A 255869-nucleotide genomic window follows, 5' to 3' on the forward strand; every position below is an offset into this window, starting at 1 on the left:
CGATGGAAGGAGAAAGGCAGTCGGAAAGAAAATAATCTGTTGCAGCGGTGCCTCGAGGTCCTGAACTCGGTCAGTAGCCCATTGCACAAGAGTTCAGGGGCTTCTGAGGCTTCAGTCCTAAGGGGGATTTTTCAGAAACCCTTCAGGGCTCTGGAAGCAGAAGCCTCTTCAAAACAAGATGCCTGGAGAGCTGGGAAAGCACAAGCAGGTCAGAAGGCAGCTCTGCAGACACCCCGTTGCCGCCTCGTTCAAATATTTGTTCAGCTTGCTTCAAGTGCTCGGGGTTTCTTGTGAGGTTAGGTTATGGACACAGACTACACCAGGGACCAGGAGGGTTTCCAGACTAGGACAGGGTCCAAAAGGGAGCAAGGCCAGATATTAAAACTGGACAGCAAGAGCTTTTGTGCTCAGAAATGCTGTGTGGATTTGGACACGAGGTTAGCCAGGCTAGGAAGCCGCAGGGTTTGGATGTGCCACGAGGTCTCTGCTTCCTCATGACACTTGCTATCAGCCTGATGTTGTTTCTCTGGCAGCTGTCGCAACTTATGCAACTGTGTTTTATATCAGCGGCCCCAAATACAGCTGTAGGAGAGGCTCTCCCTTGGCCTCTCGAGCTCGGTACTCGGTGGTGCCAATTTTCCAGCCATGGCTTAGGCGTGGATGTCAACCATTCGCTTGGACGTGGACGTTTCCAGAAGTGAAGGTGTCACCTGAAGCTGTCCCTCCTCACCTCTCTCCTGTAGGAGCGTTGGAATTCACTGTCGCCCTTAGCACTGATTAAAATAATTTATTCTCTTACCAAATTAACCAGAAATTAATCACTTCCCTTTTCTTCCCAGCACAGAAAACTGGTTAAAATCGCTGTGGCTTGACCACGGAAGCTCAGGTATTAAGCTTTTACTCAAAAAAGGTAAGTTTGCTCCAGATGTGCAAGGCTCAGGTAAGCAGAATTGCACCACCTGGCTTTGCTTTTAGTTTAACAGATACGAAGAAGACGTACGATGGAGACAGAGAAGTTTTTTTCGTCTCTCTGATGCCTGCTGAAGGATCGTGGAGTTGCTCCGGGCGCGTTTCCAGCTTTGTGAAAGGCTAACGCGGTGCTGATGATTTTCAGTGCGTACAACCGTAACAAGTGCATGTGGTTTCCATGTGGAACTGCGAGCCTGTGCTAATGTCCTCCCAGGAGGGGAAAACCGCAGCCCCAGGCAGAGCAGTTAGTAATTTTGTGCCTTCTTGGTCGAGCAGGTATGGAAGTGTTTTGGTTTTCAGTACATCTGACTGGCTTTGGAAGTGCCTCGGTTTATTACTTGGCTATAATTCTGCTTCCCAAATATATAGGACATGTTAAAACCACTATTTACACTATTTACCTGGTGGAGACTCAAGAGATTATTCTGTTCTCTTACGAGGCACCAGTTCGTGTAGCTGCAACCCAACGCGTCGTAGGGGCTGGTGAAAATTGTGATCGGATAGACACGCCGAGCTCCTGCCTGAGAGCGTGCTGACTCACAAAATTGTGTCTGAAGACTCAAAATGTGACTTTTTCTGACCGTATGATAAATGAGGAACTCATACGGAAAGTTGCCCGTTGTGGCTTGGCAGAGCTGAAAGAGCTTATATGGCAAAATAGAGAGAGAGAGATGGCTAAAACTGAGACAAGGCGGTGGGAAAACCGAAACCAAATTAGCATCAAAACGGTTCTGAATGTTCTGAACAGCACCAGCTGGTGTCACGCCACACAGGCTGTTATTTGACTTCGGATATCCCTTGCCCCAAGAGTTTCAGTGAGGTACCGAGGCCAAGGAGAACAGCAAGGTGTGGGTGAGTTGATATTTCAGGTGGTCACTGCACATTTTTTAGAGACTGTGGGTTCATGCACACCCCCATCTACCTTCTCCCATCCATCTGTGCTCTGTAGATCAGACTTTTCTTAAGATTTTGCTCAAAGGAGACGCTTCTCCTGCGTAGGACCATTGCCAGCTCGTGACCAAGCCCTGTCTGACCCAAAGAAAACCTCTCTGCCCGCTGGAGCAGCACTTTGGGGTGCCAGAGCTGGGTCGCCGTGTCCCTATATCCCTGTCTGAAGGGTCTCCACAGCCGGGGAGGAGAACACCTTGTTGTGTCTCGGCTCATGCTCCCCCAGCCGTCCCGCTAGACGAGACGGGAAGATGAAAGAGTACTGAAAACATAGATTTGGAGCAAAGGAACAAAGATAAAGGAAGATAAAACCAGAAAATGCCTTCTTAAGATTATCTGTAATTACAGAGATCGTCCTTAGCTGGCTCAGCACGTTGGCTGGCACTTGGCTGCTCTTTCTTCTGGATAGGAGCAGCTGGAATTTCTCTCTTGAACTCTTAGAGGTCAACATCTTCTTCTCTCGTATCCATTAACTAAGACAGATCCCAAATCTTTGTGTTTTTCTCTCTTCTGTAAGAAGAAATCCAGAGCAAAACCCGGTCATGGGTCTGTGGGGCTGCAGAAGTCCACGGGTGCCTTGCCAGGGAACGCCAACGAGCCACCAACGTTCCTGCACACGTGGGCAAACCCTCCGTGGAAAAAAAGTCAGAGGCCCAGGAAATAATAAAGGTTGAAAACGCTGGCCGTAGGGTTCAGACGCATAACATTAAAGATTAAGAGCCACGTGAAAACCTCAGACCACATCTGTGGTTCGTAAGTGAAGGTTTACTGTCGGGCAAATTAGTGCTGAAGTCTATTAACTTCCTGAATTCGTTGAACTTCTGATAGTTGTTTCTTTCTTTTTTTTTTTAAAGGCTGCGTTTTGCTTTTCAGCACTTCTTCACGTTATGCGAGGCAAGCGACAGCATCAGCTTTCTGTGGAAATCCGGTCTTGTCCTCTCCTGACATCCTTATGGCATGCAAAATATACGGTGTGGCCAGCCAGGGAGCTGATGGATGCACCCTGAGTGTAAACTCCTTTTATTAATGAGGATTAAGATGGAAACCAAGTGCTGGTTATGTGGGTAAATACAGGCACTGACATAGAAATGTCTGAGAGAACCTCCTGATAATTACTGCGTGCATCTGCTCGCGTTGATGTGCATCCAAAATCAAGAGAGAACCCGGTGGTTGAGCGCTCAGCTCCGTGGAGTCCCTGGACGTGGCCACTCAGCTGCCAGGTGGAGAGGTGGTGACAAAAATACGAGCTTAAAGGCGGCGTTTGGAGTTTGCCTGCGGAGGAAATGAAGGCAGAAAGACCTTTGGAGGTGGCTGGGTCAGGGTTTCCGAGGGCTCTGCCTTTGGGGTGGCTGAACTTCAACCCCCGGTGCTACCAGGGCCACTTGTGGTGCTCAAGTGGGGAGCCCTGTGGCACCAGGAGGGATTTTTTTTCCAGCTGATAAGGAAAGTTTCACCCTTCCACCTGAATTTCTCGGGACTTCCCCAAAGCTTTGCTGCTTGCTGGAAGCTGCTCAGCACCCAGCACCATTCTTGCGCCCGGCAAGCTTCATTCTTTCCTCCTGCCATCCATTATCCCCTATCTGCATAGCTTTGCATCCCAGCACCATTTCCATGAGAGTAAAATTAGCAGCTTGAGTAATTACGAATAAGTCGTGGGAGACAAAGAAGCCTTGAGGCTGATTGTAGGAAGCTGAAGTGTCTGGCGTTGCAAATCCCCTCCGCACGCTGAAGGGCAGCACAAAATCACTTTTTTTTCTGAGTTTCCAAGGTATTTAGGAACCCAAATCCCACTGACAAGGGTGGGGGCACAGGAGGATTGATGTTCAAGTGCTCAAGGCACCCAGGCCAGGGTTTGGGGTCTGCTCTTCCTCTCCATCGATGAGCGCGGCGATGCTGTGATGCCAAAAATCACCGAGGTATTACCAAAAGCAGGGGGGCCAGACTCGTGCCCTGCTCATCCCTGAGGGCCGGGGATGCCTCAAGCTGCACCTGGTTCAAAGAAGAAACCCAAAGGTCTGTGCTCTGCCTGGTTGCCAAACGCGAAGCTTGTACCAGGCACATGTGATGAGGAAAGCGGGTGCTGCCGCCGAGCTGAGTCCAGGACGACAGCTGTTACTAGTAAAAAAATAATGATGGCTTTTACTGGGAAAAAACTGCTCACTGACGGCAGAAAAAGAGCTTTACTTGAGGCAAAACTGCAGGTTCTGTCTCATAATGGCCACATTAAAAAAAAAAATACAAAGCTTAAAAAGACAGCCTGTAGAAAATGACTGCTGTCATCTCCAAGGCTTGAGGAAAATGAAGGAATCTAGTTTTTTTTTTTGCATGTGTTTGCACACAGATTAGCGTAAGAGGAAATAAGTTTTAGTTTAAGAAATGTTTAAATATATCCTAAGGAAGTTAGGCTTCTGGAGGGGCTTCCAAAGGGTACCAGTGCTAACCCCGTACTTGTGCTGGGGGGAAACTCTGTGCTAAAACCACCCTGTAACGAATCTGTTCTGTTTTTTTTTCTTGTTTTTAACAGGGAGAACTGGAGAGAGATCACATCAGGACACGCGCTGGCCCATGTGGAGCAATGGCCAGGGGCAAACAGCAGAGCCAGGCTGCTCCGAGCACGTGGCCGAGCACCATCCTGCGATGGCAGCCAAAGGTGCGGCCTTGGGAGTCTGAGTTATTTATTTTTATTTTTTTTTCCATGCTATAAAAAGGCTGAAGGGCTTCTCCTATCGTTTATGCGCGGAAAAGGTCTGGCTCTGAAGCTGTGCACCAGAAAACCGATGACTTTTCCAGCTTTTCCAGCGTTACTCCCCCCAAAGAGTGGCACGAGACGACACGTTTCAAAAGCGTGCCTCTTCCGGCGCCACGAGACCTGTTTCGATTTCGTTTTCCACCTCAGGATGATCTCCCGGGCCCTCCAAGTTTTTCTCTTACCATCCGGCACCGTTTGGAGCCGTTTGCTCGGCCAGGATCCCTCTTTGAATCCAGCTGTCGTAGTTCCTGGGGATTTCAGTCTGCCTGGCCGGCTGTGACATGCAGGCGCAAAGCTTTGTTTGGCAGGGGTGCCGAGCAGCTTCTTGGCAAGCACAGTTTACTGTACACAGAGACAGAGGGAAGGAGAAATCTCCCTTTGTCTTTCTCTGCTCTGATTCAGCCTTCCTTCAGACCATGCTGCTGCTGGTTTACGTGAGTTTGCTTAAGGATTCACTTCACAGCATCTAACCCACTGATTCTTGCAAACTTTCACAGGTTTGCTTCCTAAAAAAAGAGGTTTAAAACCTTTATATGAGTGGTTTTTTGTTGTTCTTGTTTAGAAAGTGAAGAGAATCACCGTCTCTACCCCTGCTGCTTCACTTGCAGAAGATATCACAGGGCAGGGAGTTCCCCAGGTGCCTGAAATCCCTGCTGATGCCTTTGACTTGCTTTTCTTTCGTTATTAATCACTCCGGCTTGTGCTAGCCTCAGCACCAGGTTCCTACCAACATCTCCTCTGATGCTTTGGGTCCCTAACAAGCAGTCGTTTGTCTGCTCCGAGGCCTTTTTGGTAAATTTTACATTGTTTTCCCTGCAAAGATAATTTTACGAAGAGTTGCGGCGTTGCGCGCGCTCAAAGGTCATGGGAACCTCTCGCTAAGATTAGCCCAACTTCTTCTTATCAATGGCTTTAAGTGGCGTTCGCATTTTAAAAGGAGTGCTGTGTGAGCGTTAAAAGCCATTTTTTTTTTTTTTCTTTCCCCAGTACACGTTGAAAAGCACTTTTATCCCATGCCTAGGGCTGGGCGCTAAATGGAGCCCTATCACCGTGGGCTGATGTTTTCTATTCAGAGCCCCACAGAGAACGCTTTGTTCGAGGGAGAGCCGAGCTGCAGAGGTTGTTGGAACAATTTCATAAGCATAAAAGTTATGGCAAGGTGTCTCCCCGGAGCTGTAGGGCGGAAGGGAAACCCTACAACACAGGCTGCTAAGGAAACGAGCTTTACGTTGCTCAGCTCTAAGAACGGAGGAAAAAAAAACTCTAAATTAAGGTGTCGTCGCCCTTCCTTTTGCTCAGTTTGTCAATACCAGGGCAGAAAACGTCGTGTTGTACATACAGGGAATCACAGCCTGAATTTCTGAAGGGATTTACTGCTGAGCTAAGGCCCTCCAGCATCCTGCTCCGACACGGACATCGTGGCAGTGATGCTGCAGAGACGCAGCCGCGCGGTTTTCTCAAAGCTGGGAGCCGAGCCTCTCACCAGAATGGATTTGATTTCGTAAACAGCCGCTTTTCTTTTTCTTTTCTTTTTTTTCAGAACGCGTTGTCCTTATGGAGAGATGGATTTGTGCTGGGACCTGCTGCCCCGAGGCGCTGCATCCCCTACAAACCAAACCCCGTGGGCATCCTTGGCACGGAGACTCCCTTCTGACCGACCCGAGCCCTGCGGACTTCCAGCTAAGTGCCTTTCTATGGATATTGTGGGCTAAGTGCTTTACTCCGAGGCTTTTCTGTTCCCCCGAGGGCTTCATTGGCATGCCCGGCCCACAGGCTGTTCTCACACTTGCCCAGCTCTCAGGAAGAGGAGGAATAAATTCGGAGAGACGCTGCAGGGGATTAAAGCACCGGGTGATTTCTGAGAACTCCCCTCTGCCGTGATGACAAATAACCCGACACAACTGGAGAGGGACAAAGCTGTCCCCCGAGTAGGATCAGGGCTGGCTAGCGCAGCAGGAAGAGCTCGATGGGATTCTTTGAGGTTTCTCTTTCTCTGAAAAAGAAGAGGCCATGCCTCAGAGAGTCCTTCTTACCAAGTGCTGCTCCCCTCTGAAACCTGGTTCACTCTGCCAAAGGCCTCTCCAACCAAGGACAAGTTACCCAGTTCCTCTTTATTTCCCTGAATTATTCACAATCTGTTCTAGTTGGCTATTTTTTGTGTAATTTGCCATTGAGATAGGCACTGTCTGGAGCCGAAGACATCCAAAAATGCAGATCTATCATCTCCCATGACTCTTCTCCCGTGCGGGATCGCTGATCAAAGAGGGCAGTTAGCACCGCGATACGTCTCACCTCATGAAAATTATGGGAGCTGATGGCGAAATTCTTCAGATTCCACAGGCGTGAAAGCTCTTCTTTAAAAGGAGAGGAGAGGCGATGCTGCACGAAGGAAATGCTCTGGGGTTGGAAACCTTTGCCCTTTTCGCCCACCCTGGTGCCTCCAGGTCCATTCCCTCACATCGTAGCACCTGGGGGATTTGCGTAGAGGAAGGTGAGGAGGTTTTGGTCGTGCTGTTTGGGTTTTTGTCCTTTTTTTTTTGGAGGTGGGGAGATGGAGAACGTGCCAGCCTCTGGAAACGCTGGAGTTCATCAGCCTGGTTGGTTTTGAGAGCGTGTCAGAGGGCGAGAATAGCCAAACTCCTGCTGCAACACATACAAAAGCCCTGGGAAATTCAAGGCTGGGTAGACCTGAGGTCCTCCCTGCTCCCTAATTAAAATAGTCCAGGCAACAGCGCTGCCACTGCTTCTCTTCCAACACTTTTCTGCTCCATCACCCCGAAACGTGTGTGTGAGGCTCCTGCAGCCCCTCGGGTGCTCTCTCCGGGGCTGTGCTGCCAGCAGAGTATTTTCTGCCCTCGGGAGGTTGGTGTTGACAGTGTTATATCTTTTGGCGGAGGCTGCTAACGACTTACACCGGAGCAAGTGTTGTATTTATTTTTAATCTCCATCCTCAATGAAGCCATTGTTGGGTATGTGACTGCTCAAAACGCGCAGCCCGAGCTTCGCTTTTAATTAACTCCAGGCAACGAAGGTAGGAAAGGATTTGCAACGGGAGTGTCTGTGGCAAAAACATGCTCCACAACAGAGTGGATGTAGAATAATATTCTGCAGGGCTTTTTTTTTTTTTTTTTTTTCCACACAAATTTGTCTGCCTTATCAGGGAGCCTAATTATACCCCCGGAACTGATCAGGAGCATTTGTCATCAGTATTTCTTTAATAAATACCAGTGAGATAAATAGATGCAGTTTTCTACGCAACACCTGATCCAGCAGAAGCCATGTGGAAGCGATGAGCAATCTGATTTTGTCTCCAGCTTTTCCACAGTTCCTCTTCGAGACCGGTGGGATGACGAGGTCTTTCCTGCGGCTTATGGGATCACTGGATGAGCCGAACTGGAGCTGTCTGTAAGAAGGGTGAGGCACAGACATTATTTGATTTGTTCTTCCAAGGAAGAACATTTTGCTGATGTTCTGCTGGCTTTTCTTTGCCTGTCTGGAGCGGACATAGGGGCTGCAGTAAAATTAAGAGAACATTATGATTATGCCAAAGCTTTTTCCACTGGAAACGGTGGCAAATTGACAGCTTTTGATCAAGAAGCCAACATCATAAATCAATGGTCATGCTTTGTGTGTTGACAGTATCATTGGACCCTCGGACAGCCTCACCCGAGCATCTTCTTGCGTTGGAGGAAGGCACAGAGAGCGGGTAGGAAGCATCAAGCCCCGGTGGGCAGGAGCAGGCCAGCTGGTAGGAACAGCAAAACGGGGACTTTGGGAGCTGCAAGTCCCAACAAACACTGCAGCACCGGCAACAATTCTGCTTTTGTTGAGGGCCATGCGAGTCTGTTTGTTTGGGCACGGGCTGTGGCCCTTTGTGTTAACAATACAAGCTTTTGTTTCAGCACAGCTTTTGAAGCCAGAAGGCAGCCTTGGTCCAGGTACTAAAGCCAATTTGCTTTTAATGAGGTTTAAAGGAGCAAATGGGGTCCTGGAAGCTCCCGTGCAGCCCTACGCTGTTGGTAACACCGTTGAAGGTAACGTTGAACGGTAACACAGCTGCCCATGGCTTGTGCTTGTTGTCAGCAGCTGAATCTCTCCAGAAAAGGAGAATTTCAGTGGAATACCAAGTCTGAATGTCCAAGCAATAAGCCCCTGCAGCCTGGTCGTGCACCCCTCAGAGACGAGGTCCAAGCTTCTGCACTGGTGGGTCTTCCCTGAATGCCCTGTGATGAAGCCAGGGCTTCATTTCAGCCCTGAGGAGCCTAACAAACACCAAACATCAGTGTTTAAGGTTTTAAGGATTCATTAGGTGAGAAGTGTTTGGAGATATCCAAATATCCCATCCTTGAGTGCTCTGGGGACTCCCAGGGTGAGGTGGAACAGATCTGTGAAGGCATCGGAGCGCTTCTGCAACGCGCCTTCCCTTTGGGTTTCATCTGGGAGCCAAAGCAGGGGACTTCCAAGCTCCACGAAGCACGTTCCTGAGCTAAAATGAAGCTCGGAGGTGGACTGAGGACCAAGCTTCAGATGCAGGCAGGTTAAAAGAGGGTTTCCTGGCTGCTCCTGCTCCCAGGTACTTGTGCCAACGTCCCCAGCTCTGCCGCACGGGTGGTTAAGCTCCCACGGAGCAGCTGCTCAACAGCTGCAGCTTCCTCATCCCATATGAAAGAAACCCCCAAATCTCTGTGAAATTTCCAGGGGTTGAACAGCTGCTGCCTGAGCCAGGCTGTCTGTGCCGTGTACACGGGGACGCTGTTGGTGGGGAAGAGGCAGGCCAGACAGCTGGGCGCTGTCATTCCTCCAGCCGCTCACTTTTTCATCTGCCTTTAGTCACGTCAGAGCCTTCTGAGTGCAAACTGGAGAGCGGAGAGGGCCTTTGGATTGCTTTTCCTTCCCTTTTTCTCACCCCAGCCCCGCGATTGTTGTGCGTCGTGGGAGCCAAAGCCTGTCACCAAAGGATTGATTTCGGGAGAGGCTTGTCGGTGGGTTTCATCTCGACTAACTTCTAGACATCCAAGCATCTCCAAAGCTCGTTATTGGGAATGCAGAGGAGCAGGGTCCTGCAAAAGTGCCACTCAGCTGAATTGGGTGGCAATTTTAGGAGCAGACAATTTGTTTTCTGAAGACTTTCAAATTCCCTTTTTTTTTTTTTTTTTTAATTTCGGCTGCAGCTGGGACAGACCCCGGGATGGGCTGGATCTTCTGGGAAGGCCGAGGTGTCCTGCGGAGACGAGAAGCTCTTGAGGGAGGAGAGCCACTAAAAATCAGGAAATTGGTTTGTGTACTTTGAGAAACCCACGCGGAGCCATTTGCCAGAGGTTCTGGAGGGTGTTTAAAATATCCCCACATTAACAGGCTGTGGTGTGACCGACTGGCCAGCCGTGTTTGCCTGGGGAGAGGAAAGGTTTTATGCCCAGGACGTAGCGGGGAAAAGTCTGGGTCACCGGCAGGGTTTCGTTTACCTCAGTCAATAATGAAGTGCAGGATAAAATCCGTGGTATTGCTGGGATTTCGCCTAAAAATGCCTTGTGCAAAGACTTACTTTTATTTCCCGGCGTTTTGCATTCTCTCTGCATTTATAAAAATAAAACGAGTCATTAATCCTTAATCAAAACCAGTTCTTAATTCTCCTTTTTAATCAAATTGCGTTTCTGCCACGAATCCCTTATTCGTTCTCACATGTTATTTCAGGTTAACCAAGAAACGAGGCGTTTTTCAGCCGTGGGAAGCAGAGGTGCTGGATGTGGTGATGCTGCAAAAGTGAAGACGCGCGCTGAGGTCTTGTCGTCGTGGCACTGGCTTTTGATTGGCATTTCCCTGCTTCGTTTCTTGCTAAATGAGCCTCCTGTAGCAGACCATCGGTCTCTGTTCGGGTAACAAGAGGGATCACACCTTCTGGGAAGAGTTTCCCCTCCAGTGAGACAGCGGCAGGTCATTTATCTCTGTCTTGAGTTGCTCTGCTTGAAGTTGTAACTCAAGATGTGGTTTAAGCAAGATCAAAATGCATGAGTCCCCAAAATCCTTGGCCACGTGGGATCTTGTTCCTTTATCCCAGCCCTCCCTGCAGGTCTAATGGCTCCGAAGAGGTGGGATACGAGGAAAAAGGAGAGGCAGAGAGGTAGAAGGAAGACCTTGAGTTGAAGCTGTCATGCCAGGAAGGCCCCCGTAAACTTTGTGGGTTCCCCAGCAGCCTGAGCACAGCGTTGGTAAGCCTCTAAAAGCTCCACAAACAACACAAACTGGGATTTCTGCTTGCAGAATGGGATGTGGGATGTGTCTCCGAGGATGGCTGGAGGTCCCCAGACCGGTGGGAGCTGGGCTGGCCCCCAGAAACTCTTGGGATGAGGCTGTTGGTGTGCTCCTGTGGAAGGCCCAGCAGCAAACGGGGCTGATCCTGCTTGGCTATAGGGGCTTTGGCACCCCAAAACCCTCTCCTTGGGACAAAGAATAGAAATAAAAACGCCCCGTGTTGTCCCCATGGCACGACCACCCTCACCGGGGGGACAGGACGCGCCATCTCCTGGCTGGTCCTGTTTGGGGACACGGCTGTGATGCCACCGGGGGTAAAAGGGGACGAGGCAAGGTGACAGCATCACTTTTGGCCCTTCCTTCCCCTGTTACTGGGTTGGTCCCGCTCTGGAGCAGGGGCTGGAGTCCAGAAAAACGCAAAGCAGGACCCGTCAGCGCGGGCCGGGCGAAGGTTTGTTGTTTTTTTTTTGTTGTTGTCTCGTTTCAAGCAGCCCCTGCGAGCAACTGGTGTGCGCGAGGGGGTGGCAAGGGAGGAGGGGGGGGGGGTTGCCATGGCAAAAGGGGATTTGCAGGGAATGAATAGCTTGCTTTTTCTCCCGCGAAATGAATGGGTTGCTCAGACCTCCCCGCACATGAAGACTTGTAGGTGCTACGTTCGGCGGCAGAAACCGCGCGCGATATCCTCTCCACCCCCCCACCCCCCCAGCTTTACGTTTTACACAGGCCTCTTGATACAACTCAATCTTATTACACACAAAAAAAGAAGTGATCTGGAGTGCAGGTTGAGGCAGACAAAATGCTCCCAGTGGGATCTATCCGTGCCTCTTCCCCAGTCCCCTCCAACGACAGGGATTAGCGGCGATGTTTGCGCTGACTGGAACCGGGACATAAAGACCATGCTTCATTTCTTCCCATTCAGCTAATTCTTTACATTGCAGACACTACAGGAGCCATTTATGGTTGGTTTTGTGTGTTGTTTTTTTTTTTTTTGCCTTTGTGAAAGTGGGTTAGGGCAGGAGGGGGAGGTGGGGGGGGAGAAATCTACTGAGGACGCTGTTGGCGTCGCCAAAGAAAAGCCTCCTTTCAGGCGTCAGCCCCCAGCCCTCCTCTGCTGGGGATAAAAGAAGCCGCATCTCATGCCGTGCCGTTTTTGCAGGCAGCGCTGCTTCAAGACGAGGCCCCTGATGCATTTGCAGAGCAACTTTTGAGAAAGAAAGTGGTTTAGGACGGTCGGTTTGACTTCCCAGATCAAGGGCCGCGGCTGTATCGGCGCAGGGGAGGGCTCGCTCTCACTCTTGACCCATACCCTAAAAAAAAAAGCACAATACGGCATCAAATTTAGGTTTTTATTTTTATTTATCTTTTCTGGGAGACTTTGGGGAGTCGGGACGTGACCACGTGGGAAGGGTTTGGCCAAGACCCCAGGGAAAATAGTTTTGCCAGCCACCGTTGTCGCTCGTCCGTGCCAATTGACAGCGCTCGTGTTTTCCTCCCAGTTGGAAGAAAACTTCTCCGGCGGCCCCAAAAACACTTGTGGGACAGGATTTGTGTATAGACGCCGGAAGATAACTTGGTTCTGAGCAGATTTGTGCCGTGACCTTGGCTCGTCTTGGGAGGGTGAGCGAGGCAACGTCAGCCGGAGCATCTCCGGGGGCATGGGATGGGAGAAGGGACAGCAGTAATATGGCCAAAACGCCTCCTGGCTGACCCGGGGACAGGCTTTATCTGCTCCAGAGCCGTGCATCGATCTTGGCTCCGCAGACAAGCTGTGCTGACTCACTGCGGGTTCGGGAGAGGTTACGGGGTGAAATTGAGGCTTGTGAGATGGAAGGAAGGGCTCATAAATCTTAGCGGGTTGGAGGGCAGGCAGGGCTTTGTGTCACAGGCAGCGCTGGGACATGGTGACCCTCAAAAGGAGCTTCAAAACACGCATTGTGCTGGTTTATTTCCTCATTTAATTGCAAACTTTCAGTCTCGGAGAGGAGAGTTGCGTGGTGTGGACACCCCTCTTGTCATCGTGGCTTGAAATTCGGCCCTTACAGTTACGGAGCGTAATCCACCCAAGGATTAACCTGGATTTGTGCAGACAGGAGAGGGAAAACTGACCTCAAATTGCCCCGTGCATCTCGGGGGACCCCAGCTAATGTGCCCCAAATGTGCGTGATATTGCAGCCACGACGTCTCACCTCCGTTCTTGTCAGTAGGAGAGAGAAGAGATGAACCTGAGCCGTCCCGCGGGGAAATACAGCCTGGGCAAGGAGTTCACCACATGCTTTGTAGCGCGATCCTGCACGTGCTTGAAGTGGAGGATGAAGCCTGAGTACGTTTCTCTGCAGCACGGCGAAATATCCTAGGAATAGAAATATCCTAGGGCAAGAGCTGGTACGCGCTGCGTGGTGCTGGGCTCCTTCCAGCGAAGGGAAAATATGAAAGGTACCTCGGAAAAAGCCATGCTCATCCCGACAGATTCACCTGACTTTAATAAATAAGAACAGAGGAAGTCTGCTGTCGGATTCGGAGCTGTGTGTTGGCTCACCCCTCCCAGTCCTGTGCTGGGTGAACGATTTATCTCTCTAAACCTAAAGGATCGGGGATGAGAGGTGCATTTTGTTTCCACGGGATTGCCGTTGACTCAACTTCAGGTTTTCATTTGAAGTCTGAGACAAAGGTGGTTTTAGTTCCTTGCTGTCTAGCGTGAGTGATGCTCTGCCCTTGCAAAAATGTAACATCCTTGGAAAATTTAGTGTTTTCCTGCTTTATCATCTTCCTGGCCAATCCGTGCAAGGAAAGAGATCAAACATCTGTGCTTCTTCCAAACGGAAACCAGTCATATTTGAATGAATTCAAAGTGAGGTCAGCACGTACGTATTACCCTCTGTGTCATCTTCACCTTGCCGATAGGAGAATTAGACGGGATGAGAGATGTAGGATGGAAAAAATAAATGCAACTGTGACAGAACTACATTTCCCAAACTGGAAACGCTGATGTCACTCTCATCCCATGTCCTTTTGGGAAGTTGGTATTTTACACGTGCCAGGAAAATCATTCATATCCTACCTCTACTGAATATGTTTCAACGCTGTGCTTAAGTTTATTGTTTGCAGTGTAACTTAACCTAATTCCCGTGCTCTTTGTGTTGTCTTTATAGTTAAAACCACGGTAAGGGTGGACTGATTTGCATGCTTTGATATTAGGAAATGTTCTGAACTGCCAGGATGGGTCTTCAAAGAAGACCCAAAATGGGTCTTCAAAGGCAGGTTGGAGATCAAAACCCCCTTTAGACTTTCTGTTGCGAAAGCAGCCAGCATCACACCACGCTACATCGTGGAACACATTGTAGGACACGAGGAAACCCTTTCACTGACTGCTGTCATCACGAGACGTCGTATAGATGGAGCTGAAGGTGACTTTAGGTCTTGTTGTGTCTTTGGCCAGATGGATGGACTCCATCCTACCCCATTTTCAATTTTTCAGTGGCCATATCACTCTATTATTTTTTTTTTTTTTTTTATTAGTGAAAATTGCTTAATAATGCCAGGAAGCCAGCTAACAGTTGGCTCCAGGTGGATTTCCTCAGTTATCAATTAACCCTAAGGGGTGAGTCAGAGCTTTCACTTTCATCTAGAAGCTCCCTTTCCTCATCACCCAATTCATGCAACGACGCAGCTGCCGTGGGTACCTGCGAGAACTTGGCCAGAGGAGGAAAAACACAGACAATTAATTGCTCCATCACCAACTGCTGAAACTCTCGTAACTAATACGAACCAGGACATCCTCAGCAGCCCATAAATCACCGCTGCTTCCCACATCCAGTGTCTTATCTCAGCGTAAAGCAGCTCTCCACTCCCTAGTGTAGTTTGTCTGAAGGTTTCCTTTGTATCTGAGGCCATCTTCGGAATTAGCACCGAAAGATGCAGCTCACCTGCAAGGGGGAGTGCTGGTAGGTTGTTTCTGAGCAGATCTGCGATTAATTACTAAATTCCTCCAAATGAGAAGAGTTTCTCAAATGCTGCTTTGTTTCAGAAATCCAAAAGCAATCAAAAAACTCTGAAAAATAATAAAAATAATAAAAAACACTGGAGATGTGACATAACAAGTGCACCTCATCACACACCTCTGGATGCAGGAGCACCACTGGGCTCACCAAGCTCAGTGCAATGTGTTCGGCTGTCGTTTCAGCTCAGGTATCGAGGTGGAAAATGGGAAGTAAAGATAACCCCGTAGGAAAACCACCACCCGAGTTCAACAATTTCACATTGGTTCCTGCACGGATGGGGGCCCTGGCCATAGGGACAAGTGCTCTTAGTGCTAACAGAGAGTGCAATCACACCTGGTGCTAATTAATTCATCAGCTGGGAGGTTAATGAATGAGGTTGTATCCCCCTTAACATTGTGATGGGTTGGATAATGGGGTTAGAGTAGTAGGGGAACAGCAGGATGATGGAGAAGCAGGATCTTCAAGCCATATAATCACTTAGAAGTTGGTCTTCTGCCTTTACTTCCAGATAAAATATCTAATTTTGGAGGAAAAAAAAATAATAAGGTAGGTGTTGGAGATGTAGAGAGGAGAAGAAGCTGTTTGGGTGTCTGCTCATTTGGCTCTTGGGGAGATTTTGCTGTTTCTTCCATAAAAAGAGGAATATAGAGGCATTGATGATTTTTTTCCCTCCCTCTTTAGAGACTGTTTGGAGAATGTTGTACCCATAAATGAGCAAAGGGACTTCCCTTTTTTGGGGATATTACTCTGTGTAGTTACTAAACTGGCTCGAGACATGTTTTCTGTCTAAAGGTGTTCAATGAAACTGTTGGAGCGGTGATGGAATTTGGAAGAACAGCATTTAGGAAACAAGTTACCGTGAACTATTCACTTATTTATTTTCTTAATGCTTGTTTGCCTATTCTAACAGTGTCTTTTTTCTTCGTTTGCTTTGCTTTATGCATCTATACGTTGTTCCCAGAGAACATTTGATTTCCTTGGATGGAAATAAGGAAGGAATACTTAAATTATTAATTTTAAACAAATGTTGGGGGAAGCGATTTTTTTTATTACTCTAATGTGAATACTTCTAATCTTCAAACCTATGGTTCACTTCTCAAATTTTCCCTTTATCACTTAAAGTGATTCTTACTGTCGGTGTAAATGTATTTAGAATAAGCTTTGATTTTTTCAAGTCAATTCATGAAAATATGTACGTGTGAGCCTCAAGCTATTGTTCATTTTAACTGCAATGTTAGTGGAATAATAATTTGATTTTTTTTTTTAATTGAAATATATTTACAAAACCAGATTTATCTTTGCGCTGGGATAGGAACGAAGACAACAGATTCCAGAAGTTTTACAGAACTGAAGAGCTGGGGCTTTTTGAAGATAAAACATGAGCTCATTTCCTCGTTCAGGGTCCCAGGAGCACGGCACGTTACCAAATCTCTCGGCGTGCAGCGATCTGCGTACAAACCATCCATCTCTGAGCATTTGGGGAGTTAAGGCACACCCTTGCGTGAAATCCTTTGCATGTTTTTCCTGTTTTGCAGCATTGTGTTATTAGATACAAATTCTATTTGCAGTATAGCAGTCTTTGATCTCTTCTTTATTGTGTAGGTGAGCGGTGTCTCACCATCTCACTTTCCTGCTGAAGAAGGAAAGTATTTGGTACAAGTTAGTCATAGTTGCTAGATAGACAGCTTAAGGAGTTGACTTGATGATTCTTATGGGTCCCTTCCAACTCAGGATATTCTATGATTCTTAAGGAAGTAATCAGCCTATTCCTTTTTTCTCTATTTTTTTATTTTATTATTTTTTTAATGCAGGAACGAACCTCTTCTTGAACTCATTTGCCTAGGTATCTTCTTGCATAGTGATTTTTATGTTGGGACAACCCCTCTGGAAATGCTCTCCTCCTCCTCCTGTTGTAGACAAGATGCTTCCTATGGAGACAGCTAGAGCAAGGTGGAACAACGTTTCCCATCAGTGTCCTCTTCACAAAGGTGTTTGAGACCTGAAGCAGAGCCTGAGGGTCCCATTTCAATGCACAATGCTTATATAATACTTTAAGTATAGTGGCTGTTAAGATTTTTAATTTTCCTGATGAGATGCAAACCCAAAGTCCTTGTGTTTCCTGGAGGTCCCAAAGTGCTTTTCTCCCTCTTACCTTCACTTCATTTCTTCCTTCTAGTTTCAGATGATGGTGAATTCCTTTGGTTTCCTTCTTCTAAAACGCAGCAGAATTAAGGCTTGTTTTTAACCCAAGGGGCCACCCCTACTCTCCCTGGTAGGTGATCCTGTTTATCACTGTTTCTGTGGCAGCTTTTGGGCTCTGCAGATCACCCAGAGCCTGGTGATCTCTTTGCTAGTGGATGGTTTTTTTTCTTAGTGGATGGGGGCTCCAGGGAGTCTTCAGAGCTCCCAGGCCTGGGGTGATTGCCCAAATTCCCTTGGGATGGAGGTCCTTGAGAAGGTCCTCCTCTCCTGTTGATTAGCCAGACTGCTTGGAGGGAGGTTTGGCTGCAAGCTGGGGTTGTCAGCAACATGACAACAAGAAGATTTCTTCAGTATCAGCAAAACTAACTGGGAGCTGATGGTGATGCTCTGGAAAGCACAGGTTATCCCAAGGCATGGTGGCAGACAACGCAGCTGGAACCAAAGGGTGCCAGGAGAGCCCATCTCAGAAAACATATCATGGTACGACTTATTTTTAACAGCTTAACTTAGCACGGGTGAAACCACTTGTGGTTTCCTGTTTTCATTATCTGGCTTTTCTATTGTTTGGCAAGGATGTTTTTTAGGGGCAGAGTCAAGCCTCTGGGCCCTCTTGCTGCATCTAACGTGGGGCTTGGAGCTCCTGTGTAGGTACTGAGGGCACACATGAGCTTTGTGGAAGGGGTTTGCATCCTATTTTGAGAAGTATCAGCGTTGCGTTGCAAAGGAGCAGGTAAAGAAAATAGATCTTAGCCTCATCTTGTCACAAAGTCAAGTCTTTCATCGTTGATAGCCCACGTCTCATAGCTGGAGACTGTCGCTGATTTATAATGTTGCATAAAGAAAACGCCAAGTACCAGAGTAGACAAAACAGGAAGCCAAAAAGTTCTTCAGATAAAACAACTATTAAGGAGCTGATGCGTGCTGGAGAGTCCTACAGGATGATGGTGCTTTCCCCAGAACTGTGGGAAAAAATAGACTTTCCCACTGGAAGATATAATTTAATCACTGAAATGATCCAAGTTGCTCATCTACCTGCTTTTTAAACTATGTAAACTGTTTCTAGAGGTGGCTGTAGGGAGAAATCCATCTGTCTTTCCCCCCCCAGCCCCAAGTTACACCCCCTGTTGGTACAACCATGGAAAATGGGAGGGATATCTGTGTTTCTCCTCGCTGAAATTTCCTAGAATTAAAGGTTACTTGCCAGCCCAAGTGCACGAGGGAAAGGGATTTGCTCTTAATGGCCACCTGCACCAATTCTGCAGGAATTGAGGGTAATTTTGTGCTGCCTTCTTGGCTATGGGTTGGCTTACAAGCAGTTATCTGCCTCCAGGCTTTCCATGAAATGGGGATGTGAGAAGAGAAGGAAAAAATATAAAAGCAGAGGTGCTGTTCTCCTTGGAAAAGAGCCTCTGCTGCTGCAGGGTTGAGGATATGGGTAGCTAACGGAGCCTTAACAATAGGATTTTTGGGCTGCTGCTGGGATGTGTCCCTATAACATCTAGAGGCCAGGAGGGATGGGCATGCTTTGGTCGTCCGTTCACTCCCAGCTCTGTCATCTGTCCAGCTCTTCCCAAAACACCTTCTCTTATTGCAGTGACATCACGGTGGGCCGCAAGGTGACCTTGTTCCCTAAAAACATCCGAGAGACCCTCGGCTTTTTAGTTCCTCTCATTAACGAGGAAAGCTTCTCGTTTTTATGGGCTGAACCCCGGAGGTCGGTACGGGTGAGCGGATTTCTGTCATGTTTCCCAGAGAGCTGGCTAATTTATAGCCCGGGATTTCTTCTATGAAAAGACAAAAACCCTCACGCTGTTTAAATGTTTAAAGTTTTTCAGGAAGCACTCGTTGTGGTGAGTGCTGATAGAGCTGCCTCACGCCTGGTGCCCTGGTTTATGTTCCGCGGGTGGTTGATTCGTGGTGGTGAGTTTGTGGTTTGTTTTTTTTTTTTTTTTTTTTTTTTTTTTTTTGTTTTTTTTTTGTTTTTGTTTTTTTTTTTCTTCTTTCTCTAGATGCAAGGCAATTTCCTGAGCAAGCCTGAGGCTGAGTGTACGCCACGTGTTTCTCCAAAACCAGAGCTGGATGGCCTACCTACTTTGTCAGGTTGTTTGCTTTGAGCACAAGCTCTCCCCAGGCCGTGGGTGAGAGGAAGGTGGCACGGGAGCAGGTGAAGGGCCAGTATTCGCAGAAACACTTCAAAAAAAGACAGAATTAATTATCAGGGGTCTTAAAATCTCCTAACAAATGCTTCCCTGTGAAGCAAGAGTGTGCAGGCAGCACCAGGTGAGAGGGGGCTGGTGCTTGGCCTACAAAGGCCTTGTGAACGAGCGGTGCTTTTCCTATAGCAGTTCTCAGCTGAAAATGCTTGAAAATGCTTTTATTTATCTATCTTACTGCTCAGCAACAGTAAACACCACCCCCTCTTCCTTCAAAACGGCTCACCAATGTTTATATCAAATATTTTTACCAGAAATAGATGTTCTTGAAAGCTTCATCCGCTTGAGCTGCCGCACCACCGTGAAAAGAATTTGGGGCTGGATGGAGAAGTTGGACTGTCCGGCCCTAAAAGCAGCAAACTCCTCCAGGAGTGATTTCTCTGCTTCTGCTTCCCTCTTTTCTGTGTTGGATGGATTAGCTGGATTTAGATGTCCACCTGGATGAGATGCTTAATACTGAGCCGGTGACATTTTCCTCCTGTGCACAGGCCGAGTGGCTGCACATCCCTAGAAGAAACTTCGTTTTTCTGTTTTTCTCAGAAGTTCACCGTTTGTCACTGCCAGTAAATGACAACAGGAACACCTGAGAGGTAGGAAGGAGGAAAATGTGGTTTTCTTTCACAGAAAGACAAATTCGGGGAAACAGAAGAACAACAAACTGTAGACCTAAAAACTTGGACTCCCAGGGTCCTTTAAGATTTTCTCTCTCCCTACAAAGTGGCTTTAAACAAAAACCTACAAAACTTCAAGGGTGGCAGGGAGAACATTTCTGGCCAGCTCTGCCCACCAGCTTTCCTTCTGCATTTTGTATTATTTTGGTTTCTCTTAGATCCGAGTTGCAATAGGCAGATTATGGGACAACAGCTGATACTGGGATTAAAGCTGGTAGAGATCACAAGTCAGAGCTGTGGGGCTGCAGATATTTCCTGCTGGAAATGCAGGAGGAACCACGCCTTCATGTCCTTGTTTCATTTAAAACAAAAATCAAAGCTGACAATGCTTGGAAGAACTTAACCTTTTCAGGGCCTCTGCTGACACTGAGTGGGGAATAAAGTGAGGGTATGAAAAATGTGAACTCTAATGTATTTTTTTTCCCTCTGCAGCCAGGAGGGATTCTCCGGGCATGCTCATCCCTTCCTAAGAAAAACGATAAACACAAGTGAAGTCATCTTCTAAAGTGCTCGTTATCTCCTCTGACTGCAAGAAACCTCTCGCTGACGCTTGTGTGTCAAACATCTAGCGGCCGAAGCTTAAGTGAGGTGACTGTGACTCGGTGACCTGCGAAATATTTATTTTTGCTCTTTTGTGGTGGACCACGGTGGTGTCTCCATCCTGCTGTGTCATCCCTCGTCCTGCCGAGAGGCTCGGACCCCTGTGGCAGCAGAGTCACCCCGTCTGGTGGTGTGATCGCTTCCACGACCTCCCAGGGGTTTCTTTCTTGGGGTCCCACGGGCTGGATTTTGGTAATGTCACAATTCCAGGGTTTTGTTTGAAATGACAACTGCTCCTCACCACAGCGGGGAAATTCCGTGGAGAACAAAACAAACGTGCCCCAGGCGTTCGGACGTCACAAGGGAACTGTTTCTGTCTTCTGATTTCTGTGATGTTTTAGAGGGCCTGACTCATTTTTCTTTGAACGCTTGGGATTAGAGAGCCCCTTCTCAGTTCAGTCTGTACAGCTCTGAATCTTGGCACTGTGTCTGCAACAGCACAGAAACAAAATCCAGACGGTCAAGGACACTTGGATTTGTTTCCTAAATTCTGTCCTTCACAAGAGCCTGGCCCACAGGCAGGTGCTTCAGCTGGATCACGGTGCCTCAGCCTATGGATGCTTTAATCTGTGCTTTGGCAACAGAATTTCAAGCCTATTTTCTGCTCTGAGTCCTATTTCTGTCTGCTTTTTCATGTTCTCTGTCCCTTAAGAGACATCCCCAGGTGCTGGCAGTGCAGTGTGAGGCCCTTGTGACGTGCTGGATGCTCTCTGTGCTGCTCAAACCCCTGGCTGGAGGCATTTGGCTGCTCGGAGTGGGGTGCTGTGGGCTCGGGATGCTTTCTGGATGATCCTGCAGATGATGGATGGGGTCAGATGTGTAGGTTAGGAGTGATTGAGTCCATGAGTAACAGGCTACGTCATGCTGGGAAGACAGGAAGGGGAGAACTTGGCTTAATTTTAACCTGCAAATATGACTCTTGTGGTTTTTCTGTGGTCAGTCAGAGCTAGAAACTGAATCTGGATAAAGTATTAAATCCAATTGTGTAACTGTGGACGTAACAGGTCCCTAAATATCTTCAGGCAGTTTATCCAGAGCAGCACCGAGGTCCTCTTTCCTCTGAAGTAATTCCTGGGATGTTTTACACGTCAATGCAAGAGACTCAGGGAGCATCTTGGGCCTCACTGAGGTTTGCCCAAAGGTCTCCTCTGCAAGCAGGTACCTTGAGACTTGCTTAGAGGCATGGCCAACCTTTAGACTCTCCTCTCTCTTCCAGGGCTCGTAATTATGCTCGTAACTGCTGTGCCAGCTGCCCTCTCACCCTCTTTACCCACAGAGAAAGGTGGGTGTGCTGGATGTGTGCCTGGAGCAGGGGATGCCTCACCCCGACTTGGTGATGATCAGGAATTCACCCGGATGCTTTAATGATGAATTTTTTCTCAAAGCATGACATTAAGGTGTAATCTAGCCTACGTGGCCAACCGAGGAATTCAATTCAGCAGTGCAGAAGTTCCTCCTGCTGTTTTGGCTGGAATATGGGATTTTCTTGCCCGGAATATGAGATTTTCTTGCCCCAAGCCCCCCGTTCGACAGGTGCTTTGTGTCATCTGGAAATAGCTGCCTTTTAGCACGCGGCTCAAGGGGATTTCATGGGGAGCCCACGATTTGCTTTCAAGCTTGGCTTATGTGACGTTAAAAGCTGACTCCACATGTAATAAGCACTAATTTTATTAAAGCAGATTTCAGGGTGGGCTCTCCGACAGCAAATACCACTCTCACAAATACAGAAGAGGATATTTTGGGGGGAAGGGTTTGTTCAGGGCTTAGTTATTGTTCCAAATGACGGTGCGTCCAACCTAACCCACGGTAATGAAGAAGAGATCGTGTCACAGAGCTGCTGTTGGTTGATAACAGAACAACCTGCCTTGGCAGCTGGCTTGCTCCGGATCAAGTCAAAGCAGGAATCTTGGCCCTGCTTCTGAAAACAGGATGCCAAGCGAGCCTTTTTTGGGTTTCGGTCGATTATGACTCCACCTGCAAAACATTCCCAACCTGGTATGTGCTTTTCCTGAGGTTGTCCTGATATGGTCAAATAGGATCGTGGTTCCCCCCAAAAAACAGGAGGTGCTTTGCTTGCCCTCTCTTGCCATCTTTCTCTCCCTGATCCTTTTTTTTATGAAAAGGAGGGAAGAAAAATTAAGTCTGCTCAGAATAAAGATAATTTCCAGCAGCATGAGAGGAGCATTCTCGGCGGTGTCAAGAAAAAAGGATCTTAAATGACAAAATGCTTGATTTCTCCATTTAGCCCTTGTTACTTTCCTTGTTTTTTGCAGAGGATCGGCCACTGCAGCATCCCTCGCAGCAAGCTGTGTGAATGCACCGGGAGCCAAGCACACCCCTCCCAGCGTTGTGTGGGATCGTGGCGTGAACTTCCTGATGTCACGCGGGAGCAGCGACACGTCCTTCATCTCCTGTGTCTCACACCAGCCCATCCAAACGGGTTTAATTAGCTGCGAGCGGAGCAAACTCTTGCAGAAATCGATCTGAACGTGCTTTGCGAAGTGAGGTATTCCCGGCAAGTGCTGCAATTTCACAAAGTCACCCTCTCGTGTTTTGTAATCGCTCTCTGAAAGATCCAGAGAGGTGATGGAGACTGGGCATGTGGACAAATCCCTCACGCTGGAGACCCCAAGCAAAGGGAAGCGGGGAATTCTCTCTCCTTTCAGCTGCTGAGACTCTTCTCTCTCTCTCCCAGAGGTACTTCCTAAAAAGCTGAGCTGTTTCTCAAAGCTGATGGCAGTTCCACTGTGTGCAACAACCCAAGAATGACTACCAACATCTGCTGTTCTTGCACGGATGCAGCAGTAGGTTTTCAAATGCAGATTTCAGAGGTTGAACACATCCAAACGAGCAAATTTTAAGCAAACCTCTACGTCCAGCTACGATTCTTATTTTATTCAGCCCGGACTTGCATGACTCAAGCAACAGGGCACAAATTAATTCTTTCCAAAGACAGTTCTGTGCTCTAAGAGATGTTGCTTCAATATCTCTCTCGTGATGAAATGAGGATGCAAAGAAGTAACAGCACGCTGTGTAATGGAGGGAGCTGTGCACAGAGGCTTGCTAGGGTGTTCCCTTATTTTTAGGAGCTGGGAGGAATGAGGACTGGGGAGCCTGCGTGTTCAGCAGCAGCTTAGCAGGGAATTTGGGAGTTTTTTCAGTACTGCCCTGAGGGGGAGCAGGCATCTGTGGTGTGAGGTCTGCTGGAGGACAGCTTTGGGTGCTGGTAGCCCAGCTGGGCTCAGTCCTATCCATGTTGTGCATGGGGGAAAAAAAAGCTTTCTAGGAAATGTGAGCAATTTATTAGCATGGATTATAGCTGGTTCAGTGTTTGAATTTATTCTCTGGCTATTTTATTTAAGAGTGTAGGTGCAATTTCTATGGTTCTTGCTTTGCAGTGCCTAGGTAGGAAGGGCAGGGAGTCCTAGATGCAGTGCCCACACGTGCTCCATCATCTCTCCAGTAGGTACAAGCTCAAAAAGTTCCCCTTTTGGGAATAGGGAGGGGGACAGAGCTATCTTGCAGAGCTCCAAGTCCCCTTCTTTGTCCTTCCTCCAGTTCTTGAAGCTCGGGGAGTTTACTTTCCCACAAAGGCTCTTTCCCTCCTCTTAAAAATATTTACTCCGTGAAAATCCCTTCCAGGCTGTAAATGCTAATCCTCTCAGCTCGCAGTGATGCTGCGCTTGGCACTGAAACAGTAATTAAAAAAAAAAAAAAAGCAGGCTTCCCAAATTCTGGGGGAAAGGAGGCCTTGCTTGCAGTTAAACTGATTGTCCTCCCAGTTGTCACTCGGAGGAGTGCTGCAGAATCGTCCTTGTGCATGAAATCCCAGTACAAGTCACTCCGAACAGCCGGGGATGTTTTCATTTTCCCCAAATCAAAGCGTTCGGGACTAGACAAAACAACCTGCTGGGAGACAGCGGCTACAGGCTTGCGCCGGGAGGCACCGGGCTTCTCGGAGGGGTGGTGGATATGGGAGCAGCTCTCAGGCTGGGTTAAATTACGCCTTGAATATTCAGGTAATTGTAACGAAAGTGGTTTCTACTGCTGATTTTAGGAGCTGAAGGGAGCAGCGCTGCGGAGAGAAAGCTTGCTGCGAAGTCGCCTGCCCCTTGGGGCCCAGCTCTGCTCTCCAGTAAGCGGGAGTGTTAATTAACATATCTTATTGTTTCTATTTCCCTGCTTTGCAGTGGTGCTCCCAGCCCGCATCAGGGAGAGCGTTTGCCCTGAAAAGGCTTTTCCAAGTCTCTGCCCTGGCACTTTTACGTGGGATTTCCAACCACAGCAGCTGCTGACAGCGGGGAGGTGGCCGGCCCTCGGCACGTGCAGCAAGCAGCTGGTATTTCTGTCTCCCTCCCATTTCCAATTAATACACTGTGCTGTTGTGTATCTGCAGCTTGGATGGATTTTGGCTTAGAAGTGTCTAACCCCACCTACAACCTGTTCACATCAACACCTACACCATTACGTCCCTGTTGCTGTTCTTTTTTTTTCCAGTTTCATTAAGCACTGGATGCAAAAGGACCTCCCTGATGTTTATTTTTGAATCTTCTGCTTGATATTTTAATTCATTGCCTTCCAAACTTGGTTTGGGAGAGTGGATGTGAAAGAGGCAGACTGGGCACCGAAGTCCTATCTGCCATAATCTCTTTGATAAGGCACAAAAGCATGCAGTTGCACCTGTATTTTTGGAAAATACACCTGTTATTTATGTGTGGATACTAAATAAATATATAATCTTCGATTTCTGGAAGTAGTTACAGCACCTTCCTTTCTTTTATTGCAGATCCTTCATTTCCCATAGGCTTATGTGCAGCCGGACATTGCCCAACGTTCCTCTAAAATCAGTGTCTACATTGGATGCATGTTTTTCCAAGCCAAGCCATCTTCATTTTGCATGTCCAAATGGAAGTGAGAGTCTCGAGCAAGCACAGACCTTTCTGACATCCCAAGACATCCAGCAGACACGGAAAGCTGAGGCTTTGAGGTTGAAGGTAAGACCGTAGGAATTGTGATGGGGGAAAACTCAAACCCAGCCCAAGCAGGTGCTGCGTGGCCAGCCTCAGAAGGTCCGCAGTCATTTATAATTATCAGCAGTGAGGTTTGGCAAAAGCCACAAAGTGTTAGGCTTCAATTTGTGTGAAGCTTAACGGGAACTGAAGTCGCAAGTACGGACAAGAAGCTGCTCAAAGGTGTATTTATGGATTGTTGACTCACCTTGCTTGGGGTAAGCAAGGCACAGGCAAGATTTTGGGCTATTTATGCCTTGAGTTCTGTCATTTCTTTCCTCAGAGATAAATACCTAATAAGAAATAATTACTTTTATATAAGAAAAGGGGCAAGATTACTAAATAGCTGTGCAGAGCATGTAGAGTACCAGGACTGTGCATTGCTCTGCAGCACACCTCATACAGCACATTAAAGCTATTAAAGACTTGATTAGAAATTTTAAGGAAGTGGAGGAAGGGGAACACCTGAAGGATGTTTCTAAGCGCTGAACATGGCACTCTGGAAAAGAGAAGTGATGAGAAATTGCAAAGCTCTCCAAGTTTATTTCCTGCTCCGGGAGAAGTCTGAGCTCACAGTAATGGCTAAACCAGTGGGAAATAGAAACTGCGGTGGCTTGTTGGTTTTTGTTGTTGTTGTTCTTTGGTTGCTTCAGTTTGTTTCAAAAAGGCTTTTCTTAAATCTCTATTTTTCCATGGAATTTTTTCATTTTTATTTTTATTTTACCAAGCACAACTAAAAATAGGTTGTCTAAAACACTTCAAGAAAAAGTAATTCTGCTTTCTTCTGTAATGTTGCACACAGCACCAAAGAAAAAGTCGAAAATGGTAAAGGAAGAGGGGCTAGCCTGATTTTTTTCTGTAGCTAACTTGAATAATCTGGAGGTTTGGTCTTCCAGAATTGCTAATATCATGCACTGAAGCCCTTTATGGCTCTGGATGCTCCACGTATCCCTAAACTTTGTGGAACAAAAAGTGATATTTCAAGAAGATATCTAATGATATTGCAAGGAGTATGGTTCAGTTAATCTCAACACTTTATATATATAATTTTTTCTTCAATTTAAGTAAGCCTGTGTACCAGTTAAGTGCAAGGAATAGGTTGGCCCTAAAGGTCTTGGTTGCAGTGATCCAGTGCGAAGCGACTGCTTTCAATTCCTCTGGATTTTTATGGGGTGAAGGCGAAAGCCAAAGATGGTAGGATTAAGACTGGTTGGCTTCAGGTTGGGTTTGAAGCTGGCTCTCCAGCCCAGAGTTTCTTAGTACGTGCATTTTCTGAAGCCCTGATTTCTTAAATCCCCAAATTCCAGCGTGTGACTGTAGCGTTGCCAGGTCACGGGTTTCTTTCACAAGTCTCGCAATTCGCTGTGATGTTTTTTCTGAAGTTTGAGTTCTTCTGTTTGCGACAAACCCAAACAAATTATTAAATACATAAACAAAGCCTCTGGCTCTCTTTGCTGTGGGGGGGGAAAAACCTTAACAATCATGACCAGAGCATAACCCGATGGTGTGAGTGGAGGGAAATGGCGTTCGGATCTGAGAGAGGGACTTGGAGCCCTTCCTCACCGAATCCTTTCACCCAGTGAAAGGATTTTGGTGTCGTTAATTCAAAAGATGCATGGGCAACCTACTCTGACTCAGAGATGGAGCATAATGAGGTCAGGGAGTCGTGCCAAACGTAGGTGTGTGCAATTTGGCAGCGAAGCTATGTGGTACGAAAAAAGGGAATGTGAAGTATTTTCCAGAGCCATTTTGGGAAGCGAGCAGGTAAAGGTTTTGACTCACTGAGGCCGGGGAAAGCCGAGGTCCTGCTGAACATCTTCCTCTGAGCAGATGCCAGCCCAATTTTCATCTGGTATCGAACAAGAAAGCTGCTGTACTTTGACACGGAGTACTTCTTCTTGGTGTTGTTTGTCTGGAGGCCCTGTCAGAACCAGATTTATTGCCCTCGATGCTGTGCAAACACGTGGGAAGGTGCAGCCTTTCCCTTTGAAGGACTGAGTGATATGGAGATCCAGATTTGACACAAACCGTGTGTATCCAGAGGTGACTAAAACAGCCTGATTAAACTTCGGGAAAGGCCTGTGTACAGTGCGTGGGCAAACCCATCCATCACGCAGCTCTTGTGCTCTGCTTGTTGGCCTGAAATCGGAACGATGTGTTGGGGATGAGGAGGATTAGCAGTCCAGCAGTGATTCTCCATTTCTGTTCTTCTTTGATCCCGGTCTTAACACATTTCTGGGAGTTACAGTCTGGGCAGGAGCAAGGCCTTGGCCCCGGTACAAGGCTGACTCGATGGAGCCTTCCAGAGCAGCCTCCCAACTGTTTGCAGTTCGGCCTCATGTTTGGATTTGATCCACTGTAGAAGTAAGAGCCACCCAAGGAGATCTGATCTAATTTTAAACTTTCCAAGAACATTCAGAGGTTCTGACGGGGATTCTCCGTTGAGAGTTGAAGGAGAAGGAGAAAAATATATACACAAGCTCCGTGGCCAGATAAATAAGATCCTAGCAGGGAAGGTTTGTCATGACATAAAACACAGATGCTCCTTCACAATTATATATTCACGGGGAATTTATGTCTGTCTGGTCATTTATGCAATCCCTAAAGCACTCCACAAAAGCAAAGGCAGCCAAGCAGGGTAAAGCAGAGCCGCCTGGTTAACTTGGCTCAAAATTACCTGGAGCAGTCCCAGAAACACGAGGAGAAGCTGATGAATGCCCACCAGGTAGAGGCATCTGGGAGGAGGAGCACCTGATGGAGAGAAGAATTGGCGGTGGTTGTTCTTGAGGCAGCAAGTTTCTGTGGGTTTCCCATAAGCAGAACGTGGTGTTCCTGTTTATGCATTTCATGTGTGTGCTTTAAACAAGGGTCAAATGACATTTTTGGCAGGAGGGAAGGAATCTCTTGCCGATGTTTCTAGGTTGTCAAAACTCACTTCCTTGGGGTAGGGTGGTCTTCGTTAGCACCTGGGGAAGACACGATGCTCGGAGTCTTGCTGGACGAGTCTGCCATACAACAAAAAGTCCTATCCCAAATGACTTGAACACAAGAAGACGACAGATGGGGAGTGCCAAAAAAGTGAAGATGCACCTCTAGGCAGAGCAACAGGGAGCAACCCACGTTTGCCAACTGCTGAATTCCCCTTAGCAGCTGCATCCAAAATGTTTTTTAATCAATCCATGTTGTTTTTCCCCTTCCTGTCATGCAATCGTTATGATTTGTCTCGCTTCCTCCCCCTCCTTTTTCTCTCGTGCTTTTCTGATGTTTAATATCCTGATCGTTTCCCCTTATCTCTCCAGCCCCTATTCCATTTTTCTCCGGGACTTTCCCAATACCCAGATCGCAGGTGCTCGAACTACAGAAGTGGCTGGATGAAAAGGCCAGCTCCAACCACTAAATCCCCGGAGCCTGGTGTAACCTGAGTCCTGAACACGGATTCTGGATAACAGATCTTTTGGGGTGGTGCTGCTGGACTTGAGCAGAGCCTGGTTAAGCACAGCGAGCCCTTAAAATGACCTGTGAGTGAAACAGCACTGCACACACTGCATAATACATACTTAGACTAAGAGATGGGGATATGAATATCCAAACTAGTGTTTACTAAGCCCCTGAAAGTCTACTGAGACTGTGTTTTGCAGCATTAGGCCTTTCCAAGCAAAATCAGAGAATACCAGTAATACTGGGAGGGAGCAGTTCTCCTGCCCAGTTTTGCAGGTTCGTGACATTTAAAGCATTCGGGCTCTCAGATGCTGGTCCAAACCTTATGATGCAGTCGCTCCAGGGCGAGTTTCTGAGCATTCAGGGGAGATTTTTCAAAAGGTCAGGCTGTACAGTGAGGGCCAGATTTAGGAAAAAGCTCCAAACTGCGTTTGGGCTGTAGGAGAAACCTAAGCAGCTCCTTTCAGGATTTACCAGGTGCAGAACTGGGTGTTCCACCATCAGGAAAAGGTCCCGATCTGGCCAGGCTTTGAGCTACTGCAGGACTGGGGCTCCCAAAATACTGTCCTGACAAGTGTAATGCTGACCTGAGAGATGCAGCGAGGTGTGGGAAATCCGTGTTTCTGCACCAGAAGGAACAGATGGATATTAAACGAGCACACTTCCCTAAACACGTGTAACCGATAATTTTCTAAACAAATGCTTCAGGTAGAAAGTCTACAGGCAGAGCTTTTATTTACTTATTTTAAGCTCAGGAGAGTGGTCTCTGTGCATCAGCCTGCTGCTGCCTAGGCTCAGGGACTGGTGGATCAGGTTTCTGCCTACATTATTTGCACGTGGGGGAGGAAAAACCCTTCCTCCTGTGACACAGCAGCAGCCCCGAAGAGGCCAGGGCTGGATTTTCAGCTGCCTGAGTCCTGCACGTTGGAACAGATGTTCAGAAGCCAGATTTCCAATTTTTCCCTCAGATTGCTAAGGAAAGGCACCTCCGGTTTTGATCCTTGCAAGCCAGTTCTTATGCACCCCTCGGCATTTTGGTATTCCCGTCAAGATCTAGGGCCTTAATTTGGTGTCTAAGCTTTCTTTGTGGCTGACTTTGATGTCAGAATTCACTTGTCTTTGTGTCTGGGCATCCGATGAATCACTTGATTCTCCCCCAGCATCTCTTATTTCTGTCATATGTCACCTGAAACAACTGTTTCATATCTCCACGGATTGAGTGTCGCATCCTGTCGACTGACCTCAGCTCTTTGCCTGTTCTTGACTCCTTTCCATCATGTGCAAGTTCACATCCAAGACGACTCAACTATATTTAGGAACCCGATGATGCCGTGTTTTGATATTTTGAAGCCCTTTGACTCACTCCCTCGCTGCATTCCCTGTTATTGTTGAGGTTTTTCATGCACGTCGTCCCCATCCAGCTTCTCCCCTTGTCCTCGATCAACCTCGCATTTCTGGTAACCTCTGGGACGTGTCTCTTTGGGACTGCTTGGAATTGTCCCGTTTCATAACGGGCCTCAGCTGGCTGGGGCTGGTGGCATTTCTGAACCCAGACTCAAACCAGCCTGTCGTCTACCACATGCTTGCTTCCTACTGTGCTTAGTTTTTGGATGATTATATCCATTCTAGCCTTTCTTTGTTACTTTTTTAGCATGATTCAACCCTGATTTTTACAGTCTTTGACTTTGTCTCATGTATTCTACCTCAATTTCCCCAAGCCTTGCTCTGTCATATCATTACTGAGGCCTCAACTGGGGTTCAATTTAACTCTTTCCCTCAATTTTGGCTGATTCTTAGCCTGTTTTAGCACAGTGTGGTTGTCACAAACAGTATTATTTGGAAAATGAACCAAACGCTGAAGGAGCTCTGTCTGTTTCTGCTAGGCACAGCTTCTCTTCAGTTGGTTTTCTTGCTTTTTGTCTCAGATTTTTCAGGTGTCTTTCTCAGATCACAGAATCACAGAATCACAGAATTTTCTAGGTTGGAAGAGACCTCAAGGTCATCGAGTCCAACCTCCAACCTAACGCTAACAGCCCTCCACTAAACCATATCCCTAAGCTCTACAATCTCTAGATCTCTGAAACTACATTAGTAGTTAGTTCCTCTACCGCTGCTGTTGGGTTTTAATTTTATTTTTGTATAGATAGGGAATTTTGTAGAAGCCTTTCGGCAAGATACACTGGTGACCAGGACGAGACCCTATAGGTCTAAAACTGCTTTTGTGACGATTCCTGCCCTCACAAATTCTCGGTAAACTTTCTTGTCATATTTTCACCGTATTTTTCACCATATTTTCACCTTCTGCGAGCAGAAGTCCAGGCAAGCAAATTACTGCATAGAGCTGCAGAACAGTTTGGGTTGGAAGAGGCCTTAAAGATCATCTAGTTCTACATCCACAACCCCCCTGCCACGGGCAAGGACACCTTCCACCACGAGGTGATCCTCTTCTACCCACAAAAACTTTACAGTACCGAGGGCATTGCTAAAATGTCTTTATGTAGGACATCTTGTACTGCATGGGGGCTAAACCAACAGAACAAGATTATAGTGGTGGCCACCTATCAAGTAAATTGCATTTAAAATTGTAAGCTGTAGCACGAGGATATTCCCGATATCTCTTCCAGCTTTCAAAACTGGCTAACATAAAAAGGATTTTACACCTGTTCCTGGATTAGGAGCTCTGTGGTGCAGGCACTTCTTAAGTTTGTTGAAGCATTTATCACCTAGTAGGTGAAGAGATGAGTCTTAAGTAGGTGCAGAGATAAGAGTAGAAGTCCTACTGGGGTTGTTACTTGGTTGAAGCGGTATTTTGCCAAATAACTTGAAGAAATTCTTATTTTTTGCGTTTGTGCCACACCATTTTTGCCTTAATCATGCAAGGGGTGACCACGTGGAAGTTGAGAAACTGGGGCTCTGTGTTTTGGGCAATGGGCCCTTAGCTAAAGTGAAAAGAGCAGGGTCAAAGCTGATGATGTTTTGCCGACCAAGGGGAAAAACTGACCCTCCAGTGACATGTCACACAATCTTCCTCTTCCAGCAACACAAGAGCCAGAGAAGTTCTGGCTTCTGTACGAGAACGTTTCACTTGGATAATGAACAAGTTCCTGTATAAACAGCGTGTTTACTTCTGACAGTGTTTTCCTAAAAACGATTAATGAGGACTACATCATCGCTTCTACCCTGAACGACGGGACAACCCAGCTCATCAGTTTTAGAGATGAGGACCTGGCTCTGGAGGTGCACGGTTCTTCATTCCCTGCAGTCTTTCTATGTGGTCTCTGAAAAGGAGAGGAGGCAGCCAGGGATGATGTCCTCGGAGGCGCTGGTGAATGCAGAGCCGTCGGCTTGTGCCAAGTCCCGGGGTAAATAAAACGAAACCACCCCCTCCTGCTAAGCCATGCATCAAGAAAACCGCCTGGGAATGGGCTCGGTGACTCGCTTCAAATGCAAATCGCCCTTCGTCCCCGCTGGAGGCACGGATTCACGTGCGCACACCGCCATTCTTCCAGCCCTGAAAGCCAGACAAGTCCTAAATGAGTAATAAAGTACCTAATTGGACTTGACCCCCTACCGAAATGGGCCCGTGTGTAAGCGGCTCGGTGGCCGTGTGTGTTTTGCCCTCCTTGGCCGAATTCTCCCCTCTGGTGCCTGCTGCTGTCTGCGTGGTGCGGGTCTCTCCGTCACGGTCTGCTGCATCTTGGCTGCCTTCCACCTGGCAGCGTTTGGGCTAAGCCCTTCCAACAAAATAGCCCCTCTGTAGGGTCTGCCTCGCTTTCTTTGGGGCCGGGAGCAGCCGAAAAGGCCCCCAGGATCACGGAGCTCTGCGCCGCTGCCCACCGTGTGTCCTGAGCGGGGATTTATCGCGTCCCCGTGCTCTGCGCCCAGCGCCGGCCTTGTCATGAGACCGAGGTGTTTCAAGCTTCAAATCCCACAGCTCTGGATGGCTCAGAAATGACTTTGCTTGATCGATCCAGGCAGAGAAAATGGATTGGGGAAGATTTTTAAGACTTTTAAGAGAGGAATCCTGGAGTGTGCCCAACTTTTGTCCTGGTTGTTGGCAGAGCAGCACCAAGACGCTCGTGCCTCATGCACGACATTTCTCCCTCCAGCTCTGCAAATCAGGGTGCTGAGCCTTTGGTTGACCCGCTCCTTCCAACTGGAAGATTTTCTATATTTTTCAAAAAGTCTTTAGGGTTTCAGGGCTATTGTGTGTTATTTAGGGGGGTCGTTCTCTGAAGGCCGTGCTTGCTGACAGACCTTTGAGCTCTTGAGGCTGCCTGGAGGACGTAGGAAGGAGGCAGTGCTTCCCCACGAGGTTATTTTTTTCTGTGCTTTTATTTCTCTTCGCACATTTTATATTGCTGCTTTATGCAATCTGATCCCTGGGGAAGGTTGTTATTTAGGGGATACCCACACAGCACCTGGCAAAATGAGATTTTGCTCAATTTTGAGGCCTCCAAGATCAATTATCTTTCCCGCACCAATTAAGTACCCTGTAATAAACTCTGTTTCATTGCCCAAAGTGATCTACGGCCTTCTCTTTATCTTCTCTTGATGCTGAGCAGCAGGAATAGCCAGGAATAAAGAAAACCAGAGAGAAAACAAGTAGGCCCTGCCAGAGCCAAATGGGCTTCATACGGAGTCAATTTGTATTTTGCTGTTGCACACATTGCAGTGATTTTTTTTGCCATCCTTTAATTCATCTCTCTCCCAGCCAGCACGGGCTTGCAGGGATGCAGCTGACTGTGGAGTGAGCCCCGTGGTCCATAAACACTTCAGCTAAGATTAAAGGTACTCCGTGAAGGCTGAGTGTGTTTTTGTAAGGTGATTCCAGACGAGAGAGAACTGGATTATCCCTCAACCCCATCAAGAAAAACACCGTGTTGCAGAACCAGGTAAGACGACAAGTACCGAGACAACAGCAGCGTGCAAACTGGCTCAGGAAGCAGAAAAAAAATGTTGTGTTTGTGACACTTAAGCGGGCTTTATCGTGACGTGGGGCAGAGCAAAGATTTGGGGATTTGACCTGCTGAGGATTTCAGGTGCGTAAGAGGCGCTGGGTCATTGCTCACCAAGGGCTTAGCATGGAATATTCCTAAAAAAAAAACTATTTGTGCTGGCCAGACTGGCCTGGAAAAGCACTCTGTGATGTAAATTGGCTAAAACACGTGTACCTGGAGAGAGGCAATTGTTTAAAGATGACCCAGCAGGACAATTCATGGGAAGTTTGGCACATGGTGCCGTCGGTGTGCTCTTAAATGCTGCGCTCCCCGCTGCCAAGTGGCAGATTTTTGTCAAAACGCTCGTTTTTCACTACCTTGGGAGATGATGGCTTTGGGTGGTAAAGGCAATCTATTGACATAAGATGCTTTGGTGTTGGGAAGACTTCTCCGTAAAAACTGATAAAGATTTCAGTCCTGTCCATTAAAAAAAAGACCAGGAATCGCATCCTCATCTCAGGCATTTAAGTTGGATCTAAACCTTTGGTGTAAGAAGAGCTGAAGAGTAGACAATTTTATTTTTTTTTTTTTGGTTGATGTGTTGTTTATTTTTTAAGGAAAACGAGATAAAGACCTTCATGTAGAATCTCCAGAGGAATTACCAGGGACAATCACTTCTACTGCTGTGTGTAGTGATAGCCAGGCCAACGTTTCAGCTCCACGAACCTGATGGATGCTGCAGGATGTCGACAATTTAGGCAAGGTGAGAGTAAACGAAAGGTGAGTTGGGCTGAGACGATGGAAAAGGGTTGGGGAAAGGTTTTAATTCTGCTGTGTTTGAAGAGCTCGTCTACTTATTGGATCAGCAAGATGATTACGTGGTGACTTCACTGTGTAAATGACCATTTTCAGAGGAGAAAGTCCTAATTAGTGAATACCTAGGAAAAAGGGACACACATTTAGTGCTGGTGGCTGAGCTGCAGAGAGTAAAAGGAAAGTCATCAGGTATTTAACTCTTGGCACAGCTAACCACAGGAAATGATGCTTTTTATTTCTTTATGGGGGTGAATCAGCGTGAATACTTTCCTGATATATGCACTCTTGAGCTGTCGAGCTGAAGTGGATGGAATTGTATCGCCTGTGGTCGGGATCAGGTGGGTTTGTCATCATGCGAGGAAAAGCTTGGCCACGGAGAGCAAACCGTTCTTAATTTAAAATGCCCAGAAAGAAAATATAAACCTTTATCTTACCACGTTTTTCAGAGCAAACAAACAGTAGTAAATTATTTAGCGAGGAAAAAAAAAATCAGCTCTGATTGGAAACTGGTGCCTTTCATACCTGAAGCTGTATTTCTGCGTTCACCAAATAAGCGGTTTTAAGGGCATGTAAGTGGGAAGATTGTGTCTTCAGTATATAATACCAGGAACTTTTTTCAGAAACAAGTTCCAAAATGCTACTCTGGCCCTGAGGCATGGGGTTAAAAATAAATATATATAATTCTGCTGAAGCAACCTCTTCCATTTGGCTTCATGTAAGAGATAGCTTGGGTTTTATTGCAACAGCCCATGAGCGAAAATCGCTCGCTTGGGCATGTTAATGCACATCCTTTGTATTTACTAGGTATAAACGGAGTGCTTTGAAAAACTTTCCTTTTTTTTTTTTAGGAAGATATTTGGAGTACTACTAAATGAAGTCCTATTTTCTGTCACTGACCGTGCCAGGAGTTGGATTTATTTATCAATAATAATTGTTCTTCTCTTGAAACCTACAGCGGGTCCTTCTCAGGTTTTCCAGTTTTGCACAGCATGTAATTGCTGGTCATTTCTAAAACCTGTCCAGAGCACAAAAAAAATCAGCATGGAGAGGCTTTATGACTTATGTGTATATTCTTGAAAAGTCAACTTGCAATTTTTCTTCTGTTCTTCCTGATAACGTTCTTCTGTCCTTTTGTTCCCCTGCCCTTTTTCCCTATTCCTAGACTTTTCTTCCATTTTTTATTAGTAACACACAGCTTAATTACGTATTTTCCATGCCACGTACCTTCAAATACCCTCTATATCCCCTAAGCTTTGCCTTGGCCTCCTTCATCCTCTAGCACAGATGTCTGGTGTCGTCTGGTCCACTCTGTATGGGTGGGATAAATCTGAAGTGTACCTTGAGGGTGAAAAAGTCAACAGTTTTGGGTGGAAATATGAAAAGCTCGTGTCAAAAGAAATGCGTTACAATGTATTAAGACGAGTTTTAGTGAAGACCAACCTCAACATAACCAAAAAGGGGTAAAAAAGCAACAGTAGGTGGCTCTTGAAATAATTGTTAGCTGTTCGGGAAGCTCCCTTGGGTTTTTATTCTGTCACGTAGACAGAGATCCCCAGCTGGGAGCAGAACCCCTTCGTGGTGGGAGGCCTTCCCTGCCTCGTGAGGCTCTTGGCACTCAAAGCACCTTTTTAATAACCTGAACTTGCCAATTTTCACACCAAAGGCGCCGAGGGCTTAGCAGTTTGAGGTGTGATCCACCGTCCTCTCAGTTTGCTTGGGCCAGCTTTGCTTGAAGGTGTGAGGAAGAGGAGCTCGAGGAGGGTTGACAAGAGGCCCAGACCCTGTGCAGCAGGTGAGCGTAGACTTCAGAAGGATTTTATTTTTATCTACAGATCTAGAAATCGGTGCTCAGAGACTAAAATTCCTGTGTATGTAGAAACTCCTGTGCTGAACCTGTGTTTCTTGTCTCTTCAAGAGCGAAAACATCAACCACAAAGTCCATAAAACATCGAGTCCTGGTGGGAGCACTTGCAAACATGCTGGAGAACTGGTCTGGGACCTCAGATTTAGGTATGTCATGGTCTCCTCTGCCTTAGGAGACATTGTGTGTGGGACTCAGACGGGCTTGGGTCTTTCTGTGTATCCTAACCTGTGCTTGCACACTGCTGCGTATGGGATTGCCACATGGATAACTGGGGGCACACTTGGCACGTCCTAAGATGTCCCTCGGTAACCTTCCCGCGGCTCTGCAACGCTGTCCTGCGTTTGCTGTGCATCTGCAATACAAATCAAAGAGGGAAACCACAAGCTGGAGATGCAGCCAGCATAAATGTTTGTCTTTCAGCAGATTTTACCCTGGAAAATCACCTTCAACATCGATCATTTCCCACCTCCCGAGCTTCAACAAGCAGCTGGTGTCCAAACCTGGAGCAGTTTCACCTGTCGTCGGGGCCTGTAGGTGAGAATGGGGTTATCAGAGTGGAGGAATTTGTGGGCTCAAGGCCCAAATAAATTGGGTAGGCTTCACGCATCCTGTAGGAACAGAGACAAGCGACCTCAGAGTCTGGTTTCGGCAGCTTTGCTGAGGGGTTTGGAGCATATTTGGTATGTCTGGGGCCAGACTGTGACCTTAAGGTTGTCCTCAAGTATCGTTGTTGATGACCAACCTTGGATCTACTTCTGCTGTTACAACCAGAGCCCCTTCTTGTGGTCAGCCAGCCAGTCAAAATATTCCAGCTGCGATTGCTTCAGCGTAATCTCCAGGGACTCTGGAGAGTCACCAGGAGTCCAGAAACCAGGAGGGGAGATGCCTGGCCTGCATTTTGCAACGGGTCAGCCCTAATTGCAGTGCCCGGGGAGGCCATCTGCAGCCTAACAGGCACTGGGAGCTTTTCCTTGGCTTCTGCGACCTCCCACAGACCTTCCTGCTGTGGGGTGGAGGACCCATCCCGAGCACGATTCACCCTATCAGCTCCTAAAACCTGCAATCCCATCCTAAAAACTCCTTTTCCCAAAAAAAAAAGCAGGATGGAAAAGCTGCATTAATACGTGCCCAAGCCCTGTCTGCATCCTTTGCTTTGTTTCTCGAAGCTTTGGGATGGGATATTAGGGGCAGAGCAGTCAGGGCAACCTGGCACAAACAGCATCCAGGCTTGTTGGAGCGACAAAACGCTGCTCAAGCTGCTTAGGGAGGTGGAATTAGAAAAACAGATTTCACTTTTCTTTTTTTTTTTTTTTTTCTTAATAAAGCTTTCCTATGAAAGTCGAAAGCTGATTCAGCAAAACCGGGGGGGGGGAAACAACGCAGCAGGAATTTGAGCAACAGTTTCTGTTTGTCAGCCAGGGCCTCGGACAATGCCCATCTTTGTTCAGATGATGCGGGAATGAAATCATAAATAAAAAGGGCTGCTGAATGGAGCTGACATGCCGTGCCTCCTGGAAGATCCTGAATCAAGAAGGGATAAAGCAGCCTCGGTTTACAAACAAGCAGGCTTGCTCGTGTGCCCGTTATCTCGAGGTGTAAATCAGCCCCTGTTCACCCCTGGCGCTGAGCAGATCTTGAAATTCTCCCCTGCAGGTTTGGAGCTGGTGCATTCGGGAGCTGCAGGTTGCTTTATCCTGGCTGGAAAACCCAATGGCTGGAGTGAGCAGGGAGCACGGCTCCGCTGTCGCTTCAAAGTCCCAAATTTACCTTAAATTCAGGTAAGGATCCAGTCACCTGTCGGTGACAGCTTAGGAGCACGGGAAACACGTATAAAATATTGAGGATGGAGCCCATAAAAGGCTTTTATGGGCTCCTCAGCAAGGAGGGGACTGATATTCAGCAGGCCTGATATTCAGTCTCCTCCAGCAGGGAGCAGAGGGTGGCCTGACCCCAGAGCAAGCTGCACTCGGGCGCTGTTTAACGACAAACCTTATAAATCAGGCCAAACCTCATAAAAACTCTTCCCTGACCTTGGCTCTGGAGATGTAGGGACACGGGAGCCTGTGTACACGCTGTCCTAAAGCAGTGTCATCGACCAGCTTGTCCCAGGTGTTACTGGGGCCATGTGTAGGATTTTTTTTTTGGGGTCGTTGAGGGTCTTTTTCAACCAAAATGATTTTACGATTCTGCTCTGGGCTGGGAACAACTCATCCTCAGGTGCTTCAAAGCTCGGGGGCTCTTCTACACCTGGCAGCTCCTCTGCTAAGGAGGGGGAGAGGGTTCAGGATCTTCCCTCCCAGGGAAGTACCGGGGAGGAGCAGTGGGATCAGCAACGCTGAGACTCATCCAGAAGGGACCCGAACCCTCTCCTCCCCCAGATGCCTGGCAGCAGGAGGAGCAGCTGCAGGAATGCAGATGTAGGACGCCTCTCCAGATAAGAGGAGTTGAATTATGCAGAATTAACCGAAATAGTTGCCGTTTTATACGTTTTTTTTTTTTAGCAACGAATGACAAACAGCAGAGCTCGGCTTTGGCTCCGGTTGTCCGTACAGGATGGGATGCGAATTAACATAATCTTCATTAAAATATTTTGGAAGGGCGCTCTTTTGGTCTAAGTGGAAGAGTGGGGAAAAAAAAAAATAAATCAGGGTTCTTTCTTTCTCCTGTCCCAGTTATTTCCAGTATTTGCAATCGTTATCTTAAGGAGATGCTGTCAATTTAAGTATCACAAACATTTGATTTCCCCCCACGTGCAAACTTATTAACTTGTGATGGGGCTAGAAGGAAATAGGTAAGTACATTTCCATTTTCTTCCTTGCTCATCTGACAGCATTTCACTTAGATCGTGAGGCTCCTTGCTTCTCCCACGTAGCTGGCAAGTTTTTCCCCACTCGTTTCTCATGGTCTTCCAGCGGGGAAAAGGCAAACAGCTCCGAGGGGCACTAAAATCCCGCAAGAGCAGCAAAAGCTCTCCGACGAAACTCAAAAACCGTCTTTTGGCTCCGTTTTGAGGAGATGCACGAGATACGAAGTTCCTCGCGTCCTGGTAAGTAGCTGTTGGACAGGATGCAAGATTTGGAGGTCAGCGCTTTGATGTTGTTCCTGGAGCTGGCTGGGAGGCACCGTGCGGCTTGGACCTCGGACAGGAATTAAGGCCGGTTGCTGAGGATGCCGGGAAGAAGAAACAGGAAAAAATAGAGAGATGATGATTAATTTTTGTTCGAAACTTACACCTTTTTGCAAGCCCAGCCCTGGGACTCGTGCGTGTCCCTTCGAGCAGTGCCCGGGTGGGTGGACTTGAGCAGAAGAGGCTCGTCGGGCTTCTTGAGATGAGGAATTGGCCACGAACGAATGCTCAACGAGGAGGAGGAAAAGCAGGGGAAAAGATGGAAAACCTTAATGGATGAAATCATTAAAGTGAGCACGTGCAAGGTGTAAATGCATCGCTTCTTGTCTGAGTTGAGTTGTGGTGCCATAATCACCATCAGACCCCTTCTCTACCCTTTAATTTTCAGTTTCTTTTACCTCCTGGCGTCTGATATGGGAATAGGGGTGCAGACCCTATTAGGCCAGGCTGAATGAGCAGAAGGAAGCTTCAATAAGCGAAAAACCCAGCCCTTCAAGTGTTTTTCTGTGCCTAAAAACTGCTTGCTCGCGATACAGGCTAGTTCCTTTGGGACTTTTCCGACATGGATTCACGTTCCTTGACAATAAGGTCAACGCTGATAAACCCTATTTAAGGAAACCCAACTTTTCTGCATAACCTTACTCATCTGGAAGCCGGCCAGGTCGATGGCTCTGAAATTCAGAGGGAAATTTGAAGGGTTATTACTCAGCTGATGCTTCGGGATCTGTGGCTGGAAATTCCCTGCGCTGCGCTGGGTGAATAATGCTCAATCCATCCTTCCGTGGGGGGTTTCTTAATTAAGAAATTTTTTATTGTAATTAAGATTTTTTGGGTTGCTCAAAAAACCGACGGATCTGTGGGGTGAGGATGTCCTTCTCGTTAACATCCGCAGATTTTATGGCAGAGGAGGATTGTTTCGGTGTGGCTCCAGCTAAGCTCGAGTGGCCTTTCTCTTGGGAATTTGCTCGGATTCGTCTGTTTTCAGCCCAAAACAGGATAGGGGAAGAGGTATGGAAAGGTGCAAAGAATCAACCAGATTTGCCTGAAGGTTTCGTCTAAATCTTACATCATTATTTTGTCTGAACTGCTTTGCAACCATTAGGACAGCTGGCTAAGGAGAAGTGAAACTAAGGATAAAAATCCATACTTTATTTATCCCTTTTCCTTGGTTTTCGCCCTTATTACGAGTCAAATCAGAAGGAAGAGGTTTCAAATGCCTGCGCTCGGGCTGGGAAGTCAATGAGCTGTGTAATTTATGTTGGAATGCCAGCAGCCAAGCAGGCATAAAATTACAACTCGTTATTATTGCTGTCGGAGGAGCGAGGGCTTGGGTTTTTTTTGGGTCGTTACAGCCAAGTTTGGGTGAGGTTGTCCCGGGGAAGCTTTACCTGGTGCTGTGGGGCTGCCTGGTTATCTCGGGAGGGGAAGCCAGCAAAGAACGTGCTGTTCTTGTTCCCGAAAACGCTGCCAGGTCTTTCCCTTCCCCAGCACAGCCCTTGCATTGAATTTATTCTATCCCAACTCTTGCAGCTCGGAAACCGCCTGCGGGATGCAGCCGGAGCCTCCTGAGCCGCGTTACGCAGGGAAATGGTGGAGAAGCAACCCGCAGGCGGGTTTTTTTTGTTCAACCCACCTTAAAAAGCCGCGATGCTCGGGTGTTTCGGGGGGAATAGTGCCCGATGGAGGCTGCTCGCTGGAGCTGGGGTGGCGTGGAGGGACGGGGAAGGTTGTAAAGCATTCCCCGTGCGGGGCGCCTTGTTCCTCCGGAGACGCAGGCTGACCTTCGGGGGAACCCAGCTGAATGGAGGGGCCGTGACAAAGCAATCCCAAAAAGAAAACCAGGGGGAGGGGGACGCTACGTCGAGCACAGACCCCAGCCTCAGCCCTGCTTGTCATATGGGGCCACCCCAAATTTATTAGAGTTCAGGAATAGGGCCTGTCTCTTTATTTCTTCATTATTTTTTAATTTAATTAGGGCACAGCGGACCTTGTAATTGGGGAAACTTGTCTGACCCAGCCGGGAGAGCATCACCTGCGGTCCCTAACTCCTGGAGGAAGGGCTTGCAGCCCCTGCTTTACTTCTAGGAAAAGGTTAACCGAGTAATTTCATGTAAATCTCCCACAGCTCGGGGCTCTTTGCTTTGTTTGCAGAGTCCTGCTGCTGCTGGATTGGAGCCACCAGGATGGGGTGGCCGCTGCTGGTGGGAGCAACGCTGGGAAAATGAAGTTTGTGCTCCTTTTTCTTTCATGTCCTCCTGGACAGGCTCACCAGCAAGGTCAGGTAATGATTGAACAAGGGCAGCTGTAGACCGCGTCCACCTGGCTGCTGGCCTCTGGGACTTGCTGGAGGCAGGAGACACAAAATGCAGCCCTGAGGAAAGCCTGGGATCGATTAAGAGCGAGACTTCCATGGTTTTTACAAAGCTCTTTATTTGTTTTTTTGTCTTAAGGCTTATAAAAAGTGTTACTCCGAACCAAAAATCTTTGAGTTTTTACATATGTACAGCACGAGAAATAAATAAGGTTTTGAAGTCGTACAAAAACCACAATATACAAACAGGGCTTTGAAGCCACTCTGAGGATGGCGTGGTGACAAGCCTCAGCTACTTACCAAAAGCTTCGCTTATTGAAGCCTTTGCTTAAAACCATGGGAAAAAAAAAAAAATAAAAGATCTCCAAATGCGCTTGCTTTGGTTGGATTGAAGCTCTACAAGAAAAAAAACTGAGAGCTGCAGGCCTCGAAGGGCTTGCGAGGTCTTCAGAGCTCAGTGCACCATGTGGCAACACCCTTTTCAGACTGTCTTTCTGCAGGCCGATCGTTCAGGAGTTGTTAGGCCGAGTCTCCTGCCGAAAATTAAGAGCAATAAATAAATAGTTCGCCCCGGACAGGGTCGACTCTGCTGTGGGCTGTCCGACTCAGAGCAAAGCCCAGCTCATCTGGCAATCCGAGCGGGGCGTTGGGGCAGTGAAGGCAGGCTGTTGTCTGTTTGGCTCAGTTAAGTGCTTCGCCTAAAAATCAGGTCTGAATTCTGAAAGGAGGTCTTAATTACACGCCGGGACTAGAGCAGCAACGGAGCAGGGGCCAACGGGGTCTCAGTAGTCACGAGGAGTGGTGCCGAGCTCTCCTGAGAGGGTTCAGTTCGTTACCTTCCTCCTCTGCTGCATTTGGTGGCAGGGCAGCTGCCTCTTGTGAGGGGATTAACACCTCAAAGCCTTGCTGGGGAGCAGCTGCCAGCACCACCAGCTGCCCTCAGCCCTGCAGCCAGGGCTAAATACGAGGAGGGGGGGACGGAGCGCTGCCTTCAGACGAGGCGACAGGCACAGATCTCACCATCGGCCAGACACAGGACGGATTTTCAAGGCACGGCACGAGGTGAAGTCGCAGGACAGGGTGAAGTGGCGTTGTGCTGATTCCCACCCCTCCCCTAAAGAGCTCCACACCCCTACAGAGCTCCTCGTGCTCGGTGGGTGCAGGTCTCACCTTCCCCCAGCCCCCAGCGCTATAGGATTCGCAGCAACGCCTTCGCTAGACGCTCATTTGTTCTTGGCAGCTCTGTTACCAGCAGCCTGCTGAGCAGCTAGCACAATTATCTTCTCAGCTCCCCCGGCAGGCAGACCAGAAGATCATTGCTGAGGTTTTAAGATCTCATCTGTAGCTCTGGTTAGTGGGAGCAGGCAGGAAACGCAGCGTCTAACAGGTCAAGGTAAGGCTAAATGCATAAGCCAGGCTCCCCAGGGAAGGGAGGACGTAGTTCTAGTTATTCTAGGTCCATCAATGTCTCCTCGGTTTCTTCCACCTGATTCAAGAGGTTTTGTCTTGAAAAAGACATTTGCTTTAAGTGCTACCAAGCCAGGTTTTTGCCAGAGCATCTTCCCACTTCTGTGGTCCTCGTGCATCCTGGTCACTCCGTGGTAAGTCTTCGGGAAAGTCTTCAGAGCGAGTTTGAGACAGGCCTGGGAAAAGCAACAAGAGGGGAAAAAATTAAGGAGAAATAGCAGAGAATTCCTGAGAAATTGCGGGACACGGAGAACAGGTTTAAATGGAAGGTTGGTATTTGAGTTTGTCAGAAATAATCAAGAAATCCCTCTGCCCAGTAGCTATTCAGTGGGAACCTGAAGCCATCACGCACTCAAGAAGGTCGCAAACAAATTTTACAGGTCTTGACTCCAGGCTCTGCCTGTTCAGAGCCACTTGGGGTGGCCAAATCTTTCCAGGTTTGTGGCAGAGCAGCGAGTTCTCACGCAGGGTTTCCATTCACCGAATTGTTTGCTACCGTACACACAAACAGCCTGCTGGCTTCTGCCAGGCCTGGAGTGGTGCCAGCTCGTGTTTCTCAGCTGACTTGTGCAAAGCAAGATAAGCAGAGCTGGAGATGAAGCAGGAGGAGCCACTAGCGCAGCCCAAACAGAAGCAAGAGGTTTCTCTGCAGCTCGAGGTCTTCCATCAGGCTGAGGTGATGTTTGGGACGCTCCCCTCCACCCCTAACTTTCCTCTCCTCTGTTTTATAGGATAGTAGCAGTTATTTTACAGGGTAGCAGCATTTAATAGGTGCACCCAATTAGCTCTCCACTACTACTGCAAGGATCTTGGTGGATAGCTGCTTTTCCCTACCTTTTTTTCCAGTCGTCTGCGCACTTGACAAACCAGAGCTCTTTGCCAGGAGATATACGGGTCAGCTGCGAGTCCTCTACACAGAAAGCAAACCTAGGAGGAAGAATCAGAAGTCAAGAGAAGGAACCTGTCGCCTCCGTGGTCAAAAACCAAGATGTAAATACGGATTGCAGGGAATTCTAGGGCAAGTTGTTTGGTTTGACATCTTCTCTGGACCATCTTGATACATCAGTACCTCCTCAAACGGAGGAGGCGATGTTTCCTTTCCGACTTTCAGATTCCACTTCATGGAATGGAAATGGAAAATGGAATGGAAAATACTACCCAAAGGATTCTTGAGGTATTATCTGAATCGCCTTGAAGTAGGCCAACTCAGTCCCCAAAGGCAGGGGAGGCTGTTACAGGGTCGAAATAAAGGAAAAGAACATCTCAGAGCTGATCTGCAGTGACTTAAAATCTGGTTTGTGGCCTCTTGCTGGCCAGCAACCCACTCCCCTCGTACCATGAAGGTGCATGAGGTGATAACAAGGAAGATGAGGCGTTCAGACTACCAGGTAAGTTCAAAAACACTCTTTTTTTTGCTGCTAGATTCTGAAAAATCGCCCCTTTTGAGTGACGTTTCGAGCTAGGTGTGTGAGGCTGCCTGTTTGCTCCTACCTCTGCTGCGTCTCCCCCGATTTCACGCGTATCCGCCTGATGTGCAGTTCCTGGGCAGCCTTGGCAGGCCGGTACCAGTAACTCTTCAGCTCCTTCCACAGATCGTACCAGGACTGCGACGTGCCCTCCCAGGTGAGCTTGATTTTTAACAGCTCCCCCATGTCCTCTTCAGTATAGACCAGGAAGGTGTTGGTAGCATTGAGGCCGATTTGATCGAGCCTGGAATTAAAGCAGAGAATCAACATTTCTCCCTTATGGAAGCAGGCCAGATGCTTATTCATCCCCTTGCAAGAGGTTAAACAGAGCCTCTGCAGCTTATCAGCTGCTCCACAGTCACCTGCCCCCGGTTAATTGCTGATTGCATTGCAGGAAGGGAGCTTGGGTGGCTGGTTCAGTCCAACTCATCACAAATTCGGCTGCTCAGCCAGCTTTCCATAGCTGAAGGGTGGATTTCACACCTTGGCTCTTCTGGGAGAGGCTAAAGGAGGTCAACAACACCTCCAGAGATCTAAATGCTCTCAGACTACCCAGATGGTGGAAGGAGAAAGCAAAATGCCTCACCAACAAGCCCCAAAGGCCAATGCATAGAGCACTGGGCACAATTTACTTCATCAGCAAGTCAGTTCCCAGCTGAAAAGCTCCTGAATGGTGAAGTGGGGCTGCAAGGCACAGCTGCAGTGCTGGGGTTAGCAGAGGAAAAAAAAAAAAAAAAGAAAGCCACCTTGCCCAGCCCCTGGTTAGATCAGCTTACTTACATCTCCAAGGAGAGGGGCTCGGAGTCCCCGTTGGTGCCATGCAGGGTGACAGAGAAAGTGGGGTCAGCCTCTGCCGAGCCTTTGTAGCTGAAGACGTGCATTTTCATCTGGTAATGGTAGACTGGAGGGAAACAAGAAGAACACACATTGAGCCAGCTGTGTGAGCTGAAAATACCGCTCAGAATTACTCTGTGAAGTAGCGTTGGCTGGCAAAAGCCAGACCCTTTCCTTACTGAGACATCACCGATTTATTTATTTATTTATTTTTTTTAAGAGCAAAACCAAATCAACCTACGGGATTTCAGGTGCACCCCGCGCTTCCCCTCCTAGAAATCAGCCTTGGCTCTTTCAAGAGAGAGGCAGCCTACCTTTGAAGGGCATGTCAGCTCTTGTTTTTAAGTACATCTTGCTGTTCCTTTTGTTCCGCGTTCTCCTGGCGTTGTAGCCGATGCCGCTGCAGCGGTTCTTCCGGCAGCTCAGGCAGATTCCCTTCTTGAAGCGACTGGAATCAGTACATTGAAACGCGAAGCTTTGTTTATCTTGGTTCACGAGGGAGTCCACAAACAGGTGCACAGACCGCTCGTGCTCACATTTAACCACTTCACCAAGTGCTAGAGGAGCAGAGCGGCAAGGGATACATTTTGTTTAAGTACTTGTCACCCCAGCAGCTGGTAAAGACACAGCGAGCAACAGCTTTTTCAGCTGAACGAGGCCAAACTGGACTTTTTTTTTGTTGGAAGAGCAGCAATTTGAGAGGTTAGTGCTAGATTCCTGAAGAGGATGGGTCGCTTAGGGCTTTATAGGGGATTCCAGAGGCAGCACGGGACAGCCACAGGTTATGATGAGGTGTTAGTAAGTGTTATTCGGAGCTAAAAGCAAGTCTAGTTTCCAAGGGTACAGACAGTTTAGGAGGGGAAAAAAGTCATTTCCTCTGCTCTTGTAAAAATCAACTCATCCCCCAGCATCAGCCCAAGTCTACTTGTCAGCAGCCTAGAGGTTAAATAAGTGATGAGGAACTTACTCCCGTAGGCAATCGCTCCCAAGACATCGCTTAATCCACAGCCGGGCTGGAAGTCTCCCCCGTTGGGGTAGATGTCAACGTGGCCTACGGGCATCTGGATCCCAATGCTAACCCCCAGCGTCTCCCTCGTGTAGGTGTGCAGGACGTCCACGAAGCTGGCATCGTCAGGGGAGAGGCGCTTGCTGGGGTCCACTCCTTCAAACATGGGGCCGGCTGGATCCAAGCCTGGCGTAGCAGGTAAGAAATTGGGTTATTTCACAGGGAATCAGCAAGAATTTGATGCCGGGAGGCCTCCCGGCCAGCTGCTGCACAGCCAGACCCTGCCCCGTTGCAGATACTGCCCCCCAAGAGCCCTTCACCATGGGTTCACAAAGAAACAGATGAAGATATCCCATAAAAGTCTTGGGGCGACACCATCTAGGCTGCTCCATTTCCAGCAATTACATCCAACAGGCAACCTGGAGCCATCAATCCGTGCCAGGTCAGTGACAAAACGTTTCAGAGGTGGCAGAAGACTGCAGACCAGAAGAGGTCTAGCACCCCACAGGGACTGCTGGCAGCCAAAGCTGCCTTGGCTTCCATTTAGCTTATTTTCAGCCTGGCCATATGGAGGGACTAATAGGGGTTTTAAGCAGCAGCCAGGTCATTTTTACATCTGAGATCCCATCAGGGCTTTGAGTCTGTTACCTCTGAGCCTCCCTCACAGCCTTAAATTGGGGAACAGCTCAGGTGCTTAACTTCTTTGGTGCTTTTCCTGCTTTACCCGTAGATTTATTTTTTCTATTAGGCTGAGGAACTCACTGCCAATGTCAGATTTAAACCCTTAAAGCTCTCTTCTATCACATCCTAAGTTATTACACACTGAAATCTGTTTCTCTGAAGTACGAAGCATCCTGTCCAAGATGCTGTCAGAATGTGGAGTTGATTTCTTTTTGACCAAGCATCTCATGGGACAAACTGGACCCAGGGAAGCTCACCCTCATTAGTTTGAGCTAGGATTACAGAATTAGTAACACTCACAGGCTTTGGATTTTGAGCCCACATTTGAGTTCAGAAGCATTCGAGATCAATGGGTTCACAGATTTTTTCACTGACACCCCCCACACTTCGATTTTTGCAGCTCAAAATTAAAATGGTTTCATGTGGAAAGAGAGCCGTGCCCCACACCGCAGCCACAGGTAGGAAACTTGTCATTTCTGATGACACCAGCCCGAAACATCACAGCAAAACGAGACGAGGCTTTTCGGGGAAGCCTGCTGCCCCTGTTAGAGGTGAGAGGCTGCTTACAGAGCCACTTGCCTGTAATTCTGCCGATCGTCCCATGGACGTGGTTGCCAGCGAAGCCCGCGACGTGGGCGCCCAGGCTGTACCCGATCAGGTGGACGTTCTCAAGCTTAAAGAGAGGATTTTCCTGCGAAGGAAAAAGAAATAATCCGAGCTGACCCAAGCAGCATCTCCCAGGTAAGCACCGCAGCGAGGCGTTGCTCCACTACGCCTCGGGGTCAGGATTACACCAGCTCCTTCCCTTGCTCGTGAGCATCGGGGCTGGCGTAAACTCGGCTCCCTTGTGCAAGAATCGCTCGTGGAAGGTTGCCACAGCCCCCGTTCCCTCTCACCCTACCTGTAACCAGTCGAGGAGCCGGGCTATGCTTCTCCCCACCACCTGCGTGTTGTTCACCGCATCCGTGTAGAGCTGGTGGGCCAGCGAGAGCCAGTCCACCACCACCACGTTGGCCTCCTTCTCCCGCTCCTGCAGGGCGGCCACCAGGCTGCCCAGCCACGTCTCGAACATGCCACTCATCTGGGGGAGAGAGCGGGGTCAGAAGCTGGATTTTAGGGCCCCCATTAAGCATTCTGGGAAGTTTTCGTCTAGGATATGCGTCCTGCCCTGATATAGGCTTCTCTGCAAACCCCATTACAGCATGCTTATGGGGTAGGACAGCCAGGTTTTGACAGATCCTGGCTGTAATTAGCCACCCTGCCTCTTAGGGTGGCCACCTTATCGCTCGTTCCTCAACAATTTGAGGAAACCTGATGGTTTGCAACATAATTTTTCAGTCCTGGAACTGAAGAGTCCCCAAGCAGCCCAGAAAAGGCAGAAAGGGAAAGCTTGGCAGGCTTCATCTGCCCTCTGCTGCTTCATTGAGGAGAGTGAATAAGGGATACGGAGCTACACGTGTCCCAACTACCACCTTTATGGGGTTAGTCCCATTTTAAGGGGATCAAATGAGAAAAAGCACTGAATTGTGCTCACCCCATGAGGCACAGAGCCATATGGCACAGGTGCATTTGGAGATTGGGGACTCCTTAAGCAACCCCTACCCCACGGTACGGGACTCCTGAGGGGTGGCAGCGCACAGTAGGGTGGCAGCTGTCCATAGGGTCACATCCCCTTGTCCCCCCTCGCCCCCTGGCCCTATATAGGGCCCCCTTTAGGGCTCACCGTCCAGCCGTGGATGATGAAGAAGCTCTTGGCGGTGGCGTTGAAGCCGCACTCCTGCAGGCTCCCCTCCCGCCCCAGGGCCAGCGGGCAGCCTTCGGCCTCGGAGGCCGAGTGGAGGCTGAACCTCACCCGTGGCGACAGAGGGGTCGGCGATACTGTCGGCGATACTGTCGGCGACATGGGTGGCGATAGGGGCGACCCCCTCCCTCCTCGTCCTTCCCCGTCCCCGCCTCGGCCCCTGTGGGGTCCCCCCTCAGCAGTGAGGCCGGTGCTGAGGAGGAGGAAGGTGAGGAAGAGGAGGAGGAGGCTGCTCATGGCCGAGGCAGGGGGTCGAGGCTGTGGGGTTGAGGCAGGGGCCGGCCGGGAGCCGCTCTTATAAGGGGCCGCCTGTGGGGCGGCGCTGGGGGCCGCCCTTTAAGGGGCCGGTCCCATAGGGCACCCCCCTCCCCTCCCTTCCCAGTGACGTTTATGGGGTGGGAGGGGGCTCGGGGACACCTATAGGGACACCTATAGGGATAGGGACACCTATAGGGGGGTGATGCCTATAGGGGGGTGACGCTTATAGGGCCGCGGAGGTGGAGAGGGGGTGTGGGGGCGCCCATGGGACACGCGTGGGGTGGGCTGGGGGGCGACCGCGGACCTGCTTTGGGATAAGAACCACACACCTCTTTTTTTCCCCTTCCTTTTTCCCTTTTTTCCTTCTTTTTCCCCCTGTTTTCCCCCTTCTTCCCTCCCTTTTCCCTCCTTTTCCCCCTCCTTTCCCCCTTTTTCCCCTCTTTTCCCTCCTTTCCCCTCTTTTTCCCTCCCTTTCCTCCTTTTTTCCCTTATTTTCCCCCCTTTTTCCCCCCTTTCCTCCCCTTTTCCCCCCATTTCCCCTCTTTTTCCCTCCTTTTCCCCCTCCTTTCCCCCCTTTTCCAACTCCTTTTCTCCTTTTTCCTGCTCCTTTCCACCTTTTTCCCCTCTTTCCCCCCTTCTTCCCTCCCTTTCCCCCCTTCTTCCCTCCCTTTCCCCCCTTCTTCCCTCCCTTTCCCCCCTTTTTCCCCTCCTTTCCCCCTTTTTCCCCTACCTTCCCCCCCCTTTTTCCCCCTTTTCCCCCTCCCTTCCCCCTCCTTTCCCCCCCTTTTCCCCCTCCTTTCCCCCCCTTTTCCCCCTCCTTTCCTCCCTTTTTCCCTTATTCCCCCTTTTTCCCCTCCTTTCCTCCCCCTTTCCCCCCCCTTTTCCCCCTTTATTGCCCCCTTTCACCCCTCCTTTCCCCCTCCTCTTCCCCTTTTCCCCCTCCTCTTCCCCTTTTCCCCCTCCTCTTCCCCTTTTCCCCCTCCTTTCCCCCCTTTTCCCCCTTTCCCCCTCCTTTTCTCCTTTTTCCTGCTCCTTTCCCCCTTTTTCCCCTCTTTCCCCCCTTCTTCCCTCCCTTTTCCCCCCTTTTTCCCCCCCCTTTCCCCCTTTATTCCCCCCTCCTTTTCCCCCTTCTTCCCCTCCCTTCCCCCCTTTTCCCCCTCCTTTCCCCTCTTTTTCCCTCCCTTTCCTCCCTTTTTCCCTTATTCCCCCCTTTTCCCCTTTTATTCCCCCCTTTCCCCCCCCTCTTTTCCCTCCCCTTTCCCTCCTTTTCCCCCTCCTTTCCCCCCTCTTTTCCCCTCCTTTCCCCCCTTTTTTCCCTCCTTTCCCCTCTTTTCCCTCCCCTTTCCCCCTTTTTTTCCCCTTTTCCCCCAAAAAGATGCTCAATCCAAAGCTCGAGCCGGCCATTTTAGGCCATTTATATGCATTATTAATCCCACCCTGGACACCTTTATTCTGCGGGCATGAAAATGGGGCGAGAGCGGGTCTCATATCTTCATTTCACACCCATCCTTCACCCTGCTGACCCTAAAGCTCTGACCCTACAGCTCCGGCCCTACACCCTTTGAAGCACAGCCCCTCGACGAGCGCCCTCGAAGCGGCGCGAGGCTCCGTAGGCCTCTCTGGGTCTACTTGCTCCCTGCTAATCTCCACCGGGTTATGAAACCACCTCACATGCTCCCACAGCGTCACCCATATCCCCGGGGACCTCTCTGTGTCCCCTCACATCCTTCCGAGCCCATTTCTTACACCACAGCCTCCGGATCCCCGGCCCCAAAGGACCGGAGGGAAAATAAAAACGCTTCAGCTGCCTCTCCGGTCACCATCTTGACTCCAAACGGTCCCTTTGGTTGTAGTTTTACTCAACCACCGAGCCCCCGGCGCGTAATCCCGAGCTGAATGCCTTTGATTGTGAGGGAATATTTACAGCTCAGCCTGCCAGCGGCCCTACAAAGCCGCCCCGGGCCTCCTGTCCCACATTAAATCCCCTGGCATCTGGGCCTGGGGGGTCTTAGCGAGCACGTGCTCTCCTGGCCGAGCTGTTTGGGCGGCCACGGTGGGCCTGGAGGGGTAAATCCCCGCATTCCTGCCGAACCCTAATTCCTCTCGGCGTTGGGAACGGGATGGTTTGTACCTGCCTCCGGCCATCTCCAACGGGGGGAGGTTGCCAGAAGGCTTTGATCCCAAATTGGCCGCCCTCTCCCTCCCCGGCAGGTCCCCATCGTCAAGGACAAACTCTTCCCACTCCCTTTTTGTTCTCCCAGATGTGCTTGAGCAACGTGATGTGGTTTCTTTGATGACTTTTATCTCTTTTTCTCTCTTTTTTTTCTCTTTTTCTCTCTTTTTCTCTCTTCTCCGTGTATCAATCTCATCCTGATCATACGTGGGACGTTACAGCACCTCCAGCCACAGCACGAGCACGGGTTGGAAGCCGGCCCCCACATCGACACCTCTGCAACCAGCAAAACGAAAAATAAATAAATAAAAACACCTCATTTTTTGGGGGTAATTGCACCTTTTTACCGTGCATGCGTTCCCTCCCTGTTACAGCTGGGCTGGAGCTGCTGCAGAGTCTGGAGAGGAGGAATTTGGGGTTGATGCGCGGAGAGGGTATCCTCATCCACGCGCTTATTCCCTTAAATTTGCAGATTTTGCATAAACGTGGCCAAATCTGGAGGGGAAGCGTGGTCAGTAGATGTCCTCAGAGCTCAGATTGAAAGGGGACGTGGTTGCCCAGCTCCCTAATGCCTTCCTAGCCCCCAAAATGCCTTCCTAGCCCCCAAAACACCTGCCTTGCCCCCAGCAGCAGCAGCCTGGAGGGCTCTTCGGGACCACCGCGTGGTGATCGCCCTCTAAAAGACCCCAAAGCAGAATAATGGGAAAACTTCCCACCCTATATCCCACCCCAGCCGTCCAGAGCTTGGTTTTGAGCGTTCCCAAATCCATCGCTTAGACGTAGAGCTCAGCGATACGGTTTGGTGGAGGACTTGGTGGTGTTCCTGAAAGCCAGGAACAAGCAGTCACGGCCCTGCACGACCTGCGTAAATGCTTTGCTGGCAGGGAACGCGTCGAATAAACACCGACTTCGGCTACAAGGTTATTCAATCGCACAGGAGGTTTGTTTTACCGCTGATTTCCCCCTATCTGGGCGTGCAGGGGTGGATGAACCCGTCACTCTTGGCTGAGCCGCCAGCAATCATCGAGTCTTACAGCCTCACCTATTGATGTGTCCTTTTGCCCGTGCTCCTGGCAGGTCCCCACTTTGTTTTATTAAAAAAAAAACCACATGAATATATCATTATATTTAACTCACATTTATTATACAACACGTATTTTATATCTATATTTAAACACACGCATGCATAAGGCATATTATAGAGCTCAGGGAGAAGGCGCGGGCAGCTGTGGGAAGGCTGCGAAGCCTTCAGCACTTTCCAGCTCCGGCGTTCAAGCTGGTTTTGATTTAAAATAGGTACTGGGTGCTTTTTGCCTTCAGGTTTTTCTGCTTAACCTTTAGGGCAAGCGACCCGTTTGTATGGATTTCTGTGAAAGAAATTTTTGGGCTCCACAAGCTGCGGCTGTAAGGTAAATGCCAAGGACCAAGCAGGACGGGTAGGAACATCTTTGCCCCTTGTGGTTAGGATGTGGCTTCGGATTCGACTGATGAATGACCCTGGGGTGATTCCCATCGCGCTTATTTTTCACATCTCCCTTCCAGCTTTCTCTCAATGGCCCGTTGCTCCTGGGCTCTGCTGCTGAGCAGCTGCCTGTAAAGGTGCTGCCCATGGTTTCCTTCCCATGGAGAGCAGAAGTAACGATGGAGAGTTGCACTCAGGCTGGCCGTGAGTGGAGATTCCTGCAGTGGAAGTGCTTGAGGACCTCAGTTTTTGCTCAGTTTTAATCTATTACATCTGGACGCGTAGTGTTCCTGGAAATATCACCATTTCTGTTCCACAGAAAAAGAAACCGAGACACTAAGGAAGTGTCGAAACCCCTCTCAGAGAGATCTTCTTCCATTTTTACTGTTCCTCAAAGTCATGAGTCTCTTTTTCTCTAGTAATCCTTGGCTTAGAAAGGCTGTTGCGTGTGTATTTTGACAAGGCTCATCCTCCTTCGCATTGGCTTCTATTTATTTATTGTTTTCCACAGGAACCTCGTATATAAAATGAAGAAATAATATCTGCCCATACCCCAGCAGTGCTGTGAGGTTTCCCTGCTTTGAGGTCGGTCCTGAACGAGTTACTCGGAGACATTGAGGCTGTAAGAAAAGATGCAGAAAGCATCTCCTCGACAGCAAAGTCAAAGGAACCTTTTAAGGCAGGTGAAGGGGGAACTGTGGTTAAAATTACGGCTCTGCGCTTTCCACCCGTGTAAATATTTGCGATAGCTCAAATATTTTCCGCATCTCATCTGGGCGAAATCCTAGCCTCAAAGCTGTGGAGTTTATTAGTGTTAAAGAAGAGATCTGAAAATATCCCAGTGGTCCGAGCATTCACGTGGGCAGTAGGATCTTGCTCTGCCTTCTTAATCTAAACAGAGTTTAACCCGGACCTCTCTCACACCAGGGATGTGCCTGGACAGCAGATCAACGTTTTTTTGTGTTGCTTTTTTATTCTTCCACTCCATCTAATTTTTCTTCTAAGCATTTTGCTGTAGCTGGGTACCACTTTCAGGAGACGTTTTCGTTTTACTGCAAAGCTGCTTGGTCAACTTCCCGAGCAAACACAACCTACAACGAGAAATGCGTTTTCCATTAACACATAAAGGTTCGATTTTTATATATATATATATATATATAATGCTGCAATAAATACTAGTTGTGATCCATAAATATGAATCTTTTGGTTTTTTCTCTCATGCTATGTGGTGTCCCTGCTCTCTAGTCTAATCCTAGCCTGCCATCTAGCTGCAGCACTTGGCCTTGCTTCAGCCTCACCGAATTGATCTCCCACCACTGGCCTTGGCCTGAGGGTGAGAGAAATTGGTTTGTCTGGGTCTTTTTTTAGTAAATAAGGTGTCTTATTTTAATAAAACAGGTGTCTTCCCTGCATAGCCAGGAAGCTGCCAGGGCAATTTTGGAATTGCTTTCAGTGGCGAATCTGCCTCTCCACGCAGCCCATCTCACCCCCTTCTTGTTGTCCTGGTTATGGGGCAAAGGCACCGGCAGAAGCTCCCAGAAGTGAAACAGGGTTAAGGACAGTGGGAATTACCCAAATGTGCTACAGGCGGACTGAGGGGATTAACTTCCCTAGCCCTTCGGTGCCACTTGCCCCACAATAGGTAAAGGACCTGCACGGTTACTGAAACAGGGCAACCCTGGATGTAGAATCCTAAAATCATTAGGGTTTGAAGGGACTTCCAAGATCATCTGGTCCAGCCATCACCCTACAACCAATGTCACCACTAAACCATGTCCCTAAACACCACGTCCAACCTCTCCTTGAACACCCTTAGGGACAGTGACCCCACCACCTCCCTGGGCAACCCGTCCCTGTTTCTATCGACACTTTCTGACAGAAAATCTCCTCATTTCCATCCTGAACCTCCCCTGGCACCACTTGAGGCCATTCCCTCTGGTCCTATTGCTAGTTATGGGTGAGAAGAGGCCGACCCCAGCTCCCCACCCCTTCACGGAGTTGTGGAGAGCAATGAGGTCTCTGAGGTCTTTGGGAAGAGCAATAAAACTTCCCCTTCTCCAGATTAAACACCCTCAGATCCTCACAGGACTTGTGCTCCAGACCCTTCACCTCTATCTCTGGACACGTCCCAGGGCATTATGTCCCTCTTGTACCCAGGGGTGCAAATATGTACAAATATATACAAATATATACATTTTTATTTGGTCATTTGGGGAATTTTGGACCTTCCACTGTCCCTTTACCCTTTTAACCTCCTCCCCACCGTTACGCCAGCACGATCCCTTTAGGATCTGCAGGACTGATGGGATTTTTCACTGCAAAACCCTAATTTTTAACCCTCACAAACGGGACAGGGGCGGGCTGGGCGTTGGGGCGAGGCTCCGCACCCACAGGTGCTCGAGCACCGGGTTCAGGCTCCCTGTGGAGCTCAAACAGCGTTTGGACCCCGCTCTCAGCCACTCTCTCTGTGTTATCGTGTGGTGCACGGCTCTGTCGCGACAGCCGATGCCACGACAGAGCTGAGGGACCCCGCGCGTTGTCTCGCGAGAGCGGCCCCGCCGCTCTCCCCGCCTCCCGCCCGGCGCCGCCCTTCCTCTTCCCCGCCGCCTCCGTGAGGTGAGGGCTCATCGTCCGCCATCATCCGCCGCCATCCGCCTCCATCCGGCATCATCCGAGCCCGAACAGCTCGGGGAGGCCATGAGGGGCCTCGGGGGAGGCTCGGGCTCGCTGCCGCCATCGATGTTTGTGGCGCTGGTGCCGCAGATGGCGGAGCGCGGAGGTGCCGGGGCTGTGAGGGGGGAGCGGGCCCTGAGGCAGCGGGGAGGGAAGGAGGGGGGGGACACACGTTTTCTTAAGGCATATTTAGATTTAATCGTGGAAAATCTATCTCCGAGGGGCCTTTTCAGCTAGCTGTCGGCTCTGAGGAAAGAGCTCAGCCTTCTCCATGTCTGTATTAGAAGCTTAATGTGATTTTTTTTCCCTTTCATTCGCAGCTGAGCTCCCAGGATGGTCCGCTACTCGCTGGATCCGGAGAACCCCACGAAATGTGAGTTGTTCTCCAACCTCTATTTCCATTTTCCTCCCTGAAATCGTTGTTTTTTTAAGAAATTGGTCTCTTCTCTCCGCAGCATGCAAGTCCCGGGGCTCCAACCTGCGGGTGCACTTCAAGGTACGTGGCCGGTGCACGCTGGGGAAACCCAAGCTGGATTTTGGAAGCAGGTGGCCTTTATTTTCCCATTTTATCAGTTAATTACCGAAGTGTGGTGCTGTAGGTTACGGCCTGCGTGTGCTCAGGCTGCTTGTAATGACCTTTATCCGCAGGAACAAAAATAAAAGGGTCTGTTCTTAGATTGCGGCCTAATAATAGAGAAGGAAACAGGCAATTGGGGGGAAGGTAGCAGGAGGAATTGGACTAGAAATAGTGATTTGTTGTATTTGTCTCTATTGGGAAGGATCTCCCTGCTCGTCCTGTCATTTTAGTGGCCGAGAAGTATGGCAGCAAGCGTTTGGCATGAGTGGTGATACGAGTTCATGCATTGCACTGGAAAACTTAGCAGGGAATATAAGAATAATTTGGGGTAATCACAAAAACAAAGCTGAGATTATGCTTTTCTGATGAGTGTTATATAGTGCAGGTGAAGAAAGTTTTATTTTGGTTTGTTCTTCTATTGTAATCATATATTAAATGGTGTATCAAAGAGTAAATTCATTAAGCACCAATACCTTATCCTTAATTTTTCTTCTGATGCTTTTCACTCTCTCTTTTTTTAAATGCCCTTACATAGATGTTAAATTTTGTGGCTTGTTTGTGTAGCTTGTGTTCTCATTGCTTCCTGTGAGGTGCCATATTGGATGTTTTAGCAGGAATTTATCATTCAGGCTTCCGTTTTTTTGGATTAGTGGCCAAAGAGGGAGCTGTGATAAGGAGAAATCCTGAATTTTAAACTTGTTGGGTGGAAAGCTTGGGGTATAAAAACAGTATAAAGGCATCAGAGAGCTGTGAAGTCAGTAATGGGGGTCATACTAAGAATTGTAGGTGAAAATCCAGTGCTTTTACTCCCATTGTAACGTGGAAAGAAGCGTTAAGAGAAGCTTTCACTGGGTTTGTTTGTTTTTTTCTTCTTGTCAGAACACTCGTGAGACTGCCCAGGCCATCAAGGGCATGCACATCCGCAAGGCCACCAAGTACCTGAAGGACGTGACCCTGAAGAAGCAGTGCGTTCCCTTCCGTCGCTACAACGGAGGCGTTGGTAGATGCGCCCAGGTGAGGGCTGGGATGAAGACCTGGGAAGGGTTTTGGGTTCGTTTCCTTACGGAAGGAACAAAAAGCGATGTTCATGTGGCGTGGATGATGGGCAGTTGTTGATAACATCGTGTGAAAGCATCATTTTGAGCCAAGAGTTGCTCTGAGCTCTGATACAGCAAGCATCGCACCTATTTGTGGTATCAAATACCAGATTATATTTAATTCTGTTGGTTTGCTCTTGTGCGAGGCGTAGACTCGTTCCCTTCGATTGCTGTGATGACTTTCTTAGGACACCTTTGGATTCAACGTGAAAAGAAATTCTTACTCTGAGCAATCGAAGTAAAAGGACGCGTAACGACAAGCTAATAAGAATAAAAGGGTGAATTACATCGTGCTGGGACCAAAATACTTCACTTTTTTTCTCTCACAGGCCAAGCAGTGGGGCTGGACGCAGGGGCGCTGGCCCAAGAAAAGCGCGGAGTTCTTGCTGCACATGCTGAAAAACGCGGAGAGCAACGCTGAGCTCAAGGTGGGTGGGGTGGATGTTATTAAATGCACCCCGTTCTTGCGTCTCTGTGCGTTTGTGCCCCAGAGGAAGCTCCTAAAATCCCCCAAAAGCACCAGAGGGGGAGAGTTTGGTGCTTCTCTGCCTTGCGGCGTCGCGGTTCTGCTGCAGGATTTTATTTGTGGGGCGAATTAAGGCACAATAAGGCCGAATCCTTTGGGTTTTATTCCTTCTACGCAGGGGCTGGACGTGGATTCGCTGGTGATCGAGCACATCCAGGTGAACAAGGCCCCCAAAATGCGCCGGCGCACCTACCGAGCCCACGGGCGGATCAACCCCTACATGAGCTCCCCCTGCCACATCGAGATGATCCTGACCGAGAAGGAGCAGATCGTCCCCAAGCCGGAAGAAGAAGTGGCTCAGAAGAAAAAGGTAAAAAAGCGGAGTGCTTTTAAGAGGGTTTTGGGTTTTTTTTTGGTGTTAAAAATCCCAAATTTGGGTAAGGGGGCGTTTTGGGGACGGGAAGGTTGCCGTGATGACTTCTCTTAGGACACCTTTGGAGTACCCGTGAAAACAAACACCGGTTCTGAGCAACCTCAGCATCATTAGGCGGCGTTAATTAATTAGGGAGGGGTGATTAATGAATTAATTAACTAATTACCGCCCCCCTGTGCTCGTTGCCCCCGCAGATCTCGCAGAAGAAGCTGAAGAAGCAGAAGCTGATGGCCCGGGAGTAGCCCTCCCCCCGCCCCCAATAAAGCTCTGTTCGCACCCGCCCTGTCTCCCGTCTTCTCCGCGCCGATGACGTCATCGCGGTGACGTCACGCCCCGCCGTGACGTCACGCCGACGAGTTGGGGGTGGGGCGCGTGACCCGCGCGCGCCGCTCCCTATTGGTCGGGGTGGGCGGGGCGCGCCCGCCGGAAGTGCGGGGGTTGCTTCCGGTGCGGCGGCAGTCGGGAGGGAGGCGCGGCGCGGTGAGGACGGGGGGAGCTGCGGTCTCAGGTGAGGGGGGGAGGGGGTGTTTTTTTGGGGAGCCGCCGCGCCGCCGTTCGTCTGCAGGGTTTGGGGAGAGGGGAGGGAGGCAAACGGCACCGGGAGACGGGGCTCGGCCGTGTAACGGCGGGTGGGGGACGGCTTGGTGCCGGGGGACGCCGCGGGGATGGGCTGCGTGAGGTGGCCGGGCTAGGCCGGCTCGGCCTTAAGGGGCTGAGCGAAGCCGTTTGTGTGCCCGGCTTCTCTGTGTTTACGTAAGAATGAGCTGGGAACAAGAAGAGCGAACGTGCTTGTATTTGCAGTGTCACGCTTGCCCTCTGCGCTGCTTTAGGGAGAAACAAAAGCCTTTAACACAAAGGAGCAAAGCCTAAAGAAATTAACGTTTCACCCTTTGTTGTCGCCCTGTTTGTTTTTCCTAAAAATAAACCCTGCCAACCACAAAACAGCATCACGGAATCACAGGGGAATGTTGGGGGGAAAAAACGTTTCAATACGTTAGCCACTGGAACTAAAACAACCGACCTTGGTTCTGTAGCTGGCAGAAGTTGAACTTATTTTTCAGCCTGGACTCTTGATACCCAGTGACTGCACAGACTCAGTCCATTCTCAGAGAGGCAGCCTCTGTTGATTCCCCCACGTATATTCTTTAGCTAGTGGCTGAGGACTCAGCATCACACAGAGGATTTAATATCTAGGAAGCTCTAGAACAGGGAGCATAAATCTTTTCAAAGGGTTTTAATAGATTACCTCATTCCTATTATGTTTTTTTCTCTGCCTTTGGAGACTCGGCTCCTGTAAAACTGCCTTTGAAGTGGCAAAAATTACACTTGGAAGCAGTTGCCTGGAATTGACGTTACCAGGGAGTGGGGCTACACTTCTCTAGGACAGTTTGGGAGAGCAAAGCAAGGATCCCAAACGAGGATTGGCCCTTCGGATCACTGCTTATGTTTTTTTAGTTTGGTTTAAGCAAAACCTTTTTGGCTATGTCTTTCAAACTTGCAGCTGGAGGGGTGATGAATTAATAGCAATCTTTGTTCTTTTTTTTGTTAAGACGCCAGGAATCTCAGCCTTATTGTTCCTGAGGACTTTATAACATGGGAGCATATAGCTGTTCTCGAGGAATAACGGCAGCATTTTTGAAACTTTAAAGATCTATTGTTAAAGAACCTTTTCTGTTTAAACATTAACTAAAATCCTTTCTTGAGACTTTGTTTTCTTACCTCATTTCATACGGAAAGTGTAATCTGAGGTTGTTTTTCTAAATCTGAGGTGGTTTTTCCTAGCAGCTTTGTCCCAGAACAAGAGGAAACCATGGTGTGCATTCCCTGTATCGTCATTCCCGTTCTTCTCTGGGTCTACAAGAAGTTCCTGGAGCCGTACATCTACCCTGTCATCGCACCTTTCATTAAGCGCGTGTGGCCCAAGAAAGCCGTGCAGGAAACGACAGGCACAAAACGAGGGCAAGGAGGCAGTGCTGGAAACCTCCGGGCACCTTCAGCCAGCGAAAGGGATAAGGAGGATGAGTCTGGAGTTCACAGAGTAAGATTAAGGCGTTTAAGCCCCAAATCATCACATGTAAAATCAGCAGATGTAAATCTGGGGGCAGATTTCTTTATAGGTTTTCACTGGCCTTGCTTCTGAAAATCATTTTAATCCCCAAATGTCACTGTTCTGGTCTCTTTTGACGTCTCCTTTTAACGGTGCTCTCTTTTATTTCCAGTTTGAAAGCAACGGGGTTGCGAATGGAATCGCTGCAAAGAGAGCCACAGAACTTTCTGACAAGAAAACAGATTAAAGGGATTCATTCAGAAGGATTTCATTCCCTGGTATCCAATATGAACTGGTGATTGATATTTCTCTCACTTTGAGGCACTTCTTTGCACATTTCAGCTGAATAAAACCCCTTATCACGTACAGCAGAAGGTCTCTTTTGCCACTAAAAATGGCAGCTAGCAGATTTCTTATTTAAAACGTTTGAAAACCGTGTTAAATTATTCCTCATTTCCCTCCCTTGGAACCACTTTGCATCTATAACCTATCAGGCATGACTAGAGATTTAGGTGAAATAGTTTATGGATTAAGCTAGCTTTGGAAGATAAACGTGTTGCTTCTTAGTTTCACTGACTGCGAGTGCAATACTTCATTCTTCCACTTCGAAACTAAGCTGTTCTTGACCTCGCTAGAGAGCTATCAATTGCATTGTGGCAGCATAAACATTACGGTCAACTTCCGAGGAATACAGACTGCTGTGTGAAATTTGCAGATGAGCTAAAGGAGTTATGCTATATGCAAAATTTCCGTAGCAAAAAGTCTTGATTTGATACTTCTAGTCATTTATTTTTTTCCTTTAAACGTTGTGCCTTTCTTTCCTGAAAAGGATCAGCAGGTGCATGATGCAAGAGAGTTGTTGCGTTATATTCTGTTGCAGTGGTTTCAAACGATGCAGGTCTGTGTTTAGAAAAAAAAAAAAAAAAAAAGGACTAAAATCTTTTACCGTGCTTGTGTAATTTGAATGATAATAAAGCAGGACTTTATTTAAAATTTAGCTGCTTCGTACAGTTGTTCTTAGGAAAAGCTGTAGACAGTCCCCAGCCTGAAGGAGTTCATAAAACTACGCGCTTCACGATAAACAAAGCGAACTGAGCAAATCCTATGCCTCCTCCTGGGAAGATGTGTTCTGGTGCTGAATTGCATCCCAAAATGATGCCTCTGTGCTTTGTAGGAGCAGAACTAATAATTCCTGCTTTGTCCTTCTCTGCCAAACCAGAGGACTCTCTAAATGATTCCAAACTAATAATTAAACCAACAATAAATAAATAAATAAATAAAAAATCCAGGAATTTGGGGTTGCTATTTAGGATTTATGGCTTTCCCAGAAATCCTATGGGCATACCTTTTTATTTTAATATATAAATGTTTCATGGATAGCACGTAGAGGGTGGTATCTAGAGGGTATAATGATACCAAGAAGAGCTGGAAAATACTTTGGGACTCATTCAATCCTATTACACATTAAAGGGCTGTGCATCGAAGTGGTAAGAGGCAACTCGCTGCCCTTGAACTGACACCGGGGTCTGGGTTCGTTCTTGAACCGTGTTTTCTTCTACCGAAGACTTATTTGCCTGATAGGCCTGTCAGATGCCTCTGGTGAGGAATGTTGCTTCCTACCACTGCCTGTTTTTTTGTGAAATCGTGGGGATCAGTCTGCAGTGTTCACAGCTGGGTATCGGACCATTGTAATGAGTTGAATCAGAGAAAATTCCTTGTCCCATGTCACCTGATGCTGCTTTATGTCCCTTAATAAACCAGCCTATAAGGAAGTGAAGTTTGTATTACTGTGAAATCAGCTTTCACAACACCCTTTCAACATAAGCCTCCATCTGATCGGTGTTTCACAGACAGAGCTTTCTCCTAGACTGGTATCCCTTTGTGATATTAAAAGCTGGTTTTGTTATTCTGAGCATGTGCACGTGGCATAACTCATGCAATAAAAGACAATACTAACTGTGCACGTTTTGCACTAAGGAGCTCCATCTTGCTCCCTCATGCTCGTGTCTTTTTTCCTACTGAAATAATTTGAGGTGAAACATCTGATTTGAAGACACCAGAAGCTTACTCCATGCTTGGGGCAAAAAACGAAAGTATTAGTACTGTGTTAGTGCACAGTAAAGTACACAGTAAATCAGACTGCAGTGAAAACTAGGCTTCCAGTTGTGCGCTTAGCACTCTAAACAAGTACAAAAAGGCCTCTCAAAAAGCAAAGCAGGCAGATAATGCAAATACGTCTTGTTTGTTAGAATCACACCGCTTGTGCTTTCTGGCATGTTTTAGTACATCCAATAGCTGCAGTTAAACACAGGAATACACAGTATAAAATTTGCCTGAATGTGGTATTCACTAGAAGTCTGGACAGGAAATCTGTGTTGCAAATCTGTTTTTTTTCTCTTCCAGGAATAGGTCAATAATCCTATTGGAGTGTAAATAGTTTAGCACACAAATAATGTGAAAAACAGGTGAAAGAAACAAACTGCCTGCTTTTACATCCCGAAGCTGGGCAAGGGTGCAGGAGGTCACCTGCAAAGTACTGCACGAAGTTATGTTTAAGAAAAGCAAGCAGAGAGAAATGAAGGAAGTTCTGAAGTGAGAATACAAATACCAAGAAAAAATAACTGAGAAAAGTTCTTCATGTTACTCAGTAGAAGCAAGATTTACAGATCTATGGCAGCAGGTGGATGTCTACCAGAATTTAGTAAAGCAAGGTAACAGCTTCATTTCTACTGAAGACTTTTAGAAAATAGCAAGCTAGGCATCTTTAGGCACCAAACCACTTGTGCAGATCTCGCTCTAAGATCTCCAGTGCTAAAGCTGTCTGGGTGGATTCAAATCCTGTTGGGGATGGATCAGAAAATTCATTTGCTTGAAAATACCTGAAGAAAATGATAAATTCAAATCAGCCATTAATTTTTTTTTCCACTATGGGGAGGTCTAGGTGTGATGTGGTGCTTTCCGTGTGGTTCATGGAGGAACCTGGATGCTGAGGACTTAAATTAATTTGAGGGCTGGACTGGATGAACACAGAGCTCCCTCCCAAACTCCGCCATTCTGTGAAGCGCACCTCTATATTCCAAATATGTTCAAAAAAACGTAAACTAAAGTTGGAAAAGCTTTATTTTGCTAATTATTCAGCGTCCTAAGGGCCTGAACGTACATTTGTAGGAGGTTCTGTGAGGTAAAACGGGGCGCCAGCAGCCTCCAAAGGCTGCCACGGATGTGGTGCAGAGGGATTTTTATTTGGGTGTGTTAATCGGCCAGATGAACTCCGCCCAAGGAGCAGCAGGAATTACTGGGGGCAGCAGGAATTACTGGCGGGCAGCGCTTTTGCACCACTTTATATTTTATTGTGTATAAAAACCCCACAGGCCCCGCCGCTTCAGCTCCCTGCCGAAAACTACATTTCCCAGCGCGCCCCGCGCCGCGCCCCCTCCCCCCTCCCACCGGCGGCCCGCGCGCATGCGCGCTGGGGAGGCGGTGGCGACGTGGAAGGCCGGGAGCGGCGGCGGTGGGTGCGCGCATGCGCGGGGGGGGGGCGCGACCGTTAGGGGCCGTGAGGGGACCCTGAGGGGACCCTGAGGGGGCGGCGGGGGCCGCGCTCGTTCCCTTCGTGTGCTCGGTTTCGCCCCCCGGCGCCGCTGTTTTTTGCTGCTTTTTTGTCTCCGGGTGCGTTCTGTGCTGGCTTCCTGAGCCCCGAGTCTCCCCGGGTGTGTTGAGTGCGGGGCGGAGCGGGCTGCCGGGCACCCAAATCCGCCTCCTGCCGTCGCCGGCGCTGAGGGTAAGGTGCTGGGTTCCCCTGGTGGCGGTCCGAGCTGGCTCTGTGGGTACAGCGCTGTTATTTCCTCCAGCCGACGCTTCTTGAAGGCAGGGGAGCGGAGAAACCCCTGCTTATTGGGCTCGTCGCCTGATTGTAGGGCACCGTGTTATGTAACCCCCGATTTTACCCCTTTTTCAAGCAAAAAAGCGGCCAGGTTGCTCCAGCTGGGGTGAGTGGTGTCGCTGCTCGGGTCGCAGGGTGCTGAGGAAGGCCCTGTTCCCTTTTCCACCCCTGCTGCTGCCTCAGGGGAAGCCCCTGGCCGGGTCCTGCTCTGGGGTTTTAACACCACAGCACCTCGTGGGATCAGTTCAGCAGGAAAAAAAATAGAGATATAGCAAATAAACGCTGAACTCAGGTGCCTTGGTGATTTTATCAGGTGGCCAGGAAGATCCCAGGGTGGTTTTAATGCGCCGATGGCTGACAGTTGGGCTCGCAGGTTTGTTAAGCCTTGTGAATATAAGAATCCTCCTCCTTTTGTGTGAGGAAGGTATCAAGAGTCAGAAATCCTGCTCAGTGGCTGATGAGCTGCTGTCAGAGAGGGTGGATAAAGGTGGCGATGACATTTCCTCAACGTGGGCTCTCCAGGGTGGAAAGCCTATTGTACCTGCTAGTAATTATACAGCTTCATTCGCAGTAGATCCTGAAGAGGGGATATAAATCGCGATGTGTAGGGCAGTATAAAATAACATATGCGTGCAAAACACATTTGGCTCTCTCTACTACGTCTGTCTTTTGTGCTAGAGGTAGATTTCTGGTTGTGGGAAACATTTCAAGCAGATAGCTGTTGTAAAAATGCACGTAATGCCCAATTCCGGGAGAGCACAGATACCAAAATAATTGTGTAGCCTGTGAGATAGATCAGGATTAAAAAATTGCAGCCCTTTTTAATGGTGTCTGAGCATCTTTCTGAGGCTAAAAGGTAGCTGAATTTTTATTTCTGAAATGCTGCTGTGGTTGATGGACAAGTTCTAGTTGTGTTGGTGGGAAACAAGGAGAACGTGTTAAATGTGTGCAACTGCAATCCTCGTGTCCTTTCCGTAAAGAAATAATAGATCATCTTGGTTGATTAAAGCACTGGGCGACTGGAAGAAATTGGAGAGCAACTCCTGGGTTCTGCAGCTGGGCCCGTGGATGCAGACTGGGGGACAAGGGGCTGGAGAGCAGCCCTGCAGGCTAGGATGTGCTTTATTCTTTATATTTTTTGTTTTTTTAAGCTCTGTCTTCCACGATAGTCTTGCTGAAAGCTATATTTTTTTCTCCTAATGCCTCTAGCACAAGCAGCAGGAGTCTCACTGGTGAGGGCAAACAAAAAGAAATACCCGTCCAAGGTGAAGAGCAGGATTAGTGTTTGAGTTGTTGCTCCTTGAAGCTTTCTCACAGAGGTAACGTTTCTTACTGCCCTCGTGCCTTCCCTCTGTGGAGAGATGTGCTACAAAACCTGACGCTGTCGTTCTACCCTCGGATTTGTAGGCGTGATGAAGTAATTATTTAATAAAAAGTTACAGCTGGAATTATGTAGGAGAAACAGAAAAGTTGCTGGTTGCTTTTCCAGCAAACCAAGCAGTGGACAACTCTGATAAATTGCTCGTAAAGACTTTAAGATGTGGTTTTCTTTTCTTGCAGCTGAGCATTCCACTTCGTAACAGTGGTGTCCAAAAATGTACCTGTCCCGAGGTGCTGGGACAGATATAGATCCTAAAATCTAGTTCAGATCCTAAAATCTCCCCGCCATTGGTTGTAAGCGCCTGGTAGATGAGGGAAGGTGAAATCATGGTAATGGGTCGATTGCAATCTGCCAATGGCATCAGTGAAATATTTCAATACAATATTTCAACTGATCAACTTTCAGGCTGTTCGCTGAGAAACGAGGTTGTCCTGAAGATGGAAAAAAAATAACCAGGAAGGGTGAATTGGCAGATTTTGGAGGTTAACCTTGATGCTTTCGGAGGACGTCTGGAAACGTTAGGCTCAGATCCTGCATGTGAATATTCAACTGTGAGGAATAAACAAGGCTTAGACTGTTTATTATCCATGGGGGCAATCTCTGCTCATGTGTTTTGTAGATAAACGTTGCATGTGATGTTGAATCCACAAAGATTTGACTGTAGGTATAAATATTCCTCTAACATGAGGGAGCAGAGAAAATCCGAAGACGTGTGGGTAGTAGAATTCAAATATTGCAGCTAAATAATGCCTACTGTTCCTAAGTCTTCTGGGAAGCTCTGTCTTAGGATATTGTGGGACGTTTTAACATTTCACAGGTGAAATGGGGTTTGAAATGCTGGGTTCTTGGATGCAAACAGGAATTAGACGTTGTGTCAGCTTCCTCGGTACTCGAATATGCCGTGTGACATCTCGTGTTCTTGTCTTTACAGTGATTCTGGCTACTTTGGCTGAAAGGAAAACAATGTCCATTTGGATCAGTTGAGAAAGCAGCAAATGGTAAAGGTAAGCCAAGTGTTTATTATATAGAATTGACTTTTTTTTTAGTTTTTCAGACATGAAAGTATCAGTTCTTCATTTATTTTCCTGAGATTGTATTCAAGACGCAGCCAAGAGGCTAGATTGCCCCAAAGTCGTCTGTACAACCGTTCCTTATTCTTCTATTTTAAAATGAGCACTTCATAATGTATATATATTTGTTTATATTGTGCCATATAGAGATATATTGATAGCTGTATCTTCATCTGTGCACGCAGAGTGTTTTTCAGGCTGTCTGCAGATTCAAGGGCAGCGTGGGAAGGGGGAACTGCTTTGCTCTAAGCCAGCTTTGCGGGCTGGATTAGTAAAATGTCAAAGTTGTGCGACCAGTTGGGGACTTAGTACAGGAATTATAGGTCCAGTATTAAAACTGTTCAAACAGAAGGTGGAGAGGGCGTGACAAGCTTTTCTCCAAGCCCAACAGTGCACGTACTGCTCCTCCATTTGTTCTTGGAAGCTGCTGCTGTGTCGAAGCTCAAATTTTTGTGCATGCTGAAGGGCAAAGGAAGATTTGGCACGCGCCAAGCTGTGAAGAGACGTCGTGTGTCTTGCCCAACTGCTTTTAATTTAAAAAGGAGAATGATAGTCCTGTAACCACTGTTAATAATTAACATTCAGGTCCTGTATAAGGTCAGTAGGCATAAGATTTATGAGTACCCCGATCTGTTTGGGATTGGGGTGGGTCCCGATGCGCAAAGCCACCTCTTGCATTCGGTCTGAAGCATCTGCTTCTCGTGGTGGAGCCGAGTTCCGCCACTGAACAGATGTTGGATGTACAACAGCATGACACAGACCAGGTTATGATCCTTTGGGGGTGTTCCCAGCTTGTTCAGGAACAAAAGGTGTTACTGGTAGTGGTAACAATGCCATATTGAGCTAAATGACTTGCTAATAAATTGTTTCTGTATTTTTTGAGCGAGCAGATGAATCACTTTTCAAGAGAAATATCACTTTTTTTTTTTTTTTTTTAACAAGAACTAGTTCAGAGCTCGTTGCCACCTGAACCTCAATTCTTCTACCTTTAAATGATGATCCAGTATCCTCTTATTATGCGATTTTGTCTCTCTTCTGCTTTATTCTCTAGCTTTTTATTGGCTTTATTTCAAAGGCAGTACACACTGAGTCTTGTGTTTTTGTTTTTGTTTTTTTTCCTTGAAGTGGCAAAATTCGTTTTCAGGTAAGATGCGTTTGTTCTGTTCTAGGAGTAAACACCCAGAGTTTTGAAAACCTTTTTAAGCTTGTGCCGTCTAAGAATCCCCCAGTGCTTCTCTGCAGAATTCCCTGGCAGGATCTTACACCAAACCACTTAAATTTTTCTTCCTGCAGGTGATCCCCATGACCAAAGGGCTTCTGCAGGTGCTCCAGGTAGTGTCTTGAGAACTTTTTTTTTTGCAAAATGCGACCTCTGTCAGGTAATGAGGTTATTGTACCTCTCTCCCTTTTGGTCAGGCTTAAAGGGAGCCTTTTAAAGGAGACCTCTTTATTTCTTAATAGTCTCCCTTATTCCATCCTGACTATACTGGCATCCTGCTCCTGAAATACTTGGGTACTGTGTGCTCACGCTACATCTCTAATACAAGTTCTTCAAGTAGCCTCCACGATGGCTGCAAACATTGCAGATTTTGGTTGCAACTATTCATTTCTTTTCAGTTTTCCTTATTTTTTTTACTGTTCTTTATTAAACTAACTGCTGCGAGAGTTGTCTTGTCTGGAATTAGCTGCTTCTGCGCAGATGATGAGTCTCAGCAGATTACTGCTAGAGTGATAATTGATCCTGCATCTTCGTTGAGACCAAGAGTTGCTTCTGGGAAGCATCTTCTACTATACCTGTTCCTGTCCTTACTCCTTGTGCAAGTTCAGCATGAGAAAATACTTCTAATGCCTTCCTACGTGCCTCTGTTTTCTACTTTTCAGTAACTCTTTAAGGCAGTGAACCAAAGCCTTACGGATTGCTGGTTTAAGATCAGGATATTCCTTATTTGTACCAAAGGTTGCAAATATTTCTTTTCTTTTTTAAGAAATGAAGATTTAGAAGGTGATCTGCCAAATAAAGAAGATGGGAGCGAATAGCAGCAGCATCAGCGAGCTTCCAGAAAACGAATACCTGAAGAAGTTGTCAGGAGCAGAGCCCATCTCCGAGAATGACCCCTTCTGGAATCAGCTGCTGTCTTTTAGCTTTACCACTCCAACAAACAGGTAAGACGGTGCTTGTGGAAGAACTAAACCTTGTAATATATTTATAAAAGTGAGAAGTCTGAAAACAAATGAGTATTTTTTAAATATGTTCCTATTTTAGGTAGCAAGGGAATAAATGTCTGTATAAAATACTTTTTTGTTTTGTTTTTGTGAGTTCCTTTTGTCCTCATAGCTGTATTTGCTATTTATTCCCCCTGATAGAGAGGAAAAAAATAAATCAAAAGTGCACTCTGTAGTGTTAGGGAGGATTTTTTGTTTGTTTCGGGGTGGCTTTTTCTGAGCTGAGCAAACCTCTGGTGTTTCTGCAGCGCCAGAAGAATCCAATGCGTGATGTTTCCTCTGAACTTACAGTGAATTGTACATCCCCTGTGGCTTAATTGTAGGTTAGCTGTTGAGTTCCTTAGTCCCTGTCTTTTTTTTTTCCTCCTCTTTTACAATTTAAAGGAAGTTTGGCACTCTAGCAAATGATGTGGCAATAAACGGAACGTGCTCTCCGTAGCACGTGTCCAGAAATACGTGTGTTCAGACTCATTTTAACCCAAGTCCATTCCCCTGCATAAGGATTATCAGTTTTACAAGAACAATCTGGAATTCTTAATCTCTTTTTACATTTTACAGAGTGACCTGATACTTCTCTGTCAGGCAAACGTTGTATTTAAACCCTTTATTATTAGCAGTATTCCCTTGTGAAGTGCTTAGCTTTTGAATAAATGTTCTTAAATGTCTAAACACACTTATAACAGGTGTAAATAGACCAGTATGTGTTACTGCTGAACTATGGAGCAGTTATCATCTTTAATCAATTGAAAATATATTTGAGAACTGTTCTGGCCGATGTTATTCACATCTTTCAGTTATTTCTTAAAGCAGAACCCCTGTCAAAGTGAATGAAAATCAAAGATTTTTTTTATAGAAGGGGTAAAACTGGTGCAGAATTTGACTACGCTGAGCTCTTGAGTATTTCGTATAAATGAGTGATTGAGTAAAGGATGAAACACAATTTCTAGTGAGATAGTTCACGTGTTTTATGACTTCAGGGAAAATGGTCAAGGTAAGCAACCGAGTGGCGTTTACTAACCTCTATTTTTGTAATGATAGCGGAGAGGGAAGGATTTTGGCTTCTGCGTCATGGGAATAGCCAGAAGTTAGCAAGAAAACCTCAAAGTGTTGTAAAGCTTGTAAAGGACAGTACGTATTTGGCAGTGGGTGAGGGAACATTGCTGTCTCTAAGTTCTCTGAGGAAGCAAGAATTGTTTTGAGCCCACCTGTGACAAGCTGGACAGTATTCTAAGAGGTCATGTATTGCTGCATTGGGGCTTTTAGGGGGAAGTAAAGAAGTAAAGAACTTCCTACCGAGGTAAAAAAAAGTCTTTCGTAGCTTGATTTATAATTTTTTTTTTTTGTGCCTATTTCGTGGTGTCAGATCTGGTGCAAGATGAGTGTGTTTAAAAAAGAAAAAAAATATTAAAAAAACAAAAACAAAAACGCACAAACTTGATCCAAAAGCAGGTTGAAAGTTTAATTAGCTGAACACCAGATGGTGCTCTTGCCTGGCAGCTGGAAGAGATGTATTTTTAGAGACATCTTTTGTCCAGCTTAATTGGAAGGAAGCTGACATTTCCCATGAAGTTGCACCTACCTGCGAGAACCGTTTGACAAATGATGTCAGACAACATTGGCTGCACAGCACCCTCAACCGTTGTCTAAATCGGATAACCTTGCCTGCAGGGACAGAACGATAGAGGTCAGTGTTCATTTTAGAGATTGAAAGCTTGTGGAAGATCAAGTGAACCCTGTTTTGTTTTAATGAGGATGGAGTGTAGGTCATACTCTTGACAGGAGCAAGGTGCTAGTTTTGGACTGTTGGGGAGAGGAGCCAATTTTCACCTGTCAAGACAGAATTTAAAGTTTTCTGCTCTTCCCATTCTATTTTCCCATTAGTCTGTAGCAAAATTAGTGTGTTTATGGTAGGCCACCAATCTACCAACACTTGAAGGAGAATGTTTGGAATCTCTTAGGCATTTTTCCTTCTTCTCTGTTCCAAATGAGTCCGAGTACCTGCTGATCGCAGCAGCTAAAGGAAAATCTGGGCTGAAATCCTCAATTGGATCTTTTTCATTATTTGTTTAATCCCCAGACTCAGAAGCTCAAGACCTGGGATTGAGAGTTGATGATTTTGCCTTTTTTCCCTTTCAGTTTAGTTGATTTCTTCCTCCATTCATCCATTATTTTCATTTTCCTGCTTCTTTCTTTTTGCTTTCTCTCCCCACCCCTACCTGATGGCTTAGTAAATGAGTGTGCTTGAGAAAAACATATAAAAAAAAAAGAGGTTTACACACACAATATCTTCACTGGGATTATTTTTTTGGCTCAGTTAACTTCTGGATCTGTTTTTCTGATGAATGCAAGGTGGTTTGCAGGTGCAGTTTGCCAAATACTGGTGCTGGTGACTGCAAAGTTGCTGCGTTGGCAATCCTGATGCAAGATAACTTACCCACGCAGTAGCCCTTCAGCATTTACGTGGGTCCTGCCCCTGCACTGCCCCTTCCAGTATTTAGAAGGATCTTCCGTGAGTTGAATCAGGAATTTGTCACGATTACTGAGCAGGTAAAATACCTGCTGCAAAAAATCCTGTAATTCTGTAAAATTCAACGTCCTCCTTAGCAGTGTTGTGAGTTACAACACTTTTATGATGGAAAACTTAAAACGGAGTGAACTAAGGCAGAGCTTGCTGAAAATCATGTGCTTAATATTTACTGTCCCGCTTTGTTCCTTCCCTGGAGTTTTTAAATGAGTGGCTGCTTACAGAATAGTGTGCATGAGCCTTTAATGGGAAGACATAAAAACGAGCGACTTCTTATGTTGCCTTAATATGGCATGTTTTGAAATCGGTGCCATCAATTATGTGCAGCTTTTTATTCTTTGACGTCTTTCCTCTGAATACTCCATTAAAGTCAGCATTCCCACAGTATGAATTTACTGAATGGGCCGATTTTTCTGTTGTTTTTTTTTTTTTTTGCATTCAATGGCAAAGAGAAAACTGTCAGGAAATCTGCCCCCTGCTTTTTTTTTTTTTCTTCCTTTTTCAGAGGGGTTGGCTGACAGCTCCAATTCGGATCTGGTAGGTGTCCCTGTCTGTCTAGGTGTGTTTATAATTACAGTTTGTGCGCAGAGCACTTCGACTGGCAAAGCTGAGATGTTCTAAAACAGTAGCCTCTGCTGCTTAAAAGCCTCTTGCATCGTGATGCTTTTAAAATGAAAGCAGAAAAAAACATATTCTTCAAAGATAAGTGCTGGGAAGTAACTTTCACTCTCTTTTATTAGTTGCAGTTTTGCTCAAGTTTGTGGGGACTGAGTGTTGGTAAATATCAAGTCAGGCAACTGAAACAAATTCAAGCACTCTAAATTAACTCCACTAATTATTTCTTATTTTTTTTCTCCTTCTCTTTTGGAGTTTAAGTGTTTTTTACAATATATGCCAGAACAGCTGTCACAGAATCTGACTTTCTGGTAGGATGGAGCCAGAAATATAAATACGTTGTCAATAAAAACTGATTTTTCTTTTTTTTTGAGCACTAGGCTGCCTAATTTACCTTTCTTCCCCACCTTTACAAAAACAACAACCTGCTGATGAACTTCTTGTTTTCTAAGTAAGCAGAAGTACCAACAAAATAGAAAACTTGACGTGAGATTGGTGATTAAACAAAAGAAGAGTGATTTTAGCAGGACAGAGGAGAACGCATGCTGTTTAAATACCCTTTCAATATTGTTTTACTTGGTCCATAATTGCTACCTAAACATAATGGTAACTCATAATTTTTCTTTCATATTTTCACTACACTCTTCTGAAATACAAAAGGGCAATTATTGTGCTTGTTTCTCTTCCCCTTTGTCCAAGGGTAAGTGCATCCAATCCCCAGATGGCATTTATATGAATCATTTAGGTTGCAAAAAACCTTCAAGATCTTTAAATTCAGCCATCAACCTGACCTGCTGGGTCCCATCACTAAACCAGCATCCCTGAGGGGCTGCAGGTGGGTTGCCTGCATAGTAATCCTCAGTGGTAACGTGAAGCAGAGCAAGAGTTCACTTAGCTTGCTCGTTTATTGCTAGAAAGTTTTCTTAACAGAAGCTCGTTGGGCGTGTGCTAATTGTTCTCATAGACCAGGCGATGTTCTACTCTTCCAGCCCAAATCAGTCTCCTCTATAATTGTGTCCTAGAGAATACCGTGCCTCAGAAGCTTAATTTCTGAAGCATTTCTTTTGTGCCATCTTAGGAATCTTAGCTCTGGCATTTTCCACCTAAATGTTAATATAATGTTATCTTCTGTGTTCACAGCACACAAACAACCACGCAGACAGCTTTTTCCAGGCCTCTCACTTTCCTTTCCTGCCGGAGTTGATGAAAACTGCTTCTAAGCTAGTGCTAAGCTTTGCCCCAGGTACCTGGAAATGGGCTTGTATGTTTTTTTTTGCCCTTCCCACAGCCAGTATGCTCTCTCCATGAATTTATCCTCGCAGGCCGAACAATTAGCAATAGTTTTAATTCTGTTGGGTGTAAGGACATTATGTTGTGTGCATAGTAGTTGCCTCTCCCTAGGTGTCTTTAATGCTCCAACTGAAGCTTTGCAGATGTTGCCTGGTGTTCAGGATGGCAGGATTCAGGTCTGTACTCTTGTTCTGTGAACGAGGGGAGAGAGAGGGGTGGTTTATAAGCATTAAACTTCATTTTGGTGGTGTTAGGAGAAAGAATCGCTCCGTTGTTTGACTTCTGAAGTTCTGAATTTCTCGCTTGGTTTGCCCCCTGTTCTTGATCCTGGCAGCTGTGCGATTTCCAGGGTTGTGTGTTTTTGAATAACTTGGAGGGGGGGAAAAAGCAACGCTTGGAAGAATGCTTTCTTTTAAAACCTAAATGCTTAGAAATTAGGGGAAAATGAAATGTAATTAAAAGATTAGTGCATACGTCTACAGCTTAAATCAAAAAAAGCAATTACAATAATCACGCAGGCTGTATTCCAGAAGTCCCCAGCATATCTGGATAATAGGAGTTGGATCGTTTTTTGTTGGATTAAGATTATTCAGGACCTAAGAAGCCTGTAGCAGGTTGGTGTCCAATATAATGTTCATTTGGCTTTTCAGCACTAGGGAGGGAATACGTCCTGATGACAAGTGGCCAGCTGGACAAAGCAGAAGTCAAAACAGAAAAATCCTTTTCATCCAGACCTAGCAAACAGCACTGTGAGAAATCTTAAACTTTGAAAAAATGAACTTGTTTCTTTCTTGAAGTATTTCCTATTGAAAAGCTTAGAAATACTTCTTTCAGTTCCTGTTCCTACCCATGTCTTGACCTCTTCTAGTCCTTGATTCTGGGCACAGGTTACTCATCAGAAATGAAATTGATGCTTAGGAAGCAACAGCAACTTTGGCAATCTGATAATGGCAATAATAATTTTTTTGCGATGTTTTTATATGAGAAAAATGCTTGTGTGGAGGCCACAATGTTGAGTTGAATTAAACCCCCTAAATGTTATCTTGGCCTCTTTGAATTGAGGATGAATAGGAGGGGAGAGTCAGCCCAAGAACTCCTGGAGAACAAATGTCTACCCCTGACTATTTTTTTTTTAGGGATTTATTCTTTTTAACACCACCTTTTACTGGAAAAAGTGAAATATTCTGTTGGAGGCTTGGAAGTAGTGTACAGAATGAAGAAAAACAGTTTGTAACAGGGGTAGGTAAGATACACTTCAAAGTGCACGAGAACTTTTTCCCCCTGAAAGATGATTTCATTCTGACATTTCACTGTTTACCTACCAGATTCAGTTTTACCTCTCTGGTAGCTGCTTTTCTTGAGGCATTGGTTGAACATCCAAAGTTTATTCATCTACCGAGCCTCGTGTAATAATTTTCTGATGAAATCCATCATTGCACGCGTGTTTCATCGTTTCAGAAAAGAGTGTTGGTTTTCTTAGCTGTTTCGAAATGTGAGCTCAGAAACTTAACTGTATTTGAGTTAATTTCTCAAGCGAAGTGGCATAGGAGATCCAGAGAAGTGTTTCATCTTTGAGGATTGATTACTTCATACTGGTAGGTTTGTAAAGATAGAGTTATATAAATATTTCTACGTGTTTGACACAGCTGGTGTTCAGTTTCAGTGGCTGTTGGCAGGTTCTGTGTTGGTGTTTTATTGCTCTTTTAAGCTGATGTTTTTCCATTGAGGCGTACCAGCAGGCGATTTAGTGAATTTATGAAAAATTTGGTATATCCGACGTGATTCTTGCAGTAAAGTAATAACATTGGCTGACAGAGAGGGGTTCTTGGCATGAGGTTGAATGTCAGGGTGAGGATTCTGAATTTACGCTTTTTAATAAAATGTTACTTCACAGGCTAACTTTTGTTTTAAAAACAAAGCAATTTCTTCTGCAGGCTGCAGTTCTCTGCCCGTTTTCAGTAGCATCAAACCAAACATGGCAACATCAAAGCCAGAAAGGTGGGAATAGAAACAAGCGATGGAGTGACATCATCTCACTGATGGACAATTCACTTGCAAATATTAATTTCCTCTTTTAATAGCTTCTCTGCTTCTGCAGCTGCAAGATTTGCTTCACATTGTACTGCTCAATACCTGTGTAAATCAGCTAAAGGATGGCTAAAACGAAGTGCTCCATAGCAATACGTAATTATTTTGTAAAGAATTTGCAGTTTAAGTGTGGGAACTCCAATTATTAATATAACCACCCTTTTTTTTTCCCCTTAGTGCGGAATTAAAGCTCTTGGAAGAAGCCACCATCTCGGTCTGCAAGTCTTTAGGTGAGAAATTGTGGTATCTTATCTTTTTGCCATGTGGTTGGTCAGTAAATTTAAGAAACACGATGCGTATATCCATATCTTTTTTTATATATCCCAAATTTTTAGAAACTTAGTCTGTTAACTGTTTTTTCTAGAACTTAAAATGACTAAAACAACGAAATAACTCCATCCCTACTCTCTCTCTCTTTCCCTCTGTCCTCCGAGCTAATCAGGGGATGAAAGGGAAGGGATAATACAAATAACATCAACGATGTTAAAAGAAAGCAAAAGCTACTTGTGAAAAACCTGCACAGTTTTCCTGATAGGAAACTGCTGTGCTGTATGCAAGCCTTGGTAAGGAAGTGGTATGGGGCTTCACATTTGGAATATTTTAAATTGAGGCTGAAAAGTGCAAAAAGAACGATCTTGGAGTAGCAGGGCATGTACTGGGGAATCTTAAAAGTAAAATAACAGCTGCATGGGAAAACATGCTGCATTTGATGTGGAAATATTTAAGGCATTAAAGTTTGTTTTCACTCTGAACTAAAATGTCTCAACTTACTAAAGGTACCTAATTATCATGTCTATTCAATTCCTTACCTAGTTGAGAAGAATCCTCGAACGGGAAACCTCGGGTCATTGATAAAAGTCTTTCTTTCTAGAACCAAAGAATTAAAAATATCAGCAGAATGTCAGAAGTAAGTACCCAGAAAAAAAGCTGTGTGCCATTTCACGTTGTTTACCTTCCTTTTTTTTTTTTTTTTTGCTAGCTGCTTTGCTCTAGCTAGTTAACATGTTTACAGACTGAAAGTTAAGACATTGTTTGAAATAATTAAAAGCGTTTCATACTTTATCAAGGATAGATCGTGAAGTATAATAGATTGTTGGGGGAAAAAATAGATGTTTGTGTTCCGTGTGGTGCATAGCCATAATTGCGTACGGAAGAGATGTGACTTTAGGCTAACTTCTGCCTTCCCTATTGTGAAGTCCTGAGGGGTTTTTGTCATAATTTTCTCTGGGTGGACCCCACAGTAGTAAACATGCAGCACACATTCTCTGTTACCAGAACTCCAACCCCTTGGAACACAAATCAAATTTCAGAGGAGAACTGAATAGCCTGTGATGCATGAGATTTCCTTCCTATATGATAGGTGTAAGGGTTAAGAGTGTATATTATTCAAAGCAAATGTTAATTTAATTCTTAAGTGCTTGATTTAGAGAGATTTAAAAATCACCTGTCTACCTAAATCTTGATTAATCAAGTTTCTCGGGAATACTTTCCGATTGGATTGGGTTTGAGCATTAAAAAACAAAACAAAACAAACAAAAACACACACACACAAAAAAAACACTTCTGTATAAAGACACATTTCAAAAATGTTCTTTTTATTCTGCTCTAGGAATCCCCTTTGTTACTCTGTCATGTATCATGTGAGTTTTGATGCACTCTGGTGTGTTTCATGTTACTGATTCCCATTTGTTTCTGCTTCCTTTCTAGTCACCTCTTTATCTGGCAGGCTCACAATGCCTTATTTATCATCTGCTGCTTGCTGAAAGTGTTCATCAGCAGAATGTCAGAAGAGGAGCTGCAACTTCATTTTACTTACGAGGACAAAACACCGGGCTCATACGGTATGTCTATGGCATTGCGAATAAAACAAATATTCCACAAGAAAGTAATGAGTTCTGATGTTGTAATAAGAATCCAAAACTTTGTTTGAAAACCAGAAGTAATAATATTGCTGCATCGTACACCACCTTTCACTGTTCAGGACAACCTGTGAGATTGAAAGCATATAGACAGTGTTAAAACTGGCTTCTTTCTTTGGAGTCTGAAGTAATTCGGTGTTTAACAGAAATATTCCCAGGCATCATTTGGCTTTTTTTTTAAATAGTTATTCAAAACAGGCATTGTAGATTTAGAATTGTAGACTTATTATTGGTCATACTATTTATAAGCAGTAGTGATTGGGTTTGTAACAGCTCTTTGATTGGAAGTGATCCTTTGCGAAGGCAAAAGCTAAAATGTGGCTGATGGGCAATAGTTCTTCCAAAAGTACAGGGAAAGTGAGTTTAAGCAGAATGATTAAAAAGAAAAAGTGCTTCTCTAGGAAAAAAATGTGCTGCATAAAACAAGGAGATGGATGGGGGGAACGGCTGTATTATTTAAACAGTTTCCCTGCTACCAGCTGGTTAAACAAACAAAAGAAATTAAATAAAAAAAAGCTCACTTCTTGCTTTAGTGGTGTGGTGTAGCATGGTAAAAGAGCTGCAAAAGCTGCGATGTTTCCTTAGCTCGAACCTCAGCAATCTTTATTCTTTGCTCTGGGAGTTCCTAAGAGCATAGGATGACAAGTGGCTGTTATCACTGGGGTAGCTCCGTGTTTATAGGATCTTTGTTAGCACTTGACTGTAATTCTCTGTGACATTTATTAGTGATAATTTCGTGCATATTGATGGCAGGCGTACTTGGCAATTAACTTTGAGCTGAATGGGAGCTGGATGTTCCTGATTAGGAAGGTAATTGTGTGTGGTCTGCTGTTAGAGCAGGGGACTGAAGGCAGGAAATGAGTTCCTCATCAGCTTTCCCCGCTCAACTATGGGCTGAGGCCAGCTTCTTGTGCCTCGGGTTTCCACTTGGGGACCGTTTTTGGGACCTTTTTTGAGGTATTGAGGTTCAGAGCATGTTATGCTTATGTAGCCATCTGTTTTTGTTGTGAATAAATCCTTCATGTATAAAGAAATCCTTTAAAAAAAATATATGGGGTGTATATATCAATACCTTCACTATATGAAATGTATGAATATACACTATATGAATTATAATATTGTATAATTATCTATAATAATTATATATCCATATATTATTGTATAATATATGAATATATAATGTATGAATTCACTATATGAAAAGTATCATTTGCAGAGTGTAATGAAATGTTCTTGTATTAGGGCTTATTAGATTAAGCGGAATAAAATGATTTTTGTTTTTATTTTCGTAATTAAGCGTAGCTTTCTGGAGTATTCTTTACATTCTATAGAGTGTCCTTTAAAAACAAGAAAAACAGAATTTGGTCTGAAGTTTATACAGATTTATTAATACTTAGGGTGCACTCTTCAGTCTTGGCCTTCTGAGAAAGGTAAATTTCATCATAAAACTGTGCGGTGGTCTTTTTTTTTTCTCTTCAAACTATTAGCATCATTTTATTTTCCTTTTAGCCTGGGAATTGTAGTACCATTGATTTTTTTTTTTTAATTTTTTAAATGACATCCTAGTAGCATTCTTCGAGTGTCAATACAGCACCTGTTAGCTCAGAGAGCCTAAGTGAACTGTCTGCATGTTGATCTGCTTGCTCTGCAGTCACAATGTCAGTCCCTGCTGTGTAATGTTTGGTATTTCAGGCAGAAATGTAAATGACAGAAATGATCTATGGAAAACAGCCTTGTCACTGGCTACTGAGAAATGTTTTGTCATGTATGACACATCCACTATTTAGGTAGCATTTTATAACCGTCTTATCTGGGAGAGAATCGCCTCCCAGACTTTGCAGTTCATTGCTTTCACTCTTTCTGAATGTCTTGATCCCCTTCCAGAATAATGAATCATTAATAGAAATTTGCTCCTTTTGGCAGTTTTCAGATGGTTCCTTAGGCCGGGAATTTACAGCCTTTACCCCTTCATCCGTAACTGGGAATTTGCGTATAACTTCGGAAGGTATTGCGCAACTTCTGGTTGTAGGAAAGTGCTTACAGACTTAAATCACATCTTAATTTCAGCTAAAACTTCTTGATATTAATAAATCCTAAATTGGGCCGGGCTAAATTGGACTGGAGTAAGTCAAACTAGCATAGACCATTTATCTTTTGCTGTTTCAGGACTTAAATACGGCTGGTGAAAAATGCATACTGGCCTTTTTTAAAACCGTGTCTCTTTGCAGTTGCTTCTTCACCACGATAATTTAGAAGATGTGCTTGGTGTTGCTCTGTGCAAGCGTGCTCTAATCTTGTCCGGACAGCTTCACCCTTTGCTTCTTTTCCCCCGGAGGCTTTACATGGGTCTTTTGATCCAAGTATGCGATCTATTAACGCGAAGGAGCGTTGTGTGTGTTGTCTTTATCCTGCTATTGAAGGCTGCTGTTTCTGAAAACGCTGTGATCTGTGTTTATAGCCCTCTCTCACGTTATAGATTTGGCACGCCTCCGGGTCATTGTCTCGGAAAGACGAGAATGCAACGAGAACGCCTGCGCCCCGATGGGGGGGAAAGGATACATTAATTATTGGAGCTGAATGACATTGATTACAGCAATTAAGTTTGTTGGGGGGGGAGGAAAAAGTAATTTGAGAACAGCAGGAGAGGCGAACATCTTCCATTCTACGTGATTGTGCCAACCTAGTAGTTTCTTCCTTTATTTTGAGTATCAAGTGTGGGGGAAAGCCCTCGAATACTTAGCTAGCTAACTTTTCAGAACTTGTTCTGTAAGCATTTTTTTTAGATGCTCATTTTTTTTTTTAATTTTGATTTCTTTTTCCTAACAGGGGCTGCATTGTTATTACTCATGGGGGATCCTATATAAAGGAAACCGTGTTTCCATGATAAAAAAAAAAACTGATTTCCTTTAGAATGTGCAGTTCACTAGGTGACGATTTTTAATGCGATCTTAATAAACCCATTGTGGAAAGAAATAATTTGTGCTTTATCGTGGATATTCCCCCCGGCGTGCTTCTTAAAATTAAGTGTTTGGAATTGAGAACAACCTGGGTTAAACGGAGTGACACTGCCATAACCCGGCTATAGTGCTGTGTTTATTGCATGACCCGTTGATCTGAAAATACAATATCAACAAGCACTTGTGTGATCGTTGTGCTGTAATGCCACTTTGGCAGCGCAGAAGGAAAAACTGTGCTCTCAGGCATTCAGCACCATAAAACCCTGCACTTTTGTGTCATTTGTATCGTCTTATTTTATTCTGAGAGCATTAAAAAACTCCTTCTGAGCCAAGGGATGCATCTTCTCTTACTTCTTATTATATGCCATCGTCAAATGGCTTAATGAACTTTTTTCCTCTGGCGAGGAACTCTTTTGTTCCACTTGCATTGAAAAACTGCAGGGCTGATTTAAAACACTGCCGGGTTCGTTGCTTCCAATAGCTGTAGCTTTCAAATAATTGTTGATCATCCCATGAATTTTTAGTTGCATTGTAAATCGGCTGAGAATAATTTTGCGCTTTTAAAATCCAAGAATCTTTACTTGTCGTTGAAATGTGTTTAAAAAAATCTCTCTTCCAGAAGGAAACCTGTGTTGTTGCAAAATATTTTGTGGACTTAAGAGTAGCAGTGATGGGTGCTATAGGCTGGATTCATTTGGAAGTCCACCATTCAGAATATTGTTCAGGATGTTTTAGGTGAATGAAGCTATTTTTTTTAATCTGTCTCTGCTTATTCTTCACTTGGGGGAGAAAATGGTGGGGAAATAGGAGGAGTGCAGGGAATTTTGAGAGGAGACTTGGACTGTGGGCTGGTTAAAGTCCCTAGTGATCAATCTGTCAAACTGTTAATTAAAACACCATTTAATAAGAGCTTAGGTAAGTAGTGAAGTAAAGCTTGATATGTTCGATATTAGCACACATCCGATGATACCAGTATCTAATTTAACGTATCCAAATGTTATTAGTTTTTTGTTTTATATATAAAAGCCCTAGCATCTCTGCACTCTCTGGTGACGATCCCAAATGCATTCCATTTCAAGTAAAAATGCTGTCGTCTTAAATAGAATTCCCTTTCTGGTGTTTGTCCCTAAATTAAAACGTTGATCATCTGGATCTGTGCTTAAATCTATGCTTTCTTCTGGTGTTTGAAAATCCAGAAAACCTTTGGTATGCTTCTTTTTCAGGAACAGAGTGTGAAGACCTCATAGAAGAGTTGCTGTGTTGCCTCATCCAGCTCATTGTTGAAATTCCCCTCTTGTAAGTTGCCTTTTTTTGTTGTTTTTTTTTTTTTTTAATTATTTTTCCAGCCCCTTTCTGTTTATTAAAACAGAAAACCCTCTCTGTTTATTAAACGGAGCATTTGAGAGAACATAAAACTCAAAGAGTTTTGCATCTCCAGAGCAAAGTTGATCTGTTGACACTGCTTTTCCGATGCATCTGCTTTATCTGAGGTGTGTTGATTCCACATCTCATTGCAATGTGAGCCGTAGGTTGAACAGCAATAAGTGGGACAATAAAACTTAGGAAAATGCATATTGTGGTCTTGTTCACCAGCATAAAATATTTACCATGTTGTAATGCCTTAATTAACACCTTTTGCCTGCATCATGGAAGGGGAAGTAAGGAAAAGTAGATACAGGAAAAGATTAGAGATTACTTTTTACTTTCTTTTCTCTTAGATCGTGTTTACTCTGTAAATTACGTCCCCGCTTTTTATCAGAGGGGTAGTTCCTTTCCTGCCTAGCCGGAATAAATCAAGCAAATTTTAAATCAAGCAAATTTTAAACCAAGCCTGTGAATTTTGGGAAAGAATAGATTGTCTGGGTGGCCTCCGTGAAATATTTTGATTTGTAATGATTTCCATAGCGGGGTTTAGGGCCACTTGCTGGAGGATAGGCAGCTTTGGCGGCTTACGGCGATGCTCCTGACAGAGCGTGTGCCTGTAAAGCTGCTATTAAAGATGACTTTGTTGTGACAGATCATTCAAATCTCCACGCTGAGCCTGTCTTTCAAACTGAATTCAGAACAGGAAAGTTTTTGTTCGGAGCATTCGATAGTCTTAACAGAGGATTGTCACCATTAGTGTGTCCCTCGGGTTCTATAGATGCAGTTTCAGGAAGGAGTACAGCTGGCAGCAGCTGTCTAGGTAAATCCAGGTTGAAAGTTGTTTTTTTTTCCTCTCCTTCACTTAAATGCTGAGATTATTTTTCAGGAATGGAAGGCCATCCCCATATCCAAAATATATGCAGAGGTAGCTGTGTAACGGCCCTGCTAGCTTTGCTTTTGGACTCTGCAGCATTGTGGTCTGATATCTGAGAGTCACTAGAAGGATCCGGAATAACCCTTTTGAGAAGCAGGCTCCGCTGCGTTGCACAAAATGTCAGTGGGGAGAGGTTTCACATATTAACGTTTAATTTTGAGAAGTTTTATAGGAGCTGCAGCGTTATTGCGTTTCAGGAATCAGACTTGTGCAGTCCACTATAACGCTCGCGTTCCAGCACGTTGATGTTTGATTTATGGCTCCCTTGGGTCCGTTATGGATACTCTGCTGCTTCTTTGGTCTTGTTAACACCCAGGAGTCTACATTAATGACCCAAACTGCACAGTCAGCAAAAAGATACGACTCGAGCGTTTAATTGTATGAGTTTTACGTAGAAACCATCGTGTTTTGTTGCACAACGGAGCTCCCAGGGCTTGAAATTAGGAAGGTTTCTTTCAGCAGCTTGTTAAGGGCTGCTCTACATGACTGCACATCTGGTTGTTATCAGTACATTTTCACTTCATTAAAAACTGCAAATGCGTGTGGAGGAAAAATGAAATGCTGTGATCTGGTTACATCACCGTTATGTAGCACCCTGTAGTGCCAGGAGAAGTGAGTTGATGTTTCTATTGCATTCCATTATTTTTTTTTATAGCTGAAATTGTTTTAGGCTGCGATCTTAGTGACTTCCACGATTAAATGTTAACCGTGTTTGACTCGTTTAAGGGTGCTCCCCACGCTTCCTGGCAGCTTAAAAGTCAAATTTAACAAGAAAAACGGAGCGATGGCTGATTATAAAGCTCCATGGAATGATCACTGGGTCCAAACAATGCTGTTGATGGATAATGAGAAATGTTTAGTTCTACTTTTCGGAAAAAAAAGAAAACATTCAAGGAACTTTTATCACAATTGTAGTAGCTCCAGTGGTTGAAGAGCTATTTGAGCGTTTTTGGCAACTCTGACTGAGCATCAAAGGGACACTTCCCTCTGTTGAAACTCAGGTTGAAGCCAGCAAACGGATCCAAACTGAGAGGCCGGTGTTACTTGGCACTGGAGATCCTCAAGGTTTTAGGCTCTTGTGCTCTGTGTGGGAGAGATTTGAGCATGAAGGCAGCTTTGCTTGCTGCTGTACCTTGTGGCGCAGCAGAGCAAAATGTTCATCATCCTCGGAGAAGTTTTGCGTTGTGTTTTTTGGTGAGACCAGGCCTGGGATGTTTCCTTTTTGCCTCTGGAGTGAGTAATGAGCAAGTTTGGCTGCATGTGTGCTGTTCGATGTGACCGTGACACACAATCTGCTGTGGGACTGCTTGCTCAACAGCATGGCAGAGTAGGAGCACCTTTAGTCAGCTGGTTTTTTGTTCAATAAATCAGTCTTTCAAGGTTTTTTAAATGATTGTTGAAGATTTTTCATCACCCTTAGATCCTTTCTTCTGGTGGCAGACGCGTGGCCTCTTACGTGTTTAAAAGTCCTATGCAGAAGAATCTTTATCTGTCACGTTCTTTTTTTTCTTCTAATTTTATTCCTTTTTCACTGCAAATTGCTAACTCACATTCACCTTGCAACAGGCTTCTTAATCCCAGGCTGCAGCAGCAGAGGTCAGTGTCATTTATCGTGTGCTTTGCTGTGTAATCAAGCTCTTGATAATGTGCTTTCTCTGTGTGGTTTTCAGCCCTGTTTTTTTACAAAAGATACTGGACACATCTTGAAAAACACCCGCTTTCTAGTACTTTGTTTGTTCTCTGGTCTGGGTAGCGAAGACACCAAGGGATTGAAGTCAACCGTGTGTCCTTTTGGTGCTTTAAGAGCTGCTCTTTGCTTTCCTCGAGCATAATTGAGCTGTAATTAATGTCCCGTAGCACTGGCTGCAACGCTGCACTCTTGCCATCAGCGGGTGTAAAGTTAGGAGTGATTCCAAGAGGAAAGAGTGCTCATTTTGAGTTGCGCTTGCATCCTGAGACTGATAACCAGACGCTCTCCTTGCTTTTCAGTTTTCAGAACCGATCCTATTCTCTGCGGTGACTCCTCTTTCACCTTTCTGCTGGGCCCTCAGGAAGCAGGGAAATGAAACCTGGTTCCTGGATGATTTGAGAGGCTTTTTTTTTTTTTTTTGTACGAATCAGCCCTTTTGGCAACTCTCCGAAATTAGAAAACGAGTTACCTTTTAACCTTTTAATGCTCCGAGTAGGCAGCTCTGGCTGGGTGAAAGTTCAGGAAAATATTTAAGCAGGGAGGGGGTTTGGTATAGCGGTGCAAGCTGAAATTCAGAGGTTTTGTTTCTGACCCTTCAGCCTGTTTGCTCTGTAGGTGTGAACTAATTTATAAGCGCTCGGCCTCTGGTTGCGAAGGTGTTGAAATAGTTGCATTTCACTGAGGTGTTAATGAACGTGTTTACAGGAGGCTGTGTCTTCGGAGCAGTAATTGAAGTTCCTAGCAGAGATTTTCTTCGATCTTAATCTCGGGTCCTCTTTCACAGACCTCTCTCCGAGGCAGGGAACGAAGCTGAATGATGCGGTGAGCACAGAAAGCAGCTGCTGAAGTTCTTGGTGGATAATACCCATCCACTTCTTAATTTTGAATAGAAAAAAAAACAAATTCCAGGAGGCTTGGGAGCTGTCCACTTGTCTGTGGGTGCAGGCAAGTAATGGCAAGTGCTCAAATTGTTGCAGCGTAGAGAACTACTGCTCAAACAAGTCGCCTTAACTGGCTGCTTGTGTGCCCTTTTCCTGTTTTATTTTTGTTCGAGATTAGGGTTTTGGCCACAGAACTCCTTAAAACATTTGGAACTCGCAAACGCAGCCTCAGCATTGTGTCACGTTTGAAATAACTCTGCGAGAGCTGGAAAAGGGCAAGGGGAAATCCTCGTGCAGCTCGAGCTGACAAAACCTTTTGAGGGAACGATATGCAGCTGGATAGCCTGGCGTGTAGGTGCTGACTTCTTCGAGTTTTTGTCATTTGATTTAATGAATCGTTGAAACTCCATCGAAACTCCGAACGTCATGCAGTTCTTCTGGTTTTCTGAAACAGATGAATGATTCCTACGTGCGATTGAGACGTGAGTTCATCATTTCTAGTTTCCTCCTTATCTGCAAGCAGGCAACTTGAAGAGGAAGTCCATTAGGAGAGTGATAGTTTTGAATAAAAAAAAAAAATCAACGCTCCCCCATTCTATAGTCTCTCAATATAAATAAACAGCGTTTCCTTTGAGGTTAAAAGAGGTTCCTGGTAGTTCTTGTGACCCTTTTGAGGTGTTTGGAGTTCAGAAAACTGTGCATTTAACCCTGGTGGAGAATGTTTTGCTCTGAAGCTTTATCCTTGTGCTGCTAAGTTAAGGGTGTCTGTAGCTTAGGGGGTCACCACAGATACTGGGACTCCAGTTTGAGTGAAAATCCCCCGTTCAATGCCCCTTAATTGGGGTTTGAATAGAAAGAAGATAAGGAACTTGAGTTATCTGAACTTATAACTGAATGAAAACAGTTAATAAGGTTGTTGAAAGCAGATTATTAAAAAAAAAAAAAAAAAAAACACAATACAATACGGTAAGTTGTTTATTTTTATATGATTCACAGAATCACAGAATCACAGAATTTTCTAGGTTGGAAGAGACCTCAAGGTCATCGAGTCCAACCTCCAACCTAACGCTAACAGCCCTCCACTAAACCATATCCCTAAGCTCTACATCTAAACGTCTTTTGAAGACTTCCAGGGATGGTGACTCCACCACTTCCCTGGGCAGCCTGTTCCAATGCCTCACAACCCTTTCTGTAAAGAAGTTCTTCCTAACATCTAACCTAAAACTCCCCTGGCTCAACTTAAGCCCATTCCCCCTCGTCCTGTCACCAGGCACGTGGGAGAACAGGCCAACCCCCACCTCTCTACAGCCTCCTTTAAGGTATCTGTAAAGAGCAATAAGGTCGCCCCTGAGCCTCCTCTTCTCCAGGCTGAACAAGCCCAGCTCCCTCAGCCGCTCCTCGTAGGACTTGTTCTCCAGGCCCCTCACCAGCTTCGTTGCCCTTCTCTGCACCCGCTCAAGCACCTCGATTCAGCTTAAAGAAATGAAGAATTTTGTGATATCTCTTCAAATTCACACTTCAATTGTGTGATTTGTCAGAAAATAAGCAAAGAAACACCTGGAACCGAGAGCCAGCATGATGTAGCCTCTGTAAAATTTGTTTCCTCCCAACAAAAAGTGACCCAGGTATTTTGGATGTTGTCACCCAGTCAGCCTTTTCATTCATCAAGTCATGCTGAACTCAGCTTTGAAGACATCCTAGTATTTTCTCAGCCTCTGTAATAAGTTTCTGGCATTTTGTGTACCTAACAAACGTTTCTCCCAAGCTTTTGGGTTTCTTTTGATAGGAGCAAATTTAGGAGGTGTTGTTTTCCTGGGGGCTGACGTTGTAATAATCAGTAGCTCTTCCCTGCTTTGCCTGGGACAGGCTTGGGTAGCTGAGCCCAAAGCATCACAGCTTGGGTGAGGGACTGGGAACCGTTCCTAGCTCGGTCTTGCTCCTGGCGCAGACGAACGTGCAGTGGAACCAGATCACAGCGTAACCCCTGGCCCGATGTAATTATCAGCATTTCCCCTGGCCAGCTTCCTCCGTAGTGGGCAAAAAGTCAGGTACCTCACAAAACCTCATTAAAACGTACCTCAGGATTTGAAGGAAGAGTGTCATTTAAGCAGTAAGTCGCTTCCTGATGTGAAATGTTAGGGATTCAGAGACTCAAAGCACACCAGAAAAAATAGGAGCAGTGAGTTTGTGTAACCTTCACTTTCCAAAACATTTTTATATCACAAGCAGTGCGGCTCGCGTTGGACTGCAGTCCAGGAAATCGTGCTTCCCATTTGCTCTTGCCCTTGAACAAATAACTAACAGTCACTTTCCTCAAACTCTGACCTAGAGCTTCTCCAGAAGAGTTTATTTTAAGCTATTTTCACACCACGACGTAGGTATGAAGCGGCTCGTCCTTGTGTTTTACAGTAACGTGTGTTAGTTACAGTGTAATATTCACATTTGTACAATATTAAAGTACCTGAAAGTGCTGAAAACAGAACTGATTTCATTTAATGAATTGTTTTGATCAAGACCACTCCAATTCTAATCCTGAGATGAGTGAAGACTTCTGTGTCAGCCACTCCTTTCTGCTAACTTACTTCACTGTTGTTTTTAAGCTGTCGTTATTTGAAGGAGTAATTAGTGTTGTTTACACGTGGTTTTTAACTGTTAAAAACTGTTAAGTGCACTGCATTTGTGTGTTACATCCCTTTCTTAGGGATCCGTTCTTCCTGGCAGGTGGGATGGTGTTTGGCTAGCTGACCATTTCCCAGGCTTACAATGACAATTTTAACAGGACAAAGGACGTATTTTTGAGATCTATTTATTATTTTTAGCATGAAGTGTACTCCGAAAATCGCAGGTGGACTGTTCTGGGCAACGCTGTGATGTTTTCATGTTGTTTTCTGGCATATCAAAAAAAAAAAAATGCTTGCAGCAATAAAAAATAATGCATTATCTGTGTGAAGTGATGTGGCTTTTTCCTGGTGAGTTTAATTTGTTGGTTAGCTGTTCCCAGTTGAGGCTTGCTGTCAAATGCACAACCTCCAGTGAAGCCATTAAGTGTTCTTGTAACTCAGTCAGTAAACAAAGCCTGCAGATTAATCTTTCCAAATTTTTCCCTTTTTCCTGCAGAGATATTACCTACAGCATTTCCTTGGAAGCTGTGACAACGCTCGTCGTCTTCCTCTCCTGCCAGTTGTTTCACAAGGAAATTCTGCGAGAAAGTCTCATCCACAAATACCTGATGCATGGTCGATGGTACGTCGTGTTCTGTGTGCTTCTGGACCAAATAGCAGGGAAAAAAAAAGCTTCTGATGGCTTGTTTAGGCTGTTTGGACTTGAAAACAAAAGACAGTGGAATATATTTTGATAGTAATTTGTTTTCCTCAGAAAAAGACAGAACACAAAACCATTTGTAAAGGCTTTTGGAAGGCCTGGGGTTTAAATCTTACAGCTCTGACTTCAGGAAAAGTGTTTTGGAAGCAATCTTTATTTTTTTGAGAGGGATTTCATTTAAACAGTTTAAACGGTTTTTTACTTATCAGGATGGTTTTTGGGTCAGCTGCGGGCCTTTTCCTGGAATATTCTGGTCTAGAGAACCTGAACCTAATGATCCTTCATGTGATACAGAGAAATAGCTTCTTGGAAGCTGGCAAATAACATGCAAAGTTGAGTTTTAAGCTACAAAGTGAGTAATATCACTTGTTCTGGCGAGTAGGTCTTGTTTAAACACTTCATCGTGGTGATCTTTATCCATTTTTGTCAGGCTACCATTTGTCCTCTTTTACCTTAAGATCAAATGAGCACCTTTAAACGCAGACAGATTTTTAGGACGTGTTGCTGTTGTTTGGCCTCTGGAGGCACATGGTAAGTGTAGGTGCTGAGGATCTAGGGCAATGTGAAGAGCTCAAAGGCTATGGGGTGAGGGGAGTTGGACATCATCATAACACAGCCCTGCTCTGTTCACCTCCCAGTTAAATGGGAATAGGAACCAACTGTGTGTTTCTTCAGGAATGTTTTTTTTAAATACTGAAAACTTACTTATATCCAACCAATTTCCTGTTCCTTTTTCAGAATCACTGGGATGAGGTTCTGTGTTTCGTTCATCCTTGCGAATTCACCCCAGCCACACAAAGCCACATATTGGGGGGGGTGCAGGAATTCTGTTGTTACCTATTCTATAAAACCAAAGCATGGAAGGAAAACTAAATGAATATATATATATATTTTTTTTCCTTGCATTGATATTTTTACAGTCGTCTTGGGGGTAGAAGAATAGAATAGTTCCACAAATTGACTTAAAAGTAGTGTTAAAGACAAAATATTTCTGCAACCGTGCTCCTGAAGGTGCTCCTACAGCGTCCTGTTAAAGTCAGTGCATGGTCAAAACCCAAGACCGCTATGCACCTTGCCTGCTTTTCATGGTGTAGTTGATTAGACTTGACTCCCAGGTGAGATGATGAGCATCTGTTATTCCTCAAATAATCACTGGGACTTTTAAAAAGAGTCGAGGTCGAAGCACATCCTCCTTCCAGTGAACAAAAGCGCGTAGCCGAGCCAAATTTCGCAACTTGCGAGTCGACCTGAGCTGCCTGTTCTTTTTCCTTGCAGTCTCCCGTATACCAGCAGGCTCGTGAAAACTCTGCTCTACAATTTCATTAGACAAGAAAGAAGCCCTCCTCCGGGGACCCACGTCTTTCAGCAGCAACCAGACGGAGGAGGACTGCTGTACGGAATCGCATCCGGGGTGGCAAGTGAGTCTTTTAGCTTCTCTAAACCATTTGGCAGATCTTAGGAAGCAGTGGCCCATTTGACAAAGCACTTTTCAATTTAAAACGTTGGAATAAATATTCCTTAAAGGCTCTGTTGTTCAAGAGCTATACGCACTTTCAGAGAACGTGCATATGTTATTCTTTGCTGTTACTGTATGGATACAGCATCCTGCTTTTAGGTGGAAATTTCCTGCTTTTGAGGAGGAAATTTGGACTAGATGGGCTGAAGAGGCTCCTTCCAAACTCAAGGCTTCTGTGATAAAAGAGCATAGACTAGAGATCAATTTTTGTAACATATTATGGTGTACGCCTTTCCTGGTAGGTTGACAAACGTTTTTCCTGGATGTTGTGAGTAGTTTGTGACCTTCTGTGGTTGGTCTGTTTGTTACAGATCTCTCTGAGATCTGAATTCTTCAGACCTTCTGTCTGAAGAATACAAAAGACTTCATGACATATCGTTAAGAAAACGGGTTTCAATATTTTTTACACTATGTACTGCCTTTTGATTGGTGCTTGCTCTCTTCCCCATGCCAGATGCGTGGTTTTTTAGCTGGGTATCGCATGTAAAAATCCTCCCTAAACTATTTTATTTATAATAAAAACTAAATACAATATCTTACGAACAGTAATAGTATCTACCACGTTCCTTGATTTGATAAATCTAAGTAATACTTTGCAAGTCAGTTGTTGTTATAACATATCCTATTTATTTGGATCTTGTGTGAAATCCAGCCGCTGGAAGCATCCCTAGGGAATATTAAACTTCGTGCCGCGGGTGGCCTGCCAAAAAATACTTCTGCAGGCTGTGACAGTGCGTGTGGATCTCCTCCTGGAGGCAGTAAAAGAGCATGCCTCTGTGATGTAGTGCCGTGTATCCGAAACATTCCTGCTTCTGTGTAAGGTGAGGTTACGTGGAGCCCGGTGCGTTCGCAGGAACGCACTCATCTTCTTTCTGGTTTCTAGTTTATATGCTTGGGGCAGACCACTGCAGTGTTTGGGTTATGCCCAGAAGGGAAATGTGTCAGAAAACAGTTGTTTGGGTTGCTGTTTATTTAGACAGAGAAGAGAAAGCAATTAAATTGTTCCTTACAACGTGGGTTTTTTTCCTTTTGGAAGTCCCAGCAGGTACGTGCTTTTCCTTCTTGTCAGTTGCTGGAGAAAATTGTTTTCAAAATGTTTTCCAAAGCAGATTTCGTTCTGCGGTTTGTGCTTCAGCTTGTGACTGTAGAGCGGTTTTCACGGCGGATTTCGTTGCTACCTGCACCACATGTTTTCATTCATCTTGCTTCTAGTCATGTAGTCATGCCTGAGTATATTTCTGCCTTGGTACAAAGAGCTTTTTTCCCTCTTCACTCGCTTAACCTGTGAAGTCCATCCCAACTGTCACCTCCTTCCCTTCCCTCACAGCTCGTCTGGTAACATATCCCCAGATGACTTTTTACTTCTTTCCCATCGACTTTGCATTTCTTAATGCAAATCCTCAAGGTTTCTGCCTACGTATGTTCTTGTCTCTTCCTACGTTTCCACCCCCCTTTGCTCCTTCTTGAACCGTTCTCTTAACAACTCCCTTGGCGCACTCCCACACTTATTTTTGTTGCTTCTTTCGCGAGTAGTTGAAGTGCCATCGTTTCTCCTAGTGAATTAAGTATCTTCATATGAAGCTTTTGTAAAGAGCTCTCTAATAACCCATCCAGGAAAGGGGAAAAAATAAATGCCATCTCCTGTTGGAAAATTGGAGTAGTCCTTCTGTTTGTGCACACATGGTTAATTAATATTCTTTGCCTGCATAAAACGCTGGACTGTAGATGAAACTTAAAGACACTAAGATGGGTAGAGTAAATGGCATATTTTTATCCATATTTATTTTTATATTTATCCATGTTTATTTTAATGTCCATATTTATTTTTATCCATATTTTTATGTTATTGGAATTAAGCCCTTTGTCATCTTTCTTAAAGCTTCAGGTACATGTGCAATAGAGATTTTGAAAACAGCAACACAAATTGATTGTTATTTAAAAAAAAAAAAGTGAGATTTGAGCAGATGTGGAAAAACTTCCAGAAGCGATTTCTGTATCGTTTTATTTTTGTATAGTTTTGTAAGCTTTTATGATTTTACAGGATATGTACTGAAAGAAGGAAAGAATTGAAAACTTTTATGTCTTTTAAATACTACATAATTCGTAAAGTAAGTCTAATGAAATAATCCATCATTCATTTAGGATGAAAAGAGGCAGGAGCCTGGTTTTTACAACCTTTACTTTTCATATGAAATTTTGAGGCCTAAGATAATCATTGTACGTGTTAATTTGGAATTATATAACTTGATGCCACAGTTACCTACCTTATTTTGTATTTTTTTGTGCATATTTTGTAGCCTCTTGCACAGCAGCAGTACGTCTGCAGGCTTTTATAAGCGCTGTATTTCAAGCCCCCCTCCTTCCTTTCCTTCCTCGTGATCCTGCAGGAGTGAAAACTACACACAACACGAGCAGCAGTTTACCCTTTCCCACAGTTAACCTTGTCCTGCTTCTCATCCTTTGCAGCCTGTTTCTTTTCCTCTCGTGAACCTCCTTAACCCTGAAACCACACAGCCAACATCCTCACACCGATTTCTTCTCCTTCGTTTGACTGCATGCGAGTTGCCTGTGTGCTGCAAGTTCCTTTCTCTACCTTGTATACAAAGCACCTTGATGAGAATTGTGTTGCCAATTATGCCATCGTCCAATACACAGCTGCAGGTTTGGAGTGAGGGGGGGGATGATATTTTAATTTTCTAACCTCATAAAGGACGTTTTTCAATGCAGCATCTTTGGCATTGAGTCAACTGTGTTTTGAATCCTAGTAGTCTATGACAGGAAGATTATAACAAAAAATTAATGTAAATGGTTTCATTTGGAATAGATGATCCAGTTTACGTTTTGCTGTTAAAAAGATAACCCCACCTTAACACATCTTGAAGTACTTAGGAGTCACTTAGTGTGTGTTCAGATAATTTTAACTGTGATGGGTACCAAGGTTTCTTCTTTTTCTGCTGGCATTCTCATTAACAGGAGCACTTGCGTGATTATCTTTATAAGAAAACTGCTTGTTCCCATCTAGTGTTTAATGTCAATGAAAACCTAGATCTAAGACTTCCGTCCCACTCCTGTTAATCTTCCTTCTTGCTTACAGTCCATACCAGCAGCATCCTCTTGTCACTGCAATCATGGCTTTTTGATTCAGCCTGTACGTGAAGATTTAGATAGGGTCCCCATCTTCAGAGATTTCTCTTAGTTTCTGTGAAGATGTGTCTGAACTGCAGCAGAACATCTGCCTGCATCTCAAGTGTATGTTCTTTGAAATGAAGAAGTTGGGGGTTAATAGTCGTGTAGCTGGGGGAGGTTCAGTCTGCAAGAGCTGCCCAGGAAGCCGGATTTTAGGGCAGCTTCATCCTGACCATTATCTGTGCTGTGGGGACCAGGTGAGGAGATCTGAAGTAAGGCCAAACTTTTCAGATAAAATTCATCTTCTGTGTTAATTGTAGTAGCACAGAAAAACATTGCCTCAGGCATAAATCTGTTCTGAGATGTCTTCTGCAGGGATTTCTTCACTGTCAGGCTCTCATGTAGTTCCTTTGGTGTGTTTTTGGTGTGTTTTTGTTTCTTTTTAGTTTATCTTTGTGGTTTGGAATGATGTGAGTATACGACAGTTACACAGCAGTAGCACTTCTGGTGGCGTGACCAGGCCCCAGGTCCAGCAAACGTTTAGGGCTTTCAATCACGAGGATCTGCAACCAGCAGAATCGTAATATAATTATTTATGAAGTTGTTGCTCTGCCTTGTAAACCTCACCAACGTGTTTTTGGTAGTCAACCACTAGTTAGAAACAGCTGGGCAGGTGGCACAGACTTTGCTATGAGACCCCACACACAAACTCTTTCTGTAAACGTTGATGGCAACGATAGCAAAGCATTTCTTTTAAGGAAGAAGGCCTGGTTGTTCACGGAAATCTTCCACTGACTCCAGTGAGCCCAGTTCCACTCCTGCAGGGAGCAAACGGTAGGATGGTTTCCTTCATTTCCTCTCAGGGAGACGCTGCTGGGGACCATATTTTGTAGCTAAACATCCTTAAAGCTTCTGTTTTTATTCTTTAAGTCCTCTCGACATCCTCTGTGATACCTACCTGATGCTGTTCTGTGGTGTGCCGAGGGCACTGCCCGTGGTGCTGCCTCTTTCCTCTTGTGAATCCCTCTTTTTCTCGCCGTGAATCCCTTTTGTCTCATCCTACACGTAGGTTGTAAGCTGTTGAGGTGAGAGACCATCCTTCAGCATGTACAGTACGTAGCATAACGAGGTTGTGGTTCGTTTCTGGAGCTTCTGATTTCTGTGGTAATACGGATCATAATTGCAACCAGATGTCCCAGCTTGTTTACTGCGAGTTCTGCAGCGAGTTTCACGAGGTGTATTGGTGATTTATCTGCCTGACATTTATTCTGATATGCCAAAACCTTGAACAGCTTCAAATAACCCATTATAAAAGAGAAGTTGCTTTTTTTTTTTTTTTTTTTTAAGCCCAGCACTAATAAACAAATAAAGAAATTAAAACCCGAGTCCCCTATTGGCTCAAAAAAAATATTTTTATTTTTTTTAGCAGAAATTGCTTGTTAAAGGAAAAAAAAAAAACCACAGATATCTTGCAAACATTAGGGCAAGTGTGAAAGAATTTTATATTGCTGACAAAAAATTGAGGCTTTGCAGACTTTTTCTAGCTCTAAGGGAATTACAGAAATTGAAACTGAGAACTGCAGAATTAATCATTACAAAACGTCACCTAAAATTTTTGTTTTTCGAAAAGAAAAACACTGTTACGCTGACAAGCTTGATCTTTCCTGAAATCCTCTGCGTTTCAACTCGGGGATGGCGAGGACGCTGTTTTGACCTCTTCACTTTCGAACCAGTGTCACCGAGGGTATGGTTCTCCTCTAAAACATGTCTTAGCAGTAAACCTGAAAATGTTTTAACACGATTAACACCATCATTTCTGCTTCAGTTTTGAGCATCCTGCAGTTGATAAAGTGGGTTGACTGTGCTAAAATCTGGGAATCAAATGTCAAGTTTGCTGGCTCGGGGGCTTCCAATAGGCCACTATTTCTGAATTTATACTTCTCATGATTTTACACTCGGTAGCCAATTATTGGCAGGCCCTTTGGAGGGGTTGTAAAGTGAGTGGACAGGAGAAACTTCAGGTCAGGGTGAGGAACGCTGAAGAAGTACAACAAATGATTTATTTATTTTTTATTGACCCGTGTCCAGATTTGGTTTGCGGGTCCCCGAGTGGATTAATTTCATCAGAAGCTGCATTTGTTATAAAATTATGTGTTGAAATGGTTTCTCTTCGTTCTCCTGCCAAGTGGCTGCAACGCCTTTTTGGGATCGGAGCGTCCAGCCACCAGCTTGTTCCCATAAATCATAGCAAGGGAGCTGCTTTGCCTTCTGGCTGGTGCGTAGACTTCTCCTACAACACTTCTGGGGTCTGGGGGGGGAGCTGCTGCCCATGAGGGACCATAGTTCTCCACTCCCTATCTACCAAACTTCTCATCCACTCTCCAGGGACGCCCCGTTTCTTCCTAGGTCAGGGATTCTGGAATTTCATCAACCTGGATGGAGCTCACAGTGTGATTTCTCTGGCGTCCTGCGGGGTATGTATTTAAGAGCGCATATTCACAGCGTCGCATACGTGGGCTTGAAGTGTTTGTTTCTGCTTTAGGGGGTTGATTTCCTGCAAAACTTCATTTCAATAGCTGTCGTTTCTAATGAACGCTTCCAACGGTGAAGGGAAAGTGTTCTCCTTTACCTTTTGAGCATAAAAAGCTTGGAAATCTTCCCATCTTTCTTTTCTTTCTCCAGATGAGAGCTGTACCTCCTTGTTTGCGTAGGCCCGTGGAGGAGCTGAGTTGTGTAAAGAATGATCTAAGATTTAATGAGACCTTTCACTAAAATCTTTGTCTCGAACCCACCAAGACAAACCCTTAATACGATTATAAGGTAGTTATTTTTTACTTCATGTTCTAGAAGGGCCCGTGGTAATTAAATGTGTTCTGCCAAACTGTAGTTTCCAACACAAGTATAAGATTTTTACATAACCTGATAAATGGCTATTTTTCCTTTTGAACAAGCCATCAAAAACATTTTCCCTCGTTCTGTGAAAGCCTTCCCAGCCAAATTAGAGCAAAGCCAAACAGATCATATGCTCAGCAGCGTATTAGAAGAAACTATTTGAACAGTTGCAGGTTTAAATGTTTATTTCCTTCCCCTGAAGCCAGTAACTGCTGTTGTTGAATAGATTTGGAACTTCTCTTTTCTGATTGAACTTTTAAGCTCTTGGTATGTGGTAGTCGTAGTATATAGCAGGGAACATTATTTTTCATGACAGTTGGGTTTGTCAATTCGTTCTCTTTCAAGCGAGTGGCGTTTTCCAGAGTGACTCACTTTGGGGAAAGAAAAATACTTTTAAGAAGAAAAGAATGTGGCACCTAGGAGTATGATGAAAAGAATGGATTTCCATTATTGAAACATAAACTTCTGCACGACGTGGAAATTCAATTATTATCCGTGTAGGAAAGTGTGAAGTTTTACTTCTCAATAACTTTATTTTTTTAAATTTATTTGGATTTAGAACTTGCTCCAGGTCCAGAGCTGTGTGCTGCCAACCTGTGTTGGTCGATGTCTGGCTGATAAGTGCCTGCGACGGCCGTAAGTGTCACAGGTTGGGGACGTGGCTTAGCCAGAAGTGACCGGCTCCTTTGGTGTGCAGCAGGTTGCAGCTGTAGGGGTACAGACAGAGAAGCCATCTTCACCCGCCTGTGTAGCTTTATTTTGTTTTAAAACAAGAAATGTGTTGATCCACATCTGCCCGCATCAGGGGAGTTGGAAGGGGATGGTCTTTAAGGTCCCTTCCAACCCAAACCGTTCTCTGATTGATTTTACTGGGAGCAGCGTGGAGACCCTGAAATGAAATTCCACTTATCAGCTCTGAATTGCTGTTGTGGATGTAAAAACGTCGCTGATACGAACTCGATGAAGTTAATATTGAAGTTGTTACTGGTAAACAAGCTCTCCTTGCTGGAGTAGCATTAGAGGCTTGAGCACGCAAAATGCAGAGCGAGTTGGGCCAACAAGTTCTTGCATGTGATTGTGCAGCGTTTCAGGTAAACGTTTTCATGTTTGACCTTTCTAGATAAGCCCCTGGATCGTTTTCCTTCCTTTGTGCCAATCATTGCCGTTCTGTGATCTTTCCTTACTCATTTTGGAAGGTTTTTGTGAGGTTTAGAATCGCCTGTTACTGTAGGACTGCTGCAATTCAAAGGACAGATTAATTTTTATTTTATTTTTTATTTTTTTACTTGGCGGAGATCCAAACCTCGTCTTCCTGTTGCGGATATTAATAATGACAGAGTTGAGACCCTGTCACTCTCCTGAATCGTGGAGGTAATAAATTTAGAAACCAGATTTCATAAGAGGGTTGTGGTCAGGAAAAGGACAAGGTTTTTTGTCTAAATGAAAAATTTGAGAATGAGCATAGCCCTGGAATAATTCCTAATAATTGTTAAGACTCAATTTCTTGCCGCTTCTCCGAATATTTTGGAGTGTTTTTTTCAGTATTATAAGGATCTGTGACTGATAATTATACAGACACAGAATCCCAGAATGAATGAGTAGGGAATTTTTACTTTCGTAGTGGTCTTAGCTCAAAGAAAACCACATGAATTAGTTAATCCAGTGAGTGAGATGGTTTTATGCTGCAGTTAAGTCAGTTTGAGTTAAATCCATTTATTTTTGCCATGAATATAAACGGGTATAAGCATATAAACGGGTAAGCATAGAAGCTACACAGTTCTTACCCTAAAGAGAACATACCCTCAAGATTGTCTTTAATCCTAGATGACAATGGCAAATTCTAGGAGGTGTCACACATAACCCTTCCTAGCGCTCTGCTTGGCAAAGGGCACGTATTTACGGCTTCAAAATTGGTTCTGGTGTTGATCTGGGCTGTGGTTACCCACAGAGAATTGCTCCTGCAGCATCCCAGTAGCTTCAGTGGAAACCTTGTGAGGTCAGTCCCTCAACTTTTCAACCCCTGAGCTTTGGCGAAGGTGCTGAGTGCTTGTAGGGAGGAAGCTAAATATGAGGTGGATGGATCTTTATCATGTTTTATAATTTTTAGCGTTGGAAGAAATAGAGATGTTTCATTTTTCGTAGTGTAGCAGGTAGAGCACTTCTTAAATAAATAAATAAAACCCACCCCCACCTCGCTACAGCCTCCTTTAAGGCTACTTGAAGTACCTTTAGAAAACTTCTTGCTATTTAGATGCTTAAATGATAGTCTGAAAAACTGTTTCTGTAGTCACTGGTGAACGTAATTCCATTTTCAAAGCAAAATTTTTGGAACTCTGTTGGATTTCTGTAGTGCAAGATCAAGCAAGGTAAGATGACGTGCGTGACAAATCACCTCTACAGGAAACTTTTTAGAATTTTAGAAGTTTTAAAGCATAAATGCTATAAAAAACATGGCTGGAAAATAGAATAGTAATTGATCGTATAAGCTTGTTGGGCCAGGAGATTCTTCTGGCAATGGGATGGAAGCAAAACCACTCCCGATCCTGCTGAATTGAAGACTGCTTTTCCATTTCACAACACGCAGAGCCAAGGCATGGAGAGGTTGGATTTCATCCAAACATGCATGTGGCTGACTTCAGAGCTTCTCAAGGTACTCGTCCACAAACTTATCCCAAAGTCGTTCCTTTACTGAGCAGTCTGATAGAAGGAATTGGATTGATCTCATCAGAAAGCTGTCAAGATGACTCTTGTTCAAATTATTTTGCTGCGACCAGGAAGGGAGTGGAGGCCAAGCCTTCTTCCATTGACGTCTTCGGGCAAAAAAGCATCAGTCTCGTAAGGTCTCTCCCAAACAGCACCCGGAGTATCTGCTCCCAAAACAAAGTCTTAACATCACACTGCAACTTCTAGGGGCAGGCCTGGTATTTCGATTAATCCGAATAATGCTTTTGTGGTTGAGTGGTATTTGCCAAAAGCCTTAAACATAACCTTTGTCGCAGAGAAAGGTTAATGACACGTAACCTCCATCAGAGAACTGCTTGTGATGAAAAGCGTTTATGCAGCTGAAAGCACAGCATTTTACATTTTTGTCCTGTCAGTTGTCCTGAAATAGTCTTAGCATGGATGGAAAATGTGCCTGTTAGCCACGTTCCTATAATTACCCAACATTCTTCTTAATTTTTCTGTAAACTTGTAACTTGCACTGACTTCTGACATCGCTTGTTGCTGTTACAACCCTTGCGTTGGTCAAAAACCTTCACGAATCAACTCTGGATTTTGGTCTTTTTGAGCTTTTTCTTCCGCTATCTGGAGCTCTCACCCACTGAAGCTTTGCCAAAGCTGTCCCGTTGCCCAAACAAACAACTTCCAGCTTCTGTAGCAGTCACAAAAGAGAAGGCCTGGTGACAGCACTTGGTGCAACTGAGTGATTTAATTGCAGCATTCTTAAACGAACAAAGGCGGGGGAAATTAGTGCGCTCGGCTGGCCTGCGTGCCTTTGCCATTTATGCTAATGCTATTTCGTGAATTGAAAATACATTATGTTTAACGTGGGCACTTCTGGGACCGGGTAAGTTTGCTAAATAAGTACAGCGAGCGATATTAGTGGTAGGCTGTAAGCCTCGTGTCTCTTCTGCTTTTTTCTCTTCCCATTTCTGCACTCTTGTCTACTTGCAAGACCCCCTCAGAAGGGAGAATTTAGGTAAAAACTTATTTGGAACAATACGTAGAGGATTAAAATCTAATTAGTGATTTCTAGATCGGTCTAAAATGTGTTTAAACACGGTCCCATGGAGTTTATTGAGTTAGGTTCATGCTTTGTCACACCATTTGTACCTACCGGTGGATTTTTCTTCTTGCTAAATAGAAAACGTTTCTCTTTTGCCATTTGGCTCCATCGTATTTTCACTGGAAGAAGAAGAAAAAAAAAAAATCTCGTGTGCTTTTGCAGTTTGTGTATTGGAAAATAACGTGTTCTCAATCAGCGCTGGTGTTTCTCTTCCTGTCTTTTTTAACAGCATCTTTTTTCCTCTGTTTTTTTTGTTTTAACACCTCTGTCCTGTCCCTCCACATCACTCCCTAAAACTCAGGGCATGCCCGGATATTTTAGGTCGTTTCAGCACCTTAAAGAGCCAGCATAATTGCAAATTGCAGTAGTCAATCCATAAAGCATACATATGACCCGTGTAAAACTTTGCTTTGGCACGTATTTACAGCTCTGCAGTTCATTAATTTTAAAGGAAATTTGCACCGTGGCTTGGCACAGGGCTTGAAAGAAGCACGAGGCAAGTACTGAAGATGGCAACCTGCAACTCTTGTAATTCCTGCACCTTATGTACAAAGGTAATTCTTTCGTTGTGCAGCACTGACATTTTCGTTGTCACTTCCTCCTCCTTAGGAGGCAGGACTTGAAAAGAGGTAATGCCTGTAGAAATGACAATTTCGAGCGCTGCCTGCTTGGTGCTAGCCATAATTCCTTCTGAAGCCTTCTTCTGAGGCATCTTTATGCAACTTGGTGCTGATTTAAGTCTGTTTTTGGGTTGGTTGGTTAGTTGTTGTTGTTTTCTTTTCCCCCTGCCCTATTAAGGGAACATAAAGTGGGAAGAAATGCCCAAGAGGAAGGGAAGGGGCTGCCCGTTTTGGTGGAAGTTAGGTTAAAATCTCCATTGACACGCACCCTCTATCAGTGGGAAGTCGGTGGTTTTGTTTTTTTAGGAAGAAAACCAGATCGTGACCTGGAGTGGAGATTTTCCTTTCCTTCAAACTGAAGCAGAAATCGAATTGTGGGAGGTTTTAGGAGGGTTTACGAGTGACTGGAAGGAAAATCCAGATCAAATCCAGATCCAGCACCTTGCTGGGCTGGCTGGGTTTGAGCTGATTAATGGATATTGTCCAGTGCCCTAACCAAGAGCAAAGAGAATATATTCAGGCCAAGGGCAGATAGAGGTAAAAATGCCCTTATTAAGTAGAAAATTCTCATTTTTACAGATAGGGGAAATAGAGGAAATAACAGGCTTGCAGCTTGACTACGATTATACAATGAGTTGACGTGACAGCTCAGAATGAAATGCCACTGTCCTGATCTTTATCCTCATGATTTGACTGCTGGGGCCTTGCTGCAAGGTTACTAAAACACACTGCTCGCGTGTGATAACTTGTGGAAGAGCCCCGCTTAAACTAAAACTGTTTCAGGTGGTTTTAGAAGATGTAGACAGAGCGTATGCATGTCTCTTTTTGCCTACTCTAGGGCTCCGTCACCAGATCCGCTCTCCTAATTCACCCTGACAGCTCCCTGGGCTGCAGCTGGCTGGGGGCAGCGAGCAGACGTACCCAGCAGCTTGGCGACAGCATCAGGTTGTGATTTTGGGTTGGGATAACAGAAAGGCTGTCACAAATAATATCTAAAAATATTCAAATTGAACTACTCCACAGTAGTTTAATGCTGCAGCTCGAGCCAGCCTTTTAATCACAGACTTTCTAGGTTGGAAGAGACCTCAAGATCATCGAGTCCAACCTCTGACCTAACACTAACAGTCTTCCACTAAACCATATCCCTAAGCTCTACATCTAAACGTCTTTTAAAGACCTCCAGGGATGGTGACTCTTCTAATGCCCAGGTTAGTCTTGTGCAGAATGAGTTACAGCATATTTTAAATCATAATTTCCCTTTCTCAAACATGGGCATAGACCAATCTTGAATACCAACATAGCTGCAGGTCGATCTCAGTCTTCCCTAATCGTGCTCCCAGAGACCGAACGCCCTGTGGTTTATGGGTTGGCACTGTTATGAAATCTCTACGAGCAGGAAAAGCCTAAAGAAATTTTTCTGGTAAAAAATTTTTAGGTGCCAAAATTTTCTGGAACTCGCCATGCATACTAGAAACAAAATAGAGCACCTTGAAATGTGGCTCCTCACGCTGGGGCAAATGGAGATCTTTTATCTCTTTCATGCTATGGAGTAGTTTAACATATAAAATATAAAACTTTATTAGTATGTTGTGTGTAATTGTAGTCTTTTATAGGATAGTTGAATGTTAGCACACATCTTCATATAATTTAAATATTAACTTCCAGTTTTTGATGGAGAAAAACATACAAGCTTTGTAAATGCTTAGCTTTTTTCTCCCCTGATAGTGCTGTATTTTTGTAGCTAGAGGATTTGATGCATCGAAGCCTTTCCCAGCACCGTTCCCTTTGCACTGGCCGTCTCCTCGAAAGATAAGTGACTTGGTAACAGATGCAGAAGAGGACTCTGAGTAGGGCATCACGCGTCGCAGCTCCATTTTCTTGGTTTGCATCCAACCCTGGTGTCTGGTGACAAAAACTTGTTACTCTCTGATGCCTCTGGCCTTGATTTCAGGGCAGAGCACCAAGCCCAAGGGCAGGTGCTAACATAAAACAGCTCATTAATGTTGGCAGTAATCTGAATGCCCTTATTTTAAGGGCGAGCAGAGAGGCGGGATTCTTCCAAGTGCTGTTTTTTGCTCATCTAGATACTGAAAAATTTTGCCCTGGTTTACCTTGATTTAGGGACAGGACTTAATTCTACGTAGCACTTTCTGTAGTGAAATCCAATCTTCAATTGCTCTTTTTTCAATCTTTTTCCAAACTTTGATTGTTTGTGATGAAACTTTTCATGCCGCGTATCTTCCCTAGGCTGATTTTTATTTTATTTCATCTTTTTGGCCTGTTTTTGAGAAGGAGGTTAGGGAAAAATGGTGTTTAAACAGCTGTTTTATTGAGGAGCTTGAGTCTTCATGCCTTGGAACGGGCTCTTGAGATTTGGGAGAGGGGCTAGGGGAGAGAAACCATGGACAAAGATGTGCCATTTGCAATCCCTGTTAAAACTTACTAAATCTGGCCAAGCTGCAAGGTTCTGAAACTTCCTCTTTGCATACATTAAGCAGAAACTTGCTGAAAAACTGGCAGCAAAGTTGGTCTGAACGCAGTTTTCATGCCGCTTGGGTTCATTTTTGAAAGAAGTGCCTAAAATTACACCATGTCCATTATTTAATATGTAATTTGTATATTAATATGTGTAATTGATCCGAGAAACCCACGGATCCATGAAATAACAATCGTCAGTCCAAAGGAAAGTTCGAGTCGTCTTATTTATGGTTATATCATCTGATACCAAAAAAAATGATGCCTCGAAGTGCTACTATGATCTTCATAAACGACAGAAGTGAACTGAAGTGCAGCATGGACGTCAGTTAGAAGGGGTAGGAGTTGCTTGTGAACTGCTCTGTTCGTGCACATTCTTCTCCAATTGTTCTTAGGGCTCATACTTTGTTATACCAAGATCAGGACTTGAGCATTCCTGACTTCTGCCTTGCAGAAGTGGGAGATAGTTTCACCTGGAGAGACCCGAGTAGGGTTTACGGAGCAGTCTTGGACACCAGACCCTTCCAAGACTTCTCATCTTTTCATTTTCTGGAGTGTTTTTAAGATTTCTTGTGAATTTAAAACACCTCTTCAAGCAGGTAGCCGTCCTAAAAACATTGACTGGAATATCCCTGAATCATCCAATGATCTTATGCATTGGGAAATTTCCTTCCTTTCTACTCAACTTCTAAAACTTTGGCCTTTTCCATCCTTTTCATCTGGTTTCTTTGAGGCATCGGTTTGGTCATTATAGTGTTGTTTTTGTTTTTTTTTTTTTTTACTTTCAGTGGACTAGCTTGATGGTTTCGTTGTCAAAATCCCTGCTGCAAATCAACCCTGCTCTCCTTTTGCCAGGATATTATTTGAGCGTTTTCCCATGTTTGTTTCTGTCCTCGGTTTTGTCTGGTTATGTTGACAGAAAATGTTACTGATTTGCCAGTGGGATCGCGTACACTCACAGCTCTCCCTCCTCTTCTGACCGAGCCACCACAACAACCAAGTACCAGGACAGTACGCTGGGCCAAAGCCAGAGGAGATTTCTATTTAAAGTCAAAAAATAAATAAAATCACCCAACAACTCCTTTTCAACATCTCTTCTGCGAGCTTGTTGTTGGCTTGAGGTTTGCTGTTCCAAGGCTGAGAGCTGATTGAGTCAGACAGTTGTAAAATTGAATCCGACTCTGGGTTGATTGCAGTTTTTTCCCACATTTCTCATATGTTTTTCCTCTCTCTCAGCCTCTTCTAACTTGAGTTCGCTTTCCCAGGTTGCAAATAGTCACAACACCGTGGCGTGTTCTTATATAATGCCATAAAACCTTGATATTTTTGTATTTTGGTCACGTTTGCAGCTTCAGGAATACAGGACAGTCTTCAAAGTTGCAGCAGAAATATCCTTCCATCAGAAATTGTATTGCCTGTGCCCGGAGGAGTTGAAATAGTAGCTTCCAGCCACGGGCCAAGAAGATGTGCAGTGCATTAAGCAGTGGCTCTGATGATCCCGTCTGTCCTGGAAGTTTTTCATTCTGTTATTGCCGTAAAACAAGCAGAACTCCAAAGAAATTCAAGTCCCGTGACTCCTAGTTCAGTGGAGCTAAGGAAAATACGTGAATGTTTCCTGCCTTGTTCAAGTTGTTCTCTTCCTGTAGCTTTTTTTTTTTTGGAGTGTATTGGCTGAGGTGAATTAATGGCTTTATTACAGTGGCTTCCAGCTTTATTTGGCTTAATTTTAGACTTGATTTAGGAGCGTGGTTTGTAATTTACTTAATTCCTCATGGTGTCCATCATCAGATATGCCTGATACTCAGGTTTGCCTTACAGACAACCAAAAACCTCTTCAATTTCTAGCTAACAAAGCTGCCCTGTTCTTCAGTGTCTGCGTGCAGAAGAAAGCCACATCTGAGGATGTTCAGCGCATAACTTCTTGATGTGTTCCTGCTACGGCCATGTTGTCGAAAGCTTTGACAGCTCTGTAATTGAGCTGGAGATGGAAGGTAGTCTTATTTTGCAGTTCAACACGCAGGTTGGGCAATCCAACGGCAAATAAGGCTCCAGAAATGAAAAGAAGCCTGTATTGTTTTAGGCGTCACAGTAAGAGAACTCCTGAGATGTGGTGATAAAGAGGATATATGACGTAAAACAAAACAAACCTTTTTTTGTAGTGAATAAGGGATGTGCTTTTTTGTTATTAAATTGATGCAATTTAGCATCTGTAGCATTTGCAGTGACCTTCGGGAGGTCGCAAAGTGTTGGAGCTGGGATTAAACGCGGGAAGAGAGGTAAAAAAGAGAAAGGAAAGAAAAAAAAAATCTGTGTATATAATTTGGCCAGGCAGAAAAAGAGAAAAGATAACTGTGCCTTTTTATTTAAAGGCAGTAAACACTGAACTGGGAAGAAATGTTTTCTGGTCTTACAGAGAGAGTACCACTTAGAGGAATAAATGAAGTTGAACCAAGGAATACTTAGGCTGAGTATTAGGGGGAAAAAATCTGCACTTTGAGGTTTATTAGATTATGGAGCACTCTTCCCAGAGGATGTGGTTGAAGCTCCATTACCAGTCCCTTCAAATTAGGCTGGGTAAAATAACAAAATGTACTGGAGGGAGCGCTTCTGCATGGGTAGGGGATGAAGGCAGTTACCTAATCCATCTGCTCATTTGACTCGCTTCCGTGATTCATTTCCTGAAAAAACCCGCTTCCAAAATGTGTCGGTGACATCACGGCCTCAGCCTCCTCAGCCATGTCGATGCTTCTTGGTAGCGCAGCTTTCAGGTGGAGTTTCTCTGGGGGGGAAAAAAAAATAAATAATAAAAAAAATCAGTTACGATCCGAGTCACAATCTTTGTTCCCCAGGCCAGCCCCCCAGAAACTAACCTTTCATCCAGGTTTTTAAAGTGGCTCTGCTTCTGTACTGCAAGCTAGCTTGAAATAAGATCATCAGCTGTGTAAGTATACCTCACATCCCTCACAATTAGCAGTTTAAGCTTCTTAACTACAGCCCTGAGATGCTTAAGGATGTGCTTCTAAAACAGAAAATGACTTGAGACGTAACGTGAGCTCCGTCTTTGTGCAGTATTTGCCTCGCTGATCCAGCCTTTATGGTTCCGTGGACCGCTTTTTCCTCTCCCGTTCGTTCTTACATAACATCCCCGTGGCAACTCGAGGGATGGCTTACATGGAAAAGTAATCGTAGGAAAGTATTTCTGTATTTTTAGCTGTCTTCTAACACAATGCAGCAGCTGGAGACGAGGGCAGGAGCCAGCACAACGCGAACTGCCAGCTCTCCGGGGGCCACCAGAAAGCCTGCGTCAGACCACAATGTGAGGCTCGTTGAATTGACTTAAGAAATGTGACACACGTAAAAAACGTTTAAAAAAATAATCATAATAAAATAAAAAAAAAGAAAACCTCTCAAGTTCCCAGAGCGGCTGCTTGGTCATAAGAAGGGTGAAATGCTAACGTCAGTGGTTTTGAATGATACTTTGCTCGCTGGTTTTGGTGGAAGAAGTACGTGATGGTATCAAGTGAATGTGGTGAAAATCTCTTGCTGTAGTTCTTCGTAATTATATTATTTAGTGTTATAGCATCGAATGATTTCCTGTATGCTCCCAAAACAAGGTGTGGAGCTAGGGCTTGATCTGCAGACTCCTGAACCGGGGAGAGTCAAAACCACAGAATGGCTTGAGTTTGGAAGGGCTCTTAATTTCAGTGCTTTTTGCTGAGGACGTTTTTAAGCCCTGTCTGTGTTCTTACCTGTCTTTTGGTTTGAAAACCTTCGAAATCAAGCTGTTAATATTTTATTTAGTCCTGTGACAATGTAAGTGTACGTAAACTTTTCTCCAAGTAGGTACAAACACAAACCTTACTCGTTTTCTTTACTGTTTCTTTAGTGTTTCTTTACTTGTTTCCTTACTGAAACGAGTAAAGGAGGCTGAGATTTCTGCCTCCTCCTATTTACATTAAATAACAGTCTGGGAAAAAGCAGTTCCTTTTTGATGAATGTGTCATAACTTCATTTTGCCATGAAGTGTTGTTCCACAGGCTGTCAACCTAGATTAAAATCCCGGCCTTGTTTTCATGGCTCGGAAAAGTGTTCCTAGCCGTCTCAGAGCAGCTCTTGGATTCGCTATTGCAAAAGCTGCACCTCACCCTTCAAATGAGGTTTTCGTTTATCCTGGTAGGAACCAGATGAAAATATTGCCTCGTATTGTTCAGTTGTAGCTATCGGAGAGCTCTGAAGGTAGGAGTTGATTTTCGAATCTGGAAAGAAACCCAAAAGGGGTGATTTTGTTGTTGGTTTAGGAAATGCTTCAACAACAACTTTGACAGCACCTGAAGTACCGGACTAGTACTGGAGCCCTGTTTGCTTTACCTGCTGTGTTTTACACAGAATTGTATGAAAAGGGGGAAAAAATATATATACACACGTGGTGTGTAGCTCTGAGGAAGAGCATGGAAAACGGAGCTGTTTGTTCTGCTTTTGAAACTAAAAGCAGCGTGTTCCCTCCTCGCAAAGTATTTGCCAGGAGTAATTGGCAAAATGTTAATGTTGCTCTAATTGACCCCGAAAAAAAATAATAATATCTAGTAATGTGGCTCCCTGTGGAAATGGATAAACGAATAAAGCTGTGTTGGAGAATGGCAATGAAAAGTGGATCGTGTTTTGCAACAGGCAGAGCTTCAAGAGGTTACTTGGGTCAGAGATCAACGTGTCTCGGTCATAACGACCTCCTTCTCCCTGGTGGAAGCTTCAGCTTTTGCCAGTGCTTTGGCCATCTCCCTCTTTTCCTAAATATTGAGGAAAGCAATGGTAGATGCCAACCACAGAAGGATGGGACGGTGGAAAACTGAAAAGCTGGCTTAGTTGAGAATTATACCAAACTTGGAGAAGAAACGTGCTACGTTTGAATTCATTTAACAAATGACATTGATAAATAAATAGTAAATAGGCTGTTTTTTTTTTGGTTTTGATTGTTTTTTGACTTTCTTTGCATGTATCTGGAGCAATCATGAGTCGAAAAGCAAACTTTACGGTCAACGTTTTTCTTTGACCTCCTCCTTCTGATTTGAGGACAACGGATCAAAAACATGGTCATACAGGGCTGTTAAAGCAACATGAGATTTTTAAGAGAAGGCTCTAATTATGGTGCTTTTTATTATAAGAGGTCCTCCAAGCTGCTTAGCAGTGAATAGCATTAGTTCCCTTTGTCTTTGACGTGACAGTAATTGCCTTGCAACTGTGTTGGTGAAGGGAGCGTTGGGTTATTACAAAATCTGCCTATATAATTATATTGGAGAAAAAAAAACAATATTTGGCTGTTTTGAAATGTTGTTGGGTTAAGAGCACATTAAATTCTTTTATGTTTTCCGTTCCAATAGCCTACAGGTTTTTGTCCTGTGCAACTTGAAGCTGGAAGAGTAGAAGGCTGGAAACTCAACTGCTTGAATTTTTCTTGAAGAAAGTACATTAGAGTTAATTCTGACTTTTGACATTAATAAAAAAAAAAAAAATAATATGAAAGTCGAGATTATTTCCTGTTAGTATCTGTTAACTTTCTTCTCACAGTACCAGGGTGAAGTGTTTTTTTAATTCTTCCACGTACCTGTGTGTCCGATGTTTCTCCCTAAAGGGGGATTTGTTCATTAAAATTTGAAGGCCCCTAACGTTGTTTATCCCTTCTGCTTTTTCTCTGCAGCTGGCCTGCGGACAGTCTTCACGTTAGGTGGAGTGGGGAGTAAACCAACGCCGCAGCTGGAGCAGTGCTCCCCTCTAGCTCATCAGAGTCTGCTGCTTCTCCTGGTCTTAGCTAACCTGACTGATGCTCCGGATACACCGAACCCCTACAGGCAAGCTATTATGTCCTTCAAGAACACCCAAGGTTTGTATGTCCTTACTTCTAAGCATGAACTGATGAAAAAGAAGCATTAAGTTGCTGGAGATTCCCCTTACAACATTTATTTTCTCTCTAGCAAGCACATGTAATACTACATTTTCCTCTGGGATTTTTGAGGTGGAGTTGCCCAGCTGCTGAAACTTAATTGAAGGGGGAGAGTAAAGAGGATGCTCTTTCCTTCAGACTTGATGAATTCAAGAAAGCTTCGTAATTTCAGAAGACACAAAGCTGACTTATAAGCAGGTCACTTATCTGATAGTCTGGAGGAGTCTCCTAAAACTCTGTAGTACTTGGAGAAATTCTGGTTAGCTGGCATCACATCCCTTAGAGCTAAGATAAGCAGTTGAATTTCTAATTCTGTTGCTCGCTTCTTGTACTTCAAGTCTGAAGAGAAATTGGTGAAGTGTAAACGCTTTTATGAGGCTTACATACAGAAAGTTTCAGACTTTTTATAGTTCCAGGATCTGTATCAGGTGGGACACCCACACTTCAGGGGGTGTAGGTAGCGTTCGTGTGGTCGATCTCTACTGGTACAGAGATGATCCAGAACAGTGGGAAAATAGTAGTAGTAACATTGAAGTAGTAACATTGCCACACTGTTTTCTGCAGCAGAACTTTCCCAAATGAACGCATTTTTACTAAGCAATAACCAGTTCAGGAATCTGTAGCCTGTCGCTGCAGGAACTAGGGAATTTTAGTTAAATTCTTCAACTTCGGGTGTCTTGTTTGTAGAAATATGGCAATTTTTAAGTCCAGACTTGTAGAATGCTTGAGTACCCAGACTGCTATTGTTCCCAAAATACCCTCCTGCCACGAAATTGCTGTAGCTTTTCCATATGCTCAGCTTGTTTGTGTGCTCAGCAAAGATAGCCTTTGTATCCAGTTGCCAAGATGCTGCCATAAATCATCCCCAAAAGGCAGATTTGCCCAACTTCGTGTGTCATCGCATGGTTTGGATGGGTGTTTCCGAGCAGAGCTGGACAGGAGCAGGTTTTAAATTTCTGTGGAGGTTCTTGAGAGCTGAGGAAGGGACCTCTTCTGCACTGGAACAAAACTTTTCACTCTCCAGAGGTGTTTTGTGAAGAAAGCAAAGGCAAAATCTCTGATTTGGGGAGATCAGGAGGCTGAGTGAGGACACAGATCTGGCTTTCTGACGTGCTGTATGAGCGCATTGATTGTCAGACTTGTTTTTTTCCATTTCCTCTGGAAATTCCTGGATATTCAAGATCTGTGCTGATGGAAGTTGTTGTTGAAGCTGGTAAAGCTACCTGTGAAAAGCAGAAAACCATTTTGTTCTCACTTCCAGCTCTGCCACGAATTATACTGTGAATATGAACAATTTAATGTTAGCTTAAGTGGTGTTAAACTATGTTTTGGGGTGTTTTAAATTATTTTTAATTAGCCTATATGGTTATGACCGTCAGTGTAAGGGTGGGTTTTGTTTCCTCCTTACTCTGGTATCTGTATGAAATATTCCACCCAGAGGATTTTCTAGAATTAACAGGTTATCTGCATGGTTAAAAGTATATTTGCTAAAGATTATTTTTGTTTTCTTTATTTCAGATAGCAGTGCTTTTTCGTCATCAAATCCGCACGCTTTCCAGATCAATTTTAACAGCTTGTACACGGCTTTGTGTGAGCAGCAGAGGTCTGATCAAGCGACCCTCCTCTTGTACATGCTTCTGCATCAAAACGGCAACGTACGGACATACGTGTTGGCACGAACAGACATAGAAAACCTTGTAAGTGTTGTTCTCCTTGCACTATACTCCTTGCTCCTGGAAATTTGGGTGTCAGCAGCTTCCAGTGTCCCCTGTTTCATCGTGGGGGTAATAGGATGCGAGGGCAGCACTGGTTCTGAATTATTTACCCCACTCACTTCATTAGGCCAGCTCAGAAGGGCAGCTCTGCATACAAATGGCTTACAGGGTCTGAAAGTCAGGGCCTACTTGGTAGATTTGATAAAAATGCAGCTGTAGTGGCTGCTTTAAATAGGATTGTGGTTAATAGCCAGTATAACAGACACCTGCTACATTTTTTTTGTAGGTTATAGGTTAGCTTCTGCTCCCTGCTACGTTTAGTGATGTCACAAACCACTTTAACAAACCTTGCTTATTAAATAGCATTCCTTTAATAAAATAACGGCTGTCTAGGGGAATTGTTAACAGAAGAGAGAACCTTTTCCATTTGAAGACGTGCAATCCTGCCAGATAATTAGATCCCATGCCTGTTTGATGGCAGATATGGAATGAGTTTGGTCTTAATCCAAGTTCGAGCAGATGCATTGCTAAAAATCGGGAGTTGATAGACACCACTGTTGGCAAACTCAGGCAGGACGGTCGATGTTGAATGGATGATTCAAAACTGAGCTCCTGGGTAGTCTGCAGATTATCTAGGGGTGGAGTTGAGTCGTTTTGTATAGATTCTGTCAACAAATCATCGCATTTAATTTTCTTTTATTGAATGGAGCATGTCAGGTTTCACAGCTGCTAAACGCATCCATTTGCTCTGGAGAGGCTGAGGTGAGGTGTGTGCATTTTCTAATCGTGGTGTTTGATATATAGCTCCCAGAAGAAGCACGAGGTGTGTGTGTTAAAACAGCTCAAGATGCAGGTCCTCAGATACTCTGTGATACTGTACGTGGCTTTATCAAGCATAAATTAGTGGGCTCTTCACACAGTGCCAGCTGGGTGAAGTAAAAGGGGCTGTGACATACGAGAGCAGGCCAGCATTCGGCTGAGCTCTCACCTTAAACTTGTGGCCGTTCTGGAGGTTGTTCCTTTTTCCCTTTATTCCACACATTACAACATTTACTGTCCGTTTTTTTTATTGTTTTGGGGTTTTATGTACTTTTCTGGCTTTGGTGCCCAGGAAGCATCACTAGCAGATGTTCTTTGGCATTTCCTAGGGTGTTTTTTTTTGAGTTTTATTTTTTTTTTTTAACTTCAGTTTAATTTGCAAATTGATTCCGTGTGGATTTGTTAAATGGTACAAGAGATTGTATCTGCTTGGGTATAAATCCACCTCTGTCATTTGCATGTAGATCCCTTTTTTTTCTTGTTTTATCATTGATAATGCAATATATCTTTTTTTTTTCTTACAATAACTGGTAGAAAGAATAGGATAGGTCTTCCATATTTTATAGCAAGTCACTTTGTATAACTTCATCAAATACTTGGTTTAAATACCTGATGCTATCAGGGATGTTCACGTCTGGAATTTGGCTACGTGATCCAGTGTATGCTGGAGAAAAGCTATTTTAAAACTCTTTGCTTGGGAAACTGCTCGTGACCCCTGACTGAACACAGCACCTGCAGTTCGCAGTGTCTGTTTTTACCTGCCCCGTGTTTTTGGGGATTAAAAGTGATTTTTTTTAATGGTGGCTGTGCCTTCCTGGTTCAAAGCTCCTCCTGGTGAAGGAGTGTTAGTAATAATCCAGTAATGATACTTGAATGAAAGGCTCTCAACAAAAGGGCCTGCAGTACAAGTAGAAGTGGGAATTGTATGTTTGTTTTTTTTTTTTTTGCAGTTTCATTCAGAAATCATTCATTGGAGGGTGTGACTGCACGTTCAGAAGATCAGGGTATGCCAAGGTTTTTTGAATAAAGAGTTGCATCACAGCAGTTTTGCTTTAAAAAACCAAAACCAAACAAACAAAAAACACGTCTTTGCATGAGTGTTCCTGGATGTAGCCCTCATCTGCTTGGAAAAATGGATTGGGGGAGTTTTCTGTTAGCCACAAGAGTGAGTGTGGATGTTGCATCAAGCATGACTAATGCAGGGTCTTCTCAGCATGGCCCATGCCAGTGCGTAAGGAGGTAGATATGAAAGTGTGCAAGTGCATTTTGGTTACAATTCTTGATAAATTTGAAGGTAGCTACAACTCTAACTCAATCTTGCCTCCTGATTTTTTTTATTTAAACGGTGGTTTGCCTGGATAGCTTTTAAACAGTACCACTTGTCCTCAAGGCACGTGTACCCCAGCAATCAGTATACGAAGGAAGAAGTGCCCGGAGGAGGAGGAACGTAGAAACTGTACGTGTTGATTTGCTTTCCACCTGGACATGGCACGGAGAGTTTGCCTCCTTCAGTTCCTTCGAAAATTTAAAGGAAGGAAGTTAGCAATGTGTAATTTTTATTTTTATTTCCTTCTCTTTTGCTGTGGCGTTGTCCTGACCCTGGCTAAAGCATCTGTGAGAAAGGTTTCATGGCCTGCGGCACTTAGCTCGGTCTCGTAGGTTTTAGCAGAAACTGTCATGGGTTTAACGTGTTCCAACTGTTTTTTGGGACTTGTTGATTGTAACAGAACATTCTGGTAATTTCAGAGGCTCATGCAGTGCTTGGAGTCCTGGCCTGTCACCAGAATAGGTTTCACATGATTCATCCTGTTTCACTCGGCTTGTTTTGAAAAACAGCAAAGCCTTTAGGTGTCTAGAATCGTCTTGGAATGAATTCTGCTTCTCATTCCCTATCTTGGAATTCGGAGTTTTCTCAAGTTCCTTTTTTCCAGGGTATTTTGTGATTCAGGCCGATTTCTGCAGCGTGGGGAAGCCACGTTGTAGCGAGCCAGTGGAAAGCTAATTTTCAGTTGGTGAGAGGACAACGTTTGCATCTGGATTAGCTTTAGACTAGCATTCAGGTATGCTTTTGCAGTTGCAGTGAGATCTCCTTTTCATTATTATTGCAAGACCTTGGCTGGAGCTGTTCATCCTGGTGGAAATGTTGCAAGACCTTGGGCTGAACTCTCATCGTAATGTCAGCTCTCTTTGGCTGGGTGTTGTCTAGAATTGGAAAAACAGGCTTTTTCTAGCCTTAACCCAACCCAAACTGGTTCTTTGCTGGGATTAGCTCCACACACCAAAACGGGAGCTGAATTTCAGGGCTTAAAATGACCCTGTGCACCTCGGCTTTAATATGCCCGGCTATATTTCATGAGGAGAGTCATCTCAGACCAGGCCTGTGCTAGCAGAAATGGTTAGAAACAATTCTTTTCCTGTCTGAACTGTTGAAAATCTCATTTAATAATTTCATTTTCCCAGAGTCTAGGAGGGAACTAAAGCTTTCAGAGCCTACAGGAGCGAGTATGGCTGGAAATCTCATTTCTTAGGAATTGAAATTCCGCGTCTCACCACAAGAAAGAATTTGTTTAGACTCTTTCGGAGACAGAATAAAACAGATGGAAGGTGTTTGAACACTCTACGTCACCGCTTAGGGGTGGTTATTTCAAGAGGGAGAAATTTGCTACGTTATTGTTAAGGGCAGGGAGGTGTAGAGCCTCCTCTGTTTATTGTCTGAGGTATTTGAAAGGCTAAACTAACACACGCGTTTGTTTTCCCTGAAAGGTTCTGCCAATTCTTGAGATCCTGTACCACGTCGAAGAAAGGAATTCACACCATGTTTACATGGCTCTTATAATTTTGCTGATCCTTACCGAGGACGACGGCTTCAACCGATCCATTCACGAAGTGGTGAGTCGTTTTAATAAATCATTCTTCAGACCCAAAAACGGCTTAAATCTTTATTTACAAAGGTGCATCTGCGTCTCTTTTCTCAGCAGACAGTGTTTATGGGCTGGATGTGTTCATCCAGGTTTGATGCCATGTGTGGATTTCTTTTTTTTTTTTTTAAGGACGAATAAACGACAGAGTCTTTTCAGATCATTCCTTACTGATGTGAACCAACGTGTTCCTGCTCCCGTTTCTCAAAGGAGATGCTGCATGTGCATCCTTTTCTCTATTTTTCAGTGTTTTCTGTCCCAGGTTAGCGTAGTGATAACCAAGCAGGCTGTCTCAAAGACGTGTAGTGAGAAAATGGAGGGGATAGAAAGGAAAAAAAAAATATTTCTCTCTAAAAACTTTCCTTAACCAGTTTGAAAGGAGTTTTTAGTTTGGAAAATAAACTTCCAGCTCAATGTTGCTTCCTTACTTGGCATTTCTTTTCTGTCTTTCTGCTAGATTAATATCTGTTTTATGTTGTCCACATAATATGATCCAAATTTTGACTAGCTGTGATGGGCCTTGACCATCTGTGCTGGAGATAATAATGGGTGATAACATTCTAGTTTCCTAGTTTATAAATCTAAGATAACGCAGATGTCTGCACCCATTTTATTTACGTTCCTGTCTAGGAGGTGGAAACTGTCTTTTGGGGTTCATTTTTTGCATGTCAATAATGTGAAATTTCACATTATTGACATGCAAAAAGCAGGAAGCAAGTGTCCAGGTACCAAAATAAAACTTTTCTCCCAGGTGATTTTCCAGCCTGTTTTGGAGCAAATTGGTGTTTTTTCTTGGTGCCAAATGGTCAAGCCTTAACAATATTTATTCTCTGAAATCTCAGATCATTTTCTGTATATATAAATACGTAGCTCTGTATGTGGAAAGTAAGAGGAGATGATACTTATATCAAATTCCCTGGGAAGTACCTTTTAGGAAGCAGCTTTTAGAAAGAGCATTTTCGGTAAGCATGCAGATGACCGAAACATTTTCCTGAAGACTTTCTTCTGCCTCATGGTTCATATGCCTTAAACCTCTACGTTTGCACCATAAATGCATGTGTGTGACGTGTATATTCAAGTTCCATGTCACAAGGTCTTCTACATTATTTCATCATTATTTGAGCTTGTTGAGGATTTAAGGTAATACCCACAAGTTTCACTCCTGTCCTCCATCATCTCTTTCCACGGTCTTCATTCATTTTAAAGGCTTTACACACGGTCTTTCAACAAATTCCTTACTGGAGAAGTAAAAGTGGAAGATTTCCCTAACATTGTCAGTGAGGATCCAGCTGCGGAGTGAAAACATAAATCAAGTTTCCTTGTCCAGCTTATTCTTGCCATCACCACTAACCCTGCCAATGCAGTTCCAGTGTTTTCGGTGTAATGTGGATGTTATTTTACTACTTCCATTTTAATTACAAAAATATCTGGTTCCTTTTACCCTATGCTGATTTTCTCAGCCCTGCCTTTGCTTCTTCCATTTTCTTCTCAATTAAATCTTCGTTTTACTTAAGGCTTTCACCGACTGTCTCTTTTATTCTGTGGCTGTTCCTCCCTACTGCTCACTCCATAGTGCCTGGTGAGAAGCATCCATTTGGTAGTAGTGCTGTGTGGCTAGGATTTAGCTGTTTTTGCTCTTGGCTAGGTAGTGAGAGGTGGCTGAGAGGTCCCAGAGTCTGCGAGCCCGGGTATGTGAGCTTCTTTGTCACCCCGACTGTCTCCCCTCGGTCAAAATTTCTGTGGTGTACTCTGAGAAACACCTGAACGAAATGTGATAAAGAGAGTTGATGGCTGCGATTCAAAACCCTCAGGATTCCTTTATTTACAGAAAAAAATACAATCTGTTATACTTCCTAAAAGTGACTTTCTTGGTCAGTGGCATTTCTGAACTCTGTGGAGGGATGTGGATAGCCAAAGACAAATGTGAGCACTGCAGCTTAACTCAGGTGCTGTTGGCAAACGGATGTATTGGTAGCGGGATCTTACAGATCCCAGGGTGGGGAAGAGACATTGTGCCTCACTTTGCCTTTATAAAAAATAAAATAAAATAAAATAAAAGGATACAAAATCATACTGATTCATCAATTCTCCTCACCTATGCTTTTGAATGATTTAGAGGCGTGTTTCCAGGTACGTATGACCAAAAAGTAGACTGTAATGTAATTTATGCCTTAAACTTTCCTATATATTAACTCCACATGCCCTAAACTCTGAGAGGGTATTCCAGGGAAGCAAAATAGTAAGAATGGAGTTGGGAAAACGTTATGTGTTTTTGTCAAATGTAAACATCCAGCATCAGTTACACAACTAGAATGAGCTCTTGCTCACTGCAAAAACTTACCAAAAAAAATTATTTTAACAAATACAGGAGATTTTTTTTCCATCGCTTGGGTAAAGTATGAAGAACAAAAGAATTTAACCCGTTTTTCTCTCTGCTGCTGTATATTCTGTGTAATGTTCGTATAAGCAGCATGACTGCACAGTCCATTTATGGGCTATTTTCCTTTGTGGTATTTCACCCATGCTTATTTATTGATTTTTGAGATTAATTTTAGTGAGCGCAGTTTTCTAAATCTTGTGATTATACCGACTGGTAAAGAGCTCAGGAAACCACAAAAACTCTTTTTGACTGCTGAAGCATTTTTGTTGAAAATGAATGCGGTCTTAACCGCCTGGAAAATATGATCAAAACCATAGGTCCTGTTCCCACAATTGGCTTAATGCAGTTAGGGCCCTGTAACCATGTAGAGCTCAGTTTCTTTCACTAATAATAATAATAATAATAACAACAGGGTAAATGAGTAAATGCAAGAATTCCCCAAAGGGGGGCAAATATTGGTGATTTTTCTTTGCTGATTTATGAAACGGTAAATAAAAGGAGATCGGATGTCAAAATAACTTTGTGGAATACTTTCAGTGGCAGCAACCTACAGCACCACTCTAGTTCTTTATGCCAGAATAAATACCAATAGAGTGTAAATCACAATTGAAGTGTGTTCACTTCCATTGTGATAAGAAATATCTCAGAAGGGAAGTTACGGGAAACGGAGAATCTCAGCGCTTGGTACGTACAGAATTCATACAGAATACAGCTCCAGTTGTTTGTGTCTGTGTTTTCTGCATGGTGTCCACGAGCCTGGTGTTAAAAAGGGTCCTTAATCAGCCACTGTTGGTTAATTTTTTTCCTTAAAGAGGAGCGGACTATTTCAGGAAGATGGGGTTGTCTCAGAAATGGCAACTCGCTGGCGTGGCTTCGTCCGAAAAGATTGCTCTTCTCTGAAAAGCTGCGTCGCTCCACGATGGATCTGGAGCTCTTCACCGGAGAGGTCTGCACTAGGTCTCCAAGCAATCTGCTGTGATAAAAACTAGGAGAAATTGCAAAGAGAACGAGGACAGGCCATAATAGGGAAGAGAGTAGGGAAGAGAGTTTGATTAATGATCATTAGGATACTATTTTGACTGTCCCTTGCACTCTGAAAGAGGTTCAAGAGGCAAATTTACGGTGAGAATGAAGGTGGGAAGTAAATAAAAGAAAAGTTTTTTTTTGTTGTTTTTTTTTTTTAAATAAAAAGAAAACCTCCAAAATTTTGAAGATCATACTTACAAAATATTATCCTCTAGAATAAGGCCTAGAGGATTCTTTTTTTCTACTTGGGTTTGCGTCTTAATCTCTTGAATAAGAGTTTTGGTAAAACATATGTGTAATTTTGAATGTCTTGAATATTTATTTTTACTGACAGTATGATCTTACACAGTGCCTAGGGGAAATGCTGGGAAGACCTAGGGTCTTTAGGTTGCTCGAGTGCCTCTTGGGTCCTCAAAAAAAACCAAACACACATAGTAGTGATGATCTTTCATGCTTTACAGATCGTGGTGTGCATCATCTGCTTAGTTCGTAAGGCTTTAATGTGATTAAATGTGATTTAATATTCTTACAAGACTCCTATATAGAATATTCGTATTCCCCTGTAAGAAAATGATCGTGTAATTAATGTTTTTAAAGCGTCTTCAAACTGTGCTTTCATCTCACCTGTGCCTATTTTATTTTTCTTTGGTTTTGTTTTTAATGCAGAGAGTGATTATAATTATCTGGATCTTCAGTATCCTTCTGGACACAGATGTATGATTGGAAATATTTTTACGTGCTATGGCAATTAGTCCCTTAGCCTCTAATAAAGAAGTGGATTATAAAGATGGCATGGTTTCTGAGAGAAGAATGCATTAATACAGGGAAAATCCCTGTTTAAACAAGGTCATCTGCCAATTCTGAGTTTTGATTACCAGGGAATAAATAAATCGAGAATGAGGTGTCCTTAAAAGTTACTAAGTACAGCACCTTAATTAAGTTTTGACACTTGTTAAAGAGCTTCATCGTTGATCTAGAGAGAGATCCTTGTAGCTTGTGAGTCCGTCTAGAGTTTTTGGTGATGCTACAATTTTGGTTTCTATAGATAGAGACATCAGGGTGTTTCATATCGTGGCTGCAGCAGGTGGGTTTTGAGAAACACCTGGAAATCTTCAAGAAAAACTCGAGGTTTTCTTGCACGGTGACCCAAAACAACAGCAAATGGAAGAACTTCCCTGTCTAATTACCAAATGCAAATCTTAAAGGGAGTAAAGGTGCTTATGGTGGTGGAGTACCAGAAAATGGTCGTGAACCATCAGAATAGGACTAAACAAAGATTTTTACTACAAGCTCTAGAGACCAATCCTGTTTTTTGGCAATAGTATGGGATAACTCATTTCTTTCCCGTTCTCATGCAGTCCTGTGATTCATAATTTCCATAATCGTTAAAAACCAAACCAAACTAGGATTTAAATATCTTCAGTGTGTGTAATGCTACGGGGAACAAAAGCCAACTTCAGTGGCTGATGGTATTTTTCATTATACATGGAGTTTCAATGAAACATCCTTTAAAATATCAAAGATAAAATCTATGCAGAGTGGTAGCCTTGCGTGGAATAGTCCTTGCTAAGCAAATCTTTGGTTTGACCCAAAATTATATAAATCCCTAAAGAATTTTCATGGTTTTAGGACACTTCTGCTTACTCCTTTACAGTTGGTTGCTGATAATTCTGGGTGTTGATCCTCTTCCTGCAGTAAGCTCTGGGATAGGGGTAAAGCTCATTCTCCCTGCTCATGAAGAGCACAAAAGGATCTACAAGCTCTTAAAAGATTAGAGAAGGTCATCGGCTGGGTTAAGGGGAGACCACCTACGGCAGGAGAAGGCTTTTGGTGTGAAGTCAGATGTTAACCTGTTGATCTGCTCTGCGTCCTTCAGCGTGTGTGCACTTGCCAATCGGTCAGAGCTTGCGTGTGCTGCCTCTTACCCAGTTTGTAATGAGGGAGAACGGGAGGGAATTGGAAACCCTGTGCAGGTGGCTAGGGTGGAAGTGGAGACAGAAGTGTAAAGGGTAAGATCGAAAAATATATCAAAATACATCAAAAATAGGACATCAAATATCAAAAATAGAATATCAAATATCAAAAATAGCATATCAAAATATCTCCTATACCAAAAAATATAGGAGAGTGGTGGCACAGGGCATGGAAATTAAGGACTTGTGAAATGTGATCGTCTTTCTGCACTTAGTTTACATGACTTCTAATAAACCTGATTGACTAGATGATGATATCGCAATTTTTTTTTAATTATTTCTTTAGAGTGTAATAGGTTTTGTCGCATTTAAGGCTGGAAGTTAGTTTACCTATCTTAAGGAATGTGAGAGTGGACAGCTTTTTATGTTCTTATCCAGACCTAGGTGCTAAAGAACTCCTTTTTCTTCTTTTTCAGATCCTGAAAAATATCACTTGGTACGCTGAGCGTGTTTTAACAGAGATCTCACTTGGGAGTCTCCTGATACTGGTTGTGATAAGAACCATCCAGTACAACATGACACGGACAAGGGTAAGAGTTACGTGGAGTGCTTAAGTACACAGTGTGGGTTTCAAACTTCAACAGAGCGATTTCAGGTTCAAACAGGGTGTGGGATTTTTCTTCCTTCTGTCGCAACCAGTTGGCATCTGAAGCTACGGGATGGAAGCAAAAGGGGAGAACAGTCATATTGACTAAGCACGGCATTATGTGGTTCTGAACTTGCAACACAATTTCTGTATTATTATATATTCAATTCATCAAATAGCATTTGCTGAAGTCCTTAATTCAGGTACAGAATTCCCATCTTCAGATGAAAAGGAAAAGTTCCTTTGGCTGATGAGGTGAAATGATGCCTGATAGGTTCTTTGCCTCTATTCAATCACTAAAAAATGGAAATTCCAGGTCTATTTGTTAGTGTTTTTATGAAGTAGGATGGTGGCTGGGTCGTGAGACCTTTCTAAGCTGTCACAGAGCAAAACTGCTTCAGAGCAGATTGGTCTTACGCATTTTTCATGCATGTGATTCTAAACCTTATCTTGAACATATAAGCTTTGTATTGCCTACTCTTAAATATTTTCAATGGTTAAATGCACGGAAGTTTTTACATGAAGTAGAAAAAAATGTTTTAAACACATTTTAAATTGGAAAAATTGAGGATTTCACGCTTGTGATCACAAGAATTAGAAGAAATGAGAAAGATCTTGATGTATGTTTCTAGAATACACAATCTGTTATGGTCAAGTTTAAATGTATACTTTAGATCTGAAAATGGAAAATAAATCCCTGAACACTGATGCATAGAGGCTGGTCACCCTCAAGACTCAAAATAATGTCTGAACATGGCTGCATTTCTTTCCAAATTTGAATATAACGTTGCAAGTCCTGCTATTACTAGTAATACCAAGTCATTACGTGGATTTGAGATTAATTCTTCTTTTCCCTTTTGAGCAATGTCTCATTCCATGTTTACTTGTCTGCGGCCAAGATCATTTGGTACAGAAGATTTCCATCTGACTGTCGACTCAGAAGTTTGGTTCTGTGAACACCCTTGAATTCGATAGGGCCATCATTTAATTGCTTCTCTGCTCAAATGGTTTAAGGGATGGTAACAAGAGGAGCAGAAGCCTGAAGTATCTTGTAATAGTTGTAAGATACATATGGAATAGTTTCCATATATATGGAAACAGAGATCTTGAGGATATGACTACAAAATGGAGAGAGAGAAATGGAGAGGAGGAGAATTTCTTTTAATATGCTACATCTGTGATATTTTTGTAAATTAATATTGCTTAAAATAAGAAGATGTACACATGTAGATATGTCTATATGCATACACACTCTGAAATCTGTGTGAAATGACTCCTAAGCCTGATTATCTAAAGAAAAAATATTTAAAATACCACCAAGTGTGTGCATTTTGCAGTTTTGCTATATGCTTTTGACCTCATCCTTTAAAGCAACACGTATCACTCTGTTGAGTGGTTTCCTGCAATAGGTGACAGTATTTATATATATATATATAAATAAATGAAAGTTTGATGTGTTTTTTTTTCCTCTTCCTTTCTGACAGGACAAATACCTTCATACAAATTGTCTGGCTGCCTTAGCAAATATGTCAGCGCAGTTCCGCTCTCTTCATCAGTACGCAGCTCAGAGAATCATCAGGTAAATATAAAACTTCTGAAATGGACTTCTCATCCTTGGTAAAACTCAGCAGCAGAGGAACTTGAATTTTATAAGCTGTAATAGGTAATGGTGAAGTAAGTAGCTGAAACTGTATCAGAGTAACTAGGTAATACAAGAATAAAAAATCATCTTTTTCTTGGATCTTTCCTGAATGCACAAAAATAATTAGTTTCTCTTATCTCAGAAGTTTCTGACTTCTGATTCTCCTAACAAAACAGCAGAGCAGCTGCTTTTAAACTGAAAGGTTTTCAGGGATTCGTGTAAATTACGCATTTTTAGTCATGTATCACGTTATAAAAATGCACTGTTGGCTCTCAAGTACTGGATTTTCAACTTGCTTGAGTTCTTCCTACACATTTGACAAACGATTTATTTCTTATGTCAGATGTAATGATTATTTTATGATGGGGTGCTGCAAATCTAGGCAATAAAACTTACACTGATGCTTCTCGAGTGATCAAGTATATTAGGTCGCGTAGTAATAAATACTCGATTGATCATAGAATGGCTCGGGTTGGAAGGGACCTTAAAAACCACCCAGAGAAGTAGTTGAAGTTGGTCTTTTCCATTTGTGTGTGTGTGTGCTACAGCCCAGTTGGTAAAGGCAGGTAATCACGCGTCAGGCATCCTCATCTTGGCAGCCACCGCTGCTCCATGCTCCAAGGGAAATCGGGAAGGTCCTTATTAATGCAAGCTGGAATAAGCTCTTACAGTGCTTGTCAAGTCCAGACAGTGTGCCAAAAATAAGTACATGATAATTGCGTGCCTGTACACTTTGTAAAGGGCTCGGTTAACAAGAAACACATCTCATTCTTAAACCACTGCGATTTAGGATGTAATTCTCTCCTAGCCTCTTCTCTTTTGGAAATGCCTGGTTGCAGAAGTATCGACTTGTAATCAGGATGAGTGCTTTCTGATTCTATCTTTTTACCTGTTTGATGCACACACTCTTTTCATACCCTGTGATAACGAGTGCTTGAGAGCCAGCTCAAGACCCCAACGAGGCTGTGTAACCCAATTAAATTATCTTGCACTCCTTCTATGCGGCATTTCAACATCTGTGGAGTTGGGGTGCGTTGTCATCTGTCTAGACGTGCGTAGTGGAAATGTGACTTTAATGTTGCTACTTTAATTTAGTTGTGAAATAATTGTGCTGTTCCTACTGAAGGTATCATTCTGTTGCTGGATTCATGCAGTGAGGAGGAATAACAGTGAATGACATAAAAGAGGAAAATAAAATATGTACATCTTAAAAATAGGTAAACGTGGCCACCAAGATCATGATTTAATTTGTCACGGTAGGCATGATTGCTTATAAAGCAAAATACCTTAATATAAAATGAATTAAATTCTGTCGTAAAATGTCTCGTACAGCTAGGAGTTGGGCGGGCCGGTGGAAGGAGGAGTTGGTTCCAGAGGCAGGCTGTGGACTTCACTGCTCATAGGGTTGAATTTTCATTTCAGGAGCTTTCAGCCAGGGTTTCCCTGGCAGGCTTAAGTACCATGATGGAAATTGTTTAGCTTTATTTCTTGTCAAGATACATACTTTTAAAATAATAATAAAATATTGTAGTTATTAAGAAAAATAATAGGAATAAATATTTATGAACACATTTCGTAAGAGATTAATGGTTTGAAGCGTACATTGTCCTTTCTTTTCCTATCTTACAAAGTCACAGGTTTTAAATTTAACCAGCAACAATGGACCCAACTTGCTCCATGATCCCAAAGTAGAATATTTTTATTTAGGTTCTTACTCTGATACTACTATCGGAGTGCAAGCTTGTGTGAGAATATAAACCACACTACCCTTAATTCAAAAAACAAACAAACAAACAAACAAAAAACCACACCACTTTCTCTGTGAAGGAAAAGACCAAAAAGAAGACAGGACTTCATAAGTAAGTATTTTAGGGTGTAGGTTTTTCAATTAAATAGCTGTGAAATACTGAACTTAAAATCTGCTTAGCAATACAAATGAATAGACGGTCATAATTTAAGCCTCACCAGATGCTCTAATGAGTCCTTCCTTAATGTGAGAAGTAATTCCATTTCCATGCAAGCTTTCTCCTAATCCTGTTCTGAGCAGAAATTGCCAATTGTTCTAAATTCTTAAGACTATTTTCTGTGAAAGAATTAGCAGAAAATATTCAATATATTACACTTATGATCTCAGTAAAATACAACTTCATGATCTTGGGTAATTTGTTTCACATTCCAGCAGGCATAAAAATTGTCCGATTTGTATGAATTTATCACAAGCAGCTGCGGGAAGTAAAAATAGATGTAAAAGAGGGTTTGTAACAAGATCCAGGGCGGTATTCGTTTAACGTTGGATGCGTAGACTTTGTGTATACTGAAATCTTTTCCCTTTTCTGTCCATTGTTAGCACTGGTTTGGTTTTAATTACACAGAGCTGTGTTATCAGCGATGTGCCACGGATATTATTCCACTGTGCTGTGACTCTATCAAGAGCTGACATTTGTAGTATTTTTAAATTATATTAGCAGACTTACTAAAAAAAAATGGTAACAAAATGAAGAAAAAAACCTATATTGAAGTCGCTGTTGTCACAGATGATGAGGCTACAGTCTCTAAGCAACAAAACCCAGCCAGGTGGAGTGCTGCGTACCTGCTGCGGGGTTTTTTCCTTTGCTTGCTGCATTGGACAGCTTCTCTGCTGTCGGAGTCATTTGTTCTGCTTCGTTCGACAGGTCCAATTAACCACAAAGTGAACCGACAAACCTAAGTGATCCTGTTATCGCAGGTATTCAGTTTGGCCCTTAAAACCACAAGCTCCTGGGCATTAATTCCTTGATCCTATTTGGAGAGGGGTTTTATGACATTCAGCTTTTCGACAGCTAGCCTGCCTGCTCTGGGATGTGGCACACAGTGCAAATGAAGAAGTCTTCCCCTGAACAGCAGGATTTTGACATCTCATCACTGAGTCATTCTAGTAAATTACTGACAAAAAGAGGACGGATTACCTAAGGCAAATGTTTTTCCTCCATCTCTATGTAGGGATGTTTGCTGTTTCCTAAGCAGGCATATACCACTAGAGGTTGCCATACACCTCGCTAATTAGACGTGAACATCTAACATTAAATGAGCTTATGGGGCTAGTTCTACCTTTTTCCTATGCTATTGTAACAGCTCTTTATGTGCATGGCTGTGTGACCCACCTTGAACACTTTTCCCCTTTAGATAACCTCAGAGAAATATCCAGAGGTGGCACAATTTTACCTGTGTCACGTTTCATTGACTTCTTTTGCTGTCTGGAGACTTCAGCTTGTTTCACCTCCCCAACCAAACCATTTGTTTTGTGGTTTACTGTGTGTATTATTTGATTATTTTTTTTACTATCATTTCATCTTATGGGCTATTCTCAAATTAAAATATTTATGAAAGCTCTTTAGGAATAAGAGTGCATCGTGTTGCTTTAAACTGCACCTTTTGAGTCCGTTTAAAGACCATTTTTAATCCAGTGTCATCTTGAAGTGTGTCTTGAGTCTGTAGAAACGTTGCATTACTGCTGCAAGGTATTTGTTAATAATTAGCAGCTGTAAATAGCATCAATTGGCAAATTCCATACTGGCCGAAAAGAAAGCTTTCTGGAGTTAGTGCTAGGAAATACGCGTGGCAGGACTGCAAAATGTAGTCCCCATCACAGTGCTCTTTTAACTTGATTTATTCCTAAAGAAATCTCTGGATTTTCTTAATGTGGCTATGTGGTTTATAGTGCTGCCTGTGAAACCACGTAGCTGGTTTGTTGAAATACGGAGTAATTTGAATCTAGACTCTAATGATTTTACCGACTCCCAGATTAAAACGTGAGCTATAGAAACGTTTTCTCTGAAGGTTTTCTTCCATCTTTATGATTTTTTAATCACTAAAATTCGTGCCTTGCTCCTAGGTACCGGTAAACTGCTTGAATGCTTGGCTTTGCAGAAATGAATACTGACTTATTTGCAGAACAAGTTCACTGCTTATCCAAGAACGGGTTCGTTTACAATACAAATATGTGCTGGGATGGTCAGTCTGATTTTTGGTTAGTGCACAATGTCCCTTATTGTAGTGGTCATTGTTCTTGCAGTGTTTTCATTCGTCATCCTCGTAGAATGGCACATCTTTGTAATGCTCCTGAGGTAATTTGATGGAGTGCTAGACCATTTATCTTCCCTTGGTATTGTTTCTGCCTACCTTATTATGGGTCTTACATAATCAGATTGATTTGTCACATTATCAGTTGTTATATTCTGTTATTCTTAAAAGAAGAGGGCGTGTTACTTGCCTCCTCTTTTCCCTAGACGATCAGTCGTTGTTTTTTGTTGTTTTATTTTTTTATGAATTAGGAACGAGGAGAAAATTAATCATATATTTCATGTCTTCTTGTGTTTGGCAGACTGATGCTGGACTCTGTAATGCATCTGTTCATTAGGTGTGGTACCCTGGCCTTTTTTTCCTGGCTTGTGACTATTTAAAGTGTTTTCTTACTTATTTTATATATAATATATAGGTGAAGTGTTTTTTTTTTTTTAAATATGTAGGTGAGCTCACTTAACCTAACTTAACTCCTTAAAATGAGAGCCAAAAGAAAAGCTGAGGCTGAGAAACACATTCACATCCCTGCCTTGTAAGTTTGAAATCCTATTCGCTTTTCTTTCTGGCAGCTTTTTGAATTTGTCCATGCTAAGGCCCTGTTCAGGTCTGCACGTGGAATTTTTCTGTTTTTATGGCTTTGGGGAGAAATTGAAAGCTCTCCTACCTACTTCACAAGCTTGATTTCTAAAGCGAAAAAGAAGTGTCAGCGTAGTTTCATGTTTATCATCATTTCCTTGTAGTATTAATGTGTTTTGGGGGATTGGGACTGCGGTTTCATTTGTTTTTTTTTGCTTTGTCTTAAGCTAAATTTCCCTCAAAAAGCATCTCTTTGTACAGAAGCAGCAGAGATTTTGCGTTGGCCAGGCGATTGGTTATTCAAGTAGTCCGGTTTGCGTGCGCCCTACAAAGAAAGGAAAACATTTGTGCAGCAGCGAGACCTGTGATCTGACCTGCTTCTTCAGGCCCACATGAAACTGAAAACTCTGAAACGATTGTGCGAAGGTGATGAAATTAGAACTTAACCAATTGCTTCGTAACATTTCCTAACGGCGGCAATGATGAGATGTAATTGCTGGCTCCGAAGCCGCCAGGCTGCTCACATGGAGGAAGATAAATCCATTTCTCTCCCACGTGGCTTTTCCAGGCTGCGAGCCTTCTGATTTTCCTGCCTTTTTATTCCCTTTGATGTCCACGGTGCTTTTGGGAAGCCCTTTAACATTCAGCTTCCTCTTTCATTTGAGTGTGGCAACGGGACAGTCGGTGCAGAAACCTAGTGAAACCGAGTTACCCAAATCAAAGGCGTTTCTTAAGGAGCAAAACTGGAATAAAAAAAAAAATAAATTGCCAGGTTTCTGCATGAATGCTTCAAAGCTGTTTGGTTTCTAATTTCATTCTCGCTTGCAAACTTCAGGAAAGGTGCTTCTCATGCAGGAGTCTTGCTTTTAATTGCTAGAATTTCAGCGTGGTCGGCACTGCAGATTTTAAATGAGGCGTGCGAGGTGAGTGAAAGAAAGTAGATGAATGGAATATGCAATACTTCTGGCAAACTCATATTTCTGGCTTTATTGCATCAGGTATTAAATGAGAAAAAAAAAAACATTTTTCCAATATGAAGATGGCTTCTATTCTGAATTTGGGGGTGCAACTCTGTGACCCTATATTGGAAAAGTTTGATTTCAGAAATGTCAGCTTTCAGTTCTCAGTAAGCAAAGAGCAAGGTAAAAAAAAATAATAATAATAATAAAAAAAAATGCCAGTAGATAGAGTCATAGAGGAATAACCTTTATTTTTATTAATGCATAAAAGAAAACTAGTTGCTGTGCCCTTTATTACTCTTCTGTGGGTTATAACAAGGTATTTGCATTGCTCAGAGCTGCGTGGCTTGGAGGATGCTCTGAAACATGCAGGTTTGCATCGTGCCGTACAGGAGCCTGGACTTCAGCAGCAGTTTCTCAGTGCAACCGCAAGCCTGATTTGTAGGCAAGCCTTTTAAGTTCTGGGTTCAAATTTTAATTGGGCAATTAAATCCCAATTTACTGTTTCTCTATCGTAATATTCAAGCGTCCATAATGGCAAACCCTTGAGAAAAGAGGCGTCTGATCTCACACTGGTGTGTATCAAGAGACTTCACAAGTCACGTTACGCAGTAATAAAGGATCAAATTCTGAAAAGTGCCCTTGGAATGAATGCCCTGTGGCCAGAGCTGGTAAAATATTGAACCCCCCAAGCATCAGCTTTCCCTTTTTGTAACCAAAAGCAAATAAATCGAGGGCAATGAACAGTTGCACTGAAGCAGTGATTTCTGCCTCTGCAGGCGTTGGGAGGGGTGTAGTCACCAATCCCTAGTTTCTAATAGCGATGTGTAAATATCTCTGCTCTGAGCTGTTTAAGAGTAATAGGTAATGATTTCCCTTGATTTACTTCTTCATCGCACATAGATTATACTTGTGCTAGAAGGAAATTACCTTAATGAAAGTAATAGAAAGGAACCTAGTCATGCTGTTGCTAAGTTTTCTAAACAAGAGGCGTTTTGTTTTTTTTTCGAAATCAGAATTACGCTGCCTTTCATCACCTGTGTTCATGCCCTGCAGGCCTGACCGTGCTTTGGGAGACCAGTTGATAGAAACGATGGCATCCTCTAATTCCTGTCCCCTAAGACTTTCTTCAGCTTTAGATGACCTACCTGCAACTCAACTAGCACGTTTGATTTTTTTTGTTGCCTGTCCTTTGCTTTGGTGGCGTTTTACTACGTGCTGCGTGCCTTAGATTTTAGCACTAACTCCTACTCAGTATCAAAGGCCACAAAAATGACCGATTGACATTGCCTGGGAAGTCAGAATTAGAAGCCTCAAAGACATTTTGAAGCCTCAAAGACATTTTGCTTTTAATGCTGCTTAACTTTCAGATAGTTTTGTAGCCTGGTAGATTAGAGGAGAGCTGACTTAAATCCAACCTGGATGTAAATGATACCCTATTTATGAGAAACTTCTTCATAATGAGATTTATTTTTTTTTCCACGCAGAGCAGTGTGGTACAAAAACCATCATCCCATTTTTCTGGGATGTTGCAAGTGAAAAACGAAGGGCTTTTCAGAAAGGGGCCTTCGTGGTATCCTAGTGTGCCGACTGCGTTTGAGAGATGACATTTGGGGAAGGGAAGATCAAACAACTCCAAGCCACCGAGTCTGAGGTTGGATTTTAATCCGAGGGCTGGTAGCAGAAGATGTGTGCACAGCAGGATACTCAAAGAGATTTTTATATCACCTATGCAGTGTTGGGTCTCTGGTAGTCGCAGCTTGCTCTTGCAGAGTGGATCAATCTTCTACTGAAATCTTTTGCTGACCTGTAAAATGTAGACGTTGTGATAATTCTTGCGTTTCTTGAGGGGAATTCATTGCTACAATTCATGAGGCTTCTGCCGTCTAGGAAACCGTGCAGCACTTCAGCATCTCTCAAGCCGTAAGTCACCGCTTGGCCGAATGTGTGAGTAGTGAGCATAATTCAAATTAACACAAAACTTGGCCTCAGAACTAAAATTCATTGAAGTCTTGACACCTATTTCACCTGACACCAGCAAGTCCATCACTAAACCATGTCCTAAACCATCCACATCTCTGAAAAGCCTCCAGAATAATGTATTTTGGTTTTTCTTTTTCCCCAGTTTGCAAATTGATCGTGGATTATGTAGTGTGGGTTTACTGCTAATTGCTGCATGGCAGGACAAAGCTTTAAAAACTCCTCTTTTTAGCAAGTTCCAGAAGGAACAGGCTTACACGTAAATTGATTTCAGCATTTTTCCATATTTCCAATGAAATTGGACTATTTTCCCATTCAGGTCTAAAGAAGCTGTTTGCACTTTCCACCCGCAGATAACAAAAACAAACCACCGTGACCAACAGCAAGCCAACAAGAAATCCTCAAAGACAAAAAGGACAGCAGGTTTTGTGACTTCTAATAGTGGTCTAAAAACTATTGTTGTCCTAGCAGAATTACAGAAACTGCAGTTTTGCTTTTGCAGTTTGTTTTGAATGGAACGTATTTATAGGACAGCGTGCCTTAAAAGAAATAACCAAGTGATTCAAGATGATGACTTGCTTGAACCTGTCTTTTATCTTCAGTTGGAAGCTATTTGGCTCATTAACTGCTCGATTGAGATACAACGTGTACTGTTTCCTTTTTCAGAAGTTTTCTTTCTGGAAAAAAAAAACAAAAACCTGTCAACTCTGATCTAGATAGATGAATGAGTAGTGAACTTATCAGGATTTACCTGACAAACTCAAATTGGATTCTGGCTGTGAGCAAGCATCAGTATAAAATAATGCAGTCGATTCTAAGTCCTGACTTCTCTTCTTGTATGGCTGCTGCATCTTTCCCATTTTAACTGGTGTCAATATTTACGTGCAGTGCTTTACCAGCTTTGCAGTTGCTCATAGATCTATGCCACATCGATCTATATACATACATAAGGAAATATATATGGATATATAAGGAAATCTTGCTTTTGGACCCCCCAGTTACATGAGCATTTTAGAGATTCGGGAAGGACAGAAAACAGGTGGACGTTTTTGAGTCTGTAAGCCAAGGTTTGTTTCTCACCACCGTAGACTTTCGCCTTATTTTGCATGGCTAAGAAGTAGAATATTGCACTTGAAAGCATCGGACACTTTTAAGTGGAGGGTGAAACTACAGGTACAGAAGAAAGAATCGGGATTTAACAACTTTAATGTGCATCAGGTCTTTGTAACTGGTGGATGACTCAACCTTTTTAATGGTAATGGCCTTCAGCAAGTTGAGGAAAGAACAGGCTTTTAGGTAAAGTAAATACACTTGGATCTGCAACGAATAAATCAATTTGCTGCGAAGCTGTGTAGAGACATGTTCCTGTAACTCGTTAATTGTGCTCTTGGGTCCACAAATAGGTTTCTCCAGATGCCGCGAGTTACGCGGGGCTCAGATTTGGAAGGATCCTGTTGCCAAACAGGATGAAGGCTCAGACCAGCGGTGCTGCAATACCCACTCTACTCATCATCTGACTGCCCGAGAGCCTCCTCTTCCCCTTTTTGCTCTGCCCCCGCATCTCTCTGGACAGGGATTCGAGGTCTGTGCAGCCTGCAGGGTTGTAGCTGGTGCGGGGATGCAGATGCCTGCTCCGATGCTCATGTAGGAGGCATCTCCTGTCACATCCCCTGTAGAGCCTGTGAATTATCGTAGGTGTCTGGCTGTTTGAGAGGAGCTGTCCCATACCTAGGAGAAGGTTACTGAGAAAGGGGAGCAAGGTTTATTGTAGAGGAAAGGGGAGAGAGAACGGTCACAACCTGAAGCCGAAGCTTCCAGCCTGACGGAAGATGACAATTTCTCATGGTCTTGAAAAAATGCCTACGAAAAACCACACGGAAAAGCTTTCGGTCGAGCACTGTCACAGGAGCCCGGAGAGATTGTAGGGTCTCCATCCCTGGAGGCTTTCAAGATCCAACTGAACACAATACACGTAATGTTTAGGTCGTGTGGTACATCAGTACCATATTTCGTAGCATCCTAAATAGCAGCTGGCTAAACAGAACTGCCCATTTGCCCAAAATTCAGATTTTAGATCGGACTTTTTCTGTGGGCAAGAAGGCAGCTATGCTTTTGATGCTTGCATTTCTGCTGTTCCTAGTGCATGAAACAGCATGGATAACGTTTTAGGCAGAGAATGAATTAAGCCATTCTCACAAAATCGTTGATCTAGTGAGTTAATGTCATCCTCTCTGTAGTATTTGAGTGAGTGTGGCGTGCGTTTTTGTTGCATTTGTCTTTGGGAACACGAAAGTAATGACTAATAGGCTTCCTCGAACACAGGTTATTTGACATGAACAGTAGTAAAAACTTCATAGCACGTCACGACCTTCTCCCGGCACGTATACAGATAGTTCAGGATGCTGACTAACATGTGCTGGAGTTTAATTAGCTTCTACTTTGATTGTTTTTTTATTAAAAAAAATGATTTCATTCCGGCTTTCCCATCGAGTCGTGTTGTAGCACAACTCCCTTTTGAAAGGATAGCAATTAGGATTCTTCCAACCTAGCAAAAGATGAATTTTTCAGATTCTACCGCAGAAACAATATGACCTAAATATTTAATCAGGCTTAGCAAAATTGGCTTTTTTTTTTTTTTAATTATTATTGCTGCAGATTAATCTCGTTTCTCTGAGCTAATACATGTGGCGTGTATGTTTTCAAGCCCTTACTTTTTCTCAGTAAAGCTGAAGATTTATAACCTTCGTAAAATCTGGCGTGCACTGAGATGAAGATTGTGAATTACTATTATTTAAACATCAAAATCGGGATTTCTTCTTTTGAATCCTGTATATGCAGTTTCAGTCTATATTATATTTACAGAGAGCTTAGTGTTTAGACCGCTCTTCTACACACCCTGCCCAATTTGCTTCGTTTCTGTGTTGCTAAAAAGACGTTGGCTTGGTGCTGTTTATGTTTTTGCCTTTTATATATTTATTTTAAAACTTCGGTTGCCTTCAGGAGAGAAAATATTTACTTTCTGGTTTAAATAAATAAGGATGGAAGTGGCTTTGCATGTTTTGCTTAGTGCTGTTTTCTTGTTCAAGTCTGTCCTTACGGTTTCAAAGAAGGCATATCATGAATTTTAGCACTTGATATTTTTTAACTGTTAATTTTTGCTACGTTTTTAGCTGGTGGCTGTAGTCTTGCGTACACCTCTTGGATTTACGAGGCGTTGAAGTTAAAAATTTGAAGTGATGTGATCACCTAAACCGAAATATTTGCAATAAGTAGCAACTGCACAGTTTGCTTTTCTGGTTGTACCGTGTCAGCTGGCAGTCATGTAGGCCACATGTCTTGTTTCTGCTTCGTTGTTCCCTGATGATTTAAATGTTTCCCATTGACAGATTTTATTTAAGAGTGCTAGAAACTGCGTAGAGCTGCTGGACAGGTCAGGCTTCCTTCCATCCTCTGCATGTGGGAGCTTAGACTGACTCTTTGGCCCAAGAATGGGACAATTTAGGACATGGGATTTTCTTCGGAGAAACGTGAAAAAGAGCAGGTTTGGAAGATCTTCAGCAAATTGTCATTTCTTTGTTCATTTTCTTTATCACTGTGTTTCATACAATGTCCTCTGAGGACCTCAGGCAGTCAGGGGTGAGAGATTCCCTACAGCTCTACGGAAAGCCTCTGCACCCATTCACATGGGATGGGGCTCTGCTGTCACACCAGCAGCAGCACGGCTCCCCAGGGCTGTAGACATCTAATTCCCATTGACTTTAAAGTGTTTCTTTGCCTTTGCTTAAGTAAAAGTCACCAGAAAGCCTTTACCAATTTCCAGACTCTATAGAAAGGACACTTCTATTTGCCTTCATTAGAGCTGCACTAAAAGAAAAATAAAATGCAGATATATTGGGTTTATTTTTGATGTATATTTATGAATTACGCTTTTTTTTTTTTTTCCATGGGCTTGGGTGGAAGATAGTGTGTATAAGAACTTTCTCTTGTGTTAGAGATCATGGGAGCATCCTTTTTTGTAACTACTGCTGATCCAGACAAATCGAAAAAGCTCTCAGAAAGCGGAGGACCAGAGCTCCAAAATTACTGGGAGGCTGAGATGAGCAGGTGAGAGTACCCTCAGAGCAGCCGAGTGTAAGCTTTCACCAGTCTGAAGATCTTTGAGAACAATCTTTTGCCCAGCAATACTGAAGTTTTCCCTCTGCCTTCTCATTGTATACCTTGCCTCTGCGCAAGATGAGGCAACGCCAGGATCAGGGAAGGAAACTTTTTCACAAATGCCAGAAACTTGAATAGAAAAAAGTTCTCAAGTCTAGTAGTTTACCGGTCTGTTCACCGATGTCAGGTTCTCTGTTTTCTTTTGGAGTATCAAGGTATTTTAGGTACGTTTTTATTCAAAAACATGCGTTTTTCATGGTTAGCAAACAAGGCTTTTCTGTGTTGTTTCTGGTGTTTCATTTAGTTTTTGCTCTTTCTTTCAATTCCCCACCCACTGTGCTTGGTGGAAGCTTTTGTGCTGTGCTGGAGAAAGTGAAAGACAAACAAGAAACCCCCAAGTAAACACCCTTGGGAATAAAAGAAACCCTTGGAGATCTCTAAATGCCACTTTCTGACTTTTCTCAGCCACCCTTGACGTCAAAGTGCAAATCAAAGGATTCCAGTGGCGTAGCTGAGGAGGGAGTCGGGTGCTTTGACTTGATCCCTGTCAGGTTTGAGCATCTGAATTTATCTTAAAGATGTCTTTATCTTCAAGATGTCATTGGCTTTCCATCTTTGTCATGCTCATTTCCAGCCACTTTGTATTTGGGAATCGTGGATGATCTGATGGAAGAGATGGTTTTTTACCAGATTCCTCTAACTGCAGTCTCCCAAGTATTGTTGCTCTTCTGCATTGGTTTCCATCTGAAAATCTGGTGGGATCCTTTTGGTTCTCATTACACAGTGGCTATTTAATACAAAGAATATTCTTAATTTAAGATTTATGGAACATATAAGATTTTTTTTTTTTATTTAATAAGTTTAAACATGTAGAGGATATAGCTATAATAATATTTACGTAGTGAGAAGACATTCAAAGAGTTGTGGTTTTTTGTTTTTGTTTTTTTTTTTTACTTTCAGTGCCTCAAAAACAGGAGAGTGAAAGCTTATTGTTATGTAAGGTGAAATGTGCATCCCTATGACAGCATTGATGGGAAGCAAAGATAAGTGATACTAGAGCGTGTCCTCGATTCCTTGACATTTAAAATTGTAGTCAAAAAAGTTATGGTGGCTTAAGAATTACCTCCTAGCGGCTGCTTCCTCTGCTGAAAGTTAGCATTTCTACAAACAAACTGCCAAAAAGGGTTTCTCAACTTTCTCAGCAAAGGTAGGTGGTTTATTTTAACCCAGTAGTAAATGTTATTTAAACTGAAGCAGTCGGAGAGCGTGGTCCTGATAAAATTTTAGGCTTAAAGGCACGCCGACTGTGCCCCAGGATCAACTGTTTGACACTCTTTTCTATGCTGTTCTCAGGTATACAAGTGATTTAGTCTCCTGAGTGTGTTTTAGCTCCACGTAGCTGAGGGATTAGAGACAGAGGATTGTAACCCATGAAACACAGACGATCGGGGTAGAAAATTAGGAGTTTTAACCTATAAAACTAGGAAATGATGGTTGTTCATTGGGTAAGGATGCTGCGGACTGGAGTTCAGGTGTCTGTTTCTTTATTCTGAAGTCAATGAAAGAGACTCGACTTCAAAAATAACTCGGTCTTCAGTCTCTGCGCGTGTAGCTTTGCCACTTCAGCACGCCAAGGGAATGTCCAAACGGGAGAGATACCCACACCTGGATGGCAGTGGGGCCGGCAAACCTCTGGTAGGAGCATCCTGATGCTTACGGAGATCTGTCTCATCTGTCTCCTAATGTTGAAGGCACTTTCTGGAGGACGTGCCGCACACAGTCCCTTGCCCCAGAGTTCCCCTGTGACCTGAGCTATCGCGTACATTTGGGGAATACTCGGTTGGTTTCTTATTGTAAACTTTCTACGTTGTAACCTAGGTTCAGATTCACACATTTCTATTTTCAGGGCAAACTGAGAGAGGCAAAAGGGCCCAATTACTTGCATCTCTAACGCGTGGGACTTGGCAAATCCCTTTGCAGTACTGACAGAAGCAGCCACGGGCTAGCAGGTCCTTCTGTCTCGTGAAACTGTTGTTTTATGCCAAACTGCTGCGTTGCTCACATAGGCATCTTCCATTGACTCTTGGCACGCAAACCTCGTTGGACGTGAAAAAGTGAATTAGTTTTCTTAAAGGAAAATTCCTCTCTTTCTGTTTTTTCTCCCTTTACCCTTGTCTTTCAGTTATACCTGCCGCCACTTGCGGAGATATGTATATGTCTTGGACAAACTGTATTTCCCCCACTCTCACTGCTCTACGCTGCAGCATTGCTTCTCGACCCTCAGTGACAATGGAGAGGAACTCTTGTCTTTAACTTGTTCTCACATTCTCAGATCCTATGCTTCCAGGTTGTTAACCTCTGCTCTCCGTTTACTGCATGCTGCATGCTCTGTGACTGATCTGTGCATGTTCGGACTTCATGCTGGATAACGTGAAATGGCACTGGGGATGGTTTGTGTCTATGGCATCGTTGGTATGTATCCTAAAAAGGGTGGTAGAAGTGGAAGTTTAATTATCTTTTTGTGTTTTTGTTTTTTTTTTTTTTGATTCAGAATACTTTACCTGTCATCAAAGGTCGAACCCCACTTCTGGAATTATCGCGTGGCCCTCGGGAGTTTTAAATCCTTTTTATGTTAGAGTGCAAATATCTTAATCCTTGACTGTGACATCAGGGCTGTGAGCTGTGATTCACACAGCTTTCACGCAGTTGTGTAGTTTGCTTGGAATTAGGCTGACATGGAAGTGTCTAACACTTCCCTGATGCCCAATTACTTCAGTAATAATATATATAATTTGTTTTTCGAGAATGAGTTTGAGGGAAACGTTCATCCTCAGTAAATTGTCATGGCACTTGCAGATCCCTCTTAATTTATCTTTTTTTTTATATGCCTTATCAGTTTTGATTAAGCCAAAGGAGGGGAGTGTCAGCCCAAGCTAGCAATATAACATCGTGTTCATGATGCAGAACTGTAGATGCTCCACAGAAACTGTAAAAGAAGGGGAATTTAAAAATCAATTCTACTTGGGATAGGATATTTCCTCTAAGATGTTTATTCCAAGTAAAAAAAAAATTAAGTTTTAATGTTTCACTTCTGATGCTATGGACAATGAAATATTTTAACCAAAATGCCAGAAGCTTTAGGAAAACAAGTTAAAAAATTGCATGACAAAGTTGACGAGAAGATGGAAAGCATCCAGCCTGGAAACGCAGCTTCCCAGCTAAGCCAGCATACAATAGCAGCAGACCACACAGTAAAGCTAAGTAAAACCAGCTTGATTGTCAAGCGAGGAAAATACAACATGCGAGCTGAAATAGCTCTGCTGGTACAAAAGACATTTTATAGTAGTACTTAATGATGGAGAGTTACACTGAAGGATCTCAACAGGAGATGAAAATCTAGCTGTCCCGAGGGGCTTTCTCCGGATTAATTCGGAACAGGGATACAGTATTTAAGTAGGAAAAAAAAAAAAAAAACACATAAGATTTCACAGGCTTTATTTTAAAACGAATAATAATCGTGAGGGCAGTGCACACCAAAATCTTGTTAAAGACGGGATGTTTTTACATGTAGGAATATCCTGAAAACGTGAAAGAAAGAGATGTCTTAATTATCCCAGCTTGTTTAAATGAAACTTTGGTGCTCTGTGCAGTGGAAAGTCTACAAAATTCTGTTGGCAAAGCCCTCCTTAGGAGGCTACGTGCTACACCATCCTTTAAAAGACTGGAGATGAAAGCCCCAATTATGGCTAAATCAGGTGGATTTCACGTGTAGTCCTTCACCTGCAGACTGCTGACACTTTCTGCTCTTTTGTTAATATTCACGTCTTCTGAAATGTCTTTGGTTTGCCTGGTGGCTTGATTTATGAAATAAAGCATCGATAACCATAGACTCTTATTTCCATATAGCAAGCTCGTGAAGTTTTTAGAGCAGAAAAAAAAAAAAGGAAAACATACATGCAGCAGTTTTTAGTAGATAATTGTGGTTTGGGTTTTTTTTATTGTTCTGATTATGTATGATTAGAAAATTCAAACAACTTCCAGAGTTTGTACCCAGAAAGATCACCTGCGTCAGGCTGGAATTGGTGGCAAATATAGGGGCATAATTAGAGCTGGGAAACAAAAAAAAAAAAAAAAAAAAAGGTGTTTTATGTGAATCTGTGCATGCATCCTGTATTAACCGCAGTGCTTTTTCACCCTGTGAACGACCTACTCGTAATTTACGCATTCCATCTCTCCTCTGAAGGCAGGACAGTAATTAATGACGATGATTTACAAATTGCAACCTTCCCGTTGCACGCCTTTCTGCGGGACTGCTGGTAAAATTGTAAGACTTGGCCTTGATGAGTGTTGTTCAAGCTACTACGGATTTGTGCAACGAACTGGTCCCCTGTCAAACCTGCAGACACATCTGGTGGCTTTCTTCTAAATTTTGAAGCAGAGGAGAGACGATGCCTATTTTACGGTGCATTAACATAACGTAAATACCGAAAGTGGGATTGTCATCTGTCACTGGTGATGTGGAATGTGTTCGCTCCCTCATACCTGTTGAATTGCATGCTCGTTGTGTGATGTTTTAATGCTCGTGGGTGTTCCTTGTCTTGTTTTAAACCTGTGTTCAAGCTGCAGTCAATCCCAGGAAATCACTTCTTGAAAAAGAGACGGGCTTAGCGCGTGCACTAGCAGCTAACGAGCAATGATTTGTTTTGGGATGCCGAACAAACAAAGGATGGTTTTATTTTCAGAGCTAGCTCGACATGGTGTGAAAGCAGGAAATACGGTTTTGCTGAGCTTCGTAAATTGAGGAAACATGTTCGTGAAGCAGCAGAGCAAAAGGAAAAATTACATGGGTTCATGTGAATTAAGTTTTTTGGTTTTTTTTGTTTTTTTTTTTGTTTTTTTTGCCCGGGGAAGAAAGGCAAAAAGAAACGCGATGTCAAATTTGCACGGTTTATCCGTTTTGCATATCTTTTATTACTTAATGCTAGGTTTGTGGGAACAGCAAAACATATCTAATAAGATTTTAATCCCCCCCCCCCCCCCCCCCTTTCGGAAGTGTTTTGGCACGTTGTCTGAAGCCTGTAGCGGATAAGCTTTGCAACCATGTTCCTCCCATGCCATCAGAGTCAATGGAATTATGCAATTACTTTAATTTAAGAATGTGCAGTCTTTGCGGGATCAGGGCCTTGGAGGTTAGCTTTGAAAAACACTGCTGATTACCAGGAATGTTTCTGTAGCTGCAGTGCGATGGCGAAGCACTGCTTAAAGCCAATTTGTGTTCGTTATCCGGTTTCAAACTTTTTTTTTTTTTTTTAACCCCAAATGGGAGCTGGGGGGGCTGGATTCCAGGGACGTATAGACCGTCCCGCGTCATGATGCAGGTTACTGGCCCGACCTCGAGTACAAACAGGAAAGGTGTCCGAATATTGTCCTTGAAAAGAGCGAAAATGAATGAAAACATTCGGGAGTCTGACATGTTTTCGTTGGCTTTAGTCTCTGCAGGGAAGATTGGGAGAAAGAGATGAGTATAAACGCAACTGAGCTCTGCCTTCTGCTGCTGTAAAAAGGCTGACAAGTCAACGAGAGGAGCAATATTTCTTTGACTTCAGGATCTTTTAATGGAAAAGGGTCCAGTTGGTGTGACACCTTCGGTATAAAGTCCCCCCCAGCAGCGTGGAGCAGGCTTTGGTCCACGGTTGTGGGTGAAAACCAAAAGGCTGTAATAAATTGCTGGGGGCAGATGAAATTGAGTGAGATGGAAAGGGTTTCCAAAGGTGACAAAATGTCACTTTTGCAGGAAAATTGGGCTCTTAAGTGCTTAACATCCTGCTGAACCCGAGGCAGAGCTGCTTTGGAAGATAAGACCCGTGGCTCCCCCAGTCACGGGAATTACTGAAAATCTTTATTAGTAAATAACTCAGGAAGAAAAATCTGCGAGAGAAGCAAAGTAATTTGTGATGGAGTCATTGGACCTTATGTAAAAACCTTTGAAGTCTTAATAAGTTTTGGCAAATGGCTTGTTTTTTTCTCACTTTTTCTGCATAGCCTCGTTTGCATCGTAGGTTTCAACTGCTCTGTGCACGCTCTGCATCCACCAAGCCAGAAGGCTGATGAGAACATCATTGGTACCCATTCAGGAATTTCAATCCCATTGCATTATCATCGTGTATAATTATGGGTTGGTTGGGATTGATTTTTTTTGGAGACGTGCTGTTATTCATCCAGCTTCTAACGTCGAAGCTGGAGATTACACGTTTTCATGTCAATTGACAAAATCTTTCTCTACAGGTACCTCTAAATCAACATTTCTTTAAAAAAAAAATAATCATCATGACGAGTTTTACTTTGAGTAAAATCATCAAAGCAAAAAAAAAAAAAAAGTTAAGCTAATATTTCTTTGAGTTACTACAATTTAACATTTTACTGCTTTTTGATTGTGATTTTTTTAGTCAGCTGCTGGTGATTTTCTTGAAGAGTTTTTTTTTTTTTTTTTTAATTATGGAAAGATCACTTCACACTCAACGTCGAGTGACTTGGCAGAAGGAAATTGTTTATAAATTCCTTGCAAATTATTTGTCTGCGTGCTGCACAGCCTATTGATCAAGAAACCAGTGAGATATAAAATCGATGCTGCGGGTACGTGGTGGGTGAGAAACACAATCTCAAAATACAGTTCGAGTGGCTTTTCATCAAGTGGCTGCATGTCTACTGGAAACTTTTGCACTGGTTTATTAACTCCAATTTAGAACAAGATATTGAGCAGAGTTTTTAGGGAATTGGTGATCAAGGAAAGGAAAGGATTGCTGATACCAAAAGGAGATGAAAAGGTAAAGAAAGTCTCTAGTAAGGGGCCCTTTTGTTCAGCATGCACAAGTATAGTGCACTCCAGTAGCTGGAAATTGAAGCCCAACCAATTCAGACTCGTTCACATTTTCTACATGGCGGATGATTCATTGGAATAGTTTAACAGGGGTTCTGGATTTCCCAAGATTGGACTTTTTAAATGAGATTGGATGTTTTCCGAAAAGATACGGCCAAGTCCAGCCGCAGCTATTGGACTCGGAGAAGGAAGCTGCAGAGGGAATTCCTATGGTTTGTGTCAGACTAGCAGATCAAAGTGGCTTCTTTTGGCATTAAAAATCAGAGTTACAGGCAGATTGCCACGTGGGATTTTGCTATTTTGTTTGTCTTACGGTTTTTGTTAAAAGGCTTCGTGCTGATTTAGAGTTTTCCTGTTGATCCGAACGCTGTCGTCCCAGGTACTGCCCCCCAGGTGAACGGACCCAAATAGTGCAAAACAGCACAGGCTACCAAAGCACTGCATCCTCCTGCGTAAAAAACAGAAATAATCATAAGAATTAATTTTTTAAAAGGGAAAAAAATGCCAGAGCCATGCTCTTTCTATGTAGTATTTTCTTTATTTCTTCCACCCTGGTAAAAAAAATTATCACGGGCATGGTCTAGATGCATTCTGCCACATTAGCATGTGAAACTCAAACGCATCCTGATCAGACAAAATTATTGTTAATTGAAGGCTTATGCGCCCACATTCCCATGAGATGAAATTGGACCAAAATTACTTTCACACGTTGCCATTGGAGCAATATGTTCAGAGACTTGGGGGGGGGGGGGGGGGAGTTGCGTTCATACGTAATGTCTGGCAATTAATCAGGATTGGGGAGGGCATCTTGATAAAATATGTAAATAAGCTATTGTCTGGGGACTAAAATGAGAGATGTCCTATAGCTTGCCGAAAGAATTCAGGAGAACATTAATAAAAATGAATGTGAAACACTACCAAAAATGAACGTCAGCCTGAATGACGTTGAATGGCTTATAGCAGAAATCAGAATTTATGCTCACGTAAGGCAATCTGCTGTTCAGCCCCAAAAACTTGCCCTGAGTTTTACTCCTCTGTAGTATCTGCTTGATCTTCCTAGGGTGCAGAACATCGCCTCTCCAGCAGCTTCGCTAAGACCTTGTCGCTGGCAGCCTGCTCTTTGTTTTGTCCAGCCAGGTGATGCATTTTTATCTGTGTTGCTTTCCCAGCCAGCGTTGCTTGAACTTCGGCGGGTGAAGGCAGCTTGGTAAATTGTGTAATTATTGCCTAAATATAGAGGATTATTCACTTGGAAAATAACAAACACGTGTTGCTGATTCAAAACATCTTCTGATTCGTCAAATTCAAGCGCGGATTCTCACCAAAGCTACGTTTTGGCTAATGCAGAAGTAGTCCCCTTCATCATGAGCTCTTGTTGCAAATCAACAGGCTGTGGCTGTGATTCCAGGACTCATTCTGTTCGGATGAAACTAGTGGAAAGTGCTGGCTGCAGCTCGCGTATGCACTGATAATTGTGATTAAGATGTTCCAACCGGAATGCCTCAAGTTAAGCATCAAAATTTATTAATTTTTTTTTCCTCTGAATAGCGTGGATTACTTGCTTCCTCCAGTGAAACTGAGACCCAAATGTTTAATCCACACACATGGATGCCTAGAGACATTTTTGGGTGTCTACCTGCACTGTGAAGAGCTTTACATACTTAAATATTTTGAGGAACTTCGTAAACCTGAGTAGCAAATGATTCATGAGCACCTCAGACGAACGATGGAGCAAATAAATGTCTAGAAATCGTAGCTATCTCTTGGAGATGAAGATGAAGGTGGTTGAAGGATTCAAACGATGCTGAAGGTTTGGAAACTGGCATCCAGATTGGTTCAGACCGATTTAAATTACCCAGAACATGCCAGTTTGGCAGAATTAGTAATATTATAAGAACTGTTCCTTGCATTCATTTTGTTTCCAGCTTCTAATGAGAGCATCCAACAGTAAGAACCATCATTTCCTCTTGCCTTTTGGTAACGCCACTCCTAACCACAGCATGAGAAATGGGGAGGTGGAAAAAAAAAAAGTCAGTTCTTCACTTGTAATCCTCCGAAGGCTTGATTTTTAAGTTGTGTGAGGAGGTTTTGGATCCCCGCGGCACGGCAGGATGGAGGGGCTGAGCGCTGCGAGCTGTGCCGAAGTGTTTTTCTTCCGCCGTGTTTGCCCGCTGGAAGTTGTGAGAAAACGTTGATGAGAGTGCTCCCACTGCCTCAGCCGCAGATCAGAAAAAAAAAAAAAAAAAAAAAAAAAGAAGAAAAAAAGAAAAACAGTGGGAGAGGAAAATAAGAACAACCACAACTGGTTTCCAAAGATGACTAATCCTGCAGCCCCACTGTAACCTCCAGGACAGTGATTAGTGTTTGGCTTGTCTTCTAAATGCTGGAAAAGTTTTCTGGGGCATCAGCCTAGCTGAAAACGAGTTCAATACGTCTACATTAATGCAAGGAGATTATTTTAAGTTTCCATTTAATGTTCCTGCCTCGTGTGCTCCGTTACTCCGAATACTTCTGGGTGCGTAATGCACGGTATCGCGTTGCATCTGTATTCCTTATTAGTTAACAAAACCTTTTTTTATGGAAGAAGAAAATCCAATTTTGTGGGGAGGATAAAGGAAGGTGCATTAAGGGAAAGAGGCCCATCAGGGCAGCCTTAGCGTCAGGAATGGTGATAGGATTTTTGGCCATCAGTTGGTGCCATTTCAGCCCCTGCAGTCGTGATTGCTCCTCGGTTTTGCAGAGCAGTTTTTAAGAGAATTCAATGTAGATGTGTTATTTTTCTCTGTAGTGCACGAAGATGCACGTCCTTGGAAGGCTTTCAAACTGGTGTTTGCCTAGCAGAAATGAAAAATTGGTAATTTTACCCCAAAAAATCAGACCTTTTAATGTTGTATTCTCCCAATTAATCACCAAGCCATCCTCTTGCCGCTGTAGGATTTCACCCTGAAATATATTTCCTATACTTTCCAGGATGTTTTGTAGTGTAATTGTGGCTTTGTGGAAGTGTCTACGTGGACTTTATATCCCGTTGTCATAGAGTTTGTATTTGGGTCCCATGCTCCTGCTCTGTCATTTGCTTCCTAAGGTGGATTGGGCATTAACATCCTGGGAGGGCTGAACTTGCTTTTTGTACGGTATAGAAAACAGTTGGTGATGCTAATTCTCTTCTTGATCGTGTTTCCTTTGTCTTTGAAAAAGCACATTTTAGGGAGGACGTGTTTCAGAAGTTGGGGAGGATTTTTCGGCTGACAGAGGCAGAGAGAAATACCCAAGGGGATAAGATGCATGAATCTGAGTGGGAGGTAAAACGCGAAAGCCCAACCTCTTTTCTCTGCGGGAATGAGGTTAATTTCCAAATAGATTGGAGACAATGTAAATTTAATTACCGAGCGACTTGAGGGACTGGGACTTAAATAAAAAAATAAAAAAAAATAAAAAAAAAAACACACCACGTTGGTTCTCAAGATGGAAAAATATTGCACAACTGCAAGTCTGCTGAAATGAATCATTAAATCAAATCCGTATCAATTTTCCCACCGATCGTGGGGGTTGCATGTGCTTGTCAAAGGGCAATAAAATAAGTTCTCTTTAGGATGTGAAACTCAGTAACGAACAAGGTTCTTTAGGATGTCGGTGTATGTGGGAAATAACCTTTTTCTATTGAAAAAGTAGGGAACAAGAACTTTGAAGCAGTACCTAAAATAAAATCAGCTTTCTCTTGCATAAGGGTTCTTCATGCCCATATTTCTAAATCTTACTCAAAATTATTTAAAATCCTATTTAAAATCTTACTAAATCATATTTCTAAGTCTTGTTGGTAATGTCTGCAGCACCTTTTAAACTCGAGAACAAAACTGAAAGAACAGGCAGATTACAGTAAAATGTGATTAATTTTTAGCTCTGTCAAGGTTGGGTCATGAAGTGCGGGTAAGGTGTGCTTTTTGCTAAAAACAACGACTTTTCAAAAAGGTAGAGGGAAAGTCTAAGGCTGAGCTCCTTCAGTAGAGCTGACAAACCTTATCCTGCTACGTGCTGCAGGGATTTTGATGGCATGGGTTTGTCGTTTCTGCGAGAGGAGTATCGGCGATGGAGGCAAAAGCTGTGCAAATTCAGGACTCCAAACATTTTCCTTCTTTAAAGGGTTCCGGATGGATCTGTTCCGTTCCTGCCATCTTCCTGCTACGACAAGGGGTACGCAGAATTTCAAACCGGCTGCAATATATCTCCCAAAATGTTGTGTAAATGCTACAGGCTGCATTATGTTCTTGATACGTATATGCTGCGCTCAGGGGAGTGCGTAGGAGTTGCGTTTGTAACCACTACAGGTCCTTGCTCTACCATTGCACAGGTTGTTTTTTCTCTTTTATGTTTTTCAAGAGCCATAGAACAAGGCAGGGAAATCGCTCAGCTCCCCAAATTCACCCCAGCTTTCAACTGGCAACGCTAGGAAGGTCAAAAAAACGCACAGAAAATGAAGCAGACGAAAAGGCGCCGCAGTTATTTTCCAACAGAGGAACGGGCGTGTGTGCTGCTGAGGGGCTACAGCTGCTAAAAAGTCTTCGAAAGGAAAAGGTTGAATAACAGGAATTAAGATGTTGCACGTTTATATCATAAATTCACACAAAGTCAACGAAGGGGATTGATGTTGGCACTACAGTGAAGGATATAGACCATTTTTACTTGTGATACTTCTTTCTGAAGTACGTTGTTATCCTTTTACAGGAAATGTTTAGTAATAGGGATTGTACTTAATCTTGGTCTCAGTATCGAGAACTATTTAATATACTACTTTATTTGATGTTATCCCGCATTTTCCCTATTTTTTCAAGTAGTAGCACCTTTATGTGCTTCTGAAAACTTCCTACGCATTTCTCTTTTGAAGCGTGTCTATCTGCGTGTCCGTGCTATTTGCACAAAAGTGGGATTTCCACCAAACATCTCTTGGAAGGTCTCTCTTGGAAGGTCTCTCTTGGAAGGTCTCTCTTGGAAGGTCTCTCTTGGAAGGTCTCTCTTGGAAGGTCTCTCTTGGAAGGTCTCTCTTGGAAGGTCTCTCTTGGAAGGTCTCTCTTGGAAGGTCTCTCTTGGAAGGTCTCTCTTGGAAGGTCTCTCTTGGAAGGTCTCTCTTGGAAGGTCTCTCTTGGAAGGTCTCTCTTGGAAGGTCTCTCTTGGAAGGTCTCTCTTGGAAGGTCTCTCTTGGAAGGTCTCTCTTGGAAGGTCTCTCTTGGAAGGTCTCTCTTGGAAGGTCTCTCTTGGAAGGTCTCTCTTGGAAGGTCTCTCTTGGAAGGTCTCTCTTGGAAGGTCTCTCTTGGAAGGTCTCTCTTGGAAGGTCTCTCTTGGAAGGTCTCTCTTGGAAGGTCTCTCTTGGAAGGTCTCTCTTGGAAGGTCTCTCTTGGAAGGTCTCTCTTGGAAGGTCTCTCTTGGAAGGTCTCTCTTGGAAGGTCTCTCTTGGAAGGTCTCTCTTGGAAGGTCTCTCTTGGAAGGTCTCTCTTGGAAGGTCTCTCTTGGAAGGTCTCTCTTGGAAGGTCTCTCTTGGAAGGTCTCTCTTGGAAGGTCTCTCTTGGAAGGTCTCTCTTGGAAGGTCTCTCTTGGAAGGTCTCTCTTGGAAGGTCTCTCTTGGAAGGTCTCTCTTGGAAGGTCTCTCTTGGAAGGTCTCTCTTGGAAGGTCTCTCTTGGAAGGTCTCTCTTGGAAGGTCTCTCTTGGAAGGTCTCTCTTGGAAGGTCTCTCTTGGAAGGTCTCTCTTGGAAGGTCTCTCTTGGAAGGTCTCTCTTGGAAGGTCTCTCTTGGAAGGTCTCTCTTGGAAGGTCTCTCTTGGAAGGTCTCTCTTGGAAGGTCTCTCTTGGAAGGTCTCTCTTGGAAGGTCTCTCTTGGAAGGTCTCTCTTGGAAGGTCTCTCTTGGAAGGTCTCTCTTGGAAGGTCTCTCTTGGAAGGTCTCTCTTGGAAGGTCTCTCTTGGAAGGTCTCTCTTGGAAGGTCTCTCTTGGAAGGTCTCTCTTGGAAGGTCTCTCTTGGAAGGTCTCTCTTGGAAGGTCTCTCTTGGAAGGTCTCTCTTGGAAGGTCTCTCTTGGAAGGTCTCTCTTGGAAGGTCTCTCTTGGAAGGTCTCTCTTGGAAGGTCTCTCTTGGAAGGTCTCTCTTGGAAGGTCTCTCTTGGAAGGTCTCTCTTGGAAGGTCTCTCTTGGAAGGTCTCTCTTGGAAGGTCTCTCTTGGAAGGTCTCTCTTGGAAGGTCTCTCTTGGAAGGTCTCTCTTGGAAGAAATGGTGTGTAGCTGTACAAGTATGTACACACTCATGTTATACAAAGTCAAGTAGTGGGATTTCATGATAAATTACCATGCATTTTTCATGTCAAGTTGTATTCTCTGTTCCTTCCAACGTCTTTCATGTCCAACTTGACTTACGCAGAAAGGAATGCATAACTAAAATTTTTAAATTGCCCAGAAATTCTGTATTTGCTGGTTTCCTTGGGAAACCTACTTTGCAAACCTCAGTCACTCAAATGAAGATTTATTTTTTTCGTGCGGCTGGAGAGAATGATTTTGGATCGAAACCAATCTCCTTCCTCTTGGGAGGCGAAGGGTGGGAATAGTTAAATACAAATTTTGAAAATTTGTAGGTTTTGTACCAAGAAGGAGCATCCTTCTGAACAACTGCCTGGTGAAATCGTAGGGGTACAAACCGTCTCTCTGAATTCAGCTTGTTAGTAGCAGCTCAAACCACCTTTTCTTTATTTTTGTGCACAACTGCAGGTGTATGAAATATGTTTCAGATGTGGTTCAAACTCGACTTTTGAGCCAAAATCGCTGTTGCTCTGTAGGTGGAGATACTCTGCTAAAGTGGGTTGTAACGCGTTGTCAAATCAAGATACTGTGTTTACACATTTCTTACATAAAAAAACAAAAAAAATATATTTTTTTTTTATCGCTTCTTCCTTTTTTTGTGGCTTCAGGGCATGCTGAACGCATGCCATCAACCAAGACAACAAATGTTCGTATCCTTAATTACTGATCTTAGATTCCTGTGGTGCTCACCAGCCTATCTCAGTGGTTCGCAAATAACAAAAAGTGGTTCGCTCCATAAAAAGCAAAATACGCCTGGCTTTGAATTTATAAGCCACGCTTCATCACGAACAATTCAGAAGTTATCTGCAGATGCAGGTGCAGAATCTGTCAAATTTTCTTCCCGTGTAGGGTTTTAGAAGCCTAGAAAAAAGGCATTGCTCCGCAAGAGACGATCCGTGCATTGAAGATGGAGCACTCCTTAACGGTGAGGTGGATGGTCTGGTTTGGGACTTTGTGTCTTAGTGTGAAGAGGACTGCTAGCAATGCACGTATGCTGATCTTTGGGAGTCTGTTAATTCCTAATGTGGATCCAGGTTCATTTCCATGAGTACACAGCAATTTCCTTTGGAAATGCAGCAGTGACCCCAGTGCATATGTGTGCACACGGTGCATTTAAACAAACCAGCATCAAGTAAAAGTTGCTCAAAGGATAAAGATTTGTCCTTAGCTTGCATGGCAGCGATGTTTCTTTCATTTTCTTCTTGTCGTTTCATTGTTCGGAGTCTGTGTTTTTTTGGGGGGGAGGAGTTTTGCTCAGCCTGCTTTCTCCAGCAATTTCCTCTGATTCTCACCCACAGAGCTTTGTCCTAATTCAAGACAAATGTCTTCTCTCGGCAGAAGTGAATTAAGAGCGAGCGGATGAAATGGAAGAACTGCAAACTCGGTTGTCCATTCGGTTTTCGTATAAAATATTAACAGGACAAGCATGGGGAAACGCTGAAAGGAAAATACATTCATGCCTTGAGACTCCTATGGCAGATTTCAGGGCCGTTGTGCTAGGAATGAACCTTATAATCAGTTCGACCCTTCCTGAGTTTTACAAACACTCGCTGCAAATGAAACCCCAGGCTTACTTTTGTAAATATTTACTTCGGTCTCACCAGCTCAGATTCCTTGCTTCCATGTTTCTTCTGGTCTCATTGTCTTTCTGGTTCCCTTTTAACAGGAAATCCTGCTTGCTAGTGCGAAACCTCCATTAAGGGTTCAAAGCTGCTTCTGAATTTGCTCATACACTTTCGTCCCAAGCGTGTGTGGTGACCGTGTGCTTTTCTGCTTTTAGGAATAGGAAAATTTCTTCTTCCTTCCTCTGGGAGGCAGAATTCATCATGTCTTCATAGCACATCAGTTGGAGATCTCTGCTCGCTTGTAAGCAGTGGCAGATCCAAGTATACTCTTTAAAATTCACGAGAAGCTTTTGCCGTGAACTAAAGATACCTTAAAGCGCTTCATCTATTACGATCAGGTTTAGGACTGTAGAATTAAAAGAGTGCTCTGCAGTGCTTGCTGTTGAACAGGGAGACAGGAATGAAAAAAAATGGAAATCATTTGGTTACCCATACTGCATTAAAATCAGTTGCGGTGCTTTGGGATTTGCCCAGCAATACCAGGCGGCTGAGTCAGGCTGAGTCACACAGGGTATTTCCAAAGAGACACAGGTTTGTCTTTTTGAGGAGGCCCTAGAGAAGTCAGAAAAAGCCTGATCACTGAGCTGAGGGTCCGTACGTGGCAATACCAGTCCAACGTGGATGTGCCCTTTGCTCCCAAAAAGCGCTTTTCATTTCTTGGGCCTTTAAACACTCGGTGGTGAATAAGTCCATCAGCGGTGACTGTACGAGTCATCTTCCTTGCGGAGAAGACCTTTGCGGAGGTTGCACGCCCTGAGTTTGTTGCCCGTGCATCATCTCCACGAGTCAGATGGACCCTAATGGTAAGCGTAGCAGAGAGTTTTTCGGCAGAAATTTCATGTCACGCTTCAGTTTTACAAGGTTAGAGAAAGATACGAAGTATGTTACTACGTTCTGCCTAGTGATTTGTTGTCTTCATCGCTCAGCTTCTGTTACCCGGGAGCCTACATCTGCCAGGCATTAGAGTGAACAAGAGCAGTGCCTGCTTCCAGTGCTTCCCCCTGCTCTGAGCCCATCTCCTCTGCGGCACCGATCGGCACCTCCACCCAGTATGCTGCCCTGCAAGGCATTTTGAGTTCTCCATGGCTATTTTCACACATTTCCATTTGTCTGACATGACAGCTTGGGTAATTCAAACGCAAAATGCCTCAAGGTCTCTTCAATAGGCATGGGCATTTGGGGACTTAGTGATTTTTCTCCATTTGTTCATGTTAAATGGATTGCTCCCAGGGTGTAGTTCCTAAAGTGCTTACAGATCACTTCTCTAACGCCCATAGAAAGTCTGCCGAAGTGCCAGTACTGCATCTGCCCAGGCACAGTTCTTCCATGCTGGCCTAGCGATGCATTTATTGCGATTCAGATGAAGCAGTATGCTGCATTTGTTCTGACCTGACCTTCCACGTGTTACCAACTTCCTAAGGAGACCATTAGTGCATCACTGTTAAAGCAGACGAATGATTTGGGTCTTCTGCTTGGAAATGTCTGCTCAGACATTGTGTCCAGTACATGAGAGCAGTTCTACACTATTCTCACTATTCTTTTTTTTTTTTTTATTTTTGCTCTAATGCATTAAGTAGTAAGTTGAAATGAAGAAGTGTTCCCAAAATATAAGAGGAACATGGTTTTAACATCTAGAAGTCCGGTCTCAAACCTAAGGCATTTTTAGTGCTTGCTGTTTAGAGGAGTGGTCTTCTAAGAGATTGTGGTGTTCATGCAGGCATTGTAAAATCCTATTGTTTAAGGAGTATTTACATAACATGAGGTTTCATTGTTTATGACTTATATTTAATTCTTTAAAATTGAGAACAATAATACTTTGGCACGTATATGAGAGTGGAGAGAAGGAACAGCTCAGAGTTTTTGCCGAAATGTCTGAGAACATTCATTGTCAAATTTTTTGATCCATGGAACTGTTTTTCCATCACCAGATAGTATTTTGTGTGCTTTCAGTTTATTTACAGTCTACTTCTGAACTAGGAGAGTGAGAAGGTACAGAATGTCTGGAATTCCAAGCTTCAAATAAAGATTTTGAGCAGTGCTTTAGTTCTCAAGTAATTCTGTACTTGGAACATACAGAATAATTTTATACATTCAGGTAATGGAAAATTTTTCTCTCTGAGAAGCTTAATAGTGATTTGAACTGGGAGAGCTTCGATCCCTCTTCTTTTTCTTGCCATTTACCTTTATCTGACCTTCCTCTGCTCATCACTCAGTTGTCAGTCGCTCTGACAGTACCCCTTCCTTTCAGGTTTCCTTTTCTTTCTTTGCACTATCATATCAGTCTGAGCTTAACTCAACACTTAAAGAGTATTGAGGTTCTTGTCTTTCCTCCCAAATCTTTCTCTCCCACTTTTTCCTACCATTGCTGCTAATGGCAGCTTCACATTCAAGTTTGAGTATTTTATTTCTGCCTATGCTGTATGTATCCATGCAACCCCCAAATTCCCTGGTGCTTTTTCCTTGTTCCCCACCTCCACTGTCCTCATTACAGACTCCTTTTGATTTTTCAGCTTAAAAGATTGTCTTTTCCCCCAAGTTGCATCTTTTTTTCCCTTCAGTATTTTTTTCAGATTATTTCTTTCCAGAATATCTAAAATGCTTCAGTGAAACACACCTTTCTGACAGTGTGTCTTCCAAACCTTTCCTAGTTTTGGTGAACATAGAGGTCTGACATTTCTGAGCAATGGGAGCTCTGGAGTGTTGTTACCCCAGGCCATCAAGTGGATAATCTCTGACATAAATTTTCCTGTTTGTATGCCAAACAAACATCACTGCCTGTCTGTCTGAATGCATAGCTAAACATCTTCAAAATTTGCTGTAGGTTTATGAAATTGAATGTTTTCTTCAATCATTGCTGTCTTAATTACAAAAGAGGGCACAAGCGACAGATGTGTTACTCTTGCCTGTAACAGTACTGATATGTCAGCATGCTAATACAAGCATTTATTTTTGGAGATAAATTGTTCAGTTTTACCCATATTCCTGGTAGTGATTTCTTTTTAAGGCTACAAAACCCACACATGCAGTGAAGTGAGATGTCTCATAAGAACATTTGTTGTCTGATCTTTCATCAGAATTAGTAATATGAAAAAATACACGAATGCGTGGAAGTTGTGCTCTAGTATTCCTTCCATCTCTTCTGCTGCAGTATGTGTAGAGCATTACCCAAATTCACATAGTCTTAAGGTCCAGAAGAGGCTACTTCAATTGTGTCGTCTGACCTCCAGCATAGCACATCGCAATGAACTCCTTCTCCTGGGCTGCAATTTCTTTGGCTCGGCAGAGTTTCCTGAACCAAAGTAGAGGAAGGCTGCCAGAGCATGAAGACAGAGATGCAGCACCAATGACCTTAGCATTTGGGGTGCAGCCTCCTCCTGCTCACCACGTGTAGCAGCAGAGATGTACCAGCTTCCCTCATGGGAGCCTGGGTAGTAAAAAGGAGGAACGTATTGTGCCTTGAGGCTGGTTTCAGCCATCTCAGTAAGAGAGCTGTGCCAGTGCAACCAGTTTCTGTTTCACTAATTCTTTGTTCTTCTTCTCTCCTGATAGCATGAAGGATTCTCTGTTAACTTTTTTTCTCCACGTGCATATTTTTGTGTTTTGGTCAAATCATCTTTTTTCAAGGGTATTAAGTAATTTATTTGCTTGAGTGTTTCACCGAGAGGTATATTTTCTGGATTAATAAATTAATTTGTACTACTACCAGGAAAACTTAAGACTGAAATTTGAACATTTTTCAGACAGTTCTGACCTTCTGTTCATTTAATGCATTTCATGTTGCTTTTTGCCATTGTAGTTTCTTAATAAAAAAATCCTGGGTGGAACGAAGATGTGTAAATGACATCTAGAACCCTGTTACAACAGGAGTACTGTACTGTCTTGTTCAATTTTATTTCTAGTCTCATTGTAAAGAATTGAGTGAGCTTGGCAAGGTCTGTTCTGAATGAATCTCATGATAGCTATTCCATCATTATGCTCTGGATTAACTGGCATGTAATTATCTTTGGTCATCCTATTTACTTTCTTAAAATAAGGTACATCAGTACCTTTCCTTCTTACTGTATGACGCTTTGAGAAAGCTCCAAGACTGATTGACAGTCAACAAGAATGACCTTGTAGAGAAGCTTTCTGGAATATTTTATTTCTGTACATAGGAGTTATCAGGTCTGTCTACTTAACTGTCTGCCTTTATTAGCTGTTCTGTAATAATACTGTTTTGCTGAAAAACATTTGCTTACCATTTTGAGTATGACCATTTTCCTTTACATAATGTAAATAGTTATGGGACGCATTTCCCCCTTTTTTTTTTTTCATTATTCTTCTGAGGTCCATTGTTTGCATCTGCTAATGCAGCAATATTTGACTATTTAATGTGTATAAGGGACAAAAAAAAATCATTTTTAAATTTAGTCACAGTCTTTTTTTTTTTCACATGCTATTTTTTTTGGCAATTACTGTCTTTGGATTTACTTTCATCTTCTAATTTTAATTACCTTATCTTTTTTTTTTAACTGTTTAAAAACGTTTTTTATGCATTAATTTTTTGTACATGAGAAGTATACTTTGTGAGCCGTTTCAATCCGCTGTAAATTATACTTCCTGCAGAAATTGCAGATGCTTAGGATTTTTTCTTGATTGTTGGCTTGTGACTTTTGGTGGACCAAGAGGAAAGTTGTTAAATGAGTTCCCATTATTGGCATTTTTTTGGATCCATGCGCTGTTTGGAATTGGCTTTTTTGAAAGTGTTAAGTTCATATATTACTGGTTTGAATTTTACTGTGTGTGCAAATAGCACATAATGAAATGACTTGCGTTTAAGCAACCGCTGCCATTTAGTCTGTAATCATTTCTTTATTGGTTGAGGTTCAGCCTTGTGTTAAATTAAAAAGGAATGTTTCATCTTTATAGAAGTAGTTAAGGAACCAGTACTTTCATAATTCCTAAAAATCAGAAGTACAAGACCTTGAGACTGCCATTCAGACCTGAGTCATCCTCACTGGTTCAGCTCATCCATGGTATGATTTGAAGATCTGGAATAGATGCCAGCTGCTATTTCATCTAGCTATTATTCCAACCTTTTATTTTGTTTGCTAAACATTGGTCCATAAGCACTTCTATGAGTGAGAGTTGGGTTGGAGCACTAACTCATTTTCATTGTTCTGAACATAATATGTCATGGGTATAAGTTGTCTAGAATGAGTGAGATCAAAGAGCTGTCCAGGTCCATAGCTGCTCTGAAGGTGATGAAAAGACAAACAGAAGTATTCTGGTATAAAATTCCATGTCCCTGTCAATCTGTGGAGGCTGCCCTCCACGACCACGTGGCTCAAAAGATCAAATTGAAAAATATGCATACCCAGTTTTAGTGGTGCAAAAATAGAAGTATGACTAAGACACGTGAGGGGAATTTGGGAGACAGTCTTAATTTCCACCTGTGCATGAATTGTCACTAGTCTCACGTACCCTACAGTGGGGTGGGAACAACTTTGACATTATGTAAAACATCATTTCTATTTTTAATACCATTATTCGTGCCTTAAAAACTGAAAATAGACCCTAAAACCTTACAGACGCTGAAGATGTGACTACCTCAAAACCAAGCACCTCCTTTAGAAGGCAACGTTTGTCTTACGATAAAAAAACCTCAATGAGCTAAATTTCATGAAATGATTTGGGGATTGCAATTAAATCTATTCTGATACTTCAGAAATTAAGTTGATATTTGTCAAGGTTGTTTTCAGAGCCACAGATAGAGGAATTGTAAGCGAAGTACTTGGTGGCGAAGTTTACACCCATCTTGGCAGCGCTGCTTCCTTTGGAGCTCTGTGTTCAGTGAATAATTGCAGTATTTGGCCTTTTTTCTGTCTAGCTGTACTGTTTCTTTGGAGCTCTTTGAAAGTTTGCAGTTCACTCTTCCTCTCATGCTCTCTGGGCGTAGTTCTGTGCTATGTTTTCATTCTCAGTATGGAAAGTTCCTGCCTACGTGTCCCTGCCCTCATACTGCTGTGTCAGTTTGACTCCTCTAAGGGACTGTGCTCTGGAAAGGACAACCAATCTGTGAAGAAAACTGATTTATTTTTTTTTTTAACCTGAATATTGGTGTTCTGGGCAACAGTCCCACAAAGAAGTGTTTCAGCACAGGTGCAAAGGTGATGAGCTGTGGCAGGAAAGCAAAACTTTGCAAGGGGAAGCCCCATTGCCAAAGACAACGTATAATAGAGCTTACCCCCCCAGTGCTGATTCAGAAATAGAAATCAGCTACTGAGTGCCTGCTTATGCAGTAAACAAGCAGTCTGCTTTAATTATGTTACACTTAGTAAAAAAAAAAAAAAAAAAAAAAAAAAAAAAAGGCAAAAGTAGGGTATCAAGAAATATTCTTCTACCCTTTTTCTTTCTCCCTTTTACCCCATTTACCCCATTTCTCTTCATTCTGCCGGAGAAAATAAAATAAATTTGCTCTTTGGTGTTCCAGTTCCATGCAGAATACTAATGTATGTGCATTCTCCTACTCAGATGTGTTGAATAAACACACTTTTCAAAATCTGATCCCAATTCTTTGTTTTATTCACATTTCATTTAGAGCCAAAAAGATTTATTTATTTATTTATTTATGGGGAAAAAAAAAAAGCTACCTGTTGGAAATCCTATGTCATCCAAATTCTGTCTTCCTCTTTGTGGAATTGACAGTGTCTTCTGAAGCAGACACACGATTTAACCTGTTCTTGCTGCACCCCCTGTAAGCATCACCAGGTTGGTTTTAAGTGATTATTCTGTCTCCACAGCACTAGATGGTGCTGATGGCAGTATCTCTGAAATCTGAGCCTTCAAAAATACCAGTGATTCTAAAAGTAGCACTGCTGTTTCAGGCAAAGGACCAGCCTGCAAATCCAAATTTTAATTTGAACAAAAATTTCAGTCTGTGAATACAGTAGCTGAAAGGAAAATCCTGGAAATCCTATTCGTATATCTTATTTCTGTGTTGCTTGTTCCCTGTTTAACAGGTGATTGATGCTTTTGACTAATGACTGCAAATTAATGGAAGGTTAACATTTGTCCCAGGAATTAGATAGCTTGCCAAGGTTTTGTTGGACAGCATGAAGGAAAAAACAGAATTCCACTTTTCATGACATCAAATCTATTGTGTTATCTTATCATAAAAACTCTAAATGTTTCTCAACTCTTACTACCAGTACAGAGAAGGGTTGCTTTCTAATCTCATCTGGCATTCTTGCCACATCAGTCCAGCTGAGATTATCTCCATCCCAGCAAGAGAGACAGGCACCAGCATTGCTGGCCTCACTTTTGGCTGTGTGGTCTCGAGGCTGTTTCTCCCACTGTCAGACTCTGGCTGAACTTTGAGGATGGTACAGCATAGCCAAGGGCTCTCATGGGGGTTAATTAGTTGTCTTAAATGCAGTGAAGGTTGTCCTCAAACGTAAACTGTTAATCTGTTCTAAGAAATATCTGACTGAAGAGGTGTAGGAAAATAGTGGGATTTACCGAGTTTGTTCTCAAGATGTAAGCTTTGGGCTTGAGAAGCATAACTAATTCCTTGCAACTGTGAGAAGTGTTGAAAAAACATTTTCCTGAAACTCTTGGCTTGCAATGAGGGGACAAGCACTGATAGTCTGAGAATTTGCTCTTAAGGCTGCAAAGGATTTGATATCAACGTTATTTTTTCGGTTGAAAATAAAGAGTACTTCTTCGAATTCTGACTATCATTTCTTGATGCAGAAAAGCTTTCTAAGCACATCACTCAGCGCTGAAGTTGTCCTCTAGTTCCAAGAAATACACGCTATCTAGAATATAACACTGAACTAGTGTTTTGCCACTTTTTTGTTTATTAAATTGATTTTAATATTGCCTAACTGAATCTGGTGAAGAGGGAGTCTGCTACTGCTCTGAAAACATTTTGGAGAAAAACAGATAACAAATTGACTGTAGTTTTGTGGGGTATTTGCCTGCTATGTGTTTTGCTGCTTTTATTGTACCCTCTGTTGATAGTTGATGTTGTTGAACCCACTTGTAGTCAGCTCCTTTCCTAATTTACAAGGTATTTTCATCTGTTCAGGTTTCTGTCTCTATGAGTTATCTGTAAATTGACAACAATGTTGTAGGAATCCAGCAGTTTTACAGAAGTATCTGACTCCTTGAAGCTGCTAAGCACTAGCCATCATCCTTTGTCCACTGCTTCTGCTTCTTTCAAGTCTCTTGCACCTTTGCAATTGAGTTATATTCTCCATATATGTGAAATGATACCGTCTGCTATGAGCATTCATGTGCACAGAGGTGTTTCCTTAATTCCACACATGCTGTTTTTTGTCATCCAACAAAACAATCCATCAAAATCCATCAATCCATCGTTACTTCAGTCAGTGGTGTGAATTCTATAGCTTTTATTTTTATGTAGCCTTATTGTTTTATAAATGCACCTGCCATCTTTCCCAAACTCAATTTAAATCATAGGATTGCAGCAGGAGAGCTCTGCCCTGTTTTGTATTTGTGAAGCACTACAGCACATATTTGGTCTTGAATATTCAGTTCTATCTTATGATGTCTTATACTTAAAGTACATGCAGAGCTGCAAAAGATTTTAAATGATTTAGGATTGCTTGTTTCAACAAATGAATAGAATTTAGAAAAAAAATGCAATTTTTTTTCAAAATGCACGAAAAAAATCTTTGTATGCATATGGACCTCTGATTTTACAGATTATTTATAAAGCTAATGTAATGCTCTATTCCTTGACTTGAACTAAAACCAAGTTGAGAAGAACATGTACTAGTGACATCTCAGCTTCCAAATAGCCTGGGCTTCTGTCATGTACTTGGATTCTTCCTATGCTAAGCAATTAGGCTATTGAAATGAAAAATACTCAAGATTATTAAGGAAAATAAATATATTGCATGAGATGCTATGCTTGGAAATTGTTTTTTAATGAATACATACCAGTTATGAACTAAAATTGTATGTATACCATTCATTCTGTTGAAGTTTGACTTTTAAGTACTTAACCATGAACACAGGATCTTCACATCATTTATTTTTTCGAATTTCTCAAATTCAAATTCTGTTGTTGCTTATTCCAGATGTTTTTTATTTATGTGTGTATATATATATACACACATACAATGATTGTACATTGCGTTTTAAAAATCTGCACGTTCAGATCTGTGTATACAGTAATGCATCTCTTCTGACTAGGTCATCTAATTATCTCAGACCACTACTGTGAATTTATTTTAATTATTTTTTTTTCATTTTTTTTTCTCTCCAGTTTATTTTCTTTGTTGTCTAAAAAACACAACAAGGTGTTGGAGCAAGCCACGCAGTCCTTAAGAGGTTCCCTTGATTCAAATGACTCTCCGCTTCCTGATTATGTGAGTACTGAACTTAGTGTTTTGGAAGGTGTTTCAAAATAGAAGTGGTGCATCCCTAAATCTGCAAAGATTTATCAAAATGTGTGACAACTAAGTAACCACCAACACCAAAATACAGGAACCTGCATGAATGATGTCATGTCTGAAACTTCTTTTAAAAAAAAAACTTGCACTTACAAATGGCAAAACAAAACCGCAACTATTCATAGCTCAGAGACTTACTGTACCCTGTCAACTTGCAATTTGCAAGCCATTTATATTTCAGGATATTTAAATCATACAGTTAAAAACATTATTTTTAAGAACAGGGCTTTGGCATCCACAGTATGTTGAAATACCTAAACTGGTCGAGAACAATCCTAGTGAGCCTTTGAGAGAATACTGCAGTCATGGGTCAAATTGGTATGTTCTGAACGCGTGTATACATACAGCACTCTTGTCAGTTTACTAAGCCAATACCCACAAATAGGCAGCAATTTTGTAATTTAATTGCATGGCTGCTGGAAAATCTCTAGCTTCAGTAGAAAATGATTTCTTCCAAGGACTTGAATAATATCTTTGTACTACCAAAGTATCTTTGGTTTGTACTCATTTGAACTTCCACTAAAATACTGTCTAAAAAAGATGTTTTGATTGATCAGTTACTCTGAATTTTTGAGGATGAAAATGTAGCAACTGTCTCATTTTGAGTGTTAAGACATATACCAGGACGTGCTTGTCATTACATGTCATAGTACTCTAGCACAGAAGTACCTAAAAAGAAAATATTATACAGTAGTTCAGTAACTTAAATTCAGGCTCCTTAACCTGCATCTTTTAGTTAATATTTCTGACACATACCATAAAAACTGGAGGCATTTTGTTGTTCAGAGACAGCCAGGTTTCTCGAGCAGTTAAGTATATTTTTGCTGCCTTATGATGCCTTAATTCATATGAAGCTCCTCACAGCACCTGTGATTCTAGGGGCTCTGATTTCTCTCCCAGAAGTTGCTGTCTGACCTTTAACTTACCAGCAGCTTTAGAACCTGAAACATCTCAGCAAGAGCCCCCTCCTAGTTTGTGTTTTGAGTAGGAGACACTGCCTGTTTGTCCTGTAAGGTGATACACAAGCTGTTTAAAGCTCTTTCATCTGCATAAGCATGAACAACTGAATGCCCCTGAGACTTCAGATACCTTGGAGAGGATTTGATGTGGTAAATGGCCCTTTCCCATGGGTCCACTTCTTGATCAATAGGAGCTCATGATGTAGGGGCACAGTTGTGAGGACTGCGTATTTTGGATACATTAAACATTTCTGATTGTTTTGATTGATAAGGCTCTTGGGACTGCATTTCTTAGAGGTGATTAACCCCGGTGTCATGCCAGGTTCCAGCTTAAGCAATTACATTGCTTTGTGTTCAAATTCCTCCTTTGGTCTCGTGGCACTTTATTGATCTGTCCTGAAAAGCAATGGGGTTTTAGTGGGCTTCCCAGCCAAAGGGAGGCTGCTCTGGTGTACGTGATGGCTTTAATTATCTGTCCATCCAAGCTTACCTCATTCTGCATCGTGTCACAAAATAGTCTTTGGTAGCTTGAGCCGCTCTGCAGCAGCCTAAGCTGTACTGATCCATCTTCTGCATCTGAGTGCCTGGTGTATGGGCACGGGGCTCCCTGGGCTGGGATTGATGCTGCAGGCTGTCTCATATGAAACTAACCTCAGAGACACCCTGGGGTCTCGGTCAACCAGCTGTCAGACCTCTTCAGGTGCCTAGATAACAGGGCTGCAATTTTTACACTAACTTAGAGCTATAGTCCTTGCATTAGGAATATATGTGGCCTATTGTCTCGGGGATGTTGATGTTATGTAAAGAGACCTTCACATTATCTAGACATTATCATCGAGTTTGGGACCTTTTTTTTTTACATACTAGTTGCAAACTATACTGCAGCTAAGTAAGGACCCAAGGTATTCTCCATACTCTCCGTAGAGTCATCCTCTTAAAGGTCGAGACGGCTGAGAATTGCAGTTTATGGAGCACTGCTGGGGGAGCACTGCCCAGAGATTTAGATAGTTTGCTGAATTTCTTCCCTTTTACCACTGTTATGACATAGGGAGGGAGGGGAGGAGAGGAACAGCAGTTGGAAAGATTGCTTTAGGGGAGAATAAAATCACTGAAGTTTATTGCCTGTATTTTGAGAAAAGAATGTGTATTTCTATGCGTCTTTTTTTCCAAATTTTTCTAAATTGCTCATGTTCTAGCTCAATCTGAAGCATTTTCAGTTATCTAAATAAAAGTGTCAGCAAGATTTCAATCAGTTACTGCTCCTGAAAGCCCATGTTTTTATTGTCTGTAAGTTGTTCCAGTTTGCTTGCATTTGTTGGTGCAAGAATGTCGTAAGGAACTTGTGGAGCAACGAATCTTAAAATTGAGATAAATTAAGTGTCTTAGGCCATGAAGCCTGAGTTGACAGAAGAAGGACTTTCTCCATCTCTCAGTTCTACCTCTGTCCCCCTGTGGAACTAAGAAAGGGATGATGCTGATGTCGCCTGCTCTGTTTGGGTTTGTGTCTAGTGAGGAGGAGGATTACCAAGTAGGCTATAATCTCTTCACAGGTGTCATTCAGACTTGTCAAATATGTTTTAAAAACACATTTCTCATTATTTTTTAATTTTGTAATTTATAAATGATTTTTCTTTTTGCATTTTATAATCCAAAAGTGAATTTGTACAATACCTAGGTCACAAAGGTTAAATCATATATAAAATTCCTCCAGGTGTTGCTTATAGTCAAGTGTTCCCTTGTATGCCTTTCCGCCCATTTGTGAGTGCTAGATGGGATAGGCATATGTTAATTTCTGAGGGCTTGAACAGAAGTGGTGTTTCAGCTGTACTTAGTTTTTTTCACATTCATACAAACAAAATTTTTGACCTGAGCTGCTGATTTTTAATGGTGGTAAGAATATTCTGGGGGTCTCCTTTACAACGCTTCTTGTGGTCTTGTGAGTATCTGCTGGGGACTGCCATCAGGTCTCCAGCGTACAGCAAAGACATAGGTATTTTTGTTGTGAACTACGGTAAGGAACTGACCCAGTTGGCTTTTATAGTGTTCTTGCTGAGGTTTTCTGGAGTTTAAAAAAGAAAATAGTAAGACCTGGAGCACTTTCCTGGTCCATTGCGGAGGAAAGCCCTGATAAAATGTACTCAACGTGATGCAATTCAGGAGCAGGAAGGAGAAGCCAGAGGGGAGAACGGGAGCTCTATTTTCATAGAAATAATTACCTAATTTGAAATACTACACTTCTGTCAAATTGTCCTTGTCTATGACTATCTCCAGTGTTGAAGAAATGGGAAAAATCTGCTCAGGTTTGTTCATGGCTTTCTTACGTTCAGTGAAAGCACATTTGCCAGAATTTTTAACCAACAAGAAAACTGGTAGTAAAATAATAGAGTGTTTTGCGTCTTTAAGTTCAAATAAAGACAAATTACTTCGGTAAACATATCAGTGATTTTTCTTTGTAATTTTATTACAACCTAATGTCATCTGTTATATCATGATACAAATATATGTAGCAGCATACCTAGAGGCATGATAACTTCCCTCAGAAAATAGCACATCAGACCTGTCATTGGAGCTACCATCTGCCCAAACTGTTGCTTTTCAAGAATTTCGTAGGATTGTGCATGATTTCTGAGCACTTTGACAGTTGGTATGCTGCAGCTGGTAATGAGGGATTCTCCTTAACTATGTCGAGGGAGGGAGGGAGAGTTCTGAATTTTGGTGAGCTTATGTCAGGGATTCAGAATTCAGTCCCTAATTCAATTTAAAAAAAATAAAACCAACTGTAGGATCAGTTTTAGTTTCAAACAGTTTGATATGCATTGTCACTTGGGTCTTTGGTATGTATTTGGCTACATAGTTGTAATTAGGTTTCTAAATTTATTTCAGCATCATCTAATGCAACACAGGGACAAGAGCTTTTATGGCAGTGGGAGCCCGACCTCTTGTTTACTGGTGGTGGGCTTGAAGGCTTAGCAGTTAAATGAAAACTCCTTGGAGCACATTTCCAGAATCACTCAACACCCACGGCAGGGGTCAGAGCAACCCGCCACTGCCATCTGCTAGGAGTTCTTCTCTCTACCACTGTCCATGGGGGTTTTACCTACAGCCTTACGTCGCTTTAATGGAATAACATTAACAGAAAATAGGGTTGGTAAGGTGATTACTAGCCACATAGGCTATCTTTTTTTTTTTTCTTTCTGAATTTTGGCTATAAAAATTAAGCCTGTTGTTCTATCCAGTTGAAGCTTAAGCTAGGAAAAAATCTAAAAATAATCCATCTAGCGCTGGTATCTCCATTTAATTCACGTGCAGGACTATTACTTAAACAGCACTTCAATGGTGGAGGAATTTTGTCAGTGGTAGAAACATTGTAGTGTGGTATAACTGTGGCCCCTTAAGTATCTGAAGAGCCATCCTTTAAACTCCTGTCCAAAATCTGTTGTTTCTTTGTTAGTTGAGGCATAGAAATTAATGCATGTTGGTGATATGAATGCAGTGAGCTATGTATGGAAGTCTGCAGTAGCAAAGCCTGGTGGTACAGTGAGAGTTCCCAGTCAGAGCTGACTTTTTCTGGCTCCTTACCAATCTAGTTAAATTTACCTGCTGTGCAGAGCTAGTGTTACATGGAGGCTTGGAATTCTGCAAATGTCAACGAGGTTTTCTCTCGTACTAATAATGAGAATTAAACTTAGCATTCGTGTGATGAGATTTCTGAATTTCGTTTTTCTTTTCCTTCTCAGTTTGTGCTCTATAATGGGCTAAACGAAGTCCAATATTTAGATTCTTCTTTGATTTATCCTTGATTTATATGGTAAATAGAAAGCAGCTGTCTATTTAAGCATCTAATTCTTGAAACTCTTAGGCCCCTCAAGCGTCATCTGGAAATAATGTAGCTTGTAAAACAAAGCTAAGAAGAAAAAGCAATGTTTGTTTTATGTGGGATGAATGACTTCAGTTGGGGTCCTTCTAATTCGGCCATTATGAGGGTTATTAAAAAGCAGTATTACAAAAGTGGTTTCAACAAAAAGAATTTTTTTGTAACTTGTATCTTGTTATTACAGTTGATTATATTCAAAGCTGCAAGTACTTCATAAATAGTCATTCATTTAGTTTCTCAGAGTCCTGAACTAATCACCCTCCTATGCATGGGTAGATGTTAAAAGGTTCCCCTATTTCCTTTACTCCCTAGAAAGAAATTTTATTGTAAAAGTAAAGTATCCGTATTTATCTTAGAAATTTGGGGTTACTAAAGAGTAGTTAAAATATGGTCTATGAACTGCAGTACTGTCTCTCTTTTAAATATAGTGAAACAAATCTAGAACTTATACATTTTCTGTATTTAGTTAAATTACAGTGGATGAAAGATGATAGTACCATTAATCCAAAAGGATGAAGTAAGCTTTATTTTCAGTATATGCAGTGTAGTAATGGCCATGCTAAACGACTAGAGCAAAATTAATGCTGTAGAAATACATGAAGTTAACACCAGTAGACTAAAATCTTTTATCCGTGATATTTGTCTACTGTTATGTTGTCATATAAATCCTGTTCTGCCACTTCCAGGGTACTAACCAAGCTTATTATTCCATGTAAGGGTTTGGTATTTCAGTTAAGGCTGTGATGTCTTGTGATGCAGATGTATTTTGATAAAGGATAAGATGCAAATAAGTTTACAATTTTAGCCTATCCACCATGTAGGATATACTATCAGTGTGAACAATATTTGAACAGTAAATACGAGCTGTGGTGTTTTGGTGTTCCCACAGTATGTTTTCTACTTACATGGATATGCTGCAGTTCTATCTAATTTTTTTTTAATTATCTAAAGAAGTGGTTTAATGCAGAACCCTGCCACCAGGCATAAGTGTTTTCCAATAAATGTGTTCTATTGTGAAGAAATAGGAACTCTTCCCTGGGATCATCTGATGACTTCAGTAATGATGCAAAAATAAAATTAAACCCACTTCCAAATAAACTGGTCAGCCATAATAGAGTTAGTATGATGCAATTAACATTGTTTAGCTGGTAGTCTGTAAAACTACTGCTTATCAGTAAGTTCTGCGTACATACAAAATGTGCATGAATTGTTTAGCTGTAGAATTGAATATACCATTGGCAGAATAGGAGTTCTTTTACCAAATTAATTTAAGACTCCTTACTGAGATATGTCCATATATGACAAATACTAAAAAAGAAAAGCTAGGGTCATTTCTTTTCCTGTACTGTGTTTTAAAAACTCAGAAGCCACCTACTTTTCACAAAAAGCACACTGCCTAGGTCTCTTAAATGATATTTTTGTCAGTATTTTCCTCCATTATATACCACTAAGTAACTTGGTAAGATTTTTTGATTGCATTAGCCATTCAGTAGTTAATAGTCTGAACAACTTCAGTGTTGTATGAATTTTTAGATACTTTTGCTGGGTATTTTAATAACCTTCAAATACAATTACACAAGAAAATCTTCTTAGGCTGTTGTTCACTGAGGTGGTATATGGTAAACCAGTATCATATTGTAATGTTTCTATACAGCATGTGAATTCTGACGATTTAAGCTGCATTTAATATGCAGATCATTTTGTTTTGTACTAAGTTACCTTCTTTTTGATCTGAATTGATGGCTTATGAGCCAAAGTGACGTTTTCAATATCAGGTTATTCTTGGGTATGCCTGTCTCCGCTCCATTATTGAGCCAGAGGGCTATAAATACATTTTCTAAATATTAGTCATACCCTCCTTCAGATGAAGTATATCTTAGTTTAGAGAATATTTCTCTTACCTAATACCCCTATTTTTACATCATCAAAAAATAGTCTTTTCAGAATAGACTGAAATAACCAACCTAACCCAAATCTAAACCAAGCTCTTGTATTTAGTAATAGCAAATTTCTGCACTTCTGTCTGAATTCTTAGTTCTTCCCTTGAAATGAATTGGAAACTTTCCTGAGAAAAGGCTGCATAAATTATCCTTAAACAGAGAGAACAAACTATCTTAAAGTCCTGTGCTAAAAATATTAGTGAAGTTCAGTCAGTTTAAATTTCCGAGTACTAGTACAAAGGACTAGTGTTTTTTTGCTGTTCGTCTTTGCATTATCGTGTCTAATAATATGCTTGTGGTTGAAGGACTTTTGGACAAATACATTGTTATTTGCAGATTCAAAGAGATGTTTTTCATTCATCATTCAGGAGTCTCACTGGTATCATATAAAGGTCTCATTGGTATTTGGTATTTGTGTTGCACACACAGACTGCGTTCAGTGTTTTTTCACTTATTTTCCTGGGTGTTGAGAATTTCTGAGGATAAATATTATTACCTGTATTGATTTAAGAATATTCAGTGTTTCAGCAGCATCTTGTGATCATCTGATTAAAAATCATTCATTCTTCAGATCTGTGAGACAAGAGAACAGAATTTGGCAAGTGGAAAGAACGGCCAGCATTAGGAATACACGCAGCTGCTGAGTCTTCTAAAAGCCAGTTGTTTTAGTCATTACACACATTTGAAGAAGGCCAAACATCAAGACCTTTTCTCTTATTTACCTTCTCTACTAGTTATATAGTTCTGGGGCGTTGTCATTATTTTGCAGTAAAGGGGTATAACTGATAACATTAGTTTGCATGCTTGTACTCAGAAGACATTTTTAGATAAGACCACTTACGTAAGTGTTCATAAAGTAGAGGGTGATTGTAGCTAAAGAAGTTGCTACAATTTGTTTTAGTAAAGGATGAGCTCTGTCTCAGGGCCCATTCACACCTCCCCAGATTAACGAGTAGAATTTTGTGCACTGATTTTCTACTGTGCAGTTATTTGTGTTTTGTTTGGGAGACCTAGAATCCTGATGTATGCAGTGATTTTAGAAGAGTCTGGAGTGTGACACAGCATAAGCTGTAGGTACAATATATCACCATTAAGAGAGAGACTTCACAAGTCCTTCTGTAAATGCTGTTTATTACTACCTTGTAAGACAACATTTGCTCAGTTCAGACTGATGAAGAATTTTGAAGTGCTTGGATGAAAAAAGTAACAGTACTGATCTTCAGAAGCATCTTTATTTGTTATTATGGTCTTCAGATGGTTTTCTGCCAAAAAGTAAATCAAAACATGTTTGGAATAGGCCCGTGGATGGCCTCATCAATTCCAGGAAAGCCTAACTGCAGCCACCAGTAGTGTGTGCATCTCCCAGTCCTTCACATGCGTGGTTTTTTTCAGAGGTTTTCAGGAGAAGTTGATGGTTCAATGTGGTTGTGCTTTGTCAAACATCCATAGACAAACAGGAAAAACAAAAACAAACAAACAAACAAAACAAACAAACAACAACAACAAAAAAAAAAAAAACAGTGCAAGAGCTCTGCAAAAGAGCACAGCATTTTTGGAAAGAGTACAATTTATTTTTGTAACTTCTATGTATTTCAACAATGTTGTAAAACAAACTTTTAGTGTTCCTCAAGCAAGGTTTTGATTGAAAAATGTAATGCTTAAAAACCAGAAGTATGTTTCCATATGTTATAAACATCTCAGTAATTCTTTTTTTAAACATGCAGCCTTATAAAGTGAAGGAAATGGACACAGAAGGAAATCTGTTCAAACCCTTTCAGACTGTTTGGTACTAAATACTTAACTGGAATCTTTTTACGTTAGTTTTTTTCTGTGTGAGATATTGCTGAAACATTAGAACTTTTTGATGTTTCATCTCCTATTTCCATCCATTTTTCTTCATATTTTATGGGGAGGCATAGGCTAACTATTGAGTTTTTTGAGTATTTTAATTGGATGTTGTTGTTTTAAAGTTAATAAAACTGACTTAAAAAAAAAAAAAAAAAAAAAAAAAACAGAACAAAACAAAAAACAACAACAACAAAAAACAACCAAACAAAAAAACAGACTTCCTCAGATTTCTTCACTGCAGATATCTGTGTTCTGGAATTTGAAATATCGCCAGAGGAGGAAAATGTGAGAACTGAAATTAAGTCAAAAATCAGTTATTTGAAAAAGACAGTAAGCGGTAGATAGTGCAATTCAGACTGTGGATAAAACCACATGTGAAACAGTTTATCTGACAAATTTCTACTTAAGTCTGCCTGAATTGAAGCATATGGAATTTAAAATGGGACCTTTTTGACAGATGTAGAGCCTGTACAAGTTACAGAACCACAGTCCGGTCAAGTTAAAATTTATCTTCTTGGAGATGCAGTGTCCCCCTGGACAGCCTACTGCAATATTACCTTTAATGTCATGCAAGTTATCTGCTGTTAATTGGCAGTGTGGGTGGCCAAGGGACCAAATGATGGGCTGAAGGAAAGTGGAATTCTTTAGAAGGAATGAGTTGATAAGACTGAAAGACAGTCTTAGTATGAAGTGAGGGAAAAAAAAATGGTTTGGAGAAGGAAAATCACTGAAAGGGGCAAAAATTCAAAACCAAAAATACCCTGCCAGGGTTGGTTCCTCTCCTGCTGCTCATAAAGAACATCACATGTAGCAAAACAGGCTGCTTACTGAAAACTAATTTGCTCATTATCCCACCGAAAAAGCAATATTTAAAAAATGTAGAACAGAGAAATTTAGTTTTGTTTCCTCCTATTGGAAGTGGAGGATTCTTGTCCTCTGTGAACCAGCTTTGTGAAAAACCTGTAAAAACAGATGTCAGTAAGATACAGCCACAGAAATCTAGAACAATCTCTCTTTTTTTTTTTTTTTTTTTTTTTTTTTGGGGGGGGGGCGGATTATGAAGTCACCCTGATGCTTTTTACAGAAATAATTGGAATGATGTTTCTCTTCTATGTAATCAGTGATTCACATGAAGTTTCTCGTTTCTTCATGGTTTAGGAACGAAGAGAGAGAGGAGCATTTTGCACATTTCATATATAAAATTAATTTTATGAACATGATTTTTTCCACAGAATTGATTAATTACAGGAAGAATTACCCAGATATTGGACAAGACGTAATAATGCTTAACATGCTATGAATTCGATAAAAACATGGCACTTAAAGGACTCTGTGTAATAATAGTTACACAAATTTGTAATTAAATTGTATGCTAACACACATGAATCCATTGGGATAAGGGAAGTCCTATGTTTTCAGTCTTTATCATGATATCCGCCTTCGGAGGATTGAACCCTGCAACTTTAATTTTAAAGCAACAACAGGTGGTATTTTCTTGGGATTTTTTTTGTACGTGCACTTAATCTATGTAAAAACTAACAAACTCTTTTAAAGGGCAAATACATTTTTAAAAGAAAAAATAAGTCATTCTACATCAGTTTTCTGCCAGTGAAATAACAATCATAAAACCATTTCAGGGAAGTATCTTTTAAAACATTCATAAAGAGGAAAGGCTCTAATAGATTACCTTTATTTAGGCCTGCTATATCCTTATCCCGTATTCAGCTGGGAAATGTATATGATTGCCTGCACTACTTTGAAACAAAGTTGAGAGGAGTAAGATTTTTTTATTGCCATTCAGATATGTTACTGGAATGTGGTGAAGGTTTTCCAGAATTGCTCTTGTACATACTTAGGCTTGAGCCAAAGCTGAGTGATCTGTGGACTGCCACTGAAGTATATGGCATCTTCAGAGACACTATGTTCTGCAGCATTTTTCTTGATACAAAGCTGGTACAGCATGTACGGAGTCTGCTCCACTGGAGCATTTGTGTGCATGCTAACCCAAACACTTGACCTTAGAGAAACAGTTTATGGATAACAAAAAGCAACCTTCATGTTCTTTAGAAGATGGATTGTAGCATTTCAGGTTAGAGTTAAGGTTTTCTTTGCAACAGAAATAAAAGTTCCAACTACATATATTCTCTCCAAATAAACTGAAAAGGGAATGTCTGTTGCAGTTCCTAAAGGCAAGTTTTTACATTACTTACTATCAACTTACTCACAGCACTTGCAAACAAATTAGGTGCTTATGCAATGCAGAGAAAAACAAAAATCGGTGTCTGAACAAATAATAGCAGATTTTCCCATTACTACATGAATCTTTAGGATTTTGATATATCAGGACCATGGAATCATGTCAACGTTCCCTGGGGAAAAAAACTTTATTGAAATTTTCAGAAACATGAAATTATTTTTTTTCACAAAAGATTCGCTATCACACTGTGCAGTGGACTCTATCTGATCGTTAGAGTTCATTAGAAAACTTTGCCTAAATTGTACGTGAACAATCGCAATAGCTTATAGAACTGTGGTGTAGAACAATCGACTGACTCCAGGACAGATGTACAACATAAACAAGTGCTTCTCTGTCTTTCAAACACAGTTACCTTACCTATGTGTGTCACTGCTGTGTATAATGAACCAGGCTGCACAAAATTAAATTTCATCCCAGAATAGAGGAGTCTTCATAAATATTTCAGGAAATTTTATTTAGTTGGATAATGCATTTTTTCCATATTTCTATCAAGAGTGTTTTGCCTCAACATTTGAAAAAATGTCATCTGTTGATTATGTTTCATTTTTTTAATGGGTAGCTGTGTACACAGACTCCTAGAGTTATTTTCTGTGGGTTTTGGCTTTTCTGAATCTCAGTTAAAGGTTCATTTTTCAGCATTCAGGCTATGGCTGGTGTATGCTTCCAGACCATTAGACAGGAAGCTGAGCACTGCTCATCAACTTCTGTGTTTATCAGAATTGATGCAGGACCCTTACCCAGCGTCCAGGGGAATAACTTTAAAATAAATTGGGATATAGTAAAAACATGTATCTAAAAGTTACTCCATGTGTTTGTTTTGTCTACTATCAGCTCTCTAAATGCTATGTCTCATCTCCTTCCAATTTGCATTTTATTTAATCTCTGAGAGCAGTTCTTGTAATTTGCATATAGAGGATTTTTAGATCCATCTTATGCTTTATAGAATAAATTGTACTGTTAAAAGCCATGGCCAGTTCTGAAGGGATGGCAAGGGAAGAGGAAAACATAAAAACGTTTTGTTATAACTTAGGAAAGAGCTTACCTATAGATTCTTTAGATTGCCAACCACTTCAAAGACCAATAATGCAGCTTGTCCTTTTAATAGGATAGATTTCTTACATCTTTATCTATCCTCCTGAATTTTCAAAGTATTTAATAACACTGAAAGATTTAGGATGAGCATAGTATGCAAGTAAAGTAGTCTCATAAACAGTTGTATATCTGAATTGCTTTTCTAACCATGCTATTATACCCTAATATATCAGAAGAAATAAAAGCACTCCTCATGATTTTCTTCAGCTCTGTGGTAAAATGGTGGCTATAAAGCAGCATATTCCTATTTACAACAGTTTGGGCATCTTGCCCTGTAATCCCTTGTCAAGCATCTGTTATTTGGGACCTAAAATTTGTATTGTGCACTTTTTAACTTTTAAGGAGTTACAATGTAAAAAGAGTACTGCATCACCATCATCATAAGTTTTGCGTGCATGTTTTCACCTGCTGCATGAACAGCAGCTAGCTCAATCAACTATATTTTTATTTTTGAGTGTGGCTAATATTCTCAGGAGGCTGTTTACATTATTTATTTATTTATTTATTTATGGTGATTGCCTGTTCATATCTTGTTCAACTCAATTTACCTTTGCAGCGAGGCTTCTTGTTTGAGCACACCAGTAATCTCACACTGAGAAGCCAGGAGAGGAGTACGTGTGCCCTTGGCAGAACACTGCTTTGCTTGCTTGCATGATGATCCCCATACTGTAATGACGTGAAATGTCTGCTCTGCAAACTCCTGACTTTCTTACGCCTCCTACAGAAATTTCAATAGCAATTTTACCATAAAGGCAAAAATGCAGAGTTCTCTGGCTGCTGACTGCGTTGTGAGTAGCACTGACTCTTTTCCCACTGGCATTACGTGCACTGTAGGAAGTGTAAGATCTTTCCCAGCTCCTGCACATTACATTCAGACAGCTGAAACGTGTGCTGCATTTGGGATCACTGATCACCTGGTTCCTGTCCATGCATTTAAATGTTCCTCACAAGTAACTTGACATTTGGTTGTTTTCAAAGTATTTTTAGTGAATGCTATTAGGCAAAGTGATAAGCAGTTTTCCACTTAGATTGTTATGGAAATGATGGAAACGTGATGCGGTCCATGTTCATTTTTGAGGACTTGGATTCCACAGTCTCGGTCAGGATGTTTCTTCTCTTAAATAGAGTCAAAAATGCTCAGAGGTGCTTTCAATGGAAAGCAACTGTCATACATACAAAGTAATGATGGTTTTTGAATGTCACAGCAAAGATGCTGAACCACAGTAGGTAATCACTGGGGAACCAGTGCAGAATTTCTAAATTCAGCTTCTGTATAGTTGACAGCTTAAGTGAGGGGTTGATATTTATTCAGTTTTTATACTTTCTCAATTAAAATTACTTACACATCAAAGATAGGTTTATAGCAGTGAGTGATTTTTTTGAATGACAGAAGTTTTTTCATTAGAAACATGCTCTTAGATGTGTATGTGTTTTGCAATGAATGCCATAGTTGTTACTGCCAAATGTAACAACAAGGGTGAAAGAAAATAGTTGATAATATAGCCAGAGATGATGTATAAGAGACTGCAAGGAAATAGCTGATCATTTACATTCCTGTAACAGTGGTGTCCTGTACAGAGGAAAGTTTGGGAGGTGTGAAGGAAAAGTGTGAAGAAAACTGTTTGGATTAGGTTGCACATTGATCTATCTGCTGTCTTTTTTTGCAAGATGTAATATTTTTCCATGTTATTCTTCTTTGTGGTAGAAATAAGGACTTCTATACTTAGCTGAATATCACATAAGGTAAGAATGCAAAAAATGTTAAGAGTGTTCCTTTTTGGAGGATCACTTGCCTCAGAGACGTTTGTCTGAAGTCATCTTTAAGAAGCAAGCTTTTAGGTCTAGAGATTTCATTAAGTAGCACTCATATATTAAATGCCAAAATGTGGAACTTTATGTGAGTATTATATAAGACTTGCCATGCAATTTAAAAAATGAATTAGGAAGTGTCGGGGTTTCAGTTCACGTAGCAGTAATTATTGCATAACACCTCCTAACAGTTTTGCTGGTGACATTTTATAGCTAAGCTGTATGTGGAGTGCCGGAATCAGAAACTTTATTAACTTGAGTAACATTTTTAAAGTCCATGAACTCTACTCAAGATAGACAGGTTCTGTTAATTAAAAGCTGTATCATAATGATCTACCTGCCTTTGTATGGTGGAGGTAGGGTTTCACGTGGAACTCGTCCTTTCCTGTTCTACCAGTCAAACTGAACAAAATCTTCACATACCTCTAGGGAATACTGCTAAATTCAAGGAGAAACAGAATTTGTAAGGAGTATGTTTCCTTTCAATAGCGAGAAAACTTCATTATTATTTCAAGCATGATTGAGAACAATACAGATTCACAGTTTTAATGTTAATTTTTTTAGCAAGAACATTGTCATTAACATCTTTCCAGAAAACAGTTGCCTTCCATGTTTGGTGGGACATAGTAAAAAGACTGGGTTTAGTTCTACTAAATGCTGTTTGTGTTTTGTTGTCACAGTTGCACGTGGTTTGGGATGACTGTGTTCTTGCATGGGCAGTGTCCGGGGCCCTGTCGGAGCCCCTGGACTGTCAGCCTTTTTGGGTGCTGCAGTGGATCCCCTCATGCTGGAGCTTCACTGTGCTAGTGAAACCTTGAGTAAATGCCTTTCTTAGTCTTTTACTTTTTACATTGGAAGTTACTGGGGAAGGAGACTTGTGCGTGTGGAATTGAGCACTTGAATTAAATGGGAGGTTCCCAAAAATTGAGTTTGGAATACAAAGCTGGGATACTGGGCTGAGATGAAATGCCAAAGCTGGGGGGACTGCCCATTGTCCCATCCTCTGGAATAAAACACCTGCAGCTGTGATCCTGAATCCCAGTCTAACAAAAATGCCAAAGCCTGACTCTCTCCCACACTTGTGTGCCTCATCATCCCTTTGGGTCTAAATGGCTGCTTGTTCTTTCCTTTTAAAGTGGAGAGGCCCCCAGTTACAGACCGGCTTAGTAGTCATAGCATTCCCCTAGGAAGTGAGAGACCTGTGGATCACATCTCCCTAATAACTCCCTAAAGACTGTGGGTTTGGCACGTGGTGTCACCAGCTGTCCCTCCTCATGAAGCTTTGCCGTGCTGCCAAAAGAGATGCTCTCAGTAAAGGCAGGGAATGTACTTCACTGTTCGTTCAGTGAAGCAGTTAGCTGGCAAACAGTTTCAGCAGAGTAATTTCCCATGCCACTAGTAGTTTTGCACAATGACATGCAGTACAAGAATTAAAACAAATGGACTTTCCAATTGTAAAATCCTCAGTGAGCAGGGAGCACGTGCACAGTGCGGTCAGCGTGTGAAGCATCACCAAGAACCACTGAAACACTAAGGGATTTTAGGCCAGTGTCTAGCAGAAATTTCTGATTGATATGGGAACCTAATTTCATAGGAGGATAGGGATAAATCGAAATACTTCATCATAACGTGGTTTTGGACTGGAGTTTGAAAGATAGCAAGTCCCTGGATGGAAGAAGAGGTGAAGGTGATGAGTCATGGCATAGCTATATGCTGCCCAGGTAATAAGCACAGTACCATGAAGTTGCATGGGAAGTACCAACAAAATAATTGCATCTTTGCTCAGATTTATGCATGTTTTCAGAAACACATTTATGTGTTCTTGGTTCACGGGTATTGAAGTCATATTGTGTAGCAAACAAATTTTCAAAGCATTGATGTGGCTGGACTTTTTACCTTGGCAGGTGTCCTTCTCCCTGATTTCCCTTGGAGCAGGCTGCTCGCTGGCTGTTGTAGCTGGCACGGGATGCACCACCACAGCTTTTCTTCCAACCTAACCTTGTTGCAGGCTGTCCTGGTGTTTTGCATTGATATGGGGTGAAAGCATGTATTTGGGAAACACTGCATTACCAGGTTACACAGGAGCTGGCTTGAAAAAATGGTGAGAGTGCTGCAAATCTGCTCTTCTGTCAATTATTCAGGAAAGCCATGATAGTGAGTGTCAGGATGGTAAGCTTATTTAGTGCAGTGTCTGGCAACAAACTTTGCTCTCCGTGTGACAGCCCTACTTCCAGTTTTAAGCAGTATCAGAGTTGACTGGGTTAGTTTTTGAGGTTCTATTCCATATAAGCCCTGCAACTTTTTCACTTAATATCTACTCTCCCAGAAGTTAATACTATGGCCAAAAGTTATCTGGGTTTCACATACAACAGGCAGGGTATTGTGCTGTATATCTGCCGGTAAAATAGATAGACAAAGATAAGATTTCTGTCACTTAACGGTTGGCTTTGAATTCGTTTGTACAATGAATGTAAAACCAGCTTTCTTATGCACTTCCTTCTCTCCACGCTTCCACTCCTTTGGCAAAGCAAGTTTATTTTGTTGAAGGTTTTATTTTCTGCTGAAAATGCAGGAAATTCAGACAGCTCTCTTGGAAGCTCCCCAAAGCTAATACAAACAAGATACATATGCTTCTCTTAAAGTAACTAAAAATAAAGTAAATTATTTGAAACTATTTAGCTGTAGAAATTCCCCTGTAAAGAGGAAAGGGAAGTTTATATCATTATAATTGTGGATGCTGTTAAATTATGTTATCAAGGTGAAATTCCCTGTAGTGCCAACTTGTCTGTTCCACACAAAAGAGTATATCACACTGGAGTTCATAATAGCTGCATTACAAGCAGGTGTGGAAGAGCTAACTACTGAATATCCAGAAACATCAATGCTTGAAGTACTCCTTAGCATCTATAAGGCTAGCTGGAAATAATCTGATGAAAAATGAACTGAAGCTGTCCATTTATCTGGATTTTTCTGTGGACACAACTGATGGATCAGGAACAGCTTACCGAATTTTTCCTTCTTGATTGTCCCTGGTGAGAAAAAAAAAAAAAAAAAAAAAGGCAAAATGTTTGTCTGAGGTTAATTTGGTTAATTTGGTGTTCTTTGTCTTTTGACAGGTGTTCCGTATACAGTCTGTCTATACTTGTTTTTCCATTGTAGACAAAATTGGCTTTAAAGTCATATTCACATCACGAAGTTAGTATCTGATTACAATTACAAGCTTTTATGTTTTCTAATTAATTTATTTTTTTTTTGAGGGGGGTCAATTTCTTTGAAAATACTCCGTGTTAAGAATTAACATTGAGGTATCACAGTAAGAGGCTCAGAAGTGAAGAAAGGCCATTCTTTATAAGGTCGCCTGAGCAACCTTCATTCTCACCTTTTCACTCCATATTCTCTCACCAATATGGTAGCATTCAACCCCACAACTCAGGGTGGGTGGTCCCCACCGACTAAATGCAGCAACACGAATGTGACACAGCCATGCCTGGTAAGCAGAGCATCGTCCTGTAGCTTGCTGTGCATTCCTCTGACTTCCTCCCCATTGCTGGGCTGAGGGACAGGGATCGGGCTCACACAGAGGCAAAGGGAGCAGACGACCTTGAGGGGGCAGTCAGAGCTAGCTGGGAGCGTTTAAAGTCAGAGTGAGTTCCACTGCTTCAGATTCTGGAGTTGCTGGGAAGGAGACTGTTGAAGCATCATGACTGTCATTACCAAGCTAAAGCTCCTTTAAGTAGCTTCTTTGCAGCTTCTGCATACTGTGTGCGCTGATCGCTCAGCCAGCGAGGGGCCTGCAGCGTTGGCAGTTGTGAACTAAAGTCATTGAGCTTCATCATAAAGAAACTTGCACTTTTGAGAATTCAGATGTCAAGGCGTCCTATTACTGGCAGAAAGATACTTCTTGCTAAAAGCCATTAGTTGTCATAACCAGTAAGTTCAGGATTGTGTTTGTACAGGCTTTTTGTCAGCCTGTGTCTCTATCATCTATTTCTTTGATATTGTAGGTGACATTTCCACTTTATTTCATCAGGTTTCCTTGGATTAAGACTTCAATATGATGTGCCTTCCTTTTTTTCCTTTGCGTGTGTGTTTTTTTTTTACCCTATTTACATTGTGCAGGTCTAGCATATTGCATTACCCATCTCTGCTAGAGTGCTGTTTTCTTAGGCAGATAAGTTTCTTCCTCCTCAGATTGTGTTAACTGTATAACTGCCTTTTTGATAGCATTGTTGTTGTGCCGTTTCGACAGGCAGAAACCTATAGCAGTTATTTATCTGGAAGTATCAGTTGGCTGGAGAATTGCTGCGATGCGATGTGAGGGCATTGTCAGTGAGAAGTGGGACTTTTTAGTAGACAGTGGTGTCCTGCATCCATATACGTATTGTTGTGTAGTGCGTAGCACCATGTATATGGGTCTTGCTGCAAAATAAATGATGCTGTTAGATCTCTGATTTAAAAAATAAAATAAGTTGCAAAGAAGACTTAGTTTTACAGTTATTTTTTGCATTGGATTGCCTGTTACTATATATACAAGGGAAAAGGAAAAAAAAAAGTTGCATTTAAGTGAATCCTAGCTTGTAATAAATAAATATCTAATCACACTGTAATACATGTGGACAAGAGGTGAGGTTAAAGTTTGTGCGCTAGTGCTTTTTCGCCTAAAGCAAGTTGTAATTATTTTGTTCTCAATCCTGAAAGCAAGACTGAAATATTTCCTTGAATTCAGCTGAACTGTTGCTCCAGTGAGCTGGCAGTTGCCAGCTGAACCATTAATCCCACTCAGGTGTGAGTGGCTGTGCCCTGAAGCTGTCAGGGGGTGTCCAGCAGGCTGCGAGCCCCCCGTCCCTGCTGGTGACAGGGCCAGCAGCACGCAGTGACCTGCCGTACCGCGACTGCTTCCTTGCTGGATTGCAACAGAGCTTCGCCGTCTTTCTGGGTAAATGGTCAAAAATGTGGAATGTCATTGAGAAATGTATTAACATCCAGCTTGCATCCCTGCTATGAAATACACAGGGTACCACCCAGCACCAGGGCGGCACTGGGCTTACAGCCTGCTCCCGGGGAGAAGGAGACCCAGGCTCAGGCAAGGGGCTGAGGAGCAGCTCGGGGCTGTAGCAGGAGCAGTAGTGCTTGGATCAGTTCTGCTGTGATGGCACGTCTGGTGTGGCAGCTGAAGGCTGGCTGTAGGGAAAATCTCTCTGCTGAATTCACTGGCTGCAATTGTGGAGAAAATGGCTTCCCCAGGTTACCAGAAGTCTTAAGAAGTGTTCCTTTCTCTGAAACTTAATACAAAGCTTACTTCATCCTGAAAGACAGCCTCACGTCCACCCTTGCATATATAGGTCCCTTCCTAATGTCACAAGTGACTGAAATTCTGATTCTCAAATGACTGTTATTTTCCATATAAAGTAGCATAGAAGGAAAGAAAACAAAGCTTAATAGTTTTGCCTTTTTTTTTTCTTTCTGTTTTTTTTTTTTTTTTTTTTAGACTATAGTATAATAGCTGGAAGTTACATAGTGTAAGTTATGAGGAATGATTAAGGAAAGCTAGCCAGGATGATACGTGGAGAGGCCTACTTTATTCAGCTAAGAATTATTAATATTTAGAGACTGGAAATTTGCATTTATTCATAACAGAACTTTTAAACATTTCTCCATTATTATAAATGTTGAAGTGAAATTAATGACAAATTAATTGAAAAGGATAAGCGCTGGGAATGTTCACATGTGAAAACTGAAAGATAGGTACCATAACCATCTCTGGAGGTCCCTTCAACCCCTACAATTCTGTGATTCTGTGATAACCAAAGCAGGTTTTTGGTGACACCAAGCTCTTACATCCTTGATAGAGTGATTTAGGTGCTTTATCTTCTTGGGGGTGAACATGTCTGTAAGGAACATAGCTAGAAGCATCTGCATGGGGGTTTGTATTTGTGCTGCTTTACATCTATATCGTGTTACACAAGCTGTGTCGTTTTGAACTGTTTTTGCACTGCAGTATCTTTTAGCAGTAAGTAAGCATTAAATTCTGTGGAAGTCTTACCCAGCAATGGTATTTCAGGATGGTCAGAAAGTTTAACATCCAGCTCCAGGTTGCCTTGGCTTTGCACATCGGATTTGTGTTTCTTTTTAGTATTTATCAAACTCAAGTTCTTTTTCTGCAGATAATGTTCTCATTTCTGCACTGGTCATGTTTTCCTCATCCTGTCAGCTTGTTTCCATTTTCTTTTCTCTGGCATTATCACTTGTTTGTTCCTTTTTCTTTTAACAGGAGAGGTGCAGATTACCCAGAGCTGTACCTGGCTCTTTTGTATTTGTTGTTGCCTGGTTTGTTCCTTGTGCAACCAGAACATGACCAGGCTCCTGGCCTCTTGCCTAGCTGTTTCTGCTGGAAAATTGAAATCTTTGCAAAAAGTTACCACATTTAATTCCTATCCTGAGGAGGAAACATGAGAAAGTTACCTAGGATTACCAACAGCAATGTTAGTGCTGTGCCTGTATTCCCTTCCCCTTTTTTGACTAGGTTTCGATCTCAAAAGAGTTGCTACCAAGCCTTTACCTTTCACATTTGTTTTAATGATTAATATAATTATTTCTATGGGCATAAAAATGCAGGGAAGGCTAGTACTCGTGGTTATCGATAGAGGCATTATCCCAAGAACTGTTTTGTAAAGGAATGCTGTAATTATTTTAAATGTGAATGGCATTTTGAATTTGTCAATTACAAGCAATAGGAAAATGCCATTACTTTTAACTACTCTCTCACTTAAATGTGCTGTTTGATAGATCGAATCTTGTCTACCTGTCCCCCCAAATCAATGTGTGTCTTTTCATATAGCAGCCAGTCCAGTCCAAGGCAGTACTCTCACAAGGTTGCTGTGGATGATGCCTTGCAATGCAGATACATGTTCTGCACTTCAGCTGGGTTCAGCTGGTCTGGAAGTTAATCTGCAACATGATAAACTTTTTCTCTTCAACTGCGAAATGTTTTTATAACCTTATTTATATCTTTCTTGACGCCACATCTAGATGCAGAGGTACTGTGGCTTGGTGCTGTTGATACAGAGCAACAAAAGCACGCGACATTTTATCAGCTCTTACAGCATTTCTCCATTGTCTAATCCAAACACTGTCCTTGGCTTTCTGCTTGTTTTTTCCTGTTTTGAAAACTTCTAAGCCTTTACAAATGCTTTAATCGCTAATTATAGGAGCGTACAACGCTCCAGATAACATATAAGTGATACTAGGATTCAGTCCCATGTCTCTGTTTCTTATGGAGTTCATTCTTCTTATATATGATTGCTTTTGGTGTAGTGAGTTACAGGCAGAAATTTTCACTGTAGCTGCATTTGGGTCCCAGATTTTTCACCTAGAACACAGTAGCTCAAAAACAGACTTTTGGTTCTGACCATCAGCTTTTAAAAACTTTAAATACTATTAATAAGCAATAACCTATGGTAACTTCTAATTATTTGAAGCTCACCAATAGCAGTCTGCCTTTTCGTGATATAACATGTTTGTAGATGATAATACCATTAACAGCAATTTCTGCTTAAACTACCTGTATTCTCCTGTCTGAAGGTGAATGCATTTTATGTAAAAGCATTTAGTTTTTGAAAAGCAGTTGAGTGGATTGTTCTTTTTCTGGTAGCTGAAGAGATTTCACTTGATTCCGAGTCCTAATATTTCTGGGAGGCTTTAGATAGAAGAGGTGCTCTTAGCAACTCCAATTCCTCATGTAAGGTATGCTTAGACCAGATGGACAGCTGTTCAACAGTTTCTTACAACTTTTTGAGTTGCCTGACAGGTACCAAAATAAAGTCTTAAAGAAATGGAAGCATTCTTTTAAGTTTATTGTCTGGTTTCAAATGCTTTTGGAGTGCCTGTACCATAGTGGCAGAACACCTTGCTCTTTTAACGTACGCATGCTGATGCCAACATGGTGATTTTGGGAAGTACCTCTACTCCCATTTGTCGGCAAGGAATGCAGGCACAAAGGGATGTGGGATTTATGCATGATCACAGAGGAAGTCTGCACAAGTTATGTCCTCTCTGGCTTAGGATAGCATTTCAGCCACTAGATCCTGCTACAATTAATCTAATGCTCAGAGCTTTTTAAAATGCCACCATAATATAGCATATTCTGAAATAAGTCCAAGTTGATTGGCAAGTATCACTCAACTGATGAGTTAACCAGATCTAGATTATTTTTTTTCAGATTCCAGCTGAAGCAATTATTTCAGTTTTTGTCCAGTATTCTTAATTATATGCATTTCAGAGCATCTAAATGGGATACTATTTCTAAGCATTCTAACTAGAAAACCAGAGAGGAACCACCTGCGTTTTGAATGTAAGGATTGTTTCTGTCAAAGAAGAATATGATCCCATTGACAGATTAAGTAGTTGCAGTGATCAGGTTTGTAAGGGTTTTTGCTAATATTGTTAGCTACGGTGGTTGAGGTAAAGTCATTAAAAGAGAGGAGATCCTCGTGTTCAGAACAGAACCTGTGACCTCCACAGTCAGCCAGACATCGTTGTTAAAGAATAAAATTCATTTGGAGCACACACCAAATATTGTTTCTTCAAGAGAGCAAAAAAAAAAAAAATAAAGTCATCACAAATTTCCTTTGTATATGCAGAAGACAAGCTGTGGGGTAACTGGATTGCAGTGCTGCTTTGTTTCAGCAGCAGTATGAGAACAGGCTTCCCCTTCTCTGCAGTTCTCAGTGCAGTGGAAGGGCTGGAGGAGCGGGTTCAGGGAATGATGCAGCCTTCTGCCCTATCTATGTTTTCAGGAAGAAACTGTCATTACATATCTTTGCTTTGAATTGTAAGTAGCCAGAGCAAAGTGGTAGCAAAGATTTTTACTCTTTATATGAGTCTAACCAGGATAGTGACAAGTTCCTATAGTCTCTTCTGCCTTGGTAAGAGCAGTGGCATTTATCTGACAAGTGATGATTCCTGCAATGCTACCCTATAATAGAAAATAACTCAGCTGGGTACAGATTGAATGACAGTCCAACAAAATGCTGTTGCAAGTACAGCCTCATTATGAAGTATTTAAGTGCCTTATGATAACTCAGAAAATGACTACTTTGCAGGTAATCAGCAAAAGCAAGTGCCAGTGGTTTCAGTGTTCGTACCCAGCAGAAAAACTCAAGCCGGTTTGGCATGATTCACATTCTTGCCAGACCTGTAAAGTCTGACCTTTGATGTGGTGGGGAGACCTAGTGATAGGAACAAAGTAGATTTGCCTTTTTCCCCTGTCCCAGGGGAGGGCAGCTTTCCAGCCTGAACAACCTCATCAGGCATATCCTGATGTGCAGCCCGAGGAGAGAAACCCAGCAGGCTGCCCGTAGTTAGACAGTGCCAACACACATGCCAGCTCGTACCTGGTGGCAGGCTGTTCAGCTTGGAGAGTTTGAGTTCAGTAATCATCCAGAATGATGTGTCAGAGCCATCGACAAGATGAAAAGCTCTACAAGTTTATCTTGAGTGTTATGGCTTAGTGCACTACAAAAGATTTCTTTTTTCATTTATTATGAGTGTTCTTTGATGCTGAATTAAAAGAAAGGCCAGGGACAAAGTCTGGAGAACAGAACAGAGGCAAACATTCAAGGTACTATGTGTTTTGATGCAGTCAATTTTCCTCCCTTGTCATTGCTGCTTTCCTTTTTATTTTTCTGATTTTTCTTACTGTTTCCACCTCTCTTCTTCTCCCTATTCCCTATCCCCTACCTCCCCCTGTCAAGGGACCAAAAGTAAAATGTGTGAAACTAAATTGATGTTGAACTGCTTTTACCTAACAGAGGAAGGATTGAAAAGACTGATGTTCTTTTAACCCTTAATAAATTTGGCTGCAATATTTGCTCTTTGCGATGAGATGATGGTTCCTGTTGAGAAAATCAAGCTGTAAGGCTGAATACTAGAGTGCAATGCATTCAGTTAAGATTTTGGTTATTACCGGAGAAAACAGATCTCTTTCCAGATACTCAGGCATGCCAGATTAGTTCACCATTGAGACATTAACCAACTAATAGCTCCATTAGTAATAATTGCCTATGCACTGTCTTTATTACCTCATATATTTTACAATGGAAAAGGGCACACTAACTTTTTATTCCTTTCTTAAAGGCACAAGACCTGAATGTGATCGAGGAAGTGATCCGAATGATGTTAGAGATTATCAACTCCTGCCTGACCAATTCCCTTCATCACAACCCAAACTTGGTGTATGCACTGCTTTACAAGAGGGATCTGTTTGAGCAATTTCGAACTCACCCTTCCTTCCAGGACATAATGCAAAATATAGATCTGGTAAGTGATCTATTATTTAAAGGATGCTTACACTTTGTTATTTGATCTCTTTATCCTTTTTGAGAGGTGGAAAATATTCATCTCTATCAGTTTCTTTTAAAATGTGTTCAGATGTTGAGTTCCCCTCCCCTGTTCTCTGGGCCTCCAATGTGACTTATTTTGGGCAACATCTTTTATTCAGCAGAGCTAGAGGGATTTGGAGATGCCTCTGTTAAGGAATTCCCAACCTGTGACACATCTTTCACTTCCTTTAAGGAAGAACAGTGTCAACTTCTCTTAACTGCCCCTTGTTATAAGCCTGTCTTTCAGAGGAAAAAAAGCTGGATTTCATTATCAAGAAATCATCTTTGTTTCTGTTACTCCTATCACAATTCTAATTAACGATTATGGGGGACTTTGTTAAATAGCTATGAGCAGGCACTCAATTGCCTCATTGCCTGGCCTGTATCTGAACATATGTTGCTTTCACCTACAAAGTGTCTCTCCACACCACTCAGCAATCCTGTTGGGTAAGTAAATGCTTTAGAAGAAAGCAAAAGGAAATAACTTGGACCAGAATTTGTTACCAGTGTGGCTCTCCATGGACTGCATATTGGCATCTGACTTTGGATAACAGTTAGCTGTTAGCTGATTTCTGCTACATTTCATAGTGGCATTAATGCTAATATTGAGGATCTGAGTAATGATTCCTGCTAGAAAATAACAGATGTAAAGTGCAAGAAGCCCCTGTATGTCCTCCAGGCAGTATTTACAGAGCTGAGCAATGCTTGAAGTCATGCTGTGACCTCTGGATGCAAAATGCTGGAAGTGGAGGCCGAACAGGGTGCTAAATTTCTTGCTGCAGTGAATAGGGCATTTATTCAGTATGAGTAAAAATCTGCAGAGGTTATTTTTTGATTTGCTTTTACTTTAAAATACTACAGAAGATTGACAGATTTTTGATGATCCATAAAGGAAAGTAATTTTTACTCTTGACAAAAATGTAGAAGTGAAACCCTGTTCTGTACCTAAGCCTTCCTCTTCTGTTCTCACTTCATATTTTCTGGTCATGCAAGAGTTCGGAGAGCAGAGGTTTCAGAGTTCAAAACTCTCCAAACTTTTGGCAGCTGCAGAGTACAGACAGCATGATACTGCCTGGATGATCAGGACAAGTTGTCTCCAGGTTGTTTAAAGCAGAACTGGGTACAGTCAAGATAACTGTTCTTCATTCCTGAATGAGATAGGGGCCTTCTCTGTCTGCATGTCCAGAACCAGGAAAACCAGTGGTTGGCAGGTCCTTGTGCCTTATAGCTCCTTGCCTTCCACAGAAAGCAGCATGTCCTTTCCCTTTTAACAGTTAAATGTAGGTTTTCCTCGACGATTTAAACAGTTCCTCCCCAAAAGTATTTAATATTGGGTTACAGCATAATGCCAGTTATATTCTGAAACTATTTAAAGCTTTCCAGGGGAGCATGTTGAATTTTTAAATAGCTCCTTTGTTAGAGAAGCGAGGATGTCAAAAAAAGATTTTTTTAAAAATGTACCTGTCACCAGCTGGCAAGTGGTGAGAGCTGTCAGGCTTGCAGATGTGAATAAAATATTAGATTCAGCTGACTCCTCTTCCAGCCTGCCACATCCTCCAGTTCATACATGGTATCAGCAGTGCTACCATCCTGTATAGAACAAGCCTTTGTCTTGTGTGCTAAAGCCAAAAATTTTGTACTCGTCTTTCTACCACTTGAAAGACCTGCAAAGCACGTTAGCGTTGCTGTACACGTGGGCAGTATTTGAGAAGAACCAAAATGAGATGCTGGCTCCCAAACTTTGCTCCAGCATTTCTCTGCAGTGATGGAGGTGAGAGCTCTGTTGTCATGGCCACACAGGATGGTGAGATCACATGAAATCGAAGTGTGCTTCTGGCTCAAGAAATTCCTAAAATATGTTGTTGGAAGCTAGGAGGCTGTGTTCATGGGAGGATATGGGAGGATCTCCCTCTTCTTGACCTGCTCATATTCTTTTTTTTTTTTTTTTTTTTTAACATCCATCCCAGCCAACTCTTAGAGACAACATGGTGAGCTAGCCAGGTTTCTTGTGTGGCCTGGGATGGTTATTCAGAGAGTGAATCCACCAGCTTCCTATACACCAAGGAATTCCTACTGGGTTTGATGCTGCCGTGCTCAATGTATAGCAGTGAAGTTGCCACCCTGTATGTGTGGCCCAAAGCGTGTAGATGGTAGGTGTAAATGCCAGGAGCTGCAGCTTTTAGTCACGGGATGGGGAGAGAAGTTACCTTTCCCAACCCCTAGAGCCTGTCTGCAGGGTCTGTGCTGCGTACTGGTTCCATCCATGGGTTCTTTTACACAGGGAAGTACACCTGGATTATGTCCACCCACCCTACTGTGGAAGCGTAATTTCCATCACCAGATGCCACTAGGTGTCTATGTGAGCGGGTGTATGTTCTGCTCTGTGTCACTGTGATGTCCCCCAGTGCTTCAGCAAAATCCTTCTTACATAGATAGGGTGTAAGATTTTATTGTCCTAAACTGTACTACGGATTTGTATTTGGAACAGAAATACTACTAGATGGCATGGTAGTGCTCTGTGTTGAAGAAAGCTGGCCAAAATACTGCATATGAACAATCTGTAATGATTTTTGGGCAGTAAAACAGTTGCTAGGTTGCCATGTCATGAATATATAAAATAAGAAAGATATATATTTACTTCAGTAATTACTGTTTTTAAACCAAAATAGGAAGCACAGGAGAGGTAAAAATGCTAAAAAAAAATAATAATAATAATAACAATGAGTTGGAAAACGTACTAAGAAAATAGTAACTTGTAGTTTACTGTTCAGATGGAAAGAGGCATCTGCTGCAGTCCTGTGTGGGTATGCAAAGGGGTTATAGCCCAGAAGCCCAGAGGTGTCCTCTCAGCCTGCTCATGCTAGTGATGTGCTGGCTGGATTACTCTGGGTTTAGGCACCATGGAAGAAGTTCTAGGGAGAAACAAGAGCAACAAGAGCTGTAGAAAGCAGGACTTCTAAGGACAAGTAGAACAGGTGCTGATTAGCCCAAAAGACGACTAGACCTGATATTTTTCAAATAAAACACAGCTGTGAAGAGAAAGTGAATAACCTGTTCTGTGTACCTGTGGCATGTAGGGCAAGTGACTCGTGTAAATTGTGGCAGAGGAGATTCACAGGTAGGCTTAAAGAAAGACTTTCTGATGTTTGTAATAATGAAGCACTGTGGTAGATTTCCAGGGACTTAACACTGGAGACCTCCAGATCAACCAGCATTTGACTGGTGACACTGGGGCAGGAGACAGAGCAGAAGTGTCTGTAGGCACATGTGCATCCGAGTACGGCTTTGCAGCTCAACCAGCTGCTCGGAGCAGGGTGGCAATTGCCCAGATTAACTCCGTGCAGACTTTGGCACGGTAGCCCAGGACTTTGCCTCAGGGTTTGGACTATTCAGTTTACTCTGCAAAGGTAATCCCGGAGATAACAAGTAACCTCTGTGAGCTTCACAGCTGAGGCAAAAACAGATGAATGTTTAAGGGGTCATCAGCGTATAGAACATTATTTTATTGAAAACTGTATTATACTATCTACCTCTGGGTTTTTATAGATAAGCTAAAAATCACCATTGCCAGCTGATTGGGAACATATGGGAACAGTTAATGCTGTACAGAAGAAACTGAAATCAAAATACCTTCTGTTTCCCATTAATTTACTTTTCATTTTAGAAAGTCATCTTAATGGGATATTGTGCATCTTGTTTAGCTAAATGGGATATTCTTCCTCTGGATGGTGAACAAAGAGGAATGCCACGGTTCCTGTTCTGGCCTACTGCAGAAATGTTTCAGCTGTGAGCTCTCTCCTTGCCTCTGTTTTCAAGGTGGTCTGTAATTTGGTCAGCAGGCTCACATGTGCCAGGAATTTGGTGAAGACTCTTCACTAGTAATTTCTAAAGATGAGTTTGGTTCATGACCATCATAAGATCTCGTTGGCTTTTATTACTTTCATTCTTCCTAAGTCTTCTGTGAGCTACTGATAGATATCGTGCGGTTGAACAGGCTTATCTAGGAGCTGCTAGAATTTTGTTTGCAAAATAGCCTGATAGAAATCAGGAGGTCGGGAGCAATGGCTTAGTGATGCAAAGGATCAGATTGATGCAATTTCCTACTAGGAATTTAATTCTCCAAAGACATTTCCCTGCTAGATTTTAAAATTAGTTGAGCTGGCTTGGCTCTGGCATAGCAACTTCTATTTCAAGACCTGCAGGACTTGCTGTGAGCATGAGAACTAATTTTTCATGGTTTTCCTTAAAAAGCCTGCAGAAAAACCTTGATCCTGCTAATTGTTAGAGGCTGGCTAATAGCTTTCAGTGTTTTTTTTTTTTTCCCTTCTCCCCACTCCTACCCATTCTCTTTGCCAGGAGTGAGGAATTGGAAGCAGAGCACCTTGAAAAGGTCACATCTTTGAATGTACTCCTAGTTTCAAGGTGAAGCTGAAAACCTTTTCAGTACTTCAGGTACCTTCAGTACTTCAAGTCTGCTGATAAACCTTTTGCGTTTCTCCTGCTATTGAACTACCTGGAGCAGTTGCTTCCCTTCTTAAACAGGGTGGCTCCAGGGAGGGTTGTTTTGCTTTTTTCCCTCCAGGACAGAGGATGACTGTCGGCTACTGAACGTAGCTGTGATTTATGTTTTCCTTCGGAAGCTACTTAGATGAAGTGCTAATCCTGTGCTACCTTGTAACAAGAGGTTTGTTTTCCCCTTTTCTTCTCCTTTTGGTGCCATAGCTACTCTATCAGCGGTGAACAAGGCTGGAAATGTTAAATAGCAAATGTCAAAATGTGTCTTTCTCTTCCCATCACTTCACACAGAAAATGAAAAAAAAGGAAACGAAAAAGGAATCCAAACTTTTTAATTTGCTGTTAAGTTGTTTTTCTCTTTTGCAGAGCTAACCTTGAAAATTGTGAGCAGAGGAGGCAACAGTGAATTGCACTGTTATTTTTAGCTGCAGGAGAAAGTGAAGAGTTGTAGTGTTGGCTAGGCAGCACTACTGCATGTGAATGGATTTGGGGCCTCGCAGCACTTCAGTTTACACTGAAAGAATCCAAGTGGAGAAAACATCTTGTCCTTGATAGCTGTGCTACCTGGTCTGTGCTATAGTAAATATAAATACATATTTCTTCACCTCAGACTGTCAGTCATATTGAAAACAATAGATGGACAAAGTAATAGACTCTGTGGTTATTTCCTCATAACCTAAAAAGAAATCTCCAAAACCTAAAATGTCTCTTTTAAATCTAAATCATTTTAACTTTTTTTGTAGCACTTTTAATCTCTGGAAATACGTTGTAAATTTCTTGTTTAGAAAACAAAAGGACTAAAGATGAGTCTCAGGAAAAAATGACCTCTTAAATAGAAATGTTTATGAAAAACAATTTTGGAAATCACTATAGAAAATGGTTTTTGTTTAGAGGTCTTGAGTATATTATGCCACCAGAACTTGTGCTGCAGTCTATACTGCTCAAGAAATCCCTGAGCTGATGGCAACCAAGCCATGCAGCTGCATGCACATTGCACAACCAGAATTAGGTGCTCTGGAGAGGGCAAAGCACTGCACCCTCCAGATACACAGTTTTATCTGGACATTGATAATATATTCCTGATGAGGGGTTGTTTAATCCAGGATTAAACATGCTTTTTAATCTCTGTTAATATGGAAGCCAGATTGGAGAGAGCTTTTTAAAATGGGTTGTGTTCCTTGCATGGAGAGGGCCTTTCAGCACACGTCATGACTTGGATCTAGATAATTCACAGGGTCTAGTTAAGCTTTGCGTTGCAGGGTTTGCAGTTATTTTCAACTTCCATAGACCAGTTACCCAAGTGATCAGTGAGAGAATAACTTTCAGAATATCAAAAATAGGTACAATAAAAAAAAAAAGTCCATCTGTCTAGTTTTCATCTGTTGGGATCTGCTTTTTTCTATTCTTTAGAATAATGTGCTAGGCATTAGCTTTTAAAGCACGTGCTAAAACTTGAAACTCATTTAATACTATCCAGACATTTCGCTTTTTCTAGTTTGTTTTCTTTTAAGTGGACACAGAATTGAAATCTGTTCATTTTCAAGATTATTTTAAATGCAGCTCTGTTACTTATGTGGGGAAAATAATTAAAGCTCCTTCAAAGGAAAAGGCTACTTTTCCTTGACATTATGTTAAGCTTTCATTTTCATCTTTTGTATTTGGGCAGATAAGTAGGTAAAGTGTTTGACCTTCAGGTACAGAGATGGGAGCTCGGGAAGTAGGGAGGTCACGCTGGATGCTTTTTGATTTTATTGCTAATATAATGTTAATAAGCAAATGCCTCTTCTTGTATGTCCTCTATATAATTCATCTCATTTTTGTTGTTGTTGTTTGTTTGTGTTTTTTTTCTTGTAACCAGTATCTCATAGGAGTACTCTACTATCACGGTTACAAAAATAATTACTCCAGTTCCATTTTGTCTGAAGTAGAAAGACAAATAACACTTAGAGATACGTATTATTATTTAAGTGGATATTTTTAATTTTAGTCTTCAACTACATACCAAAAATAGCAATTCAAAATTCCTTGAAATGCTGACATGCCCTGTAAATATTGGAAGCCTATCTCATTTTTGTTCTTTGTGGAATATAACTCAACCAAGATTAGTACCTTTATCACACAAATATAAAAAACTTTTAAAAACATGTTCAGATTGGAGCGTTTGTCTTTCCAAAATAGGAAATGCCAAGATTCACATAGTATCTGCAAGCTTCACTTGTTTATGTGTATGCTTTATGATAAAATTCTATCCTTTTGATTAAAAGCCCAATATTAAGTTTTGCTTTTGTTGTGGTTTAGAAGAACTTGAGCTAGCAAGGAACACTAGTGAGATGTATTCTCTGCATGAGCCTGCCCTGGGCGAGGATAGGTTTCACCCATGATTACTGACAACAGACAAGTGTTGAAATGAAGGAAGGTGTTTTTTCTTTCGAAGTTTGTGGGCAACTTTCTTGTTTCTATAGAAGCTGTGTATCCTCTACCAGCAATTTGTCCCAGACTCTATGCCAAAACCATGTCAGCCTCCCTCTGAGGTCCTCCTGCTCTTTGTGCAAGCTGTTTCTTGCCATTTTCCTGTGTAATTTCTGGTTCCTCCCTCCAGTGCCTTCACTTATAAACTCAGCACATCTTCCTATTCCTTTATTTTTTTTTTCCCAAGGATTGGAGATCCCAGCGCTGCAGTCAGTCCTTATTTGTTAGAATGTAAAACCTACCTGCTGCTTCTGCCAGAGGCAGTGAAATTCTCCCCTCTTATTCAAGTACGGAGATAATCGTAACAGCCATACAGAAGGTTAAACCTAAATTTTCCCTTGACTGGTTTTCATGCTTCTGTTGAGTTAAATAAAACAGAATCAGAACAAAAAAACCCACATTTTTATAGATATATATACACTAACCCAAAAAGCAGCTTGCAGCAACTGTCATCTCTGTATCCCACTTGGTGCTTCACAGTTTCTAGAGAAAATTGTTTGGAGATCCAGCAAATCTACCTGCTCAAAACAAGAGCTAGAGTTTCGAGGATCACAGGAGAGGAACAACAAATTTGAATCCCAAAGAAATCAAGCCATCAGCTGTCTTTGTTTTATTAACAGCAGCTGAGCTGGGAGGCATAATTAGGGTAATGGTTTCTGGCTCCAGCTGTGTCTCACTACAGAACAAAGAGAGCTCAGCAGAGATTTTGTAGCATAATACACTCTTCCCCCTTCTACTTGGGAGAATTAACAAAGATTACTTGATGTGCTGGAGGTCACAATTCAGCCACAAGCAAACATTGCCACTTTGCAGAGAAGTCGGGCAACCTACCAGCAGCGAGTGAAAACCACGCATGGCCCCAACCAAGGGGCAGCTGGGTGCTCACATATGCACAGGCTCTGTGAAGTTCCTCTGACCACCTTGTGCTTTCAAAGGACTCTAAGTAGGTGTTGAAGTTTTGCCCCATATCTTTTTCTTATTGTTCTGAGCTTCAGTTCCCCTGCGTGACTGACGAGTTCCTCTGGGAGAAGGGATGGGGCTTGCAAAATGTGCTCTTTTTTGGATGAAAGGAGCTATAGAAATGGAGGTTTTCTGATGTCCCACATGGAGAACTGCCGGTGGAATGTCTGCTGCTGGTGTGACCTACTGAGCTTGGAGAGGGATAAAAGTTAAAGCCTGACCTAACTGTGTTCTATCTAACAAGGACCAGCTGGGTCACAGAAAGGGGGGCTGGAGGGGAAATATGATGAAAATCATCTTGGCCTCACCAGGGAGAATGAGAGCATTGAGAGGGAGTGTACAGGTCCTTGGGCCTGGGATTTGTGATGGAGGAGGTTTATGAGGGACTTTTGGTAGTAAATTTGGAAAGAAGAGAGTTTTTTTTGGTTCGGTTTGTTTTTTTCTTCAAGTCACTGTGGGTTTGGATGCTACAAAACCACTGGGCAAGTCGTCTAGACTCTTGTAGTTGTATTAAGGTATTGAATGGTTTTCTTACAGCCCCCAGTGTGGGAGTCATGGAAGATAAAGGGATTTTACTTTAATACTTGAAAACTAAACTAAATTTCTGGCCCAAACTATGAAAAAGTGGACAAGAATGCCCTGAAAATCCTGCCTGAGAAGAAGGATAGGATTATAAGCCATGTTTCAGTGTGCAGTACTTGAAAATCTTAATTTATTAATTCAGCTGTATGTGTTAGATTGTAAATTCATCCACACATTGAAAACAGGACAGCAAGAGAATACTGATAATTATGCTAATTTGTCACTAACAAAGTTTTTCTAATTGTGACACAAGCCAGGACATGCTTATTCTTTAAAAAGTACAGATGTATTTATCCAGGGAAAGAAGATGAAAGCTTCATGTGTAAATTGATACAAAGATCTCTTCTTTTCTATTTGTTTATGTGCTCTGATTTTTCATTCCAGGTGATCAGCTTTTTTAGCTCCCGATTAGAGCAAGCTGGAGCTGAACTGTCAGTGGAGCGGGTTCTGGAAATCATCAAGCAGGGAGCTGTTGCTTTGCCCAAAGACAGGCTAAGAGTAAGTGCTCGAGACCTCGTCAATTAAAGCATACTGTTCAATCAATTACATACATACACTTTATATCAGTAATGTCAAAACATCATTTCTCCTATCAGTAGTGGCTGATAAGGGATTACTTTTTGAATTGCAATATGTATATGTTTTCATTTAAATTCCTAACTTGTACTAAATGTTTGGGTGAATTTTCTTGAATAGTTATTAAATTTAAATGTGGAGGAATTAAAATCTGCTAAGGCTAAGTTTTACTTCATGATCTCTCTGAGATGCACCTCTCTGTGTGTTATTAAGATGTAACCAGAATTTTGTTATCATTTTTTTGTTAGTACATTCTTCTTTCTCTAGAGTTCTGCATCTCCATTTAGGTCTACATAACATGTTACAAAGATAAATTTCTGTGGTTTTAGTGTTGGGTTAAGAATAAACCAACCCAGTAAAAATCAATTCAGGAACTGCAAGTCTGGTCAACACGGTTGTGAGCTTTCTATATAATCCTGAGCAGACCCTTCTGTTCTCTTCTGAGAATCTCAGATCTCACAAGGGATTCTCACAAGGGATTTACCAACTTGACAGGTTTTGTGAGGCTAAAATCCATTAATGGCTGTGTGATGTTTAAATACTGCAATAATGAAATCTGTGTAAGTACGTACACAAATGGGAGCTCTGTGGTGTGTTTTTTTTTTTACATCCACAACAATTTTTGCTTCTCCACTGTGCCAAGTGTATTTTAAATACTTAATGCAGAACCATTTTTGTTCTTACTCCATGATAAGAGAGCAGGAGCTTCTTCTCAAGACCCATTTCTTTTGTAGTAACTTCAGGAAAATATCATCTGATAAGGCATGCTGAGTACACACAGCTACTGGCGACGGCTGGTAATTTATTTATACCCTGGTAATTTTAAAACACCCAGTGGGAATTGTCTATCTGGCTGCATATACTAATGTATTTCCTACAGTTCCCAGTGTCCCTGAGATGGCCCATGTAGCAAGTCAACCAGACTGAATTACTTCAGGAGAAATTGGTCTCTAGTCAGAGCTCTGAGCTGCAGTACAGGAATAGCCTAAATAGCAGCAAAGGAGTTGTTGGATCCAAACCCTTCAGGTTGTACCCTTGCTGCATGACGGTGTTGTGACTAGCCAGTAGCAATGTGTACAAAACCAGGCTACAGAGAAACACTGGACCCTTTGCATTTCCTTTCTGTGAGCTGCTTTTTTTTGTGTGTGTGACAACATTCTTATGTGCAGGTAATTAAAAGCTCTTCTGTTACAAGACAACAGTGATTATTGACATAGAGCCATCGCTAAATAAGTTTGTTGCTTACAGAAATTGAAGGTTTTATCACTTACTTAGTGTGCCAGATTGACTTGCATGTTGGGCCACAATTTAAAGAAGTGTTGTTTCAGGAGTGAAATCCTGTCAAGCTTACATTTTTGTGCATTAATGATAAAGTGTTCAAATTGACATGTTTATAGTGCCACTTAAGTCAACAAATGAAAATTTTTTGGCAACTACTAAACTCTGTAAGTCCTTACCAAGCAGTACAGGGCTTCCTATTTTAAATATGGTTATAGTGTGACTTAGAATGCTTACCTTTGCTTCAAAGGACTTTAGTTTTGGGGCAGGGTTACCAACTGAATGGTTACGGGGACACAATTCTTCTACACTGGCCACTTGCACCTACCGGTACCGGATTTTATCTCTTTTTTTTTTTTTCCCCAAAAAAAATCCCTTTAATCCCTTTGCTAAACAAGAGTTTGGTCATAGCAGGTTACTTTTCTGTGTGGAGAAAGCTGGTGACACTGACATTGGCATCAACAACTGCATGCATTAATTTGTAGATGCTCATAACTCCCTTTCTTTGCAAAGACAGTAATGGTGAGTAGCACACAATTCCCTCCTACAGAAATCACGTTGTAAGTCTTCATACCATCTGCACTTACATTTCTCTCATAAGGGTCTCACAAGTCTCACTGTTTTTCAGGCCTTCCTCCGCTAGTCTCTGAGGTCTCCAGGGGAAGCTATTCTAAAGCTTGACAAAATCATATTAAGATCAGACTAAAGATATAGTTACACAATAACGTTGGCAACTCTGAGGAATTTCAGCAGCTAAATAAAGGAGAAAGCTTTAATCCTCATGTCTTTAATGACACTCTCTGGGCATGTCTGGATGGGTGGGAGCAGCCCTACCCACATTTGCTCTGCCTGCACAATAGGCCCAGTGGCTGTTCACAACACTGAGCTCCCATCTGTGAGCTGGAAGCTGTATAGCTGCACAGAGCAACTAATACTGCCTGCTGAAAGGACATTTTTCGAGCACATACTAGCTTGGACGCAGCCAATTGACTGAAGTGGCTTCTGGAGAGGAGTTGGCTTGTGCCTGGACAGCTTGGACAATGTGTGGAGGAGTTATGGGTCAGTTGCATCTGGGTTGACACGACCTACACGTAATTACAATGTGAAAAGCTGTGGAGCTTAATCCTGAGAATTTTGGGATCAGCTTTTCAGCTAATTACTAATTAATTTTCCAGCCATCCTTGCTTTTACCATGATATACTCAAGTGCTCTAAAGTAGAGTAGCCCCTGCAGAGATACTACACTTACCTCCTAGAAATGACCATCTTCAGCTTCAACTCTTTGAGGGAGGTGGTTTAATAAACACAAATTGAGATTTGGAAAAATGAGGAATGAAGCAGCACTTTTACTCACTTGCTCCTCTACAGCTCAAACAATGGTCTTTTTCCTTATGTATGAGTACGTAATGTATGCACAGATAAATATAGCGAATGTTTTCAAGTTGCTTATCTTGGCCTTTGTTGAGGAAATGAGCATTCAAGAGGCGTTATATGTATTCAGATCTTGAGCCTTGCTTAGACCATAGTTCAAACATGAATAAAGGTAAACTAAAAATAACAGCACTTAGAGCCATGATCCTGATCTGCATAATGGAGCTTATCAGCTTTGTAGCACACCCTCGTACTCCTGCTCCCTTTCACTGTGGGAAGTAACGTGTGACGCAAAGCAAGCATGTGTGTTAGCAGTAGGGCATGTATGTAGGTATATGCGTAAGGAAAGATACCTTTTCCTGGCAAATAATGGTTGGGAAATGGAAGATACAACTCATATTTTCCTTACAGTTCTGGAGCAACCCGACTGCCATTGAATACAAACAATATAATTAACGTTACTTTGAGCGTATGCTTTTAGCCATGTGCTGTGGAAGGCAGGGAAAGTCCAAGCTGAGTAATTAGCCTTTTAGAAGACTTGTGCATAAACAGAGAGATAAAGGGCAGGTGCTGAAATCAAGAGCTGGTTATTTCTCCTTCGGTCTGTGGGAGGAGATAAATGAAGCTAATATGCCCGTGACTGAGGCAGAAGCCATGGTTTAGAGATAGAGCTGTCTCCTTCGCAGACGAGCAGCCCACAATCCAGGCTCCCTGTTTTATTGCAGAAGCTTATTAAAGGCAATTTAGAGATCATAGTGATAGGTGAAAATTGGCCTCATTCTTTATTTTTATTTTTTAAAGTTCTCAGGCTGCCTTTCTTCCCTTTGGTGAACTATCTGCGCTTTCAGGAGTCGGAGAGTGAGAGAAGCAACACTGTGTCTGGAGCCTGCGAGTTATCTCAGGATTTTAAGCCAGCTGATAACTGGTCTTCTACAATAAGTTGGAAAACTTGTTTCGAATGCCAGCTGTTTACTGGAAACTGACATTTGGGTTCATGGAATGATCACACTTGGGAGGCCACAGTTAAGGTTTTATAAAAGAAAACTTCCCATTAGCTAAGCCACTTAAAGCAGAGACTTCATTTTCATGAACATATTCTGAGCTGCCCTGCTCCTTTTCTCACTGTGTCAATTAGTATTTTTGTCATCAGTGTGCATTCTGTCATATACTCTTGATGTGTTATGCAGACATGCCATTATGCTATCAGCTTGTACCCTTTTGGTATGGTACAAAATTTAATATTTATTGAAGTGCATTCTAGTTTCACAGGCATTAAAATTTCACAGAACACGTAAAAGGAGCAGAGGTAAAAGCCTTCAATCTCTTGACAGAACAAGCTTTGCATTAGGTGTTAAAAGCACTTTTCATAGGTTTCCCCTTCTATTAGCCATGTACTTCCAGCTCCTTCCACTTCCATTTGTTTCATAGGAAAAAGCCCCTAATCATCAAGGCACCAGAGAGCAGGGGAAAGCAGTAAATTGTCATGGGATTGCCGGTAGGTACTGCCTGGCAGCCAGGCCAGCACAGCTTTGTATCCTTGGCATGTCACCCAGCTCCTGGGGAAGCTGCGCCAACATCAAAAATTCTGCTACCAAAAATGTCATAAAAATAACATGGTTGTTGATGGAGGTGGCAGCATATGTGTACATCTAGCTCCTGGCTGTGAATGTGTATGGCTGGTCTTTGCTGCAAAGCTGAGTTTTGTTCCTAACCCAACTCCTGGCCACAGATAAAACCCTTTGCTTCAAATGCTGTTGTGCTTTTCCACTTGAATTGGCTGTCTAGAGCAAAGGGGCTTGGCCAGGACTCAGGCATTGCTCCTCAGCTGGTAGAGAAGCTGTGCCGCAATCTGGGCCCGCTCAGCTGCTGCTGGCTGTGCAGGGCCTTCCCACAAGCTGCCTCCCGTGCCAGGCATGAGCGAGCGTGGTGCTGAGCACACGAGGTATGCTCTGCACAGCCACCACGGCAGTGCTGCTGCTGGGACACATCTCTGCGGAGCCAACTGGTCGAGGGGGAGTGCAAAGTGCTTGCACCTATGGAAAGAAGGTGTACCTATAAAAGCAAGTGCGTATTGAACTTGCCAACACTGAGGGAGCCTAAACAGTCTCTGGTTTGGCTGCTGAGCTGTCTCTGGAAAGGTCAGGATGCAGGTAGGAGAGAGGAGATGTCATGTGCAGTCACTTGTACTGTCACACTGTGCAGAGTGGCAGGACGTGGGTAGCACTTGCAACAGTGCCCCACGTTACAAAGAAAATGGTGCATGCGTGTTACCTTATGTGAGAGATCACCCATTGCCCCATCTTCCATTACAGTCACTCCTGGTGATAGCTGCAACACTTTTGTTTCCGGAGTCCTGATGTCCTAAACCCCGCAGTGATCATTTGGCCACAGCAAGATGTGGGCTTCGGAGTCAAGATACAGTGGTTTTTAATGATCTCAAGTAAACCTTGTGGCAGATCTGTGATTCTTAAGCTATGCACAGCTTTCTTGCATTTGTTTAACTGCTGGAAGAGTGCTTCACTACTGTGGGTTTTAGATATAGAGAAGAATGCACAAACTAATTCTGTATGACACTGTAAAGAGGTAGGGGCAGAGGAGGGAGTTAAGGAGACCAGCAACTCCTGTTCAGAGCTCCAGGGCACAGTACTAACCAAGGGAGACAGAAAACTTCCTTAAAAAATAAATTCTCCATCAAATTCTTTCTGTTATTTATGTTTTTCTGACTTAAGGTCAAAGATCTTACTATAGTGGAAGCCGATTGTGTCTAATACATCCTTAGGACTGACATTAGGCAGGCATCTGTAATGCAGACTTCCCTTTGCTGACCCTCAATTGCTGTTAACCCTTAGCCTGAAGAAGATCGGATTAGTAAGAGAAGTGTAAGAAACTTTTAAACAAAGTGCTTTTTGGGCTTTTCCAAAATGCCAAACATATGCTAAGAATAATATTTATAGATGGCATATTTCCTTCTGGCAACTTATACCCTCAATTAAGATGTCAAACTTCCCTGCTTCCGTGAGCTGACCTGTAAGTGATGAACAATAATTCATGTGTCTTTTGAAGGCATTCATTTTAGAGGTTAGATTCTCGGAGACCTAGGGTGGAGAAGTATATACTCTACATCCATTGCGAAATACGATTTTGGGTAATCAAGATTCCAGGAAAAATGATCTAGAAAGTTTTTATGGGCCTTGTGGTCAGAAAATAACTTATCGTTGAAGCTGTGAGCATGCAAGTCAGACATGTCTGCACTCAGCTGACTCTGGCTAATCTTAAACTGGGATTAACAACCTGTCTGTCTGAACAAGGGCAAACCCTTACGCAGGTGCTCTTCTATTAATGTAAGCCCAGCTGCTTAAATTGTTGAGAATGAGTTGAAACTAAACTCAGTGACACCACTTTATAATAAGTATGTCCAGGCAGGAGTTTATATCATTTAAATCTGTTTAATTAAATGGTGCAAACTTGTGTGTAGGCAAGATCTAACTTAAATATGTGGAAAAATACTATTGAAAAAAACTGTCTATTATTGTGCTTAATGTTAGGTACACACTGACATAATTCAGCATATGGGAACTCCTGACTGTGCATTTCTAGTACTTGGAGAAAGAAAGAAAGGAAAAGCAGCAGTCAGGCTCTTAACTCTGTCATCCCAGAGGGGAAACAAAACACAGATCTTTGGGGTTGTAGTTCGAAATAAGTGCCACGGTCAGTTTTAAAAATTAATATGATAATCCACAGAAATGTTTCCTTAGTAGGAGATAGACTTGAGTAGCTAGTTAGAACATAGACCATGGTAGCAAATTTGGCAGTGAAGTCTATGGATAGTTTTCAACAAAATCATGTCCCTTATGCTTGTGTTTAAACTTCTGTTTATATGTCTGGTTACTTTTTTTTTTTTTAACATTGAAGAAGCCAAAGGCCAAAGTAAAGTAGCTTTATCATCAGTTGATTCAAAGTCTTTGAAATTTGTTGACTACTTTTGTTCCATGGTTAAAAAGTGTATTTCAGCAGTCTTTGGAGAAACTTTTTTGTACCTATATATAATGCAAATACAGTTGATGAATTGGATTGAATACTAACAAAACTTGAGAAGAATCCCTCACAAAAGATGGAAGAAATTCAGTAATTTAGAAGCTTTAGGGAAAGTGAAATAAGTTATACTGCAGTCCTTTGAAATGTAGTTTAACTTCTGATTTATAAAAAGCCATGGAATTTCATATTGCTGGACTCAAGATATTTGAAAGGTTGGCATGGCCTGATAGTACTGGTGAGTCACTTACAATGCATATTTATAAAAGTTTGTTTTAAAATATTTAAGTAAAAAAAACAACCAGAATTCTTCATATAGTTACCATTCCAGTAGGTGTTTGCATGGATTTTGAATGTCATACGTGTCAAGATTTGGTTGTCTTTGGTGTGGTATAAGACAAGTCCTTTTGCACATAAGGTCTTAGTTACAGCTGAGTATATTATCTGTTTGAATATTGCCAGGTCTAACAACAGTGGTGTGTACTGTGGCATACACAACCTCTGTTTGGCACTCCCAAAGAGAGTTAGCTAATGCTGTAACTGATACCATATTTATGTGTTACTCTCAAGGCTATTTGAAAAGGGGATGTGCTCTCTACCTCTCCCCAGGTGTCTGCTGAATGTGAAAATTATACAGTATCACATTTTTTTAAATTATTTTTATAGCATTATGGGGAAGGGACTGAAAATACCCACCTCTCAAAAGGCTCCAGAAAACTCAATTTTCAAATATGAATGCTCCTGAGAACCCAAACAACTTGGGTTTGCTTTTACATAGCAGCTGTCAGTCAACTTTGGAATTAAAAACAGCTTTTTAACTTTAAGTAACTTTAGTTTACTTCAGTGGTTATAAATTCTTCCATGGGGGTGGAGAAAAATAAACAGTAACTTCTGGCATTGTTGACTAGAACAAGGAGAAAAAAAAAAAAAGAGCTATTTAATTTTGCTTGTCTGCCTGGCACACAGTTAAAAACATATTAAGGCTTTTCTGACACCTCCCCATTGAAGAGTAATATAAACATCACTGCAGCGTCAGCATAGGAAAATATGCATTAGCAAGCTTTTGAATCTCTGATCTTTAAAGTGTTTCTCATGTAATATCAGTTTCTTACTGTAAATGAGCCAAAATGTCATTCAAGAGAAAACAATAATCATGCTTTCAACTTGGAGAGAGTACTGTACAAAAGTTTTCTTTATAGATTGAGAATAAATGGAAAACTTCAACCTTGTTATCTTCCTAGTCCCTAAAACATTCATTGCCATATCCTAACACTTCAGAGATCAATGAGAAAAAGAGTGGTGTCATTGGAGAGTTTTACTGTTGCCTTCAGCAGTCTGAAGGTTTCAAGTCACATCTTTGTGCTCATGAGCTGCTAACAGGACCATGAGCAGGTGCCTAGCACTTTGCATGTCTTGTAGCGGGGAGTATGGAGCTCGTACTGACCAATGCTGATTAGTAGAGAAGCAGGACTATGCACCAATTTTCTCTATCCTCTTCCTTCCTCATTTGCCTTGCTACTGTTTTCTAGGAGTCATATTGACTTAGCAGTGGCTTAGAAAAATTAGAACTTCTGTGTTTTTCTCCCTTGTCACTTTAATGGACACCATGGGACTGTTTTTTTGTTTGTTTGTTTGTTTGTTTTTTAATTGCATCATTATAGGTGTAAGGAGGCTGGCCTCATCTTCTAGATCTGCAGTAGTTCAAAGGGCTACAAAACAAAGCTGTTCATGCCTTTGCGGGGTATCCATGCCCACCCACGGTGGTCAGCAGTCTGGTAAAGATCTCATGGCATGCTGCCGTGTGTTTCTTCCTGCTCTGCATGCAAACAGTAGCAAAAGTGAATCCCCGTGAGCTGCTGAGCTTCAGCTGACTTGGTTGAAGAGATGGAGGTAGAGCCGGGTTAACTGGTGAAAAATAAGCTTGAAGGAGCTGTGAGGCTTGATTGCACTCACCAGTTCAGTTCATTCTGCTTTTGCAAGCTCATATGTTGACATGGGATGGTAAAATGAGAACTATTCAAAGAGTAATTCCTTTTATACTGGCTGTTATTGAAATAAGACACTGATGTCTAAATCCCTTCATTGTGCTTTCATTTGTTATCATAGTAGTAGTATATAAACATTAATACTACAGTTTTACTCTTTACTTATGTCAACCAGCCTGTGGTGTACCATAACCTGCAGCATCCCCTCCATTTTCATGCTACCACCTGAGGAGAGAAGAAGAAAGCAGGCAGTTTTTCTGCTGTAGTTTTTCTTGCTCGTTCTGTGATCTGGGGGGGGGGGGGGGCGGCTATTGCAACATAAGGTAAAATCATAGTAGTAGACCAAAAGTATCAGTGATATTTTCAAAGAGGGTGGTACTTTTACTACGAAAATGCTCTGAAAGAGTAACTGATGCACTTCATGTTCCTTTCAGGTATTCTCATTGCTCCTCTCATTTGGGGTCTGAAGTGTGTATTAAATAACACAAGTAAAGTCACAGAAAGGACCAACAGGGACTGGGCTACTGGAGTTTATTTGCTCTATACTTAGACCCTGGTGTGTCTGGAGTCATGCTCTGGTATTCCTCCAAGGCCATGCGTCTTGGTTACAGACCTGGGTAGATAGTTCACATAAAGAACTTTCTATTCCGATGTTGTTAGCTTGTGTTTGTCAGCCTGAGCCTGAAGCACAGTGCATCAAAGATCCCAGTAATGTCATGGTATTGTGATAAAGGGCAGAATGAGTCAAGTGAGCATTTTCCTTGGGAGCAAGAAAGAATTTATCCCAGGCTTTGCAGAGAAACAGAAGATGCAATAAAAATGCATTCAGACACTCCAGTTGAGAACAAGCATAATATTTCTTTAGCTTCCCTGACCTCCTTTTTAGATATTTTTTTTTATTTTTTTTTTTCAGTAAAATTATGTTCTACTTCCCAGTAAACTCTAGAACCAACAGTACTTTCTCACTGTCACTGTGACATCTGTTTGTGCTGGTGTAGCTAATCAATTACAGACATTGTTGCTATTATAAGCCTGCAAGCCACTTGAAAAGTTACCCAGGATTTTTGTAATGAAGGGCCTGAAGTTATTATTCGAGCTATTTTTTCCTTTTATCTTCCCTTCAGGGGTCATCAGACTGGCAGTATTTTTTTACAAGCTCAAACTTTAGACTTTTAAAAGTTCAAATCTCTGTGTGTCAAGCTACTTGAATTTCCTGTAAAAATGTTTGAGTTGCGAATCAATTTGTAATAATATAAAAGTGAACAAACATTCAGGTTAACTCTGTATTAAAAGAAGGAACTTTAACTGGGCTGTGATTTTCTGATATATTTATATTGAAGCATATTTGTCATCTTGCAATTAGTTCTGATACTTACTGTTAACATTCAGTAAAATTGCCAGTCATGTTTATGAGGATAACTTCTCAAGAATCACTTGTTAGTTTAAAAGCAGGAATCTGCAAATTGTGAAATTGGCGTTCAGCTCTCCAAGCAACGCAGCCTATAGTTCCCATTGAAAATGCATCCTTTGCAGCCTTGCTATTGCCAAAATATCTCCAATAATGAATGATTTATTCTTCTGTATTTGGATTTTTTCCTGTGGGGAGGGTGGGGAAGACTCTAAACTGCTGAATACAAAGTCATTCCTAGGAGTTGGCTCTAAAACACATAAACAACACAGTTAAAAGTTACATACCAACGCGTGTTTTATACAGCCATGTGTTTTCAGCTCGGTTGCTTAAAGCATAATATAAGAAGTGTGCTCGAGCTGCTTTATTTTTAAGGGGATCCCACATGTTTATGGAGCGCTATCACGTTGCGCTTCAGCCCAAGCTCTAAATGGAGTCTGGCAGTCCCGGCGTTCGCATGGTGCCGTTTGGCTCGGCAGCGATAAGCAATAGACAGTCTGGCTCCTTCCAGGAGCCTCTCAGTCATGTCTGAGCACTTGACAGTTCCGAAACCCTCTGGCTGACTTTCCCCTGTGGACCGTTCATTTATCAGGAAATGAAATTGGTTACAGGATTTCTCACGTTGCCAAACCTCACTGACGAAATCTGGTTTGTTCCTACTTTCAGAAGTAGTAAGAACACATTAACTGTTTATGCTTGTTAGCGGCTTTATTGCTTTTGCTAAGAAGAAGCCAGGTTCATTCTAACTTTTAAAGGTTTCTGGAAATTGCTGACACGCATTCTCCCTATATGAATGTTTTACCAATGCAGTGAACTTGATAATTTTGCCTGTTAAATGCATCACAGTTGCCACTGGTTTTAAATATTATGTTAGGACAATTAAATCATTTTAATATGAGATTTACCCAGTGAATTCAGTGCATTCTAGCTTGAAATTTATGTTCTAAAGAAGAAGAGGGAAAATTAAGATTTATTAAAAATACAAATAACGCTTTGTTGTTTACAGGGATGTTTTAAAGTAGGTTATATAATTTATAAAAGCTTAACCAGAATTGAATAGAAATACATTTTTAATTATGCTGATGAGATGGCAACAAAAAACAAGTGCAAGCAGGGTGCAGTTGTTTCAAATTATGCTGCTGTGTTTGCAGGTACTTAGAAACCCAGTTGGTTTATGTTGGATTGGGGGTGGGGGCAAGCCAGCCACTGCTTTTTTAGTTACTATTTGGATGTCATTATCCTTTGTTATAGGTCTAGTTTTCATCCAACTTCAAAAATCAAGCATGCATTTTAAAATCCTGAAAACAAGTGAGAGCTTTCAAATGCGTGTTTTCTGGAGACTGAAGTTCACAGAGAAGTGGTTGGCAATCACTTCTATGTGGACGAGTTTTCAGTGGGGCAGATTGCAGTGAGAAGTAAGCACAATTTATTAATATCGACAGGTACCCCTATTGATGTTGCATTTAGCCAGTGGTCAGCATCTGTCTGTTAAACCCTCTAAGCTTTGTCCCTAAGCAGCTGAGCGAGCTGCTGTCATTCTTCTGTTGCAATACTGTGTTTGTGTGCTTAAGAGTGGATGGAGAAATGACCATTAGCAAGTTGTCTGATGATGGGTGCAGATGGCTGTTTCTGTATCACTTGAATCATTTCAGTTTGTGCAATGATGCGTTGCAGCGGGAGCATTTCTATTGTAACATATCAATATGTTTTAATGCAATCAATAGTTGTAACCTCCTGTGTATGAAATTAATAAGCCCAGAGGTAAAGCACAGTGCACATATGGTAATTATTACGTCTGGAAGTGGTTGTTGCATTAATTGATAGCAGTAGCAAGTAATACAGCTTTACTTAATTTCATTGTTTCTTATATGAAGTTCCTGTAAATAGAATTTTTGCACTCTGTTATCAGAGTTCTTTCCCAATTTTGTTTAGAGTGGATCACTATGAAAATATTTAGAGGTTCCTTAGCTCATTTAGCTTTCTTACAATTTTGGGTCCTTTGTCTATAAACAAGAAGTTGCTGAGAACAGCTTGTCTGCAACCTATGGAAGGGCCATTAACTCTCTGCCATTCACCGAGACTCGGTTGGTATCGCGGGATCAGCATGTGGCTGATGCCAGCAAGGGACACTGTTCGTAGCCTGTACCTGCAAGGCTAAGCCAATTCAAAAGAACATAAGTAGATGATTTGGCCTCACTGCTGACATAACTGAGACTCAGAGAAATCAGATGCTTTCAAAGCTGAGTCTGCAGCTGAAGTCTGTTAACTTTAAAAAAAAAATTAAAAAAAAAAAAATTACAAAATTAGCATTCCTTGCCTTTTTTTTTTTTATGTGGTATGATTTTTCCGAGAAAAAGACATTTTTAACTAGCATACCATATATGCCACTGAGAGGCTCGGAACATTGGCCCTTTCCATTCTGAACCCAGGAATCCAGGAGGTTGCGAAGGGCCGTGCTCACCTGAAGATCCGTCCTGTCTGTCATTGAGAAGCTACTGATGATGAAGGCCAAAGGGGTGTCATCCATAGGCACCAACACTCAAATACACTCTTGCTTTACCTGTGGAAACATCAATGTATCTGTCATGGTCCCCAGAAGACCATTATTACCACCATGGGAAGCTTTAGTCATTTTCTTTCTTCAACCCTTGCCTAAGATCTTTATTTTCATTAATGCCAACCAGATAAGTGACTGGCTGAAAATAGAGTACTCTGAGGTATCAGGTTATCATAGTGTTTTAAATGCAAATACAGGAAAACCTTACATGTAGGTTTTTCAGGATTATGGTGGCAGATTTATTTTTGTTTAATCCAATATTTTATGTATTTTGATTGCCTCGCTTACATTCTGCTAGAGTTTGATCGCAGTTCTGTAGGGAATATGTTTCCTATTCATACATGGGACCTTGATTATCGTACTGGAAGCCAGAGAAGTGAATTTTGTCCAGAGAAGAAGGAATGCAGCAAGAACTGGGTATTGCACAACAAGACGAGGTAGCTTGGGAGGGTGGTGTGTTGGGTGAGTGACTTGAGTAACAGTGATTCTGCAGTTCAGGAATGAGGTGCATTGGCCAAGATGAAGATGAAGGGTGGGCTAGCTCAGGACACTCCTATTCCCAAGCTGTTGTCTACATGGAGACTAATATTTACATGGAGGCTTAAAGTCTGTCCCCTCCACCCCTGAAAACTCTTCCAGTTACCTTCTGGAAGCTGCATTCTGAATTCAGTCATTTCATTCCAGAGTAATTGCTTTCTTCAGAAAATAGAACAATTATACTGGAATGAAATCACCTTATCCTGGAGTTACCATAGCTGCTTCGGAAGAGGTATTCAATAATTTTGCTGTGCAAGTCGGCCTTACACGGAAGTCTGGCCAGAGTTTTGGTTATCCAAAACCACTTTTGAGAACAAACTAAAATGTTCAGAGGACAAGGTCTTCTCTAGGCAGCCAGGAGAAATGTATATATTAGTGATTCTGAAGCTAATGCTTTAAACTGAGAACATAGAAGGGGAAAATAAACCATCCTAGGAACGGGGAAAAAAGCATTGCAAGAATTTTCTGCCATGTGCAGCTGTTCCCCAGTGTGTTTCTCCTGTGATTGCCTTAATGTGGCAGTCACCTGGTTTTACTCCATTCACTGCTACGCAGAACTGTAGCTGCAGTTACAATCCTGTAAGCAGCCGAGCTGATTAATGTCTCAGCCTTGCCTGTGGCAGCTTGTGGATTGTAATTAACTGCTTCCCATTAAGGCAACAGATGAGAATTCATGCAGTTACATGTAGAGGCTTTAGAAGATGGAATAGTGTCCTATAAGAACAGTTATTAAAGTGTAGTGCAGGTTTTTTTTTTTTTTTTTTTTTTTTTTTTTTTTTGAGGGGGGGTGTTTTTTTTGTTTTGTTTTATTTTTCTATTTTGTATTTTCTGATGCAGGGTTAGGCCATCAGGAAACTATAGATGTTGCAAAGCTAAGAATTCCTTTGAACCTGAACAAGAGCAGAACTGGGGTCTGGGCAAAACAGAAGAAGGTGGAGGGTCAGTTATCAGGACTTTCAGACGTGTCATTTGGCCAGGTAATAAGCAAGTTGTTTGTTCATGTTTGGCATTAAAGTTTGTAATAACAAAAAAAAAATAAAAAATTGGTGAAAGAGCTGTTCATCAAGTAACCAGGGAAAGAAGAGCACAGATAGCAAAGAATTTGTTATTCAGCATTTGCTACGGTGTAGTTAGCATCCTTTCACACCCAGTGATAAAAAAGAGAGAAGGAAGAACGAAGGGAAGTACAACCAACGATAAAGAACAAGCAGCAGTGACACTCTCAGGGCTGGTGTCCTCTTAACTAGCAGTTAACATTTGGCTTGTCTCCTGGAATAGAGCACCAAATACAAAATAGCTGTTGTCTGAAAATATTCAGATATCTAAATGCGGATCTTCAACAAGAAATATGCAATTCTTTGGGCATCCTGTAGGGAGCAGAAAAATATTTCTGTATCGTGACACAAGGGAAGTACATTGCAACAATTTTCTCCTTCCTTGAATCAGAAGTGTGTGGTTGTGCTTTGCTGGTGGTGTAGGCATTGTGAAAGGGGCAGCTCAGTGTCCTCATTTCATGTCCTGTGAAAGATGCCCCAAGCAGTTCTTATCCAGGAGCCAGCAGGAACCAGCACTGCTATGAATTTTTGAGTGGGGGGAGAAGAAAGTGGTAAATGGTACTATTTTCCTATTATCACCCTGTATGAGGGATGTTTTCCTTCCTGCTGCTCTCCAGATGGCAGAGTCTTTGCAAAGGCAGTGCCGGTGATAAATGTGGGGCCTGATGTTAGGTGCTCTGCAAACTTTGTGGAGGGGAAGGGTCAGGAGATGACATACAAACTCCAGTCACTAAAAGGAACGTGAATTACTGAAGGAGATAAATCAAATATTTCTCCATGCACAACTAAAGTCTAGTCTAGGCCTTCCATTGCCCCATGAAATACCCAACAAGACTGGAAGTGAACGTAGCCACAGAATCTGATTTTTTCCACGTGAGTTCTTGAGATGCATTGCCTGCCAATGCATCTACTTTGGTATTGATTTAGCTGTGCAATTTAACATAAATAAATATGCTCTAAACTTAGTATTTCAGTGGCTTGTATAGAGATGGGGTCATTCTCTTTATAGGAAGAACAAGCTCATGCAGGGACTTTGAGTAGAAGGATTTAAACCTCAGGCAGGTTGTGAAACATGAAACAGTCTGCTTCTGTCTCTCTGGTTGTTTGTCACCACCTACATTAAATCGGTTGATTCTATGAGCCATTGATGTAAAGAAGCTACTACAAGAATTCAAAGTGTAAGATGTTAGGCAGAAAGAAGACACGGAGGAAACCAGAGGATGGGAAAACAGCGCGAAGCCTTCCAAGGAGCTTCCCTTAGTAACAGATCTCTGACACTGGTAAACAACGTTTTGCGTGTGTTTCTCAAAGCTACTTCAATTCTGCTAACCACTTGTCTGCCACATAATTTGAACTCTGTTAACCTTCAAGGATGATCCCGTTTTTTTGAAAGGGAACGTAGAGGAGCTTCCCTGTCCAGAGCTGTAGAGCTTCGCTGGCTTTGCAGCAGCTTGGCAGGAGCCCAGCGCGCTCATTGAGCAGCCCATAACTCCCCGTCCAGTGCGTGTTACAGGAGGGCTCTGAGCCAGAGCCCATCCCGTATTAACTTAGGAGCTATACATTTATCCAGGCTAAGTAACGTTTCCCAAGTTTCCCTCCTCCTCCTACATACCATAGAAAGCCACCCTATGTACTCTATACTTTTATTACATTTTTCACCGTGACTAAATCTGCTTAGCATGTGTTGTGCAGCCTTCCTTACTTAGTTGCATATGTTGTTAGTATAATGAAAAGTCCAGTGCCAAATGCACTGCATGTGCATGACGTGTTGTTTCCAAATATCTTGCAACTTCGGTCAAAGCAAACTAAAATTATGCTGAAATACTCTGACATTTTTTCTCCTTGGTTAAGAGCTATTTCCAACCCATGTGTTCATTTTCTAGTGCAAACCTTCAGTACCAGCGAGGTAGCTGGAAGGAAGAAAAAAGTTGTGTGTGAAATGAACTTACTGCTTTCTTTAATGGTAAACCCATTTTTCTCTTTCTGATTAAGGAAAGGATTAACCTCTCTTTTATATTTATATCTTAATACATACGCAAAGATAATGTGATGGAGGCCAAGTTCTAAAATTTTATCCTAGAAGGTGCAAGACTTGGAGATTTATGAACAACTGAAAGCAAGATAGGGAGAGAAGACATCATGTAACCAAATTCCAATTATACCAGTCCTATTGCTCATCCGCTTGTAAGGTTTAGCTGTCTCTTCTGAATTAGTCTTTTAAATTAACTTTCTATAACATGTGGCAGATTGAGAAAAACAGTCCTCAGAAGATTTCTGCCCTGGTTGACAGATGAACCAGATAATGGAGTATAATCTTTTCCATTTTCATGATTTGACACATTTTCACTTCTGTGTGTATGTTTAACTCAAGGAATCAAAATAAATTTGAGTACAGAATATAAATCCTAGACAAAATTACAGCTTTCGTTGCAGTGTTGGGTTAAATGTAAACAGCATGAATGTTATAGATATCTTTTAATTAAATGCATAAATTAGAGAAATGTCTTGAATGTTTACAGCAACTACACCAAGGAGTGAGATGAGGAAGAAATGTACTTTGTCAGCTGAGAGCTGCCTCAACTACATTCCCATATGGAGTTTAATTTTGTCACAACCTTTGGTACAAGTTGCAATGCTTCTATCCAGTTGATTTACAGGCTGTTTGTTCCTGCTTGGAATGATTGGTGCTTTAGATGGCCTTTTCCTGGCCAAGTGGGGGATTTCTCACGTATATCTGCATCACCCTCGAGGGCTCTGCTGTTGGAGCTGAGAGGGCACGGTTTCGGTCACCGTGGCTTTCTGGTAGCTGTATAGTTACGCAGTGTGAGATGATAGCATTGAATCTTGAATTCACATGGGTTTGGGTTGGGTTTATGGCAATGCTCAACCCACAAGCTGTTGAGCTTGCAAACAAGGGCCGATCTTCTTGACCATGGTCTCATGTTGACTCCTGACCCTAGCAAACCCTGCTATACTCCCTTCTACCCAAGTGCCAGCCTGTTAGCTTCTCTCATTACGCTTTATGACCATGCTAGCACTCCAGGTAGGTGCAAAGTGTTTCCAGCCATGGGTGTTGTAACCAGGGAGATGGGGAAAGACAGGGAGTCCTGCAGGACATACATTGCATCTACTATTTGCATGCCAGCTCAGTAATTTATGCTAACTCCTTTGTCACAAAAATCAGTTAAACTATGGCAAGAGCAATCAACCTACGGCTCTTGAGCTGGGCATGGCTTGAGGGCAGCCAGCACAGCATTGGGGTGTGAGATTTTCATGGCACCATCAGAGTATACGCCGTGCATGTGCTGCAGCTAGATAATGCTGCAGCAGCATCCAGAGGCTCCAGGAGGAAGATTTCCCTTCCTTTGCTGCAGCGTGTTGGGTATCACTAACCCCAGCAAGGATTGGTTTTTGCTGATAGGAAACCAGAGGCTTGTATCAGATGGCTTCCTGAAGACAGGTCTGCTGGCTGTGTGAACAACCAGAGCTCCACAACAGAGCAGGGAATTTTATATCTAAGGAATGGAGCAGGACAAGAGCACAGCCCTTACACTCACATGTTGTCCTTTATGCATGGACCCTGAGGTTCGAGTGGTGGTTGTAACTCGGAGCTCAGAATCAGGCAGCAAAAGTGTAGTTGAATTCCTCTTGCTTACCTTCACCATCAAGTTTTGCCAGGCTCTGTCTTTCTGTACTAAGACCAGCCAGGACTGGTTGCTGGCACCAGGGTTAACAGTCTTGACCTGCAGAGAGGAAGGGGGCAGATATGTTCAGTAACAAAGGGCCATAATAACATTTACGAGTAAATGTTAGAATTCCCCAGCCTGAGGTGGAGAATCTCTAGAACTGTTTTCTTCATGTCCTAAAGATGAGTTTTGGGAGGCCTTAATACAGTTAAGTTCAGTGAAGGCAGGCAGATACTGAAATACTGCATTTAAAGCATAGTCAAACAGAAAACACAAACAATTCTCATGTGTTAGTACCAAAGTGAATGAGCAGTTCGCTTAAGACCCTTTTACAGTCTGGGGTGATTGTTTGCATTAAAAATAATAGTTTCACTACATCAAAGTGCTGCTTTTCAAACCCATAGCCACAGGATGACACCAAGCACGCAGGTCCCTTTTTGGATGTGGCCAGCTAAGAGACGTGCAGCTGCCCAGCTGCGAGACCCATGGAGCTGTCCTCCACCTCAGTGATTCTCGTCCTTACTCATTTCTTATCTTTCGCTTTGCCCTCCTACACTCTGCTTGCCTCTGTCATTGATAAAGGCTTGTTTCCAGTAGCTAATTTGAATGTGCCATCATGACCTAAAAATCTATTTCAGAAACGGCACCCCAGATATATGGTGAGGTCAGTTTAAACCCCCCTGGTTTGGATCCATCTTCACGGGGCTTTCAGCATTAGGGCAAATCAAAAAAAAAAAAAGAAAAAAAAAAAAGCTGCAAAGTCCACGTCTGCAAGATAAAGAACATTAAAACCCTGCGTAAACGTTCACTTTTGGCACAGGTTCCTCAGCTCAGAGTCCCAGCGAGATAAGGCTGCAGTCTGGCACTACGTGTGAAGGTTGGAGAGGTCTTACTGTCATTTGATGTTTCGCTCCTCAAGACAAACAAATTTGATTTCCTGCATGTAGTGGGCAGCGCTGCTCATCTCACGGCACAATTGTCTGTTTGCTGAGGCTTAAAATACTTGAGGAGGGAGTACGTCCGTCGTGGTGTGCATTTTCCAGTTCAGAGAGATTAGGGAGCCAAAGGTCTGCAGACTCAATAGGGGCGTTAGTCAGCATGTCCTGAACTTCAGGCAGATAAGGGTCCACTTCCTAGGCTGCCCTGATCTGGGAGTTAACAGCTGGTGACAGTGAGTCTGCCTCTGTTCCTAATTGTTATCGTTTTGTAATATTTACAGGTCTGGCTCTCCCAGATTAAAATGTACGAAATCAAGAGGAGGTCTTCCTTCAAGCGTCTTCCCCCGGCGCACGCTGTGCTCGGCGCTGCTGGCGGGTGGGGAGAGGATGTTTGGGCTTGGCGTGCCGCACCGCCGACATGCGTGGTGGGAGGGACGGGAGGAGGATGTCGGCTCTGGCTTCGTCTTTGTGGCTGCTATTATGTAAAAGCAAAACCTCGTAAAAAGAGCTGCAAGGAGCCCTCTGCACAAGCGGATCCATTGTAAATGTCAACATCGACGAGGCGAATTGAAGCAGCGTGTTAAACAGAGCTGGTGGAGAGGGGCTGAGGGTTGCGTTTCCCTGTCTGGTGCACAGAGCCAAAGCCTGTGCACTGTTTTGGACCCCTGCACAGTGATAACAGAGAGCAGCTTGGTCCCAGTTGTCCGAAGTAATGTTCTTTTTGGCTTGGTGGGTTGTTTTGGATGATGCTGCAGCATTGCACCAATTTCCAGTGAAAGCATGTCTGGGACCTCATCACTGGAAAAATATGCAAACTGAATCACTGTGCTCTTCTCCTGCCACCTTTTGTGTTGGGGGAATAAGTTCTACGCAACTAAAGGAGAAAACAAACAAATGTGACATTGTAGTAACGCTGAATTTTGGTTGGAAGAAACTGGTGTGCAAAAGCAGCGTTTGACCTCTTGGTCTTCTGCCTTCGTGCTTGAACTGGATAATCCCAGGACTGCATTAGAGCAGCACAGAAGGCTCGTGTAGGTAGTTTCCAACAGGAAAATCCTTTAACTATCAAATTAGAGTGGTTTTTGCTGTCAGCATGCTTGAGTCCCTTTCTTCCCATCTTGGAGTGCAGAGAACAGCAAGAGGAAAATCTGTGCTGGAGATCTCATAGGTGGTTGCTGACTGTTCACCAGGGTGGCTGGAGGAGTTTTCTGCTCTTTTCCCAGGGCTGGGGAGGAAAAACCCTAGCCCTGGGCATGAAAATTCCCCTGGAACAGTGAGAAAATGATAACCTTTACATATTAAAAAGGTGAAAAAAGCTGGGTCAGAATTTATCGATTGCCCAGACAAGGGCACCTGAGACCAGTCCCTCCTGCAGCCATACAGAGTGCTTGTTCTGCTGCATTACAGAAACACACAAATGTAGGTCATGTTCTTGAAGATTAATCATTTCCTTCATTGCTAGAGTTGTACCAAACACCCTGAGCTTATTTTGCTTTGCTGATTGCATGTCTCTGGCACAGGTGGTGGCAGTTTCATTTGCACAACTGCAGGGTTTTTCTGTGGGAGTAGAGGAGGTCAGGCAGCAGTGAGAGGTTGAGCTGGGTTTTGTTGCAGCAGCGGAACATCTCTTGGTGGAGGAAGCGCAGGGTGATGGGGCTCTGTGTTAGCCTAGGTGGAGCAAGCTTCAGCGATGTTATCTGGAGCCCAGAGCATTTCCACAATAAACAACATTCCTTGTCTTTTAGGCTAGTCTCCTATCAAAATCAAAACAGCTGCTGTGACTGAGGGAGTAGCAGTCGCTGCTAGAAATTTTAAAAGGGTGATTAACTCCAGGATTTGTGTGCAGATCTACCATGTCTTTCAGTATTCAGTTACGTATAGTAGTATATACTAGTTATTCAGCAGGATTACTGTCTACAAACTTCTTGTTGTTCGTATGCTTCATAGGCCCTTTTAAAACTTTAACAGTGAAGAAAAGCTCACCTGAAAAGTTTAATGAATTATACCAATTAGACTAAAAGCATGCAATTCACTTCCCAGAAAATAATTAGGAGATAGTTCTCTGACTTTACAAGCAGAATATTGGTTGGCATTTATGGTATTATTTTTGCTTTAGAAAATGTTCGATCAAGGGAATATAGATCTCTCTTTTATGTAGAGATCGAAACAGACTTTGTAACCCAGATACACGATTTATTCTCTGCTGTCAAGTAGGCTGTGTGCGCCGAAGGGAAGGCTTCTGCCTCCAGCTCTGGGGAAGCACTTGCACTTTGTGCCAGCTGCCGTGTGTTTTGCACACTCCTCTCAAAGTGTACTCTTCCCCACCTTCACTTGCCTAAACTTAATATTTTCCATCTTTGGCGCTGTGATCCAAACAGTGCGCATACTACAGTCTTAGGAGAACTTCAGTTTTTGCTCAATTCAAGACTTTCAGTCTATTTTCATTCATTTTTTAATTCCTCCTGACATGCACAAGATGCAAAAGTGAATGAGAGGGTCCCAACAGAGTTATCAAAGCCAATTTCTTTGTTTACAGTTTACGTTCAGCATACTTGAAAAGTGGCAGATTTTGAACTTTCTCATACACAAAATTCTGGAAATAATTTCAGCCTGGATTCTGTTCTGTTTGGGAAGAGAATGGGTTGGTTGCCGGGGGGTCCTTTATAATGTCACAGGGTTTAATTCTGAGTATTCCTGCCTACCCAAGCCCTTCCTTGAGGGAACTGCTGAAGCATCATTGTCTTGATAGTGAGTTGTAGCAAAACAAAGTATCCAAAGTCTAACCTCAGAACCTTTAATCTGTCTTTTCCTAGCAACTGTGTAAACCTGTATGAAGTTGGCAATGAATACGTGATTTCTAGATGAATTAAGGCTTGAACAAAAATACTTGCTACAAACATACTGTTTTTTACCACTCTGTAAAGCTTTGCACAGCATTCTAGAGAAGGATGGGTTGTGAGCTGAAACGCAGGAAGACAGAGCTTAAACTCATTCGCATCTTCCCTAGCACTGTTAGAAATAGTCTCTGCTATTATGAAGTGTGCATTCTCTGCAAATCCTGTGGAGGAAAACTGTGTACATCCACTTCATATCAATACAAGTTTTCTCTCGTAGTAGATTGGTTCATCCCCACTTGTGCAGGAGGAAGACTCACAGTGTGCAGTGTGCCCTTTGATGCAAGTGAGAAATGTGTCCAGGGATTATTCTGGTTTTCAGATTGTAATTCCCTAAATTCAAAAGCACACAAAGGATTTTACTTATTTATCTGAGTAGTCAGTGTGTGTACATAACAGGATCAGAAATGCTCCAGCAAGGTCAGGCACCAGAACCATTTCTGTGAGCTGTGCTTGTAGCTTTCTGTGCTACATGCACTTAAATCTTTTATTGGTTATTTTTTTATTTCAATTTTGAAAACATTCTTCTTTTACCTGTTGTCATTTTTAGGTGACTCACTTTTTGCTCAGATAAATTTGCCTGTCTTCTGTCCTCCAGAAGGCCTCTGTACTTCCAAAGTATTTTTATTGTTTCAGATCAAGTCCTGAAGTGGAGAAAAGTTGTATTTTTTTGGGTTAATAGTATTTCACCTGCACATCATACCTACAAACTCAAGCTTTAAGTGTAACTGCATTTATTATTCTCTAGTCCTTTTTTTCTTGTCATTTGACAAAGCCAGCATCTATCGTGCTTTCTGCAGTGTTACAAACAGCCACGTTATGTTCTGTTGCAGTTCCCTGTCTCTCTCTCTGTCTGGTCTGGCAGCAAGTCACAGATCAGGCGTGGCTGACTTGGAGCTTTTGAGCTGTCATCCTGGGAAAGGTCTGAAAAGATGTGTGTTCATCTAGTCAACACGGTATGCAGAACAGTCCTGACATGGCAAGCAAATTGTAATTCTAACAATAAACCCATCAGCTCTCACAGATGTAATCCGCTGACATTCCTCATGCTGGAAATGTGACGGTGTGGTTGTGATTATATACATGTAGCACGATGTTACGTGGAGGTTAACAGTGCCTTCCCCAGAGCATAGTACGCAGTTCCTGCTCTGGTCTTTCATCTCTTTGTAATCCTTTCTTCCCGTTCTGAAGCTTGTCCAGGTAGGCACAATATCCCTCAAGCTGAGCAGGGATCCCGATGATTTCTCAGAAGAACCACGTAAGGGATTTTCTCTGGATCATCTGTTCAGGTGGTACGTTTCCAGACAGGCTAGCGGGTTCATTTTCTGTCCTGGCTAGCCCAGAGCCAGGTGCTTCAGAAGTAGACAGAGGGCAGCCTGCAGTGGGTACCTGGCCTCATCCTTAGCATCTTAGCACCCTGTGAGGGTAGTATAAGGCTGTCTGTACAGGTTTGTAAGCAGGTATGTTCTTCCCAAACCCTCTTGTTCTTTTACAGTGCCACTCGAGTCAACTGTACGCAGTCTTTGTGTAGATGAGTGCTACTCACTTGGAGTCTTTTTCTGCAGGCAGCGTGGGGTGCCATTGCCATGTGCTGTCAAGTAATGATGCAGATTTGTACAGCACTTGTGGGATTTGTAGGGAGGAAAGCCTCTATACAAAGACAAAAATCATTTCCAGTACACAGTTTGGCATTTATCAGCAATATTTGCTAGCTATAACAAAAAAAAAACAAGCGTGTATGTGTCTCTCTGACTCTCTGGAAGGACTTTAAAGCTGTCAGTGTTCACCAGCCTTCCATGGAAAGTGCAATCTTTTCTTTTTAGCAATGTGGTACTCCGTAAAGCTTCATGCCCTGGCAGGATTACTGCAAATATTTTACTTTTTTAAATCATTGTGTCTTTACCAATAACGTCTAGGCACAACTGGTTTGTTGATTCTTTCCACCTGGCTTCTCAGTACTCCATAAAAAATTATAATTGCTGAACTTTCAACAGAGTCATGTGTACTTCTCTGGTACTTCACATCTTCCAGTGTAAACTGTTCACATTTATGAGCATGTATTTTCATGCTGCTGTAGTTGTGCAAACCTTTTCTCTGAGCATTCTGAAAGTAGAAGATGTGTGTCAATGATCGGAACTTGCTAAAACAGTTTTGTCTCTGTAGAAAAATTTCCCTGCCCTCCTGGCTGGGGAAGGTTGTATCCCATCAGATGAGCATGGGTTATCTGGCTCAGTGGTTTTACTCCCCGTAAAAAATGTTGTTTTGTCTTATGGCTCACATAATACCTTAAACTGAGGATATTTTGGTAATGCATAGATTTTCTTTTGAGCCTCTTTTGTCACCTTGTTTTCTATTTCTTCAAAATCTCCTGACACACTTCGAGCCATTGCTTTCTTCTCTGTCTTTAAATGCACACCTATTCCTTACACAGATCTTTGAACAAAATGTGCAGTTCTTGCTTAGTCTAGCAGATTTCCTGTTTGCTTCCTTTGTCTCCCCACTGTAATCTACTGGTCTGTCTGTGCCTCAAGCCTGAGATAGATACAGAGATGATATCAGGCAGGTGTGGTGTAGCCCATACAGATTTTTCACCGAAGTAATGTAGATTTTTGTCTTAAGAGAAGCAGTATTAATGCAAAGAAAAACAGGACGGAAAAAAAAAAATAAAGAGCTTATTGTCCTTGGAAAATTTAAATAATTGCAAAAATTAATTCAATAAGTATCTTTGAACAAGTACTGAAAAATGATATTCAATAAATTGTGCTGTCAAAGCACTTAAATACTTACATAAAAAAGAAATATACAAATATTTACATACATATGTTTGTATTTGTACCAGGAGCAGGGGGCCAGGCATGACTGTTGAATTGGTTTTCATTGGCCATTAATTTAACACAGATTGGGATTCTGGGGACAAGATTTCAAAGTGGTGTGCTGTGCATTGTGCAGACAAACACAACTGTTCCTGCTCTGCCCAAACTCCGTACAGGTTGGTACTTCTGGTGCAAGGGAGGTTGCAAAACTAAACCTTGCTGGGCATCTCTAATGACAACCTGGTGTGGTGCTGAATCTGAGGGGCTTTTTTGATTATTTTTTTTTTAGCCAGTTTGTGTACGTTGCTAATATGGTCCAATCCTGCAGATGCTCCCCAGGCAATGCTACTATATTTAGCTGAAGCAATGTGAAACATAATTTGCCAGCATGTCATTAGGTTACCAAACAAGACTCGTGGTAAGATTTTCAAGCGCACACAAATCCCGTTTTCAGCAAGACTTTGAGGTTTCAGATTTGTTGGAAGTTAATGTCTGTTTGACTCTCAAATGTGTAAGACTCCTTTGGAAATTGTATTTTTCTCCTAAACTGTTCACATGCTTTTGAAAAAACTGACTCATATTCAATTGCTGTTCTAGAAACAAGTGTTTCTAACCAAGCACTTGGGGAAAAGAGGATTCTCCAGTTTTATGTTAATCCAACTCTTTGATTTCTTTCTTTCCACAGTAGCTGCCCCTTTTCTTTGATAGCTCTGCCTTTCATTCAGTGAAATATCTAGTTCACCGAACAAGCAAAGGCACAGAGTCACTCTCTCTCCTAAAGCAACTCCATCTGCCATTGCTTATGTTATCTGACTGGAGATCACCCACTGACGTGACACTGCAGCCCAACAGCAGCTCGGATGGATAATTTGTGAAGGGAAGGGGATTTTTTAATTTATTTTTTTTAATGTATGGCTCAAGTCTTCTAGCTTGAATGCCACTGAGTTGCCTGGAGCCATGCCAGGTGCTGTTGGCTGGCCGTGATGCTATCTTCCTAATCGTTAACTGCAAAAAAGATGTTGTTGAACTTTTGTGGTGGCGGAGTTATTGCAGTTCAGTTCTGCATCTGTTCATCGGACTTCCTGTGGTTTTTCATCGAATCATATGATTGACAGCGCAGACAGTCTGCAAAGTTCTTGGTCTGTCTAGTTTATACCCCTGTCCCAACCACTAAATCTGACTTCTGCTTTGTCTGGCAGAAGAAAACAAGATAGGGTGCTGTGGTAGGTTGATTCCCCAGAGCTGATAAGTGTTGTCTGTATTTAAGTTGTGCAGCTCAAATCCTGGTGTTACCTCCTGCTCTGAAGTTTAAAGTCACGTCTCAGGCTGGTTTGTTTTAAGCTGGCCAGGGCTCTCTCCTCTGGTAATGACTGAGCAGAAATGCAGGTTATGGCTCCACTGGACCCATTTATGCCAGGGCAATGAGTTCAAAAACTTAAACAGCGAAGCAGAGGGGTGGTGAAGAACATGTGCATCTTTCAGCACCATGATTCATATCCAGCTGAATGAACGGGGCTGTAAAGGAAAAACAGGAAGGCGATTTATCGCCTGCCAAGACTTCTCCCCTATTATTAGGACTACCATTTAAGATGCCCTAGAGTGGTCCCTCTTTGCAGAAAGTGCTGCAAATCAGGTTCATTTAGGTGTCACCAGGTAGGGAGCAAATGCCTTTTCCTGAATGAAGTTGGACACGATAATAGCAAAGCAGAAGAAAATGGTTTTCTGCATTGCAGCTTTGACTTGCCACTTTGGGAATTTTGTTAGCAGCCATGCTCGATGATAAAAGCCTCACCAGCGCTGTCTGCAGTGTTTCCAGGAGTGCTCTGAGACTCCTGTGACCTTGTTGTTTTCCAGCTCTCCTAAAACATTCATTTGGTGTCATCTCCTGTATGTCTGCAGCACATGGCAAAGGCTCACTCATTTTGAGGCAGTACGTGCAGGAGATATAAATGGCACAGAGCTGTAGTTAAACATTCCTTGAACTACCATCTGTCAAAAATCTTAAAGCTTTATGGTGTTGGTCAAACTTTTTATGTGGTATTTAGTCCTTGCTGTTATAAGTTGTTTTAAAGTCAGCCTGCTAAGTCAGAAACATTTTGAGGTGACCTAAATGTGATGATTTTGAATATTAACAATTTTTGTTTTCAGTGAACACCCCAGCAATTCTAAATGAAATTTTGGTATTGGTAGGTTTTTTTAATCTTAAAAAATGGATGACTGCCAAACCTTGCAAGACTGATGCTGATACAGGAGTTCCCCCCGTGCTGGACCTCTAGGATTTCTCATTCTTAATGGATGTGGAAACACAGCCACCACGCAGCCAGGGATCATTGCAGTCATGTAAAGAAGTTGGGTTTGAGTTACCAGCCTGAAAGGCAAATTCTCCATGTCTTGTTTGCAGTGCATTGAGCTGTCCTGGGCCCACTGTTCAGGTGCCTGTCAAAAAATGTTCATTTCTGCCATTACTTACCTTCTTTTTATAGAGATCTACTTGAAATTGTGTGTATGTAATGGCAATGCATATAGTCACTGACAGAAAATATTATCTCTCTCCTTAAAAATCTCATTATCCTTGTCTGCATTCCCAAGATAAAACTGCAGACTGTTCAAGGCATATGGTGAGTGTGAGAGAGTCCAGGCTGGTTGCAGTGAGTTACAGTCTTTAATCTGAAATTGATTATTAAATTGCTACAGTATGATCACAGTTGATGGCAACATTGATCAGTCTGAAGAAAGACTTAATAATAAAATCAATGGACGACTGTTCTTGCCTGAAAATGTGAACGCTATCTGGTTTATTTTATGCTGCCCTTCCAGCAGGGAGCTGATGGTGTAGTAAGAGCTGAGCACCTCAGATACAGCTATTGGAATTTTTAATACAACGATATAACTTTGTGCTTTAAAGCTAAAGACATCAGTTAAGCTGCACGAGTGTCCAGAATGGTCCCAGACTGGTACCCTGAGTACCTGCAAAAACAGTAGCTGTAGCCTGTGGCCTTGAAGGTGAGAAAAGTTATCTGTGTTTAATTCAAGTCAAATTAGCATCTCTAATCGCTTTTTTTTCCCTTCCCTCCCAGAAGGACTGCTACGCGCTGCAGTACTGGCGTGCAGCCACCTTTGGGGTGAAGAATGACAGCTGTGTAAGGGCTTTTCTCTGCTAGGAAATGTTACAGTGGTTTAATCATGAGGTTTAACCATTCATTCTGCTGATGCAATGCTGAACTGAACATGTTCCTGTCTACACTGACCACAAGTCAGGAAGCATTTAGGAGGGAAGTGGGGAAGATTACATTGAGGATAAGCAGAGTAGAATATCAGTTTTTTTGTTGTTTGTTTTCTTTTAATCTACATGAGGTTTGGTTGGAGTGAGGCTTAACCTGCCAAAAGAGTCGTGGCATCCTGAGAGGAGGGGTGTCACGAGGAAGTCAGGCTTGAGGACTGGGAATAGGACAGAGGATCTCACAAGGCCGATGAGGAAAAGAAGAAAATGTGGGCAACTGCAACACAGAGGGATATGCTAAAGAGAGGCCATGAAGGAATAGGAACGGGGCTGGGGAAGGGAGCAGACTAGGAGACAGGAAATTAAATATTGGGTGTGAGTGTGAAGGGACACCTAAAAGTGAGGGAACAAAATGATGTGGAAGGATAAACAGGCTGGTCAAAGCAAACCTGGCAAGGGAGGTTGTAGGGGCACAAAGGGCTGTGGGAGTGCTGCTGTACCACAAGCCCCATGTCTGACACAGGATATGAAACTTGCTGATGTACCTTTGAGGTTCTGGGCTTTGAACTTTTAGAGGCAGAAGTGCCTTTAGCAGCCTCGTCCTCTAACAGCCTCAGGTCCTTAAAGAGAAATATTAGTGATGGAAACCATACCGCCCTTCTTCCCCACTGCCTGTCACAAGGATGAGCTGCCCCCCGTTCTGAAGGCAGCAAATACAGCAGCAACAACCACAGCAATGCCCAGAACGGGCCCCGTGTGGCTGGGTGCCGGTGTTGGGCAGACCACAGCAGCCCCAGCACGTGGGAGCACGCTGCAAGGTGACACCGACGTCCTCGTCAATAGGGCAGATGACACATCGTCACCCAGGTCTGTGGCTGAGTGAAGCTGAACGAGCTGCCCGTGGAGACGCCTTCCTCACAAAGCACGGTGCAGGTGGCAGCTTCGTGGCTGGGCGTAATTGCATGCTTGGGATTTGCACCAAACTGCCCTAATAACAGCAGCGACGCGAGCAAAGAGTGGAATAGTTTCCATGTTTTGTGACTCCCAAGAACACAAAGAGCCTGGGCGTGTAAAGGTTAGATAAATAACCCTGAGAGCCAAGAGGCCAAGAAGTGCTCCTTCAAAGGAGACCATTCCAGCCAGAAGAGTCCTGTGCCCAGCAGGAGGAAGCAGTACACTCGAGACAGATGATAGGGCATCCCTTCATTATTAATGGGCAAAGAGGCTTCTTAGCCACTGCTCTGCTTGTTTTGATCATGTCACACCATGGAGTTTATTCTTAGTCTTAGCCACAGCCTTATAAATAATAAAACGGGTCATGTTTTATCTTACCCCAGTGATCATTGTACAGCAGCTCTTATCTGAGACCGTGCCAAGCTCTTGACACAGGCAACATTTAGAAATAGACAGGATGATTGCATAGCACAACACAAAAATAGGCTCCGCTTTTCCCCAAAGCACGTACCAAGGGTGGACACAGTGGCTTTGCATTGACCCACCTCTGCGTAACGTGTGCCTTTGGGAGGGGAGAAATGGGAGAAAACGGGAGGCTGAGGGTGCAGCATCCGTCTGCAGCTGGGGCTAATTGTGTTAATTGTGGAAGTCCTTTGCTTAAAGCTGGTACTGAAAAACAGGGCTTTTGTGAAAACGACACTGCCTAGCCCGTGTTGTCCAGGAGAGGGAGGTACCTGCCTGGATGGGCAATAAATATTGCTGTGTGCACGGGTACTGTGGTGACGGCCTTCGGGGCTGAGGTGGAAGAGATGCGTGCGTGGCACGGTGCACTTGAAGAGCTTGCAGGATTTTGTCCCCTAATTACACAGTAATGCCGTGAGAGTCACTGCGTGCTCCTCAGCCACAGGGGAGCCCAGACACCGAGGCGAGGGCTTGCTCAAGCTGAGAGGAACTTGTAGCAGAACTGGAAAGGGCACCCAGGATGCCAGAACCCTGGCCGTGCTTCGCACTGTGCTCCCTGTCAGGAGGTGTTTCTGTCCTCAAACCTCAGCGTGCAGAAAGTCTGGGAGGATTAGAGGGAAGAAGTCAGCGTGCCCTAACGCTGTTACTCACAGCACAGACTGTTTGTTCTCAGGGTCTCTCCAAAGGATTCTCCTGCTAAGGGGCTGGTTGCAATTAATAGCAAAATGCGTTTCAGGGAATACTGGACTAAGCAGGGCTGCACACGTGCAAGAGGATTCACACGTTCAGTCTTTGTTAACAGGGAAATTGAGCGTGACCAGCAGCAAAAGGGCTGAGTACAATATGCCAGTGTAGCATGCAGTTCAAAGAAGGAGCTGTAAATGATCTCTTTATCCCTCATGGTAAATATTTTCCTTTGGGTCTAATGGTTCAGTTCCCTCCATTCTTTTTGTCACCAGGCCTCTTTTTTCAGCGTGTATGTGGGCTGCCTGTTTGCAAACAGACACTCGAGCCTCCCCTCAGCGGCCTTTTGTTTCTTGTTGCAGAAGTTCCCGGAGCTCAAGTTCAAGTACGTGGAGGAGGAGCAGCCCGAGGAGTTCTTCATCCCCTACGTCTGGTCTCTGGTGTACAACTCCGCCGTGGCCCTGTACTGGAACCCTCAGGACATCCAGCTCTTCACGATGGACTCTGGCTGAAGGAGATGCCCCCGCCGAGCCAGCTCGACTCCGTCGTCCTAGAGAAAACGAAACTCTGCACTGCGTGTGAATACGTGACCCCTTCCAGTGTGCACCCTCCGACCCCAGAGCTTACAGAGAATGAAGCTTGCTGCTCGTGTACAGTCCAACATCGATGTTTCAGAAGCAGATTGCCACAGGCAGCGGTGTGAGGAACTGACGCCTTGTATGCAACCTTGTATTTATAGTCCTATAACCCGGAGCTTGTCTGAAAATGAGGCCTTACACATGGGGTATGATGTTACTACCGACCACACAACTGATTGTTCTTTTAACGGGGTAAATGGGGAAAGAGATTGTGGACTTTGATTTGGAAGCACCGTTTGTATGTTCATTTCTTTAAAGCCAGGCAGCTTCTTTGGGTCAAGCTTTCTATGGTCTGTTGGATTCTGCCGTGGGTTGCTCGTTACCTAACACCGTGCTTTCACTCACAGCCCTTTGTTTCGGTGACACTGTCAAGGCTCCAGTCCTTCAGTTGGTGTCTACACCGTCATCCAAGTGAACTAGCAAGCAGCACATTAATCAAATTAGCTCCCAGGCAGACTCAAAACACTTGATTTAGATGTCAAAATGTTTGTGGGAGGATTTTCAAAAGCAATTCTTTTTCATTTTTTTTTTGACTGGCAAATATTCCGTAGAGGGCTAGAAACACCAGCTTTCAAGGTAAAGTCCCTTACAGACTTGTTTTACTGTGCTTCTGTGCAAAAGTTTTCCCTGGAAATTGAACATGTGAAAAAAAATCTCCAAAGAAAATAGTTATAAGATTGTAAAATAGACCAATGTCCTGTAAAAACGTGTAATGGTGATAGAGTGTTGTGGGGATCCTTGGCAAAGTTCTGTGTTGAAAATGCCGTTTGCTATTAAAGGTTTTATGGCAGAAGTATAAATTTATCTGAATGTAGAATGCTTCTTTTCTGTTTGTTTTGTTGTGTGTGTGTTGTTTTTTTTTTGTTTTTGTTTTTTTTTTAAGTGTCCTTTCCTGATATACTAGTTTCTGCAGTTAGAAGAACAAAAGAAATGGGTTGACCTGATTTTTTAAAGAACATCTCATTTTTCAGGATGAGGATCGCTTCTTCTGTGGGGAAGCTCCTGACTGTGCTCACTGCACATGCATGCAAACGCTCTCCTAATCCCACACACTGCTGTGTGGAGGACTGTCACCAGTGCATCGCATGCCAAAACAGAAATATCAAGGAATTAGTACCTAAACATACATGGCAACCCCGTACTCACTGCCTGCTCCAGCATGTTCTGTTTACTGACCTGAAGAATTGGGTGCATTTGCTTTCAGGCAGTTCTTTAAGTGGCTCTAAATAGAATTCCTTGCACTTTTTTTTTTTTTTTTTTTTCATGAATGTTATCCTAGAATTATACTTTCCTTTTATCTGTTAATTTAGTGGAAGTCCATTTGAGTCCTACACAAATGAAAATGCTGGTTTTAAAAAAAAAAAAAAAAAAAACAACAACTTTCGATATTTATTTAAATATTATCAATGGGGAGACAGATACAGCTCAGGAGCATTTGAGACTTCAAAAAGGCAGGAGCTTTTGAGATGAAGAAACAGACTGGAGATGCAGTTTTTTCTTAGGAAAATATGAGAAATGAATGATACATAACTGTGCTGCACTTATGTTTATGCTACGTTTTTGGATATTTGTTTTTCTTTGAGCAAACTTTACAAGGGGATGACTCTACTTGGTTATTGTAGTGATTTGTAATCTTCTCTTTTTATTAAGGCTAAGAGTGTTTGTGAGACAGCAGAGCTGTACAGCCTTCGGAAAAATCAGCCTGAAGATGCACTTCTAAACTGGATTCAGAAATTACTGGGGTAGCTCAGGTTTTGTGAGCGCTTGAGCCTGCCCCGAGGTGAGCACCCTCCACCCCACTGCCTTCTGCAGAAGTGGAGCTTCGTGAACGAGGGCGCACAGAGAGCAGATGCTTGTCTGCCAGGTGTCCAGCTGGAGAGGACCTGATTTTCCTTGAAAGGGCTTTTTATAAAGCAAAGGGTGCATAAAGCAGCACTCTGCTAGAATAGGTCAAACCAGCTGCTCCATCAATGCAGGAGTCGCACAGTAAATTATTTCTTGCTGTCCTCTTGTTCTGATGGCATTGAACTGAAGTGCAGAAGGAGCAGGTTTGTTCCGATTGCATAATTTCCTTGTGCATTTAATTAATATGCAATGCTCCCAGGGCCCAGCTGGTTTGGAACAGCTGGAGTTACAATCCAAAGTCAAAGCAGCAGAGCCAGACCAAGATTTATGCCCAAATCCATGCTAGTCTGATTGGCTCGTCCAAAAGTATAGCATTATATGGGTCTGGCAGTGTCCCGAAGTCTGCAGTCTGGCATGTTCACAAATACTCTGTTTTCCTTCAGATCTGTAAAGTATCACCTTAGGGATCCTTTTCATTACTTTGTGTGAAAGATTTATTATGCGTAATAAAAAAAAAATAAAAAATTAAAGCAGCGAGTGCAGGCTCTGGTTGTGTTTGTTTCACTGAGACGCTGCCGTGCGGCGACGTTCAGCCCACAAGCCTGGTGCTGGCGTGCGTGGGGCCCTGTGGCACACTCAGCAGTGTGCAAGGAAGGGAACACGGCCGTGTTTGTCACCTCCAGTGGGCTGCTGAGGCAGGTGGTGTCTCCCTGTTCTGGGTTTGGGGGGTTACACGCTTGATCTGCCAAATTCTTGCTCCGGGATCACCGGTGGTGCCGCCTGCTGAGGCGCCTTGCCTAGCGTCAGCCGCTTCTGGCGCGGGGAGGAGAAGGGAGGTCTTGCTCAGCATCCCTCCCGCGAGTCTCCTTGGGGTTGGAAGCTCTCAGCAGAGCAGGCAGGACGCCAGCTGAGCGTGTGCTGGTGCAGGGGAGGCCGGGCACGCGAGGAAGGGCTGCAGGTAAGAGAGAGAAACTCCGGGCTCCCTGCGGAAAGGGTGGCGGCGTGCAAGCTGCAACTCCTCCCTGCTGCCCTACAAACGTGACAGGAATCACAGAATCACAGAATCACAGAATTTTCTAGGTTGGAAGAGACCTCAAGGTCATCGAGTCCAACCTCCAACCTAACGCTAACAGCCCTCCACTAAACCATATCCCTAAGCTCTACATCTAAGCGTCTTTTGAAGACTTCCAGGGATGGTGACTCCACCACTTCCCTGGGCAGCCTGTTCCAGTGCCTCACAACCCTTTCAGTGAAGAAGTTCTTCCTAACATCTAGCCTAAAACTCCCCTGGCTCAACTTAAACCCATTCCCCCTCGTCCTGTCACCAGGAACGTGGGAGAACAGGCCAACCCCCACCTCGCTACAGCCTCCCTTGAGGTACCTAAAAAGAGCGATAAGGTCGCCCCTGAGCCTCCTCTTCTCCAGGCTGAACAAGCCCAGCTCCCTCAGCCGCTCCTCGTAGGACTTGTTCTCCAGGCCCCTCACCAGCTTCGTCGCCCTTCTGTGCACCCGCTCAAGCACCTCGATGTCCTTCTTGTAGCGAGGGGCCCAAAACTGAACACAGTACTCGAGGTGCGGCCTCACCAGAGCTGAGTACAGGGGGACGATCACCTCCCTAGCCCTGCTGGTCACGCTGTTCCTAATACAAGCCAGGATGCCGTTGGCCTTCTTGGCCACCTGAGCACACTGCTGGCTCATATTCAGCCGACTGTCCACCATCACTCCCAGGTCCTTCTCTGCTTTGAAAATCATCAGCTTTGAAAAAATTAGCCCCCAAATCCTCCAGATCTGATGGCAAGAAAAAGTAAGACCGCACTGGCCTAAAACTGAGGAGTATTAGGCAAGTTACGGGAAAGAAACAAGCTGTGTCCAGGATGCCTGCTGGGTTGTTGATCTACCAGCTAAACAGGAAAGGGAGACGCAAACATCCCCCTCGCTGCTTTGGAAACTCCAAAGCCTTTCCTACAACCTCTCTTACCGAGCAGATCAGTTTTATTTTATGTTGTGCTATCTGAAGGTGAAATGCCATCCTGTAGGTAGTCAAACCCATGCTTTTCCCCGATCATTTAGGGTCAGGCTGTGAAAACCCTGGCTTCTGTGCCTGAAGGCCAGGAGCTGTCTATACGATAGCGCTCCTGTCGTTGCCCGACCTCTGCAAATCCTGTCCAGGCCTCCCCGTCAGCAAGGCCTTGGCCACCTTATCTGGCTACCCGTGAAAGGTTGTACCACCGGTGCCTGTAATACGTAAAAATCAGGGTCCCAGCTGCTTTTGTGTTTGGTTTCTTGTTGGTGATTTGTTCTCTGGAGGGCTAATGGCTGGAGTAGGCTCTGCTAACGTTTCCAGCGCAGTGTTTAAGCAACAGCTGTGCGACTGATAGCGACACATAACTGCCTCGGCCGAGTTATCAGATTCAGAGAGAGGAAATGTTTACTCAGTCTGTTCCTTTTCATAGCTGCGGGCTCCCCGCCTCCTCCCAAGCCCAGATCAGGGCGCTAAGATCTGGATCAGGGCGTTAATCTTGCTCGAACCGTTCGGTTTGGGGAGCTTTCAGCTTTCCTGAAAGTTGCATCAGGGTTGTTACCTTTGAGGTTTCTCCGGCGTTGTGTTAATTTCTGCATCCAACATACCCACACCTGAGAGGCTCCAGGAAGGATCTCTTCCCTTGGAGGGAACGGAGGCTAATTTCTGCAGGGGTGATCCCCTCCGGGGAAGGATCCGGCCAGCAGGACATCCCCACGCTGCCCCGGCATCACCACGACGCAGCCCGAGCACCCCAGGGCGCTGCTCCCTGTGCGTGAGACCTGGGCTAAGTCACCAGGGTTGGTGGATGCACTGATAACGGGTCCGTTATCGGAAAATAATGCCTGTCCCAAGACAAAAGGGCAGCCCTCGTGGTCTCGTTGTGCAGAGCTGTGCTGCCTGCTGTGACCCTGGGTGTAATGATTCGTAGGAGCAGGGCAGGGAGGTGCTGCGGGCTGCGGAGGCAATGCTGGAGGTTAACCAGAGGTAATCACGGGCATGGCTGCATGACCGCATCAGCTGAGGTGTGAAAGGCACCAGCATGCGAGCTACCTCCCTCCGCAGCACCTCACTGGAAATTTTGGCATCTCTTTGCTTGCTCCCTGTGGCTGGGGAGACCTGGGACCTCTCCGGAGTGACGGTGTTACGAATACTTTGCTCCTTGAGAGCAGCTACCCCGAACTGCAGGGCTCCAGCTGAGATTACAGCACAAAAAGCTTGTAAGCATTTAATCATGGATGCTGTGTTATTGCTGGATGGATGCTTTTCATGTGCTAGGCCTGCACTGCCTTCTTGCAAATGAATTGCTTCAAGTAGCCATGTTTAATATTGAAGGCGCTGCTACCACCCATGGACTGTGCCAGCACTCGCATGTACTCAGATAAATGAAAATGTCACTATCAGTGAATCCCTCCAAATCACAACTCACAGATACCACTGAGCTGCCAAACTGGGACAATTTGAATGAGAGATTTAAAAAAAGAGAGAGATTTTTATTTTTTTTAATGCTGCTGAAGAGCACAGCATAATCCTTCATCATCACTTTAAAAACTGTCTTAAAATTAATCCAAAATGAACATGTCTTGGCAGACGTGATGAAATGTTCAGCTGTACGTAAAGTTTTTGCCAGCTGTCTTGGCAAACGGAATGGCAGACTTTGGTCTTCCTTACAGTCACTTTGTGCTGCTGGAAATGCTAAATTGGGTGGCACAGGGAGAAAACGGGGGGGTCTTCGAGGGTCTGGAGAGCAGCCTCGGTGCTGGTGATGTCCCCGCAGCTCCACCCCGGCCCCCCCTCCTATTTACACCGCACCACGCATGCCAAGGCAAATGCTTTTCAGAGAGCAAAACAGCTTATTAAAACCAGGAGATTTAAACCAGAAACAGCTGCCCTCGCCCTGCTGCTGCTATTTTGGTCCCCAAAGCCGTGGTCAGGGCCTGTCCCCCCTTCCTGGCGCAGCTCCTGTGTCCCAGCAGGGCAGGGGGCTCTGGTGCTCCCCACGGATCCTGCCCGGCCTCGGGCTTGGCCAGGGGACCTGGGGCTGCAGGTGAAATATCTGCTGGGTGCTGTGCCATGGATGTGTCCATCGTGCTGAGCACAGAGAGGAGCAGCAGAGACCTTTTTGCCCTGAAACTGAGCTCCCTGTGATGGCTCCGGAGGAAAACCCCAACCTCCCCTTCAAACAAAGAGCAGCTTTGGCATCTGCAGTCCTGCAAGTTTTTCCCAGCTGAAACGCAAAGTGAAAATTCAACTTAAATTATTTTCTTTCTCCTAAATCAAGCCTTGCAAGCACCCTTTAAAAGGTCAACCTTTTAGCCCACAAAATATGTAATCGGTGCATTATTGACCCAAGCAATACCACAAACTCCAGCCTGCCTTCACCTCCTCTCTGCTTCTTCCCCTTCTTGATGGAGGGCATTTGGGCTGGGAAAGCAGCAGCTCTGAACAAACCTGGCAGGGAGAGACCCTGTGAAACCCCACGTCCACAGCAGCCCTGGAGGATCACAAGTGCCAGGTGGTGCAGGACCAGCTCTTGTCTCCTCAGCTCTCTGTCTGCCTGGCTTTGGCCTCCTGGGGGACAAATTAGTTTCAGAGGCCACCTTCATGTCTTATTGAGCCTTTATTCCAGGACCAAAGGAATGACGTTTAACAAATGGTGGGAGGCTGGAGCAAGGGAGGGGTGGTGACAGGACAGGGAGAGCTGAGGGAAGAGGAAGTGGGATAAATTGGTGTTGTCTTCCCCCGTACTCCTGAGTGTGGATGTTCTTAACCACCTGGGAAGCCCTTCAGGAGAAACTGGGCGACCACGGAAAATACTCTGAATTCCCACTTTTTGAAAAGAACAGCTCTTTTCAAGGCCATGTTAGGTGTCACAAAATCACAGATACCAGAAAAAAAAACAGATACAGACACCCCATCCTGAACTGCACCACTCCAATTCATCCCAGGGCTGCTGTCACTGATTTTTACAGTTACTAAGAGCTGTGAATGAACCAAAGAAAATGGAACTGAGCCCCTCAGTGCTGGGTTCACCCACTGGTTAAAGCCAGAGGCTCGAGAGACCTGAGCCATCTCCAAGCCTCGTTATGGAGCAATTGCAGCTGTGACTGCAGGGTACTGACCTGCTGCTGGTGCTTCCCCACTATTTGGGTAAGAAACAGCCATTTTCATAAAATACTTCACCACTTGCTGTCCCGGACCCTGTGCAGACAAATGAAAGTCCAGTTAGTACATAGGAGAGCGGTGCTGGAGCATAGATCAGAAACCATGGTCCTGACCCAAGAGCTTATAATCAGTGAGAAAATATATTGATCTGGAGGGGACTGAGACTAGACAGGTGGCTTGGATATGTATACGTATATATGTAAATATATATGTTTGTGTATAGTAATTTAAATAAATATAAATAATAATAATAATTGAATAAATATAATTTTATTTTATAAATATTTTAATTATTCCATACAGTGCCTCCCTTTTGTAGTATGACCCTGTCTGTCGAAGGGCTATGAGTGGAGGCACACCGCTGGTGGGGTTGGGTTGGGTTGTGTTGTGTTGTGTTGTGTTGGGTTGTGTTGTGTTGTGTTGGGTTGGGTTGGGTTGGGTTGGGTTGGGTTGGGTTGGGTTGGGTTGGGTTGGGTTGGGTTGGGTTGGGTTGGGGACCCTCTCTTACAGGGTCCTTCCCTATAAAGAGGCAATGGGTGAGCACAGACCATCAACAGCACAAGCAGGAGGTTTGGGGCAGGACTCGGGGGGACACCAGGGGCCGAAGGGGGCTGGATTTGTCCCCCGTGGCTGCGGCGCGTGGCTCGGGGAGGGCAGCAGGAGGGTGCCGGGGAGCGGGCGCCGCGGGCGGCACGGCAGCACCCCGTGTAATGAGGCTGCCGATGACGGATTTACCTCATCCATTACCTTGTGCGGCGCGTATGTTTATGTTGTGGCTACGAGCATTAAACGAGGGCAGATTAGTCGTGTTTGTGCAGCTGCCAAGCTCGCTGTTGTGACATTTCCATCTGCCTCGCTGTTGTATAACCCTCTGCTCCCGCTGAAATTAAGAGCAAGGGAGAAACCCCCTCCCTGCCAGCTCCTCGTGCTGGCGGCACTGCTCATCCCCAGCCCGCAGCATCGGGCCCAACGCCCTCCCTCCAGCCCAGGCCTGAAACCCCGTGTCCTGTCCCACGGCCTTGGGTGCTCTGCAGCCAGAGGAGATCAAACAGCTTATGCCGATGCTGCGGTATTTCAGCCAAATGATTTCAGCTCAGTGGCCTTCTCTGGTGAGCTTTGAGGGCTGACGGTCGTCTCCAGGTCAAAACAATTCAGGAACTGGTCCTGGGAAGCTCCTCCTGTGTGTGCTCATCATCAGACATCACCACAAGAAGCCGTTTGTGCCGTGGCAGGCTCCCACCCTACTTCATCCCCACCAAGAAGGGTCGGGAGTACGACGGAGACCCTCTCTGAAACATCCCAAATCACCTCCCACAGAGCCCTGCTGGCAGGGACTGGTGCACCCCCGGCTTTTTGTTTGGTCTGAGGCCATGAAATGGGGACCCATGGCCAAGCAGTCCTGTCCCTTCTTCCAGGGAGCACCTCCATCCCTCGCTGTGGACCGTAAGGGAGTTTCCCAGAGAACAATCCTGATGTAGCAGGCTCAGGGGACGATTTGTCACCCTGCCCTCCCAGTGCAAGGCTAGACGGAGTGCGGAGGCGCCAGGCTCTTCCTCAGTGACTCCGGAGCTCTGCCCTTACAAGTTTTAAGAGTTTCTTCCCCTACAACCACTCTCCTACCTCGCCAGTAACCTTTAGGACAGCACCTTGGTGGGGTGAGGAGGGGAGATGATGAAAGACGGGGAGGTGAAGAAACCTGTGCCGAGCACATTGTTGGCTCTCGGCCTGGGACGCCGGGCCCGCTCCAGGTCTTGCCAAGGTTGTTTTTGCTGGGAGGATGCACCGACGATGACAGCCAGGTATTTCTTTGATGCAAAGCCGTGTGTTAGTTGGGAAAGTACGTGAAGTCCTGCTGCCCTCAATGCCATAGACCCAATGGGCTGCAGAAGCCTTGAGCCCAAGCCCGAGCCTGCCCCGACCCACTGCGGCGTGCCCAGCACCCCTGGGTGCCGTCCCGCTCCCTCTCCTTACGTCACATTTCCCAAGCTCTGGCACATTTCACTGCCCTGGCATTTTGCTGGCTTTCTCTTTGCTTTCTCATCCCTCAGACGTAAAGCACAATGCACACACATCTTTCCTGCAAGCAGCTGCAGCCCAACCATATCCCAGGGAGCAGGAGCAGCCTCCTGTCCTCACAGAAAGTCCCAGGGAAAAGCTCATTCCCTAGCCCAGTTTTGCCGTGGTGGCTTGTGCCCTGTGTGAGAGCTGGTTTTGTTTTAGCTTCCATCAGACAGGAGTGGAAAACCCTTTTTAGCCCCAAGGGGACGTAGAAAATCGGCCTTGGAGTCAGCTGAGCTCACAGCACTTGTGATGACAGAAAAATCCCATCTCGGGTGGGGAGGAAAACCTCGGGAGATGCTTGCAGACACCAGTCAGTCCCGAGGCTGCAGGGTGCTGGGAGGAGTGGGAGCCCACATGGGCTGTGCCCGGGGCATTTCTGTGTGTGGGTGGATGGAGGATATGGGGACAACAATGCCAGGTTGGAGAAAAGGGGATTGTTCTTGGGGGGAGAGGAGGGTGGGTGTTGATCTGGGGCTCTGTGTCTACAAACCCAGTGTGCACGCATTTCCTTCTGCCCAGTGGGTGCTCCTGAAGCCCCTGCAGGGCAGCACATCCCCAGCAGGCAGCACATCTGGATGCACCACGAACAGCAGCAAAAGCATCCTGTGCTGAGCAGCCAGCAAGAGGTGGGGAGGTCACACCCCTCCGGATTACCCCCTGCTCCAAGTGAAAGCTGGCCGCAGAAATTTGGAAAAGGGTGTGTGTGGGGGAGCAGGGAAGGATTCTTATTGTGCTTGGAAACTATTTAAATATGTCAATATTAAGGGAGCATAATTACCACTCAAGCAATTCCAGCAAACAGGTCGGTCGCAGCGCCTGCTTTACGGGAAGTGCATTTCCTCTTGGCAATGCTCTGGCCGGGAGTTATCGAATGTGCTCGCTCCTGCTCCCCTCCCGGTCACCAGATCCACGGGGATGGGGGGTCCTGCAGCCAAACGGGGCTGTGGGGTGGCCCGTGGTGGGTCTCACATCGCTCTGCCCTGCTCGGAGGTGCTGCTGCAGCCCCCAGGAAGGGTCTGCTCTGAACATGAGGAGATCGGGCAGTGTCTGGGCTTTTTGCAGCCCTGATTTTGCCACCCTTTTGGCCAGGTTTGCACAGGCTCAGTGTTGCCAGGGATATGCTTACAAGCCCCACGTGAAGCTCGTTATTGTCCATAACAGCAATAGGAAACACATGCACCATGCTATAGGCCCTTTTAAATTCATTAAAATAACTTGAATATTTTTAATTGATTTTTTTTTTCAATATCCACCCAATTTTAGCCCTAATCCCACCTAACGGCTGCAGAGGAGCTGTAACAAGAGCTTAGCTCATGCTCAATGTCTGGTTAGTGCCTAAAAGGCATCTTGAACATGTAAAATGCCACAGAAATGCTGAATAATCTTATTTTTGTTGCCAACACTCCCCTTGAGCAATGCCCTGAAGCCTGAAAAATGCTCCCTGCGGGCGAGGCGAGCGGCTTCTCGCTGCATCTGAGCAACCACACCGTGTGCCCTGGTGCACAGAAAGCCCGCTGCGATGGTGCCTGGCGAGCTGGGGGCATCCTTTTTGAGCCCTGAGATGCAATGAGGACTGCCCATTTTCCAGTTGCCCCGAGATCTTTTGGTGTGAAGCTCAGATTTTGCTTGGTTTTGGTGCCCACAGCTTCTCCAGCCTGCGAATCGCCTGGCAGGTGTTCTGCTAAATCCTACACCTTGTCCCCATTATGAGGGGACATCCCCCTTCCCTGTGCCCAGCAGACACACCACCCACATTCACTGATTTTCTGTGGCATCCCCAGACAATCCCCGTGGCTCCCATAGCTGTGCCCCTGCTTTTCTCCCGAGTGCCCCCAGGATCCGGGGCTGCCCGTGGCCGCACGCTGCGCGCCGCATTGATCCGTGCGGTAATTCCTGCAGCGGCGCAGGGCACGCTGCACATTAATCTGCTCCTGTTAGCTGTAATTTGATAACATTAATGCTTGGAGCCCAGCCTGCGGGAGCATATGGATGGCTTCCCACCCGCGCCGGGCTCCTGCTCTTTCTCACCGCACGCTGTGACGCAGGGCGTGCGGTTTGGGAGGGGAAGGCTCCTAGTGTGGGTGATGTGCTCAGGAAATATCCTGTGAAAACAAGAACCCAGTGGCACGGGAAGGTCCTTGCTGCCTGTTGGGGTGCGTGCACCACCATGGTCCTGTGCAGCCCCTTCCAGCCCCGGGGTCCCAGGGAATTACGCTCGCTGCATCCAGAGGAGCTGTGGCGATGTGGAGAGGGGCGCAGGGAGATGCATGCCCGGGGGGATTAAGTGAGAGCCCACACTGCACGGTGTGCTGCACCCCACTGTGCCAGCCTGAGAGAGGTTGGTCCGTGGTGGTTGCTCCTCCTGCATCGCTCCTGGTGGCTGCAGGGCACATGGACACGGGACATTTGGGTTGCTCGCTGCTTTGGGTGCATGGCAGCCTCCTGCATCTGCTTCCTGACACTTTCCTGGTGGGTGCAGTAAGAAGGACTGACTTTCTCGGGGTGAAACAGTGATAGCTGGTGGCTGAAATCGAGTAAGTTCCTTTAAATGTAAGGTCTGTTAAGAACAGCCTGGCCAGAACCTAATGCAGCTGGAAATAGAAGAGCTGGAAGCTTGAATCCTTCAAGATCAGTGATAAAAGTGCTTTTGCCTTCAGTAGGGACAGCACACAGAGGAAAACCCAGCTGTGTTACAGGAGCAGTCACTCTCCTGAGGCGCTGGGTCACGCCAAGGGGGGATTTCTGGCTGCCATCCCCATGGCATTGTGCGTGGAGACATGGCTGGGGCAGGGATACCAAGGAAGCTTGATGCTCTGGGTCTGTTTTATTTGTTTGATGAAAAATTGCCAAGGAACAAATGGGGACAGTGGTTCTTTTCCCTAATATGTAAATGCTTTCCCAGTAAATAATTTCTCTCCCCTGCAGTAAGTCTTGGGGAAGAACTTCTTGGACAGGCATCTCACCCTGGCTGTCAGCTGAGGTACAGGCAAGAGAGATCTACGGGAAGAAGCAGAACCAAAATAAAGAGATTTAAAAGTCATCCAGATTCCCCTTCCCCATCAGACATAACTTTAAGTGATCCTAACCATCCCCGTTTCGCTGCCTGCAGACAAAACAAGGTGTAGCACGTATCCCTCCAGAAGCACTTGAGATGATTGAGAGGAAGGGCTTTCTCGGGCACGTCTTTCTTTGAATAAACACCAGCTCTGCCCGGCGCACAGCGACTGATCGGATGAGGAAAGGCACCAAGGACCCTGCCCCAGTGCTCAGCACCTCGCAGAGCAAAGCCCACGGATGGAAAAACCCGGCTGGGGCTGCAAAATACCCCACAGGAGCAGGACCCGGGCAGGGCAGCCCTGGGCAAGGCGAGATCTGCAGGAAGAGGCAGCAGGCATGGAAATATTTGTAAAAATAAACCTGCCCGTGCCCTTCTGCCTCCACCCTGTGCCACTTGTGCCCGTGGCCGGCATGCTTTTGCAGCAAATATTCAATACCCTGCTGCGAGACAGCCCTGGCCCGGGGAGCCCTGCTGGTGCAGAGCATCGTGCCTGTGCCGTGCTTTCATGTGGATGCAAGCCTGGGTTTTAACCAGAGCGCTCTAATGGAGATTAAACAACTCCACGAGCAGCTGCTCGACGGTGATATTAAGTGGGGACTGGATAAAGTTATCAATTTAGATTGAACCGGGGAAGTTCTGCTAATGCACTCGGACAACAAAGGTGCACAGATGGTTACTGAAATGCTTAGGGAACTTCTTAAGAAAAACCCAGCTGAGCCTTATAAACAAATGTCCTTTGTAAAACCGGCATCTGAGGAGCGAGTGAGGGAGACTCTGTCTGAACTACTTTAATTAAAAATTTCTTCTGCCATCAGGGACCTGCCTGAAGTGTGAGATGTTTAAATTGGCCACATGGCTGCGGGGAGGAAAAAGCGAAGGCAGGATTTGCACGTGGCCCAGCAGTGCTTGTTAAGGAGATGGCAGTTCTGCTTTTTGTCTATTTTTTTCCTAAAAGAGAAAAAATATATACGCTTTTGTACCATTCCTTCTGCTCATTTCTGTAGGGCAGGGGCACAGTGCCTTGAGCCCAGCACCTTGCATCCATCCAGAGGTCTTTGAGGCTGCCAAACAGAAACCACCTGGCGCAGGCTGCCCCGCTTGGCACACCAGCACCAGCAGAGCAGGGCTGTGCAGCTTGGCTGATGGCTTTGAACTCGTGCGTGTGCCTTCCCCCTTATTTAAATGGCCTGGCTAGATAAACATCAGCACCATTAATATGCACAAGAACAAATGTTCCCGATTTCAGCCGTAACTTATTCAGACCGGCTGGTTGCAGCGGGGCTGCTGCTCTGCCATCACCTCCCGGGGCAGGGACGTGTCAGGCCTCAGTAATCTGTTGCTGCACTCGTACAGAAGCACTGATAATCGCTGGGGCTGGGCCATGCCGTGTGTGAGAGGGCTGCAAACCTGCCTGGACATCAGGGATGCTGCTCCTCTGCCAGGAGTGCTGCCTAGGGCAGGGTTTGGGGGCCAGGGGGTACCCAGGGACTGCTGAGTGCTGATCCAGCGGAGCTCAGCTTCTGGTCCGTGGCTCTCCAAGACTTCCACAGGTGGTCTACTTGGTGGGCTGGATTTGCCCAGATAAAATACATTATAAAATTAATATAATATATAATATAATTATAAAATACATAATTTGCCCAAATGAAGGTATATTTAATGTGTTTTGTATTTCTGTATGTTCTGTAAGGTCTAAGCTCTGGCTCGCCCTGGGCTTCCTGGGGGGTGACACCCCAGTTTCGTGGAGGCTGATGGAGGGAGGGGAAGGTAAAAGGCAGGTTCTGCAGGCAGCCGAGGGACAGTGTGCTGTTCCAGTTACCCATGCCCAGAGTTAAATTGTTCTTTAGGTACTGTTATTACTTACCTTAGAAATCCAACTGGCTGAGGAAAAAAGAAGAACACTGTGACAGGCTCTTTGCACACTGATTTTGCTATAAATTGAAGAAGGTATGAGCCAACCGGGATTTTTGACAGCACAACGCCATTTTCTCACCTGACAACCAGCCACAGGTATGGGCTCGGAGGCCTTATACCAGCCACAGCTCTGGTACCTTGAAACTTCTCAACAAAAGGACTCCAGCAGCCCCCCAGCTTCCTGGCAGCTGCGGAGGTAATGCACCGGCCGTTCCTGTAAGCTGCTGTTTGGATTAGATGCATTTTAAAGCATAGGTGGAGGCTCCTTCTCCAAAAAATGAATTAGGTATTGATGTTCAGCTCATCTGCTGTTCTGTACGTACACACACATACTAATGCACCAAGTGCAGCATAATGGCTGTGTGCTGTGAGGACTGCACGGAGCTTGGAGCTGCTCGTGCCGGGGAGCATCAGCGGGGGCTCAGGCTCTGCGAGCATCGGTGATTAACTCCAACACAAGTGGCTGAGACCAAAACTTTTCAGAAATCCATTAAAGAAAAGGCCAGTGCCAAATCAATAAAAACACTGCCTGCAAGACCAATTAGCAATCTATGAAACAGAGCAGAGCAAATTGTGTATTCACCTTTCCTGGACTCGCTTCTAGCGCAGCCCGGCAGTGTGTGCGACTGTGCAGGTACCCTGTTCACACTCACATACATGTACCTTGTCATATAATACTGTACAGTACTGAAATTTTTTTAAAAAAATATTGTTTATATTAGGAATGGGAAGGCTTTCTTGTTGCATCTTGGTTGTGACACCCCTCTATGCTTCATGTCAGGTATTTTCAGAGCAGGTCAGCATGGTGATGCTGGCTTCCCTCACGTGCATTGTGACTGCTGCAGAGTTAGACCCAACACCACTGATGCATCATCTAGCAAAGCCAGGTTAAAGCAGACTGAGTGCATGAGGTCCAACAGGAAAAGCTCTAGGGTAAGGTCAAAGAGTTTTTGACTAAGCACTGCTCCCCAGGCAGGGAAGGCAGGGATGGTTTAGGAGCTGCAGTAGTCCGTCCAGCAGATCCTGATGTCCCATCCATTTTCTGGCTGTCTCCAGACCAGTCTGCAAGCAGAGAGCAGAGGCTGCACGGGTCCCTGTAGGCAAAGAGAGCATGGACATCCAGAGTTCATGGACACTTGGCCTTTGGAACACCTAAATTGCCTCAATCTGCAAAAACATTTGTGGACCTGTCCTTGAAGAGCAAGAGATGGGGATCCTCAGCACCACTCGGGGCTGGCATCCCATCCACCCCCCAGGCTAGCATCCAATGCCAGACACCCACTGAGGTGATAAGGTTGGTGTCTGCAAGTACACAACGTGCCACACCAGGGAACTGGGGTCAATGTTTTCAGCACAGGATTTTTTCACCAATTGCATAAAGTCAGATATAATTTCTTTCTGCTTCTCTGCACACTGGTCTGACCCAGAAGCTAATTCACAGAGTATTTAATGAAAATCAATGCTGATGACAGTAAGCCATTGTTTTTTTGGTTATCCATAATGAACCAAATAGCAAAATCTCTACTCTTAAGTCACAACAGTTTAACTTGGAAAAGTCTGTGCAGGCTCTAGCAATACACATCGCTTGACCTGATCCTACTTGTAAGCCTTTCTTAGAAAAGAAGTTGTGGCTTCTCATTATCAGGTCCATTTTAGTGCTTCGTCTGCTGTTGCTGTGTATTGACACTCATTTTGCAATCTACGTTGAAAAATGCCAGCTCTTCACAATTTAATAAGTGCTATGTGCTGCTCCAGTTGCCCAGCACCTTCAGGGCACCAGTCCCCATTTTCTCTTTATTTGTGGCCCCGCTCTGCAGAGCAGTGCCCCTGCTCACAATGGAGTTTCCTGAAATGCTGAAAAGCCACCCACTTTTTCTCTCAGAGAAAGGGGAGCTGTGAGCACACGGACATGCCTCATGGCTCCCAGATTTTCAGACACCTCAATGTCACAAATGCTGGCGGCTGCTGCTTTTCTGTATTTTTCTCAGAAAGGTGCAAGAGGAGCAATTCCCAGCTGCGCTTTGCCTGCCATCAGCAAAGGGCACTCGAGAGGCTTTGCACGCCTAGGATGGGTTTTGAGGAAGATGATTAGACCTCTGAGATGCAATGCTGGAAATAACATTCCAGTTCTGGATCTGGCAAGCGGACAGACGTGTGTCCGGAGGCAGGGTGGAGGCACGTCGGGCCGATGCCGCCCCGCAGGGAGCCGGGCTGCCATTTCTCCAAGAGGATGGGGTTTGTTTGCTCTGGTTCCTTTCCAAAGCCATTCTGGAGCCGCAGAGGTGAAAGGATTTCAAGGAAACTTTCGGGATGCTCATTTGGTCACATCCAAACCTTTTTTAAAGCTTGCTTCAGCAGGACGACTCGCTGCTTCACACAGAAAGGCTGCGGGGTGCATCAGCAGAGAAATACCACGGATGGAGCTGAGTCCACGGGGCCTCTGGAGCTGTCGAAGGCCAGCGAGATTATTTCCAATGTCCTCTAGCTGGTCCTAGAAGGAAAAATATGGGAAGTCTTTGGGACGCAATAAGAGCCAATTTGAAAAAAAAACAAAAACAAAAACAAAAACCAAGCACTAATTAAATGGGCTATTAAAGGTCCGTCCACTTTGCTGTAGGAAAGAACAGCATCTTCTGGGATGGATGCTTGCTAGTAAATCAGGAGGGCTTTGTTCGTCTGCCAGCTCCCCCACAGGCTGGCTGGGTGGTCTTGCTGCTAGTCAGATCTCTTTGACCTCAGTTTCTCTATCTGCAAGATGGGGAGGAAAACAATGCATTCCCCTGTCCCCTGTAATGAATGCTGAATTCCAATAAAAGAAAAAAAATATATAAAAATAAAAAGGTACCATAGAAATCTGAAGCGTTTCTTTTATTTGTTACACAGCAAAAGTTCCTGGGTGAGGATTACTTTTCTCCATCGTTATCATGGAGATTTTTTTTAGGTAGAGGGGATCCAAGAGGAGATTTGTCCCTAAGGAAGGAGACAGGAGGCAAAAGCTGCAACATCCTGAAGGAGATGCCTTCTGAGCTGGAGGAGCCGGGCAGAAGCTTTCTGTAACAGACTGATAATCTGCTTTGAACAGTGTCTGGCAGGAACTGCCCCAAAATGCCTGATGCCACCTTGATCAGGCAGGGCTGGCGGAGGGGTGTAGCAGGCGTGTGGGGTGAAAGCAACCCAAGGGGCTCAGCTCCTGGCAGGAGCCCCACACCAGGGTGCTCCTCCAGCCAGATCAGGTTTCCCTGTGCTCCCTGAGCCAGGGCTCAGCTGATCTCTTTATCAGTTCATAGCCTTTCTTCATCCAGTCTGTTTTTTAGTTAATTGCTTTTTACCTCAGATTATCTAGACCCAGCTTTTTACGTAACAGCCTTTGCTGAGATAAAGAGCGTGATAGATGGAGCCCGGGTGCTGCAGTTTGGTATGCAGGCTGTTCTGTCAAGAATGTGGTCACAGACGTTGTAAAAAATGGTAAATCTGAATATCCACAGTGTCTGCCAAGTCAAAGAGCTCCAACTCAAAGACAGAGGGAGCAGTAAAGAAGGAAATGGATTCAGTTTTCAAGGTAGCCAGCCTAGACATAATTTTACCAACCGACCCCTTTATTTTCCCACTCTCTTCTCACAGGTCTTTGGAGGATATTCTGAGATAGAATTTCATGTTTTTTCTACCACCAGCTCCACAATTTGCTAGAGCAAAAACTGCAAGGTGTTAGCAAACAGTGGGAATGCTAAAAATGCTTACTTAGCTGCTGTTGTGAAAGCGGGGGTATGATGTACCTATTTACTGAATTACAGAAAATTGCTTTCCTCCCGCGGATGAGTGTTGGCAAAATTGGTCATTTAATTCTGCGGGGAAGGCAGCAGCAGTGACTTCAGCGTCATGGCAACAGCGTGCCAGTGCTGTGAGGAGCACTGCATCGCCTCGCTCGGAAAAATCCTCTCCTCGGGGGCAGCTCGGGTTTGGTGGGAGCAGTGCTCCTGGTGCTGCTGGCCCTGATGGCTTTGGGGAGCATCCCCAGCTGGCCCCATCACTTCAGGGACTTCAGACACCCTCCAAATACCCTCCCCAAAGTGTGCATGAGCATGGGACCAATGCTCTGTGCCACCTTGTCCTGCCTTTGCAGCCCTGGCACGTGGCAGGGTGCTCCCAGTGCTGGGCACTGAGGGTGTGGGGGGTCAGGCTGTTGGGAGAGTAACTGTAGGCTCTCCAGCTATCCAAGCTAATTGTACGGGAATGAAATCCTTACGGGCTGTAAATTGCACTGAGTCACCAGCAGCGACACCTCTCCCTCCCCAAAATCAGCTCCCTTGCCTTCAGCCAGGGCCCAGCGGGCCGTGAGGGTGGAGTAAGGGTGGGCTCCCAGTGATATCATGGAAGGATATGGGCTGGCCTGCGAATTCCTGTGTCTTCTCCTGGGCTAATTTCACTCTTTGTTTACTCTTATCAGGACTTCTGCAGCCAAGAATTAATTAGCTGCACTGCGTTAGTACATCGGGGTCCCATCAGTTCAGGGCATTGTATGCGCACAAAGCCAAGAAGGGCTGCACAGCTTAAAACAATTTTTTAAAGGAAACCATTACTAAGCACTATTACTACTAAAATATCAGCTAATCATACCAGCAAAAATAAACACTTCGGTGGGCAACGTCTCTGCAGCTTCACAGTACAAAGCAAGCAGTGGCAGAGGTCAGGAAGAAGTTGTTTCTATGAAGATTTTTGCTTTTTTTTTTTTTTTTTTTTTTTCTTTGTTGCTGAAGATATTTTCTAGTGCCTGCACCGTGCCTGGCAGTGCTGGTACCAGGCAGCACGAGCCAGGCCAGGGCCTCAGCTACTGCATCGCCCAGGGCGGTGGATGCTGGCTTTTGTGTGTGTTTTTTCTTTTTTTCTTTTTGTTTTTAAGAAGGATAAAAAGCATCCTAAACAGAGAGATACTGCATCACACAGCATTAACGCAGTTACTTGAAGCGAGACACGCAGAGGTTATTTGCTTCCTCTGTTTGCTAAAATAAATAAATCGTGTGTAGATTAAGTGCTGTGCAATGAAGACAGCACTGTACGCAATATTCCCCGGCAGAGGCTTACATTTCCTAGATAAGATACATGGCAGTGAAGGCTGATGAACTACAGACTTTCACATGAAACTATTACTAACTACTATTACTACTAAAAATATCGCCTTGCTATACTTGCTAAAATAAACATTTATATGCACAGATAATCCCCAAGCTTCGATGTATAAACCAACTGGTGGTGGATAACTGTTGGAAAAGGCTGTGCCAATAAGCTGCAGTTTGCCTGTTGGAGGCTCTTCTTGCTCCACATCCAAAGGGTTGGAAGTAGTTGGGACACATTGGCAAGTAGAAGTGAATCCAGGCTGCATGTCCCAAAATGAAAAAGGCTGGAGAGCTTGGAGATGCATTTTTTTTTTTTCTTGGTTTCAATTAGAAAATCATTACCAAATATTTTCACGTTGTAATTTTCATGCTGATGAGTCTCATTTCCTCTTAGGAAACTAAATGAGAAACAAGGCTTGGAAAGAAGCTCCCAAAGCCAGCTAACCCACTGCGCAGCTCCAGGAGAGGGTCGCCCATGGCACAAAGGACATCAGGAACCCGTTTGCTTCACAGAAGGTGTGCTGGGATGCTCTGCATGAGCCAGCCCTGGGAGAAAAGCTCCCACCACAGCGTGCTCCCATCTCCTTGCATCTCCTCTTGAAAGGATATGGGTCCATATAACCCATGTCTGGCGAGTAGACATCCTTGTCCATAAAAAGCTTCTGGCCTGCAGGAAGCTTGTGTTTGTTTTTCTGTTGTACAGGAAGACTAGACAGCAAGTAGCCATTTGCTAGGCAAAATCAGCTCCAGGATTGCAAACTTTCTACAACAGGAGACCAAAAACCAGATGGGAATCTTATCCAATTGCTCTTGTGTAATGCTTCTGTTAAGTGAGACCATGGCTACGCTGTCTACACTGAGGAAAAGTGCACGTCAAAAAATAATGTTACTAAAGTTACCCTTCATAACACTGATCTTGTTATAGTTATTTTTTTTTTCCAGGATGGACTGAGTTTAGCCATTAACGTAATACCGAGTCCTAGGATCATGAAAGATGATCCAGAACACCTTGAAAGCATCACACTTGGAAGTGTCACATCAAACACTTTGCTGTTGATGCCCAAAGACAACCATTTCAGGCAAGGTGGGGCCAGATACACTGCCATGTTTGTTCTTTTTGAAATACCCCTGTCAACCACAGCCTGTTATTTTAGGCAAATCAGATCAAATGCAGCTATCAGTTCTCTTAGACCACATTTGCTCCTGTGCTTCTGCCTCTTTTTGCATGCCTGTGAAGGTGAACACTGCATGCTAGGCAGCACCATGGCCTCAAAATAAAATGGAGCAGCTCATCAAGCACTAGAGAAATAGCTGTCAGAGATTACACGGCGAGAGTTCATCAGGTAAATCTGCATGCAAAACCAGCAAGATACATGCCAAAATCATGTACTGTAGCTCAGCAGATCCAAATCCCAGAATAAAGCTAAGCCAGCCTAACCATCTGGACACATATGTCATGCAACAATCTATGCAATTTGGTTTTTGCTCTTAAATCCTCCTGTCCTAAAAAAAAGGGGGGGAAAAATGAAAGAAAAAAGAAGAAAAAAAGACAAGTTACCTTTAAACAGTTTGTTTCTACCACAAACATCTAAATTGTGAAATCCTTTAACAAGCTGTTCTTTTTTTTTATTCCAAACCTTAGGGACAAAACAAAATAAATAAATAAAGCAGCAGAACAACTAAATTCTGCCACAGAAATCAATGCAGACAGGCCCTCTTTCAGTGCTGGGTGCTTGTTTTCACGTATTAAGTGTTGCGAGCAGATATTTAAAAAAAAAATCCCAGTTTTTGCCTTTGACACTGTGACTCCTAACAAGCATTTTTCCAGTGCCAAGAAAGATCAGTCACATTGCTGGCATTAAGTAGCACTCCCACAAGCTGTTAAATTCTTTACCTGCAGACGAGTGGCTCTTGAATAGGTAAAAATCTATTTCCTGCCTTTTGAAGGTACAAAAGAGAACCTAAAGGATTATGAAATCCCTATAACTGATAACCTTTGGACAGCAGCGCTATCAAAAGGCGAGGATAAGTGACCAAATTCACCCACCATCTAGCTGTTTAAAGTCAGGGAGTTCAAACCAGAGATGAATTGCCTTCAGCAAAGCCGCAGTCTGTGAGGTGCTGTGTGCTTATGGCCCTTAATGAGCACGGTGAAAGAACAGTGGATATTATGACTGACAGCGTTAATGTATGTAAATGTATATATGTGTGTGTGCATGTGTGTATATATATTTAAAAATCTGGGAGTAGCACGCAACAATTCAGAGGAATGAAACCACAGAACCGGGGTAAAATTAACGAAGGTGCCAGCATGATGCAGAAGCCTATTTCCCAATTTTAAAAGATCCGACAGTCTAGACTGGGAGTCTGGAGCCTGCCGTCGCTTGGTCCAGAAGCGGAGACGAGCTTGCCCACAGCGTGCCAGTGTAAGGGAGCTCAGCAAAGGCTTTTGTTCGCTGTGTGTATTCTACAATCACATACGGCCAGGATATTACCTGAAAGGATTTTTTGTCATACAACTACTTATTAAAGCCTACAAATCTAGCTGTAAGCATGTGGTGAGCTGGGCTGCAGACATGTCTCTTCCTTTCTTCTTCCAAGGTCCTGCCACCCTCCTTACTCACTTCATTTACGTCTGGCCCATGCTTACCTATCAGGTAAGGTCAGCATCAGGCAAATGAAGGCCATGCCACCCCTAACACAAGCTCCTCATGTGTTGTGACACAGACCAAACCCAAATTTCCAGGCAGGGACAGCTTTATCCTTAAGGCCATTGTCCCTCTGGGGAAAGCTGTAAATGCTTTGAAGCTCAGAAGCTCTCCCTGATATTCAGATCTCAGAAGCTAAATATCCCTGATATTGAGGATGAGCTACCTCTCATGGAAACAAACTTTGTTTCCAGGCAGAATTAAATAATTCAGTCCTCTGCTTCTGTGTTATTTCCTCTACCCTATGACATTTTGAAAATTCACAAGAAATCCAGAACTGTTGTTATTTATTACCTATCTGTGTTAGCACTCTCACAGTCCTGGAGGATTTCCTCATGCTCAAGAGGGAGTGGTTCCTGCTCCCATGAACCAACACCATGGAAATGAAGAGAAAGAAAGTGGTCTCTTTATAGGACGTGAGCTTTTTCTGTCAAGACTGATGTGTATCAGCAAAAAATATAACCTCCCAGCAGTGTTAACTTTGTTATCAACACAGGCGAGTCCTCCTGCTCTTCTAGCTTGTGCCATTCTGGAGATCAATTTAAGCTACGCGGGAAGCATTTTAAAGTCAGTATGGGGTGTGTTTTGTTGAGCAAGAAGTATCTGGTTGCAGTGGTACAATGCTGCTGCTAAGTCCTCTGAGCACAGACAAGACCAGTTCCTGCCCTACGTGTCCTTGCCTGGTCGTGATCTGCTGAAAAAGTATGAATTCAGAAACACCTGGAGCCACACCTGGCTGGTGTGTGCACCGATGACCAAGCCAGAGAAGCACAAACTGGGCAGGGTGAGAAACAAAGGGATGAGGCACTCCGAGAGTACTCCACAAACAGACTCATGGAGGACAGTGACAGTCAGAGCCTACGTGATGACAACTGGCACGTTCTCCTGTGTCCTCTGACCCCAATCTGGCATTGCTTCCCTCTGCCCTACCCACACCAGCTCATGGACAGCCTCAGCCTGAACCAAGGATGGCCCACACTTGGGTTTGATGGGGATGAGCCATGTAACAGCACTAGCTGGTAAGCAAATGTCAGCAATTAGAGATTAACAACCTGGTATCTAATATTTTGTCCATCATAGTATGAATTTCTTAACAAATAACAGCTATAAATAGCAGAAGCTGTGTGATTGTAAAAACTGCAGAAGCTGATGGGGACATGGAGGTGGATGTTTCACCTGCAGTGACAAAGGAACTCACTGCATGAAGCTAACAACTTCCCTCAAATTCCTCTGATTCATCTATGACATAGACTGCTGTCACTTTATGGATGTCTTCTTCTGAGCCAGGCTGACCAGGATGACTGGATTGAATATTATATCACAAAATGACAGGAGGAGTTAGTGATATGTCCCCTCTACATGCCATTTCCCACGAGGCCTAAAAAAGATCATCATACTTTATTTTATGATCAGCGGGTCATTCATCTATATCTGCTTTGAAGCCACAGTAGACTTTTTGCCAATCACTAATAGAAACTAAATAAACACAGCCAAACAGTGTCATCTATCTGTGTGGTGAGTAATTATGAGGGATTCCTCTTTAAATAGATGCTTAAGTAAATATAGAAATATCATTTTACAAATGCTGGCTCAAGAAGAGATGCTGGGGAATTACAAAGGAGAGACACCTCACTCACATATGTGCATATCTTAGTGTAACTCTGACCCTACACGGTTACCCAGTACACAGCAAAGGACTTTGTTATTTCAGCTTTTATGGTTGCACATGAGCTTTCTTCAGCGCACCATCAACTGATGCTCAGGACTGAGAAGCACTTTTCCATTTCCAAAGCTTCATTCATAAAAACGACCTTTTCAATGAATGTTTTCATTCTGCTCTGCGCCGGTATTTATTTCCCAAGGAGGCTATTGGGAGACTATTTCACATAACATATCAGGAGTCAGTTCAGTACAGAGTAGGGCTGTAACGCAGCGAAGTGATCACTCTCAACCCCTTTGAGCTGTGTTTACTCGTGACCCCGGCACACCGAGCACAAAGCTCTGGGTGTTCTGGTGGAGGCGAGTGGTTTCGCTCTGCCCACTCCAGCTCTGGCTCAGTGTCTGTAGCCTCACTCCTCTCTGCGCTGGGGCTGGGATGCAGTTCGAGGGGTGGCTGGTTTTCAGTTCCATGCAGAGCAGTTTGCAACCTGTAATGAAGTAACAGCACTAAGGCTGGGTTTGTTTGGGAAGCTTGGCCCTGATTAGGACCTCAGTGGGCAAAACTCAATTAACTGGGGGAGGAGAGCAGCAGAAAGCAGGAAGGGGAAGTGGGGGAAGCGATGGGGAAGCACCAAGTGCCATAACCAAGGTTTCAAATACCTCTGCAATTGTCTGCGGATCAGCCAAGTGGCTGGTGACTCCCATTGACGCCTGCCAGCACAACAACGCTATTGCTCACCCGCCCAGCCGAGCTGGATAGCTTGGCTGAAAGATTTATCCCCTGGACAAATAATGAAGATGCTGGTAGCGAGGGAACAGGCGGACATGCATACAGATGGGCAAGGGAGAGTGGGGCCGGGAGAACCACAGCCAGGCAGGAAGCCAGGACACCCAAATCTGGAGAAAGAAGGGAATAGATCCCTGCTGTGGGCAAGGGGACGGAAACACTTAACGTATCTGGGGGCTGAGCACCGACTCTCGTATTTCCATTTGTTCTTCCCCTCCCCTCTGCAGCCCAAGCCCTTCAACCTCGACACATTCCCCCCACTCCTCCTGATAAAACTCTTGAACCAGAAAGGAAGAAAAATGCAGACCTTTTGCAACATTGCTGCCACGGCATGAAAAGAAGTTGGCAGGGAGGCCCAGGAGCCGGGATTCCTGGGACTCGCAGCCACGCGCGGGGAGGCAGCAACGGGGCCCAGGCTTGTGCAAGAGGACGCCCTCCTTCTGCAGCGCTCGGCACGGTTCTGAGCTCGGCGGGCTGAGATGGCGGAACGCCATATCGTTGTTTGCTTTATATCAAACGGGGCCATGCCATCACTTTTTTAGGGAAACGGCTGCTCTCTGGCTGCCTGCAGCCACGCAGCGGGAGCTCCGGCCAGGCGCGCGGGGGGAGGCAGAGCCAAACAGCTGCTCCCAGCTGGGCAGCGGCACCGGCTCCCACCGAGCTGCTGCAGACCTCCGGGGCTGCCAGTGCTCACCAGGGTGCAAGGCAGCGGTCCCCAGGCCGACCTGCTGCTCTCCGGGCAGAAATGCTGCCTGGCAGAGCTGCAGCTCATCACCTGCCTGTGCACTGCCTTATCCCGGTGGTCTCATCCCAGTGGTGGCAGGCGGGTCCCTCCAAGGGTGACTTGTCCATGCTGTGTTGGTGCCTCAGAGAAGGGAGAGGAATGGCTCTCTGGAGGCATTTGTCTTGTGTCAGAGTCCCTGGAAAGACCCCACCTGTCATCAGGCCAGAAATCTTTCTTTATTCTGGCCACAGGTGCTTCACCTTCACACTTCATCCATGACAGTACCAGTGGTGACATTCTTTCCATCGATGTCAAATGGTCTGTGAGTTAATTGGGCTTTTCCTATCCAGTCTGGAGAACAGAGACGAAGTTCCTTGGAAGATGCTGGAACAGAAATACACACTGCCCTCAGGGGTGCATATAATGGCATGGGATTTCTGTACGTTACAACATTCCTTTAAAACCATGTCATCTAATGACAGACTTTCTTCTCTTTGTTTGGGGGGAGGGAGAGAGGAGTTAGCTTTGTTGTACTATTTCCCCTCTCCATTTCTCATTTTAGTTTTCAGATAGGTACGTGCCTTAGAGTACATTTTAATTGTAAATAAAAGTATGTGCTACTTTGCAGTGCCTTCCTTTTGAGGGCCTTGCAGAGCTCAGCGAGGAACCTGCTGCCCCGCCAGGTTACAGACGGGTGCACCGAGGCAGGGGCTGCCCCGTGGCAGGGGGTCTCAGGGGAAAAGCATTAAACCACCCGATCTGCAGCAGCTCCAGGACACACACCCGTCTCTGCAAAACCTAAGGAATTGAATAAAGAACTCTGAAGCAGGAATGATTTTTATTATTATTTTTTTTTTATTTGTACTTCATTGCGCTCCCACCACAGCGTGGCGAGTTATTTCCCCCTCGATTCCACCACGCTCCCCCACTGTGGGGAAGGGCAGGGGGGATGGAGGAGGAGAAGGGAAGGGAAGGGAAGGGAAGGAGGGAAGGGAAAGAGGGAAGGCAAGGAGGGGGAAGCCGCCGCCGCCGCCTGAGTCACGGCTGCCGCGGGATGTGGCAATGCGAGGCCGGCGTCGGGTGGGGCTGGGTGCGGGCGGAGGGAGGGCGGCAGCGGCGGCAGGGAATCCCCCCGCCCGCGGCGGCGGCCGGGCCAGGCCCAGGCAGGCGGTGGTGGAGAGCCCAGCACCAGGCCCAGGTCCCAAGCCCAGTTCGGGGCCTCGACCCAGGCCCAGGTCCCAGGCCCCGACCCAGGCCCCGTTCCCCGTCACCACGTTCAGTTCTTGAAGGGTGTAATTAACCAGCCTGAAAATGAAAATGCAGGCTGCAAGTATGCAGTAGAAGAATAGGCGAAAGTTTGTCTTCACACGCACATCATTGCTTGCTCAGTTGTATGTGCCCACTGCAAGCTGCACTGCGGCTGGCAGGTATCCTGCACGACACAGCACGGCAAGCTCCACGGGCTGCAATTTTATTATCTATTAAACATATAAATTGCTTCAAAATCTGTGTTTATTTCATTACTTCATTCTTTATATTGCCCAGTATTTCACCTCTGTGTGATTAGAAGCTGCCCCAAAGTTGTGGCACGGCTGACACCTTTATCCCAGCACTGCTGCCGTAACCAAACTACATCCAAACCACTTCTTGGGGGATTATGGTTGGTAAATTTTGTACTCATGGAGCTAGTGCTTAAAATACTATAGACAACACATCCTTCTTTGTTTCTGAGGCTCTCAAGTAGTCTTGCTTCACAGTAAGTCAAAGCAATTAATAGGCCTTTTGGCTTTACTTAATCTAGTAGGCTACATTTTTTCTTTAATTAATACGTTACAAAATAGTTTTGCTATTCCAAACTAAACAAACCATCAAATCAATGCCAATTTACCTTACCTGCTGTCCTGCAACTTTAGAAGCAGAAGTGTTGCTTTCACAGGACCAAGAAGTGCAGGAGGTTTGCACCTGTGCCCAGGCAAGATATCCTGTCCTCTGCATCAGCACTACATGCTGCTCAAACCAAGTCACATAATACCTTGCAAATGTCTCAAATTCACGAGTTCAATAGCATGCCATACAATAAAATGAATGTGAATGAATGTGTGTTATGCACAACTCTGCCATCCCTGTTTTTGCAAACGGATTGAGAGCACCTCATAGGCAGTTACCCAAGTTAAAATTTGAGATAGAAGAACACAACACAGAGAGCTGTAAGACTCGCCAGAGGTATCAGAACAACATGCCATGTTTCTAGGTATCTTGATGGAAAAGCTGAGATCTGAGATCTTGCTGTCCCTTCTTTCTATCTCTGTACAAGTTTTGTATTGAATTTATGGATTCAGTTGTTGGAACAGAACATAAAAATATGGCATTGGTAAGCAAAAATGGCCAACCATCCATTTGTCTACCGTATACATGTGTCACATCTCTAATCAGGCTCCTTAACTGGTCGTACCAATTAAGCATGTGTTGGACTTTGCATCTTTTCTGCAGCCATATACTCCTGTAATTTTAAAACATGGAACAGAAAGGAGCAGACAGATTGTGTTCCTCAAGGTGAGCTCAAAGCTTAACACTTGTCTTCAGGATTTCAAGCTAAGAAAAAAAAAAAAAATCTCTTTGGCTCTTTGCTTCAGAATATGATTAATATTCTACCAACCTACCTCCCTAAACAGGACCTTGTGAGGAAGCCCTGAGAGCTCTAACCTCAGCTGGACTCCACTGGGAGGTGAGGTGCTCAGCGCCTTTAGGAGGCTGCGTGCACTTTGCAGAGCAGAGCCAGATGGGCTTGAGAAAGCCGAGCTGCTGACTTCCTAGCACATTACCATAAACAAAGAGAGTAATAGTAATAATAATAATCCTTAGCAAGTAATGACAATGGTGGTTGGGGCTGTGAATGGAGTGGGTCTTTCAAACCTCTGTTTATGGTGCCTGTGATATCACTCAGTCTGGCAGGAGGTCTGCAGCTCGGATTTCTTAAGGCCTTTAGGAGGTGGTAATCGTCTCACTTTTGCTTTAAACACAGTGTTAATTACGTTTCTAAACAATGCCTATAAACTCTTTAATTCTTTGTAAAGTGTTCCCTGTCCCTATGATTTTTATTTTTTTTTTGGGGGGGGGGGTGGGCTGTCGGATGCTTTGGGGGAGGTCACAGTTAAATACCATCGTGAGGGCTATCAAGTGGAAACATTCATTTTTAATTTTACTCATTGTAGTTGATAGAGCTAAATTGCAAATGGTGTCTTTGAATTTGGAGGCGTAGTCAGTATACAGTCCTTTATAGCGCACATTCCCTCCTTGCTTCAAGTCATTTTTCTTCTCCATTCTATAGGTAGTGTTGGGTGGCCCAACTTTGTGTCATTAAACTATGGCAGCAACCCTCCCACCAAAAAAGTGTTAATAAATAAATAAATAAATAAAGTATATGTGTTATATCCTTTGGAGTCCAAAGTTCCTGAAATGATGCTTTTGAAAAAATCAAATACTAACACATTTGGGCCATGCTCTAGAAGACCCATCCAGCAGCCCACAACTATCTCAGCCAGTATGGCTGCTCTTACGTTCTCACCAAATATGTAATTTTCCTCTTAAATGAAGAGAACAAGTCTGGGCCTCCTTTGGATTAATCATTGCTATCAGATGGCATGCCTTCTTCCCTCAAGATGAAATGAATGTGGAGGTTTGGGTAATATGCTTTTGAAAATCCAATCTTCAAATTACACTTTACTATTAATACCTTTTTTTTTTTTTTTTTTTGTTCAGTTTATGCAATTTGGGTTGTGAAATCAGGGTAGTCAGTTCCTCTCCAATCCCTGTTTACCCGAAACTCCCTTATTTCAAGTTCAAAGGAGACTTTTCATCCTGCAGGTAGTCCCTATCAGGCAGGGTCCTGACTTTCATTGCAGCGCTACTCTTTAGTCCTCAAGTGACTTCTACAACTCGGATATTTTAGAGAAAATTCAATTCCAAGCAGGTTGTTTTCCCTGGAACTGAGCCACGTTGAAGACTGTCATGAAAGCATTTCTGTCAGGTTTAATATTTGTTAAAAGTTATTAAAAATCCCAACCCTACATTTAGATGAATGAGGACTTTTCAATTATCTGTTTTAATGCACTGGCACTACTAATTCATAAATTATCAGGTCTGAAGGGCTATTCCTACTGTCTAGACTACCCACCTGAGTAACGCAGGCCAGAAAAGCTCCCTGCATTCGTACAGGTTTGAACCGGCTGGAGCTCATCTTTTGAATACCACCAAAACCTCACTTCAGAATTGCTATTGACAGAGAATCCGCCACAGCCAGCGGTTAATTACTGTAACTGGATCATTACCTGTGAAAAATAATGCTTTGTTTCTCTCTTGATTTTTCCTAACAGAACTTCCAGCTTTTGGCGTACGCTGCATCTTTGATGGACTCAAGAAACCATTAACAAAGCTTTTTTTTTCCCCATGTGTGATTAAGGTATCGTGGACTTCTGATAAACTAAAGACGTTGTTTGTCTGTACTTGTGGAGCATCTTTATTTGAATGCATCTTCTCAGCTCTCTCGTAAGCACATCATACAGGTGCAAACACAGCCAAACATGTCTCGTAGAGAGATATAATGCTCCCATGGAGACACGATAGAAACAAGTGCCCAAGAATTTGCTATTTAAAATTAGGACTTGGATTTGAGGACAAGAAATCTAAAACGTGTTCTCTAAAAGTAGACTGTGGCAATACTCTACTCTTATAACATCATTGCTTTATCAAGTGCTCACGTCAGATGTCTGCTCATTGAACTTTTCATGTAAAAGTGTAGGTCAGTATGAGGAACACTGATCCTGAACATCACAAACATGAATTTTCTTTTTAGAACAGAGTTACCTCAGTCTCTGATGGGACAAATTTCCCATTAGCATCAGTGGGAATTTTCCCTGGAACATACTGTGAAAAGGACAGGCCAGCACCTTACCGCCAGTGAAGACAGACAGTGTTTGAAGGAGAAAGCAGCTCCATGGTGCATCTGGCTAGGCCACCACAACACAGAAGGTCACATAGATGATATTTAGGTTGTAATGTATCACATTAAAAAGGAAGGAACTGCAGAATTACACACATACCTGACAGCAGGAGGAAATACAGAAGCTGGTGGTTTTCCGTGTGCTTTGCCTGACCCTCTGCCCTCCCCTTTCCATTTCTGCCAAAGAGGTTTTGGTAGGTTTGTTTCTAATGAAGGAATTGCAAGTTCCTCCTGCTTCTAAACTGATGTACGCAGCCGTGGCACCTGGCAGTCCCTTCTCCGGTGTTATCAGCTGGTCCTGAAGAACAGCACATCCCTGCCTTGTGGCTGCCATTTGAGCAGGATCTGATAAATCCCCCTGAAGCCTGATAGTCGTGCCAGAAGTCAGGGATTAGCTTGATAACGTTATGTCTGAAATGCCACTTCTAAGTGAGGGACACCCCACCCTTCCCCAGTCCCCCCGGGCTATCCATAGGTGTCGCAACGTGGTGGTCAGCACCATATGTTGGTGGGATGCCCTGGCTTTACTTGCTTTGCTGCTCTGGGAGGAATCTGAGTGGAGGCGCCCTGAGGACTACAGGCAGATCGGGAACACTGGCTGAAAACAGAAAGCAGCTGTCTCCAGCACTGCTCTGGACTCCAGAGGTTTCAGGTGAAGGAATCTTTCCTCTGACCCATGTCAGCCGCAGCTCTTTATGTACACGCCACTATTGGGTCCAGCGCCTGCCAAATATTAAAGGCAATTACGAGTAAAGCATGGCAGTTCGTGTACTTGGCAGATGTACTTACTTGAAATAAAGAGGATTTTGATTTACTCCACTGAAACAAAGTCTTGAAAGTGGGATACAGCTATGTTGTCTGCATGTGCTTATCTTTCAAATGTTCCAGCAAACCTGCATTGCTTTCTGTTTCCATACAGAAAAATCCCTTCTTGAATGCTTACAGACCTAAACAAGTCTGAAATCATGCATTTGGAAATTTGAAACACATAAGCACAGGTACAACACCAGGAAAGTCAGAGTGACACCTAAGATGGTGCATTATGATTGTGCATTTTATTTTAATATCTGGCAAGATCCTGGAAGCACTCCACAGAGTACACGCTGATCCCCAAGGCATTCACCTCTTCCTCACCAGAGGAATCGTTCCCTTCCACCACAGCACTGTGTGTTGCACGAGGGACCTGCAGGTTCCCTTTATCTGTTACAGCCACGTGTTCCACCTGCCTCTGCCCCAGTCCCCCCTCTGCCACCCACAGCCCTGCTCTCCTCCCTCTCGCCCATGGCTCCCAGGCACTTCCATGTGCCACGTGTGCTGTCCCTGCAGCTCTGCCCCATGAAATATTTGGCTCCCTTGCCCCAGCTGACCTCAGTCCCCTTCCTCTGACCCCCCTCAGTGCCCATGTCGGGAATTCCACCGGCATTCATCAGGAGCTGGGCTGGACGATGGTGCCACCAGCAACATGCACAGAGCTGTAGGTGTGGCGTGGATCTGTTGACACAGGTGAGCACCCAGCAGTGGTGCTGTGAAGGACAGGTGCTGCTCCTCCTGCCCACCTTGGCGTGCTGGAATTTTCTTTTCATGTAAAAAATGAAGACGCATGGCATGAAAACTCTTGGCGTGGAGATGCCAGCATCATGGCTCTGGGCTGCAAAGCCCGTTTGGCAGCAGCACTTACCCTCTGACACTGGACACATTTGTTCATCGTTTCCCTGCTGCTTCCCTGGGCAGACATCACCCTGAATCTCCTCTGCTCTCCACCCCATTTCTGTTCTTCTTTGGTGGAGATTGTTATACCAGCATGAAGGTTCATATGTTCAAAACAGATTTTTTTTCTATTGCTAGGCCAGAATTAGGGAGCGATCATACCGAGATAGTTCCTTGATGTTGGCATAATGGAGTGCACAGGCAAGGAGACTGCCTTGTGCTTCACCCCCTCTGGATACAAAACCAAAGCAGTACAGAAGTTGTGTGAACAAGACCAAAAGCTCACAAAAGTCCAGCACATGCTTCAAGTCAGGCGTGTGTGAGCGCATTGGTGGATGGAGGTATCCCCAAGGCAGGATGAGTCCCCAAATCCAGAGCCTGTGCCTTGTAGCTCCTTGATCTGGGGGGACGGATTCCCAGGGCTGGGGACACGAGTGCTTTTCCCCATGCCTCACCAGCAGGGGCGAGCATCCAGCTCGCTGATCCTTCTCTGCTTTTCTCACATATCCACCCAGCACCAGTGGGACCTTTCCAGCCCCAGAGCGGCTGAGAGCAGTGCCAAGGGGAAGCCCAGGTGATGCCCAGTGGGGAGAGCGGAGCGGTGAGGGCCGTGCCTCCCGTGACCTCCTGCTCAGCAGACACCAAGGTTTCTTGGAGAAGGGTTTTCTTTTCAGACCCGAGGTCTTGGAGATGAATTTGCTGCGTCAATGTGAGCTGCTGGAGCGGAAGGAGACGTCGGGTACGGCCAAAATGGCATCGTAACCCAGACTTCGAGCGTTGCTTGAGAGCTCTGCTCTGAAAGGAGGGCATAAAAATAGAAGCAGGGACAGCAGCTTAGTTATTCCTAATGTGCACAAAAGGATGGGAAGGTGCCAGGAGGCTCCCTGCTCTGCCTCTGCCCTGCCTCCAGCCTGGCTTCTTCTCCCCTGCGGCCTGAGAGCGCTTTGCACTCCTGGTAGCAGAGAGACATACCCCCAAAAGAGCAAGTGTGCGTGTTATTGACCCTAGCCTAGAAAGTGTATGAAGAGGGATCAGCTCTGTTTGTTTGTGCCCGGTAATGATGTCAGGAAGAGGTTTTTTTTTTCCCCGAGTCTGGTTTTTTATCCCTTTGTGTGAGTGCCTTTGGTGCGTCTCACACCCTGGTGCTGTTAGCAAAACAATTAGGTTAACAGTGCCTTGGCTCCAACTGTCTGTCAAAGGCTGAATTGCAATGCAAATTGACTCGGGTTTATCGTGCACCCCTGGCTCTTCAAAGGCAGCCGGGCTCGGGAAGGGTCCCCAGCAGCCTCCGGAGGAATGGGGTCTGGAAATGGGGAGCGTGGGCCGGGTGGGATCACGCACGGAGGCGTTTCGGACGAGGGATGCGGGTTTTATTCCCTCACCTGCCAGTGAGCACTGATGGACACACAGGTGTGGGCTCACCCACTTTTCACAGGGACTCCCAGCCCAGCTAACGTGCTCATTTTTATCAGCTTCATTATGCCTATTTCCGTATTTTCCATACGGACACATACACCCGGCCTGTTTAAAGGGGTCTGCAGGGTCAGTTACAAAGCACTTCTTATCGTTTATTTAATATTTATCATTTCCATAGTAATTTTCACCTGCAGAGCTCAAGGTACTTCACACAGACAAGTGCTGCTGGCCCACTGCACGGACCCGAGGGGTGGAAGCCCAGGTCCCCGCTGACGGGAGAGGGATGTGCCCCAGGTCACACAGGGAACCTCTGGCCAGGCCCCAAAATGACTCCTGGATCCCGTTTCTGTCCCCTGTCCCTTCGCTGCATGCGTCATGGTGTGCTCTTTGTCACTCTGCTCATGACCATAAAGTAATCACAGCCATCAAGTCATCAGCAAGGCAAGCGGAACTGCGGAGGGAAAAACGCCCTGAAGAAACCCATCTCATTCATAACAGCCTGGAAAGTTTTAAAACATTAAAAAGTGTAATGCACCTATTAATGGGCACGTCCAGCGTGTGTTCCACCAGCAGATACAGGAATGGAAAGGAACCAGTTTTCCCCTATCAAGGCCCTTTAGCATAGGCATTGCAGTGAAAAGGGGGCTGCAGTGCTCTTGGGAAGCGAGGAAATCAGCAGAGGTCACCTCGGAGGCTGATGAACGAGATGTCAAACTGCCGACTGATGTCCATTTCTCGGGACTTTGAAGTGACCATTTTAAAAGGATTTACTTTGCCCATTAAGGACTGGGAGATGAA

General features: G+C 43.6%; 4 protein-coding genes and 5 long non-coding RNA genes across 17 annotated transcripts; 7 read left to right on the forward strand and 2 right to left on the reverse strand.

The window, feature by feature from the left end:
• Window positions 1–3407: 3407 nt before the first annotated feature.
• Window positions 3408–26291, forward strand: LOC311427559. Its single transcript, XR_014687424.1, has 15 exons — window positions 3408–4035; window positions 4442–4567; window positions 6207–7157; window positions 7981–8080; window positions 8306–9199; window positions 9506–9648; window positions 9838–9941; window positions 10358–10872; window positions 19125–19279; window positions 19583–19918; window positions 20432–22594; window positions 22873–23105; window positions 23295–24618; window positions 24790–24938; window positions 25386–26291. It is a non-coding gene; the product is annotated as an uncharacterized lncRNA (long non-coding RNA).
• On the reverse strand, window positions 13571–15581 carry LOC311427560. Its single transcript, XR_014687425.1, has 2 exons — window positions 15061–15581; window positions 13571–14963 (listed from the first exon to the last, which is right to left on the reverse strand). It is a non-coding gene; the product is annotated as an uncharacterized lncRNA (long non-coding RNA).
• Window positions 26292–36196: 9905 nt separating the features above from the next.
• Window positions 36197–38449, forward strand: LOC311427562. Its single transcript, XR_014687428.1, has 4 exons — window positions 36197–36594; window positions 36718–36812; window positions 37087–37200; window positions 38320–38449. It is a non-coding gene; the product is annotated as an uncharacterized lncRNA (long non-coding RNA).
• A 3754-nt stretch (window positions 38450–42203) lies between these two features.
• LOC311427557 (endothelial lipase-like) lies at window positions 42204–49642 on the reverse strand. Its single transcript, XM_084504994.1, has 9 exons — window positions 49282–49642; window positions 48460–48639; window positions 48138–48249; window positions 46839–47063; window positions 46186–46428; window positions 45818–45938; window positions 45063–45281; window positions 44406–44498; window positions 42204–43747 (listed from the first exon to the last, which is right to left on the reverse strand). Exons 1-9 carry the CDS (start codon window positions 49594–49596, stop codon window positions 43726–43728), a joined length of 1530 nt encoding a protein of 509 aa, XP_084361120.1. The 5' UTR covers window positions 49597–49642; the 3' UTR covers window positions 42204–43725.
• On the forward strand, window positions 44493–48130 carry LOC311427561. 2 transcript variants are annotated; one of them, XR_014687426.1, is made up of 4 exons: window positions 44493–44914; window positions 44994–45194; window positions 46973–47075; window positions 47959–48130. It is a non-coding gene; the product is annotated as an uncharacterized lncRNA (long non-coding RNA). The 2 variants fall into 2 exon arrangements; XR_014687427.1 differs by having other exon boundaries at window positions 44493–44745.
• A 5859-nt stretch (window positions 49643–55501) lies between the features above and the next one.
• Window positions 55502–58777, forward strand: LOC311427564 (large ribosomal subunit protein uL22). 2 transcript variants are annotated; one of them, XM_084504996.1, is made up of 7 exons: window positions 55502–55868; window positions 56246–56298; window positions 56381–56421; window positions 57382–57516; window positions 57929–58027; window positions 58244–58435; window positions 58693–58777. In XM_084504996.1, the coding sequence occupies exons 2-7, from the start codon at window positions 56259–56261 to the stop codon at window positions 58738–58740; spliced, it is 555 nt and encodes a 184-aa protein (XP_084361122.1). In that variant the 5' UTR covers window positions 55502–55868; window positions 56246–56258; the 3' UTR covers window positions 58741–58777. The 2 variants fall into 2 exon arrangements, with proteins under 2 accessions (XP_084361122.1, XP_084361123.1); XM_084504997.1 differs by having other exon boundaries at window positions 55845–56031.
• Window positions 58778–58929: 152 nt separating this feature from the next.
• LOC311427565 (UPF0729 protein C18orf32 homolog) lies at window positions 58930–62322 on the forward strand. Of its 3 annotated transcripts, none has more exons than XM_084504999.1 (3): window positions 58930–59006; window positions 60281–60536; window positions 60718–62322. In XM_084504999.1, the coding sequence occupies exons 2-3, from the start codon at window positions 60309–60311 to the stop codon at window positions 60790–60792; spliced, it is 303 nt and encodes a 100-aa protein (XP_084361125.1). In that variant the 5' UTR covers window positions 58930–59006; window positions 60281–60308; the 3' UTR covers window positions 60793–62322. The 3 variants fall into 3 exon arrangements, with proteins under 3 accessions (XP_084361125.1, XP_084361124.1, XP_084361126.1); XM_084504998.1 differs by having other exon boundaries at window positions 58933–59006; window positions 60284–60536; XM_084505000.1 differs by having other exon boundaries at window positions 58958–58978; window positions 60284–60536.
• Window positions 62323–64094: 1772 nt separating this feature from the next.
• DYM (dymeclin) lies at window positions 64095–224280 on the forward strand. 5 transcript variants are annotated; one of them, XM_084505002.1, is made up of 21 exons: window positions 64110–64326; window positions 65638–65747; window positions 66741–66813; window positions 68173–68211; window positions 68865–69042; window positions 75797–75849; window positions 76433–76526; window positions 77327–77460; window positions 81719–81791; window positions 88483–88608; window positions 89962–90104; window positions 108795–108977; window positions 110556–110734; window positions 114335–114460; window positions 120285–120398; window positions 121939–122033; window positions 136008–136172; window positions 157940–158042; window positions 182040–182222; window positions 191195–191308; window positions 221622–224280. In XM_084505002.1, exons 5-21 carry the CDS (start codon window positions 68903–68905, stop codon window positions 221769–221771), a joined length of 2175 nt encoding a protein of 724 aa, XP_084361128.1. In that variant the 5' UTR covers window positions 64110–64326; window positions 65638–65747; window positions 66741–66813; window positions 68173–68211; window positions 68865–68902; the 3' UTR covers window positions 221772–224280. The 5 variants fall into 5 exon arrangements, with proteins under 5 accessions (XP_084361127.1, XP_084361129.1, XP_084361130.1 ...); XM_084505001.1 differs by lacking the exons at window positions 65638–65747; window positions 68173–68211 and having other exon boundaries at window positions 64095–64326; XM_084505003.1 differs by lacking the exons at window positions 65638–65747; window positions 68173–68211; window positions 136008–136172 and having other exon boundaries at window positions 64095–64326.
• On the forward strand, window positions 125979–128011 carry LOC311427567. Its single transcript, XR_014687430.1, has 3 exons — window positions 125979–126492; window positions 126602–126687; window positions 126993–128011. It is a non-coding gene; the product is annotated as an uncharacterized lncRNA (long non-coding RNA).
• Window positions 224281–255869: the final 31589 nt, after the last annotated feature.

Source organism: Aythya ferina, assembly GCF_964211825.1.
Source record: "Aythya ferina genome assembly, chromosome: Z".
Lineage (NCBI taxonomy): Eukaryota > Metazoa > Chordata > Aves > Anseriformes > Anatidae > Aythya > Aythya ferina.

Coding starts and splice junctions, on each gene's coding strand:
- LOC311427565 (XM_084504999.1), top strand. CDS start 60,309: ATGGTGTGCATTCCCTGTATCGTCATTCCCGTTCTTCTCTGGGTCTAC. Junction 60,537..60,717: donor ATGAGTCTGGAGTTCACAGA/GTAAGATTAAGG, acceptor TTTTATTTCCAG/TTTGAAAGCAACGGGGTTGC.
- DYM (XM_084505001.1), top strand. CDS start 68,903: ATGGGAGCGAATAGCAGCAGCATCAGCGAGCTTCCAGAAAACGAATAC. Junction 81,792..88,482: donor ATTGTTGAAATTCCCCTCTT/GTAAGTTGCCTT, acceptor TTTTTCCTGCAG/AGATATTACCTACAGCATTT. Junction 114,461..120,284: donor ACCGATCCATTCACGAAGTG/GTGAGTCGTTTT, acceptor CTTCTTTTTCAG/ATCCTGAAAAATATCACTTG.
- LOC311427564 (XM_084504996.1), top strand. CDS start 56,259: ATGGTCCGCTACTCGCTGGATCCGGAGAACCCCACGAAAT. Junction 56,299..56,380: donor TCCGGAGAACCCCACGAAAT/GTGAGTTGTTCT, acceptor TTCTCTCCGCAG/CATGCAAGTCCCGGGGCTCC. Junction 58,436..58,692: donor AAGTGGCTCAGAAGAAAAAG/GTAAAAAAGCGG, acceptor TTGCCCCCGCAG/ATCTCGCAGAAGAAGCTGAA.
- LOC311427557 (XM_084504994.1), bottom strand. CDS start 49,596: ATGAGCAGCCTCCTCCTCCTCTTCCTCACCTTCCTCCTCCTCAGCACC. Junction 48,640..49,281: donor TCATCATCCACGGCTGGACG/GTGAGCCCTAAA, acceptor TCTCTCCCCCAG/ATGAGTGGCATGTTCGAGAC. Junction 43,748..44,405: donor GCAGACGACTGGAAAAAAAG/GTAGGGAAAAGC, acceptor TGCTTTTCCCAG/GCCTGTCTCAAACTCGCTCT.